General features: G+C 43.8%; 2 protein-coding genes and 1 long non-coding RNA gene across 26 annotated transcripts in view; 1 reads left to right on the plus strand and 2 right to left on the minus strand.

The window, feature by feature from the left end:
- Nucleotides 1-11,204: 11,204 nt before the first annotated feature.
- On the minus strand, nucleotides 11,205-45,683 carry LOC133368564 (uncharacterized). The gene is made up of 3 exons (XR_009758691.1): nucleotides 45,537-45,683; nucleotides 41,208-41,333; nucleotides 11,205-11,949 (listed from the first exon to the last, which is right to left on the minus strand). It is a non-coding gene; the product is annotated as an uncharacterized LOC133368564 (long non-coding RNA).
- On the plus strand, nucleotides 14,301-230,195 carry ST3GAL4 (ST3 beta-galactoside alpha-2,3-sialyltransferase 4). Of its 21 annotated transcripts, none has more exons than XM_061592934.1 (15): nucleotides 24,238-24,714; nucleotides 27,887-28,013; nucleotides 107,785-107,864; nucleotides 135,312-135,437; nucleotides 174,185-174,338; nucleotides 198,283-198,361; nucleotides 204,627-204,708; nucleotides 206,429-206,509; nucleotides 206,735-206,832; nucleotides 210,458-210,518; nucleotides 215,732-215,827; nucleotides 217,096-217,285; nucleotides 218,015-218,158; nucleotides 222,274-222,417; nucleotides 227,648-230,195. In XM_061592934.1, exons 4-15 carry the CDS (start codon nucleotides 135,343-135,345, stop codon nucleotides 227,732-227,734), a joined length of 1,311 nt encoding a protein of 436 aa, XP_061448918.1. In that variant the 5' UTR covers nucleotides 24,238-24,714; nucleotides 27,887-28,013; nucleotides 107,785-107,864; nucleotides 135,312-135,342; the 3' UTR covers nucleotides 227,735-230,195. The 21 variants fall into 21 exon arrangements, with proteins under 21 accessions (XP_061448930.1, XP_061448918.1, XP_061448923.1 ...); XM_061592939.1 differs by lacking the exon at nucleotides 27,887-28,013 and adding an exon at nucleotides 102,471-102,609; XM_061592940.1 differs by lacking the exon at nucleotides 24,238-24,714 and adding an exon at nucleotides 102,471-102,609 and having other exon boundaries at nucleotides 27,985-28,013.
- A 14,231-nt stretch (nucleotides 230,196-244,426) lies between these two features.
- The window catches only part of KIRREL3 (kirre like nephrin family adhesion molecule 3), a 973,594-nt gene continuing 929,662 nt past the window's right edge, over nucleotides 244,427-288,358 (minus strand). For 3 of the 4 annotated variants that reach the window (XM_061592926.1, XM_061592928.1, XM_061592927.1), the window contains 3 exons: nucleotides 275,871-275,980; nucleotides 247,625-247,711; nucleotides 244,427-246,358 (listed from right to left, as the gene is read on the minus strand). In XM_061592926.1, the coding sequence (XP_061448910.1) occupies nucleotides 245,915-246,358; nucleotides 247,625-247,711; nucleotides 275,871-275,980 (641 nt within the window). In that variant the 3' untranslated portion in view covers nucleotides 244,427-245,914. Of the gene's footprint in view, nucleotides 246,359-247,624; nucleotides 247,712-275,002; nucleotides 275,053-275,870; nucleotides 275,981-288,358 lie in introns of those variants that run through there. The other variant, XM_061592929.1, reaches the window with a different exon arrangement.

The following is a 288,358-nucleotide window of genomic DNA, read 5'->3' on the forward strand; positions in this document are numbered from 1 at the left end:
TCACAAGGGAAGTTACTCATTGCCTGCTGTCTACGTGATTGGCTGCTCTAGCCTTGCTTCCTTTCAGTCAGCCTCTCCTGGGGTTGTGCGCGCGTGTGTGTGTGTGTGTGTGTGTGTAATTAGATAATTGGTTCTACTGCCCAAAAGTCACAGAACAGAATTTGCTCATCTTCAGACGAGATTATATGTCGCAGCTCTGGATTCATTACTGCAACTCATCCAGAGCTACAATGGGCAACCTCCACAGAGAGCAGGCACTCTTGTTGTTCCCATCGAATGATCCAATCGCACTCCTAAGACAGAAGGAATGGTTAGAACAGTGACTGAAGACCAGACTAGATGTGACATTTGCATTTTTTTCCTCATAGGTTTAATAATGTGTAGTTAGTTGTTTTCTATTGCCACAAACTAGCCGGTTGCATTGGGCTCAATCTGGATAGGGACCATGGCATGCGGGAGGGGGACTTTAAGCCTTTGCCCCTGCCATGGCCCTGACTGGAATCAAAATGCCTCAAGGGATGGGGGAGAAATTTGATTCAGAACTCATTGCCTAGTTTGCACTTCCTGAAATTATGTGAACTGAAACACAGCCATCCTTCAAAATTCACGCTTCTAATATCGCAACACAGTTCTCTAGACAAGTGATGTGTACTAAAATGCATATACTAAAGGCAAAGTCTGCATATAAACACATATATTAGTTAAAGTAACATACAAAAATTCATTGAATGAGGGAAAATTGCTTTGCAAACGTGTGTACTGGGCAGAACTGCATACAAAATGTGTACATTTTAGGAGAAATTAGCACTAAAACACTGGTGCATTTTCATGAGGACTGTAAAAGAAAACATTCACAAACTGATATGGAAATGTGGAGAACTGAACTGAACTTTGGGAAGCAGACCTTTAACACTGACACCTATCCCTTGGGAATTTCCTCCCCTTAAATATTAGACAAGTGCAGTCTCTGTTGTCTTTTTGGCACCTACTGAAGACCTTCCTCTTTCAAAAAGCCCATTAAGTAGAGACCTCATCCCAGTCTGCACCTGTACTGGAATTGTTTGTCTGCATCTGTGTTGGAATTGTCTTTCAGAATTTTTTAACATGTTTTGTTTAGTGTTTGGTCACTTGTTGTTTGCTTCCTGAGAAGACTCCTTGGAGCAAAGGCAAGATATAAATTTAATAAATAAAATAAAATGAAAAATGTGCTTCTGCTATTTCCAGTGGAAGGGAAGTTCTTCTTGGTGTCAGTGGGAGTTTTCTTTCCATTGTAAAGAGTAGGCATAGTACGGGTGGTGGTGTCCGATTCCAATTGGGACTGCAGCAGGAGCAATGGACTAAAGCACCCATACCACCTCCATGCTATGGTCCCAGTCCAGCTCATCCCTGTGACACCTCTTTTTGTGAAAAGAAGAGCGACTATGCAGGGTCAAGCTCCATGACAAATATGAAGGGTTATATCCAATGCTAGTGCTACCCAGAGTAGACCCATTGCAGTTAATGGAGATGACTAACTTAGGTTCATTAATTTCAATGGGTTTATTTGGAACAGGACTAGCATTGGATACAATCCCATGTTTATTTGACCTTCACACAGGTTTTCAAACTCTAAAAGAAAATAATATATTATTGGCGCTTAACAGTGAAGTAAGTGCACCTTCCATTTTTAATTCAAAGTGGTGGGGGGGGAATGTTCCCCAGAGGTTTTGGGATCACTAACATACCTGGGATATTAGTGTGTGTACAAGATGGAACTTTAAGGAGCAGGTTGTTCAAATAACAAGACAAAAGGAGATAGTAATAATTGTATCTGGTAGGTGCCTAATTACTTGAACAGATGTGTAAAACTCAGGATGTCCAGACATCAAGAAATGCAGGACCTGGGCCTTTTGAAATCATAGGGCTGATGTTTTTTTGAGGGGGAGGGGAATCATAAGAAACAAATCTGTGTGTGTATAATTGCCAATGCCTGCAGAATGGAAGATGAAGCAAGCTCCTGGCTTTTCCTAGAATTCCCAGCTTGTGACTAGACTTGGCAGTCATGCAAAAATTCATTTGGACACACAGCATGATTATCTTTGTCCTACATAGCCCACTGCTGAGCAGATATAGCTAGTGCAGAAATATGCACATAGCCCCATCCTCCTCTGCATGGTTTTCTAGAAGCATCTGAGCAATAAGAGTTCCATTCTGTAGACCAGGGGTGGCTAACCTGTAGCCCTCTTGACGTTGTTGGACTCTAGCTCCTATCATCCATGGCCATTATCCAAACTGGTTGTGTCTGATGGGAGGTGAAGTCCACAAACATCTGGAGTGCCACACATTCCCTGTTCCTGCTGAAGAGGCTGAGAACTTCTTTATCATCTCTCATAGATCAATCCTAGATCAAACATGTCTGTGTACATGTGTATTACTATTATTATTTCAAAGCCCAATATTAAGGTTTATGAAGCACTCTGTGAGATAGGTTAGGCTGAGAAATAATGACTGGCTCAAGGTCACCCAATGAGCTTCTTGGTTGGCAAAGGGGTTTGATCCTAAGTCTCTCCCAGTCCTCTGACTGGTATTCTGCACTGGCTCTACACATGAATACACACGAATACACATGAATAGTTGCCCCTCCCAAAAAAATCTGCCTACAAAACTTCAAGATCAGGGTAACTTACTGAACAACCACGGGCAAAAATTTAAAAAGAAAGAAAAAATATTCGGCAATTTTATTTTTTTTAAATTTTTTAATATTCCTCCCTTCCTCCTAGAAGGAGCCCAGTGTGGCAAATAAAAACACTAAGTACTATATGGTACCTGTAACATAGAAAGCACACCTTGAACTTGGCCTGGTAGCAAATGAGCAACCAGTGCAGATTTCAGAGCTGAGGTATTATGCACTGATAGGGTCTCAGTCATGTTAGCAATCATGCCACAGCATTCTGCACTAACTGCAGCCTCCAAGTTAGGTTGTGCTGCATGGGGATTTCAATGACCTTGGCCGATTGGCTGCCAGAATAGTTTTAGTTTTGGTTTTTGGTTAGGAATCCTGACTGGTTGTGGGATGCTGAGTTTTCTGCCTTACTCATAGGAATCTTGTTGTGGTTGGTATAATATTGCATTTAGGAAATCATCATTGTCTTTTGTTTTTCTTTCATTTGCATTTCATTTACCTTTAACCTCACTCCCTTATAGCCATAGAAGCAACAACAGTGGTTCCATGCACTCAGCTCAACCCCCTTAAACCCACTGATGATGCACCTTGTTGGTTGCATGACAGTTTGTTTCTTTCCCAATAGAGGTAAAAGAGAATTTACATACTGGGAAGTGTGGCTGCAATTGCTGTTTTTCCCAAGCTGTTGTCTGTGAAGGTAGACCAAACCATGTGTTTTATCTCTGTCAATTATTATTCACTGGAACTAAGTTGGCTGTCAAAGTGAGTTTATAGCAGCCCACAGGGTAGACAGAAAAGAGTAGAGAATCTTCTTACTCTTACTCATTTCTCAAACCTCTTTCTGAAGTTAAGGGTCAAATCTATAAAGAAGTTTGGAGCAGTCATGTTAAAAGGTAGGGGCAGGGCATTCCAGGCAGGTGTTGCCAACCCTGCTTGAATATGGATATCTTTGCAGAGGATCCCTAGTCAAGCTTTACCAACATCACAATTCAAACCATATCTACTCAGAAGTAAGTCCTATTGAGTTCTATGAGGCTTAGTCCCTTAGTAAGTGTGTTTAGAATTGCAGCCTTCAGGTGCAGCCTTCAGGTGCATCCATCTTTACTCCCGAGTGCTCCCATCTAACATCTCCACAACACTAGGCTCCTTTCTTCCTACAGTGGCCTTCTGGTGACTGGCCTGGCCTGAGGTCATTTAAACCCTTCCTGCCAGAAGCAAGTAAACTAGATTAAATGTTCCCTACCCAGGCTCCATCTTTTAGTTAAGATTTCTATCTTAATTTCCAATCAAAGAAATGTTTTTGTTTGAATTATATGCTCCAAGCAACTGTGGTTGATGCTTAATGTTTCATGCTTAATGACATCACTAGGGCCTGCCCCTGTGACATTGCATGGGCCCACCCCTGAAATCTCAGGGTTTCAGATGCTTCTGACCTGGCAACCCTAATCAGCAGGCATAGGTGTCAGAGAAAGCTAGAGTACCTAAGTTAGTTCTTTCCTTGCTCCTTTGTGAATTATTTTGCCCAGCCCCACCTGGAGATGGTGGGGATTAAACTTGGGATGCTTTGCATGGGCTCTGCCACCAAACTACAGTCTTTTCCCTTCAAGATCTCCCAAGCTGTGTCTGCTGCCCTTTTTACCATTTCCCCAGCTGAAGCTGCCTATGGTCAGAGGCATTTGGCAGGCAGGACATATCTCATATTCCAGGTTTACAGATGAAAGTGCAAATACATGTACAGTCAGAAGCTTCCTCTGCAACGAGGACTTCTGGGGCACTTTAGTTGGCATTACATTGCCTAACTATCAGATCTAACTAATCAAATCCCCCTGATTGTGAACTGCACTTCAGTGTGTATTTCTTATGTGCCTTCAAGTCGATTACGACTTATGGTGACCCTATGACTCAGCGACCTGCTTTAGCATCTGTTATAAACCACCCTGTTCAGATCTTGTAAATTCAGGTCTGTGGCTTCCTTTATGGAATCAATCCTTCTTTAGTCTTCCTCTTTTTCTACTCCTTTCTGTTTCTCCCAGCATTATTGTCTTTTCTAGTGACTCATGTCTTCTTATTATATGTCCAAAGTATGATAACCTCAGTTTCATCATTTTAGCTTCTAGTGATGGTTCTGGTTTAATTTGTTCTAACTATTTGTTGTGGTTGTTTTGCAGTCCATGGTATCCTCAAAACTCTCCTCCGACACCGCATTTCAAATGAGTTGATTGTTCTCTTATCCGCTTTTTTCACTGTCCAACTTTCACATCTGTACATAGAGATCAGGAATACCATGGTCTGAGTGACTTTGGTGTTCGGTGATACATCTTTGCATTTGAGGACCTTTTCTAGTTCTCTCATAGCTGCCCTCCTCAGTCCTAGCCTTCTTCTGATTTCTTAACTATTGTCTCAGTGAGAGTCTTATTGAATTCTGTGAAGCCAATAATTTGTTTCTTGCAAACACTGTTTTGAGCAGCCGAAAAGTCGACTGTACACATGGACACCACCAAATAGTCAATATAGGAATCAAATTGATTTATATAATTGGTAGCAGAAGATGGAGAAGTTCCATACTTTCTGCGAAAACAAGACCAGGCGCAGACTGCGATATAGATCATGAACTGGCAATATCGAAAATCAGAGTAAAGCTAAAGAATAACATCAAAGCAATCATAATGCCAAAATACAATCTAAATAACATCCCAGGAGAATTTAAAGGTCAGATAAGGAACAGATTTGAGGCTTAAACCTAGCTGATAGAGACCCAGAAGAGCTATGGAGTGAAGTCAGAGACTTTATCAGGGAAGGATGCAAAAAGACAATACCTCTAGTTAAAAAGAGAGAAAATCCTCAATGGATGACTGACAAAACTCTTAAAATGGTTAAAGATAGAAGGAAAGCAAAAGGAGATAGAAACACGGTTAGAACCCTAAATGCAACAATACAGCAACTAGTACATAAGGGCAAAGAGAACTACTACAATAATTATTGTACAGAAATAGAAGAGGATAATAAAAAGGTAGAACAAGAGCCCTATTCCAAAAGATTAGAGAAATCAAAGCAAAATTCAAACAGAGTAGGTGCACTTCAATAGGCTTTAACGAATTTCATTTAATTTTCACATCACCACGTCTGTTTTCATGCCTGTCAAGCCTTTAATTTTAAATTATTATTATTTTGTCCCATCATTCATCCAAGGAGCTCAGGTGGTATACATACTTCCCTATCTAACCATTTTATGTGTGAGGTAGGCTACAGTGTGTGTGTGTGTGTCTGCGTGTCCGCAACCGACCGACCCAAGATCACCCAGTGAGCTTCATGGCCAAGTGGGGATTTTAACCATTTTCTTCCTTGCAGGTCCTGGTCCAACACTATAATCATTACACTACACACATGTATTTCGCCTAATTCTGCCTGACCTTTCCCCAGCTGTTTGGTCCTATTTTACAAAGCTAGTTCATAAAACCCAGCCAAGTTCTGGCATGCAACCTAGCACTGCAAAGATCACATAGGAGTATCCATCAGATGGTTAAATGTACATCTCTCTGCCAGCAAAGCAGAAACTGTTCTCTGCTACAGATAAACATACAGTATGTCTTGTTCCAAGCAATGTACTATCTGAAGAATGGATATGCACTAAAAAAGCTGCAAATATTGCTTCTAGAGAGGATAAGCAGGGGGTTTTTTTCTTACGAAAGGGTAAAGCAATTTGCTGCTCTCCAAGGAGCTCTTTTTAGAATGTAGCTTTTACAGCATAAAGTTAGGGGCTGGTCTTCATTGCTGCAGCAGCTCATGATGCTAAACACATTGCGCTGCTTATAGCAAACAACCTTTCCACATTTGTCATCACGAGCTTCTGCAACATTGAGGACCAGCCACTTATTTTTGGTCTCACTCCTGGATGTGTTTGAGAGCCGGAAATAATATTAACCGATACTAGACCAGCACGTGACTCTTAATGCACAGCAAGGCTCGTGCTTTGGGTGGTAGTACGTGTTGCACATTAGCAAAGTCTCCAACCATTTGATGGGCTGCTTCAGAAAGTCAGCTGCGATGGATAGTCTGAACTGGCTTTCCAGCTCATTCTTCAACAGCAATATCCTGCCTCCCTGGGGAGAGTGTTCCACAAATGAGAGGCCACCACTGAGAAGGCCCGTTCTTGTGTTGTCACTCTCCACACCTCCTTCGGAGGGGGCACACAAAGAAGGGCCTCTGATGCCGAGCACAGGGTCTGGGTTGGTGCATATAGGGAGAAGGGGCCTTGAGGTATTGAAGTCCAGAGCCATATAAGGCTTTATAGGTCAAAACCGCCACTTTTAATTGAGCCTGGAAATTAATTGGTAGCCAGTGCAGCTGCACCAGAATTGGTGTTATATGTTCAAACCATCTGGTCCCGGTGAGCAGTCTGGCTGCTGAATTCTGCACCAGCTGCCATTTCAGAACAGTCTTCAAAGGCAGCCCCACGTATAATGCATTGCAGTAATCTAACTTTGAGGTTACCAGAACATAGACAACAGAAGGCAGGCTATCCCTGTCCAGATAGGGTCATAGTTGAGCCACCAGCCAAAGTTGACCGAAGCCACTCCTTGCCACTGAGGCCACTTGAGCCTCAAGCAACAGTAGTGGATCCAGAAGTATTCCCAAGCTTCATAACTGCTCCATCAGAGCAAGGGTAACCCCATCAAGAACAGATCATAACCCCTCCATCCAGTCTAGGAAACCACCCACTAACAGTGCCTCAGTCTTGTATGGATTCATCTTCAGTTTATTGTCTCTTATCCAGTCTATTACTGAGGCAAGACATCAGTCTACTGCCACGCCTGGAGATGTAAAGGAGAGATAGAGTTGTGTTTCATCAGCATATAGCTAACAGTTTACTCTAAATATTGGGTGACCCCACCCAGCGGTTTCATGTAGATGTTAAATACCATGGGAGATCAAACTGAACCCTGAAGAACCCAACATGGGAGCCACCACAGAGCCGAATGATACTGCCCAAGCATCACCCTCTGAGAGTGACCATCCAAGTAAGGACTGGAACCACTGCAAAGCTGTGCCATCCATCCCCATGTTGGACAGCCGCACACAATCCTGTATCAAACCTTGATGGGAATTAGCCCACTATGAGTATTTATGTGAGCCCTTAAAATGCATTGCACTGTCCAGGTCCCTCATGTGTGGGGTGAATTTGAGCCTTCAAAGGGCAAAAGTCCAGAAAAAAATATATTTTTACATGTGCACATATTCAAGAATGCCATCTTATACATTGCAAAGTAAAAGTATTCCATATGTGTACAAAACTCTGCAAACAAACTAGCCAAAATAAATATTCCATTGTTTTCACAATGTGATTTTTTTTCCTGCAAGCAGATACAAATATAATGATTTCATATGAACAAAGGAATTTGCAATACTTTAAACCAAGGAGGTTGTATCTGATGCAGGTTCTACACAGCACAGACTTGTTGAAGTTAATAGAAATTACTTGGGTATATTAAATTTACATTTGTGTACTCTGAGCAGGTGTATAGAGGTCTGGGGTCCAGGCGGGTCATAGACCCTTTACTTTTTTGAGAGCAAGGTCCCAGCCAGGTCCAGTGAGTCAATCATCATGAAAGGGAAACGTGTTAGCTGCTGAGAACAGTCCTTGTCCTGTCTTGCTGATTGGAGCCAAAGGAGGTGAGTCAGCGGTTGAGAAGGCTTTTCTCAGTAGCTAACACACACCCTCCTTTTTCTTGCTGATTCCTAGGAACATCTGTTGTAGTGGATTGTGAACTCAGAGATGACACAGAGAGCACAAAGGGAAATGACATGTGGGAAAGGGGGTGTGGCTGTGAGAGGGTGTGGTGTGTGACTATCATGAAGGGACCCTGCACTTCTGAATTGCCAGTACACTACTGACTCTGTGTAAAACTTAGCTGGCTACAATCCAGTATATGTATCTTCTATATATGAAGTGAAAAATGAAATTTCTGCATAAATATTACTTAACAAAAAACAAACAATTTAAGTAAGGAACTAACCCTTTTTTCAAATCCCTTCCAAATAGCCATTCTTTTAAAAATTATACGGCCACAAGAGTGGCTGTATACTATAGCCAGCATGGATTTTTCACATTCCGCCATGTTAACTTGGAAATACCCCCTGTGCCATTCTGATGCTTCCCATAAGCTCATTTCAAAACAAAACCTTACAAAACTCATAGTCCTGGACTCACAAACTCTTGCTTAACAAGCCTCTAGGTTTTCATGACAACACACAAAGCACTCAGAGAATCCAGAGTTCAAGGTCTAAAAGAAGAGTAAAAAAAGCCAGACCCCTGTTGGACTTCTTTGGTAGTGGTCTCATAATTTGTTGAAATTAATTCAAAATCAGCCATGTTCACAGACTACCTCTAATCCTATTACTGACCTTGCTCAATACTCTCACCTTTGTCTTCTGCAGTTTAAAAGTAAAAAAAAAAAAGCATGGCTGAGTTTTAATTAATTTAAGAGTATTAACGCTGGAGTCTATGATAAGTGCAGGCATGCTCAGTAAGAACCAACTGCCTGTTCTAAAAGCCAGACTAACAGCTGTTTGGTTTGGCTAATTGGGGCCACACATGCCAGACATTTATTCCACTTTAAACAGTCATGGCTTCCCCCGAAGAATCCTGGGAAGTATAGTTTATGAAAGGTGCTGAGAGTTGCTAGGAGAACCCCTATTCCCCTCACAGAACTACAATCACCAGAAGAAGGGCTGACTGTTAAACCTCTCTGGCCACTTGAGCTTTGTCAGGGGAATAGGGAGAAGCCATGAGTTTTTCAAGTGGAATAAATGTGGATGTGGCCAGGGACAACTTTGGTTTAAATTTGGATGGGAGACTACATGTGTCTGCTGTAGAATAAAAAGGTGGGGGAAATGCCCGAAATAATGATGTTGTTAACACTGTTTTTATTTTGAAAAGGAAAGGGGCTTTCCCTCTGTCCAGTGCCCAAACATCCAATCTCCTCCCCTCCCTTCCCCCTACTCCTCCCCCTCCCTCCCCATCTCTACCCTTCCTCCTCCTGCTGCTTCCTGTCCTATTTCCTCCCTACCCCACCCTTCCTCTCCTCCTCCTCTTCTCTCCCCTTCCCCCACTCTGCCGTCCCCCCAGGTCAGTTTAATCTATCCTAAACATGATTGCACCCGAATTAAATCCTATTGAACTAAATCATACAAATGAAAAAGCTGCTCTCCCCTCATCCTCCCTCTAATCCCCTCCTTCCCCTCTTCCTCTCCTCCCCATTTCCCCTCCTTCTGCTCCACTGTCCCTTCCCCTCCCCCTTTTCTCCTCCCCTCCCCACTCCATCCCTCCATCCCTCCCCCTCCCTTTTGGTCAGTTTCATCCATGCTGAGCATGATTGCAGGGGAGTAAATCCCATTGAACTCAATAAGCATGCAAATGACCAATCCATTCTCAGCAAACTTCCACAGGATCCCATTTCTTATCTCCTGGATTAAAAACTGAGAAATTCACTAATAGGCAAGAAAACCCTTGCAGTTTAAGAATTTACCTATAGCCAACAGATATTTATATCAACATAGTGAATGCACCAGGGGAGCAGGAGACCTGACCTCCTCTCTGAGATATTGTACTGCCCTACAAATTTGGTGTTGCCACCACTCACCATATGCTCAGAGGCACATGTTACCAAATTCTTCCCAGCTACACAGGAAGTGGATTGGACTGTGAAAGACCAATCAAATTATGTTTGCATTTTTACAAATTGATAGGTCAGTACAATATCTCAGAGAGAAGGCTAGGTCTCTTTCTCCCCTGGTGCATTCACTATAGCTGTCCAATTTCCCTGCTTTTTAAAGTTTGATAGAAATATCTGTGGGCTGTAGGTATGTTCTTAAACCGCAAGTTTTTCTTTGCCTATAGTGAATATTTATTGAAGTGTTAATCCATTTCCTCCATAATCACAGCTATGGGATAATGCTGACTTTGGTGATGACTATAAATAAATTGATCTGTACTGATTTTCCATATTCACAACTTGTGTTTTTAAAAATAAAAATAAAAAAATGGTCCATCTGTTGCCATCAACTCTCCTGGCTTTTAATTTTGCCAGCTTTAAAAATTCAAAAGTTATGTACAGCATCATGAGAGAGCATGCCAATTCAAAGTTCACAAAATATGAGACTTGCATTTTTCCTTTTGTACCTGAGCCTCAACAATAGAACCTTCTTGAATTTGTATCCAACCCTCCTCCAGAGTGGAATTCAGATCCCGAGACTCCTGACATTCCCTCTGAACTCAGCCCCCGCTTTAAAAAAAGAAAAAAAGTTCTCACCCGTCTCCCTGTCTGTGACCCTGTTTACAGCCCACATTTTCAAGGCCTCTTCCCTAAACTTGTTATGCTTTGTTAACCACTCAAGTTGTTGTTAGTTAAATGTATATGCCGCCCTTCCTTCCAAAGGATCCCAAGGCAGCATCCCAAGTTAAGATCTTTTCCCCATTGTCAGACGATTCCAGCAGTTTGAACTTTGCAAGCAGAAACAAAACAAGTTGCAGAACTGATCAGCGTGGCTTTTTCTATCATGTTTTTATTTTGTTTTTTCACATTTTTTTAATTTAAAAATATTTATTTTAAAATATAAATGGCAAAATACAGGGGCATTGCTGTCACTTGTGAATGGGGCACGCACATTTAATTCGTTTGTCCTACGAAATGATCGCAGGGTGCAAGGTGCTTCTGTGGGTATAGTAGTGCAGCCTCCTTATAGTTTATTGGTATTTCTGTAGTACTACTACAATTCCCAGCAGGCCTTGTAAGGCAGGGGCGGGGAACCTCAAGCTCGCAGCCTGAATGTAGCCCTCCACTTGAGCTTGGGAAAGTTACTTTTTTGAACTACAACTCCCATCAGCCCCAACCAGCATGGCGCTGGCTGGGGCTGATGGGAGCTGTAGTTCAAAAAGTAACTTTTCCAAGCTCTGCCCTCCACACATCTCTATCTGGCCCCTCAAGACTCTCCGCAGACCACACCCCATCTCCCTAAGCCACATGCCTCACTGGCCGTCCTTCACACCCCAAGTGTTTTGGCCTGGCTAGAATGTGCCCTTCAGCTCTGATAATGCTGCTTGCTTACTGGGACGGAGGACAGAGGGATGTGAGTGTGTATAGAAACTAGACTACTGTACAAAAATAAAATTTGCATTGGTTGCTCTGCCCACATTTGCCTCTGGCCCCGCCCAGCACTGGCATGTAGATCTCTGAAGATGGTCCAGAAGGGAATGTGGCCACCAGGATGGAAAGGGTTCCCCACCTCTGCTGTAAAAGATACAAGAAATAAAGGGAGTTAGGAGGGAGGAGCAAGCCCAGGGGGTTAAGGAAGAGATGGTGATGATAGGACAGGAGCAGAGCAGAGTTGTAGTTCAAAAAAGTAACTTTTCCAAGCTCTGGACAGGAGGGACTGGAAACCTGTGGCACTCCAGATGTTGTTGGACTACATCTCTAATCAGTCCCAGCCAGCATGGCCAATTGCCAGGGATGATGGGAGTTGTAGTCCACAACATTATGTTGCCTACCCCTGGGTTAAAACAACTCACTGTCTGCAGAGATGTCATTGTTAGACAAAATTCAAAGTGACACAATATTTATTCCAACGAAACCCATCCATTTAAACATGTGCACCACCTGCTGTTGTCACTGTTGTGCCTATATGTATTTTGCCATATACAACCTAGTTTGTTGTGGGGTGTTTTGGGGTGGGGGTTGTACCTGAGCTCAACAAAGCAAAATGTGAACTGGCCCTCATTGCTAAAGGTCATACTAATTTAGTAAACACAATGTTATTTTTTAGTGTTTTGTGATAAATGAATGTTGACGTTTGAGTTTAATTCTGCGGGCCCTTATTAATCTTACTGAATGGCATTATTATTTTTAGATGTCATTAAAACAAAAAGCAGCTTAAGCCAGAATAAGGCTGAGGCAGTTCCTGCCTTTTTTTGCCACATGGACAGCCCACAGGATAGGTTTCTCCCTCAATAATTAAATCATGATCACAGATGCAGTTTGTTGCTTGCTTTTCCAATGGCTTGATGCAACTTCTTTTTTCACTTGGGGGAAAAAAATAAGTGAACAATGTATAGATGCAAGTGAAAATACTAGCCATATGGAGAATAACTGAGCATCCTGAGCATCAGGAAGGGCTATTCAGCTGTCAGTTGCCTAACAGTCATCATTGGGAACATAGGAAGCTGCCTTATACTGAATCAAGTCATTGGTTTATTAAGCTCAGTATTACCTACACTAACTGACAGCAACTCTCCAGGATTTTAGGCAGGAATCTTTTCTAGTTCTGCTTAAAGAAGGTGCCAGGAATGAACCTGGGACCTTCTGCATGCAAACCAGATGTTCTACCATGAGCTACAGTGTTTCACGCTTTTTTCTCCTCCCCAAATACACCAGTTCAGTAGATACCACTTTTGCCACTTTGTTTCTTTAGCATTTTTGGTGTGCTAGGTGCTATACATTTTTTGTCTTCTTTCATCCTGTTTTCCAGCTGCTAATTTGCACCATATTTGTGCCCAATAGTCTGGCACAGTAGTGAGGGGCCTCTGGCCCTCCAGATGTTGTTGGACTCTGACTCCCATTAGCCCCAGCTATTGTGGTCAGTTGTCAGGAATGAATGGGAGATGTGGTCCAGCAACATCTTGGAGGGCCACAGATTGCACAGCTACAGCAGGCTCTCAAGAGATGGCTCTTACGTTCAGGCTCAGCCATGTAGTCCACTGAATGACCTTTGGCCAGCATCTATCTCTTAGTCTAACCTACCTCATAGAGTTGTTGTGAGGATAAAAGAGGTTACCATGAACACTTCTTTGATCTACTTGGAGGAGAACAGCAGGATGAAAATGTAATGAAGCAATGCATTAATGCGCACCAGTTTGACATCTGTCAACCTGCAAAGTCTTGTTTGAAAAGCACTATTGGTATTGACATTGGGTGATACTAAATTCTGTGGGGATTAATCTGCAATGGTCCATTCACACACGTAAGTCATCACTTGATGCTGCAATCAATAAGCAATGAGTGTGCACGTTTGAACTGGTCGTCACTCAGTGGCAGAACACCAGCTTTCCTGTATTGGTATTCACAGATTAATTTGAATTTCTTTTAAATGCTTTTTTAATATTTATGGATTGTGGTGTCCCCGTTAATTAATGTGGGTGGGTGGGTGAGTGATTATCTTGCTTTCTGTATGTAAGGCGTAAGGCTGCAATCCTCTACATACTTTCTTGGGAGTAAGGCCCATTTAGTGCAGGACTTGCTTCTGAGTAAATATGCATAGCATTGAACTATATTTTATTTTAAACTGCATTTTCCTCATCTGTCATTGTGCCGTGTAACTTTCCCTGACTAGAATGCACATTTAGTTGCAAATGATGTGCTGCTGTTTCCTAGCTAGTGTTCACAGTGTTCACAAGTGACATAGGCTGAATACAAAATGCCCATTTACCATGCAGTAACTTACACACTGGGGCGGATATGTAAGCATTTGGCATAAATAAGCTGCCTGTCTGAAGTATCCTGCCAAGCAGCACAGCGATTTGTATTGCTTTCCTGTTTCCAGATATTCCTGATGAGGAGCAGATGTGTGGCAAGGCTTTTCTTCACCACTTGGCAGGACTATAGGGAGGCCTGGTTTACACATCCTGCAGAAATGAGGTGGTAGTATGGATTGTACCGCTTGAGGCTGAAGGTAGGGGTGCATCTGTGTACATGCACAATTTTGAAAATAAAAGACTGTCTGGAAGAGTAGTGTGGTGGCAAACACAGACGTCCAGGGTCCCTTCATGATAGTGATGCCACACCCCCTCACAGCCACACCCCCTTTCCCACTTTCCCTCATCTCCCTTGTCGGCCTCCACTACAACCGATGTCCCTAGGAGCCAATCAGCACGAAAGGGGAGCCTGTGGGTTAACTACACTTCTCAGTAGCTGACTATCTCCTTTCACTCTGATTGTCTCCTATCAATAGGAAAAGACAAGGACTCTTCTCAGTAGCCTACGAACTTCCCTTTCGTGCTGATTGGCTCATACATAGGGACCTGGCTGGGACACTGGTCCCAAAAATTAAGGCGTCTATGACCTCCCCCTCTCCCCGATTACTACACCCCTGCCTGGAAGTTAAAAGCAAATCATCATCACCACCACCATCGTCATCATCATCATCTAGCATAAGGTTCTAGAGGAGGGATGGGAAACTTTTTCCAAGGGGAAACTTCTGGGGGCCATATGGCAGTGATAACGGGGGCCAAATACAAAAGTGGGTATGGCTAGAGGCAAGAAGTGAACTATTTACCTTTGTTCAATAGGTTACCTTTTGGCCACACAAAAGTCAGAGGCGCTCTCTCTCCCTCTCTCCCAACCATCCAAGCAAGGAAGCATTATCACAGTGCATGTGCACAGTTCAGGTGTAAAAGCTCTCAAAAGGCCATGTAACAGAGTTGGTGAGTGGCGTGGCAGCTGGGGTGGGCGGGTGTGGCCTGGAGGCTACATTTGGCCCATGGGCCTGTGGTTGCTGACCCCTTCTCTGGTCCCTGCTCTGCTAGCATTCCACTTGCAGGATATGGGTTTTGGTGGAGAAGAGGCAATACAGACAGCTCACCTAATGGTCACATGCTCATGGTTGCACACACATTTAATTATCCCTCCATAAATTAGTCTGTTGTTTCCCTATACTAAAGGAACATTGTCTTAGGTTCCCAGTCAGACCACTGGTCCATCTAGCTCAGTATTCTTTACACTGACTGGCAGTGGCTCTCCAGTATTTCAGGCGGGGTTCTCTTCTCCCAGTCCTGCTGGAGATGCTGAGGATAGAACCTGCCACCTGCCTGCAAAGCAGATGCTCTGCCACGGACCTAGGGACCTTCCTTAAATTCTTAGATTCCACCCATCACATTCATTTCAGGGATGGGGATCGACGTAGGCAGCAGCCTATAGGATAAGGCTATCAGTGGCTAGTAGCCTCCATAGCTATGCTCTGCCTCCATGATTGCAGGCAGTATGCTTCTGAATACCAGTTGCTGGAAACCGCAGGAGGGGAGAGGGTTCTTGCTCTCAGGCTCTGCTTGCGGGCTTCCCGTGGGCATCTGGTTGGCCACTGTGTGAACAGGATACTGGACAAGATGGGCCACTGGCCGGATCCAGCAGGCACTTCTTATGTTCTTACGCTGTCAGACCATTGATTCATCTCAGCACCTCTTTACCCTGGCCTTTGACACCTCTTTCTGTTTCGGTTAATCTATACCGTGCTACTTTTGCTTAGAATCATTTTACTTGTTTTTATAATTGTATATAGTTCTTTTACTTTTTGTTTTTAATTGTATGACTGAATTGCTGTAACTGTATTGCTGTAAACTACTCCCTGAGACTAGTGATGGGCAAATTGGTCAATTTCAGTTTCTCTGTTGAGAGAGAGGTCCTCATGATAACTTCTCATGTTTTTCTATGCTGTTTTGCCTAATGTACACATTGGTGCAATCAGTTTCTCCTAATACAATGCAGGTTTATATGCTGTTTTCACTAATATATTCATGTTTATACACTCTTTGTTCTACCTAGTATATGCATTTTTGTAAATGTTGTTTGGTCGGAGAACTGCAGTGCAGTATTTGGAAAAATGTGGATTTTGAAGGATGGGTGTATTTTGGTTTGCATATTGTTTCAGAAAGTGTGAATTAGGCAGTTTAATCTTTAAATATGAACTGAACTGAATTCCCCCCCCTACCTAGGACCTTACAGTGAAGTGTAGGGAAGAAATCTATTAAATAAAATAACTATTCTCTGCGATGATTATAGCCCGACTGGATCAGGCCAGTGGCCCACCTAGTCCAGCATCCTGTTCTCACAGTGGCCAACGAGATGACCATGGGAAGCCTGCAAACAGGACCTCAGCGCAAGAGCACTCTCCCCTCCTGTGGCTTCCGGCAACTGGTATTCAGAAACATACTGTGCCTAACTGTGGAGGCAGAGCATAGCCATCGTGGCTAGTAGCCTTTGATACCCTTTTAAGTTCAGCTCGAGGACGTGGACAAGGTGCTTGGACAGGTACGTGCAACCACTTCTGCACTAGATCCTTGCCCCTCTTGGCTTACAAAAACTAGCAGGGATGGAACAGCTGCCTGGGCCAGGGATGTGATAAATGCCTCTTTACGAGAGGGAGTGGTCTCTGGCTGTCTGAAAGAGGCAGTAGTGAGACCACTCCTGAAAAAACCTTCCTTGGACCCAGAAAATCTTGATAGTTACAGACCAGTAGCGAATGTTCCATTCCTTGGCAAGATCTTGGAACGAGTGGTTGCTAGCCAGCTCCAGGCGCTATTGGATGAAACCGATTATCTAGATCCATTTCAATCGGGTTTTAGGCCCGGTTTCGGCACTGAGACAGCCTTGGTCGCCCTGTATGATGACCTATGTCGGGAGAGAGACAGAGGGAGTGTAACTCTGTTGATTCTCCTTGATCTCTCTGCGGCTTTTGATACCATCAACCATGGTATCCTTCTGGAGAGGCTTGTGGAGTTGGGTGTTGGAGGTACTGCTTTGCAGTGGTTCCGCTCCTACTTGATGGGTTGTCTCCAGAAGGTAGTGCTTGGGGAACATTGCTCGACGCTGTGGGTCCTCCAATATGGAGTCCCACAGGGGTCAGTTCTGTCCCCCATGCTTTTTAACATCTACATGAAGCCGCTGGGTGCGGTCATCAGGAGTTTTGGAGTGCGTTGTCACCAGTATGCTGACGACACGCAGCTCTACTTCTCGTTTTCATCTTCTTCAGGTGAGGCTGTCAATGTGCTGAACCGTTGCCTGGCTGCGATAATGGACTGGATGAGAGCTAATAAACTGAGACTCAATCCAGACAAGACTGAGGTGCTGATGGTGGGTGGTCTCTCTGATCAGATGGTGGATACTCATCCTGTTCTCGATGGGGTTACACTCCCCCTGAAAGAGCAGGTTTGTAGTCTGGGAATACTCTTAGATCCTTCTCTGGCACTCGAGGCTCAAGTAGCCTCGGTGGCACGGAATGCGTTCTACCAACTTCGGTTGGTGGCCCAGCTACATCCCTATCTGGACAGAGAAGATCTCACCTCAGTTGTTCATGCTCTGGTAACCTCTTGATTGGACTACTGCAATGCGCTCTATGTAGGGCTGCCTTTGAAGACGGTTCGGAAGCTACAGCTGGTGCAAAATGCGGCGGCCAGACTAATAACGAGGACCAGGCGGTCTGAACACATAACACCTGTTCTGGCCCGCTTGCACTGGCTACCTATATGCTTCCGGGCCAGATTCAAAGTGTTGGTTTTAACCTATAAAGCCTTATACAGCGTGGGACCAGAATACCTTTCGGAACGCCTCTCCCGATATGAACCTGCCCGTACACTACGCTCAACATCGAAGGCCCTCCGAGTTCCGACTCATAGAGAGGCTCGGAGGATGGTAACAAGAACTAGGGCCTTCTCAGTGGTGGCCCCCGAACTGTGGAATAGTCTTCCCGAAGAAGTGCGCTTGGCACCGACATTGCTATCCTTTCGGCGCCAAGTCAAAACCTTCCTATTTTATCAGGCATTTTAGCTTTTCTTAAACATGTTTTATTTGGTTTTAGATTGTGGATTTGCATTTATATTTTTTGTATTGTTCTGTGTGATTCTATTGTATTTATTGTAATGGTTGTACACCGCCCAGAGAGCTATGCTAGTGGGGCGGTATAAAAATTCAATAAATAAATAAAAATAAATAAATAAGTAGAGACCTTATCCCAGTCTGCGTCTGTGCTGGAATTGCTTTTTAATTTGTTTTTAAAGATGTTTTAGTATGCTTTAAAGTCTTTAAGATGTTTTAGAGTGTTTTTAGTGTTTTTGTTTGCCACCTTGGGATCCTACTGGGAGGAAGAGCGGGGTATAAATTCAATCAATCAATCAATCAAATCAATCAATTAAATAAGTGATCCTCCTCCTCCTCTTTCAAAGCCCTTCAAGTTGGTGGCCAGCGTTGCCTCCTGTGGGAGTGAATTGCTTAGTTTAACCTTGCACTGTGTGAACAAACACTGACTGGCAGTGGCTGTCTAGGCTTTCAGGCAGTCATGTAGTGGCAAATTCAGAAGTGCAGGGTCCCTTCATGATAGTCACAGCCACACTCCTTCTAAGATTATAGAATAATCTGGCTGGGCTTGAATACTGCTTTCTGCTTCTCTATCATTGTAACCATTTGACTGTCCTTTCTCACTGTCCGATATATTGCTTGAATTATTGAATTCGGTATCTACACGTTTATCTCCTGCTGCTACCAAACTGCTTGATGATGTAGATGGGATGCTGTTATTAGGATTCACTGCCTCTTCTTCTGTAGTTACAGAATTCTCTCTCCCCACAACTTGGGTTTTTGAAATAGGAACTAATAGGAACTCCTTTCACTCTGATTGACTCCAATCAGTAGGAAACAGCAAGGAAGCAAGCTAGAAGACTCTTCTCAATGGCTCACATGTCCCCTTTCATGCTGATTGGCTTACAGGATGCTGGAGAACTAGAGATCCTGCTGGGACCTGGCTTCCAAATAGTTAAGGGGTCTAAAATCCTGGATGACTTCACCCATGGTTTCAGGAGACTTTCCCAGCACCAGCTGGAGATGCTGGGGATTAAACCTGGGACTTTCTGCATGCAAGGCAGGTTCTATGTCCCTTCTCTTAAGCAAGCCTCTGGCAAGTCTGTCTCTTTCTCTCTCTGATACACAGGCACACTCTTGCATGCACGTACACACACAGCATATCCTTTAGAACAGCTATGAGTAACTTGTGGCCCTCCAGATGCTGATGGGTTCCAACTGATGTCGACCCAGTGTGCGGCAGCTGTGAAAAAGGCAAATTCCATGCTAGCGATAATTAGGAAAGGTATTGAAAATAAAACAGCCGATATCATAATGCCGTTGTATAAATCTATGGTGCGGCCGCATTTGGAATACTGTGTACAGTTCTGGTCGCCTCATCTCAAAAAGGATATTATAGAGTTGGAAAAGGTTCAGAAGTGGGCAACCAGAATGATCAAGGAGATGGAGCGACTCCCTTACGAGGAAAGGTTGCAGCATTGGGGGCTTTTTAGTTTAGAGAAAAGGCGGGTCAGAGGAGACATGATAGAAGTGTATAAAATTATGCATGGCATTGAGAAAGTGGATAGAGAAAAGTTCTTCTCCCTCTCTCATAATACTAGAACTCGTGGACATTCAAAGAAGCTGAATGTTGGAAGATTCAGGACAGACAAAAGGAAGTACTTCTTTACTCAGCGCATAGTTAAACTATGGAATTTGCTCCCACAAGATGCAGTAATGGCCACCAGCTTGGACGGCTTTAAAAGAAGATTAGACAAATTCATGGAGGACAGGGCTATCAATGGCTACTAGCCGTGATGGCTGTGCTGTGCCACCCTAGTCAGAGGCAGCATGCTTCTGAAAACCAGTTGCCGGAAGCCTCAGGAGGGGAGAGTGTTCTTGCACTCGGGTCCTGCTTGCGGGCTTCCCCCAGGCACCTGGTTGGCCACTGTGAGAACAGGATGCTGGACTAGATGGGCCACTGGCCTGATCCAGCAGGCTCTTCTTATGTTCTTAACTCCTATCAGTCCTCAGCAGCATGGCTGGGAGTTACTTAAGAGTAATGTGGATCTTGGGCAGGGAAAAATAAAAATGTAATGACTCCAGTTCATGGAGTTACTGGTACTATGGTCTGGTCTATATGCGCAGCAGGATGAAGTAGGGATACTGAAGTGATAATTGAACTAATTGACTGTATAATTCCTGAGCCCAAGTGGTAGGTCATTTTTTAAAAATATGTATGTTTTGCCTAAGTGAAACATTCTCTGCAATTAAAAAGCAGCACAACAGGGAATGGGCTCAGTTAGAATCTCTCTTTATGTGCAAGTTTTCCAGTTGCAGGGATTTTCTTCTCACCTAAGGAAATATCTAGAATTGGCACTCCCTACCTGCAGCATGAAAGGGAACAGCCCATTATATCATCCCATTCTTGCTCGCTTCGACTTAGCCAAATGATAGGGCCTGGAGGGGAAAACGTGTCACTAGGATGCCAAAAGTCTGACCCTGCTAACCTTTCTCTTACCATCACTTGTGAAAATGCACTTTGGGGAATATATTCAGATTTCTGAAACCTTGGATTTTTCAAACAATCTGGAATTGTTTCTTTTTGCAGTAAATTGTGTGGGGAATGGAGAAGGAGAGTGGAAACATGGGTGTATCAGGAGCACAGGGCAAAGAGTTGAGCATTGTAGAAAGCCAAGTTTTCAGGGCACCACCTGATAATTCCCTCTAATAGCGAATTCATGTGGTTGAGACTGTCTATGAGTTTGGAAGCAAAATAGGGCTACCCATAAATAAGGGTGTGGTATCTACGGTTTTTCAAGACTTCCTAGCCACACAGAAGTATAGAGGAATGTATACTGAAAGAAAAATGTATTTTAACACACACAAGAAATGAAAATATGTCCAGAAGTCAGGCAGACTGTAGCCCTCTTCAGACATTCCTTTCACTGTGCAACATTTTTTGTAATGTCTTTTCTCATAATATTGTTGCGCACCACCCCAATCTCCGGGCAGTGAGAGATCTTCAGGGTCAGCAGAGACTGTGGTGTCTTTATGAAATATGGTTTGTTTATTTACACACATTCTGAGCTTAAGATGGAGGGGTTCAAAGCATCAGCAGTCCAGTAGATCTTGCTTTTCCATCAGGCTTACAGGAGGCATCCTAAAGCCATGGTGCAGGGAGCCAGTCTCTCTGCTGTCTCTAGTTCCCAGCCTTTCCTCTGACTAAAACTAAAAACACAAGCTTCTCTTTGGCCTCCAGGAGTGGGGAGGGCCTAAAGAGCTTCAATACCAACAGGATCTCCCTGGCCCATTCACCAGTTGATGGGCACTTGGCAGCCCATTAGCCCACCTGGCCACTCTATTAGATTAACAAAAGAGGCTCATCTGAGCAGCAGAGCAGGTTTCTCCGCTGCAGAGCCCAGCTCCAAGTGCAGTTCCAAATCAGAGGCTGGAATGGGATTCAAAGAAATAATCTATCTCAGCCCCCAAACCTGTAACACTATCTTATTATTTATATAGATATTCAAGACATATCAAGGACTGCAACAAGAACAAATGAACAAAATTTACGCACACACTGATTTCCAGGACAGCATTTACATCTTTCAAAATCTCATCATATCTCAGATCACACAATGGAAACCATATGTAATTAAGACCTATCCAGAAAAAGAAATTAAAGTTATTTGTGTTGCGAGATAGGCCATGATTGAATTGCAGGTTGTGGTAGCCTATGGCTCTGAACAATAAAGACTTCATTCATTCATTCGAATTGCAGGTTGTTTTGTAAAAGGCGAATTCAATGGAAGTGTGCCAGTTTGCATAAAACGAGTTGGGTGTTTCTCGGCCTTAAATAAGTTTCCATTGGCAGTGATTGTCCCTCCATCATTGCTTTGTTGTTATGTGCCTTCAAGCAGATTACGACTTATGGCGACCCTATGAATCAGCGACTTTCAATAGCGTCTGTCATGAACCACCCTGTTCAGGTCTTGTAAGTTCAGGTCTGTGGCTTCCTTTATGGAATCAATCCATCTCTTGTTTGGCCTTCCTCTTTTTCTACTCCCTTCTGTTTTTCCCAGCATTACTGTCTTTTCTAGTGAATCATGTCTTCTCATGATGTGTCCAAAGTATGATAACCTCAGTTTCATCATTTTAGTTTCTAGTGATAGTTCTGGTTTAATTTGTTCTAACACCTAATTATTTGTCTTTTTTGCAGTCCATGGTATGCGCAAAGCTCTCCTCCAACACCACATTTCAAATGAGTTGATTTTTCTCTTATCCGCTTTTTTCACTGTCCAACTTTCACATCCATACATAGAGATCGGGAATAGCATGGTCAGAATGATCCTGACTTTAGCGTTCAGTGATACATCTTTGCATCTGAGGACTTTTCTAGTTCTCTCATAGCTGCCCTCCCCAGTCCTAGCCTTCTTCTGATTTCTTGACTATTGTCTCTATTTTGGTTAATGACTGTGCCAAGGTATTGATAATCTTTGACAAGTTCAATGTCCTCATTGTCAACTTTAAAGTTACATAAATCTTCTGTTGTCATTAATTTAGTCCTAGCCTTCTTCTGATTTCTTGACTATAATTGCTATATTCCCCAGCGAATGCTGCCAGTGGTTTAAGGATAAGTCCTGAGTAAGGATGGGGGAGAAATATGATCCAGTTCACATTTAAAGCCAAATCTATTAAATCCCCACTTTCTGAAACAACATGGGAACCAAAACACAGCCACCCTTCAAAATTTGCACTTATCTGAATTTTGTGATGCAGTTATCCAACCAACGTTGGAACAAATGCATATATTAAGGGGGAAATGTGCATAAAAACGAGTATATTAGTGGAAAATAATATACAAAAAGCATTATATTATGAGAAATAGTTTGCAAAAATGTGTACGTTAGCCACAGCTGCATATAAAAATGTTTGTTAGGATAAATTAGCACTGAATTTCCATTAGGATTTTTTTTAAAAAAATGTTGATTGCTGAAGAAATGTGGAGACATGAGAAACGGAGAACCAAAATTGACCGATCTTAGCATCCATTGGCTAGCTATAATTAAGTGTGCCGCTAACACCACATAAGCAACCCGTTCTTTCGATACTGTTCTCATCTTCATCCTCACTCTCACCATGCAGTTAACGTCACACGAAGCAGGAAGTGGGGGCAAGCTCTGCAAGTGTAAACTTTCTGTGCATTTTAGAACCCCCCGTTTTCTGAGGTTTCTGCAAGAGGCGGGAACCTACGCATGCAGAGCAGTCTCTCTGTTGCAGATGGTCCCGCTCCAACTTGTGGAGAGCGACGGAGAGGGTAGCGATGAGTGTACTCGCATAGAGAAAGGAAGGCTAGAAGAAGGCTTCTGTTGCTCTCGGTTTCCATCTACGTTTGAGAGCAAACTGTGGAGACAATGGCGAGCTTCTAGGCCAATGTTTATTGTGAGACGGGTGATCCTCAGGCATGCAAATGTTTTGTGAACGTGAGAGAAACGTGCAGACGCTGAATCCAGCAATACGAACAATATCTCTGACAGTGAGAAAGGACAGTCAAACGGTGACCGTGACAGAGAAGCAGAAAGCGGCATTCAAGCCTGGCCAGATTATTTTGTAAAGGAAGATGGTGGTTGTACACTCTTAGAAGGGGGCACGGCTGTGGCCATCACGAAGGGACCCTGCACGTCTGAATTTGCCGCTACGCTACCGAAGCGAAGGTCTTGGGAAAAGAGGCCAGCTGCCGAATGCGGCTTTTCGCGGGGCCGGCCTCGGTGGGCGCGTGCCTCTCGGCCCTTGGCTTCCCGCGCCTTTGCCCGTTCCTCCGGCGCCGCAGGACTTTTGCGTAAACGCCGCTCTCCGCGCCTCTGCGTGCGCCCAGCAGGCAGGCACGATCGCCCGGCGTTACCCACAACGGGAAGCACAAAAGGAAGGAAGGAGCCCACCAGCGCCTCCCTCCCTCCCCCCCTTAGCTCACGCCCCTTCCCCAATTTCCCGGCTCGCTCCCCCTCCTCCCTCTCGGCGCGCCAGCTGATCCCACCCCTCGCTCCTCTGTGCGCAAGCGTGGCCGAGGCAGGGGCGGACCGTCCTCCCAGCCCTCCTCGCCCCGTCCTCCCGCTCGCAGCCCCCCTCCCGCCAGCCCGGGCTAACTTCAGACAGTGTCACCCACTATTTTGCAACCATCCCTTTCCCTTTGCTGCAAACGGCAGCCTAGGCAAGGTGCGTTTTCCTGCCTGCTCGGCGAAGAAAACACAATCGGGAGGGAGGCACCCAGCCGCCTCCTGGGCACCTCTGCCACTTTCCCCAGCGCCAGGACCAGCGGCGGCGTCTCCTTCCCGGAGAGTTGCCTCTCGTCCGCCAGCTCAGCTCGGAGGATGCAAAGCCAGCCAGCCGCCTTTCCTCGGCTCCAGAAGCGGCCGTGAACGTGTGGGCGGGTCCAGCGGACACCCCGATGGCAGGCTGAGGGTGAGTTTGTTGGTCCCTCTGCACACACACGCCTGGATCGGGATGCTGAGCTCCCCAACAGACCCGTCGGAATCCGGGGTGGCTGCTCTCTGTCCAGGGAGTCGGGATTAAGTTTTCGCCCCCCCCGTCTGGCAAGCAGCTGCAGAATTGGTCTCGTGCGAGTGTGTGTGTGTGTGTGAGAGAGAGAGATCCTGATCTGCTCCCCAGCGAGAGGCTGACTTCTCTTTTGTTTAATTATTTTCCTTGCCGCGGAGCTAAAAATAAAATTGGGGAGAGGAAAGGAGAGGGAGGGGAAGACGAGCGGATTTAGAGGCTGTAAAAAGGACGCGGGGAGCCCGGCTTTCTGCTCCTTCGCCTGCTCTGGCTCTCTCCTCTCTCCCGGAGCACATCTGCACCCATCAGCCTGTTGTGTCTTAAAATATGTTTGAACTTGCAGCTCTCTCTGCCTCTTTGCTTTCCTCCCCTTCTCTCTCTCTCTCTGTGTGCATTTTAAAACCTTAATTAGAAATGGATCTGGTGAGGCGAGCTCTTGTCGGTTTTTTTGATGCTGTCTTATGGGGCAATTGGTTAGTTGGTTAGTTAGCTGCGGGCAAACTAGTTCAGCAGAAAAACTTCAGGCTTGGCAAAGCTTTGAAAGAGAGAGAGAGAGAGAAAGAGAGATGTGGTGGCATCTCTTTAATACGTTGGCTTGTGTGGCATAACTGGTTTTTTGGTTAAGATGGGGAAGGTAGGAAGCAGCCTTAAACCCAGTCAGACTGTTGGTCCATCGAGCCCAGTACTGTCTGCACTGACTGGCAGGGGCTCTCCAGGGTTTCAGGCAGGAGATGTTCTCAGCCCTACCTGGAGATTGAACCTGTGGACCTTCTGCATGCTTAAGCATGAGCCCTTCCTCAAGACCTTAAGATAATTATAAATAGAAGTGTAGTGATCCAGGGTCTCTGGGGGTCTTAGATCCCTTACTTTTTTGGGAGCAGGGTCCCTATGTCTCCAGTGTTCTATGAGCCATTCAACATGAAAGGGGAGTGTGTTAGCCACTGAGAAGAATCTTGTTACATGTCTCCTTGTCCTTTCCTGCTGATTGGAGCCAATCAATGAAAGAAGGTGAGCCAACCACTGAGAAGATTCTTCTCAGTAGCTAATACGTTCCAACACACACCTCTTGCATGCTGATTGGCTCATAGGGACATCTGTTGTTCTGGGAGAAGGTCACATGGGAAGGACAAAAGAGTTTGGAGATGACGATGGAGAGCAAGCGAGGGGATGTGGCTATGAGGGGGCGTGGCATGACCATCATGAAGGGACCTTGCACTTCTGAATTTGTCACTGCACTACTGGTTGTAAAGCAAGGAACTGAATTGTTTTGGACTATATAGAATGCATGCAACAACTATGGCAGGGGATAGGGAAGCAAATGTTGCTCGATTGCAACTGCCTTCATCCCTGACCATAGGCTTTGCTGGCTAGGGCTGATAAGAGCTATAGGTTCCAGGCTGTGGTCTGTAGGCACTCGAGGCCATCACGTTGCTGAAGCTTAGCAAGTCTGGGAAACACACGGATGCTGCCTTGGGTTCTATGATGAAAGAAAGGCAGGGCATACAGGTAATATATATGTAACTAGTTTAAGGTCTCTACCTTCAGGGGAAGGGCCATAACTCAGTGGTAGAGGCCAGCTTGTTGGCTTCTGAATTCATGAGAATGAGCTGTGCTATAGATATACCCAATGGGCTGTATCCAACATCAGGAACATTAGGATGCTGCCTTATGCTGTGTCAGACCAATGGTCTATCTAGATCAGTACTGTCTACTCTGACTGGCAGCTGCTCTCCAGGTTTTCAAGCAGGAGACCTTCCCAGCTCTACCTGGACATGCTGCGGATTGAATCTGGGGTCCTTTTGCATGCAAGGCAGATACTGTACCACTGAGCTACAGTCTTCCTGCTGAAGGGCTCTTGTGCCAGTGGACCAGTGAGTTTGGATGCTGCGCAGTGGAGGAATCCAGTGCAACAGTTCTGCCAACTCATTGCGCAACAGATGGTGCAATCTGTTGTGCAGCAAAGTTACCAGGAACCTGCTTATGCGTTCTCTTGCACAGCAATGTTCCACTCGTGCAAAGTTTTACCAGCAGAACAAGTACAGTATATCACGATTTAATGTAGCAGGAAACTAGATACAATCCAGTGGAAACCTGTGAAAATGGTGAAGAGGTGTTGTTGGCCGTTGATGCTTAGAGGCCTTGCCAGCCAACAGGGCTGTTAAAATTCTTGGGGACCGCCTGGCCTTTCTAAATAGCCCAAGGAGGTAGCGTCTCCATAGGTTTATCTAAAGCTGCCTGCCAAATTATTTATAACGCTTAACTTCCGATGTACCTCCTTCAAAGTGTTTAAAGTAGGTCAGCTTCTAGTCGTTCAAAAGGACCACTAATTAGAATCATTCCAATAATTAGCTGGGGGGCAAGATACATCACACAATTCTTTAAAGGCCTTGAGCCTGGGGGAGTGCAGAGAGCTGTATTGTGTAAGGCAGTCCTTTCTGCTTCCTTGAAGCTTGTGACAGGGAAGGGGCATAGTTCAGCGGATGAGCACATGCTTTGCATGCAGAGGGTCCTAGTTTCAATCCCTGGCATGTCCAGGTAGGGCTGTGAGCCTTGTGCTTCAAACCTGGAGAGCTGCTGGCAGTCACTGTAGATCTGTCCTCCTCGAACCTAGTGCCCTCCAGATGTTTTAGAGTACAACTCCCATTATCCCTTGACCATGCTGGCTGGAGCTGATGGGAGTTGTAGTCCAAAATTCTGGAGGGCAGAGGGTTGCGGGAGGCTGTACTGAGCTGGATCATGGATAGTGAACCTGTAACACACACCCTCAGGCATTGTTGGACTACCCATCAGTCCAGCCAGCATGGACAATGATCAGGGAAGATGGGAATATAGTCAACGACATCTAAAGCCAATGTGGGGAATGTTTGGCCTTCCAGATGTTGCTGAACTGCAACTCCCATAATCCCTAGCCATTGGCCATGTTTGCTGGGGCTGATGGGAGTTGTAGTTCAGCAGCATCTGGAGGGCCAAAGGTACCCCAACCCTGATCTATAGGGTCACAGATTCCTCAGCCCTGAACTCGCTGGACCAATGTTCTGTCTTGATCTAAGGCAACTTCCTTACGTTTATACTGTTTCAGGTGCTTCTGGTCATCTGATCCTGGCTGGAGGCCACCTTCAGTCTCTTCAACTTTTCTGCTGCTCTTTCCCCAAATCAACACTTCCAGCAGGACTCTGCCACACATTCCTCACTCTGGAACTCTCCAGGTTTGCTTCAAGCTAGCATGCTTACAACTTTCTCTCATTTTCATGTGCTGTAGTAGTTTGCCACATTTGCCTTTTAAAACATTTATTTGCTGTATTTTTTTATCCCTGTGAATTGCGGGAACGTAGATTTAAAAAACAGCTACTACTCTGGGGCATATTTGTATGATCCTGGAAAGTTGTTGTTCTAAACAAGCACTAATAGCATTTTCAAATATATCTTTGTAACAAAGACAACAAAGGTAGAATAAGGTAGGTGAATTCAGGGGAGGCTAAAGAATCATTAACATGATTGCCCATATATTTGTGAAGTTGTGGTTTGAAATCTGATGGATCACGTGATGTTTTTCTGCACTAGTTCACACTTGAGGGAAATACTTTGTATCAGTCTATCCCATATGTAGTCTATCTGTTCCACATCTCAGGTCTAGAGCTTAATTTTCCCCTGCGATTCTGTGGCAAATATTGCTACACTAAGGAGAACAATGAGATATTTCTTCTAGAAAGAAATCAGGATTGTGATGGGTGTGCATTTGGGTACCACTAAAGAGCATTGGGTATATATGCAAGACTTAATCTCATATGTGGCTCAAGTTTTGAACCTGTTTTCAGGGCCAGTGCTGAGCTGTGAAAGGTGCCTCTGAACATGTAATGAGTGCATTTTCTTTGCCTGTAAAATAAGCACAGTCTTCGCATCTAGAATGAAGAAGGCCAAATTAAATATTATGTTAAATGCACAATTACTTTGAATTTGTCTTAGTAGCAGCTGGGTTCAGGGAATCAGAATTGGGACCATGGCATGCAGGAAGAGAAGGTTTAACTCTTTCTCGTTGCACCATAGTCCCAATGAAAACCTCACCCCCCAACCCTGCTACTTTCCATGGCAGGGAAGCTGTTTTTGGCTGTTCTTTTACAGGGCTTGGCATGTTACATAAGCTTTTATTTAACACACACACCCCGGTGAAATCATGTGAGTACATGCTGGATTAATCATATGGGGTAAGTAACCTCATACACTGGAGCCACTGGTTAAGGAAAATCTAGGAGGAACAGATGGGGATTTTTCCCTTGCACCTTAAGTGGGGCAACTTAAAACTCTTATCCCATTTGCTATTAAGGTGAATGTGCATGTTGAGGACTTAGGTTGAGAGGGGAATTTTGTTGCTAATGCTTTGAGAGTCCTGGCTGTTCCTGCAAATTAAAACTTATGATTTCTTTTGAATTGACTTCTGTTTTGTGGTGATCATTTGTGTGTGTGTGTGTGTGTGTGAGAGAGAGAGAGAGAGAGAGAGAGGGAGAGATATATATTTGCCATTGGTCCCTTCCGCATGCCCTCTTTTCTGCCCAACCACCCCCATATTGTAGGCTGAATGTCTACTCAGTGCTGTGCTCAAGAAGGCTCCCTGCATGATTAAATACCCTTTTAGATTCATGATGATTTGTGCTCATGATGGCATCAGGGTAATCCTGCTTTCAATTCTGTTGCACCTGCAAAGGTTTTGGGGCAGACATAATGCTTGGTTTCCAATCGGGGCACGTTCCATCGTTTCCTCCTGAAACCCTGTAACATTTTGTACCAGAAGTGTTCTGATTCTGTTTTGGTCCTGCTTTTTTTTGCCCTATAGCACAAGAGCACCCTTCCAGATGGCAATAATGCAATAACATCAGGAACGCACTGCAGAATTACTAGTAAAGCAGAATGATGTGTAGACTGTGCAGTATGAATCCACCACTAATGCTCTATTGTTGCGTCAATACATGCAGAATATGCCTGGAAAAAAACACCAGTCTGGATGGGCCCTAAGAATCCTGGAAGATCAAGGTTCTAAATTGCACAGGGAGCCTATTTGAGTAGGCACTGCTGTAAACATTCAGCCCCCCAACACATGAGGAGATGGACGGATGCAGGAATGGTAATGGGGACATGAGGGAGGGAGAAGAACCAATGGGCTCAGCCCTGCTGTCCCCATCCCATGACGGTAATCACTTGGGGGAGTGAGGGAGGAGGACTGAGGAGGACAGATATGCACTGTGCTACAAGAGACCAGCTCCAGTCTTTCTGTGTTCACTTCCCCTGCAGCGTCCGGTTATGGGTTACTATTGGCCACAGGGTGGAGAGCTAGATAGAAGATTGGTAAGATCACAGCTGCTGTGGTTGCAGGAAGTTCAACTGCCTTCTAGAGCATACATCTAACGTACAGTAAGCTTTCAAGGATGTGGCACTTGTAACTGTGCTGGGACCTGCTCATACAGTCACGGTTCCTGGGGTGACAACTGAATTCTCCTCCTCATCTGAATTGTTGACATGTTCAAGAATTAATTGGAAATAATTGAAATAGGTTGAATGCTGACAATTCGTGGCAAGATTGGTGGCTTCTCGAAGTTGATGGTAGCATGTGAGTGGGAGAGACTTGTTAGCTTTTATTTATTTTTATTGTTATTTACTACATGTACTGTATATCCCGCCTTTTCTCCAAGGAGCTCAACGCAGTGTACATAGGTCTCCCCTCCACGCTGTCTTCCCAACAACCCTGTGAGATAGGTGGAGATAGCTGACTAGCCCAAGTTCAACTTGTAAGCTTCATGACTCAGTGGGGATTTGAGCCCTGGTGCCTGAGATCCTTGCCCAACCACTACACCTCATTGGCCACTCAGTGACATTTGGCACAATAGATTATTATCAAAACCTTTTAGATCCCCTAAGGGGGTTAGAGTTGGGGGTGCTGTCTGGCAGTTTTCCACGGAAAAGAAGGGATGGGTATTGCAAGGTTCCATCTTATTGTCAGTACTTCATACCACATGTATTCAACTGCTTGGAAAAATCATTCAGTAATTAGGAGGACCGTGTTATCGATATGCTGATTTTACAGCTGTTGTCTTAAACGTTGAGGGTGATCTCTTATTTTAAAGTAGATGCTTAATTTCTATATGTTTCCTTGCACATTAATGCTTAAAATAAGCCAATATGAAGAATAGCAGAAGAATAGCTGCTTTGAGTGGGAGGGTGTTCCACAGGCTATTCAGAGATCACTGTGGGTGAATTTACTGTTCACATAAACATATTTATCACTGACACCGGCATGTTTAGCCATTCCAGAGGGAACATCCATTTTGCTACACATCACTGATAACTCAACTCTTGTCAGTGGAGTTGGTCCAGATTTGCCTGTCACTCAAGGATAGAAAATTAAAGTGAATTATATACATATGTGGATGAGTTCTGTCCCCCCCCCCACAAGATACTTAATTAATTTCATTCACTGGTGATCACTCATGGCCGAGTAAGATTGTCTTCCAGGGTAAAGTCTTTAACAATGTGTCCGTAAGTGACTGTGGAGGCCAATTCTGGATCCACACAGCCTCCCACAGTGAGGACATAGGTTTCCAGATGGAAGATGGTCATGATGAGGATTTGCTTGACGTGCCTTCCATTAAGCTTGTTTGTCACTTTCGCCCTGTACTCGTGCTTCTTCAAAGTCCATAGCACCTTTGATAATGGCCGACCTCCAATTGGGATGCTCATGGGCCAAGGCTTCCCAGTTCTTAATGCTCATGTTACATTTTTTTAGATTAGCTTTGAGAACATCTTTAAACCTCTTTTGCTGTCCACCGATATTCCGTTTTCCATCCTTAAGTTGGGAGTAAAATAGCTGCTTTGGAAGACTGTGATCAGGCATTCGAACAACATGGCCGGTCCAGCGAAGTTGATGTTGGAGGATCATTGTTTCATTGTTGTGGCTGAAATCTTGGGGTTCTGTGTTTATGTGATCAGGGATCAACGTATGATTTAAAATTTGACACAGGAACTGCTTTATACAGTATGTCTGACCATTGGTCCATCTTGGCTCAGTCCTGTCTATGCTGACTGGCAGCAGCTCTGCAGGGTATCAAGCAGGTATCTCCCCATTTTTCCTGGAGATGCCGAGGATTGAACCTGGGCCTTCTGCATGCAAAAGAGGTGCTCTACTACTGAGCTACGGCCCCTTTCCCCTACAGAGGAAACGGAGGGAGAGGGTAGAAGTAAGGCAACAGTCAACAGAAGCAATATGTGGTGGTTTCAGAAGCACATGTCTAGGGTTATCTTCAGGCTGCGTTATAGTAGAAGGTTATCAAAGGGAATCCAAAAGGAAACTTCTGGGGCTTCAAAGTGAAAAATCATAGCTGCTACCTTGAACCACTGGTGTCATGGAAGTAAACCCTGCTAGCATCGCCATCCTAGTCGGAAGATAGCACTTGACCAAGGGCCTGAGGGCCACATTCCCTTCTGGGCAACCTTCCAAGGGCCGTATGCCAGTGGTGGGCTGGGCCAGAGGCAAAAGTGAATGGAAAAACAAATGTAAACATTACCTTTGTCCAGTAGGCTAGTTTCTACACACGCTCACACCAGGGCTATGGAGTCGGTATGTCAAACCTTCGACTCCGACTCCTCTATTTTTCTACTGTCCAACTCCGACTCCTTCATAAATGGCAAATGTATATTAATGTATATTAAAATATTAATTTTATTTTGAAGTTGGAGTCAGTACATCTCTTCTGACTCCACACAAAATTGCTTCCGACTCCGACTCCACAGCCCTGGCTCACACACCCCTCTCTATCCTCCAAACAAGCAAGAGGCATTATAAGAGTTCAAGGGTGCATTCCAGGCAGGCCAAAACCCTTAGGGTTCAAAGCAGGGCAGTGAGGGGTGTGGTCTAGGGCCACTTAGAGAGGCTTGGAGGGCCACATATGGGGCCCGAGTCTGAGATTCCCTGCTCCTGCATTACACAGAATGAATAAACTCAGCCAGAGAACAAGTTGCCCCACAGAGTTAGAGCCAATGATCTATCTACTTTGCAGAATGAGGAGGTAATAGACTAGGGTGGCAGAATTCTGTATTTCTGCAAGAAACCTTTTCACTCATGTGCTAGTTAACTACATGCATGGAGTTGCTTTTGGTTGTCTCCTCCCCCCCCCCCCGGGTTAATTGTGGTGGAATTTTAATACCTCATTGCTACTTACCCTGTGGTCTGAAGTGGCACACTAAAACCACCTGCTGACTCATTCTGTGTAATATGTAGATTTTGTTTTAATGTGGTAGAGAAACTTGTCGTCTTATTGGGAACCTGAATGAAACTGGGCCAAAACTTCAAAAGGTGTGTTGAAAGCAATTCTTTGGGTGCCTGGGAGAGGAAGGGAGAGAGCCTTTTCCAGAAGGCAAATAGTCGAACATGTGAGGAAGATCACAGCTGGATCAGACTAAAGTCCTGTCTAGTCCACATTAAAAAGCACAGGTACCCCCAATACAGATCCTTGGAGGATCCCGCTTCTTACATCCTTCCATTGTGAGAACTGGCCATTTATTTCTACTCTCTGCTTCTTGAGACTTGTGATTTGTCAGAAATTGACAAGGGAAATGGTTAATCTGGCGGCTTTCAGGGTTTATGTTCATGCAAGAAAATGAATGCTGGAGGTGGAAATAGCAAGAAGTTGGTTCCCTTGGGATGTTGTTTAACTGGTGGTAAGGGCAGGATTTATAGTCCGTTATTACTTTGCGATGTGGGCAGCTCATTACATGAAGTAATTTATCTTCAGCCCTGTGGAGTTCTCACCTCCCACACAAGGGAAGCATTCTTAATAACTGCTTTAAGTTTCCCAGTGGCTATTCTGTATATATGAGCCTGGACTGGGCCTTGGAACTATGTTTTAATCCTGAGGTCAGCAGTGGAGCAAATGAGGCAATTGTGCAAAGAGTGCCTTTGAGCACATGTAGAATGTGTTTCTTCAGTTACTGGCCTGGTTTGCACATAACACTAACCATGGTTTATTAAATGATGGTCTCTTTGATTGTCCTAACTTTGCACAGTGGCTTAACTATGGTTTGTTTACTGCCAAGAAATCACAATCTGAAGCCATGGTCTGTTGCTGGCTTATGAACCTTACTGTTACTGTTGCATGTGAACCCGACACCCTTCCTTCACCATGTTTTGGCCACCCTGGCACTGCCACTCATCAAGGTACAAAGGCACGAGGCAAGAGCAGCTGGGAAGCAAACCAAACTTTGGAGAAACAAGTCATGGTTTGTTTGAATGTATGTAGGACAACTCGGTATTTGTGGTATGTTAAACAAACCATGGTTTAACATTATGGGTGAACCAGGCCGCTGTATAATAAGTTGTATCCAGGTCACAGGATACAGCTTCCAAGCAGGTTGGAGCCTTTCTTCGGATATACTGACTCTCCCCCATATGTCCTCTTGTGGGGAGCTAGTTCTTAATTCTGCAGGGTTTTCCCCAGATAAATCTGGTCATACCATTCCTTTTCAACGGATAGGGGTATTTTCACTCTACTTTAGATCCATAGTGTGTAGTTGGTTTCAAAGGACTGTGAGTAGGAAGGACAGTGGCCACTGCACCAAACTCTCTGCAGACACCAGAGATTTCACACAGTACTATAATAGGCAGATTCTGTAGCTGTTCTTGTGCATCTGATTGTGCAAGAGGTTGCACAAGCTTTGCAACATCTATGGATTCAGTTTTACTTTTTCACACATTGTAATGCAGTTTTCCCAACCTGATGTCCTCTAGATGTTACTGGAACACAAATCCAATTTTGTAGAAGTTGGCATGTGTTTTAAAATGTTTTTAGCCCAACTGTTGCTTTCAATTATATTTTGAAATTTTAAAATATCTGCTTTTAACTTTATCTGCCATTGACAATTTTAATGTTTGTTTTATTTTTTGTAAACCTCTTAGAGGTTCTATTTGCAATCAAGTAATATATAAGTTCTGTTAATTTTTAAAAAAAATAAAGGTCCCATCTTCCCTGACCATTGGCCATGTTGGCAGGGGCTGATGAAAGCTGGAGTAGAAATGTGAAACCCAGAAAAAACCAGACATTCCCCCCCTCTGGCTTGCCCCCCCCAATTGTTCCAGAAAAATGAAACAACAACAACATTTCCCCCCTGAATTTTTCTGTTTTTTGGGGGAGGCCTTCACATGTCTAAGCTGGAGTCAAACAACATCTGGCAGGCACCAGGTTGAAGACTGTTGTAGTGAGAGGTTTGTAAAGCAGGTTTTCACTGAGTGGAAGACTTCCCTTGTGTGAAGAAGAAACGATGGAGGAGAAGTAACCCAACCTTTAGATCTGCAGATGTTGCTGGACTACAACTCCCATGAGCTGCAGCCAGCGTGGCCAATGGTCAGGAATGATGGGAATTGCAGTCAGTAATGTCTGGGGACCCAAAGGTTGGGAAAGGCTGAGGTAGACCAATTTAATCTTTAGGAATGTAGGAAACAGCTTTATGCCAAGTCAGATCATTGGTCCATGTAACTCACTATTGTCTTCACTGACTGGCTGCGGCTCTCTGTGGTTTCAGGCAGGAGTCTTTCTCAGTCTTGATTGGACATTAGGACCCTTCCTCATGTAAAATCATGAGTACTGCCATGAGCTATGGTCTTTCCCCAAGAGACATTCCTATAAATATTAGGCTGTTGCCGAGAGCCAGCGTGATGTAGTGGTTAAGGTATTGGACGACGACCTGGGAAACCAGGGTTCGAATCCCTACACAGCCATGAAGCTCACTGGGTGACCTTGGGCCAGTCACTGCCTCTCAGCCTCAGAGGAAGGCAATAGTAACCCTCCTCTGAATACCAGTTACCGTGAAAACCCTATTCATAGGATTGCCAGACGCTGGAATTGACTTGAAGGCAGTCCATTTCCATTTTTCTGAAGGCAGAGAAGCAAGGCCAGCCATTTTGTTGTTGGCCTGCTCTTCTTGTGAGCCAACAGGAGATAGAACAAATGGGATGTCCAATAGAGCACTCATGGAGGCTGCCAGCTGCCCATGCCCTTTCCTGGGTTTCTCCATTCTGTTTCCATTCCTCCTTTTCCCCTCAAGAGACTTCTTAGGGTTCTGTGATCACTGAGCATGCTTAGGCTTCATTGGACCATATTGGGTTTTCTCCCAAGCCTGCCGATGCCTTCTTTTTTGTGCATGGGTGGTGATGTTTTGAATACATAAAGATGGGCTCTTGGAGAATGAATAGGTCATTAATCTATAGGATGTTGAGTTAGTTGCACTGTTCCATGGTCTAACCCAGCATGAATGCTCCTTATATAAACTGAATTCAGGGAAAACCTGTTGCGTCTGTAAATAAGCTTTTCTTTGCTAAGGCTGCTTAGTTGGATTTTGGAATTGGTATCTTTGGGAGGAATTTTGCAATCGCAGTATCTGACGGCATGTACATTTGCGTTGTTTAGTCTGTATTTTCTGCAGAAAAGAACTTTGTCCGCTGTCCAAGATGACCTTCAACCTGGTGGTATAACATCTAATAACTGAATAGCATTTTTAAAATTATTAGTGTGTTTGTTTGCAAAAACAGCTGAAAAACTGTTGCAAGACAGCACAAAAAGTAAGAGAAGAAGAGTTTAAAAACAATACAAAGTGTACACTTATGGCAGAGACCTATTCATCCAGCTGGAAAGCTTGTCGGAACAAAAATGCCTTCAATTGTTCTCAGAAAGGGCTGATAGTGAGCACCTATCATATTTCAACAGGAATACTGTTCCACAGAACAGGGCAATACTTACAGAACAGGGACATTAATTACTTAGATATTTGGTTTCCCACCACTACCACAACATTCTGGCACCATAAATAACAAAAATCACCATAAAAGGCATATTGGCAATTAAAATAGATGAAATTGGATTCACAAAAATATCACAATGGGATTAGCACATCATTTAGTTAACAAAGGCCTTCAAGCGCCTTTTGAAATGTTTTAGCCAGCTGACTACATAATGGGAGGTGGCTAGCCCTCTGACAAAGAGTTCCACAATGAGGGTGCCACCACTGAAAAAGGCCTTGCTTCTGCTCACTGCCTTACAAGACTGTGGCACCAAAACAAGACTTCAGATGATGACCTCATCATGTGGTGGGGAGGGGCTCAGAGAAAGTTCCCTCTTTTTTTAAGTTTTCTTGCATCTTGTTGAGATCTGCTTCTTGCTTTTCTTTATTGTGGAATGAAACAGCATGTGACGTTTTTCCTGTTGTTTTGAATGAACCCCTCGGTTCTTGTTCTTTTCATGAGTTCTGCGTTATCTGCTCATCATGGTAGGTAAAAGAAGAAAGTGCCCCAACACCCTTTTTTCCTGTTCTCTCTTTATTCTTTTTCTCTTCCTCTACTAGTGTTTACCACTTTAACGGAAACTGCTGTGTAGGTGGATGCTCACGGTATCTTTTGTTAGGAAACAATTCCGGCGTATAAGACGACTGGGCGTATAAGACGACCCCCAACTTTCCCAGTTAAAATATAGAGTTTGGGATATACTCGCCGTATAAGACTACCCCTCTTCCAACGCACACCAAATAAAAATTAAAAAAACATCAGATTTGATTTGCAATGCTAATGGGCTCTCAGAGAGAACGGGAAAAACGGCCATTAAAATGGCGCCCGTAGAAAAAGCGGGAAAATCGAACAAGAATGACGTTTATTTTGCCCAGCAACAACTGTTAAAAAACGTAATGAGCAATGGCGGGCAGAAAAGAATGGCATCTGAAATTTTAACTGTAAAATTAGAGAGAGCCGCCACGGTAGAATACGGCCGCGGGACTGAACCACTTAATCGTGGCTGGTGGAAATATGCTAGAAAAAACTCCGTAAAGGAGGCAGTACAGCCTGTAAACTCCCGTAGCCGAAGAAAAATCGACCAACAGGCAAAGCGCAGCCGCAGGCTGAGAGGACTGTCTAGGGCAGAAACAAAGCACCGCGGACGAGGAGCAAGGCAGCCCAAGCAAGAGGAGCCGCCAAAAGGGGAAGGCAAAGAGCTGCAGACACAGGCTCCAGACGGGGAACTAAAGCGCCGCCCGTAAAAATCAAAGACGAAGGGGAGCCGCAGCCTCAGGCTCCCGATCGTCAGGGCACAAAGGGAAAAAAAGGGCTGGAGAAAATCAAAGACGAAAGAAGCCGCAACCGCAGGCTCCCAATCGTCAGGGCACAAAGGGAGGATCGGTAGAGAAAAAGGGGGTCGGAGGCTGCAGCCGCAGCTCCTGGCCAAGCCGCGTCCGCTGCTGAGGCGAGAGACCGCAGCTGCGGTCTCTGTTGCTGGGGATAAAACACAGACACCCAGCAAGGAGGAGAAATTAACAAGGAAATTGACACACAAGCAAAAAGAACGCGGCACCCCAAGCCAGCAGCGACCACACACACCCGCACTCCTCTCCACTCCAGCAAACGATGTCATCAGCGGCACAAGTAAGGTGGGGTAATAAGTGGTAGATGGTAGACGACACCCGGCGTATAAGACGACCCCCGACTTTGGAGAAGATTTTCCGGGGTTAAAAAGTCGTCTTATACGCCGGAATATACGGTAGTAATTCTGTTATCTCATTGTTTGTGGTTATATTCCTATTTTAATATTTTCACAAAGGTTCTCTCTGTTTCTCTGGTTGAGGTTTGGAATGACCCCAAAGCCTCTTGTATAGAGGAATTCAGCTTGAAAATCTAAGTCCTCCCAATATTATATATGTACTTTGAGGTTTTCCTAAGTCCCCTTACATGTGTTATTTACACTTTAGACTGTTTGGGACTTTAAGGTTCCCCCCCACCAAATGTTTTTATTGATTTTTCCAAATATAAGAACAACAATGTCCAAAAACTGTAAGTAGAAAATAAACCATAAAACATGTAAAACCAATCATTGTGTCTTTTTACAAATATTTTGTGTATATGTATGTACATAGAATAAAAGCTGGGAATCCGGAGTAGTTAAAGTTGCACAAAGTAGCCTCTCCACACCGCTGCCTGGGTCATTGGGGGGTTTGCATAAAGATTTGTTATTGTTAACATAAAACATAAAGGGGCAACCGTACCACTTTAAACTTACCATGTTTAGCCACCCCTTGGAGTATCCTCCTGTGATTAAGTCAGATACTCAGACAATGCAATGTCCCATACCCGTGCCCACCAACCTTCTTTTGAATGGGGTTCATCTGCTTTCCATTTACTAGCTACTTCCATTCTGGCTGCTGTTAACAATAGCGATACCAGTTATTTGTGGTGGATCTTTGAGCTAATGGCACTTTCTAATAACAGCAGGGCCAGGGAGGGGTCCGGAGTCAGACTCTGGGTTGTGATATTTGAAATTGTGGCAAATACCCAATTCCAAAAGGGGCATAGCTTTGGGCATATCCATCACATATGAATTAGGGTGCCCTTATCTCCACAGCTGCGCCAACACAGAGGAGAGCCATTCAGGAATGCATGAGAGCTTGACAGGAGTCCAATGCCATCTTAAAAGTGTTTTTAAAGAGGATTCTTGTATCTTGGCTGAAATTGTTTTGAGGGGAGGATGTGACCAGACTTGTTCCCATGCAATATCATCAATCTTCCAAGCGCCCAAATCCTCCTCCCATGCCATTTTTAATCCAGCTGACCCTCCCATAGTCGTGTCAGTTTAAACTCTATAAATGTCAGCTGCCAAATACTTCAAGTTGTAGATGGAGTTAATGCAAAGATTCTCAAAAGGTGTGAGTGAATGCAAAGAAGCCACTTGTCCCACCATTTTGCTAGCGAAGAGCCTGATCTCAGCAATTTGGAACCAGTTTATTTTCAAACCCCTTAGCCTGAGTCGAAGCGATGCCTCTGAAATAGGGCACCCTTTTTCAAACAAATCCTGAACTTGGTATAGTCCTTTCTCCCCCCATCTTTCAAATTCTGCATGTTTATCAGGATGAAAGAAGTCCTTATGGTACAAGAAAGGAGTAAGGGGTGACTCCCCAGGTGACAAGTGTTTACGCCAACTTATCCAAGTCCTCATTGTAGTTCTGGTGAATGGATGGGGAAGTGCTTGAATTATGGGCTAGGTAAGGCGTATGAAAAGCAGTGCACTTAGAGGGATTGGAGTTGCCTGTAGCTCTATTTGTATCCATGGGATACCTGTTGAGCCTTTGATTAAGTGTATTAATTGTTTTAGTTGGAATGCGTTATAGTAGCTCCTAAAGTTAGGTATCCCTAGGCCCCCTTTCGCTTGAGGTCTGTAGAAAGTAGAGACTCAGCTTCCTTTTCCCACCATGGATATAGTTGTTAAGGAGCTTTTGCCATCTGGCAAAATGTTTATCAGCTGTGTGAAGGGGGAGGGTCTGGAAAAGGAAGAGGAATTTAGGTAATAATGACATCTTCACTGCTGTGATGTGGCCCAACCAACTCAGATTGAGACGGTACCAATTTAAGAGTGTTCTCCTCGTAGAGCTCTGTAGATGTCCATAGCTGCCCTTCCATAACTGATCTGTTTCGCGAGTTAAAATAATACCTAGATAACGGAACCCACCAAAGAATGGAGAGAAACAGGAATTATTAAGAAGCCAGTCTCTATCAGGGATGGGGAGGTTTAATGGCAAGACAGTAGATTTAGCACAACTAATTTCTAGTCGTGCTATGCTGTGGACATGTTGTAGAGTCTTCTTTAGTGTGCCCAGTGCTGCAACAGGATTGCTCAACATCAAGAGCACATCATCTGCAAAAAGGTTTGATTTTTTGCTCCTGCCCTCCTACTGCTACTCCTATCAAAGTCTGAGCCCATATACACTGAGCCAGAACCTTGATCACTAGGATGAACAGCAGGGATGACAGTGGACATCCCTGTTGGATTCCTCATTTAATGACAATGCCAGAGGATGAATAACCGTTGATGCTAATAGAGGCTGTTGGTGTTAAGTAAAGCTGGTTTGCAAGGTGGAGGAAACGATGGCCAAAGCTGAGATGTGCAAGAAACCCTTTCAAAAAGACCCGTTCAATGTGGTCAAATGCCTTAAAGACATCAAAGGGAAACAAAGCCACTGGAGTTCCGGTAGGTCGCACTCCATGGACCACATTAAGCACCCTGCGGATGGAGTCAGCTATATTACACCCTGGAATAAAGCCTGTTTGGTAAAGTGTCACATATCTCCCGATAATTATGTTAAGTCTTTGTACCATAATCCCAGTTAGTAATTTAGCATCTATGTTAATCAAAGCTATTAGTATGATTCCACCAATGTTGAGTCCTTTCCCAGTTATAGGGATTATAACAAATCTGGACTCTAACCACATGACTGGTAACTCGCCCCCCTCCAGAATGTAATTAAACGATTTTGTTAGCCAGGGAGATAGCTCTGTCCGAAATTTACGGTAGAACTCTGCCGTGAATCCATCTAGACCTGAAGCCTTCTCTTACTTGTCTCTTGATGGCATTGTTGACCTCCTGATCAGTGACTGTCCATGAAGTTGCTGTGGTCCTTAGATAAGAGTCGCAGATCTGATCCTGCCAGGTATTCATTGATGGATTGCTCTTCTGGGTTGTCTGAGGAATACAACTTGTTATAAAACCTTTCGAACTGGAGGCTAATATCTTGTGCCGAATGACACTGCTTGTGAGTCCAAGCGAATTCCTGCTGTGTAATTTCTGACCTTCCTCTGCTTTAAGGTGTGAGCAACGAGACAAGATGATTTATTCCTAGCTTTGCCATATTGACTAAGTACGCCATGGCAGAGTAGGTCCTTCCAGTTTCTAATTTGGCCAGCTCCATTCATGCCTTTTGCGGTGCATAGTATATTCTTGGAGAACCTGTCTGCTTATAGTGATTGTCACAGCATTCGATCTCTGCCAGAAGCTACTTCGTTGCAGTCTCCCTCTCTTTCTGCTGCATGCTTATTGTGAGACATTACCTTCATTGCATCCCACAGAATGTTAGTCACTGTGCTGGGAGTGTTATTATCTTTAAAACAGAAGACGATGGCTTGATGCAACCTTTCGTGGGCCACTGTATCATTGAGCTGACTGGAGATAAAAGTCCATCCTGAGGGGAAAGGGGTGGAGTCATCTTCCATAACTATTAGTGCCACCGGGGCATGGTCTGACACTGTGATTATGCTAATGGTTCCCTGCAAGACATCTGACTTCAATTCCTTCTACGCAAACAGGTGATCGAGCCTGGAATGCTTTTTAAAACAGGGAATGAAACGTGTAGTCATGACCCATCTGATGCCTATCCTTCCAGGTGTCGATCAGGCCACAAGATGCTAGTAAATCCACCAGCTCAGAACCTTGGGAACTAACTAGTCTCTTCTTCCTGCTCCTGTCTAAAGCAGCATTAAGACATACATTATAGAATCATAGAATCATAGAGTTGGAAGGGGCCTTGTAGGCCATCGAGTCCAACCCCCTGCTCACAGCAGGAAATCCACAGCTAGAGCATCTCCCGCAGATAGCTGTCCAGCCTCTGCTTGAAGACATCCAGTGAAGGGGATCCCACCACCTCCCTAGGCAGTCGGTTCCATTGCCGAACTGCCCTTACTATCAAGAAGTTCCTTCTAATGTCCCATCATTTAGGTCCTCCTCAATTATAACAGTACCATTCCTGAAATTCTGTAAAAGAGACTAATGTCCTCTGGAGGAATGGGTGTTGTCCAGCATTAGGGGCATAGTTTGAGCCAACAGTGAGATCTCGACCTCTCAAAGAGCCTTTTACAAATAAGAATCTGCCTTCTGGGTCAGCTAAACTATTGTCTACTTGAAATGGACAGTTTCGTGCAATCAGCAGTGTGGCGCCTCTGGAGTTTGAGGTGCCTGGAGCAAATAGCTGGTCTTCAATCCAGGTACCCTTAAGAAGGCAGCAAAGAGGTTTCTTTTTTGCCTGGTGGGTCTCCTGTAAAAGCACAATGTTGGGGCGGTGTTGCTTTAATTTGGCTTCTACTCTGGCTCTTTTAATTGAAGATCCAAGTCCATTTATGTTCCAGGAGACCACCTCCAGAGACATATTGTTATGAAGCATGGTAGGACTTATTAAAAATAGTCAGCCAGAACTGGTATAATTCTAGGTCTAAAACAGAGTGTCTAACAGGGAGCAGTTTTCCAAATGACTGGTAAACTGTGGGGAAAACATCTAAACAGAAAAGAACTGTGAAAAAAAAATCCAATATGAAGGCACTTCGCACGTAGCGAAGTGTTGCGAGGCGCAATGTGACAATGCCCCGCATCATACTAGAAAGTGAGGGAGAAACACGGGAGCTGTTAAATTCCAAATTTCCTCTCACCAATGAGACTTAGCAAAATGGCAGTAAAATAAGTGCTGTAGCATTAGCCATTAATAAAGGAACAATTTGCAAATAGACTAGTTTTTTGTACGCTTTCTTTGAGCGTGCTGTTGAGACCGTGAAGGGTCTTCTTCATACTTTTGCTGCTCCTTAGGCCTGCCATTTAAATCATCAGGTGGTTAAATGCCCGATTCATGCACGACAAGCTCAACTTGATGTTCGTCACTTGCGGTATGGACCTTGTCCATTGAAGGCATAATTAGTTTAAAGAGGAACCCCCGTCTATAGGAGAATCCCGCCGGTTTTCCCCGGGGTAGAGGATGTTTGTCATACCTTTCTCTCTATATGAGAACTTATATATACCTTTCTCTCTATATGAGAATTCATATAAAACTCATTCCTTTATACAAATGTTATATATATCTCAGCATCTCTCTGGGGCTCTTTTTCTACTGCCCAAACATCTTCCCTTTTTTACTGATTTCTGTTTGGAAAATGAGCCAGCCCATAATGTTTCAAAATTGCTGAAGGTCTTGGTGGAACACATTTATTTTTCTGCCTTTTTTAGCAATTGGAATTCCATATAATTCAAATTGTAATACAATAAAATACAATATAAGAAATAAAAGAATGGAACTATAGTACAAAATCAATGTGAATATTCAATACAATGGCTGTGTCGTCTCCTATCTTTCTACAAATCCACAGGCCTGTCATGGACCAACTGAATGAAGCTTGTGGATCACTGGTGATCCATAGACCATAGTTTGGAAACCCTTGGCTTAGTTGATTTGTTTATTTATTTATTTGCATTTATAGCCCACCTGTCTTTTATCAAGGAATCCAAGATAGCATACATGTGATTCCTAGGGGGTCTCCCATCCAGGCACTGATCAGACCCAGACCTGCTTAGCTTCAGCAAGGTGGTGGCCTCGTGTGTTTTCAGACCATATCCTGACATTTTAATGGCATTTTAATCCCACCCTTTGTTCAGGGGGCTCAGATTAGTGAACATAGTGATGAAGAACCTGTGGCATCCCAGTTGTTGTTGGACTCCAGCTCCCATCCACCCCAGCCAGCGTGACCAGTCAGCAGGGATGATGGGATTTATGGTCAAACAACATCTGGGGGGGCTTCAGGTTTTCCATTCCTGGTGTGCATGATTTCTACCATTTTATTTTCACAACAGCCTGGTGAGGTCAGATAGTCTCAATGATGGTAACTGCTCTAAAGCTCCCCAGTGAACTTCAGGACTGACTGAGGATTTCTTTAAAGTCAATGCTATTTAAAGACATTTAAAACTGGTATAGTGTAGCTCAGACATAGGGAAACAATTTCAGCTCGGGGCTGCATTTCTACATGGAAACCATGTGATATTGCCACTTCTCTGCTGGGGTTCCATGTTCTGGGCTAAACAAAATCTGAGGTTATTGCAGGGCCCTTTACTGGACAATATAGATCTAAAATTACTTAAGAGGATATTGGATAATAGACAACCCCCGAGAATATATCTTAACTTTTGAAACTAAAAGGATTCCATTCTTAATTATGAGTTTGAAAGCTGAATTAATTCAGAAAGGGGCATTTTTTCTGCTACCGGTCAGAAAGTGGGGTGTAAGGAGAGAAAGCATCCCTAGATTCGACCTGAGCCGGTCACAGATCTAGGTACAGGTCTTATTTCCTGGGTGATATGAACCAATCATAACACCTCCCAGAAGGACACTGTTTGCCTACAAAAATTCTAAGTCGACTACAGTAGGGCCCTGCTTTACGGCGCGTCGCTAATGCAGCGGTCTCAATTAGACTAAAGCCCCACTCATACGGCGCTTGTTCCACTTTTACGGTGGTTTTTGGGCATCGGGCGCCATTCTATTCAATGAGTTCCGCTTTACAGCAGTTTTCGCTTTACAGTGTGGGTCCAGAGCATAACCCGCTGTATGAGTGGGGCCCTACTGTACTCAGTAACTTACAGATGAAAGCAAAACAGTCCCTAAGAGTGTTGCTTTGGATTTGCCAGATTGGTCAGAACAAGGAAAACAAGGTTTATATCCTCTTTTGCTAGTCTTCCAGCAAGGGAGCGACAGGAAATTATAAGTAGATTAACTAAGCTGCAAGAAAAGCTGGCCAATATAGAGCAGAACAGTCATCCTAAAGTACAGGGGACAGTTGTAAATCAATCTTGCCAGAAAGCCGTCACACCCAAATGCTGGGGCGAGGGGTGAGGGCAATACTGATGCATTCAAGCTATAAACTCAGCCTCCTTTGGAATGTGCTCGGCAAAACATAAAACGGATCATGCAACTTCAAATAATTGGCTAACCTGTCAAATTCTAACCCTGCTACAATCACGTAGTCCTTCTCCATGAATTGTTAATGGCACATATGAGTCAGGAAAGGTCTCCTTTGTTAAAAATAAAGAAGTATAATTTTTTTTTTAGACATGGAGGCCTTGAACAAAGTGGTAGAGTACCTTTTTCCAGCATCAGAACATAATTTCCTCACGGACAACCTTCCAGGGTGGTGGTGTTGCCTGGGTGGGGCCAGAGGCAGAAGCGTGTGGAGCTACAGAGGTGACTCTTACTTTGAACAGTCTGCTAGATCCCAGACACGCACATGCATTTTTCCCATCTGCGCAACATTATCATAGTTCAAGGACACATTGCAGCCAGGCAAAAGCAATCAAGAAGGATATGGAGCAAGGCTTGTGTGTGTTGGAGGGGTCCTGGAGAGAGCCTCAAGTGTTAGCTAGAAAGGCCTGGAGGCTGTATTCAGTCAGATGTTCTCCCCCCGTTGCTGTAGATATTTCTGTGCCAAGGCTGAACAACAATGTGGTGTAGTGGTTAGAGTGGGAATGGGGAGACCAGGGTTCAAATCCCCAGTTGGCCATGACGCTCACTGGGTGACCTTGGGCCAGTCACTTATCACTCAGGCTGACCTCCCTCACAGGGTTGTTGTGAGGATAAAATTAAGAGAGGGAGAGCCATGTTTGTACATTACCTTGAGCTTCTTGGAGGAAAGGTGGGGTTTAAATGCAATAAATATATAAATAAAAAGCCTTGTATGGAATAGACAGAGAAGTCTAACAATGAATATTTAAAGATTCTCCATTTGTCCAGGCTTCCTTTTGGACAACTTTGAGCAATTTTTATTTTTCCCTGGAGTGTGTTCATTTTCAGAAGTAATTGTTCATTTTGCAGTTAAGCAACCCATCTGATAAGGAAATGACAAGCTCTTAAAAAGAACACCTTATCTAAAAAATCAAGGTATAACACTCCCACCGTATCCTATTAAATAACAAAACACAACCGCACAACTAAGAAGGTGTAGCAGTACCTTTTGGAAAAACAGCTCAAGCAACTTCCAGCACAGAGTCACTGAGAGTGCAATCATATAATTCTGCCTTGAGCTCTTGATTGTTCATTGGGAGTGAGACTTGCATTTGGTACTATTAAAACTCAGCACTGAATGAAAGCTCTGCTACTTTCAGCAGGGATTGGGTTCACTCAAGAGGTCTGATAGGGAGCTCCAGAGTGGAACTGATCCCTGCCAAAAGCAGCTGGTCTTGCATATGGTGGCTCATGTGCTCCCAGTTGTTCCTTGGCAACCAAAGGTGAGTGATAGGTAGGTGTGGCCTTTGGGGCCTAATTTGGCCCATGGGTTCGAGGTTCCCCACTCCTGAGTTATGGAGTACTGAATGGGAAAGGGTTGACAACATAGGGGGTTGGATGGATGGATAGATGTCAGTACTTGTTTGTGTGTTGGGTTATTTGTAGGGCTTCAGTTTTATACAGCAGTGGTTCTCAAACTTTGCCTCCCCCGACCACTTCAAAAATTGCGGAGGGCCTTCATAATTTTTCTGCTTGTTGTAACAATTGTAATGCACTTTGCTAGATGCTGCATGATTTTTAATTGTAATTGTATTGCTTATTTTATTTCTTGCATTGTTACAATCTGCATTTTGTAGAATTCAAATTGCAATAAATAAACATAAAATAAATGAAGCAATGAAAATGCAGTTAAAAATCAAGAAGAATATTTAATGTGGACATGCTGCAGACCACCTAAAGGAAGGTCACAGACCGCTGGATGGTCCATGGACAACAGCCTGAGAACCACTGCTATACACACTTACCTGGAAGTAAGTGATATCTTCACAGTGGGACTTGTATGACCTCCTGGGCCCCCTAATCTGTCCTGCTGACCAGAGATGCAAAGGCACGAAAAAAAAGCCATAGAAAATTGGGGGGGGGACCCTCCTGTTTTTTCCTTCATTTTCCAGGTTTTCTTCCCCAGGAAAATTGGGAAAAAAATGGAAAAGATCAGAGAGAGAAAATGTTTTCCCTGTTTCCCCCCCTGTTTTTTCACCCTGGGCCTTCTCATCTCTACTACTGCCTCAGGTGCATTGGGGGACCGTATCCCATGACCAGTGCTGAAGTAATATTAGCTGCCTATTCAGTCCGCTTCTGAACATGGGATGGGGAAGGGGTGTCATCTCGCCCTTCTCAGACAGGAGAATGACTTGGGCTGGCCCTATGACAACAAATATAATCTTGGATAGAACATCTCCTGTTTTGTCAACTGCATATATTAGTTAATTTACAGCACGATCCTTATGATGCTTACTCAGAAGTTAACCCTATTGAATTCAGTGGTGTTTTCTTCTAGGTCACTGGGGTTAGGGCTGCAGCCTTAAAAGTATTTTTAATCCAGTGTTTTATACCTTTGCCAACCCAACTTCTTCCTCACAGGAAATGGGTTTTATTTTTGTCTTTATAATACGTGATTTGTTTTTCCTTCCTATCATGAACTGGGTTCGCCTTGGGGACTCTCTGGACAACATTCTTCAAAATGGCTGATTTGGTGCTGGAAATTGGATTAAAAGGGAGATTCCTTTTTTTTTTTTTTACTTTAAAAAATATGAACTGGGGGAAGAGGCCACTGAGCAGTTCCTTCAACATTTAATCTAAGTGCTGGTAATTTGTAAGGATGTTTTCAGAAGTCTCCCAGCCAGTGGCGTTTCTGGAAATTGATTTGATATCACACGCTCTTGCAGTTTTTCTTGCCAGCTCATTAACTTTAGAACTTAAAAACCCCGAACAAAAATCCAAACATCCACTCCCATCCTCTGAAGGGAGGAAAAAGTATTACTAATGGTCATGTTTGCGTACTGAAAGAGTTCATAGGCGAGTTCCAGTGAATGTTATTACGAAACTATTCTTGGGATTGTTGGTTTTATGATATCTTGTTCTCATTGCAAGCTGCTTTGAGCGTTTTTGTGTGTGTGTGTGGAAAGGTGCCATACAAATACAAGTGATGGTGATGATCTGATAACGAAGGCAAATGAATGGTTTTCTTGTTATTCCTTTGGTCTCCCTTTCCTCTTGGCAGGGTTGGTTTCCTATAACATTAACATTTTCTACGGTGTTCCTTAAGTTTTGCTCAATGAAAATAAAACATTGCACTGATGATCTTTGCAAAGAAGTGCTGTTTTCCTGGCGTGAAGTTCCTACAGGAAGTGCTCCAGCGAAATAAGAAACAGGATGTCAATCGGATGGTCTCCCCCACGCCCCCCTGTGTTGTACAATGCCTGGGTATTAGGCATCCTTCGTTTTTAGAGTTCAAATGAAGTACTTTTAAATGGCTGACCATCCACTACCGAGCCAGGTTCAAGGTCCTGGTATTAATTTACAAAGCCCTGAACAACCTAGGTCTAGGGCAGCCTTTCCCAACTAGTGGGCCACCAGATGTTGTTGGACCACAACTCCCATCAGCCTCAGCCAGCATTGCCAATAGTCAGGAAAGATGGGAATTGTGGTCCAACTACATCTGGTGGCCCACTAGTTGGGAAATGCTGGTCTAGGGTATCTTAGGAACCACCAGTTCCCTTATATCCCAGCTCGATTACTGATATTATCTGCAGGAGCGGTTCTGGTCATCCCCTGATTTGGCGAGGCTCATTTAACATTGATACAAATGCTTGTCCCTGATCCAATAAACCATGGTTTCTTAGGCAGAGTTCATTACTTCTGAACCAGGCCAATGTAGAAAGCGATTCCTGGAAATGGTAAGCTGGGAAATTAGGGGCGCGTCATTCTCAAATGTTTTGTCTTGCATGTAGAAAATAACTAGGAACCAGCGTCTTGTCAAAACAGTCTCTCATTAGGCTTGGATCCATGTAAATGACATAGAATTAGATTGTTCTGCAATCTTTTCCATCTTATATGATGCATCTGCCACCTGGGGCTTGTGAGACTTAAGACATTATTGCTTTTAATGCATTTGAGATATTTAGATGGAAAGTGCTATTGAAGAGCAAATTATTGCATCGCCCAAATTCCCAGGAGGAAATGTTTAGAAATAGAAGTTGCATTTCCTGGCTTATGCTGTCTCCCGCTATGTATTTGTTATCCAGAGCGGCCTTGTCCAAGATAGCTTTTAAATGACCCACCCATCAATAGCAATCTTTTTGCTGCTTGCCCGTTTAACTTGTTTTCATCCTGGAGATGGTTTCAGGATGGGAAACACATTGATTTCCACCTTCATCTCTTTCAGTCATGGCATCTGAAGTCTCTTCCCTGTTCTGGTACCTGTCTTGGTATAATTTAGGTGAGGAGCAGCTTTTCTGCAGAGGTAATTGTACAGTTTCAGATATTTTGTGTCCTCATGCACATTCTGGAAAAAACAAAAAGGCTTTCTTTTCCATTCATTGCTGATGTCTGTGGTAGCAAATGTGCTTGTTTTTGGGCCAACTGAAATATACATTATTTTGTAGGGTTTCCGGTTGGGGGCCCATTAACAAACTAGAAATTACTTTTTAAATAAGAACATAGGAAGCTGCCTTATACTGACTACTGGTCTATCTAGCTCAATATTGTCTACACTGGCTGGCTGCTGCCAGTTCTCTATGGTTTCAGCAGGGTCTCTCCCAGTCCCACCTGGAGATGCCAGGAATCGAACCTGGGATGTTCTGCATGCAAAGCAAATGCTCTACCACTGAGCTACGACTCCTCTGATAAGATTCTAAAGGTTTTTGCAGAGATGTAGTCCTTGTTCACACATGATGCTAAGCCAAACTGTGACTTAGCAAGAATGCACAAATGTGCAGGGAACTCAAATGGAAAATCATGGCTGGTTTGGCCCACCTCTGGTCCTGCTGCTCCTGCACTCCCGCAGCTAAGCCATGGTTTGCCGTATTAGAGTTATGTGCGAACTAGAGTTCATAGTTTGTCTGCTGCAGAGAATAACCCTTGTGTTACAGTTTGTGGCTTTCGGGGAGTAGGGATGGGCGAATCTGTCAATGTTGGTTTCTCCCAGTTTCTCATTTTTCTAATCTCAAGTTCAGTTCTCCATATTTCCACAACAGTTTGCAATTTTTTTTTTAAAAAAAGTCCTTATGAAAATTCATAAGCATTTTAGTACAAATTATTCTGAATACATATGTTGTGTGCAGGTTTGCCTAATATACACATTTTTATAAAGTGATGTTTCCTAATATAATATATCTTTGTGTGTTATTTTTGTATTTTTATGCACACTTTATCCATTTTTGGAGCCATTACTTGGCTGGAGAGCTGCCTCGCAAAATTTGAAGGAGTGCGAATTTTGAAAAATGGCTGAGAAAGGTCCCCTACTCCTTTGTGAAGCAGTTGGGAGTCAAAAACCTTTATTGCAAATTCCCCGGAGATCTAGATTCCAGTCTGCCTTCTGCCTACCCTTAGGATGGCTGACAAGCGAGGCAACATAGTTGTCGTATGAGATCTCCTCAGCTAGCATTGCCATTTTTTGTTGTTAGGAAAGAAGCCCAGCACCTTGTCCTCACAAACACTTTCAGTTCCATCCAGCTCTTCAAAAGAGTTCTACGATATAATTTGCCCAGCCCCTAGCGCAGAGTCTGACATAATGCTGAAAGGAAGATCTCTCTCACCTCTTGGGAGGATAGTCCAAATTGTTGTGCTGTTCTCCATACTGTGAGATCTGCCAGATCCCTTGATCTGTGTCCAGCTGCAGGCCTCGTTGCTCTTTGGACGGACGGGGGAGAAGAGTAATTCCTAGGGCTTTCAAACACATGCCTCCCTTAAAAGCAAGGAGAGAATGTTAGATATTCAGCTAGGAGTAGATAGCAGTCTGCCATGGGAGACTCATCACCAAGAGTGTGAAGTTTTTGCATACTTAACCACCCGGCAAGCAGGTTTTGAAGGAGGACTATCAGCAAAAACCAAGGGGGTGTGTGTTTGAGTGTGTTTTCCCTTTAGGTTGAGGCAATGCCAAAAACTTGGAAGCTATGAGCAAAGATTCCAAGTAGCTGAAATTGTCTTGGTTTGTGCAGATCGCTGCTGGGAAGATGCTCACATAGAACCTGCTGTATAGGGAAGACCAGAAAATCTGCTTAGTTTCAGAAATAGTGTGATTGTTGATTGCATTCCTGAATGCTCTTGCCTCTGTACACTTTTTTGAGAAATACTGGCCCTGATGGGGGTATGAATCGACATCCTGCTGTTTCACATCCTCTGATTTATATTTTAAATTATATTTTACACCACAAATTTCTTATATTCTAATGATTACAATTTTTTTTGTCATATAGTGATTGCCATTAATGTATCCTCCTTGCAGTAAACCTGAGATGCATAACCGATTGCAAAATAATGGCCACATCCACACTATATATTTTAAGCACTATTATGGCACTTTAAACAGTTATGGCTTCCCCTAAGCCAGACTCATAGCTGCTTGGCCTGGCTAAGGGGCCACACCCACACCAGACATTTATTTCACTTTAGACAGTTATGGCTTCCCCCAAAGAATCCTGGGAAGTGTGGTTTGTGAAGGGTGTTGAGAGGAGACTCCTATTCCCTTGACAGAGCTCCAGTGGCCAGAGTGGTTTAACAGTCAGCTGCTCTGACTGAAGCTCTGTGAGGGGAACAGGGTGTCTCCTAGCAACTCTCAGCACCCTTCACTAACTGCATTTCCCAGGATTCTTTGGGAGAAGCCATGGCTATCTAAATTGAAATAAAGGTCTGGCGTGGATGTGGCCAATGACAGCTTTGGTTTAAATTTGGGTGGGAGGCTACATGTGGCTGCTGTGGAATAAAAAGTTGGGGGAAAGGCTGAAAAAGAATGATACTGTTCACAGTATTTTCCTTTTGGAAAGGAAATTTGTCAGACTTACAATATCTCAGAGAGGAGGTCTCCTGCTCCCCTGGTGCATTCACTATAGCTGCCCAATTTCCCTGCTTTTTAAAGTTTGATAGAAATATCTGTTGGCTATAAGTACATTCTTAAATTGCAAGGTTTTTTGCTTATCTGTGATACATCTCTCTAGATATTCAGTGAGGTGGACATAATGTTTTTTTGCTTCATTGTTGTGTGTATGTGTGGGGTGGGATAGGTGGAGAGGACACAATTGCACATAGTTTGGCCGTTCAGCTTTCTACAAGCCTGTACAGAATGTTGTGATTTAGCTGTGGGAGGCACTGTCCAGAAGCTGTTCCAACCCTCTTCACTCTGGTCGGCTTGGGCTCTAAGGGATTTTCCCACTGTAAGAAGAATCTCTCAACCCTCTGCTTGCTTAAGTGGTGGCAAATTCCCCCCCCCCACAGTGGAGCTGAGGATCTGAATAGGGGCCTGGGAAGGATCCTAAACTCAACAATGGCCCTTTGTTCCGCAAGAGCAGGAGCAAAGATCCTGGATGGAGTCCAGAGGTTGCAATCCACGGTCAGAGGCAGTATGCTTCTGAATACTGGTTGCTGGGAATCACAAGGAGAGTGTTTTTGCACTCAGGTTCTGCTTGTGGGTTTCCCATGGGCATCTGGCTGGCTGCTGTGAGAACAGGATGCTGGACTAGGTGGGCCATTGACCTGATCCAGCAGGCTCTCCTTATGTTCTTATTGTGAATGGGGAGGGCTATACAGGCCTCCAGGGCAGTGTGAAGCGCACCAGTGCATGCAGAATTCCACATCTCCAGCTTTTGTGTTTCCTGATATATCCATGCACTGGCTTTGCCTCTGGGCAGGTCTTGTTTATTTCCATTCTAGCCCTATTTGGTGTTCCAAATCAGTGGTTACCAAACTTTTTTTTCCCCCAATGGGACCACTTGAAAATTACTGAGAGTCATGGCGGACCACTTAATGCTTCTTCCCCCCCCCCCCCAGTCATATCAATTGTAATGCACCATGCTAGATGTTGTATGATTTTTCATTGTATTTTTATTGCTTCTTATATATATATATATATATATATATTGCATTTTATAGTATTGCCATTTGAACTCCATAGAACCCTTTCTGCTCCTTCCAAGTCGCCGCTTCTTTCCTCCTGTCGCTGTGTCTTTCATGCTACTAATCCTTTTCATTCCTTTCGAGTGCCTCCTTGCACCATCACTTTTGGTCCATCCCACTCACCTTCCAGGCAGATTGGACCCCCTGGTTCTAAGAACAGCGGAGCGGCTGCTGTGCCCTGCTGTTCACAGCCGCTGCTGCCACTGTTCTTCGCAGACACGCCATGGACCTCCATTGGCCACTGGTGGTCCATCAATCACAGTTTGGGGACTCTCTGTTCTAAACCCTGACACAGCTAACATCATGTCAGGCAGAGTGGGGATGATCACGCTAGCTCCACCTCTCCTATCTTGGTTGCCTTCTGTGTTTTCTTGTTTGGTGGGAGATGGATAGAGAGGACGCAATCGCTCTAGTGAGTTGGAGGCAAATGCTTGCATTTGGCAGTCTGCTCTATTTGTGTAGGCTTCGCACGCGATTTTAGAACTGTCGAAGATCGGGTTTCTAAAGTGTGCAGGGACATCTGCACCAAAAATTTAAAGGGCTATGATGCCACTTTAAACAGTTATAGCTTCTCCCAAAGAATCCTGGGAACTGTAGTTTGTTGAGTGCTGAGAGTTGTTAGGAGGCCTCTATCCCCCTCACAGAAGTACAGTTCCTAGAGTTCCCTGGGAAGAAGGATTAATTGCACGGCTTGGGACCACAATACCTGATGGAACGCCTCTCCCAATACGAACCCACCCGTACACTACACTCAACATCTAAGGCCCTCCTCCGGGTGCCTACTCCGAGGGAAGCTCAGAGGGTGGCAACAAGGGAGAGGGCCTTCTCATTGGTGGCCCTCTAATTATGGAATGATCTCCCTGATGAGTTGCACCTGGTGCCATCACTGTTATCTTTTCAGTGCCAGGTCAAGACTTTCCTCTTCTCCCAGGCATTTTAGCACGTGTTTTTAAATTGTTTAAAAAAATTTTAAATTGTGTTTTAAATTGTTTTTAGAAGATATGTTTTAAATTTGTATATTTGTTTTTAATGCTTTTTGTTACTGTAAACTGCCCAGAGAGCTTCGACTATGGGGCGGTATAAATAAATAAATAAATAGATAAATAAATAAATAATTGTTAAACCTCTCTGGGAAGCAAAAACAAAATAATATCATCTACTTCACCCCTCCCTAAAAGCCAAAATTAGATTGCAATTCAGAGGGGAGGCTGTTTCGAATCTGTGAAGCTATTGCAGAGAAAACCCTACTCTGCGAATCTCACTCTGAAGATGGGCCATCAGGAGGGCTACCACTGAGATTGCAAGATATAGGAAGGCTTTCAGTTATTTGAGGCCTAATTCGTTTAGGGCTTTAATTTGTCACCATAAGCACCTTTTAACCATTCATATGCATTGGAAGCGGGGGATCCCCCCCCCCCCGGAAAACTGCCCTCTTCACTCTTAACAATCTTAGGCACAGAGGAAGGTGCCTTATATTAAGTCAGACCATTGGTCCATCTAGCTCAGTATTGTCTGCACTGACTGGAAGCAGCTCTCCAGGCTTTCAGAGAGGGGACACTCCCATGTTTGAACTGAGACTTTCTTCACGCAAAGTAAATGCTCTGAGCTACGTCCCTTCCCATTTTAATAAAAGACTGGTATAAGAATGATGTTGGCCAGCTAATCTGCAATGAAGTGACCATGGGAAGCTGCTCTTGGATTTTAACCTGACAAAGGGACCTGTCCAGAAATGCCGTCCATGACACATCAGTGGTTAGTGCTTATTGTTGATGAGGGATTCTGCTAACCAGAATGTCTTTGGGGTCAGCCAGGAGGCAACATTAATACCTCCTTTTTAGTGTGAATTTTCTGAAATGTTTGGCTTTGGTAGCAGTTGGGACTTTTGGGGTTTGAGGTGGGGCCAGGAATCAATTCATGTGATTGTTTTGAAGAATCATCTTAATGATTCACCTGCCACCATGCTAAGTACTGATAAATGTCAGATCCAGTGTCACTAAGTCCCAGCATAACAGCTCTTTAACTTAGCCCCCCCTTTTTTTGTAAATGAAGTCTCTGTGAAATGTGAGAAGTTCCTCTTTCCAGCCAAGTCATGCAAGGATGGTCCAAATTGATTTTGTATGAAAATAAAGATGCATTCAGGATGGCTCGGGGGCAACATGGAAAGGATAAATGCCCTGGAATTTCCAGTGCACATGGGACAATACTCTCTTTATATTTTCCTTCTTCACCACAGCGGGTTTTTATTCTGTGTTTTCGGTTTTGTACCCAAGAGCTTGGGGATGCCAAGGGAAGATGCAAGGTAAATAAAGCTAGCAGGTGGATACAAGCACCTTCAGCTCTGCAGAGTTATTCAGTGCAGAGTGCAACACAGCTGCAGTCTGTGCTCCGAAAAGAAAGCATTGCATGATACGCTGTGCCCCTGCGCCATTCTGATGGTAGCATCTATGTATTTAGATATGGGGTGGGCTAAGGTATCTTCTAGGAGAGAAAATTTTATTTGAATGCTGCTCTTCCATTTTATGCTGAAGAATTCTGTTTCATTGAAATATGATTTATTTTTAAATATGTATTTTGTATTTTCTTTAATTGTGGTGGCCTATGGCTTTGAACAATAAAGATTTCTTCTTCGCTTCGCTACTCTGGGGAAGTTGCTTGATGGTGCTTGAACCTAGTGGTATTCCTTTATAGCAGTGCAGTATGGTTGTTAGAGAGTTGGACTAGGACAGCAGAGACCCAGGTTCAAATCCCCACTTAGCCATGAATTTCACTGCCTGACCTTGGGCCAGTCACGTGCATTCAGGCTAGCCTACTTCATGGGATCAAATGGGGAGCTCGAATCATGTACATCACCCTAAACTCCTTGGAGGAATAGTAGGACACAAACCTGTATGGTGTAGTAGCTAGAGTGTCAGACTAAAACCTTGGAAGCCCAGGTTCAAATCCCCGCCCCCCCAGCCTTGAAGCTCCCTGGGTGTCCTTGGGCCCATCATTAACTCCCAGTCTAACCTAATGTAAAGGGGTGTTGTGTGGATAAAACAATTATTCTGTGAGTTAGGTTAGGCTGAGAGGGGATGGGAGAATTAGGTACAGGAATACCCCGCTATACGGACCTTCACTTAACATACACTTATGGACTTACTCCATACTCCACCATGCCCCTGTTTACGTACGCTTGCTTCACACTTACAGACACTTAGCGGTGTGTGGGGGTGGAAATAGACACGATTGTGCCACCGCAAATCAGCTGGGAGGCGCGATCGTGATCAGCTGAGAGGCGCGGCAGCACAGCAGCAGAGGCTTTAGTGCGGGCCTTTGAGGCTCCGCATGAAGGAGAGATAAAAAAAGTTTTAAAAGGTAGTGCGTCACTTTAAGGACATTTTCGGTTTACGTACTCGCTCTGGTCCCATTGAGTACGTTAATGCGAGGTATTCCTGTATACGCCACTTTGAGCTGGAGAAAAGGCAACAAATGTATGAAACAAATACATTTCTACCTATATTAAATTTTTGTAAGCGTTCACGGGTAGCGTGGCACTTACAGGTGAGGCAGGCAAGGTAAACCACTGCAGCAACAAGGGCAGCAGCAAGAACGTTGGTTGCGGATACGTGCAGTTTAGGGAGCAGCCTGGGAGTGGGAGGAGTGATGGTGGGCCCGCATGACGAGGCCTGGAGTTTGGCCTCACCGGGTGGGTGGGAGGTTAGCCAGGGAAGGGGAGTTGTGGCATCCCCTGGGTGGTGGTGGTGAGAATGGGGAGGGGAGCTCTGGTGACACCTGAGGGGAATGGGGGGAGAGCTACAGCAAACCGGGGGGGGGGAGGCTTTGGTGACCCAGGGGTTGATGATGGTGGGCCAGATTGGCGTCCAAAGTGAGCAGGGGCAGAGCCCCTCGTTAGATTAAAAATACAATAAATAAACACCCTGCTCAGCCTGCCATGTGGGGGCACAATATGCAAACCCAATTAGGTGTCTGGGCTGGTGTTTTGCTTGATGGCGAGAGAGTTCCTGCCAACATGATTTGGTTGTTATTTGGCTAGTGACTCAACAGACTTTCATTTTGTCCCCTCCTCCTTCCTGCCGTCTGATGATACGTTAAAATAGACTTCAATCCTGGCAGAATTCAGGGACTTAGAGAGAAATTACAGAGAAGTTCAGCTTTCTTAAAAATGATGGGCCTGGCCTAGTACTGGATTCTCTGCATGCAACTTCCTCAGTGAAGAAATGTGAATAGCTGAATATTTTAAAATTTATTAGAATTTCAGCTCTAAAATCAAGGGAAACGGTATCTCCTTCACCCCTGCTTGTATTGCAAGAGGTTCTTTTCTTTTCTTTCCTTGGAGTGTTATAAAGTATAACAAATGAATTTTACTCTGAAATGGTCATTTTATTTAGGAGGGTATTTTTTCTGTTCTTTTAAAACTTTGTAAAAAAAGAAAAGAAATACTGCTCAATAGTATTGCTTCGCTTTCCTCTCTAAAGCCACCATTTTAACCTGAGCTCAGCATACTGGAATTCTCTTCTCTATATGGGCGAGACGCTTGTTTCATAATTATTAACATCTGCAGCTTTCGTTTGGATGTTCTGAAGGCATCGTCCCTTACGCTCAAAATACTCTGGCTGTTCAAGGTCTGCTGACTTTGTGCGAACGAGCAGACCCCTTGGCGCTGGGTGAGTGGTTCAGATGAGCCAATGTGCTGGCCATGCTTGACTGGAGTGTGCGTGTATTCTTTTTTTTCTCAACACGTAAGCAGACACATTCTAGACAACACTGACTCTTAAGCCTTATCTGCACTGAACGTTTAAAACAATATCATGCCACTTTAAACAGTCATGGCTTCCCCCTCCCCTCACAAGAAGCCTAGGAACTAGAGTTTGTTAAGGGTGCTGAGATTTGTTAGGCGACTCCTATCCCCCTCACACAGTAATAGTTCCCAGAATTCTCTGGGAAGAGGGATTGATTGTTAAACAACTGGGAATTGTGGCTCTGGAGGGGAGTAGGGGTCTTCTAACAACTCTCAGGACTCTTAAACTACAGTTCCCAGGATTCTTTGGGGGAAGCCATGACTGTTTAAAGTGGCATAATAGTATTTTAAATGTGTGGTGCAGTTGTGGCCTTATACCAAGTCAGACCATTGGTCCATCTTGCTAAGCATTGTCTACACTAAATGGCAGCCACCTGCTCTCCAGGATTTCAGACAGGGGCCATTCCCCACCCTACCTGAAGATGCCAGGAATTGAACTGGGGACCGTTTTTGTGCAAAGCAGATGTTCTGTCACTGAGATACGACCCTTCTCCACCTGTTTTGTGTGCCTGACGTCCGAATGGAGTTTTTAAAGGTTTATTCTCTGTTCTGCATACAGTGCCCCTATGGCAGGGGTTGGCAACCTTTTGGGGCCAGTGGGCACATGTAATTTTGGAGAGTACCATACGTGCCAATCACATAACACAAAATAGCTGCCATATCTAAAAGGGCAGAAAAAGAGACATAACCACAAAATAGCATGGGCATCCCCCCACCCCAAAAGCCACCCCCATCAGTGGGGAAAAAGGGCACGTACATCTGCCACTGTTGCACTTGTTTCCAGAGAGAAACTCTTTGCACTTCTCCTCTGTTCAGAATGGAAGGGAGGATGGGTGTCCAGTCCTGGCATCTGATGAAACAGACATCTTTAAGGGGTGTGTATGTATGTTCAATTTAGGGCAAACAGGAAATGAGCAAACAGTTTCTCGTGTGTTCTGGATTTTTTGAGAGGATATTCACTGAGACCTTTCATGAACACCATACGGCATCATGGCAAGCGCACTGGTGCCCATGGGTGCTCCTTTGACAACCCTTGGTCTAGTCTCAGTTCTCAGCGAACACAGCAGAGCTGCTAATATGAACACCCCCCAGCACATCCTTCCACTAATGTGGCCACCACAACATGAACTTTCTGCAACTCTTATGTGTCTCCTGACATTTCTCCATGCAGGCATGCACCCCATTTGAACAATTTCACGGGAAAATAGGCAGAATGTGGAAACGTAAACCTGTTCCGGGGTGTAGATGCAGGTAGAATGAATGCTTGAAATAAATATAAAGCTCACATTCTGATGAAGGGAAGGGAGAGTGAATGGGGCAAGAGGAGGAGGAGGGCAGGGGCAGGTATTTTAACTTATTCAGGCCAAATGCTTTTAACAAATGAAATACGTTTGGAGAGCCAGTGTGATGCAGTTGATATAGACATACAAAGTTGCCTTATAGCAGGTCCGAGTATGTGCCTGACTATGTTGCCTCTTTCTGTTATTGGAATCCTCTTCAACCACATGCTGAGATCTGAAGTGGCATCCCATAGTGTTTCTCTGATTGTCCATCTTTCACCTTCATCCATGCACAGGATGTCCTAATCTCACCTCAGTTGCAACAGGATGAGAAAGGAGGAGATTAACCCCCCCTCTCGTGTGTGTGTGTGTGTGTGTGTGTGTGTTTAAGCCATCAGGGGAAACTGTAAAACAACAGTGATATCAGGGCTACAATTTTCCACAGCATTTCACAACCCCTAGGCTTATAACGTCATTATAATAGGGCCTATTGGCCTGCGTGGTAATCCTGTCCTTTGAAAAGCGGCAGAAGGAGTTAAATGCACGCCACGGAATCATGTCAAAGACTCTGCATTCGGCACATGTCCACATGCATGTATTTTCGGCAGATTGTTTTCTAATTTTATAGGACAGGCAGAATGGAGGGGGAGAGGGGAGGCAAAATATACTAGCCTAGGTGCAAAGCTACCCAAGGAAGTCAAATGGGCTGGAGACTGTGGGAGGAGAATAATGGCTGTGTCAGTTGTGGTGGCGGCTCCACAGTAATTACTGCAGCAGTGAGAGAGGGGGGCTGGGCCTGGCAGAGTTCAGAAATTGCGGTGATGAGTTCTATGAAAAGGCCCTAGGCAGTTTCCTTTTTACGAGCAAAGAGCCAGAGACCAGGGTAGCCCCTTAAATAGACACTTCCTGAATGGCTGGTGCTATGATGAATAATAGCTTTCCTGCCAGTGCCTAAGCCACGGAAGAGCATCACCACTGGGTTGATTAATCTTACCGAGGCGGGCAAAGAACTGGTGTGTTGTGGTTTTTGCTTGGCATGTTTTTGAACAGAGCTGGCTGTGTTTTACAGCGGCTGGTAGAATGTCAGAAAAATCTGTAGGGTATTTTTGCGGCTTGGGCTTTCCCAGGTTCAAATCTTGAAACCTTTTTTTTTTTAAATCATTTTAAACTTTGTTGCTGACCAGAGACAGCCAGCCTTGGCAGCTCTTCTTAGAGACACCCATGAGGCAAGGTGGGGCAGCTGCATCAGGGTGGTGGTTTTTTTTTTTTTTTGGAGGGGAGGGACCAGTTTTAAAGACATCAGAGCCAGCAACACCCAGGTTTCAATTTAGTAAAGGGGTGGGGAACCTCACGCCTTGGGGCCAAATGTGGCCCTTCACGCCTCTCTGTCTGGCCCTTGGGGCTCTTCCCAGACCACACCCTTCCCTAGGCCTTGCTCTATACCCTCCTTGAGCGTTTTTGCCTGGCTGAAATGCATCCTTAAACTATGACAATGCCTCTTGCTTGCCTGGCTGGAGAGGAGTGTGCAGAAGCCTTTGACTGTTGCATGGCTGGAATGGTTTTTGGTCTTATGTTTATATATGTTTTTAATGCTTTAAGTTGCTTTGTGTTTCTTTTTGGAAAAAAAATCGACGAATAGGCTACTGTATAAAGGTAAGAGTCAGATCTTTTGCTCTGCCCACTTTTGCTCCTGGCCTCGCCCACCACTAGCATGTGGCGCCTGGGAGATTGTCCATGAGATTGAAAAAGGCTCCTCCCCTCAGCTTAATAGATGGAGTGTCAGATGAGGTTTGGGGAAAACCAGGTTAAAATTTTCACTCAGCCATGAAAGTCACTAGGTAACCTTGGGTTAAGCTTCACCTTACCTCCCAGGCTGGCATGTTTGGTTTTGGAATCTGTAGAGACTGCGAAACATCAAAAAAATACCATGGTGATATTTTTGTTGTTATGTGCCTTCAGGTTGATTACGACTTATGGCAACCCTATGAATCAGTGACCTCCAAGAGCATCTGTCATGAACCACCCTGTTCAGACCTTGTAAGTTCAGGTCTGTGGCTTCCTTTATGGAATCAATCCATGTCTTGTTTGACCTTCCTCTTTTTCTACTTCCTGCTGTTTTCCCCAGCATTATGGCGATATACAACAATAGAAATAAAAGTAAAAATTGATAAATATTTTTTTTTAAAAAAAAATCAGATACCCGCCCCATTTGCGTTATGGAAACAAAAATGGAGACACACTTGGGTACGACTGGTAAGGAGCTGTTTATTAAGCTCAGCGCGTTTTGAAGAACTCTTCATCAGGAGCTACAAACACTGTTCATGCCCTTCACACTGACAAATTCTGGATCAAAGAGATCGAAACAATAACAGATTATATTTACTTTTATAATGTATCTGCAGATAATTCCAACTGCAAGCCGATACTCCCATACTGGAGATGTGTTGAGCCTAATAAACGGTCCATTACTAGAAGCACTGAGGCATGTCTCTTTTTTGTTTCCTTATTTTGGTGCTTTCCCCTTTTTTATTTATTTATTTATTTGTTTATTTATTAAACTTATATACCGCCCGACTAGCAATAGCTCTCTGGGCGGTGAACATCAAAAAAATACAATAAAATTACACAATCTAATAGAACAAAGTATATAAAACTGTACAGTCTAAAATCAGATACAACAATTTAAATTAAGTCGACTTAAGTTAAAATGCCTCAGAGAAGAGGAAGGTTTTAACTTGGCGCCGAAAAGATGATAATGTTGGCGCCAAGCGCACCTCCTCGGGGAGACTATTCCATAGTTCGGGGGCCACCACTGAGAAGGCCCTAGATCTTGTCACCACTCTCTGGGCCTCCCTATGGGTCGGGACCCGGAGGAGGGCCTTCATAGTAGACCGTAGTGTACAGGGCGGTGCATATCGGGAGAGGCGTTCAGACAGGTATTGTGGTCCTGCGCCGTATAAGGCTTTATAGGTTAGTACCAACACTTTGAATCTGGCCCGGAAGCATATTGGAAGCCAGTGCAGGCGAGCCAGAACAGGTGTTATATGCTGCAACCGCTTGGTTCTTGTTAGCAGTCTGGCCGCCGCATTTTGCACTAGCTGTAGCTTCCGAACCGTCTTCAAAGGTAGCCCTACGTAAAGCGCATTGCAGTAGTCCAAACGCGAGGTTACCAGAGCATGTACCACTGATGTGAGGTCCTCCTCACTCAGATAGGGACGTAGCTGGGCTACCAACCGAAGTTGGTAGAACGCATTCCGGGCCACCGAGGCTACATGAGCCTCAAGTGAGAGGGAAGAGTCTAAAATGACTCCCAGACTACGCACCTGCTCCTTTAGGGGGAGTGTAACCCCATCCAGGACAGGGTATATATCCACCATCCGATCAGAGAAACCATCCACCAACAGCATCTCAGTCTTATCAGGATTGAGTCTCAGTTTGTTAGTTCTCATCCAGTCCATTGTCGCGGCCAGGCAACGGTTCAGCACATTGACGGCCTCACCTGAAGGAGAAGAAAAGGAGAAGTAGAGCTGCGTGTCATCAGCGTACTGATGACAACGCACTCCAAAGCTCCTGATGACCGCGCCCAACGGCTTCATATAGATGTTAAAAAGCATGGGAGACAAAACCGAACCCTGCGGGACCCCACATTGGAGAGCCCACGGTGTCGAGCAGTGTTCCCCAAGCACTATCTTCTGGAGACGGACCGCTAAGTAGGAGCGGAACCACTGCCAAGCAGTGCCTCCAACTCCCAACTCCACAAGCCTCTCCCGAAGGATACCATGGTCGATGTTATCGAAAGCCGCTGAGAGATCAAGGAGAATCAACAGAGTTACACTCCCTCTGTCTCTCTCCCGACATAGGTCATCAAACAGGGCGACCAAGGCCATCTCAGTGCCAAAACCGGGCCTGAAACCCGATTGAAATGGATCTAGATAATCGGTCTCATCCAATAGCGCCTGAAGCTGGTCAGCAACCACTCGTTCCAAGATCTTGCCCAGGAATGGAACATTCACCACTGGTCTATAGCTGTTGAAATCCTCAGGGTCCAAGGAAGGTTTTTTCAGAAGTGGTCTCACCGCCGCCTCTTTCAGACAGCCAGGGACCACTCCCTCTCGTAAAGAGGCATTAATCACTTCCTTGGCCCAACCAGCTGTTCCCTCCCTGCTAGTTTTTATTAGCCAAGAGGGGCAAGGATCCAGTACCAAAGTGGTTGCACGTACCTGTCCAAGCACCTTGTCCACGTCCTCGAACTGTTGTTATTGTTGTCAATCAATCAATCTTTATTGATACGGTCATAGACCAAAAGACATTTATAAATAAAACTACATACATTTATAATAAAAGGTTACAAAGTTGCAGTCATGTTAAAACAGTAAAACAATAAAACAACAAGGAAAACAGTTACAGTTGGGTGGCGGAAGCTTCTGAAAGGATAGATGCCTTCCGAATTGATTGAGCCGCAAAAATAAATTTAGCAACTGACAAGATAGTATCCTTATTAGCTGCTGACAAAAGATGTAAAAGTAAACAGTTAAGCGGTTTGTAGGGGTATTTATTTATGATGGGGGTTATGAATTTGGAGCGAATATCGTCATATAGGGCGCACTCAAAGATGACATGAGAGAGAGTTTCTATGGCGCTGACACCACAAAGGCATAATCGGTTTGCATACGGGATACGTTTAAATCTCCCTTCAAGTAAGGCAGAGATAAGACAGTTAAATCTAGCCTTTGTAAAGGCTAGACGATATTTGGGGATCGTAAGAGTTTCCAGATAAGGGGCACTGAGCATAGGCGCAAAGCTCAGACCAAAGTGAATAGGAGAGCAGGTCGAGGTGGCTGCAGTTATGGAGCGTTGGAAGTCCATATCGTTGATACGAGTCCGGATAGAATGTTTAACTGTCTCTGGAGCGAGGGACATCAGATGTTCTACTGAGAGGCCAATACTTGCAAGGTAGTTTGTAAATGTTAGGGCCCATTTCGAGGTAAAAGAGTCTTCCCAGAGTAAAGGGAGATAGCCAGTAGATTTTTCATAAGACATTTTAAACCAGAAATTTAGGGCGGCCAACCACGCTTGAGACTCAAGTGAGACTAGGCCAGATTCTAACCTAAGGACCGCCGCAGGAACGCACCTGGGAACACCAAAAATTTGTCTGAGAAACAAGGAGAGAACTGCCTCCGCAGAAGAGTTGAAGGCGCCAATCCATAAAGGTACCCCGTAGAGAAGTTGAGAAATAGTTTTGGATCTAAAAACCTTTAGGGCTGCCGGAATGTATTGTCCTCCTTTAGTGAAGAAGAACCTTCGAATACCACTGGCTGAGTTGCGAGCAGTAGAAATAGCCCCACGGATATGGGGAGTCCAGGACAGAGAGGAATGAAAAAGTATACCAAGGTATTTGAAATGAGAAACCTGTTCTATTTTATGGGTATTAATTGTCCATGCGTGAGCAGGAGAGTGCTTGGCAAAAGCTAAGATCTTAGTTTTGGAAAAGTTTATAGATAGTTTGTTATCATGACAGAAACTCATAAAAGCTTTAGTTAGGCGTTTGAGTCCTACTTTAGAAACAGAAAGGAGAACAGCGTCATCTGCATACAATAACAAGGGACAATGCAGGTTTGCTAACTTAGGGGGGTGGAAGTCCGGGGATTGACAATAAAGGGACAGATCATTCATGAAAAAATTAAATAAAAGTGGGGCTAGTATGCAGCCTTGTCTAACTCCTTTTGTTGTAGTAATGGGGTTTGTGAGATGACCTTCACGACTACATCTAACACGAAAGGATGTGTGGTGGTGCAGACGGCTAATTAAGAAGAGGAGTCTCTTGTCGATCGTAGATTTTGTGAGTTTCGCCCATAGTATCTCCCTAGGGATGGAATCAAAAGCCGATTTCAAGTCGACAAAGGCAACAAACAGGCCGTTACCCCAGCGGTTCTTGTATTTTTCAGCTAAGTGATTTAAAATCACACAGTGTTCTATCCCAGACCTACCTTTCCGGAAAGCTGCCTGCTCCCTCCCAAGGATATTATCCTCCTCCAACCAAGATGAGAGTCTCTCTTTTAAGTAGCAGGCATATAGTTTGCCAATAATGGAAAGGAGGCTAATTGGGCGGTAATTTGCTGGGTCCTCTTTTTTAAATATAGGGATAACTATGGATTCAAGCCAAGACTCAGGGAAGCATCCGGAATTATTGATCAGAGTAAAGAAATTTGCTAGAAGAGGGGCCCACCAAGCTTGGTGCGCCTTCAACATTTCAGAAAGTATGTTATCAGGTCCAGGAGCTTTGCCGGATTTCAAGCTAGCAATCAAATCAATAATTTCTTTTTGGGTTACAGGTGGCCAAGTGGGAAGATTTGTTAAATTCTCAATAAAGGAAACAGCATTTACAGTCTCGTTGTTTGCAGAAAAATATTTCTCCCAGAGGTATGGGGAAATGTGGCAAGGGGCCGGATTTAGTGGGCTCATAGAACCAGAAATCAGCTCCCAAAAACACTTCGAATTATTTGATCTGGAGGCTTGAATTAAGGCTTCCCAATCTTCATGCATCACCTGCCTTTTTTTGATGACTATCATATGCTTGTAGTATTTTTTGATAATAAAATACTCAGGGGGGAGGGTGGTTAAATTTTGGTGTCGATATTGAAGGTATAGCCGTCTCAGCTGTTTCTTAGCATCAAGACAGTCCTTATCAAACCATCTGGGAAAACCAGTGGTAGGAGGAGCCCTGAAGGAAGAAGTTGGTGGGATAATAGAGGCTTTAAGTTTGGTAATTAAGGAGTTATACGCTATTGACGCTAAATATGAATCAGAAGCATGCATGATCTCCCTCTGTAAGGACAGGGCAGAGGGGGAAGTGAGAAATAAGGCCACATTAAAGGCTACTGTGGGAGTCCAAAATGTCCTTTTATGGGTAGGGTGGATTAGATTTGCCATTGGTTTATGGGTAAGGAGCAAGTGACCGCGTTCTGGTAGATAAAAGGAAAAGGTAAGGGGAAGGTGATCACTATCCTGTCTGGAGCCGACAGAAAAGTCCAAAATAAACCTGAACACGGAATGCGAGATGTTATTGTTGTCTTGTCTGTGCGATATAGTTAAAGCAGTATCATACCATTTTAAACAGTCAAGACTTCCCCCATAAATCCTGGCAACTGCAAGAAGTGGACACATTCCTCAGAGAAGTGTGTTGAAAATGCTTTCCTCAAGGATTTAAGGTTACTGGACCATAGGCTGTGTACACACCACACATTTGAAGCACATGACTTCCCCCAAAGGATCCTGGGAACTGTAGTTTGTAAGCAGTGCTGAGAATGTAGCTCGGGGGGAAGCTACAATTCCCAGGATTGTTTGGGGGAAGCAGTGTGCTTTAAATATATGGTGTGTCTGCAGAAATAATTGAGAAAGACTCTTGAGTTGAAACGGATTCAAAACGGTTGTTCCGTTATGTACTGCTTATTGCCCTAATTGCGTTATTGTTCATTCCCTTTCATATATGTTCGTTTGAGAACAATATAGTCTATTTTCTTCATTTATTTATTTATTTATTAGATCTGTATCCCGCCCTTTCTCCCAGTAGGAGCCCAGGGCAGCACAAATTTCACAAACAAACAAATTTCTGTTGTTGGTGTGTTCTAATTTGGTACAAGGCAGCTTCTGGGCTTAAATGGAGCATCTACTGGCTTTGACTGCTCACAGCTCTTGACAAGCTCTGCATTAGCAGAACCATGTGGCAAGGGCCCATACAAGGAGTAGACATTAAAAGAATATAAATAAATAGATGCAATCCAGAGATGTCTGTAGGGCCTTGCTGAGGACTGGCCAGAAGTGAAAAAACAAAGCAGCCCTTTCTGTGGTATCACCTGGCAAGGCAGCCTTTAGTTCTCTCTTAGTTGTGGGAAACCATCAAGAGTGTATGCACATGGACAGTGGTTTGTCTTGGTGTCAAAATGGAATCCCATGGATGGCGAATAAAGTCTCTCCTGCAGTGACACCATCTAGCAATTGTGGCTGGCGTAAGGTTAGGGGTCATGCTGGCTGGGGCTGATGCGAGTTGTAATCTAAAACACGGGTGGGGGACTGGACATGGCCACCAGGCTGGATCCTTATTTTCCCTCAGGCCAGGCTTGACAGCTGGGTGGGGTTGCCCACCTGTTAATCACAAGAAGTCACAATGATGTCAGGTGACCCATTTTTGCAGGGCTCTCTGCAAGCCCTGACAGTCAGCTGATTGTCATAGCTTGCATAGCACTTTGCAAAGAAGCCCCAACAATGCCCCAGTCATTGAGGCTTTCTCTGCAAGTCCTGAAAACCAGCTAATATGCATAGCGCTGTACATGGAAAGTCTGATGGTCAGCGGAAACATCTGGAGGACATCAAGTTGGGAAAGGCTGATCTAGACCTTTGGCTAGCTTTTTCCTTGGGCACTTGAGTAACTGCTGATATAAGCAATAAAATGGGTGTTTATTACATTCAAAATGTGATGTGTACTGATAAGAACATTGATATTTTCCCCCTCATATCTCATAATAACCATGTCGACCAAGGCTGAAAGTAGCCGCTCCTCGTTTCTTTGTGGAGAGTTAGAATTGCAATCAGGCTACCAAGACAGGGAAGCTTTTGTCATTTGGAGGGAAGCTACTGTAGCACTTAGAAGACAGGACAGCGCTTCATTCTTCTGTAGAAAAATTTCCATTTCATTATTCATTAGTAACGATGAATGGATGCCAATTGCAAATACAAGGGGCACACTTGCCAGTTTCAAAGTGTTTAGCTTCCTTGCTAAATGCAAGCAAACTGCTAAGAAGGCATCAGAAAACTTCCTTATTTTTCACACAATTTAGCTGATGCTGAACGAAGTGGATATTTGTTCCAGATCTTACTCCATTTTAACTGAATCAGTCTCTGTATTTGTATCCATTTCCCACAATTGCTGGAGACTGTCCAAACTCCCAGTCGTCATATCCAACAGTATTTTATATAGTTGTGACAGCACAACTATGTAAGTGAAATGTTTTCAAAAGAGGTCAAGGACCTTGTACCTTGTTCCACGACGGAGGGAATAGAGACAGAATGGTGAACCTGATATAACTGAGACCAATAACACTCATACGGTCGGAGTTTATCTTGAATCTGTATCATAGTTAATGGGGAAGCGTTTAAGTTAAAGTTTCAGAGATTTGTTGTTGTTTTCTTTTCTTCTTTGCTTCTTTGTGTGATTGATTGTGCTTGAATGTTGTATAACTTTTAACGACAATAAATAAATAAAAAGGGAAAACTTTCTGATGCAGATTAGCCTAATCTGAATTGGGAAAATTTCCAGAAAACCCACATCAGTAGGGCTGGATTTGGATTGTGGAGTCTTGGGTTCAACTTCTGGCTCAAGCACAGAGCTTACAGGGAGACTATTGGCCATTTACCATTTCTCAGCCTAACCTTCCTCACAGGGTGTTGAGGAGGGGGGGTAGGGGGGGTCACAAGTACACCTCTGGGAGCCCTTTGGAGGAATGTGGGTAGATAAACTTCTAATCGGTTTAATATGTTTTATGCTAGTAAAAAAAAATTAAAGCCAATAACTTTTTTTGTGAATCTTATTTTGCAAGGCTGATACAAGCACAACAAATCATCTTTAAAAAATACTGGCATCCTTTGGTTTTCTTGATGACCTTTTAGTTTTTTGAATCTATCCAAGAATGGGCTTCTGAGCCCTGCTGTGAGCCTTGCCCTCCTGCTCTGTCGCCAAATCTCTTTGCTTTCGCCTCTTCATGGAGGAGGCAATTCTCTGGGTCTCCTGTTGCTGTCACATTTGGCACCAGGTTTTTCCCTCTGTGACCATCTCAGCGGTATTTGAAGCTGCGTTTGCAATCTCTCTCTCTCTCTCTCTTTCCCCCCTGCTAAGAGACTCTTCCGTTAAGCTTTGCAACCACTGAGTGTCTTCCTCGGACATGAAGCTTTTCAGCTAAACGCAGCTGCACACCTGCTGTTTAAACCCTAAACAGCTTACTTGGCTTTAGTGCTATTTTGGGATTTGCAAAAAAGAAAAAAGAAAAAAGCAGCAATAAAAACACCTTCCCCATGATGTGCTTCTTTCTTTGCTTTGATCCAAACCAGTTCTATGTTAAAAGGCAGCATTTTGTGTGTGTTGTTCTCTAATTTTAGGATGAGGTGCTTAAGAGGTCTAAAAGTGGCAAATCATGAGATCAGATTGTCCGACTGTCTGTCTGTCTCTCATATTTCTATTCAAAGAGATTGGGATGGGTAGGAGAAACGTGAAACAAAGGAAAATGTGATCAAAGAAAAAACAATTTAAACAATAATATTAAAATGATTTAAATTGGGCCAGTTAGGATCTATTAATAGCACTTGTGGGGCACCAATGGAACGGAGCAAGGAATTTCAGAAGGAAATCACCCTGTGCTTTATAGCTTACAGCAAAGCCTTTGACTGTGTAGATCATGAAAAACTATGGAATGCTTTAAAAGAAATGGGGGTGCCACAGCATCTGATTGTCCTGATCCGCAACCTATATTCTGGACAAGAGGCTACTGAAAGGACAGAATATGGAGAAACTGATTGGTTCCCAATAGGAAAGGGTGTGAGACAGGGGTGTATCTTATCACCCTATTTGTTTAACCTGTATGCAGAAGATATCATATGGAAAGCAGGATAGGACCAAGAAGAAGGAGGTGGGAAAATTGGAGGGAGAAGTATCAATAATTTAAGATATGCAGACGATACCATACTACTAGCAGAAACCAGTATTGATTTGAAACGAATGTTGTTGAAAGTTAAAGAGGAAAGCACAAAAGCAGGACTACAGCTAAAGGTCAGGAAGACTAAAGTAATGAATAACAGAAGATTTATTTAACTTTAAAGTTGACAATGAGGACATTGAACTTGTCAAGGATTATCAATACCGTACCTTGGCACAGTTATTAATCAAAATGGAAACAATAGTGAAGAAATCAGAAGAAGGCTAGGACCAGGGAGGGCAGCTATGAGAGAACTAGAAAAGGTCCTCAAATGTATCTTTGAACACTAAAGTCAGGATCATTCAGACCATGGTATTCCCAATCTCTATGAATGGATGTGAAAGTTGGACAGTGAAAAAAGTGGATAAGGGAAAAAATCAACATTTAAAATGTGGTGTTGGAGGAGAGTTTTGCGCATACCATGGACTGCGAAAAAGATAAATTATTGGGTGTTAGAATAATTTAAACCAGAACTATCACTAGAAGCTAAAATGATGAAACTGAAGTTATCATACTTTGGACACATCATGAGAAGACATGATTCACTAGAAAAGAGAATGATGGGAAAAACAGAAGGGAGTAGAAAAAAAGGAAGACCAAACAAGAAATGGATTGATTCATAAAGGAAGCCAGAGACCTGAACTTACAAGATCTGAACAGGGTGTTTTATAACAGATGCTATTGGAGGTTGCTGAGTCATAGGGTTGCCATAAGTCGTCATCAACTTGAAGGCATATAACAACAAAGGGCAACCTTTGGCCCTCCAGATGTTGCTGAACTACAACTCCCATCAGCCCCAGTTAGCATGGTCAATGGTCAGGGATTATGGGAGTTGCAGTTCAGCAACATCTGGAGAATGAAATGTTCTTCACACCTGATTTATATTTATGGAGATGGTTTGCTAAGGAGAGCCATGTTTGCAATGCCCAGCCTTCTCCATTGCTTAAAAAAATTGTAGTGATCAGCAGATGAGCTTAGACAACATTGTGAAAGGGGGGGGGAAGGGTTGGAACACGCTTAGTGTACAAGGTACACTATTTTTGAGATGGGTGTGCAATTCTGCAGTAATGGTGCCAGCTGTGAAGCTAGTGTTTGGGTGTCCATGACCAGTAGCTAGGGACTGACTAATCCCTCAATATTTCTTTCTCTCAATTTTTGTTCCCCCCCCCAGACTTGGTTCAGATTTCTGCAATTCCACACCTGTTTGATTTTTTTTTTAAAGTTCTCATGAAAACTCATTAGCATTTTGGCAGAATTTCTCCAGATGTACCATTTTTGCTAACATACTTGCATTTTTGTATGTTATTTTCACTAATGTATTTTTAGACACACTTTCTTCCTAATGTACTGCAGAGCTGCAGTGGCGTCACTAGGGTTGGTGTCACCTGGTGCGGTAACTCATGGTGTCACCCCCATGGACCTCCTCCCGTACCAGACCATACAGAATCCTTAGTAATGTTTTTTGTACTAATGTTACTATTGATGTGATCAAAATAAATCTGACTGAAGATGGGCCTGAATCTTGTGCATTGTCTCACTCTTCCCCTCCTGTTTTCCTCCAGGTTCTTTCCCAGGTGCCAAATGATTTTCATGCAGTCATGGCACTGCAGTTGTTGCCTAGATTTCTGTGGGCATAGTTGCATCTGAGGCTGTGTGTTTTTTTTTTTTAAGGAAAAAAACCAATAATAATCCAGTGGCCGTTTTCAATAAAACACCTTCTTTATTACATATGGAATTGTTTGATCTTGCAATCCAACAGCATTACAATTTAAAATGGAAGATGCTTTCATAAAGCTCTTTTTTCAAATTGAATAGTGATGGGGAAGAAGGCTTTTTAAGTTACTAATCACAGGTACAATAAAAATGACCTATTGGAGCAACTCCTATATTTATTTATTTATTTATTTTATTTAATTCAATTTTTATACCGCCCATAGCAAGGCTCTCTGGGCGGTGTACATCAAATAAAAATATATTTACATTCAATTTAAAACCACCTAATCACCAAATCAACAATTTAAACATATAACAAAAGCAAGATTAACATAATAAACCCATTTCAAAAATTGTTTACAGACTGTTGTGCTTGACTCTCCCAAAAACAACCCTTTTGAGGCAGGTCAGTATTGTTCCCATTTTACAGATACGCGACTTGAAGTTAATAAAACTGAACTTGGTGGCAGCCCTTTAGTCAGTCTGGCGTAGGGTGCCCCTTCAACCCAGGCAGGCCTGTGCAAAGGCCACATCTTTGCCTGATATAAGCATTTATTTAACATCTACATGAAACCACTGGGAGAGGTTGTCCGGGGGTTTGGGGTTCGGTGCCATCAGTATGCTGATGACACCCAACTCTATTTCTCCTTTCCACCTAATGCCAAGGAAGCTGTCTTGGTTCTGAACCAGTGCCTGGCATCAGTGATGGGCTGGATGAGGGTGAACAAACTGAAGCTCAGTCCAGACAAGACAGAGGTGCTCCTGGTCAGTTGAAGGGCAGATTAGGGAAAAGGGATTCAGCCTGTGCTGGATGGGGATACACTCCCCCTGAAGACACAGGTTCGCAGTTTGGTTGTGCTCCTGGACTCAGCTTTAAACTTGGAGGCCCAGGTTTCTGCGGTGGCCAGGAGTGCCTTTTCTCAGTTAAAACTAGTTCACCAACTGCACCCGTTCCTGGAGACGCCTGATCTGGGTACGGTGATACATGCCTTAGTTACATCCCGTTTAGATTACTGTAACACGCTCTACGTGGGGCTGCCTTTGAAGACTGTTTGGAAACTTCAATTAGTACAGTGAGCGGCAGCTAGGATACTAACTTGGGCTGGCTACAGGGATCATACAACTCCCTTATTGCAACAGCTCCACTGGCTGCCAGTTTGTTTCCGGGCACAATTCAAAGTGCTGGTTTTGACCATTAAAGCCCTACACGGCTTAGGCCCAGGCTATTTGTCAGACTGTATCTCCCTATATGAACCTACCTGGGCCCTGAGATCTTTGGAGAGGCCCTCCTCTCAGTCCCACCACCATCACAAGTGCGATTGAAGGGGACGCGGGATAGGGCTTTTTTGGCGGCTGCCCCTAGGGTTTGGAACTCCCTTCTGAGGGAGGCAAGAATGGCCCCCTCTTTACTGTCCTTTCGTCGACAGGTGAAGACTTATTTATTCCAGCAGGCTTTTGGAGTAGAAGTTGTTTAGGACAGGACTTCTAGAGGTATCCCGTATTGTTTTATGGTTTGATCACATTATTCTTAAATTGGTTTTAGGTATTTTTAGGTGATGTTTAATTGTTTTAATGCTGTAATGAGTTTAATTCTATTTTAAATGTAGATTTTTATATGTCCAAATTATATGTACCCATTTTTAGTTGTAAGCCGCCCTGAGTTCCAGTTCTGGAAAAAGGGCGGGGTATAAATAAAGATGATGATGATGATAATACTTACACACCCATACATACACTCTCATACACAAATGGAGACATTTTATTTATTGTTTTTGAATTTATATCCCACTTTTCCTTCCAAAAGGAGCCGAGGGTGGCAAACAAGAAGTGATAAAACAATAAAAATATTTTAAAAGCAATTCTAATACAGATGCAGGCTGGGGTGAAGAGTGCTACTTAAAAGGCTTGTTGGAAGAGGAAGGTCTTCACTACGCACCGAAAATACAACAGAGATGGTGTCTCTCTCAGAGCTTGGAAAAGTTACTTTTTTGAACTGCAACTCCCATCAGCCCAATCCAGTGGCCATGCTGGCTGGGGCTCATGGGACTTGTCGTTCAAAAAAAGTAACTTTTCCAAGCTCTCTCTCTAATATTTAAAGAGGTATATGCATGTGTATGCCTTCACCAGCATCTCCAGGCCACCCACACTTCAGCACTGGGATGGAGGTGGAGATGGAAAGATCAGTCCATTTCAGTTCTCTCAGTTGTTTGTAATTCCAATCTTCAGTGCTCCACTTTTCTGCAACAACTTGAGATTTTTTTTTTTTTAAATCCTCATCAAATTTCTCCTAACAACATTTTTTGTAGGCACTTTTGACTAATGTACACATTTTGGCAAGCCATTTCTCATCATATAATGCATTTTTCTATGTTATTTTCACTCTTATATTCGTTTGTATGGACACTTTCTCCTAACACATATGCATTTTTGTAAACATTAGTTGGTGAACTGCATTGCAAAATCCAATTAAGTGTTTCGGTTCTCATATTGTTTCAGGAAGTGCAAATTTGATAGAATCAGCTTGAAATGTGAACTGCATCAAATTTATTGCCCATCCCTAGGTGGAAGCGGCTGGAAACTGTAGTTTACACAAATCATTCTAGAAGGTTTAGGATAGGTTAGGTGCTTCACATCAGGCTTTTGCCACAGATAGACTCTGCCAATTCTGAGGAACAAACCAAACCAAAGCACCTGAAAGAGGTAGAATTTATTAAGCTGAATGTTCAGATGGTGTCTTGCCTCACCAGCATATCAAAAAAAGTGTTTTTCAAAAAGTCGCTATCTTTCTCTTCCCTGCTCCCCCCCCCCCCATCACTGACTCGCAAAGGCTCTTCTGGTTGTCTTTCCATTTTCTGAAGCTCTGCAGATTCCTCCCTGTTTGTCTTTAGAGACTGTATATCATCTTAATTAAAAGCTGCCTATGTGAATCTGGCAGGTCCTGTCGGCTGAGTCTGAGACCAAGGCCTGCCCACTTGGCTTTTGGAGACGGACAGTGCAAATGTGAGGCTGTCTGAGGTGGTAGGGACTCTGGATCGCTTTTTAACTCAAGTAGTTGGAACCAACACAAAAGCAAACAGTTATCTGTTCAGAGCCAGGAGCCAACGATAATGGGAAGACACGAGTGGTGCCAGGTACACTTTGTCTCCTTTGTGTTTTAGCATTGTCTCGTATGGATGTAGGCCTGAAGAAATTAATTTTTTGTGACAATGGAGTTGTCACTGTGATCTGGAGGTTATCTGAACTGCCACTTGAAAAATGTGTCATGTTGGGTATAGGGCAAAGCAGGGGTGAAACAAGGTGAAGAACATTGGCCCCTCATCACCAGAAAGAGCTGCAACAGAGACCCCCCCCCGTTGTTCAGACCACTGCCAGTGAAGGGCTTTTATGAGGGCCCAGGAAGTATCACCTAGGCCAGGGCTTGCCAAGTTTTTTAAGCCTGTCAGCAGATTTGGATTTTTGAGCAAATGCTACAGGTGCTACCCCCTCTGATCATTTCTGTCTCTCCCCACCCCAAATTCTTTAATGTTTGCAGATGTCAGTGTAATTTTAAATTATATTCCTATGGTATGGGGGCTAACAGCAGGACAACAAAAGTGGATTTTGCAAGCCCTTATAGTCACTGAGAGACTTGTACTTCAAGCCTGGAAGGACAAATACCCACTGTCAAGAACTGCTGCCAGTTCTCACCAGGACTCAATACCCAAACCCAGGGCAATTCATCCTGGCCAGACACAACCCGTGTGCCTTCCTTACCAGGGCTGAGTGAACAAACAACAACCCTGCAAGGGAGGTAGACCACCATCATCCCTTAAACCTGGTCACCCACTCTGGGTCAAGGGGAAACCCAAAGTACGAGAAATAGACCTGCCAAGGATTCCAGAAGCAAGAGCCAAAAATATACTCCTTGTCTTGGAGCCTTAAGGCAAAATATCCAAATATACGGTAGTCTGTGGAAAATTGGCAAGGGTGTTGGATTCAGAGCCAATTTCCTCCTGAAATCAACACACACTGGTAAATAAGAGGTAGCTTTATTAAAATAAAATATAAGTGAAAAAAGTATAGCAGTAAAATAGTTCCTTAAAACAAACGCCTGAAAGGGCTAGGTAAAATAGAGAGTTCAAATCACAAATAAATATAACAAAGCTGTCTAACCTAATCTATACTCACACAATAGGGTAAACCAGCAGAGTAACATCATGGTTCCACATCTCCCTAGAGAGGTATAGCCTGGATAGCAGATGGAACCCCAACATCAAGTAGCACTAAAGAACATTGGGGAACAAAGACCTAAAGTCTTGGTTCTGTTTTTATGGGGGAAAGCCCAGCAACAGCCAGGAATTAATTAGCCAGTCAGGGGGCTTTCTAACAGTGAAATCTTCGGGAGCTTTTGCACCTAACAGTCACACACATCTCCAACCTTCTCAGGCCTGTTGCCTTGAAGTACCAGTCTCAGCTGATAAGCAGATGTTCTGCTTACTGCTTAATTAACTGAGTTCAGCTGTGAGAACTGATTGTCTCATGGCCTCTCAGAGTCCCTAATTCAGGCAAGATGTCCCCCCCCCCCAATTCCTCGCCACAGAACCATTTTAGAAACCAGGCATTCGTGACACCTGCCGTATATTATGCAGTGCTCCAACAGCCTAACCGCCCTTGCTCCATTTCAATGTATTTCTTGTAAATGTCAATTTCATTTGGCTGTTTGTTAGGATATTTGGGTGGCACTGGTCAAATATCCATTTATTTGGATAGCACTTATATGTTTAAACTAAGATATACATTAATGGCTGTTGTATTATTAATGTGAGATGATGTCTTATTTTTTTATTTCTAAACTTGCTATATACATATTTTTTAAAAATTCTGTTCCTCTTCACTTGCCCCTCCTCCCTGAGACAGAAAGAGAGAATGCGTGCAAACATGTACTTAGCTTTTCTAAGGGATCTGGGTAAAAGCCAGATCCAGCAGAATTAGCCTTGAAAAATACATAGAGCTGAAAGAGGAAAGTGGGAAAGAACATCACTCTTGCAAGTTCCTCCTTCATCTCTGTGTGCTGTTCTAGGGAGAAAAAGGTAACCACTTTCACTACCTCATGAAGAAGCAAGCTGTGAGTAGGAGGCTCAGAGGGCTCAGGGCACCAGGGGAAGAGCTCAAGGGTGGCATTGTGCCCATAGGTGCCATGTTGGCAACCCCTGACATAGACTTTTTCTGCTTAGGCTCCCTGTAGTTCCGTCTTTGGTTGGAGTCAAATAGTGGTCTATAGCTGAGTCCCTGCCTCATGTCCATCAGATTATGGGACCCTCCTGGGGCCTTGAATGGTTATACCCACAGCATATTATGAGAACATCAAGAGACACAGGAAGCTTCCTAATACTGAGTCAGACCATTATTTTAATACTGTCTATGTAGGATGGCAGTAGCTGGCCAAAGTTTCAGATGGAAATCTTTCCAAACCGTATTTCGCAATGCTGAGGATTGAACCTGGGACCTTTTGCATGCAGTGTATTTGCTCTACCACTGTGCTATGACCCTTTCCCTGGGAGATATGTGCTGCTTGCTGAAAATTAACTTTGCTGCTTGTTTGAATGAAGATCAGCCCCATTACTCCTCTGAGGTCCTAAGAAGGATGGTAGAATACAAATGTGATACAGATTAAATGGGCATGTTTTGGCTGGATCTTTCAGGAGTGTTGGGATAGCAAATATAGTGAAGGCTATAAAGCCCTTGGGCAAATGTAATGCTTCTAGAAGCCTGCCATAACTTTTAGGAAACTCTCACGTTTGATTCAGTTTGCATGTCAGGCACTGACATTAGAAGGGGTTAAAGTGGTATGCAAATAATGCTGGTCACATAACTGAAAGCATAGCTGGGCTTTACTTATTACAAGTGGGAGATATTGTTTTCTCCTGTTTTGCAGAAAAAACACAGTATTGCTTGAATTTGCAGAAGATTTGATCTCTTCATTTGCTCAGAGGTTGAGTAAAGATGCTATAATGCTCTACAGTCTGTTGCCTTTCAGAACAGTAGAGTAAGGCTGGCTTGCCCTTATTGGTTGTTTAAATTCTGTTAATTCAAGGGTTCTCTGCAGTAGGGATGGGAACATGTAGCACTTTGAATTACAAATGTGAGACTGCTGTTGCACTCAGCTTCCCCCAGAGGCATCTGATTGGCCACTGTGAAAACATGATGCTGGACTAGATAGTCAATTGGCCTGATGCTGGAATTCCAACTCCCATCATCCTTAGCCATTGGTTGTGCTGGCTGGATCTGATGGGAGTTGAAATCCAACAGCATCTAGAGCACTACAGGTTCCTCAGCCGTACTGGAGACAAACCTAGAATTTAGGTTCCCCATCCTTGGCTAACACTCCCCATCCCGACCCCTGGTTCCCTGTTGGGAAAGCCAAAGTTGAAAGCTTGAAGCCCTGCGATATTAAGAAGATAACTGTTATTTGTTGATCTAATTGTGATAACACTGGGGAGGTGATTTATTTACTTGGCTTTGTATTCTCACCAAGCAGTTAGAGCAGATATGGGAATATAGGAAGCTGCCTTATAATAAGTCAGACCCACTGGTCTATCTAGGTCAGTACTGTCTACACTGACTAGCAGCGGCTCTCCAGGGTTTCCGACAGGGAGTATCTCTCAACCCTACCTGGAGATGCCAGGGATCGAACCTGGGACCTTTTGCATGCAAGGCAAATGCTTTACCACTGAGCCTTTCCTTGGCCCTTCTATGTAAGAAAAAAGGAGGGGGCACCTCTTGTAAGATGTTGCATGCTGCAACACACACAGTAAAAAATAGCATATGCAACTGTTTGTTCTCATTTGCAATTTTAATCAATCAACTGATTTAATCAACTAAGGCTCATATGATTAATCATCTAAGTTATATATATTTTAAATCAGCTTCAGGCTCTATCAGACTCCATGCTATGGGAAATACAAAAGTAACAATGCAAACCTATATATGTCTACTCAGAAATCAGTTCCACTGAGTTCAATGGGTTTTACTCTCAGGTAGGTGGGCATAGGATTGCACCTTAACTAAACTGAACAGCCTGTGTCTTTGCTTTGCTATCAATAAACTGAGAAGCCTATGCCTTTGCTTTAGGGTGAAACTGACCAGGCTGTGTCTTTGCTCTGCTATGGATAAACTTTCAAGCCTGTGGCTTTGCTTTTCTAGAGTGAAACTGAAAAGCCTGTGCCTTTGCTTTGCAGTAAAGAGATCTCTTGCTTTCTCCCAGGGCTGGGGAGGAAAGGATCCAATAGGATTCAGGGAGGAGGGGGAGAGGAGGACGGGGAGGGTGCCAAGTAGGCACCCTTTAAAGAATCTGTTGAAGCTGCCCCCACCATCTATGAATGGGTGTAGAACCTATCCCTATTCTTACCTCTCCTTATTCCTACCTCTGGTACTAAAGTTTCTGTTAAAGAGAGTAATGTCCAGGAACGCATCTACTTTGTTAACCGGGGTATTACTGTACTTGGTTGCAAAAGGCATTAAACCTGTCCTCTGTGTGAGACGATATCCTGGAGTTGTGGCATCACAGATAGCTGCTCTGGAATGCTTAGCTTGTTAAGTCCAAATGAAAAACTTCACACTTAACAACCGTAGAAACAGAAAGCTGCCTTCTACTGAATCAGGCACTGGTCCATCTAGCTCAGGATTGCCTTACCGTGTCTACCTCAACATCATCCCTGAGTCTGCAGAGTAAAACAAAACAAAACACAATTGTCTTTGGCAGCTTAAAGACTAATACACTCTATTCTGGCATCAGCTTTTATGGACTAGAATCTGCTTCATCAGATGTGAGAGGTGTAATCCTCAGTTGTAGGTGTATATGGTTGTAAAGGGAAGGCAGCCCTTGTTATGCCATGTAGTCTGTTGTACGTAGTGTGGCTAGAGAGAAATTAAATGCAAACAGTATAAATATTGGAATTCCGTGATATGACGACTCAAGGATGCCCTTTTTCAGTTTCATTATGAATACTTGCATTAAAAAACCTTCACCAAAACATACCCTCTTACAATTTCCCTTCTGCTTTTCCTTGCTAACTGTTAATTCACCCCCAGCTATTAAATTCAACATCTGTTATGCCTCCAAAGCTGAACTGAAATTTAGATTGAGAAGTATCTTCACCCTAAAAAACTTCTGCTTTTGGACAAATTTAAATATCACACCTTTGATCATACAATACTAAGGTGACCATAGTCACAAATATTAGCTGCAGAATTTGAGCTACTTCTGAAAATGTGTATTCAGTCTTTTAAGGTTCCAGCAACAGTCTGTTGCTGTTTTGGACAGGCGTTGCTCATACATCAGTATATTGCATCTGTAGCTCAGAAATTGGACAGCAGGTGGTTTCATCATTTTTCAGACCTGAGAATCTACCAGAGGTTGTCTTCTGCCCTTAGTTTTAAATTTATTTATTGCTGCAAAGTTCATTTCTTCCATTCTCTTTTTTAAAGTGAGTTGTGATTTTAAAATGATGTTGTTTGGTTGTGTGTTTGATAGCAAACATTGCTATAATCCTTATAAGTGGCCAGAGAACTTCAGTTACAGAATGGTCTGTAAATTGTATAAATAAAAAATAAACAATCACCTTCTTAAATGCAACCCTGCACCATGGGACACAGTTTTAATTTTTTAACGCACCTATCTCTTTTTCTTCACATCCACTCTATACATTTAAAACATTTAACACATATTTAAAATTCATGGCTTCCCCTAAAGAATCCTAGGAATGGTAGTTTACCCCTCACAGAGCTATGATTCTCAGCCTTTTTAACAAACCAGTTTCCAGGATACTTTGGAGGAAGCTATGTGCTTTAAGTGTATGTTGTGGTGGTTCTCTTTTTCTCCTCCTTCTCTCTGTCTTTTCCAGGGCATATCTATCTGGCAAATATCAGGCAATCTCTCTAAAGAACCTGCTAAATTTATATCATTTTCATTTTTTAATTTATTAAAACCATTTATTTACCTCTATATATTAAACAAAGCCTCCAAGCAGTTTACAGGCTAGCTTAAACCATCCGATAGGACATCACAAAATATCAAAATAAAAGTGGTCAAATGCACAATATGCATTTACGGCAGCATGACTAACTGGAAAACAAAATGAGGTCTTGAGCATAAAAAACATCACAGATGAAATTCCAAATGCAATAAAACCCCACAAAACAGCATCATTAGCAACTGAGGAAAATAGCTGAAATAGAAGCTGTATGCATGCTTCCCCCATCCTGTAAACTCTCCTAAGTTGTGTGGGTTGTAGTTGGGCTGTGGGCTGGGAGGGAGCGGTGTCCAGTTAGGGTTCCTAGCACCTGCACTAAGCTACAGTTCCCATGTATCCTCCCTTCATGTATCCTCCCTTCTTTCCCTCTTTTTTTGTATTTGTTAGGACACTGGTGCAATTTCAGTGTCTGTTTATTGGGTCCTGATGAGGTGTGAAAGAATAAACAGCTGAGCTTTTGGAAGAAGTCTCTTGGCAAGGAAAACACCTTTTCGGCTTTGAAATTGACAAGAATTCCATCAGAGCTTAGCAGATCCATTACTCATGCTGTTAATCATGCTCTGAAATATCATGAGGTGCAGCGGAGGATCTGTAGTCACCATGGGTCACTAAGGCTGCAATTTTAACCCCACACTTTGGAACATTTACTTCAATAGGGCTTATTTCTAAGTAGACATGTTTAGGATTGTGCTGTTTGTTACCTGTCAAGGGCAAGCTGGCTATATAAATCCTGACCAGATCAAGCAGAGCTGCCTGTAGAATGATAGAATAGTAGAGTTGGAAGGGGACTATATGGCCATCGAGTCCAACCTTCTACTCAATGCAGGAATCCAACTTAAATCATATCTGACAAGTGGCTGTCCAGCTGCCTCTTGAATGCCTCCAGTGTTGGAGAGCCCACCACCTCCTTAGGTAATTAGTTCCATTGTCTTACTGCCCTAACAGTTAGGAAGTTTTTCATGATTTTCCTTTACAGAATCTGGCTTCCGGTAACTTGAGCCCATTAGCCCATTCTCTTAGGCTGCAGAGAATCTAGTATCAGGCTTCAGAATCTGGATGGGGGGGGGGAATCACAGCTTTCATTTTTGTTGAAAGCATCTAGCCCTTAAGGTTCCGTGAATTGACTGCTGTAATTTATTTATGTACACAAAGTATAACTTGCCTTCTTCATTCACAGTTTTCTGTAGGACCAAGGCAAATTGCACATGGTTCCCACTTCTGTCACTCTGTGATGTGTGCTTATTGGAACATTTCCACCTGGTTTTTCTGTAGGGCTTGCCAGCAAACAAGTGGATTGAAAAGTGGCTCCCCTCTTCCTCTGTCTTCCCCTGCTCCACTTCCTCCAATCTTAGTCACTGTAAGCGGTCAGATTCCATCTCGTCCTGAGCAGTCCTGAATTGCATCTTTTGAGCCTGTGGGTTTAAGGGAAAGCTCAGAAATGCTGTCAGGTCGGTCTGCCTAACGTAGGTCAGTGTTGCAAAAGACTAGCATCCTTTGGAATGCAGCTAGACAAAGCACCTCTTGTAACAGGTACAGCAAGCAGTAGAATCAACCTTGTAAAGCCCCCCTCCCATTGCCCCACCTGCCCATTAATGTGTGTCTCCTGCTGTCATTCTGTCGGGGTGAGAGATGAAAATTCAGTCGTCCCCCCCCCGTCTCTTTTTCACATTTGAAACCTGCAGTGGGAGGAAAAGAGATTCATATTTGCTCCTCCTATCTGAGCATTTTTTTTGGTCAGTATGGAAACAAAACCCAGCTTTCTTTAGATGGTGTGTAATGTGTGTACAGCACCATCCGCATAGGATTTTGGGGCAGAAGTCTGGGGTCCCACTCAGCAGAATGAGGAGGAGGGGCCCCAGTGCAGCTGGGCTGGCTGGTCACATCACCGGGAAGCATTCATTCATTTACTAAAAGTATTTATATTCTGTTCTTCACCCAAAAGTCCAAGGGCCGAAATACATACTCACTCTAGACCAAAGTAAAACAATAACATTCATATTTTTGCACACTGGTATGCAGGCTCACTTGCTAATCAACTGATCATCTCATAGCCTTCAGAGTTTGTGGCATTTCCTACTTTGCAAGGCACCAACATCAAAGGTAATGCTTGTGCTTGAAATGCCTGGGAAAATAAGTAGCCAATACTAGCAGATTTATAAAGTAATTCAGTGTCAGCTCACTACTAGGATGGCGATGACTCTGAGGCTCGCCTAACATAAAAGCATCAGAAGAGCCCTCTTGGATCAGGCCACAGGCCCATCTAGTCTAGCATTCTGTTTTCACGGTAGCCAACCAGAGGCCTACGGGAAGCCTAAAAGCAGGAACTGAGCACAACAGCTGATTCTCAGCTGATTCCCAGCAACCTGGAGAATGTGTGGCTAAGAGTTCATGCTCTCAGCCATCTTTGCTATACCAGCATCTGGAAAACGAAGGAGTTTGGATCAGTGGTGTGATAGTTGTCTGAAGGAAAGTCCAGCTGCTGGAAACAAATAATTTGTTTATTTAAAAGCGTTTATGAAACGCTTAATGTTTTCAAAATCTCTTAAGTGATAGAGCTTAGGCATGGAGAAAGCCTCAGGAAACACCCAGGGTGGAATGGAAAAATCTGGCAGTGCCCCACCTCCCTCTCCTTCTCTCTGCATCCTTACTCCCAAGTCTGAGACAGGTCAGGGAGTGGCTTGGAGAGAACAGTTAAGGGCTGGGTCATTTACAGCCAGAGGGGAATGCACTTCTTCTGCTCCAGGTAGGTCTCTTGCACAGTGAAAGGCAAAGTGGCACCTGCGATAGGCAGCAAGGTGAGGGTTATTTTTTGTAAATGTAGTTAGTTGGGGAGGAGGAGGAGAGCTAAAAAGATCCTCACACAAATGGGGCCTGTTCCATCTCTGTCTTTCCATTTCTCTGCTTGAGTGGGAGATCATTTGTTTGAAAGTCTCCCCTTTTGCTCATGCAAAGATTGCGCCACATCAAGAGAGGCCTCTGAGTGCAGACAAATGATTCCCCACCCTCCCATTTGCACACTTCAGTGTCCTGCAGATTTAGTGAGTAGGATCTCCTTTTGAGCAAGCAAAATGCCATTTAGATATGTGATCCTCAAACTACTCTAATGTGCCCCCATTTCTCCAGATTTGCAGACCCTTCCTTATTTTGCTGACTCCCACCCTGCCCAGTGGGACAGTCAAAAGCATTTAGGATCCTACCTGGGCCATATTTCTTCTCCAGCCCTAGTTGTCCCCCAAGTATAGGAGGGGTGTGGACACCCCATCAATGGTTCTTTTTTTCCACCAGCAACTGCCTTCCATTGCCCTCACTGCTCATCCACTTCCTTCCCACCTTTGTGCTCTTCCTCTCTTCTTCCCATCTCCCTTCATTTCAGCCTCTGTCCTTTAGTGGCCCCAAGACTAAACCTTGGAGGTCTCATTTGTGAAACCACTGAGTGAACTTGGCTAAACAAATGTGGAGTCCTGGTGTTGTAGATGGTTGATATTAGCTGCTATTTGGGGAGCAGTTTGGATGGATTGCTTGGATTTCAATTAACTCTAGACCATCAATCTTCAGAGCTAATGGGTGCCACAGCACTGAAACTACTTGTTGATGCAACGCAAATATTAAAATGTAGTGGTGATATTGAAATATTTGTTAGCGGCATTAAAGTATTGAGCGCATATACAGAAAATATTACCCAGTGGTGGATATTGTTGATATCCCACCTCCTCTGTGGCCTTCTCACAATCAGGTGTACTGGGAGTCAGCAGTGGGTACCACATTCTTTGGTATGATCCTACAAAGGCTTACTCCTGTGTCTGTCCTCATACATACATTGTTCTTGTTGTTGTTGGTGTGTGTGATTAATGGTATTTTTAAAACAGCAACAACAGTATAATGCATTTATGTTTTAAAAAATGTGTTGTAAGTCACTTGGAGGCCTTTGGGTAATGAGCGACTAACAAGTCTAATAAATAAATACATTGGAGGCCACTGATACAGCAATGCAACTAGCAGTTAAGCTCTTGAACATCATTTTTTGGGGGTATGTTTAGCATTGACAAGTGAACTATTGGATTATCTCTGTATGTAAACTGATTTCTAAAGATGTAATTGTCCCAACTGTCTCTGATGTTTGCAAATCACTTGCTGCAAATCATATAGGGTGACAGTTATCTCTTGGGTGTTTATATAGCCTTTAATGGGTGTTCTCTGTGAACTCAAGCCCATCAGTAAGAATATTATTATTTTTTTCTCAATAGCAGTAACCATGTGTTTAAACCAGGCTAAAAGCCAGTCTGGGTAGTGGCTTTTAGTGCTATATATATGATCTCTTGCTGTTTCAGTGAGGGGTTGGGAGGGATGGAAGGTTTCCCTTTTCCTCATTTTTTTTCAATGTGTGAAAACAGGTTGCAACCTCCTTTGAAAGGTGGCTGCATTCCAGAAGCTAGTTGGAGTATTGTATGTTTCTCAAATGTTTAAACAGCAGTCTTGTCCCTCTGGTTTGGGACTTGCTTGTTAGCTCATATCTACACTTGAGTTATTGCAGATCAAGAATTCAAACCACCTAATGTAGACTGAGGAAAGCTTTTGTTGTTTTTCTCTTGCTAAATGATAGGAAGGTAGAAACTTGCAGAGCTACTACAAGTCATCCAGCCATTACCAGTAGATCCTGATCTGCCTCACGCCCAACTCAGTCCTTCTCAGGGTACAACTGGAAAAATTGCCGGGGGTAATGGCTTCTTAGGCGCACCTGGGAAATCCACGCCGCCTTTCTTCTGCTTATCAGCTGCATAACTCACAGCATTTTCCCTCCAAATGGAAAAGCAGGTCCAGTTCTTTTGTTTTTACATGAGAAAGCACCTCCATTTAATAAGCACAAATGTGTTCTGGGTTTACAGCTATGTGAATTTTTTTTAAAAGAAAAATCGTATTCAGATTTAAAGTATTCAGTGACTCAGGACGTACAGTTCTTAAGAAAACACCTCTCATTATATGGTGGGGTAGCTAACCTGGACTAGGAGGACTGGGGAAGGCAGCTATGAGAGAACTAGAGAAGGTCCCCAAGTGCAAAGATGTCTCACTGAACACTAAAGCCAGGATCATTCATAGAATCATAGAATCATAGAGTTGGAAGGGGCCTTGTAGGCCATCGAGTCCAACCCCCTGCTCACAGCAGGAAATCTACAGCTAGAGCATCTCCCGCAGATAGCTGTCCAGCCTCTGCTTGAAGACATCCAGCGAAGGGGATCCCACCACCTCCCTAGGCAGTCGGTTCCATTGCCGAACTGCCCTTACTGTCAAGAAGTTCCTTCTAATGTCCAATCTGAATTTACGCTCCTGCAACTTAAAATCATTGGACCTAGTCCTACCCTCTGGGGCAGCAGAGAACAAATCTGTACCCTCCTGTATGTGACAGCCCTTCAGGTACTTAAAGAGTGCAATCATGTCACCCCTCAGCCTTCTCTTCACCAGACTGAACATGCCAAGTTCCTTCAACCTTTCCTCATAAGACTTGTTCTCCATACAGGCTATCATCCTCGTCGCCCTCTTCTGAACCTGCTCTAATTTGTCTATATCTTTCTTAAAATGAGGCGCCCAGAACTGAATGCAGTATTCCAGATGAGGCCTGACCAATGCAGAATATAGTGGGACTATTACTTCCCTCGACCTGGAAACTATAGCTCTGTTTATGCATCCCAAAACCGTGTTTGCCTTTTTTGCCGCAGCATCACACTGCTGGGTCATGTTCAACTTACGATCCACTACAATTCCAAGGTCCTTCTCACACGCACTACTGCTAAGCTGGGTATTTCCCATCCTGTACCCGTGCATTTTGTTTTTGTGGCCTAAATGCAGAATCCTGCATTTGTCTTTATTGAATGTCATTTTATTAATTTCAGCCCAATTTTCTAGTCTATCCAGGTCCCTTTGGATTTTATTCCTGTCTTCCATTGTGTTAGCTATCCCTCCCAGTTTCGTATCATCCGCAAACTTCATAAGGCTTCCCTCCACCCCATCATCTAAGTCACTGATAAAAATGTTGAAGAGTATTGGCCCCAGGACAGAACCCTGTGGCACTCCACTCGAGACCTCCTTCCAGTCCGAAGTAGAGCCACCGACGACCACTCTTTGAGTACGGTTTTCCAACCAGTTGTGAATCCACCTGACAGCATTTCCATGTAATCCGCATTTGACTAGTTTGCTAATCAAAAGGTCGTGGGGGACTTTGTCAAACGCCTTGCTGAAATCTAGATAGATGACATCTACAGCATTTCCACCATCTACTAAGCTAGTGACCCAATCAAAAAAAGAGATGAGATTAGTTTGACAGGACTTTTTCTTGACAAACCCATGCTGGCTCCTTCTAAATCATAGCATTGTCATCTAGATAGTTGCCAATGGACTCTTTTATTATCCGTTCTAATATCTTTCCCGGTATTGAAGTCAGACTAACCGGCCTGTAATTCCCCGGATCTTCTTTTTTACCCTTTTTAAAGAGCGGGACGACGTTTGCTCGTCTCCAATCCTCCAGCACCTCTCCTGTTCTCCAGGATTTCTCAAAGATGATGGCAAGAGGTTCTGAGAGTACATCCGCAAGTTCCTTCAATACTCTGGGATGCAGTTCATCAGGCCCTGGAGATTTGAACTCATTTAGGTTAACTAGGTATTTCCTGACTATCTCCTTATCGATCTCGAACTGCAGTCCCGACCCCTTGCTGAGATTGCTACCGATGCAAGGTTGCACACTGTTCCCTTTTTGGGAGAAAACGGAGGCAAAATAGGTGTTGAGCAGTTCTGCTTTTTCCTCGTTATCTGTCAACATTTTGCCATCTTCATTGAGCAGCAGTCCCACCGTTTCCTTGGTCTTTCTCTTGCTTCGAACATATCTGAAAAAACCCTTTTTGTTGTTCCTCGCTTCCCTCGCCAGCCTCAGCTCATTCTGGGTTTTAGCTTTCCTTACGCTATTCCTGCAAGCCCGAGCCGCTCGTCGGTACTCTTCCTTGGTGATGCATCCTTCCTTCCATTCTTTATACATGCTCTTTTTTACTTTTACCTCCTCCACCAGTCTTCCGTGTAGCCACATTGGCTTTTTCCGATGTCTTCCATTTTTCTTCCTCTTTGGAATTGTTAGCGATTGCGCTTTTTGTAATACGTTCTTCATGAACTCCCACGCTTCTTGGGCTCCTTTTTTCTTTAGTCTATCTAGCCACGGGATCCTACCCATCATTTCCCTGAGCTTGCTAAAATCGGCTTTCCTGAAATCCAAGGTCCATATTTGACTATATTCTTCTTTGGCTTTCCCCAGAATCACGAATTCCAGCATTATGTGGTCACTTTCCCCCAAGGTACCGACCGCTTTAATTCCCGTGACCAATTTGTCCGTGTTAGTTAAGATCAGGTCCAGGATTGCCGATCCCCTTGTTCCTTCTTCTACTTTTTGAAAGAGGAAATTATCAGCAAGGCCCATCAGGAATTTGTTGGAGGCTTTGTGCTTTGCAGAGTTTGTCTCCCAGCAGATATCCGGGTAGTTGAAGTCCCCCATCACTACTACTTCTTGCCTCCTTGAGATTTCAGATATTTGTTTGAGAAAGGCCTCGTCTACCACCTCTTCTTGGCCAGGGGGTCTGTAGTAGACACCTACTACCATGTCGGTTTTATTTGTTTCTCCATTTATTTTTACCCAAATGGTCTCTACCGGACCACTTTGTTCACTCTCTTGGATTTCCATAGAGGTGTATTTGTCTTTGACGTATAACGCTACTCCCCCTCCTTTTCTGTTGCTTCTATTCTTTCTGTAGAGTTTATATCCTTGAATGGCTATATTCCAATCATGGGAGTCATCCCACCAAGTTTCTGTTATCCCTATGAAGTCATATTTGCCTTGATGCACTAAGACTTCAAGCTCCCCTTGCTTGTTTTCCAAGCTCCGCGCATTGGTATATAGACAGCAGAAGTCTCTTTTGTCCCGATTGGATTCCTCCGTTAATATACCATTCAGACCGTGGTATTCCCGATCTCTATGTATGGATGTGAAAGTTGGACAGTGAAAAAAAGCAGGTAAGAGAAAAATCAACTCATTTGAAATGTAGTGATGGAAGAGAGCTTTGCGCATACCATGGACCACGAAAAAGACAAATAATTGGGTGTTAGTACAAATTAAACCAGAACTGTCACTAGAAGCTACTACAGAGTTAGAGTTACACCACAGCAGGGTTCCTAGTAGGGTACCCTGCTCTATGGCATATGTAGTATAATGTTTAATCTAGCCCTCAAACAGTCACATAGCCTACTTCTAGGGAAAGTGGAAAGAACCTTTGAAATGTGAGGCAAGGCCATTAAAAGCCCTGTTTTACCAAACAACCATTAACGCGTTTGAAAAGATGCTTTATCTCTTCTGTGCCCCACCCCCTCCCCCCAAAGCCTAAGAACAAAGGTTGCCTTTTGCATAAGGGGACGGGCTGCACATAGCAGGGACAAACTGTGACAAACTTCTCTGTTCAGCATTCTGAGACTGGTGCATTTTACAGCCTGCCCTGCAAACTCCAGAGCTGTTTGTCCGGCCAGGCCTGTGTGGGGTAGGATGGTGATGTGCCCTGCCTAATGAGAAATGTTGGTTACAATGTGCAGCCTTTTTGCCTGTTCTAAAGTTGGTTACCTGAATGGATTTGGGACACAGTGGAGGTTTCCTTCGGCTCCTCTTCCAACCTTTTTGACTAGGCTACCAAGTGAACTAATGGGCACAACCTGGCTGGGGACAGCTATCCTTGGTGGCTGTGCAATAACTGAGGCTTCTTTTCTTTTCTTTTCTGTATAGTCCTGCATTACACCTTTTTGCAAGAAGCATGTTTTAAAAATAATCTCCAATGGTTTATATCCAATTCCAGTTCTACTCAGAGCAGCAGATCCATTGAAATGAATAGATGTAGCTAACTTAGGTCCATGAATTTCAGTGGATCTGCTCTGGGTAGAAGTTAGCAGGATATGATCCAGTGGTCTGGCATGAAGTGCTGTTCTGTAGGAAGAGCGGTTGAAGATGGTGAAGTCTCACTAGCAATAAGGGGATATTTCCTTCAGCTTGTTGTCCTGGTAAACTAGCATCCTTCTGATGCTCATCTTACTTTTGGGCAAGTGCGCCATAAGACCAAAATATTGGATTGTGCCGTTCCCCATTGTAATGGAGAGGGCCAGTGTGGTTTGAGTGTCAGGCTAGAACTGGAGAGACTCTGTGTCAAATATCGTCCAGAAAGCTCAGTGGGTGGACTTGAGCCGGTCACTATCTTCCAGCCTAGCTTGCCTCTCAGGGTGGTTATTAGGATAAAACTAAGGTAGGGGAAAGGGACCCTGAACTCCTTCAGTGAAAAGCAGGTTATCAGTGGAATGAATGAATGAAGAGCAGCACAGAGCCTATACTGGCTCCCTCACTTTGGTATAGGTTTGCTCCAGGCCAGGGATGGAGAACCTCTGGTCCTCCAGATATTGTTGAACTACAACTCCCGTTAGCCCTGAACATTGGCTTTGCTCCTGCCATAGCCTCCTGTTGTCTATGCCACATGCTGTAGGTTGGCCAGCCACAATCTCTGCAGTCAATAGATCATACAGCAGTTGTCAAGCTTTGGCAGTGCTCCAAGACAAGGCCACATCTGAGAGTCCAGTTGTTGCAAACGCACACAAGGATCCAAAGGGCCAGAGGCAGAGGTTGGTGACCAGAGTCTGGAAGAGTTGAGGCAAGGGAGTCTGCTCAGACTGTGAAGCTGACTTCAATACAAATGCTATATAAGGCAGCTGTGGGGAACCTTTTCCCCTCCAGATGTTCCTGAGCTATAACTTGCATCATCCCTGGCCATTGACCGTGGTTGCTGGGGATGATGGGAGCTGTAGTTCAGCAACATCTGGAGGGCCAAAGGTTCTCCACCCCCTTTATAAGGCCTGGGGTGTCCCTAGTGTCCTGTGGGCTCAAATGACTCAGGCTAGTACTTCAATCTAGATTCTAGAGCAACCTTGGGTCCCCAGATGGACTGCAACTCCCATCATCCATGACCATTGACTGTGCTAGCTGGGGATGATGGGAGTTGCAGACTAACAACATCTGGGGACCCAAGGTTGAAGAACAGTGACCTAGAGGTCATTCTTGATCCACAGAGCCTGAACTGCCTAGTTTACTGAGGAATCAATGTGCTGGTGGCACAAGAGGTAAGGTATTGGTAACTAGCTGCTGAAGAGCCTGGTTGTGGAGGGCTTTACAGTAATATTCTGTATCCTGCTGCTTCCTACAAGGATAGATCTTTTCAAACCTATTCACAGGAGGCTACAATTGGATAATTTGCCTGGCCACAAATCACAGGTAGTCAATATAGTGCCTTCCAGATGTTGTTGGACTACAACTCCCATCATCCTTGACATTTGGCCATGCTCTTAGGACTCATGGGAGTTGAGTCCAACAATGCTGGAGGGCACTACCTTGACAAGCCCTGCCCTGGATAGTAACCCATCCATCCTCCTTACCTGCTTATAATATATTCCATCCTTGTTAATAATACAGCACTCAAGGCCAGAGCTTATCATCTGCATCAGACAGAGAGCCCAGAGGACAAGTTTCAAATCAAATCAAATCATATTTATTGCGGTCATAGACCCATATTTAAAACAAACAAATGAATGAGTATATTTTACAATAAAAAGTGTTTACAACCAGATCTTTGATACAAGGAATTGGGACAGAATTCTACTAAATAAAACATTATGTGTTAGCTGCAATAAAAAAAGCACGTTTCTGTTGGGCCACAGATACAAACTTGGCAACTTGGATAGTGATTTCTTTATCTGCGCCAGAGAGAAGATAAGCAATCATAAGCTCAGGGGGTTTATGACGGACATTCATCATTATGGGATTTAGGAACTTACTGCGGATCTGAGAGTATAAAGGACAGGAGAGGAGGCAATGTTGGAGGGTTTCAATGGTATCTGCATCACAAGGACAGACACGGTGTAAATACGGAACCCCCCTAAACCTCCCTTCCAGTACCGCAGAATTTAAGGAATTGAACCTGACTTTAGAGAAGGCTATACGTAACTTAGGAATTGTGAGCAAGGCTAAGTAAGGGGCAAACTTACCAGGTTCAAAATTTAGTTTCAGAGACAAGGGAGAACACTGGGTAGAAGTTAGCAGGATATGATCCAGTGGTCTGGCATGAAGTGCTGTTCTGTAGGAAGAGCGGTTGAAGATGGTGAAGTCTCACTAGCAATAAAGGGATATTTCCTTCAGCTTGTTGTCCTGGTAAACTAGCATCCTTCTGATGCTCATCTTACTTTTGGGCAAGTGCGCCATAAGACCAAAATATTGGATTGTGCCGTTCCCCATTGTAATGGAGAGGGCCAGTGTGGTTTGAGTGTCAGGCTAGAACTGGAGAGACTCTGTGTCAAATATCGTCCAGAAAGCTCAGTGGGTGGACTTGAGCCGGTCACTATCTTCCAGCCTAGCTTGCCTCTCAGGGTGGTTATTAGGATAAAACTAAGGTAGGGGAAAGGGACCCTGAACTCCTTCAGTGAAAAGCAGGTTATCAGTGGAATGAATGAATGAAGAGCAGCACAGAGCCTATACTGGCTCCCTCACTTTGGTATAGGTTTGCTCCAGGCCAGGGATGGAGAACCTCTGGTCCTCCAGATATTGTTGAACTACAACTCCCGTTAGCCCTGAACATTGGCTTTGCTCCTGCCATAGCCTCCTGTTGTCTATGCCACATGCTGTAGGTTGGCCAGCCACAATCTCTGCAGTCAATAGATCATACAGCAGTTGTCAAGCTTTGGCAGTGCTCCAAGACAAGGCCACATCTGAGAGTCCAGTTGTTGCAAACGCACACAAGGATCCAAAGGGCCAGAGGCAGAGGTTGGTGACCAGAGTCTGGAAGAGTTGAGGCAAGGGAGTCTGCTCAGACTGTGAAGCTGACTTCAATACAAATGCTATATAAGGCAGCTGTGGGGAACCTTTTCCCCTCCAGATGTTCCTGAGCTATAACTTGCATCATCCCTGGCCATTGACCGTGGTTGCTGGGGATGATGGGAGCTGTAGTTCAGCAACATCTGGAGGGCCAAAGGTTCTCCACCCCCTTTATAAGGCCTGGGGTGTCCCTAGTGTCCTGTGGGCTCAAATGACTCAGGCTAGTACTTCAATCTAGATTCTAGAGCAACCTTGGGTCCCCAGATGGACTGCAACTCCCATCATCCATGACCATTGACTGTGCTAGCTGGGGATGATGGGAGTTGCAGACTAACAACATCTGGGGACCCAAGGTTGAAGAACAGTGACCTAGAGGTCATTCTTGATCCACAGAGCCTGAACTGCCTAGTTTACTGAGGAATCAATGTGCTGGTGGCACAAGAGGTAAGGTATTGGTAACTAGCTGCTGAAGAGCCTGGTTGTGGAGGGCTTTACAGTAATATTCTGTATCCTGCTGCTTCCTACAAGGATAGATCTTTTCAAACCTATTCACAGGAGGCTACAATTGGATAATTTGCCTGGCCACAAATCACAGGTAGTCAATATAGTGCCTTCCAGATGTTGTTGGACTACAACTCCCATCATCCTTGACATTTGGCCATGCTCTTAGGACTCATGGGAGTTGAGTCCAACAATGCTGGAGGGCACTACCTTGACAAGCCCTGCCCTGGATAGTAACCCATCCATCCTCCTTACCTGCTTATAATATATTCCATCCTTGTTAATAATACAGCACTCAAGGCCAGAGCTTATCATCTGCATCAGACAGAGAGCCCAGAGGACAAGTTTCAAATCAAATCAAATCATATTTATTGCGGTCATAGACCCATATTTAAAACAAACAAATGAATGAGTATATTTTACAATAAAAAGTGTTTACAACCAGATCTTTGATACAAGGAATTGGGACAAAATTCTACTAAATAAAACATTATGTGTTAGCTGCAATAAAAAAAGCATGTTTCTGTTGGGCTACAGATACAAACTTGGCAACTTGGATAGTGATTTCTTTATCTGCGCCAGAGAGAAGATAAGCAATCATAAGCTCAGGGGGTTTATGACGGACATTCATCATTATGGGATTTAGGAACTTACTGCGGATCTGAGAGTATAAAGGACAGGAGAGGAGGCAATGTTGGAGGGTTTCAATGGTATCTGCATCACAAGGACAGACACGGTGTAAATACGGAACCCCCCTTAACCTCCCTTCCAGTACCGCAGAATTTAAGGAATTGAACCTGACTTTAGAGAAGGCTATACGTAACTTAGGAATTGTGAGCAAGGCTAAGTAAGGGGCAAACTTACCAGGTTCAAAATTTAGTTTCAGAGACAAGGGAGAACACTGGGTAGAAGTTAGCAGGATATGATCCAGTGGTCTGGCATGAAGTGCTGTTCTGTAGGAAGAGCGGTTGAAGATGGTGAAGTCTCACTAGCAATAAAGGGATATTTCCTTCAGCTTGTTGTCCTGGTAAACTAGCATCCTTCTGATGCTCATCTTACTTTTGGGCAAGTGCGCCATAAGACCAAAATATTGGATTGTGCCGTTCCCCATTGTAATGGAGAGGGCCAGTGTGGTTTGAGTGTCAGGCTAGAACTGGAGAGACTCTGTGTCAAATATCGTCCAGAAAGCTCAGTGGGTGGACTTGAGCCGGTCACTATCTTCCAGCCTAGCTTGCCTCTCAGGGTGGTTATTAGGATAAAACTAAGGTAGGGGAAAGGGACCCTGAACTCCTTCAGTGAAAAGCAGGTTATCAGTGGAATGAATGAATGAAGAGCAGCACAGAGCCTATACTGGCTCCCTCACTTTGGTATAGGTTTGCTCCAGGCCAGGGATGGAGAACCTCTGGTCCTCCAGATATTGTTGAACTACAACTCCCGTTAGCCCTGAACATTGGCTTTGCTCCTGCCATAGCCTCCTGTTGTCTATGCCACACGCTGTAGGTTGGCCAGCCACAATCTCTGCAGTCAATAGATCATACAGCAGTTGTCAAGCTTTGGCAGTGCTCCAAGACAAGGCCACATCTGAGAGTCCAGTTGTTGCAAACGCACACAAGGATCCAAAGGGCCAGAGGCAGAGGTTGGTGACCAGAGTCTGGAAGAGTTGAGGCAAGGGAGTCTGCTCAGACTGTGGAGCTGACTTCAATACAAATGCTATATAAGGCAGCTGTGGGGAACCTTTTCCCCCTCCAGATGTTCCTGAGCTATAACTTGCATCATCCCTGGCCATTGACCGTGGTTGCTGGGGATGATGGGAGCTGTAGTTCAGCAACATCTGGAGGGCCAAAGGTTCTCCACCCCCTTTATAAGGCCTGGGGTGTCCCTAGTGTCCTTTGGGCTCAAATGACTCAGGCTAGTACTTCAATCTAGATTCTAGAGCAACCTTGGGTCCCCAGATGGACTGCAACTCCCATCATCCATGACCATTGACTGTGCTATCTGGGGATGATGGGAGTTGCAGACTAACAACATCTGGGGACCCAAGGTTGAAGAACAGTGACCTAGAGGTCATTCTTGATCCACAGAGCCTGAACTGCCTAGTTTACTGAGGAATCAATGTGCTGGTGGCACAAGAGGTAAGGTATTGGTAACTAGCTGCTGAAGAGCCTGGTTGTGGAGGGCTTTACAGTAATATTCTGTATCCTGCTGCTTCCTACAAGGATAGATCTTTTCAAACCTATTCACAGGAGGCTACAATTGGATAATTTGCCTGGCCACAAATCACAGGTAGTCAATATGGTGCCTTCCAGATGTTGCTGGACTACAACTCCCATCATCCTTGACATTTGGCCATGCTCTTAGGACTCATGGGAGTTGAGTCCAACAATGCTGGAGGGCACTACCTTGACAAGCCCTGCCCTGGATAGTAACCCATCCATCCTCCTTACCTGCTTATAATATATTCCATCCTTGTTAATAATACAGCACTCAAGGCCAGAGCTTATCATCTGCATCAGACAGAGAGCCCAGAGGACAAGTTTCAAATCAAATCAAATCATATTTATTGCGGTCATAGACCCATATTTAAAACAAACAAATGAATGAGTATATTTTACAATAAAAAGTGTTTACAACCAGATCTTTGATACAAGGAATTGGGACAGAATTCTACTAAATAAAACATTATGTGTTAGCTGCAATAAAAAAAGCACGTTTCTGTTGGGCCACAGATACAAACTTGGCAACTTGGATAGTGATTTCTTTATCTGCGCCAGAGAGAAGATAAGCAATCATAAGCTCAGGGGGTTTATGACGGACATTCATCATTATGGGATTTAGGAACTTACTGCGGATCTGAGAGTATAAAGGACAGGAGAGGAGGCAATGTTGGAGGGTTTCAATGGTATCTGCATCACAAGGACAGACACGGTGTAAATACGGAACCCCCCTAAACCTCCCTTCCAGTACCGCAGAATTTAAGGAATTGAACCTGACTTTAGAGAAGGCTATACGTAACTTAGGAATTGTGAGCAAGGCTAAGTAAGGGGCAAACTTACCAGGTTCAAAATTTAGTTTCAGAGACAAGGGAGAACACTGGGTAGAAGTTAGCAGGATATGATCCAGTGGTCTGGCATGAAGTGCTGTTCTGTAGGAAGAGCGGTTGAAGATGGTGAAGTCTCACTAGCAATAAAGGGATATTTCCTTCAGCTTGTTGTCCTGGTAAACTAGCATCCTTCTGATGCTCATCTTACTTTTGGGCAAGTGCGCCATAAGACCAAAATATTGGATTGTGCCGTTCCCCATTGTAATGGAGAGGGCCAGTGTGGTTTGAGTGTCAGGCTAGAACTGGAGAGACTCTGTGTCAAATATCGTCCAGAAAGCTCAGTGGGTGGACTTGAGCCGGTCACTATCTTCCAGCCTAGCTTGCCTCGCAGGGTGGTTATTAGGATAAAACTAAGGTAGGGGAAAGGGACCCTGAACTCCTTCAGTGAAAAGCAGGTTATCAGTGGAATGAATGAATGAAGAGCAGCACAGAGCCTATACTGGCTCCCTCACTTTGGTATAGGTTTGCTCCAGGCCAGGGATGGAGAACCTCTGGTCCTCCAGATATTGTTGAACTACAACTCCCGTTAGCCCTGAACATTGGCTTTGCTCCTGCCATAGCCTCCTGTTGTCTATGCCACACGCTGTAGGTTGGCCAGCCACAATCTCTGCAGTCAATAGATCATACAGCAGTTGTCAAGCTTTGGCAGTGCTCCAAGACAAGGCCACATCTGAGAGTCCAGTTGTTGCAAACGCACACAAGGATCCAAAGGGCCAGAGGCAGAGGTTGGTGACCAGAGTCTGGAAGAGTTGAGGCAAGGGAGTCTGCTCAGACTGTGAAGCTGACTTCAATACAAATGCTATATAAGGCAGCTGTGGGGAACCTTTTCCCCTCCAGATGTTCCTGAGCTATAACTTGCATCATCCCTGGCCATTGACCGTGGTTGCTGGGGATGATGGGAGCTGTAGTTCAGCAACATCTGGAGGGCCAAAGGTTCTCCACCCCCTTTATAAGGCCTGGGGTGTCCCTAGTGTCCTTTGGGCTCAAATGACTCAGGCTAGTACTTCAATCTAGATTCTAGAGCAACCTTGGGTCCCCAGATGGACTGCAACTCCCATCATCCATGACCATTGACTGTGCTATCTGGGGATGATGGGAGTTGCAGACTAACAACATCTGGGGACCCAAGGTTGAAGAACAGTGACCTAGAGGTCATTCTTGATCCACAGAGCCTGAACTGCCTAGTTTACTGAGGAATCAATGTGCTGGTGGCACAAGAGGTAAGGTGTTGGTAACTAGCTGCTGAAGAGCCTGGTTGTGGAGGACTTTACAGTAATATTCTGTATCCTGCTGCTTCCTACAAGGATAGATCTTTTCAAACCTATTCACAGGAGGCTACAATTGGATAATTTGCCTGGCCACAAATCACAGGTAGTCAATATGGTGCCTTCCAGATGTTGCTGGACTACAACTCCCATCATCCTTGACATTTGGCCATGCTCTTAGGACTCATGGGAGTTGAGTCCAACAATGCTGGAGGGCACTACCTTGACAAGCCCTGCCCTGGATAGTAACCCATCCATCCTCCTTACCTGCTTATAATATATTCCATCCTTGTTAATAATACAGCACTCAAGGCCAGAGCTTATCATCTGCATCAGACAGAGAGCCCAGAGGACAAGTTTCAAATCAAATCAAATCATATTTATTGCGGTCATAGACCCATATTTAAAACAAACAAATGAATGAGTATATTTTACAATAAAAAGTGTTTACAACCAGATCTTTGATACAAGGAATTGGGACAGAATTCTACTAAATAAAACATTATGTGTTAGCTGCAATAAAAAAAGCACGTTTCTGTTGGGCCACAGATACAAACTTGGCAACTTGGATAGTGATTTCTTTATCTGCGCCAGAGAGAAGATAAGCAATCATAAGCTCAGGGGGTTTATGACGGACATTCATCATTATGGGATTTAGGAACTTACTGCGGATCTGAGAGTATAAAGGACAGGAGAGGAGGCAATGTTGGAGGGTTTCAATGGTATCTGCATCACAAGGACAGACACGGTGTAAATACGGAACCCCCCTAAACCTCCCTTCCAGTACCGCAGAATTTAAGGAATTGAACCTGACTTTAGAGAAGGCTATACGTAACTTAGGAATTGTGAGCAAGGCTAAGTAAGGGGCAAACTTACCAGGTTCAAAATTTAGTTTCAGAGACAAGGGAGAACACTGGGTAGAAGTTAGCAGGATATGATCCAGTGGTCTGGCATGAAGTGCTGTTCTGTAGGAAGAGCGGTTGAAGATGGTGAAGTCTCACTAGCAATAAAGGGATATTTCCTTCAGCTTGTTGTCCTGGTAAACTAGCATCCTTCTGATGCTCATCTTACTTTTGGGCAAGTGCGCCATAAGACCAAAATATTGGATTGTGCCGTTCCCCATTGTAATGGAGAGGGCCAGTGTGGTTTGAGTGTCAGGCTAGAACTGGAGAGACTCTGTGTCAAATATCGTCCAGAAAGCTGAGTGGGTGGACTTGAGCCGGTCACTATCTTCCAGCCTAGCTTGCCTCGCAGGGTGGTTATTAGGATAAAACTAAGGTAGGGGAAAGGGACCCTGAACTCCTTCAGTGAAAAGCAGGTTATCAGTGGAATGAATGAATGAAGAGCAGCACAGAGCCTATACTGGCTCCCTCACTTTGGTATAGGTTTGCTCCAGGCCAGGGATGGAGAACCTCTGGTCCTCCAGATATTGTTGAACTACAACTCCCGTTAGCCCTGAACATTGGCTTTGCTCCTGCCATAGCCTCCTGTTGTCTATGCCACACGCTGTAGGTTGGCCAGCCACAATCTCTGCAGTCAATAGATCATACAGCAGTTGTCAAGCTTTGGCAGTGCTCCAAGACAAGGCCACATCTGAGAGTCCAGTTGTTGCAAACGCACACAAGGATCCAAAGGGCCAGAGGCAGAGGTTGGTGACCAAAGTCTGGAAGAGTTGAGGCAAGGGAGTCTGCTCAGACTGTGAAGCTGACTTCAATACAAATGCTATATAAGGCAGCTGTGGGGAACCTTTTCCCCTCCAGATGTTCCTGAGCTATAACTTGCATCATCCCTGGCCATTGACCGTGGTTGCTGGGGATGATGGGAGCTACAACATCTGGAGGGCCAAAGGTTCTCCACCCCCTTTATAAGGCCTGGGATGCCCCTAGTGTCCTGTGGGCTCAAATGACTCAGGCTAGTACTTCAATCTAGATTCTAGAGCAACCTTGGGTCCCCAGATGGACTGCAACTCCCATCATCCATGACCATTGATTGTGCTATCTGGGGATGATGGGAGTTGCAGACTAACAACATCTGGGGACCCAAGGTTGAAGAACAGTGACCTAGAGGTCATTCTTGATCCACAGAGCCTGAACTGCCTAGTTTACTGAGGAATCAATGTGCTGGTGGCACAAGAGGTAAGGTGTTGGTAACTAGCTGCTGAAGAGCCTGGTTGTGGAGGACTTTACAGTAATATTCTGTATCCTGCTGCTTCCTACAAGGATAGATCTTTTCAAACCTATTCACAGGAGGCTACAATTGGATAATTTGCCTGGCCACAAATCACAGGTAGTCAATATGGTGCCTTCCAGATGTTGCTGGACTACAACTCCCATCATCCTTGACATTTGGCCATGCTCCTAGGGCTCATGGGAGAATTTAGTTTAAGAGACAAGGGAGAACATGTTTTCAAAGCCATACTAAATGAAGTCTGAAGATCAATATCCTTAAAGCGGGAACGGATTACAGCCAACACATTTGATGGTGATAAAGAGGATAAGTATTCTTTTGAGAGACCGATTTTCAGCAATTTTAATTCCATTTTTTTGTTCCAGTTGGAAGGCCAGTTGTCTTTCCAATACAGGGACAAGAGACCCGAAGGGGTGATAGAGGATATTTTAACCCAGTAGTTGACAGTCGCTAACCAAGCCTGGCATTCTATTGAAATAAACCCACATTCTAACCTAAGTGCCGCTGATGGTACACATCTCGGGAGTCCTAGAAGGCGTCGTAACAAAATGGAGAGGACAGCCTCAACTGAGGAATCCAAAGAGTGGATCCAGATTGGCACTCCATATAGAAGTTGGGGAATAATCTTGTTTTTAAATATCTGGATAATCGCTGGCACATAATGTCCCCCTTTATAATAAAAGTATTGAAGCAGACTCTTTATAGAGTTTCTTGCTCTCGTTACCGCCAATCTTATGTGAGTGCTCCAGTTCATTGAAGAATGGAAAGTAACACCAAGGTATTTATATTGGTCTACTTGGGCAATTTGATGGCCATTGATTATCCAAACCGGGGAAGTTCTTCGTTTTGAGAAAACTAAAATTTTAGTTTTATCAAAATTTATTGTTAGTTGATTCCCAATGCAATAGGCCATAAATGCCCTTATTGTACGTTTAAGCCCTATCTTTGAGTATGAAAGAGTCACAGCATCATCCGCGTATAACAACAACGGACAACACACAGCTTCAATCTTGGGATTGTGAAAATCATCAGAAAGACAATGTACATTGAGATCGTTTAAGTATAGATTGAAAAGAAGGGGGGCTAATATACAGCCTTGTCTCACCCCTGTGGACGTGGGGATGGAATTTGACAAACCACCATCCCTCCCACAGCATACTCGCAGAGATGTGTGTTGATGAAGATGGTAAGAGGACAAGGTTAATGGCTGTACCCAAAGGATAACAATTGCTTTTGTTGCCTCAACAAAAACACATGGGTGTCTGTTTTCAGAGGAAGAACACAAAATTGGCAGGTCGCATTTGAGGGGAAATCTTTTCCGGTGTTTGTGTGGGCTGCTTCTGAAGCATTATGTGAAGCTTGCTGCATTTCTGTTGAATTTGTCAAACCCCATTTTGTAAACAAACTGGAGGTAGCCAAAACTATTGGATGTTTTACTAGGGCTTTGAATTCCTTGCTGTAGTGGAAGTGAGGTGATCTGAGATGAAGCAGGCTGACTCTGTGGCTTTGGACCTTGGAAAGGCTTCTAAGGTTTATTTATTTATTTACTAGTTTGATGCATTTTGGGACATCCTCCCCCAGCTTTCTCTGATGCCTGGCACAAAGGGTTATGTGTGTGTAGTTCTGTGGCTGACAGCTCTAGTGTCCAATCAGTGCTTCTCCTTCCAGTCACAGAGCTTTTGGAAGAGATGTAGAAAGACTTGCGACTTTGGTGCAAATTGAGCAGAAACAGAATGTATATTGTTTTCAAAGCCTCAAATACTGTTTTTATTAATAATTCTAATCCTTGCATCTGCCCTTCTGAAATTTTGCAGATCTACATAAGACCACATCTACACTGTATGTCATGTTCATGTCAGTTGCCCACAAAACCTCTGTGAAGGACATCAAAGCTTTTGTTAAAGAACCTCCAAATTTTAAAGGTGCCTAGTGCAAATAACAGCTGTACTTATTTGTCTGAGATCATCCTTCCCTTTGAAGATGCTCCAATGCCAGTAAATGTCAATGAAATCTGCTAAAAAAAAAGCAACCTTGTAGGCATTTGTCGATTTTCCCATTGTAGTCAATGGGGAAAACATCCAGAGCTTCAGAAAACAAGACAAAGCAATTCTCTGCTTTGGAGATGAGGCAAAGGGCGGTGCTTGACCTCATGCAACACCCCTAGCCATGTGCCAGCTAGACAGGATTAATATTTTTCTGTGCATGGCCCTAATAGCCAGTCCCAAGCAGTATAGGCAATTCAGCCCCCTCCCCAATGCTTCCTGATCCCATTTGCCCCCTTAGGGTTGTCCCAGTTCTGCAGTTGATGGCAGAAGCCATGATTGGCAAAATTCCCCTGTCTGAGTCTAAACCTAAGTTGGGCAACACTTTCATTGGAACCAACCAAAATAGCCAGCAAGCCTTTGAGTTCCCCAGAAATGCTCAGCAGATTGGATATTAACCAAGTTGGCTGGACATTGAAGTCACTAAGTCTGCTTTTAGTAACAGTAAAGATAAAGAGTGTAGGAGGGAGAGAGCAGACTTCATTGGATTAATCGCCACTAGGTGCTAACACAGGTTTATTTATTTATTTATTTATTTATTTATTCATTCATTCATTCATTCAACTAGCAATAGCTCTCTGGGCGGTGAACACAAGTATTGTGCGAGGACGGCTGGGACAAAGAGGCAAAGAATTGCCGATGCCTTGTTTTTGAAAATATAAAATCCAGCAGCTAGCGGCGTCCATCTCCAGCCTTAAGGACAACAGGTGGGTTTCACTATGTCATGACTTCTTGGTTTGTTCCAATAAAGATATGGCCTGATTGTAGTGAGTTTTGATTCCTGCCCCCCCTTGTGCAGCCATCACAGCTCTTGTTATGATTCCAAACCTGGAAATTCCCTCTGCCCTTTGGATTTTCCCTTTGCTTGACCATTTCACATCTTTATAGTCACGTACACCTCCTTCGTAGTTTTGCTTAGCTGTACATATGTTCTCCTTGTCTTCTCCCTTTCTTCAACTCACTGTGATTCAGGCCACTGCTGACTTTGCCCAACTTTCTTGTAGCGCCCTATCTCCGGACTAGTACATCTATTTTCCTCCTTCTCCCTGTAACCATCCACCCATCCGCCTTGAAATGTTGGCAACAGATCCTTAACAAATTTATCTTCTAAACTAAAAAAACATGTTTATCACTTAAACTATACTACAGAGGACTGGATGGAGGGGGATGGGGATTACCATGTGTCCAAAGTATGATAACCTCAATTTCATCATTTTAGCTTCTAGTGACAGTTCGGGTTTAATTTGTTCTAACAACCAATTATTTGTCTTTTTCGCAGTCCGTGGTATGCGCAAAGCACTCCTCCAACACCACATTTCAAATGCGTTGATTTTTCTCTTATCCACTTTTTTCACTGTCCAACTTTCACATCCATACATAGAGATGGGGAATAGCATGGTCTGAATGATCCTGGCTTTAGTGTTCAGTGATACATCTTTGCATTTGAGGACCTTTTCTAGTTCTCTCATAGCTGCCCTCCCCGTTCCAACCTTCTTCTGATTTCTTGACTATTGTCTCCAGTTTGGTTAATGACTGTGCCACGGTATTGATAATCTATGTCCTCATCGTCAACTTTAAAGTTACATAAATCTGCTGTTGTCATTACTTTAGTTTTCTTGATGTTCAGCTGTAGTCCTGCTTTTGTGCTTTCTTCTTTCACCAGCATTTATTTCAAATCATTACTGGTTTCTGCTAGTAGTATGGTATCGTCTGCATATCTTAAATTATTGATGTTTCTCCCTCAATTTTCACACCTCCTTCCTCTTGGTCCAATCCCGCTTTCCGTATGATATGTTCTGCGTACAGATTAAACAAATAGCGTGATAAAATACACCCCTGTCTAACAGGGCTGGGATAGGTCTCAACTTCAAAGGCTTGTTGGAAGAGGAAAGTCTTCAAAAGGCACCGAAAAGTTAACAGAGGTGATGCCTGCCTAATATTTAAGGGAAGGGAATTCCACAGGGTAGGTGCCGCCATACTAAAGGTCCGTTTCCTATATTGTACAGAACGAACCTCCTGATAAGATATTTGCAGGAGGCCCCCACCTGCAGAGTGCAGTGATCGACTGGGTATATAAGATGGTCTTTCAGGTATCCTGGTCCCGAGCTGCATAGGGCTTTGTACACCAAAACTAGAACCTTGAACTTGTCCCGGTAGCAAATGGTCAGCCAGTGCAGTTCTTTCAGTAGCGGGGTGACATATTGGTGATACCCTGCCCCAGTGAGCAGTCTTGCCGCTGCATTTTGCATTAGCTGCAGCTTCCGGACCAACCTCAAGGGCAGCCCCACATAGAGCGCATTATAGTAATCCAGCCTAGAGGTTACCAGTGTGTGGACAACAGTGGTCAGGCTATCCCGGTCCAGAAACGGCCGCAGCTGTCTTATCAGCCGATGCTGGTAAAAGGCACTCCTAGCCACAGAGGTCACCTGGGCCTCTAGCGACAAAGATGGATCCAGGAGCACCCCCAGACTACGGACCTGCTCTTTCAGAGGGAGTACGACCCCATCCAAAGCAGGCAACTGACCAATTATCTGAACTCGGGAACCACCAACCCACAGCGCCTCTGTCTTGCTAGGATTCAGACTCAGTTTATTGGCCCTCATCTAGCCCACCACCGAGTCCAAGCACCGGTCCAGGGCTTGCACAGACTCTCCCGATTCAGATGTTACGGAAAAATAGAGCTGGGTATCGTCAGCATACTGCCGACCAATGTAGTTGATTTGCATACTTTGATTCTAAATGGGGGATTTGGGATTTTTTGCTCTTAGTAGCGGAATTTGATCACTATTTGTCGGTTTGTTGGTTGACTGGGAGTGTGCATGCAACGTGACTGCAATTTGCTCTGGCTTTTGTTCTAACTGCTTTTCTGAAGGCTCTTGACAAACCTGAACACTATAAAGGATTATTTTACATGCTGTGTAGCTGCATAACAGATAAATAAAGGCAATGATTGTCATAAACTGTTGCAGTTTCATTTATGATGGTGACATTGTAGCATCTATCAGTGGTCAATTGATTTGCCCTCCCTTGTAGTTCTTAATAATCTCTCATTCTGGCATTTAGCCAAGAGTCTTGTGACATCCTTAAAGACTAACAGATTTATTGTAGTAGGAGCAGTTTTAGAGCTGGCTTCATCGGATGTTTAATGTTTAGTCTCTGTTGATAGGTGCATATGTGTTCAGAGGAAATACACATAGATACATTTGAGTTCAGAGGACTATGTTTCATAAAAGATTGTGCCATCATAACATTTGGTAGTCTTTAAGATGTCAGAAGACTCTCCGGTGGTTTTGCTGTAAGCAATTAACATGACTACCTCTTTGGAAATAGGTATCTAACAAATATTCCCACGTGGTCACATTTTTGTGAAGAAATGATTGTTCTTAACAGTTTTGGAGCAATTTCTTTGTGAGGGGTGTGTGTGCAGGATCTGTGTGTGTGTGTTTGTGTGTGTGTGTGTTAGAATATTTTCCTATATATCTAATTGGCAATAATCTTGAGATTTATGCAGTTTTGTTTTGTTTTTAAATTGAAGCTACAGTACAAGCAGTTTTAAATAGATGCAAAATACCTATTGAGGGGGAACAGAAAACAATACCTCATACCATGAATATATGAACCAATAAGAAAAAACCAGTGAAGAGAAAAAATCTAATTTATTAAGTGTAACTAAAATCTTGCTTTCTAACATTGCCTCAAGTAAAACTACGATTTCAGAAAAGGAGGTAAAGAATCCCCAAATCTCAGTGAACTCTTGCTTTGCCCTTCAAATGCCTGAGTGAGTTCAGTCCAAAGCAGTCGCCTTGCTTGTGTTCAGGCCTTCTGTAGCTATAGTTATGCGGGTTGTGTGTGTGTGTCCTTACAGTGCGTGACTCGACTTGCATCAGTGTTATCATATTGAACAACTTTCTCAGCACCTGTTGAGGAGTGCACCTGTTCACCTGCTTGGAGCACTCTGTGGAGTTACATGGGTTGATGTTGATTCGTGCTGGTGGATTTTCGCAGCAGGGGCTGGACTGGATGACAGTCTTGCATTGTGGGTTATCAGTGGTCAGTACACTAGCTCTTGGGCAGCCTTCTCCAACCAGGTGCTTTCCAGATGTTTTGGACTACAACACACGCCATCATTGGCTGAGGCTGACGGGATTTGCAGCTCAAATATCTGGAGGGTGCCAGGATGGGAGAAAATGGCCTGTATTCTTTCTTGATGGTTCTGTTATCTGCTTCTGACATGTTCTTCCCTGTGCTTCTGTTTTGTAAGGAAAGTTGCTGTTTTCCTCCAAAACAGAATGGAGGAGCTCCAGATGTTGCTGAGCTACAGTTTTTATCAGTTTTTACAGTCCCCCCCACTTGCTCTAAAGGCAGCCCACCTGTCCAACCACTTGGGCAGAGTCCAGCATTTCTCAGAAAGTTGCTGTCACAACTAACTTTTCAGTCAGTGATTGCTTGATTGGTGGATGTAGATTGTACACAGTGTGTGTGTGTGTATGAGAGAGAGAGAGAGAGTAGTTGTAACTTGTAATACGCCAGTCTTTGCTAAACCACAGATGTGAAAGTCATCCATTTTTAAAGGTACTTTCTTGAGATAATGTAACACAGTTTGGTGCTAATGCTCTTGAATTGCCTTTGGACACTCAGAATCAGGAGTAAAAGGATGGATTTTTTTTCTCCATTTGCCTGATATTTATGTGACGTGGCTCCCATAATCTGTGGTAATGTATACAGAAGCAGGAAGCAATATTTCTCTGTGTTGCAATGGCTTAAGAGGCTCTTAACTTTTATTTCTTTAAAAAATGTTATAAAAACTCATGCTAGTGTAAGCAGTGGTTATAAATTTAGAAGTTGCTCTTCTAAATATTCTGGGGCGTTGCAGGGTAAACAACCAGGCATTCTAATGTTATTAAAATGCAAATAGTCTGAAATGTGTATGTTGTAGATTTGCTTTGGGAAGTGGTGATGGTGGTGGGGAGAGAAGCCACATGTTGGTGACGTGCTGATTGCTTTAGTTTTATAAATGGTATTTTTAAAAAAAGCAAATTTAAAAAATGTAAATAGCTTTTAATGTTATTTCTGTTCCCACTCCTTGTCAGTACTAGAGCAATTGAACCAAAGTTAGAAGTAGTACCACAATCCAAGGAAAAAAAGTATTTTTGTCTCTGAATGTTCATGCCATTCTGCTCCTACATTACTATAAATGTATATTTTGAGCATGACATAATGGGTTGGGGCTTGTCTTGACACACAAGACATTTGGGTGATAGAAGCTTGTATAGGCCCTGAATCATATGTTGGACAGAATGATTAGGAAACGTATCCACCCTTTCACAGAAGAGGCTAGTACCCGTTGGGACTGGTAGGGTGGAAGGAAGGGAGACCAACAGTAGGGGGAACCAGTGCTGGCTGCCTTTTAGCTACCTTGCTAAGTTCAATGTTGTGGTTTTGGTGCACAAAGCCCTATGCAGCTTGGGACCAGGATACCTGAAAGACCATCTTATTCCTTATATACCCAGTCAATCACTGCGGTCTGCAGGTGAGGGCCTCCAGCAGATACCATCTTAACAGGAGGTCCTTTCTGCACAACATAGGAAACAGACCTTTAGTGTAGTGGCACCTACCCTTTGGAATTCCCTCCCCTTAAATATTAGGCAGGCACCTTCTCTGTTATCTTTTTGACGCCTACTCAAGACCTTTCTTTCAACAAGCCTTTTAAGTAGAGACCTTATCCAAGTCTGCATCTGTGTTGCTTTTTAATACATTTTTGTTTTTTAAAATATGCTTTTTAAAGCTTTTTTAAAAAAAATGTTTTTAAAGATGTTTTAATATGTTTTTAAGAATGTTTTGTTTTACTATATTTTAAAGTTTGTTTTTATGATGTTTTACAGTGGTAAGCTGTGGTAACGCAGCTGAAGCTCTGCTCACGGCCGGAGTTCGATTCCAATGGAAGGAGGAAGTCGAATCTCTGGTAAAAGGGGTCGAGGTCCACTCAGCCTTCCATCCATCCGTGGTTGGTAAAATGAGTACTCGGCATATGCTGGGGGGTAAAGAAAGGCCGGGGACGGAACTGGCAATCCCACCCCATATATACGGTCTGCCTAGTAAACGTCGCAAGACGTCACCCTAAGAGTCGGAAACGACTCGCGCTACAAGTGCGGGGACACCTTTACCTTTAGAGTATTTTTAGTGCTTTTGTTTGCTGTCCTGGGCTCCTACTGGGAGGAAGGGTGGGATATAAATCTAATAAATAAATAAATAAATAATAATAAAAGACAGGCAGAGCCACTTCCTGACTAGTTCTAAGCAAGAAGGCAGGGCAGGTGGGGGCTGGCTGAGGGCAGATCAAGGTTGGTGGGACACGTTGGGAAACATCGTAAGAACAAAGTGGACTGGCAACCCCTTAACCTAGATCAGGTTTGGATGTTGGAGTAATTGGCGGAACAGTCACTCTAATAAGTCTGTAAAGTGAATTAAACCCACCCGTGTCATAGCTGATGAGAGAGCTGCCTCAGGATTTTTCCTTGGAATGTTCTGTTCCACTTCCAGCCCCCCCTTTTAAAAGGCTACCAAACCTACATTCTGAAAACAACAACATTTGAGGATCTTCTCTTTGACTGAGTAAGCTTTTCTTATTACCCTGTGACTGTTTTTCTGGCAGATAGCTCAGCTGCCTTGTTTTTCTCTACTTCTAGGGACGCTTTTCTCTCTTTAAATCTTTGTACACTTCCATATAAACCCCTCTGTTTACAATGTTCAGACTGTCAATCTGAGTGTGAGAAGGGGCAGGGCCATAGCTCGGTGGTAGAGTATCTGCTTTGCATGCAGAAGGCTCCAAGTTCATCCCCCAGCATCTCCAGGCAGGGTTTGGAGAGACTCGCTGTCTGAAACCCTGGAGAGCTTCTGCCAGTCAGTGTAGACAACACTGAGCTAGATGCACCATTGATTTAAGTATAAGGCAGGTTTCTATGTTTTTAAGAGGAGAGGAAAAGCCCTAATGAAGACATGCTGGCTGAGTGACTGACGGTAGGGAAGCAACACAGAAAATGGGCAGGGGCATGGCATGGAATGACAGGAATGCCTACACTGTACTTCATATTGCAACATTTTGTCACCACTCCCACTTGTCTTAGGGCCCTTCCCGATGTCATCGTTAGTGTGCACTGATGATGATATCTGCTCATGATAGGTTTCAGGATGGCTACATGTGATTCTGCTTTCAAGACTGTTTGCACCTGCAAAGGTTTCAGGGCGGACTGACAGTTTCATTTCCAATCAGTGCATGTCCTATAACTTCCTGCTGAAATCCTGTTGCTTTTTATACTACAAATGTTCTGATTTAATTTTTGTCCCGCTTTTGTTGCGCTATATTGCAAGAGAGCCCCTCCAGACAGCAGTAATGTGGTAACATTTGGGGAAGCAGTGCAAGACAAATAGTAAAGTGGAATGAAGTGTGGAAGGTCCAGTACAAATCCACCATTAGTGCACTATGGTTGTGTCAATGACATGTTGCAGAATAGACCTGCAAGAAAACAAGCAATCAAAAAACCCCAGTCTAGAGCATCCCTTATATAACATCTTCCTTTCGAGGTTTGGAGAGTTTCTCAAAGAAAGTGATGGCTCTGTGCCTTGCCCTGAATTCATGCTCCTCACTCAACTTTTGTTCTCCTTTCTTCCTGCCCCCCCTCGCTGCCTCCCAGCGTTGTTCTTGAGATGAAGGGCGTTTCCTCTGCGTTGTGACCCTGCCTGCACACCTAGTTTTGCTGAGCAAAGGAGAGCTGGAGTCATGTGCTCTCATGTGTTCCACTACAAATGCACACATTTCTGTCATGAAGCTCCTTGTCCTGTTGAAAGCATCAGCATCCCATGATATGCTCAATCCAGGGAGAATGTTACCCTCACTAAGGAATTCTATAGTTCTTGGTTTTTTAAACAATAAAAGGTTCCTTTGCTGCTAGTGACTTTAATCTAACTGATCCTTGCATTTTTAAAGGATTATCCTGGCCACATCCAGGTTACTTTCTTCTTTGCGGAATAACCTTCTGTTCTTGCCTCTTGTTTACTGGACCAGCTGATGTGTTAAGAACCAAAGGGCCCTGTCTTCCCCACTACCCTCTTGGCCTTCTGTCTTGTTCAACGCTACGGCCATATTTTGAACCTGCACTTAGAAATAAGGTTTGCAGTTCTTTGCAGTGGGTGTTGTTTTATCCTTAATTGTGGTAATGAAGGTGGCAGCCCTGTGGCTTATTATTTTTTAAAAATGTGGAACATAATACTTTATTTTAGTATAAATCCATCCCATTCTTCTTAGGCTCATGGCAGGTGACTGTATGAAAAGCATACAAAAAAATATGAATTAAGTGAAGCTAAATAAAGGGCCCATCACTATGATGGATGGTGATTATATCCTTTCCTGCACTTGTGATCTCTTAGTTCCTGGATGCTCCTCTTTCTGTTCTGAACTACTGCAAGCCTCTTTATGTCACAATGGGCCTCTGCAAGCAGAGAGATTGCATCCCCCTTTTGTTTGCAGTTGACTTTGCTTCTCTCTCTTGGGCGGAACAGCTTCTCTGCTTAGAACAAGTAGTAAGGGGGTTGGGGAAACTCTGAATTTTCCCAAGGTCCTTCAACATTACACATCTATTGCCTAGACATCATGGATTTTCATATGACATTAGCTGGATTCTCTAGGTAAGGAACTGTGGCTAATGTTCTAGAAAGGAACTTTGAGAGATTACTAGAGCTTGAAAGTTGTACTCATTGAGTACAAGAGCTTTTGCAGAAACTTGGCCCATTTTTCTGAGCACATTTTGTGAAAAATAAAGAAATCAAAACGCATTGCTCTCTAATCCTGAGGACTAGAAACTTTAAAAACATTTGAGATCCAATTCAAATTTTGTGCCAGATTTTGTGCACATGGCACCACAAAACCAGCAGCTCTGGCCTTAGGACTTCTTATATATTTCTACATGTACTGCTTACCCTGAAAACCCTATTCATATGAACGCCATAAGTCGGAATCGACTTGAAGGCAGTCCATTTACCTTTTACCAACTTTGTTAGAATTCCTTTACTCTATTGTTTATGCAAATTGCTCCATAAAGGACAAATAGGTTACTTATATAGCTGCCCATGAAAAGTAAAAGTAATTACATACAGTCAGCTGCAGTGTCATTCCATGGAGGTAATTTGACATTGGGAAGTTTCACACTGTTTAGTAAGTAGTGGTAGTAATAAGCAGCAACTTTAGTTGGGTGTCACTGACACTGATTTATGGGAAGTTATTTCCGAAGATACATAGCTGTAATTATATTTATGCAGCAAGGCCCTTTTTTGTGTCAAGCCATTGTTTTAAACATATGAAATACACCTGAAACTCATTGGAGCATCTGTCAACGTCAAAGGATCAGACAAATCTAAGCCGGAGGGAAAAAGTATACTCCCCACTTCCTTTCCGTTGGTGCTGAGTGAGTCAGAGCCCTCTGCTGGATGCTACCCTTAAGACAGCTCCTATAACAAGAAGCAGATGGATCTGTGAGGAGCTGGAGAGCTCTGGGCATTTGATCTGGTAAGGGGCTGTACTGCATGAGTGGAACCGCTAACTGGTAAAACAATTCAGTTATATTATTTTGTCCCTTTGGAAGCCTGAAAAGTCTTTGGCCTGTGAAACAGGCCAAACTATGTAGATGTATTTTGAGGAACAGACGCAGAACAAAATGTGAGCTACACAGGGGATTCCATGCAAACCCCCTCCTGAATCAGTGTAACCCATTACCAATGCTATCATGTTATATCAGTGACTGTAGCTGTAAGAAATTAATCTTTTATATCCTGACAGCAGTGCACTTAACTGTAGCACTTGAGTGGAAATATGTTAAACCACTGACACAAAGGGATTGGATACATGAAAAATTAGGATCTGATCATTGTGAATTAGTTTAATGCAGCAAATTTGAACTCAGCCAGGTAGACAGACAGTCTCCGAGTTCATGCAAGTGGACACTGATGGCTTAGTTGGAACCTAGTTCTGTGAACTGAGTTAAGCTGAACAACAACTGTGGTTGCATTCAGGGGTTGCCAGTGTGGTGCCTGTCAGGCATATAAACACAGCACTTTGAATTGAGCCTGGAACGAATTGATAGACAGTGCAGTCTTGCCAGAATTGGTTTCATATGCTTGGACCGTTTTGCCCCAGTCAGCAATCTGGCCATTGAGTTCTGCACCAGATTTCTCTTTCGTTACTCATTAGTATCCCAGAACAGCTTTCCATTCCTGCATCTGCTTCGTAAAATGTAATGATTCTGAACACGTACATTTTATAGTGTTCAGAGCACTTCACAATCATTATCTAGTTGTAATTCTTCTAACAATCTTGTTTTAAGTCAATGTTATTACATACTCGCCCCTTTTACTGCAAGGGTGTGTATGTCCGAAGCTGAGAAAGAGCACTTGCCTAAGGCCATCTAGTGAGTTTATGGCATAGAGGAATATGGGAAGCTGCCGTATACTGAGTCAGACTGTTGGTTCATCTAACTCAAGACTGTCTGTACACGGACTGGCAGTGGCTCTCCAAGGTTTCAGGCAGAGTCTCTCTCAGCTCTGTCTGGAGATGCTGTGCATTGAACCTGGGACTTTCTGGGTACAAAGCGGATGCTCTGCCACTGAGTTATGGTCCTTCCCTCCTTAATAGACTGTGGCAATGCTGTGCACATAATATATCTCAACTTCAGTGCAGCTTTTGACAAAATGCCACTTGATATTCTAATTAGCAAGCTAGCTAAATGTGGGCTGGGTGGAACAACTATCAGTTGGATCCAAAGTTAGCTACAGAATCGTTCTCAGAGTGCTTATCAATGGTTCCTTATCAAATTGGGGGGAGATAACAAGTGGGGTACTGCAGGAGCCAGTCCTGGGCCCAGTGCTCTTCAACACTTTTATTAACGACTTGGATGAGGAGGTACAGGGCTTATCAAATTTGCAGATGATACAAAATTGGGAGGAATACCCTGGGAGACAGAAACAAAATTCAAAGGGATCTTGATATGCTAGAGCATTGTGCTGAAAACAACAAAATGAAATTTAACAGGCAGAAGTGCAAAGTTCTACACTTAGGAAAAATAAACCAAATGCACAGTTATAAGATGGAGGATGCTTGGCTCAGCAATACTACATGCGAGAAGTATCTTGGAACTGTTGTTGATCACAAGCTGAAAATGAGCCAACAGTGCAATGTGGCTGCAAAAAAGGCAAATGCTATTTTAGGCTGCATTAACAGAAGTATAGTTGCGTGAAGTATTAGTTCCCCTCTATTCAGCACTGGTTAGGCTTCACCTTGAGTCCTGCGTCCAGTTCTGGACACCGCACTTTATGAAAGATGCAGACAAAGTGGAACAGGTTCAGAGAAGGGCAGCAAGGATGATCAGGAGACTGGAAACAAAGCTCTGTGAGGAGAGACTGAAAGAACTGGGCATGTTTAGCCTGGAGAAGAGAAGACTGAGGGGAGATATGATAGACCTCTTCAAGTACTTGAAAGGTTGCCACACAGAGGAGGGCTGGGATCTCTTCTCGATCATCTCAGAGTGCAGGACATGGAATAATGGGCTCCAGTTACAGGAATCCAGATTTCAGCTGAACATCAAGAAAAACTTCCTAACTGTTAGTGGTACGACCATGGAGGTGGTGGGCTGTCCTACACTGCAGTCATTTAAGAGGCGGCTGCCACCTGTCGGCTATGCTTCAATTTGGATTCCTGCATTGAGCCCGGTGGGTTGGACTTGATGCTCTCATAGGCCCCTTCCAGCTTTACGATTCTATGATTCCCTGCTTGAGACTTACTGATTTGTAGCTGTCTCTGTGCCACTACACTGCCCTGCCTCAGCTTCTTGTAGCGGCCTTAAAACTCCTTCCCCCAACTTCCTGATGGTCTCTAGCTTCCTATCTTCTTGGTCCTTCTCTCTTTCACTTGGTCTTTCCCAACCCAGTGACTGCCCAATGGTTTGGACTACAACATCCAGCACTGAGGGAAGTTGAACTCCAAAACAGGCTGGAAGGCACCAGGCTGGTGGTGTAACGCAGGAATTGCGAGGACGCCTATTTGGTTTGTCTGCACTCGAACTAACTGGATGTTTCAATCTGGACTCAAGGCTGAGAAATTCTGTAAACGGAGACGTGTTGCCTTTGGTCTGCTTTGACTCGGCCTTGTAATTGTTTGGAATGCTCTTTAAAAGTCTGTTCAAGGTTCCAGGTTTCTCTGCTGTGTTCCCTCCCTTTTAATCTGTCTAAGCGATTCAGGACTCTGCCCCTATCTGTCCGTCTGGGTAAACACGGTTTGTAAATGTCAGGGTCAGGCTCATGACTTATCCTTGTACTGCTTTTCAGAAGACAGAGCTTGGCAGGGTGTGTGCGTGAGAGAGAGAATGAATGAGTGAGAGAGAGAATGAATGAGTGAGAGAGAGAATGAATGAGTGAGAGAGAGAATGAATGAGTGAGAGAGAGAATGCTGATCTTCGTATCCCAGCGTTGACCTGCCACCCTGGGCTCTTTCAGGAGGAAGGGAGCGATATAAATCCAATGAATACCACCACCACCACCACTACTATTTATTATTTATTTATTACATTTATACCCCACCATTCTTTTCATGAGAGAAATCCAAGGCGGCTTAGCAGTCCATCCAGGCACTGACCAGACCTGACACTGCTTAGCTTCAGCAGGATGCTGGCTTTGTGTGCCTTCAGACCATAGCCTGGAACCACTACTACTCTTAGTACTCCTACTTCTACTAATAATGAATCATCATTCACAAGACTAGGATGTATGTGGAAAGAAAAAATAAGCTTTGTTAGTGTAGATCAGCTTCCTCCAACGTGGTGCCCACAGTTCTCATCACCCCTGATCACTAACCATGCTGGCTTGGACTGATGGGAATTTCAGTCCGACATCACTTGGAGGGCACTAGGTTAGGGAAAGTGAGTGCAGGGGAGAAGCCTTCCGTTGGATCCATTCTGATGCTTTGTGTGCAGTGTTACACGAAGCATAATCGTAATCTTGTGCTTGCATATTTTCTTTACATTTTTATCTGTATTCTTTCAGCTGGGCCTAAAAAGCTAGGTGTGGCATTTCAGATATTTGCCTGGAAAAGACACCTGTATTTCAAGAAGTCACGTGCTATAAGCTGTTAGGGGTTTGAGCAGGCCAATTTCCCTTTTCTCCTCAGCCCACATTCAGTTTCTTTCTCCTTCCTCCTCAGATGACAACTTCAACATTCCATAAGTCCCAGATGCTCACAGATCTTTGTCAGGCTGAGTTTTATTTTTAAAATGTGTGTGTTTTCCTCTTAATTTATAAACTTGTATTTCTTTTATTTGGGAGTCTATCCCCCTTCCCTAAATATACAGAAACCACTAACTTTTTTTTGCGAATGGCCATGTTTCACACAGGACCTGGTTTTGTTATTAGAGGGAAGAATGAGGTCCTGTAACAAAATGTTGTAGCATATTCTGTCTTTCTCAAAGGAGTGTGACAATTCAGGGCTTAAAATCTTGGGGTTCCCCCTGAGCATTCTGATACCAAGCTTTTGTTTCTAACTGGCCCCATTTTCACTACAATCTTAGGGGCACTCACCAGCTAAGCTCACTATTGAAAAAAGTAACGTTCTTTTTAAGGAGCTGTGATATTCTGACACTTTTTCAAAAAAAGGCCTTACAAAAGGATGGCCCTTACTCTATAAGTGCTATCCAACAAATCTTTGTTTCCCACATCCATTTGCTGCCTTCTCTGATTTTATACTGGCTCAATCTGTGCTTTACATTTAAAGAAGCATGATACCACTTTAAACAAGCATGGCTTCCTCAAAAGAATCTTGAGAACTGAAGTTTGTAAAAGGTGCTGGGAGTTGCTAGGAGATCTATATTCCTCTCACAGATCTGCAATTCCCAGAGTTCCCTGGGAAGAGGGATTGGCTGTTAAACACTTGGGCAATTGTAGCTCTATGAGGGGAATAGGGAGCTCCTAACAACTTGCAGCAGCCTTAATAAGCTACAGTTCCCAGGATACTTTGGGGAAAGCCATGACTGTTTAAAGTGATATGATACTGCTTTGAATGTGCAGATGGGGCCACTTTTTTGCACTTGGCAGGTTACCGCATTATTACTTCTCCCCCACCTCCGGCAGTTGGAGATGTACATATTTATGTTCTTTTAAGTCTTTGGAACTCTTTTGGCAAGTATGAGAACTTTTTAATCTCACTTACTTTTTTTACCAGGTGCCTCTCTGGGGGAGGTAGCCTGCCAACCGCAGGCTTAACCTTGGAGAATTCCTTTTGTGTCATTGTTCATCCTTTTGCTATTAGAAATATGTCAATGTCTAGCCTTGGTTAATGTGGAGCTGTGTTTGTTGCAGCATCCACAAAAAGGGGTGGTGGTGGAGAAAGCAGATGCCAGCAATTTTGAATATGGTTATGAAGATTATTCCCCCGGCAAATTTTTGCTTCGAAATAGAGAGGCTTGGAAGATTCCTATGCTTGTGGAAGGAAGAGGGTGATAGCTCTATGGTAGAGTACCTGCTTTGCACGCAGAAGGGCCTAGGTTAAACATCCTGACAACTCCACTTAAGTGGATCAGGTAGCGCTTCTGAGAAATGCTCTTGCTTCTGAGGGTAGGAGTGTCAGTTCAGTATTGGGCTCATAGACCACTAGCCTGACCTAATATAACGCTCCATCAAGCTCTGTATGCATGTCAAGCAGTATCATACAACTTTAAACAGTCATGGCTTCCCCTAGAGAATCCTGGGAATTGTAGCTTGTTAAGGGTACTGAGAGTTGTTAGGAGACCCCTATTCCCCTCACAGAGCTACAATTCCCAGAGTTCCCTGGGAAGAAAGATTGACTGTTAAACCACTCCGCAACTGTAGCTCTGTGAAAGGAGTAGGAATCTCCTAGCAGCTCTCAATACCCCTTACAAATTACAGTTCCCAGGATTCTTTGGGGTAAGCCATTGTTAGCAAAAGTTAGCAAAATGTTCATTAATGTTTGGATATCCGACCAGCTGGGATGGTGGCTGACAAATATAGATTGCCACAAATCATACGCTTTCCCAGGGTCTTCTCTCAAAGGGGGTGTTTGGTTTTTCCAATTAAACAGGTCAGAGGTTGTGAAAGGGACATAAACGTAAGCTGTACCCCCTTGTCCATCAAGGACTTCTCGCATGGGGGCCTGGAGGTAGCTATTGCCACTCCTATGTTCTCTGTGGTCCTCTCTCTGGCCAGCAACTTCTTCTGCAACCTCTTCTAAAATTCGGATTCTCTTCTGTTTATGGGCCTTTTCCTCAGGGGTATTTGCTGGACTATTACGGATTTCATGTACATATTTATGGACAATGGTTGGGCTATGTCCCGTTAGACACAGAGAACATTCCGGGTTATTTTTGAAGGGGGGTGTAGTTGGAGCGGCTGGGCTTGAAATGCACATTTCTTGTGGAAGTAGCAGGGTTCTGCACGCCTCTAGTGGCTGTGGAGGATCTGGTAAGGTCTTTATGGGGGTCTGAGATAGAAAGGGATTGTTTAGGCGTGGTGGGGTTGTCTCCGCAGGGCTGTGTTGTAATGGTGCTGGTAAGCCTGGCAACGTACCGAGAGGCCCATCCAGATCTATAAGTTGTGGAGGTGGGCTGGTGGGCCTTGATCTGTCCTCATCCAGCGGCCGCCTATACGGTGGCGGTTGTCTATACGGTGGGGCACTGGGTGAAAGTTCATCTTCTGTTTGCGGCAGTACTGGTTGGACTGGCTTGGAGATGGGGCCTCTTTGCATCATGATTCTCATTACAATTGGAGAGGGCGGATCTCGGTCCAATTCTTGCCACATTAAGGCATACTGAATGGAATCATGCTGTTTTTGGTCTGTGAGTTCTTTTAGGACTTTAACTATTGCTTGGTAGTTAAAGGTGCCCTCTGGGGGCCATCCGGTCCCCAAAGTGGGCCACAGTTTCTGGCAATAAAATATTAACTTGTCTCTTTCTAGTGGATATTGAGTCTCTGCCTGTATAATATCGAACCTTTTGAGGACAAGCTGTAGTGGGGTGTCCTGTTGTCGACTCTTCCCTAGCCTCTTGTTCCTGGCCTTGGAACCTGCTCCTCCCATCCCGGGGGCTCTAAAGAGGTCTGTTTAGGGCACAACAACACTCGCAACTTTCGCTTCGTTCGTTTCCCGGCCTTTTCCCTCGCGGGAGGAAGGAACCGCGGTACTAGAACTCCACTTTCGCTTCGAGGTAATTACCACTGTGGATACGCCTCGTCTCAGTCACACCCACACACTCAGCACTCCCCTCCAAGGTTCGATTTATCCTCACCTGTCTTCTGGTGTCTTGCCTGATCCGCTTGCGCTGGCAATCAGAAGATTCTGGTCTCGATTTACTGGAGGTCCGCTGACGATGCTCTGCTGTCTCGGCTGGCCCGGCGCAGGCCCGGATGCAAGCCAAACAACTTGGACCTGGAGCGCTCTCATCCAACTGTCTGCGGCTCCGTACGAGACAGGAGAGGTCGTCTGAGGGGGAGTCTCCTGGCTTGGCTACGCCACTTTTGTTACAAAAGGAGCCAGGCCTGTATGGAGGCCAGACCGATAAGAGCGCTGAATTCCTTGAGATGCCAATAAGGAATTGAGACGAGACCAGACTACTGCAAATACTTGCCTTTATTAGAACCTTTGCAAAGGGAGGGCCACCCTCAAGTGGCTCTCCAGAATTGCTGACAGTCATCATATTTATAGGCTATAAATGCGTCACATACATAATATCAGAAATGCATAGCTAATCAAGAATACATCATTGTTTAATTTCTCAGCATCTGTCTATTCTGGTCCACTTCTCCTTCCAAACTTTCTCTATCCTTGACCTTTGGTCCGATAAGCTGGGAACAACATTTTTAATTGTTAAAGAAGCAGATAAGCGGAAAACTCCCATACTTTTCACAAGGGAGGCAAGCATATGTTTCACTTAGCATTGTTTGATTTTATTTCAGTACAATATTTTAATTTTAACTCATTGCAACACCATGATTGTTTAAAGTGATATGATATGGCTTTAAATGGAGCCTAAGACAGATGTGTGTGTATTGTACTACGGTTTCATCTCTTGCAATATCAAGAAAGAATCTTTATTATTAAATATCACACGTTTATATATTTTTCTTTCTTCTCCTTGGCAACAGCTGTGCTTGGCTGCAGGATGCGTAGTGTATTCATATGTATAAATGCATTAGAATTATATTTCCCATGATGTTCTTGAGCGGCTGAACAAACGCAAGAAAGTGCCAAGAAAGTTGCTTTGCTGGCTCAATCAAGATTCTATAATGCTGCATATTACAAAACGTGAGACAAGTTCTCCAAATCCTCCTTCTGTCTAATTTTTGTGAATTAATAGCACATCTGTTGCAAACCTCTTGGCTGTGAGGAGGGCTGCACCTGCAAGATTGGCATTTTGAATGTATACAATCCATGCTAAAATACAAGTCGCCAGCCTGCTCAGACCTGGGACCCACTGTTAATCCAACTGCACATTTGGAGTCACTGTCCTCTTACTTCTTCCTTGTATATTTGTGGCCACGCTGACGGGCTGATAGGAACTGGAGTCCAAAACTGGCTGCACTGGCTGCCCATCTACTACCAAGCTAGGCTGAGGGTCCTTGTATTAATTTACAAAGCCCTGAATAACTTAGGTCCAGGGTACCTTAGCGGCTGCATGAATCCTTTTATCCCAGCTTGATCACTGAGATAATCTGCAGGAGCATCACTGGTTGTTCCCAGGTTGGTGAGGCTCATTTGACAGCAACAAGAAATTGAGCCTTTAGCATCATTGGCAGGGCTGTGGAGTTGGAGTCGAAGTCAGAGTCAGGAGCAATTTTGGGTGGAGTCGGAGTCAGTAGAAATGTACCGACTCTTACTCCGATTCCGACTCCTTCATAAATGGCAAATGTATATTAACCAGGGATTGGGCTCGTGGGAGTTGTAGTTCAAAAAAGTAACTTTTCCAAGCTCTGGATTCATGTGGTGGTGATGAAATGCCTTGTGCTACCATTTTACTACAGTAAATTTGTTATTACTAGTTAATATATATTCGCCATTTATGAAGGAGTCAGAGTCGGAGTCGGACAGTAGAAAAATAGAGGAGTCGGAGTCGAAGGTCTGGTGTACCAACTCCACAGCCCTGATCATTCGCCCAGGATTGCGGAATGCTCTGCCACTAGATTCAGCAGGCATCTTCTCTTTTGACTTTTAAATGCCTGCTGAAAACTTCTCTATGCAGCCAGGCTTATGCAGGCAATTGAGACGATATCTTTCTGTGATAGTTAGTCAAAAATTTCTGATCTTAATTTTTTCCATGGTTTTACTGTGTGTGTGTATAATTGTTGTAAATCACTCGGATTTTTTTTATGAATAGTGATATTCAAATATTTTTTATAAATAAAATTTATATACAAAATTTATAAGGAATAGATCAGGGATCCCCAGACTTTTCGGGCCTGCAGGGTACATCTGGAAATCTAATAAATTGCCCTGAGCACCACAAAATACCCACTTCACAGAAGAAAGTGGTTGATGTCCAGACCTTTCCAACTAACAAATATAGTGGACAAAAAAAGAAGGCAAGCCCCTCAAAAGGGAAACCCTGTTTGCAAAAAATAACCAAAACAAAACAAAAAAACATTTTAAAAACCAAAGTAAAATTGGAAGAGGCAGGGGACCTTGGCAGAAACCAAGAGGGGTTTATAAGAGTGCTACACCGCCATGCTGAGGACCTCACAGTAGAGTGCATGATTCTCAAAGCCAGTTGAGTCTCCCTGTACCTGATCAAACACTGAGTCATTTCTTTTGAAATGTTGCTCTTTTGTGTGTTTGTGTATGTATATATACTTGTTTCCTTTATTGCTTCATGCCTGCAGGACTTTGGTTTGTGTCTGTGGAGCTATTGGTGAGGAACCTTCCTTTGCACCCTGGACGATATATTGCTTTGTTTGTACCAAACTGAGCACTTAGACGTGATAATCGTCTTGTTTGCAGTAGGTGTGGATGGGTGCATGTAAGCTCTCTCACATTGCTGAAAGTTATTACTGTATCTGAACAGGGTGGTTTATAACAGATGCTGTTGGAGGCCGCTGATTCATAGGGTCGCCATAAATCATAATCGACTTGAAGGCACATAACAACAACGAGCTCAATGCAAAACAAAGAAGTGTGTGTGTGTGGGGGGATGACAATGAGAGACATGTAGCTCAGCGGCATCACTAGCAGGAGTGCGGGGGAGTGCGGACCTCTGGTGCGCCCCCTCCCAGGGGCACGGACGAGGTGGCTGGGCCTGCGTGTGTGTGCGCGCGCGCCCGCTCGACACCAGCCACCCCCGTCCGTGCCCCTGGGAGGGCGCGCGCCGGAGGGGCACCCAGCCAGAGAAGGCCTGGGAACGCCAGCGCTCCTCCCTCACCCCGCTGACGCTGCTCCCAATCTCGCCCGCCCACCTCCGAGGAGGGTGCAGCCTTGCCGGGCAACGGCGGGGCTGCTCTGGGTGTCACCCCCCCTCAGGGTGTCACCCGGGTACGGTCCGCACCCGGTTGTGACGCCCCTGATGTAGCTAGTGATGCTACAAGTGCTTTAGGGCTGCAGGTTGTGTTACATGGCCCTTGAGGTCCTTGCCAACTCTGATCACCTCCAGACTGTCAGGATTTTGTGGGAGGGATTCAAGCACATACCAAAAATAATCCTGAGTTCTTGTCTGAAGCTGTGTTCTAGCCTAGTACACTAGTATTTCTCATTTTTGTTTTAAGCCAGTCATGTAATGCATTTCACAGTTCAGGAAATTAACACGTGCAACAGGATGTTATTTTTCCTCGTCTTAATTTGTTTTTTTAAACAAGCAAACAAACAACTGGGTTTTTAAACTTCAGTTTACATTGCATGTTTAATCAGCTTATGCAGGGTTTTCTTAAAACACGCACACATACACACAGCAATAATGAGTCATGTTTCCTCATTTCTGCTGCCATGTTCCAGGCAGAACAGCCCCCATCTCAGAGTCTTCCTAGTTAACACATTTGCACAGTTCCGTTTCACTGCTCTTTCACACCAGGAGCAGGGGAGGTGGCTTGAGGATTTGGCAAAGTGATGATTGTGTGTGAGATTTTAATTTTTCGACATGGGGCTGCAGGAAGGTCTTTAGTGTTCAGTGTACTCGCCACACTGCCATTTCCCAGCAAAAAAGAAAGAAAGAAAAGGCCAGATCAACTGAATCTGTGAAGGCTAACCTGTTATCAGCTAGACAAAACAGATTGTGCCCAGGAGAGTCTAGGGAGGCTTGTTTCCAGGATATATTTTAGACACAGTTGTCTGTGGTACACACACATTGTTATATGCATTGGTGACCTCTACTGGAGAAGAACAGCGCATGGTCTGCCTTAATAACTGATATGTTTTAGCTTAATGATAACGTTTGTTAGCTCATGGCTGATGCTCCCTAATTGGATAGATTGGTACTCTCCAGTGGGCAGAACCAGGGATAACATTTCCTGTAATGCCAGCACACTCTTACAAGCAAAATGAGTACAGCAAGAGCATAGGAATGGAGGTGTACAGATGCAAGAAGTACAGGAGTGGAGAGCTGGGGCCTTTCCCCCCCTTGCGCTGAAGGATGCCTTTGTAATTGTTGCAGCACAAGCCATAGCTTCTATCTTACCTGTAGCACTATATAGCTATAGCACAACTAGATCATCACCACCTAATCATAAGATACATGTCAAAAAGCTGTAGTGGCTGGCTTCAAACTGTTGTGATGACCCCACACACCTTATACAACACTCTGAAATGTAATAGTCTCCATCCACTGTCTCTAACTACTTGGAAATAAATATTTGGGGATAAATATTATGGTACACCATAGCATTGCTAAGTGAAGAGGGAACCTCTTGGGCCAGAGATTTTGCTGGATCATAACTTTTATGTCTAGAAATTACAGTAGAGTGACCCCGTAGATGGCCCGTAGTGGCAAAAGGCAGAAACCTCATTACATGCTTCCAGTCTCCTTCCAAAATGTAGTTCACCCACACAAATGGAACATCAGGGATGCCTGGGCATAGAATCACTTGTTAACTCTCAGGAAAACAGATGTATGTAGGGATGATGACCCATAAAGTGCAGGTCAGAATTGGTGAACATCTTAATAAGATAAAAGAGAAATGGAACTCTTAGGCTGCATTGAACCAGAGCTTGGAAAAGTTACTTTTTTGAACTACAGCTCCCATCAGCCCAATCCAGTGACCATGTTGGCTGTGGCTGATGGGAGTTGTAGTTCAAAAAAGTAACTTTTCCAAGCTCTGAATACTGTACATTTATTCCACTTTAAACAGTCATGGCTTTCCCCAGAGAATCCTGGGAAGTATAGTTTATGAAGGGTGCTGAGAGTTGTGAGGAGACCTCAGTTTCCGTCTCAGGCCTGCAGTTCCCAGAGTTTCCTGGGAAGATGGATTGATCGTTAAATCACTTAAGGAATTGTAGCTCGGTGAGGGGAATTGAGGCCTCCTAATATATATACGCCGCAGACCACCTGAATAACGCTGATGGACCACTGGTGGTCTCTGGACCACACTTTGGGAATCCTTGCTTCAGAATGTATAATTTTGTATTTGTTTTTATAGCAATCCACACACACCCCTTGATAAAGAGTTCCTTAAACTGAGTTGGGTGTCACATCCACTTGTGCCATTGTTTTTGTTTGTGAGTGCCAGCATGATATAGTTTAGTGGTTCTCCAACTTTGTTTCTCCCATGGACCACTTGAAAATGGTTGATTTTTCTGCCTTTTGTAGCAATTGTAATGTGCTGTGCTAGATGCTGCATGATTTTTCATTGCATTTGTATTGCTTCTTCATAGCTTAAAGTGTATTTTATAGTATTAAAATGCATATTCCATGGAATTCAAATTGTATTACAATACAACAGAAGAACTAAAAGAAGCCATAAAATACAATTAAAAATAAATGTGAATATGGCATGCCATGCTGAGGCTTAAAGACCATTGGTGGCCCATGAGCCATACCTTGGGAATCCCTGGTGTAACACTGAATTTGGAACACTGAATTTGGATATGCGAGCTTTGCTCATGGTGCCTATCTTTGAGCAAAACATTCTCAGCTTAATGTGCCTCAGAGGGTTGTGAGGATAATAAATGAGGGGAAAACCATGGAGTTTGCATTAGCTCCTTGGCGGAAGAGTGGAATGCAAGTGTGATAAAGTTTTTGACTTGTATGTGCAATGGCACCACTCACATATTACATTAAGCCCATGATTTGTGGCTAATGTGCAGATCACTCCTGCATTTCCCTTGCGCAAAAAAGAGCAACAAACCACAGTACTTTTTCTTATTGTTATATCCAAGTTGGGAAGTCTGGTTGATTTTGCTCCAAATGAACCAGGATTGGGAAGTCAAGAAGCTCAGTGTCAGAGTATCCATCCTGCATGCAGAAGGTCAAAGGTTCAATCCCTGGCATCTCCAGATAGGGCTGGGAGAGACTCTCCGTCTGAAATCCTGGAGATCTGCTGCCCGTCAGTGTAGACACTACTGAGCTAGATAAACCCAATGGTCTGACTCAATATAAAGTAGCTGCCTATGTTTCTTTCTTGTTTGTTGCCCTGCTATGGGAACAGCGAGGCAGGAGTGATCTGCTCATCAATGGCTTACCATTTAGTGCTTAGGTAAGCTTACCCCAGATATGTAATTTTTTTGTTGTTATGTGCCTTCAAGTCAATTATGACTTATGGCGACCCTATGAATCAGCGACCTCCAACAGCATAAACCACCCTGTTCAGATCTTGTAAGTTCAGGTCTGTGGCTTGCTTTATGGAATCAATCCATCTCTTGTTTGGCCTTCCTCTATTTCTACTCCCTTCTGTTTTTCCCAGCATTATTGTCTTTTCTAGTGAATCATGTCTTCTCATTATGTGTCCAAAGTGTGATAACCTCAGTTTCATCATTTTAGTTTCTAATGATAGTTCTGGTTTAAATTTGTTCTAACACCCAATTATTTGTCTTTTTCGCAGTCATGGTATGTGCAAAGCTCTCCTCCAACACCACATTTCAAATGAGTTGATTTTTCTCTTATCCACTTTTTTCACTGTCCAACTTTCACATCCATACATAGAGATCAGGAATACCATGGTCTGAATGATCCTGACTTTAGTGTTCAGTGAGACATCTTTGCATTTGAGGACCTTTTCTAGTTCTCTCATAGCTGCCCTCCCCGGTCCAACATTCTTCTGATTTCTTGACTATTGTCTCTAGTTTGGTTAATGACTGTGCCAAGGTATTGATAATCTATGTCCTCATTGTCAACTTTAAAGTTACATAAATCTGCTGTTGTCATTACTTTAGTTTTCTTGATGTTCAGCTGTAGTCCTGCTTCTGTGATTTCTTCTTTCACCAGCATTCATTTCAAATCTTTACTGGTTTCTGCTGGTAGTATGGTATCATCTGCGTATCTTAAATTATTGATATTTCTCCCTCCAATTTTCCCACCTCCTTTATCTTGGTCCAATCCTGGTTTCTGTATGATATGTTCTGCATACAGATTAAACAGATAGGGTGATAAAATACACCCCTGTCTCACACCCTTTCCGACTGGGAACCAATCGGTTTCTCTATATTCTGTCGTTACAGTAGTCTCTTGTCCAGAATATAGGTTGCGCATCAGGACAATCAGATGCTGTGGCACCCCCATTTCTTTTAAAGCATTCCATAGTTTTTCATGATCTACATAAACAAAGGCTTTGCTGTAATCTATAAAGCAGAGGGTGATTTTCTTCTGAAATTCCTTGGTCCAATATAACTAGATATAACAATATAACCTGATCCAATATAATCATGAATATCAGGAAATGCAGCCTCATAATTATTTGAGTTATGAATACCATAGAGATAAATTTGGCAAATATTTATTTTCCTTTTGAATATGAGGTTTAAAAAGATGTATAAAATATTTTTTGTGAACTTTTGGATTTTACTTAATTTACATCAATGGTTTAATTGTACCGTATATTCCAGCGTATAAGACAACTTTTTAACCCTGGAAAATCTTCTCCAAAGTCGGGGGTCGTCTTATACGCCGGGTGTCGTCTTATTAGGGTTGCCATATTGCCCGGATAGCCGGGTTTTACCCGGATTCTAAGCATGCCACCCGGCACCCGGCTAGCCCCTTAGGTGGCCCGGATTCTCAGCTTTCATTAAAAAAAAAATTAAGTTTCTAGGTGGTGCGGTTCTCGAGATATATATAAAAACGTCAGGCACCCCCCCCCCCCGGTTAATTTTTTTTTAAACGACTGTATAGCACTTGGTAGCTTTAACCCCGCCCGTTCAGGATTTCAGCCAATCAGTGAAGTGTTTGTTTGGTGGCAGTGTCTGCAAAACCTCATTGCGAGGCCAGAAAATGGTGGTTTCCCCTCCTGTTTATCTGAAAATCTCATAAATTGGGTAGGTATATACATTTCAGTTTTTCCCCCTGTTGTGTGTAGGAGTCAGATCCTGGGCAGTGTTTTGAAAACCTTCCCAATAGTTGCTTTTGGGGGTAAAAACAGTGCTAATCCCATATGTCCAGAGTAAATCCTATTGAATTCAGTAGGAATTACTTTTGAGTAGACATGATTATGAATGTGCTGAAAATCAATGGGACTTTGGAGTGAATGTAAAAAAGAATTGTGTTTGTGTTCTCTTTCTGCCCCCCCCCCAGTCCTATTTTAAAGCAAGTAGGCAAGGCTTACTTAGGTATTGCAGTTTTTATTCTGTAGGAAACTAATACTGATTTTTAAAAAACTAATACTGATTTTTCTGCAATGACCAATTGGTTTGACAATAAACTATTATATGGGCTGTATGTATTTATACATCTGCAGTGTGTGTGTGTGTGTATGGAGTCTTTCCAACACCCCTGTGAGGTAGGGTTGGAAACCAAGGCAGCTCACAACAAGAAATAAAGCCATTTAAAATCCAATAACCATAAAAACAAGTATAAACAGTTGCAAAACAGTGTAAAGTGGCATGATTCGGAATTTTGGGTTGTGTGAATGAAGTTGCTTATCACTTGAGGTTGCATTTCTGTCCCTGTTTGAGTAAGCCCCATTGAATACGCTGGGACTTGCTTCTGAATAAATAAATTTAGGATTGCACTATAAATATCTTTACAGTTTGTGTAAATAATAAATATATTTGATAGTTATGCTTATATAAATATTTCTTCATTTATCATATTTTTGGTTTTTGGTTAGGAATCCTGACTGGTTGTGAGATGCTTAGTTTTTTGCCTTATAGGAATCTTGTTGTGGTTGGTATGGTATTACATTTAGGAAAGTGTTACTGCCTTCTGTATTTTTTTTTCCTATTTGCATTTCACTTATCTTTAACCTCACTCCATTACAGCCATAGAAGCAACAGCAGCATATGCAAGATAATTAACTCCCATTAGTGATAAGAACAAGAATTTATAATTATTATTTCAATTAAAACAAGAGGCTTATCAATACTTTGAAGAGGACCAGATATTTATTTTCTTTCTGAGCCCAGGACTGGGTCTTTCATGATGCCCGGTGTGTGTGTGTGTGTGGGGGGGGGAGCAGGAGAGTAGTCGATAAGACAGACATCCTGGCATTGATAATCGAATTAGCAAGGTATGTGTGGGGTTGTTGTACACTTTCAGGCTCAGTTTCATTTTGAGTATGGAGGTGGAACCTGTGTAGATGTGGTTATCAAAGGGAGAAGAAATTTTGAGTTAAGCAAAGCTCTGCTTTTATAAAACCTAAGAAACATACAGTACTTTGAATGTCTGAGTGCCTGCACCAGTGGAATACTGGAGGAACTTGTAAAACTTGCTGCAACAGTATTTAGAACTGAGCATGTGGTGTGAAAGACTCCTTTTCCTAACATTTTGGCTTGTTTTTCTCTGATTGTGTATTTTTATTGTTTTTACTATATTTGTAAGCTGTGCTGAGCTCTGTTTTTAACAGCAAAAGGGCAGGATATAAATTCTCTTAATCAATCAATAAATACTCCATAGTGTTGGAAACTAGAGTCTAGGCATTTAATGTTGCTTTTAAAAAAAAGATTTCTCACATCTTTCCCCAGTTTTTGGTGGTAATTCCTAGGCACAAAAACAAAACAACTGGACAATCCAAATATTAATATTTATAAGTTTATAAGTGACAGTTTTCCTGCTAAGTACCTGCATGTCATAAGCAGGGGTAGTCTTATACGGCGAGTATATCCCAAACTCTGTATTTTAACTGGAAAAGTTGGGGGTCGTCTTATACGCCCAGTCATCTTATACGCCGGAATATAAGGTATATAAAATCATGTAACGTTGCTTCTTTTACTTTCGCTTCTTTTTTATACGCAAATACTTGCGTACTTTTTGTTAACACATAATAAACCTGCTTTAAAAATAAAGTAAAATGTGTACTCATGGCCAATGAAATCAATGCATGTGCTCCCCCCCACTCCCCACATAAACAGTATTCAACACTAACAAAAACTACATATATCTGTAATGGAGTGAACTGTTTTCAGTGAACAGTCATTCCCAGTGCCGTCTCCAGATTTTGGAAGACCTTTAGGAACATAGGAAATTATTTTATACTGAACCAAACCATTGGTCCATCTGGCTGAGTATTGTCTAAATGACAGGCAGCAGTTCCCCAGGGTTTTAGGCAGAGGCAGGAGTCTCTCCCAGTCCTACTTGGAGATGTGAGGGATTGAATTTAGGACCTTCTGCATGCAAGGCAGATACTCTACCACTGAACCAGAGCCCGTCCTCCTTGGCCAAGACCTCTTCCACGGGCTCTTTCAGTGAATATATCCGCTCAGTGCCATTATCGCCAACCCCTCCTATTCCTCTCTACCACCTGCTTGCTTGATTGCCAGGCAGAGAGCCAATGAGCAAGCAGGCAGTGGGATCGGACGCTCCTCCTTGCTGTTGCCGCCACTATTCTTTGGGCCAGAATGAGAGGCAAGTGAACAAGCAAGCAAGTTGTTATGGTGAAAAGGAGGAGTGGGTTTAGAGATTTCTTGTCAGCAGCCCACAGGTGGGGTGTGGGCCCTTTGCAGATGCCAGGTCATGCGGACCCTTGATGTCGGCCCCGGTCATTCTTTCAAATCAAAAGCTGTGCGATCGGGAGGAGAACTGTTGTAAGCTCTGATGACAATATCTGTAATGAGAGTTTTGGTCTGAAACAAAGGACTCCATAGAAGATTTTTTAAAAACAAAACACAAAACTTGCATAACTTAGTGAGCAATGAAACTATGATTGGTCCACTAACCACAGAAACCTCCAGCCATTTCTGTTGTTTTTCCCACCAGACAGCAGTCTTTGTCATATTGTGGTGACCTTCCTAACTAGAAAAGCATTAGTCTTAAGCTTCAGGAGACTCTGTTTCTAGTTCACGCCCTGTAGATTAAATTGCAAACATCAAGCAACTTTGGCTAAGAGTGCGTGGTATGAAGCTGTCTTTTCTGAGCCAGACTATTGGTCCAGCAGACACTCTGGTCTTGTCTGCTGTGACTGGCAGCAGCAAGATCTCAGACAGGGATGTGCAAGGCCCCTAAGTTATACCACCGATACCTGGCCATAGGGAAGCTTTCTGTCCTTCCAATTGGATGCTGAGAATATCCAACTAAGAATACAGCAGCAGGAATTGATCTGCAAAGTGACAGATACCTTTTTCACCTCATTCCCAGATTGTCCCTATATTTGTGGGTAAGGATGGGGGAGAAATTTGATGCAGTTTGCATTTAAAGCTGATTCTTATCAAAACACACTTTCCAAAATAACATGAGAACCAAAACGTAGCCATCTTTCGATAGCCGCACTTACCCAAATTTTGCAATGCAGTTCTTTCTCTGACCAAACAACATTTCCAGAAATGCATATATTATGGGAAAGCGTGCATAAAAATAAATATATTAATGAAAATAACATACAAAAATGCATTATGTTACGAGCAATTGCTTGCCAAAAGGGTTACAGTAGACAAAACTGCACATAAAAATGAGTTTATTAGGAGAAATTTGCACCAAAATGCTGAAGAATTTTCATGAAGGTTAAAAACAAACGAATCACAAATTGCTGCAGAAATGTGGAGAACTGAATGGAAGGCTGACAAGCTTAGAAACAGAGAGAAGCAAAATGGACAGATTCCTCCATCCCTACTTGTGGGAAACCCAGAGCTTGGAAAAGTTACTTTTTTTGAACTACAACTTCCATCAGCCCCAGCCAGCATGGCCACTGGATTGGGCTGATGGGAGTTGTAGTTCAAAAAAAGTAACTTTTCCAAGCTCTGGCGGAAACCACACTTGAGTCATCTACATGTGAGCCACATGGACTAGTACAGGGGTTCCCAAACTGTGGTCTGTGGACCAACAGTGGTCCGCAAGCTTCATTCAGGTGTGGCCAGTGGCATGTCCACATTAAGTATTCATATTGATTTTTAATGGTGTTTTTATCACTTCTTTTATTTATTATAAATTTTTTTTTGCATCACAATTTGAGTTCTATGGAATGCAAATTGTCGTCCTGTAAAATACAATATTAAGAAATTAAGGAAGCAATAAAATGGAATTAAAAATCATACAGCATGTAGCACAACGCATTACAGTTGCTACAACAGGCAGAAAAAAAACCCAAGGCCATCAGCAATTTTCCCGTGGTCTGTGCGAGAAACTATTTGGGAACCACTGGACCTAGTACATGCATGACAAGCAGTGTCTGAAATGCACTGACCGCTACCACTACACCAGTGTGTCTCTACTGTGAGGATTGGAAATATTAAAACAGCACACCCGAACACCAACATTTAGGGATGTCTGGATGTCACATCAGTTGAGAGAATGTCAATTTCTCCAGCCAGGAGGAGAATGGTGAGTGGCCTTTTCCTGAGGTGTTTAAACTATGAAGATGAATAATTCAGGGAGTGTTTAAGCCGCTCCCATGCCAAATACCAATGACAATGAGAGGGACGTAGTTTTAGGTGACAGCAATGTTGTCCTTGACAATGCTTGGCAATATCTCCAGGTGAAGCAACCCTAGCTATATCCCAACATTCTACACCGCTGATCCCACAGTGGTCAACCAGATGCCTATGGGAAATCCACAAGCAGAACATGAGTGCAATAGCATTCTCCTGCTCGTCTTCCTCTACATGAAACATATATTTTGTTTTGTTTTAATATTTATACACTGCCTTTATTCCCAACCCCGAGTTGGCTTACAACCCTGGAAGACAATCCAACAAACAAAATTTAAAATAAAACACATTATGACAAATACAAATTAAAATGCAACTCTAAGTTCAGTGACCAGAACAATTCTGAAGGTCAGGTATAAAGGTCAGGCCCCCAAGGACCGCATGAATAAATATGTTTTCAGGAAGTGCCAAAGACAAGACTAGCAACCGCCTTATTTCCAAGGGGAGATGGTTTCATAAACTAGGTGCCACTGATCCTGGAGGTAGCATTCAGCCATCAAGATTAGTAGCCATTGTTAGACTTGTCTGCTATGAATTTGCCTAATCCCCTTTTAAAGGTATCAAGTTGGCCACCACAGCTGCAGGATTGTGCTGTCACGCTACCTAAATGGGTAACTTTTCTGGTCCTTGGGCTGGAAGTCAGCAGCCAACTGCCTCTGGTTGTGGTCTGGCATCATGATCCATCATGATTTCATCATGATCAGGATATGGATCCTGCTGAGCCTGTTTTTAAGTGGGTAAAACTTAACACACCCTTTTACAAAGATAGTGCAGCTGGAGCGATGAGCTGTCCTCTGTTATCATACATTGGTGCTGTAGAGCCCTGCTGTGCTCTTGAGATTGCATTCGGAAACTTCTTCTGATTCAGCGAGCCTTAGCAGAACTGCCAAAGGCATTTCTGTGCAAAGCTGTTTCAATCCTTCCCTCAGGCTTTGGAGAGAGTGTGCTTGTTTTCTTTGGGTATAGCTCAATGAGTCATTAGGTGGTGAGGGAAGAGTATTTATTACAAATTATTTATCAGATATGCTTGTTCTCCTGCAGTTAAGCCAGAGGACTTTTAGAATAGTTGACATTTCTATAAACACCCACCATAATAATTTAAAACAGCAGAGTGGCACAGTCTCAGAACAAAACTGTAAGCAGACCAAAAAGTTAAAACAGACCTTGGTGAAATAAGAAGGCCCTCTTTGGCCAGCGCTGGAACAACATTGAAGTCAGCCACAAGCGAGGCTCTAGGGGAGAATGTTCCACAGCTGAGGCACCACAACAGAGAAGGCTCTTTCTCCTGTTACCACCACACCTCACTTCAGAATATGTTGGAGACAGAGTGTAAAACTTGGACAGGTTCTTATGGGAAAATTGTGTGCTATAGACATAAGGGTGAGTAGGATGACTCTTTTCAGGCATCCGGAATCTTTGTTGGCAGTGTTGTTGAAGCAGCCCAGGCTTGTGGTTTTAGTGTGACTCTTACACTAATTCAGATGTATTCTCTGACATGGCTGGGAGGAGGAGAGTGGAAGATTTTGCTACTAATTTCAATTGACCACATCTTAGTGCCAGGGCTGTGGAGTTGGAGTCGTGGAGTCGGAGTCGGAGTCGGGAGCAATTTTGGGAGGAGTCGGAGTCGGTAGAAATGTACCGACTCCGACTTCCAAATAATTTTTTTTAATTAATTTTTATTCAAAATTTCAAAAAAAACAAAGTCAAAAAACAAAAACATAATAATACAATAAAAATCTTGACTTCCGATTTGTCGCAGATCAGCTATAAGTATATAATATATATCAAACCTGTCCCTTAATACATTACAAAATCACTTTTCTCCATAGGCTATCTTAATTAATCGTCAAATCCCATTATCATCATTTCATTTTGATCTTTCAGCAAAAAGTCTAAAAGAGGCTTCCATTCCTTAAGAAATGTATCTATCGATTTTTCTCTAAGTAAGCATGTCAATTTATCCATCTCTACTAAGTCCATTAATTTCAATAACCATTCTTCCGTTGTTGGTGTTGATTCCATTTTCCACTTTTGTGCATATAATAATCTTGCTGCCGTAATCATATATAATATTATTCTTCCATATTTCTTTTCTATTTGTTTATCCATAAAACCCAATAAAAAAAATTCTGGCTTTAATTGAATATTTATCTTTAGAATTTTTTGCATCATCCTACCTATCTGTGCCCAAAATGATTTCGCCTGTTTACACAGCCACCACATATGATAAAATGATCCTTCTTGGTGTTTACATTTCCAACAAACATTAGGAACATTGTTATACATTTTTGACAACTTTTCTGGAGTCATGTACCAACGATACATCATTTTATAGAAATTTTCTTTAAGATTATAACATAGTGTAAATTTCAATCCTTTTTTCCACATATTTTCCCATTGATCCATTTGTATGTTATAACCAAAAATTTTTGCCCATTTTACCATACACTCTTTTACTTGTTCTTCTTCCATTTCCATTTTTAACAAAAGTTTATACATTTTCGCAATTATACATTCATCATTTGTACACAGACATATTTCAAAATCAGATTTACTTATTTCAAAACCATACATTTTCTTATCCATTTTATATCTTTCCAACAATTGTAAATAGGCAAACCACTGAGAACTATATCCTTCCTTTATTAGTTGTTCTCTCTGTTTCATTATATATTCTCCATGCACATTTTCTAATAGTTCTTGATAAGTTAACCATTTCCCTTTTCCAGCCATTTCCCTTCTATAGAACGCTTCTTGACTTGAGACATATAGTGGTATTTTAGAACAAAACCTTGGTTTATATCTATTCCATATTTTCAACAAAGGACGTCTTATAAAATGATTATTAAAGTCCACGTTAACTTTTACTTTGTCATACCATAAATAAATTTTGATTGACAAGAAGCAATTTTGGGTGGAGTCGGAGTCGGACAGTAGAAAAATAGAGGAGTCGGAGTCGGAGTTGGACAGTAGAAAAATGTCGGAGTCGGAGTTGAAGGTTTGGTGTACTGACTCCACATCCCTGCTTAGTGCTATGCCTGAATCCTAAACTGCAGTTCATCTTGACCATGGTTACTTCAAACAAACCAGCTTAATAAACCATAGTTTGAAATTGGCATGTAGTTAAGACAAACTACAGTTTGGACATAATGTTGAGCTCTGCTTAAGCTAAAGTGGACATGTAACCTTCCAAACACTTCCTCCCAGCAGTGCAGGAGAAAGGAGGGGGAAACAAGTGGGACTCTCAACAAAACATTGCAATGTGTTCCAATCTTGAAACAGGAATGCTCCTGTTCAGGGTTCCAGCAAGTCAGTCATGCCCTCCTTTAAGATGCTTCATTCTATTCTACTTCTGGGCTACAGCAGTATTCCCGAGGCATTCAGGCATAAAAACATAATTAGAGGCCTGCTGGATCAGACCAAAGGCCCATCTAGTCCATCATCCTCACAGTGGCTATCCACATATCTGTGGAAAGCCCACAAGTGGGACCCGAATGCAACAGCACTCTCCCTGCGTGTGTTTCCCAGTAACCAATATCTGAAGGCATTCCATCTCTGATACTGCGGTAATACAGCCATACCTATTGATAGCCTTTCCTCCATTACTTTGTCTAACCCATTCTAAAGCTGTCCAGGTTGGTGGCCGTTACTGCATCTTATAGTACCGAATTCCGTTGTTAAACTATGAGCAGTACTTCCTCTTGTTTGTCCTGATTCTCCCAAAATTCAATAAGATAGCTGGGGCACAGACCTGAACTTACAAGATCTGAACAGGGTGGTTCATGACAGATGCTCTTGGAGGTCACTGATTCATAGGGTCGCCATAAGTTGTAATCAACTTGAAGGCACATAACAACAACAAAAAGTCTGTTTTGGAGTGTTTTTAGTGCCTTTGTGTGCTGCCCTGGGCTCCTGCTAGGAGGAAGGGTGGGATATAAATCTAACAACAACAACAACCAGTACTTCCACCTTGTTCCTTAATGATCCTATTTTGGCTATAGTGTTTGGCTCAGTGCTTGAATCTGCTATTGGAAGAAGTGTTTAACCTGCTTACTTTCAGCATGTCAGGCTGCTATCGAAAGGACAGGATGGAGCAGGGCCAGTTAGAAAGGGTGGCAACCATAGTTTGTTGTTATTGTAATTAGTCTAGGCTGGCTCTCATCCCTACTGGTGGCAGGTGCCAATCTTGGTTCCTGCTATAAACATTTCAGATCTTCTTGGCTTTCTGTTTGAAGTGCAAGTATTTCAAAATACTTAGTGAGAACAGTACGCCATCTGAGTATATGAAAATGTGGCTTCCTCTTAATGAAGTTGGAGGCAACTTCATGTAACGAGGCCTTCCAGACTCCCTTCAAAGTGCCTAACGTTATTGCTTTTATTTTACAGATGGGGAACTCGAGGCACAGAGAGGCTAATAATGTTGCTCATAGCTTCCACTAAACCTGTTGGAAGAAGAAAACAGGAGTCCTACAGTTGCTCAGCACCACAACATTGCATAGCTTGCAAGGAGTGGTAAGTAGAGTGTTGCTGTTAGTTACTGAAATGTGGTTTCTTGCTATGAAAACTACCCATTGCCAACTGGATCTGCTTTATTAAATGCTGTCTGCCTGCCTGCTGCAACTGGATGGTGTCTGCTAGGGTGTTGATAGGAAAACCTCATGGAAAGGGAGAGAGTAAAGTTTCATTATGCCTCTTACAGTACGACATGGTAGAAATAGATGGGAAGTCTCAGCAGGCAGGAGAAACAGAGCTGTAGATATAAGTAAACATTGACTGCAATGGCTTAGTCTTACTTCAGCTTGCCTGCAGTAAAGGACATCCATGTACCTAGGATATATTTCCATAGTCAAGATGCTTCTCGATACGTGTTGGAAGTGCAACAGCAGGGACCATTCAATTAGTAACCTAAGAGTTAACTCTTTTTACAGTTAGCCAACTACCCAAGGATGGATGGTGTTGCCTAACAACCAATCAGAATGGCATGGTCCTTCCTTTCTGAGATAACTCATGCTCTGATTGGCTGTGTAGTTCTAAGGGAAGTTTCTCCTGTATGTTTAGTTGTTGAATGGCTTCCTGCCGTGTACCAGGCCCGACCTAAGAAAGACAAAGCCCTCTGTTTATTTCTCTTATATTCTGTTCCTGTTCAGTTTACTCAATAAAGTATTATCTTTAATACTTTAATTATAAAGAATTCAAGTCACTCTTCTAATAATAAGATCACCCAAACAAACAATACACCCAACAAACAAACCACACTGGAATATTAAAAACCAGAGCTTGGAAAAGTTACTTTTTTTGAACTACAATTCCCATCAGCCCCAGCCAGCATGGCCACTGGATTAGACTGATGGGAGTTGTAGTTCAAAAAAGTAACTTTTCCAAGCTCTGTTAAAAACACTTCATAACATTGATTCAAGAAGTAAAAGAATTAAACCATTAAGAAGAGAGCTTGCAAATGAAGGAGTAGGAGGAGTATGGAGGTATTTCTCAGGGAACTTCTTGACACAGGATGTTGCATCAGATAGAGGCCAGCACAGTAAAAGTCCTGTTCTCTTTCTCCGTCAGTCTCACTTCAGAGAAATAATGAACATACAGCACAGCAGCACCTCCAGATCTCAAGGGATCATGTACTCCCAGCTTGTTACATTTTCACACAGGTTTGGGAGAATAATATTCCACAAATCTTCCAAGAATCTGTTAATTTTTCTTCATAGACAACGCTCAACCATCTATGAATGCCCCAAAGTAGCAACCAGTAACTTCTAACAAATTTATTGCTTTTAGTTGCCCAGCTTAAAGCTGGGCACCCTTATTTTCAGCCTTTTTTAAAACAAGTTTTAAATTTATATACAGTACTGAATGTCTCCTTTATATTTTTTGCAGTGCTATTAAGGTCCCTATTTTTTTTAAAAAGGAGATAGGGCAAATCCTGGAAATTATTGTCATATAATTTAGGAGGCAGAAACGTCTTCTGCCTGAGAGCCTGGAGAGCTGCTGCCAGTCAGAGTAGACAGTTCTGGGCTAAATGTACAAGTAGTCTGATCTGGTGAATGGCAGCTTGGTATGTTCCTAAAATGCTAGAATAAACCATTGCAACCATATTCTGGCTATCTAGATAATTCATGCATACTGAGTTGGCATTTTAAGTGCAAAATGCAAGCTGGAAAAAGGGAACAGTTTGGGTAACCAAAAAAGAATAAAGCAAGGGAGGTATTTATTCATTCATTTACAATATTTATAAACCACCCAGATGAACTTTGTTATTGGGCAGCATATTTTTATGTTATGTTTATTTAACAAAATTTATATACTGCTTGGTTGTAGTAAAATCTCAAAGTGATTTACTAAATAAAACATTCAAATTAAGAATAAAAGACAGTAAAAACAGGTATTTTAAAACAGGCACAAACTGGTTAAAATCAATAAATAATCTAAAACCAGATTAAAACACATGTAACTTCTGCATATCTGGAGGCTTACCTAAGCAAAAATGTTTTAAGCAGGCACCAGAAAGAGTACGTTGAAGGCACCTGCCTGATTTCAGTAGAAGCTAGAGACTGACAGGCCAGGGAGGTATGCTAAAACCCTACTGCTAACTTGGTTTACCTAGCAGAGGTTACTTTCACCCTCCCCTAATTTAATCATGCAGATTAAAGTATAGCAAAAGTTGAGATTCTCTGATAAAGCCACCATCTTCCTTGCTCAGAGGCCAGGTCAAGTGATGACTGGTATGACCACAGCTATATAGAGTTTTGGGTCCTTATCTGGATGCAAGTGTTCCTGCTTACTGTACAAAGACGTCATTTATACAGTCCTTGCAGTGAATTGCAGTGGGACCGTAGGGAATGGTTGAAGAAAAGGTCATTGTCTTCACAGATGATACTTTAAATGTGCATAGCCTGAAGGCAGATGATTCAGCAATCATGCTGAAGCTAAGCAAGTCTGAGTTGTCAGTGAGTAGAGGCCATGCTGGGATCCTATATATGCTGCATATATAGGTTTGTGATGGAGGAAAAGCAGGAGATACACACACATGTGCATGCTCACACTCACATTTACATAAACTGCAGTGCATGAGGATTGTTTTACTAGGAAAGAACAGATTTCTTAATTGCCCTGAGATTCTGTTTAAGTTGAATTTCAGTGAGATTTCTGGATTTCAGAATTATGGAAATGGACTGCCTTCAAGTCGATTCTGACTTATGGCGACCCTATGAATAGGGTTTTCATGGTAAGCGGTATTCAGAGGGGGTTTACCATTGCCTTCCTCTGAAGCTGAGAGGCCGTGACTGGCCCAGAGTTACCCAGTGAGCTTCATAGCTGTGTGGGGATTCAAACCCTGGTCTCCCAGATTGTAGTCTAACACTCTAACCACTACACAACACTGGCCTCATTCGGAATTATAGAAAGGATTTTAAAAAGTAGTGTTTTGTTTTAAATTTGTCCACCCCACTATTATATATTGCAGAATTGTGCTAATAACAATTTTTGGGGAGGGTTAAAATAGTTTTGGTGGGCATTGACTGCAGAGGGTGAGAAGGGAGCAAAGATTTCCCTCTCCCCAGCTTGCAAGTTTCCAGAAGTGTAGTTCTAGAACAATAATGGAATCTAACATTTTTTGCTTTGCTCTGGTAAATATATGCAGTGTGGCAAAACCTCAAAATCTGAGTCAGAATCTGGCAGATGAAGATAAGCACCTTACGTTTGCCCTTTCTCCCATTTTCTGTGGGGCACTGAGACCAGATCCCACAAGCTTTTCAGAGTAGCAGGTTTTCTCAAAACCTAGGTTGTATTGCAGTTGTTTTTTTGGTAAAACAGTTATTTGTTACTTTGCCATCCAAATTTGCGAGGATGAACTGATAAACTCCATGATAAACTGTTGATCTTCCTGTGGTGAGATACATGTTCTGCCTCCACATCTGGAGAGCTCACGCATCTGGAGCACCTGCTCCAGGAATGTTTTAAACCAAAGAAAAAAACAGGAAGTGCACTTCTGTTGTGCTTCCTGCCCCCCCCCGCTTGTTCAAGCACGTTTCTGTAAAGACGTGTTTCTCCTTGTGTCAGTTGCAGCCCCAAAGAAGCCATCCAGTACCATGATCCACTGAAAGAGTTGTGTGAATTTATCCTCATGTTGAATGTGTTCTGTGCTAAGTGCCATTGTTCAGTGGTAGAACATTTGCCTTGCATGCGGAAGGTCCCAGGTTCAGTCCCTGGCATCTCCTGGTAGGATTGGGAAAGGCTCCGGCCTGAAACCCTGGAGAGCTGCTGCCAGTCAGTGTAGACAGTCCTGGGCTAGATAGACCAATGGACCTAATTGGCAGCTTCCTGTGTTCCTAAAGCAACACTTAACTGTTTCTGTTGCTCCCCAACTAATATGTCTGCCACTTACTTATTACTTCTACAGAAGAAAAATGGGTTTGTAGATTCCCATCCCGTGGAGGTGTTGCTGTCTTAGTTTGGGAACAAAAAGGAGAGGACTGTAAGTAATTTAAGATTTTAAGCTGCATTATAAGATAACATGATGATAGGAAGAACCAAGATGTGTGAAATGGACAGTGAGGATTTTATTCCCCAAATTGTTTTTCTCTACAATGGGCCCGTGTGTGCTCTTGAAGCAAAACAGACCTCACCTCCGTGTCATCTAGTTTGCTGTACTGAGAACATAAGTGTGTCTCCATTGCATATATACTCAGATTTCCTAAGGTTAGTTGGGACCCTGTCTGGAATTAAGATGTAACAAGCGGGACTTGAAAGAAAACATTACAGTGTGTTCCTATTCAGAATTCTAGTCACTCCATTCCATTCCCCTCCTCAACAACCATTCATCATTCCATGACTACTGAGCATGCTCATTCTTCATTGGCCTGTTTGGGGTTGCCTCCTTAAGAGTTTTTTTCCAAATATATGTGTGTGTGTATTTGTATATATATATATGTTCTGCAAACCTCAGGGTTTCACCAATAGAAATATAGTTGCCGTTATCAGTGCTGTATCCTCTCTTAAGTTGGAGTCAGGTTGACGGCAAAAAGCCCCTCTCCCTGCTTGAGGGAGAAATGTTTTTTCCCCTGCTAAGGAAACGTATGCACATAGGCTATGTACACTTAGGTTTTCCATACAGTGACAAATAACAGCAGGAGCAGGGGTGGAAGGGCGAGGGCGAATCCTGCTTCCCAACACCATGGTCTAGGTGGAGATTCCCTCCCTCAACCCTCAGCAACTGCTATTTGACAAAATGTAAAGGGACAGGAGGTCACATCACAGACCTCAGCTGTCTTACCTGGTTTGTTCCTTACTGTTTCCATTTTGCAGATTGAGGGATTGAGTCTGGAAGAGAAAAAGCATCCTGGTGCCAGCAGCAGTGGGGTGGCACAGGCAGGGTGGCATTTTGGTGCAGGTAGGGCAGTGTTGCACACAGACTTGGCTTCCTAATGCTGAGCATCACTACCACTTACCTAGAGGAGGAGGGGTAAGGCACAAAGAGTTCAGCACGGTGGGAATGTGGCAGCAGAGCCAATCTGATATTCTTGCTGCCATGCCCATACTGCACTGAATGCTCCGTGCCCTCCCCTCTGCTGCTAGCTAGTGCCAGTTCAGGTAATGCTGTATCTTAGTTAACACTAACAAGAGAAAGGAATTAGCACAGGTAAAGGGGAGGGACTGTGTGAATCGTGCAAACTGCTGACCATTATTAGTGTTTATATCTGTACCAGGCCTGCATCTAGAATCACACAAGAGCTTCCAACTTGTGATTCTTACCACTTCAGAGCTTTTATCACCGAACAAGCACTCCTAGGAAGTGTGTGATAGTGATGTACATGCTTGAAGCTTCCTCTTATTCAGTGTTGCCTTGGTGAATGATACCGCATGGTTTCCTTACCATGTGGAAATGGGTACAAATTGCTGTTGGAATGGCCATCACTAAGTGTTGATTTAGTTGCCTCTTAACTCTTTTTAGCTAAAGTGTTGGTGAAAAGTGTAGGCTATTTTCTTCTGTCCTTAAGGGCATGTTTATGGATGCATTGAGAACACAAATTTATGTTAGTAATGCACAAGTCTTGAACTGGGGGGTTGTGTTTATTCCAGATCAATTTTAAGGTGCCATCCAAAGACAGATGGCATCATTCTTCTTTTTGCCACAGAGGTGGGACCAGTGCAGTTCTTGCTTCCTCCTTGTCCCCACCTGTCTCTTGAATTTCAGCGCTGTGAAAGAGGAAGGTTGTAGCTGTATAACATCTGCTGAAGAACTAGTGTGGTGCAAATATTTTACTTTTCAAGTGGTTGTAAATGGCTTGTACGCTGGTATGGCATAGTGGGGAGGACAGCCTGGATGGGAGTCCAGAGTCTGTGAGTTCAAATCCCTGCTCGTGTCTCCTGGGTGTCAAGGGACAGCTAAAGATCACCACCACAGTGAGTGGCTCAGGGGTTACGTGCCCTGCCACCTGTGCAGCCGTGGGCAAGCTGCATAGTCCCAAGGAGCCCAGTTGCCCCCCAGCTGGCAGACAAGGAAGGGGCTAGCTTGTGCAGCTGTGGCAAGCTGAGCAGGCCCTAGCTAGCTGGGGAGGACTAGCCTCAGAGGGAGGCAATGGTAAGCCTCCTCTGAATGCCGCTTACCATGAAAACCCTATTCATAGGGTAGCCATAAGTCGGGATCGACTTGAAGGCAGTCCATTTCTATTTTTCACAAATGGCTTGCAGGTTGCTAAATTGCTGGTCCACAAGTCAAATTAATTAGGTAAGGTGCTACATCATGCTAGATAGCTTTCCACTGTGGCTTGTGCACAAACCTCCAGGGTTTGTAAAAGAAAAGCCCTGTGAGGAACAAAAGCATGTTGCACACGCCCACTCGCAGTACACCTGATTGTACTTTCGGACAGCTGTGCACACACCACACACATAGTACACATGCTTATTTTTGGTAGACACAGTTATTCTTTTACTTTCACATTTCCAGATATATATTAAATGCTTTCCCCCATATATTGGAAACACCTGGTGTATACCAGTAGCCTTCAGTGTTTCCAGACCTGGAACCCACCTTTAACCCAAACACCCATTGGGGACCCATTTCTAGATTTGTTTACCATATATTTGTATGATAGCCATGCTAGTGTTGCAACCCTGCTTAGATCAGGTCGCGACCTAGTAGTGGGTCCTGATCCACCAGCTGAATACAGCTGCCTTGTACCAAGTCACATTGTTGGCATCTAGCTCATTGCTGTGCACTCGGACTGGCAGGTGATTTTGTAGCAGAAGCCCTTCCTAGTCTTATTTTCTCCTATCCTGTTAGCTAGCGATGCTGTGGAGTGACCCTTCTGCACGCAAAGGATGTGCTGTATCCCAGAGCTATGCCCTCTCCAAAGGAATATTGTTCATAAAGAAATCCAAATTTTCCCAGGCAGAAACTCAAACTATGAATCATCATATGAAAACTTTGACGCTCTGCTGACTGAGCTGAACTACCCAGTTCATGGTTTCTGTGGAACTGGTACTGAGAGTTCTGCTTTTCCTAGGCCAGGAGATGTTTTCTTGGCAATGCAGGAGTCCTGCTTTCATCACTTCCTGTCTGCTGTGAGAGATTGTCCTCTTTCCCTCCACACTGTCTTGAGAACCTATTTCTTCTTCCCAAGGAGGTTTCTACTGGATCCAGGGAAAGCATGTTCCACACTTCCTTCCAGGCATGGTTTCTGGAAATTGCTGCAGATAAATACATCATACCAGGGGTGATGTTAGGGGGTGGCTCAGCATCCTCAGGCGCTTCCTGTCCCTTTCCATCCCTTTTAACAAAAATAGTTGAAATTATTCAATTATTCTGAAAATTAACTTTAAAAAGTTTTTCTTTGGGTGGCTTGACACACTACAAAGCACAGAGCCCACCAACTGTCTTAATTTGCCTAGAGGAGGGTTCCCAGCCTGTGGTCTGTGGACCTCCAGTGGTCCACAGGCTTCATTCTGGTGGCCCACGACATGTACATGTTAAATATTCATATTGATTTTTAACTATATTGTTAGTGCTGCTTTTATTTCATATATTGCATTCCATAGAATTCAGATTGTATTAAATGCAATATAAGAATTAAAACAAGCATTTTCTTGTACTCCAGCTTGAGTTCTCTGGAAGGCAAATTGTAATGCAATAAATAGAAGATACTGTATATTGAAAATAAGAGAAGCAATTAAAATACAATTAACAATCATACAGCATCTCTCCCGCAAAGCGCATTGCAATTGCTACAACAGGCAGAAAAATCATTTAAGTGGTCCTTGAGGAAAAAAAGTTGGGGAAAAATTGGCCTAGAGGCATCTGTACATGCACATACAGATGGACTCTCATAAGAGAAAGGGTGGGATTGTTATTATTGTTATTATTGTTGTTGATAATGATGATGATAATACTAATAATAAACTGTACATTGCCCTGATATTTTACGAGAGGGTGGTATATAAATACTTCTATAATCCAATAAACAGACAAATAAATAAAAATAGATAGATGGGCTTTGATGAAAGGGTGGAGTATAAGTAGCAGTAGTAGTAATGATAACATATTAGCATATGCAAATTTGTGTCATGGGCCTATGCTCCAAGTCCTTAAAGTACCTAGTTAACACCCCTGCATCATAGCCCTGTTTGTAAACTTTGCCTGAGCGTCTGGCTGGCACCTGTTAAGAGGCAGAGCATTGCTGGATCTGACTGACTCTGGGTCTAATCAAGCAAGACCTTTCTGATACAATATGAGAAGAATTATTTTTATTCAGGGCGCAACAGCCAGAGGAAGTTGGCATAGATGTGGCTTTCAAATGCCAAGAGGAGATGGCCAAGTGTATGCTTAAATGTGGTTGTCAGCAAAATAGGCTTTTAAAACTGAACTTGGCTTTACCATATTAAAAGGTGTTTACACTGTGAATCAGAAAATTGGTCTTGGCTTACCTCTTGAGAAGATTTAATTGCACCTTTCTTGGTGATGTGGCAATAGCTCTGCTTTTTGTTCACGTGCTCTGGAATGTTACCTACTTGAAAATCCACCCATGAAAGTGAATGCATCAATAGCCGTTAACAGTACACCCATTTTTAATACACTTGAAACGTCATGGGAAGTGAGAATCTGCCAACTTAAATAATGTTCTTTTAAAGTGAATGACAACAGTGCATATGGGTGAGGGGGGGAACCTCTTTTTTGGGCATTTTTGTCTTGTCAGAGAAATCTAAATAGAGGGAATGTGGCAAGTTCTTGACTCCCTTCAAACTTTTGGTGCCTGTGGGCATAAAGTGACTTCAGAGAATATGCCTGGCTAGCCCTGCCCCATAGAAACTGATGGCATGTCAGCCATGCCCCATGCTTGACCAGTGTTAGTCTCAAGGGTGCCTTATGCATGTGCAGATGCGTGCATTTAGGCTCCCACCAAGGGAACATGTATCCTGGTCAGTCTTGGACCACGGTTCACATCCCTGTGAAGGGAGCCCTCCATGTCTATGTCCATAAGTGCATAGGGCCCCACTCAGACTGATGCCACTTATGCATCATCCAGGGGGTGTGACCAGCATGGGCATTGCTGTCAAGGGGCTGGAACAAGTTGGATGTGCTCTTGGAAGCCCCTTTATACAGTTGATACCTATGGAGACTTAACACCTAAACAGGATTCCTGTTGCTTGGTAGTCTAGGAGTGCTTGCAGGTTTAGCTTTCTTCTCTTCAGTTATCTGTTCCTTGGGACAGGCAGTGTCCTGCCCAGGGGGGGAGCCACGAGACGAAGTCAAAGGTGGGAGTAATTCCTGTTTTATTAAAGTAACTGATACATCAAAGGCAGAATGCTTCATGCAGGTCTCTATGCTAACTTACTCAGGTCCCTAACTAAACTCTACACATGCTCTGCAGCGTATGGATCAAGTTGACTCCACACCCAAACCCAGGAGCTGCAGTCTTAAGTAGGAAACGTTTTAGAGCGTAATCTCTGACTCCTTCGCAAAATCTCCCTCTGCCCCGTCCTTTTCTCACGGCGCCTGGAGCAAGGTGAAGGGGGGCGAGCTTCCGTCAAGTCATCTGAAAGAACTGGCTCTTTAACAGCAGGCTCGAGGTCAGGGGGCGGGAAAGCGTTTGAAGCATCCTGGAAGCCGCTTGGCAAAGGGGGAGTGAGCGCGCGCTTCGAAACGTCGCCCAACTGCTCTCCTGGCATGTCTGGAGGCTGCGCGCTGTTCTCTTCGGAGGCAGCGCCTTCCGTGGGAATTGGCATGACATGAAACCCACTCCCTTCCCCAAGGTCTTGAGAAGACTCAACAACTACTGGTTCCTCCACGCCTTCTGACAGCTGGGGAACCTGCAACTCATGCCTTCCCCCTCCCTGGACCTCGCGAGAGAGCTGGGGCTCAACAGGCAGCTGTTGCTTCATGCGCCTTTTCATTCCTCTTCTGTGGTTCTTCCAGACAGTTCATATTTTGGTGCAGGTGGCAAATAGAGATGAAATAAATTTTAGGATGGGCAGGAGGGGAGAGGGCTCTAAAATTAGCCTTCCTAAGCTTGCTTGCAAATCTATGAATATGCTTTCTCCCAATTTTAGCATCTTGTTAACATTCTCAGATGTAAATGCTGTTGGCTTTAAGGTGCTGGAGACAAGCAAAAATACTGCTTTGATTCATTTAAAAAAGAGTTAATATTACAATCTGTAAGGATCTCAAAAGCACATTGAATTTAATTTTCAAAAATAAAATAAAAAATCTGGTGCAAATGATTGAAGAAGTTGCAGCTGTAGAATTTCTGCCTAGGTGCATTCCTCCTAATGTCGAGATGCCCAGTGTCGAGCTGAACAACCAAGATGTGAGGATGCATAGAGTGGAGTCTTAATTTGTAAGTGAGCATAGTAAGTAAGACTGTACAATAGTCTTTACTGCTTGAACAGCACGGGAGTTAAGCTATTTCCATGTTTATGAGAGCACAGGTGAAAATTGTAAGGCCTTAACTCTCATCTTGAACCAAAGTTTTTATTTATTTAAATCACATATTTTAAATTACGGACATCCTAAAATGCCAACACTGGTAGTGAAGGAGCTAGAACAGGGGCAGAGGACCTCAGGCCTGGGCCAAATGTGGCTTTCCAGACTCACTGTCTTGCCTTTGTATTTTTGCCTGGCTGAAATGTGCTCTTCAACTCCAATAAAATGCCTCTTGCTCACCTGAATGCCCTGCCTGCCACTGGCATATGACCCAGAGCTGATGGGTTTCTGTGATTTGCAGGGATTTCAGTTGCATGGCATTTTCCTTGTGGCTTTTGCTTATAGCCAGCTCACCTGATAAATCGCAAGGAACATTTTACTATGCGCTTTAGAGCTTTTTATTTAACCAAACAAGTTAACCAGTTAATGTTTTCAGGCCTTGGTTTCCTATATCCCCAGATTACTGGTCAGATAGCTACCAGTATTAGCATACCTTTTAGCCATTGCTAACATGCTGAATGCAGCCGTATCTGAAAGCAGCCTTTACAGTGCTGCGCTGTGTGTGTGTGTGTGTGAGTCCCTCAGCTGTGAAATTTTCCCCAGTTGCTGACACCCTGTGCAGACGTTGCAGCTGTAAACAAGGCAACGATGATAAACATAAGGAGAGGCATCCAGCAAGCAGTCAGACTGCAAGTGTAGCTGGACAGCTGAAAAGATCACCTGTACGCAGATTAGTGCCACTAAGATGCTTCAGGTAAGGCAGAAACCTACTGCTGTGTGACAGTAGCCTATCGACATGTGTTGGAGGTGCCATGCTAAGACCATAAATGGGAACTTTGGCAGTCAGGAAACAATAGCAGATATAAGACATTTTAGTAGCAGTTTGGGGGCAGGAGAATCTTAGAATCCCATCCCCGGAAAACACAGGGAGTGGTCACTGTTCTGGGGTGGGAGCTGTCTTCTCCAGATGAAGGTCGAGTCCGTGGGCATAGCCCTTCCCCCTTGCTGAACAGCCAGGCTCTGTAATAAAACTCGGTACAATCTAGCAGTTGCAGATTCACGGTTACAGAGCACGTGTGTTGGGGCACTGCGTGCAAAGCAGCGTCATGAGAAATTGGAACACTTTGGTTGTTTCAAAACATAAAGGAACTTTTCTATTCCTTACGGCTAAGTGTTTTCTTTGTTTAAAAAACATGCCTTGATCACGGAGTTCAAGTAACATTGCTGTGTATGTGTGTGCATGCAGAGGGTGGAGCACTACAGCCCACAGACTTCCAGTTTGGTTTCCCTGCTGAAGATGAAAGTGGTAGTTTCCTGCAGGGCTGTTCAGTTTCTGTTGGTCTTGATGATTAGCAGAATCTTGCCCCGGCACTAAATTGTTCAGTCATCTTGGCCACGTGTCTCTCCTTGGCTGATCTTTCCTTTCTAAGAAATGGGAGGGGTACCGATTTATTTAAAATATTTCTAAGCTACCCTTCACCCCAATGGATTCCATTAGGGGAGCGCACAGTGGGCAATGAACCAGTACAATGTGCTGCTTTGCATGTATGGTTGGAAAATCATACATGTGATCTGTTGAGGCGCATGTGTGTATATATGTATATTTCCGGTTTGCACAAGCAAAGCGGCTGTGATTTCACTGGGAATCCACACATTTGCTCATTTGCCCTAACCCATAGTTAGCATTGTGTGCAAACTCAGCCTGTGTGTGTGTGCTTGCAAACGTGAAAATTCTTTAAAAGTCCTAGTCTTATTACCTTTAAGATAAGCATGGGCAGGGGGAAAAGGTTACGTACTATGCAATGCATAATTAAGCTACAGAATTAAGTACACAACGCATAATTAAGCTATAGAATTAATAGCTTAAAGATGGTAGGATAGCCAGTCACTAGCATGAAGCAGATAAATCTGTGGAGGATATCACTATATTTGCTTATAGCCATAATAGCTAGGAATGCAATATCCTATGGAATGGCATATCAAAAGCCATCCTCTGTGGAATGACCAATTTGAGACACTATCACCCAAAGTTTAAGTTGTCATGATTTCTGAAGCTGCTGCTGATTTAAGCTGAAACTGCATTTCAGCATTACTGAAGAACTAAATTACAAACTTTCATAGTGGGTGTCTAATGGAACCCTCTTGTATGTTTGGGGATTATAGCCATACTACATACCAAAAGCAGCTTTTAAGCCAGTTCACCTTTTTCATGGATCCTCTCAAATAATGATTGAGAACTGTAGTTTTGCATGAGTGCTGAGAATCCTATTGGAGTCACAGAAAAATTACATAGCGGATCCCTCCATTGGTTTAGATTTGTAATAAGTTTATGCTTTGTATTGATGATTGTGCATTATTGATGATTATTATTAACATGGATATTATGCCATTTGGGGCCAAACTACATGTGATGCTATTTACACAATTAGCAATGCCTGATCCAGATTGTACCTGGGTTTGGAGGGGGGCAGGATAGAAGGGCTTTAACCAATTTGCCCAGCTGCAGTCCCAGTCTGGATCAGGTGTCCCCTGCTTGCTGTGTACTTTAAAAACTAAAAAATTGGCCATTAGGAACTAAAGCATTCGGAGGAGATTCTGAGGAGAGTTAGAGAATGAGGATTGGACAGAGAGCAAAGAGACTGAAGTGATTACAGAAAGGGAGAAAGAGAGAGAGAAGGAACTGCCCAGAGAAGATCACGGCAGTGGGGGGGGGGGAAGAGCAGTCCCTGCTGTCTTCCCTCACACTGCAGCACTTACTCAATAGCAGCTCCAAAGCCAAGGTGTATGGCAGAGCCTGAGGCGTACGCCTGCATGTAAGCCAGGACTGTGTAGCCAGAGACAGGACTGACAGAGTCACTCTGGATTCTCCCCTGTGTCTAACTTAGTTACTGGGCTCCTTTCCCTCTTTGCTTAGAGCCTAACCACTGTAACTGTGTCGTTCTGGCCTTAAATGCTCACTCACGCATGCACACACACACACACACGAGAGAGGGAAGGGGACCCATACTGGGCCATGAATGTGAGGCAGATGCAGAGCTTGGAAAAGTTACTTTTTTGAACTACTACTCCCATCAGCCCCAGCCAGCATGGCCACTGGATTGAGCTGATGGGAGTTGTAGTTCAAAAAAGTAACTTTTCCAAGCTCTGGATGGGTGTTTAACACTCCCCATCCATGTTTGAAATGAATTGGATTTTTTTTTTTTTGCAGTGCAGGTGCCATCATGGGGGCCCAGTCTGGATCGGGACCTGCAGCAGGGCCATAGGGCTAAAGCCCCTGACACGCACACTCTGTCTCTACACAAATGTCCTGATCTGGATTGAGGCCTTTGTGCTTGCAGTTAGTGATAGCAACACCAGCCCCCCTCACTCACAGGCAGAACTACTTAGCCAAGGTCGTGTGGGATGTGGCCCTTGGAAATGGACTTTTAATTGTACACCCACCTGAGTTGTTGTTCTTGTTTCATTCTCTGTTTGGTCCTCTCTTTTAAATAAATCCTAACTCCTTTTGTTTCCTTCTTCTCTGCTAAGTTGCCCGCTGGTTTTCCCCTCTTCCAAATGTGGGGGCTACAGGCACTGCACACTATCCGCCCCCCCCCCCCGGATTCTTTGCACTCCTCCATCTCACTCCAGTTTGAATTCTGGTCCCATCGGTTGCTCCATAGAAAACCATAGGTTGCCGTTTGGGAAAGCGGAGTAACACATAAAAGGCATTATGTCCAGTTCGGCCCTTGTTTGCACCCTTAAGAAGCAAAACCAAAATATAGAATGAAAGAGCCTGAGATTTCCTTTTAAAAAAATTACAAAGTTAAATGTCTGTTCCTCAATTTTGGCCTGTTTTGATGTCAGAGAAAGGGATGATGACATAATCCAAACAACATTTGCCTAATAAGGTCTGCTTGCAACATAAATGATGGTGGTGGTTAAGTCTTTGGGGTGTGTTTCTTTTAAAAAAATTAAAAAAGCCTAATTAATCAAACAGGAGCTGCCACCTTCATTCTGCTGATATAATTTAGAATCCGAGGGAAAACATTTGAAAGCATGGAAGAGACAGAAGAAAGTCACAGTTCTCTGGAGGTAAGGAGCTGCACATTTTTTCAGGAGGTAATTTGTGTTCAAGAGAGGTGGTTCAGCACAATTTTGCATATGGATGTGGCTGCCCACACTTAAGTCCTGCTTTTCTTTTTGCCCCCTCTGTGCATGAGTTTTCTCTCCCCCCCCCCGTGCAATCTCTAGCTCCAAGGTCAGCTTAACATTTCTGGGAAATGCTGCTGCAGTTCTGTTGGCTGGAGTTCCTTGGGAAGCCAAGTTGTCTGGAGCCCTCAAAACTGTCTAGCTCAAGTAACCATCTCTTGACATTAAGGTTTTTTTAAAAGAAAAAAAACTCTATCACCCAGTCTCCAACATTTTTATTTTATTTTATTATATTTTTGTTCCACCTTTCCTCCCAAAAGGAGCCCAGGGTGGCTTTTTCTTCAAGGTAAAGTTGCAGGATGCAGTAGAGGTTCTTCCTCCGCTTCCTGGAAGTGCTAAGCTGGGCTTCATCAGCTAGGGCAGGAATGGGGAACCTGTAGCCCTCCAGATGTGGTTGGACTCCAGCTCCCATTGGCCTCAGCCAGCATGGCCACAGTTCAGGGGTATTGCGAATTGTACTTCAACAACATCTGGATGGCCTTAGGGTACCCATAACTGACCTAGGAGTTGTCTACACCCTACTTGTAACTGGTTGACCGCATTTCTCTAAACATCCTCCGGGGAATGAATGTCACTCTCATCTGAAACTTAGGCACATAAATAGAACAAGATAGAGCCTCTCATCTCAGCTTACTTTAACCTTTTCCCCTCAAGATTTCTAAGTCCTTTCGCTCACTTCCCGCTCTCTATCTCACCCCTTCAACTTATTCTAACTGAATTTGTCCTCCTTATTTGACTTTTCTAAATGCTCATTCGATGCTGTTCTCACTTGCAAGCAGCAAGTCCCAACATTCTAAAAGGACAGCCTTCCCCATCCTGGTGCCCATGAGCCCCAGCAAACATGGTCCATGGTCAGGGATGATGGCATTGTAGGCTAACACAAAGCACTTGAAGGGCACTAGGTTGGGGAAGCCTGGGCTAGAGCATAAGTGGGCTAAGAGGAATTAATGGTTGATTAATGAGAGAGCATCTGTTCATTATTTCTTTGTTTTCAATAATAGTTCACAACTGAAAGCCACTGTCTCTGCCTCTTCCATAAGTTTCAAGTAAGTTTCTTCCATAACCTCTGCCTGTGCAGGGGCACAGCAGCAGCGGAGCCTAGAAGGAGAGGAGGGCTTGGAGGGAGATGGACAGTAGCTGTGGACGAAGCTTGTAAAATATGGAGAGCACTGGAGCCCATCACTAAGAATTGGAAGCTGTGCTTCTCACCCTTAGTCATTATGAGGCATCATCCATGCCATCCACACTGTCTTCTTTCTTTTGAGGATGCCAAGTTCTGCACCTCGTTCCGTGCTTGTGTGATGCACATGGAATACACACCACTTTGTGTGTAAGTGCTCCATTAAGGCAATGAAGAAAGCGCAGTCTTATGAACAGACCTGTACACTAGGTGCACTGATTTTTGCAAACCATCATTTGGTACCTTTTTATATATGTCATAAAAACTGGCCCAGAATTTCAACCCAGCAGACCCGCACATGCAACCAAATCTTTCTGGACCAGAGATGAGATGACATGCCTGTAAATTGAGTGCACTGATTTTTGTAAACCATCCTTTGGCATTCTGGGTACCTTTTTTTATGTCTGTCATAAAAACTGGCCCGGAATTCCAACCAAGACTCATTCTGTTTATCTTTAGAAGTGTGTCTCTTTACAAAAGTGCTACATAGCACTTAAATAACATGTTCTTTCTACTTCTTTTATGCATGCAATAAATCAGACGAACTGAGTGATCTGGAAAAATGGGTTGCTGTCATGAGTTGATTGATACCCACATTTGTGTGTGTGTGTGTGTGCATATATATGTATTTTTATATATGTGTATATTTTAATTTTTTATTTATCATTATCATCATCATTATTATTTGAACATGTTCTGTGAAGGGGTTTCCAGATATATTTTCTACCACTCTAGCTATGACTCAACCTCACAGAAAACGCTATTTGTAAAGCCTATTTGTTTGATTGCACAAATCTCTTCACCTGAAATCATGTGCTGATGTGACAGCTAGTTCAAATAAAAGGATAATGTCTAGTATGTAGTAATGTGCACTGCTGAAATTACTGTATAACACTCATCTCGAAATTTTACTACTGCAGTTTTATATTTTCAAAGTCCTCTTTTGAGGCTGTTCTACCCTTTGCCCTTTTGTCAAAGAAATGGGATATTTCAGGATGTCAGAGCAGTGTAGGATTTTGCCAGTTAGCATTCAAGCCACATTAAGAGCATTTACAATGGTGCGTAACATGGTAAATTGTCTGACAGCTCAGTCACTGTGGCAGAGAGCCATCAGCTGAACGAGCAAGTGGCTTGTGTATCTGCATTGAGGCTTCATCTGTATTATATATTTAAAGCAGTATGATTCCACTTTAAATAGTCATGGCTTCTGTAATGCTTCAATGTACATATAATATTTCCAGTAGAGGTTGGTATTAGGTTGTAATGGGAGAGATCAGGAGCAGGGTTTATTCCATCAGCTCTGCTGAAAGACCAGCTGCATCAGGCACCTCCTGCCTCTGAACTGTTTTTATGCCAGCTGGTCATTATAAGAACTTCTAGTCAAAAACTGGTGCATGAGTTTGCTTTCCTCTCCTCTTCCCTCCCTGCTCCTTTTTCCTTGTGTGTTGTTGTATTTTAGATTGTAAATCTGCGGGCAGGGACTCTCTTGTATTAATTGATTGGATGGAAGCCATTCTGGAGCCTTTTTGGCTGGAGAGTGGGGTACAAATACTTTAAATACATAAAAATATGGTAAGTAGTTAGTGGAAGGGGTGTGAGTGAGATGGATTTTTGGTGAATGCTGTGTGTTGATTGGCGGAGAGAAAAGAGGAGTGGTTGGTTCTATCTGTGTATAACACTTGACAGTTGTTAATTGTTCTTAAAAGACAGGGTAGATAGATAGCGGTTAGAGTGGGTAGAGAGCCAGAGGTTTACTTACAGGATTTGAGACTCTTAATGAGTGTACTTTATAAGAACTGAAGAACAACAATCTGTAACCACACACTTAAGAAACTGTGTTAAAAGTATTCTTATTTATTAATATCCCCTGTTAAATAAATCTGTTTGGTTTTAAAAACGTGCCTGGTTCTTGGCCAGCTACCTCAAAGAGTATATGTGCTGGCAAAATATAAACAAGGGCTGAAAAAGGAACAAATGGTTCCAGAACAGATTACTCTATAGTGTGTCAGTAACAGGCTAAGCAAGCAGCCTATAGCTATGGTCTTTTTAAGGAAATAAAGATACTTGAGGCTTTCCTGGTGCCTACACAACAAGAGGTAGAGGCATTTCTTGGCTGTATGGTGTGTGGTAAAATGTATCCCTTCAGGCTAAAGGCAAAATGATGAGGGGGAAATATGACAGCTTCCCCCAAAGGATCCTGGGAACTGTAGTTTGTTAAATGTGCTGAGAGTTGCTAGGAGACCCCTATTCCCCTCACAGAACTGCAGTTCCCAGAATAGTTTAGCAATCTATCCCTCTTTCCAGGGAACTCTGGAACTGTAGTTCCATGAGGGGGATAAGAGTCTCCTAGCAAATCTCAGCACCCTTGACAAACTATAGTTTCCAGGGTTTTTTTTGTGGGAAGACATGACTGTTTAAAGTAGCATAATACTGCTTTAAATGTATAGTGCAGATGGGGCCTGTGATCTTGGCTTTTTAACTGAGTGCACATTTTGATTGCTAAGTTCCAGGTTCATGATACTGAAAACCCATTTTATTAGGTTTCATTAGGCGCTGTCCAGGCAATCTTCTCCTTGTACAATGAGAGGAGAAGAGGGCTGTGCTTCATGTCCCCATTGCTGGCCCTTCCGCCCTCCATCCAGTGGAAGGCCAAACACTTGCAACATGGAGCCTCCTGTCTCTGTGAGAGCTCCCTGAGTGATTTAGACCCCTGTATGATCAAGGTTCAAAATCATGTGGGGATCCTCCTGGGGCGCAGCAGTTTCCCTGTTGCAGAGAGTTTGTTTTCCAACAAGGGAAGGAGAAAAGGGGTCAGTGTGGAATGAGGCAGGGGTGTCAAGCTAGCTAACATGGCCCTACTCTCCCCTCCCATTATTCTAAGCCAGGGAGGAGAAAAATGCCTGCCATAGGGCTAAAATCTCCCAACAAAGTAGGTTTCTGCGATACCGCAACTTGCAGTCATTAAAATATATGCCAAAGTGGTTGTTTTTTTTAAAAAAAATGAAATTTGGACATGTGGCGCAGAGTGGTAAGTGGTGGTAACGCAGCCGAAGCTCTGCTCACGGCCGGAGTTCGATTCCAATGGAAGGAGGAAGTCGAATCTCCGGTAAAAGGTGTCGAGGTCCACTCAGCCTTCCATCCATCCGTGGTCGGTAAAATGAGTACCCGGCATATGCTGGGGGGTAAAGAAAGGCCGGGGAAGGAACTGGCAATCCCACTCCATATATACGGTCTGCCTAGTAAACATTGCAAGACGTCACCCTAAGAGCCGGAAACAACTCGCACTACAAGTGAGGGGACACCTTTACCTTTAACAATGAGAAACTAATGGCAAAGGCCCCTTTTCCGTGCATGGTAGGTACTTCTATGTGGTGCAATTCAGTGCAGCTGTGGTAGACATCTGTATACTGGAACTGTGGGGATGTGGTAGGACGAGGACAGTTTTACAGGTCTGCTTAATTTCATAGGCAATCAGATTTGATTTCTTAAGGGGGTGGGATGTAATGGTTATTGACAGAAGTGAGATTTCCACATGTTCCCCCCTCCCAGATATGTCCACCCATGTGCCATGTTCAGCATTTGAGGAACTTCTCTGGGTACCCCCACTATTGGACGCAAGGCAGGTGGTAAACACAGAGACAGCTTTTGGAGTGGTGGCATCCTCTCTGTTTTATAGTGCACCCTGTTGTGTGTGGTGGTGTTTGTCAGATGTCATATTTGTTTATATATATATATATATATATATATATAACTCTTTTGTAAGGTACCCTAGAAATGCTTATTGATTATTGAAGGGAGGGATAGAAATACCAGAAATAAACAGTAAGGTACTCTATACTAAGTGAAACTACAAGAGTGCTTGGGGGATATTACTGGGTTGTAACAAAGGAACTAACTAAGAGGGCTAACTCTCTTTAATGTTTAAACAACTTGACTGGGTGGAATATGCTGAACTCTTGCGTGGGTCAGTGCTGAGCTCCATTTGGTGAAATTGTTTGTCTTCAGGACGCTCCATAAAAGTTCTTGCCATGCCTTTAGAAATATACAATACCAGCAGGGTGAGGCTTACACAGTCAATAAACTTCATTTGCATATAGCCATAGGCCGTTGCACCATAAAATAGCAAAACAGAACAGACAAACATGATTTGATTCTATGGGGTACAATAAAAAGTTTAAAAACCAAAACCTGGGTCTAAAATATATCACTGGTTTATGTACATAGCGAGTTTACGTACTTTTCTCTGAGGTTTTTAGCAGCAAGGGCAAAGTTAGCCACTGCAATTGTGGTCTGATTATTACTGTCCATTAATAGGTCCATTAGTAGTTTATTATGAGAGAGTCCCCTGGTGGAACATAGGAGAGGGGCTAGAAACTTTTCTCTAGGGTGTTGGTAAGAGGGGCATAATAACATATAATGGACTAAATCCTCAGGGACCTTGCAACCGAAAATACAGAGGTGTTCTGGAAGCGGGGTTCCTTTATATCTGCCCTACAGTCATACTGTTCTGCTAAATTACGTTTTACTTTCTAAAACCACACCTGTAGAATCCATTCTGTTACAGTAAGGTCCTTTTGGGGCTAGCGGCTTGAAAGTAGATTTCTGAGCTATTGGAACATGAAGTGAAATGCAAGCAAGTTGCCCTGTCCTTTATCCACAGGTCTAAGAAAATATGTATTTATATAACTTTAAAGTTGGCAATGGGAACATTGAACTTGTCAAGGATTACCAATACCTTGGCACAGTCATTAACCAAAATGAACACAATAGTCAAGAAATCAGAAGAAGGCTAGAACTGGGGAGGGTAGCTATGAGAGAACTAGAAAAGGTCCTCAAATGCAAAGATATATCACTGAACACTAAAGTCAGGATCATTCAGACCATGGTATTCCCGATCTCTATGTATGGATGTGAAAGTTGGACAGTGAAAAAAGCAGATAAGAGAAAAATCAACTCATTTGAAATGTGGTGTTGGAGGACAGCTTTGCACATACCATGGACTGCGAAAAAGACAAATAATTGGGTGTTGGAACAAATTAAACCAGAACTATAATTAGAAGCTAAAATGATGAAACTGAGGTTATCGTACTTTGGACACATAATGAGAAGACATGATTCACTAGAAAAGACAATAATGCTGGGAAAAACAGTAGAAAAAGAGAAAGACCAAACGAGATGGGTTGATTCCATAAAGGAAGCCACAGACCTGAATTTACAAGCTCTAAACAGGGTGGTTTATGACAGATGCTACTGGAGGTCACTGATCCATAAGGTCGCCATAAGTCGTAATTGACTTGAAGGCACATAACAACAACAAAAAATATGATCCAAAACTAGGGTTGAGCCAAAATCCTAAAACAGCTGTCCCTTGCAAAACACGATTCTACAAAACAGCTCCCTTGTCCTGCTTTTGGTTGTGATTTGTTTGCTTCACCTTTAAAACGGAGGGAGAATATTCTCTCATTGAACAGCACAAAGCATTGCCCTCACACTGATTTAACGTGATTGAATTGGCTACCTGATTTTCTATTAATATCTTATTTTGTAGGTAGTGAGCAGCAGGGCAGAATGCACAATGGATGCAGATAAAAAGCCAGCACAGCTGACAAAAGTCTGGGATAGAATCTTAATTTTCTTTTGATGGGGACTTCTTTGTATGTTTTGAAGCAGTGAAAACTGGAATCCCACCCCCCTCCCAACTGCAGTTGATTCTACCACCTCATCCCTACCTCCATTCTCCTGTGTGTATAGACCAGGCTTGGAGTTGTGGTTTGATCTATGTTGGTGTGTGGAGCTTGTCATTTAAGTAAGCAGAACTCTCGGGAATGAAGATCAGCTTGGGGTGTTAGACAGCAACTATAGGATGCTGTCTTATCATGAGTCAGACCATGGGTCCATCTGTCTCAGCATTGTCTACACCAGGGGTGGGTTACTTGTGGCTCTCCAGGTATTGCTGCCCTACACTTATCTCTGACAAATGAACATGCTAGCTGGGGCTGATTGGAATTGGAGTACAACTTCTGGAGGACCACAGTTTCCCCAAACCTGGCCTGGCTGACAGTGGCTCTCAGGTCATTTCTGGCCCTACCATGGAGATGCTGGGGGCTGAATCTGGAACATTCTGCATGCAAAATATGTATTCTTCTACAAAGCTTTGTCCCTTTGTCCTGAAGGTTGTGAGAAAGTAGTTGCATCAGTCCACCCATAATTAAGTGCAGATAGCTCTGAATGCAAATGTTGACAGGGAGTAAGGAGGGGGATTTTACCAGAGGCCCTCTAAATGGATTAAAATGGAGAGAGATGGCCAGCCCTGGATTGTATCAAGGCTGCTCTTCTGCAGTGCTGGAGATCTATGGAGGCTGGAAGGGAAAACATCAAGATTTTTTTTTAAAAAAAAAGTCAGTCCTTTGGATACAGGATAGTTAAAAGTCCAGTACTAATTCTATTTTAATTTTCCCTCTCCCAAATTCTCTTTCCTGCAAAGTCTTTTAATTGGGTCTCTGATTATATTTGCTTTTAATACAGAAATTGCACCCTTTTGCTTTCAGCAGTCAGAGTCCCTGCAGGGATATCTTCTCCCATCGATGCTTCTTGCCGTTCCTCCATTTCAGCCTGTTTTCATCTGCTTAGTTTCCTCTGCACCATTCCTGAGTTCACCTTGCATAGCACTTGGTGTTGTTCTCCAATCACTCTTTCATTAAGAGATTAGGGAACTCAAAATGATTGTCTTGCTCAAACTGGCTTTCCAGTGTCTGTCAGAGTTGAGGAATATAATCAAACAAAAACATGTAGGTTGGACTGGTAGGTAAGGTTTATGCTGTTGTTAAGGACATGCTTTTGTTAAACTATTCTGTGGTTTGGATGAGAGAGAGAGAAAGAGAGAGAGACTCTTCTGCACTTTGATAGTTATTGCTCATACCTTTGGCTTTTTTTCTCCACCTACTGTGTTTCAGTTTTGTGCACAGAAAACTTGTCTTGGAGGGTTTTTTGAGAACTGAAGACTAGAGCTGAAGCTTCTACTCTCCCTTCTGCAAATCTCATTTCTAGCCCTCTGCTCTTCTTTAAAGCTCTCTTTAAAAATGGAAGCAAGACCCAGCAGTAACCAATGCTAGAGAGTATAAACAGTGAGCACAGACATCCCCGACACACATTTCTCCATGTTCAAATGGAGAAACCTTTGGTGATCAAAACATACCTTTCAAAGATGTGACGAGCTTCTCTTTGGCTCCTCTTGTCAGCTGATTTGGTATGTTCATGTTAAAGTCCATGGAGATTTTACTGGTCAAGTGAAGTGAGGCTTTTGGTTTAATCTGCCGGGTTAGTGTTCTCTGTTTTGTAACCATATCTGCCTTGAAGACTGAGATACCAGAGTGGGGTGCATATTTAGAACACAGTTCTATGTATTATGTTTAGACACACTAGCTTGATCCCCGCACCCATTGCATGAGGGGAAGTAGAAGAAGAACATATGCCAAATACATGAGGATGGATGAAGACCATGATAGTTGCACTTGGTTCCCATTCCAATGGATGGGGCTTAAGGGTACAATCCAACTCGCCTTTCTGCCGAGCTGGGGTGAGTTGGATGTCGCAGATCCCCGGTGGTGCTGGCAGGCTCCTGGTTGTGCTGGGCTCCCCCAGTAGCAGCCCTCCACCGTGGCTGAGCTGTGGTGCCACCAGGAGCCTTTTGGTGCTGCTGGGGATCTTCTGGGAACAGTGGAAGCCCTGAAAATAAGGTGTACCAGCCATGGGGGGGGGACTTATGCAAGATCCTCCTCATGTTGAGACCCTTCCCCCTGGGTTCCGATCCCCCTGCAAACTCCGCTGGCTCAAAAGCCAGCACAGTAAAATTATTTTTATACATTTCCATTGTGGTCTATGGGGAGCCCGTACTCCCTGGGAGGCCTGTTCATCGGAGATGGAGCTCTCGGCCGCTTGTGTGTGCGGCTCCTTAATGGATCCAGCTTTTAGCCGGTCCAACAGCTCCCAAGCGGGAGGAGGATCCCATGGAGCTTTCCACCAGCTCCTCCTCTGCCACCTCCCCTTCCGCTGGCTCCCTAGAATTTTGATTGCTCTGTAAGCCATGACTAAATTGTCCCATTGATTTCAGTGCAATCTTAAGTGTTGCCTTGGGCTGCTTTTGGAAGAAGAGTGGGATATAAATGTAATAAATAAATGAATAAATACAGAACTATATTGGCCTGGATCCAACCTGATGTAATATATCTGAAGTGAGGCCTCTCTGTGATTTATAGGTTTTTTATTATTATTAAATATTTATTTAATTAGATTTCTTGTTCACCTGCCACCACAAGCTCCCAGGGCAGGTTACAACAGTATTACCTTTCCAAAAGAAGCGGAGAGTCCTTTACAAAATGTGAAAACCACCCCCAACCATAGAACCAAGATGTTCTAAAATCACACAGTGGTATCAAATCACTACACCAAGTCAGTTTTTATTTATAAATAATCTGCCACCTGTGAGGTTTTTTGTTGTTGATTTTGGCTCCAAGTGAAAATACGCAATTTATCTAATGTTTCCATACTGTAGCTCTCTTGATGTATTGTTGGGGAGAAGATATTTTAACAAAAAATTCTTCGTTGCTTATTAAAAATCACATTTCTAAGTGGCTTACAGAGAGGGCCCTTGATAAGAGTTTGTGTAGTCTGTGCCCATCCTTTGGGAGGCCTTTACGGTGAAAGCATGCATATGGCTAAACTTACAGCTCTTTCATTAATCATTCTTTCATTAAGAGATTAGGGAACTCAAAAAGATTGTCTTGCTCAAACTGGCTTTCCAGTGTCTGTCAGAGTTGAGGAATATAATCAAACAAAAACATGTAGGTTGGACTGGTAGGTAAGGTTTATGCTGTTGTTAAGGACATGCTTTTGTTAAACTATTCTGTGGTTTGGATGAGAGAGAGAGAGAGAGAGAGAGACTCTTCTGCACTTTGATAGTTATTGCTCATACCTTTGGCTTTTTTTCTCCACCTACTGTGTTTCAGTTTTGTGCACAGAAAACTTGTCTTGGAGGGTTTTTTGAGAACTGAAGACTAGAGCTGAAGCTTCTACTCTCCCTTCTGCAAATCTCATTTCTAGCCCTCTGCTCTTCTTTAAAGCTCTCTTTAAAAATGGAAGCAAGACCCAGCAGTAACCAATGCTAGAGAGTATAAACAGTGAGCACAGACATCCCCGACACACATTTCTCCATGTTCAAATGGAGAAACCTTTGGTGATCAAAACATACCTTTCAAAGATGTGACGAGCTTCTCTTTGGCTCCTCTTGTCAGCTGATTTGGTATGTTCATGTTAAAGTCCATGGAGATTTTACTGGTCAAGTGAAGTGAGGCTTTTGGTTTAATCTGCCGGGTTAGTGTTCTCTGTTTTGTAACCATATCTGCCTTGAAGACTGAGATACCAGAGTGGGGTGCATATTTAGAACACAGTTCTATGTATTATGTTTAGACACACTAGCTTGATCCCCGCACCCATTGCATGAGGGGAAGTAGAAGAAGAACATATGCCAAATACATGAGGATGGATGAAGACCATGATAGTTGCACTTGGTTCCCATTCCAATGGATGGGGCTTAAGGGTACAATCCAACTCGCCTTTCTGCCGAGCTGGGGTGAGTTGGATGTCGCAGATCCCCGGTGGTGCTGGCAGGCTCCTGGTTGTGCTGGGCTCCCCCAGTAGCAGCCCTCCACCGTGGCTGAGCTGTGGTGCCACCAGGAGCCTTTTGGTGCTGCTGGGGATCTTCTGGGAACAGTGGAAGCCCTGAAAATAAGGTGTACCAGCCATGGGGGGGGGACTTATGCAAGATCCTCCTCATGTTGAGACCCTTCCCCCTGGGTTCCGATCCCCCTGCAAACTCCGCTGGCTCAAAAGCCAGCGCAGTAAAATTATTTTTATACATTTCCATTGTGGTCTATGGGGAGCCTGTACTCCCTGGGAGGCCTGTTCATCGGAGATGGAGCTCTCGGCCGCTTGTGTGTGCGGCTCCTTAATGGATCCAGCTTTTAGCCGGTCCAACAGCTCCCAAGCGGGAGGAGGATCCCATGGAGCTTTCCACCAGCTCCTCCTCTGCCACCTCCCCTTCCGCTGGCTCCCTAGAATTTTGATTGCTCTGTAAGCCATGACTAAATTGTCCCATTGATTTCAGTGCAATCTTAAGTGTTGCCTTGGGCTGCTTTTGGAAGAAGAGTGGGATATAAATGTAATAAATAAATGAATAAATACAGAACTATATTGGCCTGGATCCAACCTGATGTAATATATCTGAAGTGAGGCCTCTCTGTGATTTATAGGTTTTTTATTATTATTAAATATTTATTTAATTAGATTTCTTGTTCACCTGCCACCACAAGCTCCCAGGGCAGGTTACAACAGTATTACCTTTCCAAAAGAAGCGGAGAGTCCTTTACAAAATGTGAAAACCACCCCCAACCATAGAACCAAGATGTTCTAAAATCACACAGTGGTATCAAATCACTACACCAAGTCAGTTTTTATTTATAAATAATCTGCCACCTGTGAGGTTTTTTGTTGTTGATTTTGGCTCCAAGTGAAAATACGCAATTTATCTAATGTTTCCATACTGTAGCTCTCTTGATGTATTGTTGGGGAGAAGATATTTTAACAAAAAATTCTTCGTTGCTTATTAAAAATCACATTTCTAAGTGGCTTACAGAGAGGGCCCTTGATAAGAGTTTGTGTAGTCTGTGCCCATCCTTTGGGAGGCCTTTACGGTGAAAGCATGCATATGGCTAAACTTACAGCAGTTACTGCTGCAAGTTTGTGTTTTTTGCCTACCTTTCGTGACATTTAATAGCCCTCTTCATGCTTTGCCCAGGGGTAGAGGGCAAGTATGTTGAAAGGGGTGGCCAGGCTGTATGTTGTGGATCCATTAAATAACCTACCATAAAACGAGTAGTAATATATAGCATAATACTGTACCAAATTGATGAGGTTCAGCATTATTCCAATCCTGTGCGTAGTTTTCCCGGAGTAGACTCCATTGAACTGGCTGGTGTTTATTTCTGACAGCATAGCTTCACTTTGAAAGCTTATTTGTCTTCAAAGTTTTTTAAAGATGTTTTGTTTTAATGTATTTTAAAGTCTGTTTTTATTATGTTTTAAAGTGTTTTTAGTGCTTTTGTTTGCCGCCTTGGGCTCCTCCTGGGAGGGCGGGCAGGATATATATTAAATAATAAATAAAATAATAAATAAATAAATAACCTTCAACAAAAGATCTTCAGCCAGCTGAAATGGAAGCTTTGGCTTTTAATCAGAAATGAAAACAATCTTGCAAAGTATTGCTATCATTTCAGTTGTTAGCATGAGATGGAAGTTCGTCAAAGGAAAGGAAGGACGTATTGAGCTTGTTTGCTTTCTTCATTCACTGACTTCCTCTGTCGCAAACATAATTTAAAGCCAAATTATCATCTCATTCGCTTGCCAGACTACTGTGGCAGATCACATAATTGAACCTGCTCTGCAAAAAGTCTAGGTGCTGTTTCCTCCCTCATTCCCTGTCCACTGCATCGCCGTGATGGTGTGGATGTTTACCATCCTTCTGGCTACTGTGAGGTTCTTTGGTTCCTTTTTAGGACCCAAGAAGAGATTACAAAGGACACATAGTTGTTGGTGGCCCATGCGTTTCCTCATTAACTTTCCTCTTTCAACAAGCCTTTTAAGTTGAGACCTATCCCAGTCTGCATCTGTGTCAGAATTGTTTAATATGTTTTTAATAATGTTTTTAACCCCTTTTAAGGTTGTTTTTTAATTGTTTTTAATGCTGTGTTGTATTAATGTATTTTAAGATCTGTTTTTATGAAATTGTTTTTGGTGCTTTCTTTGCCGCCCTGGGCTCCTGCTGGGAGGAAGGGCGGGATACAAAATAAATAAATAAATAAATAAAATAATGGTGTGTGTGTATGAATGATGTGATCATTCATTATTTCTCCTCCTGTTTTATGCAACAGACAGTGAATTCAAGCACCTGTAGGGAAATGGTGAAAACTACGATGTCATGTCATTCATTTCTTTTGCTAGACATTACCCAAGAGATGGATAAGCTAGATGTTGTCAGCTGCAGCCATGTATTCCCATAACATACAGTTAGATCCTAATTCATAAATTGTCAAAGATTTTTCTGCATTTCTAAACTCTCAGTGTCATGGGTATAACATGGATTGAGGCTTGGCTTCCTTTGCTGAATGAATTTGAAGTTATGTGGTCTTTATGCAAAAAAGGATAAACCTCCAGCCAAGCTGGCTAACGTGATTTACAAATAAAATTGATTTTTCTTTCATCATAACACATTGATTTATTGCATTACAAATTTCTGCACCAGTGAACAGATCCTGGGGCATTTAGCTTTTGCCAATAAGACCGTCAGATCACCTGCTGGGAAAATTCCAAAAGAGCCCTAACAAATAATATAGATTTTGTTGTTACATGCCTTCAAGTTCCAGGCTTGGTTGACGACTGTCAACTATTGGGTTAAAATATCCTCCAATACTTCTCCGGGTCTTTTATCCGTATATTGGGATGACAATTGGCCTTCTACTTGGAATAAAAAATTGGAAACAAAATTGTTGAGAATGGGTCTTTCTAAAGATTATTTATCTACTCAATCGCCAAGTGATGCACTAAATATAATTCGTACCCGTTTCAAGGATATCGATTTCCAAACTTCAACCAGCATGGCCTTGAAAATATGTTCCCCTCTGTATTTGAATTTAAACTTTGCACCTGGTAAGATCGCTTCTTACTTAGATATGTTAACAATTCCTAAGCTACGTGTAGCATTCTCTAAAGCTAGGTTCAACTCCTTAGACTCTGCGGTTCTTGAAGGAAGGTTTAGAGGGATTCCATATGAACATCGTATTTGTCCTTGCTGGGTTGGTACCATTGAAACCCTCCATCATTGTTTCCTTTCCTGTCCTTTATACTCCCAGATTCGTAATAAGTTTCTTAATCCTATAATGGCGAATGTACATCATAAATCCTCTGATGCTATAATTGCTTATCTTCTTGCTGGTTTAGATAAAGAAATTACTATTCAAGTTGCCAAGTTTGTATATGTGGCCCGGCAGAAACGTGCTTCCCATTTATTGTAGTTATTGTAGTCAAACAGAGCTGTGTTATTGCATTTGTACTATGTCATAAGTTTTTATTGTTGACTGTAATCCACTTGTTTTCTCTCTTTTCAAATATGGGTCTATGACCACAAATAAATAAACTAAACCTTCAAGTTGATTACAACTTATGGTGACCCTATAAATATTTTTGGATATATTCATAGGGTTTTCATGGTAAGAGGTATTTAGAGGTGGTGTACCATTGCCTTCCTCTAAGCCTATGGCAGCCGGTATTCCCAGGCAGTCTCCCATCCAAGTACTAACCAGGCCTGACCCTGCTTAGCTTTTAAGATCAAACAATTAATGGAATAATAATACAATTTATAGGGTTGCTGCAAGAATTACAAGATAATGCATGTGAACCCCTTTGAATAGGCAGGGATCAGCAACCTTTTGGGGCCTCCATATTTCAAAACTGAGAAACTGTCATGGACAAATTTCTACCCTCTGCCCTTGCCCTCACCATTCCTAGGCAACATCCCCCCCCAAAGAAACCTGAGGTCCAGACAATAGAACTCATTCTTCTCCCTCCCCCAGAATCACTCCTCAAAAACACAAAATCACCCACCCACAAAATTAAAATAGGTCACAATCCTCAGTGCTCCCTCCCAGACGTCCCAACACTCCCCTCCTGCTCCTTAGGCACTTCAACCCACGCCACGTCACCCCACTTTTTTTCTTTTTAAAAAACAGGCAGCTTGGCTGAGTACAAGCCAAGTACAGGCGGGCCCCACTTTACAGCACTTCGCCTATCAGCGTTCCGCTGATGCAACGGCTTTCAATTAGGGAAAGTCCCCGCTTTAAGGCACTTGTTCCACTTTTATGGCGGTTTTTGTTTGTCGGCGCGCCATTATCTTCAGCGGGTTCCACGTTTCAGCGGTTTCCACTTTTGGGCAGCAGTCCGGGACAGAACTTGCCGTATAAGCGGGGCCCACCTGTACCAGCTACCCCTCCTTCCATTCTAACATTTCCTTTCTAAGAAAGCCTCTGTGGGCCCCAGAGGCATTCTGAGGAGCAGAAAGCAAGATGGCTGAGTGGCTGTAAGTTTGCCTCCCAAAGGTAAAATAAGAAATTCACCTCCCTCCAAATACTCCAAAAAAATCAGAAGGGGATAAAAGGCCTGGGTGTGTGTGCAATGGGATACTTTGGGGGCTCCAGAAAGCCCAGAGGCATCATGTTGGCACCCCCCACTCACCAGCATTATAAAATGTAAAGTATTATTATGTTCAGCCAAGGTTCCGCTCTGGTTTCTCACTACTTTCCTCTGTTGTGGCAACTTGAGTTTGGGATGCCCTCCACAAACATATCTGCCTAGCGCCAAATGCTTAGCATTTGCGTAAATGCAAGCCTTGGGTAGAATTTAACTTCAGATCGTTTTATAATAAAATGCTTCTAATTTTGCTGCTTTCCATACCTGGGGTGCTTCCGTGAAGAAGACCCTCCCTCATATCTCCATGTAGCGTATAGCTCCAAAAGGAGGACCGTGGAGGAGAGCCTTCCCGGCAGATCTTAATGCTGAGGCCGGACTGGGGGGAGGAGGGGGAGAGAAGGAGAGACTCCTTTGAGTTCCTAGGTTCCAGTGGTGGCTGGTTACTCCATGTCAGTGGGGCAGTTGAATCTGCTCAGGATTTCAGTCCATATGTCCAAGGAGCTGCTCAAGGTGCTGAAAAGCTGGAGTGGATTCCACTGCCCCACAGACTTGGAGCAACCAGCCACCACTGGTAGCTTGAGAACACACACAAAGTGAATGTTGCATTATTGGTACCCCTAAAAATATTTCTATGTTGTCCCATGTGATTGCTTTTGGATTGTTTCTGCAGAGTATATTACACTACCATCTTCCAGGAGGAATGCAGCTTGATGTCAGTGGGAGCCATCACGGCTTAGCCAGGAACAGATCTTGCTCCTATCCCATGTTCAGGCTGGTACATTTCTTTGTATATGCTCTAAGGCTGACACCCATTCTAGTCAGACCCAAGGGCTTGGCATTGCTTAGAAGTTTACCTTTTTGTCATGCAGGTCACCTGGCAGCATTTCCCATCCACACCTTGTACAGTTGCACTAACAATCCAAGTGTGTTGATTTATGCCTCAGGTTATATCACATGTTTGAAATCTGGTTTGCCGTGGTCAACATTAATCATTTTTTTCCTTGCAAGATATGTTTTTTACTAGAGGAGCTGCCAAAGGTAACTAAAATAACAACTGCGCTCCTCCCTAACTGATTCTCAGAGCCACCTGTTCCCATTATGCACTTTTCTGAGATACATAAATGAGTCTCCCATGTTGGAAGAGTTCCTATCATTGATAACTGCGAGAAGGATGATGGGTTTTCAGCAGTTCTTCCATGTAAAAATTAGCTGCCAGGTACAATACAGATTATTTGCTCTTTAATGGAAAGGTCAAGACTGAATGAGTCTTGAGATCAAAGTTTTCCTTATCTGGATAACATTTTGTGGGCACCTGGTGACTCACCAAAGCCCAGCCCTCTGCATTTTAAGACTCCTTTGAGGGAGCACTTTTGTGTCTAGTGTTAAAAGACTGCTTAAGATGGTCACAGTTGTTAAACGTATCCACTTTTTTTAAATGGACTTTTAGCATACAGAAGTCCTATTAGACATTGAGGGGCTTGCTTCTGAGTAAGCATGCATAGGATTGTACTGCTAATCTTTTCCTTTGTTTTTCCTCCCCTGAATCTTGTTAGGTATCTTGAGTGCTTGGGCTACAGCTGGCCAGAAATGCATATCAATCAAAAGGGGTGGATAGATGTTGTATTGTCTGTATGGACATTTTGTGTTTCTGTGTTGAATTGTGCATCCAAGATAATAAATCTGAAGAAATTCCTAGTCCCGTATATGATGTTACCCAATCCCTAAGATCCTTAGGAGGGGCCCTGCTTCTGTTACTACCCAGTGATGATGGGGATAACATCTGGCTGAGGACAGATCCTTTTGCATCATGGGGGTGAATCTGTGCAGTGTATTTTCTGGTGATGTCCATCTATCAGGCTGTGTCATTGTGCACTTTAAAGTGTGGGTGGCAATGTGCTTACTTACTTACTTATTTCATCCAGTTTCCTCATCCCTATTTAGTTTAAACGCTGACTAGGCCTTTGCTTATGGCTGCACATTCTGTGATTATTATTGTTATTATGATGATTATTCATATTTTGTATGCTCCAATCAGGGTTTTGTTTTAACCAAGAAGGGATTTAGAAATGCCATACTCAATAAGACGAGTTACAGCAAGGCAGTGATATTGTCTGTGCCTTCCTTGTTTTCGCTTTACTGAAGCATGAGATTATCATATGTCAGCTGTACCGAAGCCTGAGGTTCTTGTATGTCTGCTGGAAGATTGGGTCCTATTTTTTTAAAAGTCCAAAGTTACGTGTTGACAAGGCTGGAACTTCAGTATTTCCTGCCCCTTTGATATCTTCACCGTCTTTTCTTTTTCCACCTCTTATGAGACGAAAGGATGAAGTCCTGCTTGCTACCTCAGGTAGGATTGGGGACTGAACAAAGAACCTGTGGGATGAGAGTTGCAGCAACTAGCTGTGCCCTATCTAGCAGCTTCACATGTACAGGCATGAGGTAGTTGACACCAAAACAATGCTATGCAGGGCTGTGATCTTTATGAGCATTTATTTATATATTTATTTATTGCATTTATATCCCACCTTTTCTCCAAAGAACTCAAGGTGGCATACATGATTCTTCCCCTCCTCATCTAATCCCATAACAACCCTATGAGGGTAGGTTAGGCTGAGAGGCAGTGACTGGCCCAAGTCACGCACTGAGCTTTATGGCTGAGTGGGAGTTCGAACCCTGGTCTCCCAGGTCCTAGACCAACACTGTAACCACTACACCACTTGCTTGAGACTGGCCTGGCAATACACATCCATTATTTCAAGCCACGGCTTTTCTGTACAGTTCTCAGAGTGAGGGGGTAGAATTCTGGGTCCTACCACTTCAGTCTTCAGCTATTTCACTGGGATACGTCTGTGCATAAAAAAGCCGCATCTGTGAGCTTGATTAGCAAATCCAGGAGAAGGCTGTGGCCAATTTCTTTCTTGGTGTAATGGAAATATATTTGGAAGACAATTGTAATATCTAGGAGTTTAGTAAGTGTCCTACAATTTCTCCTTTCCTTCCCAGGTTTCTTTTTGGGCCTGAGTTCTTCAAACTGTTTCTTTTCTTTGTATTTTTTGAGGTTAGCACTTTTGGTTGGCTGTTCATTTGAGGAATGTTATGACTGCACAAGATGGTGCAGCTTGGGAATCTTAGCATTTATCCTTGGCAGGGTCCCAATGTTAGCCACTAGTTAAGGGAGTGCAGGATGGTATAGAGTTAGTTATGCTAGCTGCTGGCCAAATGCTGGGGCTAATCCTGAAAATGCACAAGGAGGTATAAACATGATCAAGGCTGTAGGAGTACAACAACAAAACAAAACAAAAAACACAGGTGTAATTGATGAAGAGATAATAGTATATAAGTCCCTGGAGTGTTCCCAAGGCTGAAGTTCAAAGTAGACCGAGACCCAGGAAAGGTGCTGTGTACCAGCCACTGGAGTCTGTCCATTGTTGTACTGAGGGAGTTGCCAGTGACTGAAGAGGCATGATAAGCATTGCTTTCTCTCGAAGTATCTAGCTAAAATGCATATCTTTAGGTTTCACCCAATTACTGTGTGTTCATTGTCTCAGATCCTTTTTTTAAAAATTGATTGCCTCTTGGCAATATAACTAGGTATGCTAGTTCATACTGTGCAGGGATTTATTTCATTTGATTGTGTTGGGGAGCATTAACAATGTAGCTCCCCATTAGTTTTCTACAGTGATGCAGTCCAGAATTGTTATATCATCTCACCTCGTTTCCTCATCCTGTACAACGTGTAAACTGATTTGTTAGTTCTCAGCTTAGTTTCCCAACTAAGTTTCTTCTTCTCCTCCTCCTCATTCTCATTATTTGAGTTCAGTTATTTGCATAAATCTACAGGCATCAGTTAATGTTACTTAGCAAGCTCAGAATTGGTGGCGGCTTTAACCTTCAGAGGTTAATGGCAGTTGTTTTTGCCTTCGGCTTTGAGTCAAAAGAGTCACAACATGTGTGGGAAACTAAACTTTGCGAATCCTGAATGAGGAAAGAGCCACAAAAGAATATGGTTTGCTCTGAATCTATTTACTCAGATACAAGCAACAGCATAATTGTCTCCTTAATGGTGACTTTGTTCTGAGTTGCCTTGTGAATTCTGCCAGATTGGTTCTGGTTTTATCCAAACCAGATAGCATAATGTTTATATTAACTCAATTTCTCTCTCTTTCTCTTTCCTCCCTGCTCCAGAAGCCAAGTTTGTTTGATCTGGGTACTAGAACTTCTTCAACAATCATGAGACTTTCCACCACCATCATTCTTTATGAGCATTTGAAAATCCATGAGTTAACTAATCCGTCATTTACATAATTTTTTTAATACAGCCTGAATTGTATCCAGCCTTAGCCTTATGACAGTGTTGTAAAGAAGGGCGCCATTATACCTAACGGACAATAGTGCCTGAGTAATCATGACTTGCCTAAGGCTATATAATAGGGGCCAATTTTCATGACACAATTCCTACATGGAAGACTCTTCCATATGGAAAAGAATATGAAACCTGTATGTAAACATGCATTGATCCTGCATGCAGTTTTTTTCTATAGTGTGGATGCACTAAATTAGATGTGGCTTCTTGCTCTGTTTGTATATATCCCTGGCTTGGTTCATACATAACATTAAATCCTGGTTTATTTTCCATTAACCCAGTTGAATGTTGCATTCTATTGATATTAATTGTTGTCAATAAGCATTGTTTAGAGCCTAGGTCAGCCTTTCCCAACTAGCGGGCCACCAGATGTTGTTGGACCACAATTTCCATCTTTCCTGACCATTGGCAATGCTGGCTGAGGCTGATGGGAGTTGTGGTCCAACAATACCTGGTGGCCCACTAGTTGGGAAAGGCTGGCCTAGGTTGTAAGTGGGTCATTCCATGGTGTCTTAAATATGTGTAACTTGGGGGGGGAGGGCTAGATCATACTTAAACATTTAAATATGTAATCTTCCTGCATAGGCTGAAACCTCTACCTGTAGCATAATTAGGCTGTCAAAAAGATCAGGCCAAGGAAGTCTTATGCTTCTTTTAGAACACTGTTCTTCAGCCTTGGGTCCCCAGATGTTATTGGACTACAAGTCCCATCATCCCTGGCCACAGACTAAGCTGGCTGGGGTTGATTGGAGTTGCAGTCGGACAACATCTGCACAGTGTTCTAGAAAATGCTCAGTTTTGAGTTCTGATGCATCTCCAGATGAAGGGACTTCTCTGGCAGGGAGGGAACCACCAAAAACCTCTCTCTACATGTCCTTATTGAAGTGGGCAGATAGAATTATTAAGATATCACTCGTGGTCACTCTCATGTGGATCCATAAGCTAATGTGTTTTTTAGAGGCTAAGGGTCAGACAATATATGTTCTTCATGCTTTTTAAAAAGTATTCTTAAGCTGGCCATGTTAATTTTGAAGAAAAAGCAGCTGGGTGGGGCCCCTATCTGGGACATGCATCAGCTCTGGATCGGGGCTCCATGACAGTTTACAGCCACTCATTACCCACCTTGTTTTCCCCTGAACATGCTGTTTCTTGCAAACAACTACTTTGGGGGGCATGGTTTTTGGTGGGAAATGGGATTGGGAAGACAGCCCCAAATGGCTGCTTTTTCTACAAAGTAAAATGTAAGCATTTCTTTTTTTTAAAAAGTGTGAATTAAAGTGTGTAGTTTGCCTTGAATATTAAGAGTTGTGAATGAGTTGCCATTGTCCTCATTAGTAGGCCCAGGAAAGCCACTAACTTTAAGCCACGGCTTTCCTCTTCACATGGGGTGTAATAATACTGCCTTGTAAGAATTACTGAGGTAGTGTATGCAAAGCACTTGGTTGGGAAAGGCTGGTTTAGATGCTCCCTTTTAATATTGTTCCAATTCCAGAATTGACAGTTTGCTGCACGGTGTATGCAGGAGCAATAGCTGCCACATTGTTATGTAAATGACAAAGAGCAGCTCTTAGAAAAACGCTAACTAATTACTACTAATTTAGGGATGGCTGAATGTACAATATTGAGTCTCTGGCAAGTGGGTGCTGCAGTGCTTTTTGAATTTCCGGAAAAGCTGGCTGCCTTGTAGTTTACCCACCTCATTTTTGCAGGGTCCACCCTGGATCAGTAAATCTTTGTGATTAAGAGTGACAGCTGGCCTTTATCCTTCCGGAGTATGAGGGACTGGTAGGCGATTGAATTCAGGAATCGAGGGTGGAGTAATGTTTATATGGAGTCTAGAGCTGGAAGGCTTTTCAAATTGCTATAAACATCTGACATCCATCACTGAAGAAATTAGAAAGGTTTTCCCTGTTCAGTGGCTCCACATTATATGCGGTAGATATAGAATAAGAGTTGGTGGGAGAGGAAGAGGAAGGATTCTGGCAGGCTTGTTTTCATTTGGAGAGATGAGCATTTGTGTTTAAAATAAATGGAAAACAAAACAAATTATTCATTTAATTTGTTTAGTTATGAAAATGAATGGGGGTTCAAGCAAATGAATTCTGAATAAAAGCATGGTTTGTGTTTAATGTGTTTATTTTTCAGACATTTCTATCTGGATGAAAAAATAAAATAGCCTGTGGAGGTCACAGATAGGTTTCAGGGGTGGGTGGGAAGAGGAAACACAGCAATTATAAAATGGGCACTGTAAAATGGGAATTCTATGTTCTGTGTACCTGAAATTTGGTAGAATGCCTGAAAGTGTTGCGCTATTTAGATGGAAGGCATAGAAGTTGCAGGCAGCAGAAGATTGGCGGGGGTTGTGGTGGTCTCAAATTATTGTTATTTTCATTATTATTATTTGAAAATAGTGGGGGAAATGATACATGCAATTCATCGTATGGAAAACAAAATGAATGAGACTTTTCCAATGTACCCACTTGCACTCTTAGTTTGTATAAATGTAAGACAACAGTTTGTACAACTTTACATTCAGATAGGGCTGTCAGGGTACTGCAGGATGTGATGTGGCATGCCTATTAGGTGGGGCCCTTTGTTGACAGAAGTGAACTGTTTTCTGTAGGGTGCCCCTGTCCCCAATTTCAGTGCAGCCCAAGTCTCTTCTTTGCCTAATAGCACTAATATAAAGAATGCATACTATATAGTTAAAGCTATCAATGATCATTACTGTTCTTTGTTGCTCTCTTGTCCTCCTCTTCTTTGAGGAATTCAGTGCAGTGTGTTGGCCTCATAACTCTGTGAGGAAGGTGAGATGGTGAGACTTGTCCAGGGTCACCTGGCAAGCTTTGTAACCAAGTGTGAGTAAAGGCTTGTTTACAATATTGAGTTTCACCATACCTGGTGGGTATTGTCCTTGGGAGAGGGACCATCTACTTAGTTTGGGGCTGAACGGTGCTGCTATGGCAAATAGGTCATCACAGGTACAGACTACAATACAGCATGCCACTGCAAGTGACTTTAAGGTGGGTTGGCTGATAGTTTGCTAGGGCACCGTTTGTGCTCTGGTATATTGTGCATCCCGCATAGAAAGAAAACACTGTAGAGATGCATGAATGTGCCCTGATTTGGCCAACCTGCAGTGTGACTAAAACCTGGGGGCAATTATCCTGTTTCTGATTTCTCCTCTTTGAAGGGGAGCAAATGACCCTGTTAACACATAATAAGGCCCCAAATTAATTGGCCCTCATAGTGATTGCATTGAGATCCAATTTGTCTGTCATTGTGTCATGTTGCTTCTCCTTATGTTGCTTTTCAGTGTTGTCCTTGGTACAAAATATCATACACTGAGGTAAACTGATTTTCTTCCACTTTCATGGATGCTATATGTTTGCACATCTGCATGTGCAGTTTCTCAGGGTGCCACATAGGTTTATGCAAACTCGCTTCTGATAGCTTGATAAAAGTGCATAATTGTCCATTTCTCTTTAATTAATTAATTGATTAATTAATTAAATTAATAAAAAAGGGGTGGCAGAACAAAATCTTGTTACCAGAGTGTGATTGAGCAAACATTGATCAGCTCTGAAAACAGCAATTTTGGCACAGGATAATCCACACAGGGTTCACCTCTGATTTAGCAGTAGTCAAAGGTTTGGGTTGGTCAAAGATGAAGTTGAGCCAGTGCTGCTTTAGCAGTAACCACTAAAGTAAGCAGGCCTTGATGCTTAAGGTGTTTGAAAAGAAAGTGCTGGAGCTTGACTCAAAAAAACCTAATGGGACCTAGACAAAGCTTCATGAAGTGGCCAATGGATAGGGCTTCTGGAGTAGATCTTGCTCACCTTGGAAGACCTGCTCTGCTGTTTGGATTGGTTAGAACTTTAAAGCTTTGGAGAAGTCCAAATGTGCATGAATTACTACCCTAGGGCTTATACCAGGCATAGAGATTTTTTTAATTGTTCTTGTTTAGTGCTTTGTGTCTTTAAAATGGTAACAAGCGAGCCTGACGCAATGGAAAAATAAAATGCCAAACCGGGGTTGCTAGCATATTTACCTGTGTCTGCAGCTGCTGCTCATTAAACTGATCAACATCTTGCTGTTTATTAACATCTAGTCAGAATGCATAAGCTACTACTGTGTGCAAAACTGATTCTTTTTGTAAATTGTACATGTTTTGTAACAACTGTGCATGAACAACTTGTTTGATTTTTGGAACTTTGATCTGTGATATGTTGACTGTGCCTGTGTTTCTGAAACCCTGTTTGTTACCATTCTCTAAATTTAGAGTTACTAAACTCTTTTTTTTTTAGTGTCGTCCTCCTCCTGAGCTTCAGCTTCTGCATATGGCCCATTTCTCCCATGGGAATAGAAACCTACCATTTTGCCGTACAATGTTCTTTGCTCACCCAGCTGAGTTCAGCTCAGGTTGCTTTATTCCTCTCCATATGTCTACTTTCACAAGAGGTACTTAACAACAACTCTTCTCCTCATGTATTTCTTGTGATCAACACTTTACCAAGCTACATTTGTATGTCAACAACCATATTTCTGCACTTTTGAACAGTGAAATATCTTCCATTTTCTAATGTTGGAGAACCCTCCACCCGAAAAGAGGAAAGTCTGGGGTGCTACTCTTTACCTAATATGATAGACAGCACTGTTTTATGTTACTGCCCCTTTTTCTGCTCTTTTCGATGTGGCAGCCATTTTGTGTTATGCCACGTTCTTCAGCAGCCATTTTATGTTATGCCACATAACCCACAGTAGTCATTGTTTGATTGGTGCTCACAGCACTTTCTCAAAATTCCAGAAGTGCCCACTGACCCAGAAAAGGGCCTGGTTATTAAGATCAGTACTCAAGGCTGGACTATAGTGGCCCCACTTTTTAAGGTAACGAGTGTCCATCAGAGTTAGGGCCTCTGGTGGTGGTGCCCCATATCCTGGTACTAAATTTGATGTTTTAGGAATCAGGTATAAATGCTTATGTTTCCTCAACTTTTTCATGGTTTTTAGATTGGCTTCTAGCTTCACTTGAATGTATAGGTCCTATTAATAATGGTTGCTTTCACTGGTTTTTATTTCATTCGATGAAATCTGAAGTTTGCCATTATGTGGGTGGATTTCACCTTTACAATATTACTGCCTCATCCAAAGATAACAGTATGAGTGCGAGCAAGACAAGTTGCTTTCCGGACCTATGGCTTAAATCCTCAATGTTAAATGTCTTTTCTCATATATAAATGTTATTATTTGAAATGATACACTGTGATTCATTGAAATTTGTCAAACAAGGCACACACTTCCTCTACAGCTCATGAAAAGCCATACAACCACTTTGGCAAAAACCAGAAGCAGAATTGAAATTGATATTTTTGGCTCGCGTGGGAAGACCCAAGAAAGCCAAAAGCCAAAAAGAAACTTAGCAGGAAGAGACCCAAACACAACAAAACTAATGAGGTCTGATCTCTTTTTTAAAAAAAACCTGCTTCTTTGTTTGAGAGAGTCATGTCTACCTAAATTCCTGAAGTAGCAAATACATAGCCTCTGCCTCTGTCTATAGTAGACTTCCATATGCCTGTAGACTGGATCCGACTCAGCAGTCAACCGTATGGAGTCACCCTAGCCCCTTGGATATTTCAGCTATTCACTTCAAAGTCTTTGTTGCAACATGAATGCCTCAGATAGGGGATAACTGGTATCCAACTGCTATGTCTTTTGCTTAGGACCATAAGGTAATATGTGATCTTCTGTTTACCAGTAGGTGAGGACTGGATCTTGTACCCCTTCTGAACCGTGTTTCATTCCATATTTAGATTTGATTTGATTTGTTTTTAGCAGACCCAGTTCCAGAGTACTTACCTTTCAAACCCCTCTCATTTGACAGAAAAAGAGCTGCCCAGCTCTACTTGCTGTCCCTTTATCTGTCTGCTTCTCTTGTCAGCAGATGGCAAATTCTATGCTTTATATACTTCAATATCAGAACTGCTAACTTAAATAAAAGGAGGAAGAAGTTGCGGTTGAAGTCTGCAGTACCAGGCATTGGGTAGGTTAGCCCCTTTGCAGTAAATGCTTTGGACATTTGTGTGGTAGGATGCCGTAGATTATGTTGGGGACAATAACCTCTTAAGTTCTGAAAAATCACAAGATTTAATCCAGCCGGTGACATATTTTAAAGCATATACTTTCATCAAGGCAACAACATTAGTTAGTTCTTAAGGTTTTTTTCCCCCAGCTCCCAAGTTATCAGAAGCTTCTTGTCCTCTCTCTCTTTTTTTTTCCTGCTAGTTTGATGTTGTTCCCATCTCTTTTCTTCTCTTTTTACATTGGACCACCTATTTAACAACCCATGTATAAATGTTCACGGTTGTATATATACAAACTGAACGGTATGCATTCTTTGAAGTAACAAATACAACATTTCTTTGCTTTTACACACTCAATAGTGAAAAAATGTTAGATTCTGTAAATGAAATGGACTAAGCAGTCTGGAGGTGTTCCACAGTCATATCTTCTCAATCTTGAATCGGACTACATATTCTGAGTCATGACATCTTTGTGCTGCTTCTATCTGTGCGGGAAGGTTTTGAGCCTCTTCTAGCCCTCACTTAACTTCAGTTGGCTACTAGTTCCAATAGATGATGTGTCCCTAATTAGTTCAAGTCCCGAGGATTATACATAATCCTTGGGATTTAAAGCAGTCGAGAGATAGACATGTAGAATCTTCTGGCTTGCAAGAGGACAGAACTTCAGATGCTGAGGAAATCAGTAGTCAAGCCAGTTTTGCTATGATGGGAGACAAAGGTTAGGCTGAGCCCTCTGGTAGATTTCATTAAGATGCAACTATTATGAAGGGGGATATGTATGCTTTTAGGGAGCCCTAACCCAAGTATAAAAATGACAGAAAGGAAGGTGGGGGAGGAGGTAGGGAAGAGGAGCCAAAATGACTAGGATTGGAACAATTTAGCCTGGAACAGATCCCATGAAGACAGAACACTGAGGACTTAAGAAGTGAGAAACTCTTACAGATTTGGTCTACTGCGGAGGGGTTTTCCTATGGTGGAGAATGATCTAGAACAGGTGTGAGGAACCTTTGGTGCTCCAGATGTTGCAGAACTACAACTCACGTCAGCCCTAGCAAACATGGCCAGTGACCAGGGATGAGGGAATTGTAATTCAGCAGCATCTGGAGGGCCAAAGTTTCCCTATACCTGATCTACAGCTATGGAAGGAAATCTAAGTTTGTGTATAGATCTAAGTTTCCTGTCATAGAGTGAAAAGTCTACAGTGTGCAGATGGAGTACCATGTGTAGACATTTGCTGGAGGGTTTTACTTTTAAGTAATGATAATAAGTGCTAATGTAACTACAGGTGGTGGCTGTGCCTCAGGGATGGAGCTTCTTCCATGGAAGTAGGTCAGATTAGAGTGTGCCTAGAGTGTCTTGATTTGGTCAGAGGTTAGGCAGAAGAGAGGCGTTCATATTTTCCAGAGGTCTCAACATTGGTATGCATAGCCAGCAAGAGTCTCTCACAGATTGATATAAATCAAGGCCAGCAAATACAAACTATAACTGTGCCCTTGGTGTCGTATAAGCCTCTGTATAATATACTACTTTAAGATAGCGTGGGGATTTCTAGATACAATGTACCCAGGGCACATGTAACAGGAAGGCATGGCTGAGCTTCCTGGTAACATTGTAGAATGTTGAATGAGCCTTGTATGTGGCATGTCTGGCACAGTTGATGTAGTCAGCAGCAAGAAGCCAATAGCAAAGATTAGGTAGAAGAATATCTGAGAGTCCTGGGAGAGTGTGGAGCTGCCACAGATACTGTTCGGCAACACTCAACTAAGCTTATAAATCAGGGATGGGGAAACTGTGTCCCTCCATATGTTGTTGGAGTGCAACTCCTGTCATCCCTGACCATTTGTTATGATGGCTGGGGCTGATGGGAGCTTGAGGCCAGCAACATCTGGAGGTCCATGAGTTCTCCAACTTTGCTTTGAGCCCTGGATGATTCTGTCTCTGTTTCGGGTGGAGCCATGCACTTCAACATTGCCATCTCAAGGAAAGGCTTTGCAAACAGAGGTGCCGGCCAAGTCCTCCAAAGTCAGGCTCAGAAAATAATTTCAAGAACACATTATGACCCACCTTAAAGAAGAGGTGAGTGGTAACAGCCCCTGAATTCTTTTCTAAACTGAAATTTGAATTGGAAAAGAATTGACGGCTTGGCCCCTGCAGAGTTTATCTCTCCACCCCCTAGCATTATACAAGCTAATGGAATTGCTTTGTCCCATGTGCTTGCACTGGGAGTAGGCAAACCGTGCAGGAATTAGATTGGAGAGGTTTTCCTAGTGCAGCCTTCTGTTAGTTGAGCCATGCTGGCTTTGTTCAGTATTCAGCCACACTAGCTATTTGAGTAATTCTTTCCTGTATTGATTTTGCCCTGCTGCTGTGGATGTCCTGGTTGATTAAGAGGAAGCACAAGAGATTGCTGTCCTGGGCAAATGGAGAAGGAAGTGGAGTCTCCTCGTCAAAACCACACCCACTTCGCTCTCTCTCTCTCTCTCCATCCTTCTTTTATCCTTTGGTGACGGGATTTACCCTTGCAATCTCGGGTTCCTTGTTTTGGTGGCACACAAGAGACTTTCAGTCTTTCAGAATCCCAAAGGCACAGACCTTGTTCTTGTTTTAAACCTGTCTTGCTTCCAGCCAATGTGTTTCTGCTAGGATAGGCTCTGTGATTTTATAGTAAATGCCTGCTTGTGGCTTGCTGGGCTTCACTTGTCCCATGACAAAGAGAGGAAGGAGAGAGCAAGTCAGACTGGAAAGGAAGCAGCAGAGGGTGGAACCTCCAGCATTTCCCTCTCTTACTCCTTTTCTTCACTTGCCTTCTTTTTATTTCTTATCTTGGCCTTCCCCAACTTGGTGCCCTCCACATGTATTGAACTACAACCACCTCTGTCTTAGCCAACACGGCCAGTGGTCAAAGATGATGGAAGTTGTCGTCCAAACATTTGCAATTGCAACCCCACTTACCTGGGAGTAAGCCCTTCTGAATTCAATAGGATGCCTGAGTAGATATTGTTAGAATTGTATTGTCATTTCTTCACCCAGATATTGTACGATGTCATAGTGGGCCTTGGCGGAAGAGATGTCATTTGTTTAGAGCTGCAATGTCATAGTGGGGCTGGGCAACCCTTAAAAAGCCAAGTATTAAGGAGGCATTGAGCCTGAAGTTGGTGAGTACCTCTTGTTAACTGTAGCCACTTCTTTCATTATCTGGATGCCATGAGCTTTTGAATCGCTCTTAGTTATTGCACTGGCTGAGTGGTTTGGGGCCTTTTGATTAAAGTATCGAGATGGCAGTTGCTTTTTATGTATTTAGCACTTTTCAATGCTTAGGTAGTCTGTGAGAATGTTAAAATATGGGAATACTACGTCGATACGATATCTAGAATTCAAGTCCACAAGATTCTTTTATGCTATGTTTAAATTTTACAAATATTAGAACATCTTATGTGGCATTTAACATCTCAAAATGTAAGATTTGTAAGGCCAGTGTATTTAAACATGGAAAATACCCTGCAACAATGAAGATTTTATGCATCTTTGGAAAGGAGCGCTGCCCCCCAAAATATTGCCAACAGTTTGCATAGGAATTGCTATGCAGTTCATTCATTCACTCTGTTTCTGGGATTCCAACTGCATGTTGAAAAGAGAGGGCACAGGGTTGTTGAGATAAGTGGGAGAAGCATATGATTTTCTTTCTGGTTAGCCAAGTTCAGAACTTAGGTCTGTTAATGACCCCATCTTCTGTGTTAGAGGCCTGGTTCTAAAAACATCCTAAACCAAACCATGGTTTAGCTCAGCACAGCAACAGAACAATCCAGGAGGAACAAAGCAGTCAAGATTTCTCTCTAGGAGCCTGCAAACTTGCACATTCACACTAAACCATGGTTTGGCTTCATGTGATGTGCATACCAGGCCAAATTAAGTTAATATTCTGATTGGTGTCGGCTGATTGATGTTGGGAGTGATTGTGATTAGAACTGGGGTGTGTGTGACTCCTAATAGAATTGGTTTCTATTCTGCTTTTCCTTGTAGCGAGCCTTTTGAAGATATAGAAAAGGCTGGAAAAGTCATATCATCCTACCATGTCGCATTGTAGCATAACACACCCATTGGCTAGAAACACAAGAAGCTGCCTTATACTGAGTCAGACCGTTGAGCCTTCTAGCTTACTATTGTCTGCAGCAGCCTTTCCCAGCCTGGTGCCCTCCAGGTGCATGGCTCGGGCTGATGAGAGTTGTAGTCTGAAACATCTGGAGGGCACCAGGTTGACAACAGCTCATGTATGCTAACTGGCAGCTTCTCTCCAGGGTCTCAGACAGTTATCTTTTTCAGCCCAAGCTGCAGATATCAGGAATTAAATTTGGGACCTTCTGCATGTAAAGCACTGAGCAACAACACTTCTCTGTTATAGCCAGTTTCTCAAGGCCTAGCTGTCAATACTTCTGGATCAGGAATAAGTCTTTGCCTGAGCAACTGCCAAATTCTCATCTTATCTGTTTAGCTACCCAAGGGCCCTTTGAAGTACATGTGTCGCGCAGCTTCCCCCCCACCCCCCACCCCGGTTCCCCAGCTTCTTTGGCTGCTGTTTCTTGATGAGCCTAGGTCTTTTCAAAAGGTCTGCTCCAAAGCAATCTCCTTAGCAATACTAACCATCTATTGCTGTTTATCAACAGCCATTGAACTGTGGGCCCATAGGTTGGGTGTATGTGTATATCATTTCAGTTCCCATAGCATCCACCCATAATGCCCCTCATCCTTCTGATAAGTTGAAGGTACAAGCTGTGACGTATTGCTGCAATTGCAACATGACTCTAGAATTCTCCCAACATGGTGGCCACCAAGATATTGTTAGACTGCAACTTCCATCACCTGCAGCAGGCAGCATGGGCAACAGCGAGGGATATAGTTATGTTCAGCAGTGCCTGGAGGACACCAGTTTGGAGGAGCCTGTCCTAGAGCAATGGCTGGGTTCCTTTGAAAGGGATAGAAGAAGAATTTGCACGCTCTCTCTAACCCAGCCTTTCCCAACCAGTGTGCCTCCAGATGTTGTTGGACCACAACTCCCATCAGCCTCAGCCAGCATTGCCAATGGTCAGGAGAGATGGGAATTGTGGTCCACCAACATCTGGAGGCACACTGGTTGGGAAAGGCTGCTCTAACCTGTCGGCACAGCTCACTGGCCCTTATGTAGGATAAGCCAGGTTTGCTTGAGGCTCTTTCTTTGTATGGGTTTGTGAAAGCTTCCCATCTGCTGAACCACTTTCCATTATTGTTTTGTTTTAATATTTGTTATTATTATATTGTGACATTTTGATTGTTGTAAGCCCCTCTGAATAATGTGAAGACATTAGAAGTGTGGGATATAAATATTTGAATTAACTAATAAATAACATACTGTATTTTTTTGACAAGACGATGAGAGGATGAGAAGTCACCACAGTAAGCTTGTGAGACTGGCACAGAGAGCTAATGAGTAAAATACGTGAGCGCTCTTATGTTTTACTATTGCAAAATAGGATCAGGCCATTCATTAATTTTGTGAACCACCTCTGGATTAAGATATATGTGCATTGTCCCAGAGTAACATGTGTCCCATAACATCCCTTTGAATCAAAAGACACGGCCCCCATATGTACTGTTGCTGTTCTTGTTTTGCCTTGCCTTGGCCCAGTGGTTAGGATTGTAATATTTCTATAGTTTATTGAGTAATAACAGCTATCCAGAGGTTCATACTGCCTGTGTATTTGGTGGCGTAGAACTCCTGCAGCATACAAATAAATTGCACTGAGTTGGGGAGAATCTCAGAGATAGATGAGCTGCATGGAATGGAAAGGGAAGAACGGTAACAGTTTGGCAGTAGAAGTCTTCAACACCTGGAACTATATCAGATCATGGAAGGACAGCGATGGACTTTTGAGGGCAAAGCCCAGGGTTGACGTGCATGCATGAGCATCATGGTTCCTCTGCTTTTGCAGCTGAGACTTGGCAATGGGATATGAAGAACTACCTTCCTGGTTCTTCAAGAGATTCTTCTGAAACACTTGTTGGCATTAAGATTAGTTGATTGATTCCCCCTTGCCATTTATCATAAAGTAAACAAAAGCCAAAAGGAGCAGAGGCAAACAGAGGTGCAATTAAACACACAGGTTACAATGTGAGTGTTCTGTGTTAAAGGACTAGGTGCAGTTTCAACTGCTGCTGCTGACTTTTGCTCCTTCAGCTCAACTCCCATATTTTTCAGGAGCAAAAGGTCAGCCACTGAAATGCCCAGTTGTGCCATGCAACAAAGCGGAGTGATTCTGGTGGCACTAAGAAGGGTGGGGGGGGAATAAGGAAGGAATAAGGGTCTGAACAGTATGCAGTATTTTTTTTTTAATTTGGCCTATTTGGCTTTAGGCAGCACAGTACCTTGGGCTAGGCACTGCCTTGGTTTGTTCCAAGCTGAAGGGCAAATTGCTCTGGAACAGCCCACCCCACTGCATAGCTTCCCCAGCAGCAGCAAACAATGCCGTCAGAAGGACAGAAACTACAGGGACTCTAAATGTCTTCACCAAAGAAACCACTAAGGGCAATATATGTTTCAAGCAGAAACCAGTCAGAGTCTGAATCTATAATCTTTCTATAAGCCTAATTGGAGGAGTCATGCGTAATGGATATCTGGATGAGCTATTGAGGGATACTTGTGGAATTCTTCTGTAGATTAGTTCTTCAACCTCCCTTTGGCTGTATTGATGAATCAGCTGGAGAGGCTGTATACACACTAACCCGCTTGTAGCATATATATGTAGTTTTTTCTCAGTCTGGAATTGTTCGTGCTTGTCCTCTATGTGCTGCTTTCAATCCAGATTGATTCTACATCCTGCTGTTTACAAGGGTGGGTGTGATTAATTGATACACATTTGAAAATTCTTCCCTTGTATTGGGTTATCCACACCTTTTCCTCCCTCCTCAACCCCCATTTGAATGAAGGAAATGGTGATAGTGATTGTGATATATGCCCACCCACAATGTCATTTGGCAGGTGTGGATATCCCCTCCCACTGCTGGGACCACTTACATGTGTTTTCAGATGGACTCACTGCGGGTCAACGCAGAATCAATCTGTTTCTCAAGAAGCATTTTTCAGGGGCAAAAATATGTAGTAGAATTAGATTGTGTGTGGACTACGTAGAAAAAAAACAGTACTCATTCTGCACTGATTCTAGAATAAAATGTTCTGTGTACACAGCCTTTGAGGTCCTAGGTTTGAGCTGGCCTTTTCTGGTGTGTTTTCAAGACTGGAGCTCCCTTAGACACATCCAGGGAAGTAGTCATCTGAGGTACTGGGGGGGTCTTAGACTCTCATTTTTGGGAGCCTGATCAAAACTGGGTCCATATGTCTCCAATCAGCATTAAAGGGGAATGTGTTAGCCATTGAGAAGAGTCCCAATGAATGTCAATTGCAAGCCAGCCTTTATTCCTACTTCAGACAGCCAAGACAAGTTGTGGAGAGTGACAATTCTGTAATTGCAGAAGAAGAAACAGTGAATTCTGATGACAGCATCTACATCTTCAAGCAGATTAGTAGCAGTAGGAGACAAATGTCTACACACTGCATTCAGTAATTCAAGCGATATCTCTGACAGTGAGAAAGGACAGTCAAATGGTGACAGTGATAGAGAAGCTGGAAGCAATATTCAAGCCTGGTCATATTATTCTATAATTTTAAGAGGTTGTATAGTCTTAGAAGGGTGTGTGCCCATGACTACCATGGAGGGACCCTGCACTTCTGAAGTGCAGTGTAGACCACTACACTACTGAACACACCACCCAATAAGCTACCTGGAGCACAGTGTCTGAATATTTCTCATTTTCAACATTTTGGCACAAAACTGTGATGGGTACATGGCATACTTGGCATAGAATATATACTGGTGCTTTGAGGCTCTCCCCCCTTCCCACTATTCATTTACATGTGCTGGAAGAGGGTGGAATGGTGTCTAGCATGTAAGAGAAACTCTGACTCGTGGCAGCCGACTCCTGCTACTGGTGATACGATTATTTTATCTGTGGCCTCTGCTTCGCTTAACTGTGCTAGAAAGGGTGGAAACCCTCCTGCCAGCGTATAAGGTAGGCTCCAGCTTAAGGCAGCCGCTAAAGATCCTGATCCTTTGAAGGACGTCTGTATTATACATCCATTCTTTCCTTCTCTTCCTCACCTCTAAATCAAATTTCCTCCAAGGTGGCTTGCAACAAATCAAAGCAATGTAAAAAAAAAATTTTTTTTTGCCAGCACTCTAGTTCCTCTGGTTGGTGGTGGTGACCAGAGTGTCCTTTTCTCTGACTTCTGCAGTCTCAGGGCAATTGGAATAGAGTATGCTTTCTTGCAAGGGTGGTGGAGGAAGCAAGCTCTCTGCAGCGTTTACTTCTCTGGCTGATGGATGGGACCAGGCTAGAAGGGGTACAACCTCCCAGTGGCCCTTATGGCTGTGGTTGATGGCAGAGGCCAAGTGGTCAGTAGGCAGAAGTTAGTCACTGTGTTGGACTGCCCTCAGTACTGATAGGGAATATGTTTAGTTCATCAGATGTCTGTGTCATGCTCCAGTAGATGCCCTCAGGGACTAGGATTCCAGCTCCAGGAGATAGAAGCCTTTCACCAAAGTCCTTGCCAACAAGGCAAAGTTGCTGTTGTAGCACAGTCCAAACAAACCAAAGTCAAGCAGAGAGAGAATCAGTCTCAGTCCAAACATGATACAGAGACAAAGTTGGACAATAGTCCAAGATCAGTATCATAGGGAATTCAGGCAAGATACAAAAGATCAAGGTAGGGTAAGTAGAATCAGGAACTATGAGCCAGAGACCTGTTCCAGCAACTGGGAGACTCAAGAGGGAGGCCTTACATACTCTGGCCTCCTAAACCACATCCTAACCACAGCTGACAGTGAAGGAGTATCATGGATTGCTTACTCACGACTCTGGGTCTATAGGTGCATACTGTGTCTTTGCTCTTTTGCCTGGACCCCAAGATTTTGGTGCCAACACTCTTTCAAAGACTCGGGGCGGCTCCATCTCCTCCTCTGACAGTTCCAGGGGTTCATTATCAGGTACCAATCCCAAGGACCCCTCATGGGGATCCTCCGTATTGGATTCAGGAGGCCCTCCCTGCTCCTCGACGTCCTTGACCTGTGATATCATCCTCTGAGAGCTCCATGCCTTGTACAAAATTAGGGCTGGGCATGGCACCTTGGGAAGGAGTCAACAGTCTCCTTATCTACTTAACTCTCAAGCTCAACAGCTAAAGCTGTGGAGACCAAAACCAGAACTGCTTTCTTTAGATTCCTGAATTGATAAAAGAAAAAGAAAAAACAATGCTGGTTCTAACTCACAGAAGTAGTTACTGGAATAATTAAGGGCATGAATGCCATCTATAGAGAAACCAGCTGTGCAATATAGATGGAAATGTTTCATGTGAGGCAAGGTTCAAGGTAAGCTAAGGATTGTATTGCTGAGTGTTCTGCTAAACCTGTGGAGGGAATTGCAGATGAGGCATATCGTGGCTAACAAGTTTGTAACTTTATCTACAATAATCTCTGTCTTCCACTTGTAGCAAAAGAGATGCGTGATATCTCAGGGTTCCCTTGGAGAATCCTTTTGTCATCCCAGCCAGTCACTCAGTTAAACTAACTTAGATGGGCATGTAATTGTTTAAGGTTTTACCACTGTGATTAAATCTACCCAAATATGTGTGTGTGCACCCACACATTAACTGCCGTCACCTGCTGGGTTAAAGAGCAGTAAACTAATTGACAGAGTTTGTGTGAGATGCTCACCACCCTTAAGGCGACATGATTTGTCTTTAATGGCGTCTGACAAAATTACACACAGTAGTGCTATTCCTCGGGCTTGGTCACAAATAGGTGACTTCAGGGGTTTTCACAAGCTACATTCAATGAGCATACAATCTGTGAACCTGTGTACACAAACAACTGAGTTGTAACCTGTACAGTTATTCACATGTAATGGTCATTGAGTATGCAGTCTGTGGAACTGTGTACATGATTGCTGAGTTGTACAAATGAACAAGTGTAGACCGTCTTGCACAAACACTTGTCCCTGTGTACACTTGGGAATGTTTGTTTGGAACATTGGTGCTTTATCTTCTTTGTTTGCCAAATGGATAATCTGGTTTTATGTCTCCACTCTGTGACTTCTGGCCATCCTCCCGCTACTTATTATATAGTTAATAAATAGACCAGTTTTATTATAGTGACAGCAGCTTGGCTGGGCGGTAGTGAGATGGTGTCCATGTTTGTGAATAACGCTATGGCTTAGCACTGTAGTTAAACACTGGTTTAGCACTATGTGGATGAGCCTAAGCGCTCCTCTCTTCCTCCTGTGCAGCTGGAAAGAGGACTTCTGCTGAGTTTAGTTTCATATTTAAAGAATCTCGGCTTTGTATAACATTTGACCCAGGCATCTGAGTTGAAATCAGTCTTTAGTCATTTTCACAACTACGCTTGAGTTTGCAGAGATTGTTACAGCTTATTTGCATGTCAGGTCATTTGAGCAATTCTCTATGTTATGGTTTTTAAAATGTCACACTGTTATTTTTATAGTCGATAAAAGATTGCTAAGCATATATTCCCAAGAACCACCTAGTTAAAAGATAGCTTTGGTAAACCTTAGATGAACCGCGTTCATTTAAACAAATTTACACATAATGCTTTATACGCAGAGCTTCATATCAGGTAGATTAGATCATTTAATGTAGTGACGGGTAATGGGAGGTATGGTGTTGTGAGGAGGACAGGCCAGATAAGGGGAACTCGTCACAGACAAGTTGTGCCTGTGCCTTGTTCCGGTCCTCCCCACACCCGCAGGAATGTTGGTTGTCCTATCAGCCAGCCCTCGGATCTCCAAGTGTTGCTTTTAAATGCCAGGTCGGTATCTAATAAGATCTCCCTCGTCCACGATTTAATTGTTGACGAGGGTGCCGACCTGGCATGTGTAACCGAGACCTGGGTGGGTGATCAGGGAGGAGTTGCTCTTTCCCAGCTTTGCCCACCTGGCTATATGGTTCAACACTGTGGTAGATCCGAGGGTCGGGGAGGTGGGGTAGCTGTGGCCTATAGGAGTTTTCTCTCGCTCATCAAGCACCCTGTCCAGTTGATGACTGGTCTGGAGTGCCTCCACCTTGTGCTGGGTCAAGGAGACAGACTGGGAATTCTGTTGGTGTACCGCCCACCCTGCTGCCCAACAGCTTCCCTAACTGAGCTGACTGAGATAGTCTCGGAGGTATTGTTGAGATCTCCCAGACTATTGGTACTGGGAGACTTCAACATCCATGCCGAGACTGCTCTAACTGGGGCAGCTCAGGACTTCATGGCCTCCATGGCAACCATGGGGCTGTCTCAATTTGTTACTGGCCCAACGCATGTGTCAGGGCACACTCTTGATTTGATCTTCGCCACTGGACACGGAGATGGTGATCTGGAGGTGGGGAGTCTTTCAACGACCCCATTGTCATGGACAGATCACCGCTTGTTGAAGTTTAGGCTTACAGCGTCCCTTTCCCTCCGCAAGGGTGGGGGACCTATTAAGTTGGTCCGACCTCGGAGACTAATGGATCCACAGGGTTTCCAAAGGGCTCTGGGGGATTTTCCGGCTGAGAAGACTGGCGCTCCTGTCAAAGCCCTGGTCGAACTATGGAACACCGAAATGACCCGGGCCGTGGACACGATCGCTCCTGCGTGGCCTCTCCCTTGCAGAGCTCATGCAGCTCCGTGGTATACCCCGGAGCTGAGAGCGATGAAGCAAGAGAGGAGGAGGCTCGAGTGCAGATGGAGGCGGACTCCCGACGGATGCAATCATGCCTTGGTAAGTGCTTCCACTAAACGGTATACAGAAATGGTGAGGGCAGCAAAAAAGCGATATTTTGCTGCCACTATTAAATCATCTCTCAGCTGCCCAGCGGAGCTTTTTAAAGTTGTCCGAGGGCTTCTTCATCCTAGCCCTCCGGATATCTTAGAACCATCTCAAACCCGCTGTAATGAGTTTGCTGGGCACTTCCAAGAGAAAATCTCATGCATCCGCCGGGACTTAGACTCCAATATTGTGGCAGCTGAACCTAATGAGGTATCCGGAGCACGGTCTTGTCCTTACTTATTGGATGAATTTCAGTTGGTACAGCTTGAGGACGTTGACAAGGTACTTGGACTGGTGCGTGCAACCACTTCCGTACTGGATCCTTGCCCCTCTTGGCTAGTGAAAGCTGCCAGGGTTGGAACTGCCGGCTGGGCCAGGGAAGTGATAAATGCCTCCTTGAGAGAGGGAGTGATCCCCTACTGTCTGAAAGAGGCGGTGGTGAGACCACTCCTGAAGAAATCTTCCTTGGACCCAGACTACAGACCGGCTGCGAACATCCGATTTTTGGGAAAGGTTCTAGAGCGTGTGGTTGCCAACCAGCTCCAGGTACTCTTGGATGAAACCGATTATCTTGATCCATTTCAATCCGGTTTTAGGCCCGGTTTCGGCACTGAAACAGCTTTGGTCGCCCTGTATGATGACCTATGTCGGGAGAGGGATGGGGGGAGTGTAACCCTGTTGATTCTGCTTGACCTCTCAGCTGCTTTTGATACCATCGACCATGGTATCCTTCTGGAGAGACTCACGGAATTGGGAGTTGGAGGTACCGCTTGGCGGTGGCTCCGCTCCTACTTGGTGGATCGTCTCCAGAAGGTAGGGCTTGGGGAACATTACTCGATGCCCTGGACTCTCCATTGTGGAGTCCCGCAGGGATCGGTCCTGTCCCCTATGCTCTTTAACATCTATATGAAGCCGCTGGGAGCGGTCATCAGGAGCTTTGGAGTGCGTTGTCACCAGTATGCTGATGACACGCAACTCTATTTCTCCTTTTCATCTTCTTCAGGTGAGGCTGTTAACGTGCTGAACCGTTGCCTAGCTGTGATAATGGACTGGATGAGAGCTAACAAACTGAAGTTCAATCCTGACAAGACTGAGACGCTGTTGGTGGGCGCCTTCTCGACCCAGGTGGTGGATGTTCAACCTGTTCTGGATGGGGTTACACTCCCCCTGAAGGAACAGGTTCGTAGCTTGGGGGTCCTTCTCGATCCATTCCTGTCGCTTGAGGCTCAGGTAGCCTCGGTGGCACGGAATGCGTTCTACCATCTTCGGTTGGTAGCCCAGCTACGCCCCTATCTGGATAGTGATGACCTTGCCTCTGTCGTCCATGCTCTGGTAACCTCGAGATTGGACTACTGCAATGCACTCTACGTGGGGCTGCCTTTGAAGACAATTCGGAAACTACAGCTAGTGCAAAACACAGCAGCCAGACTGCTGACGAGGACCAGACGGTCCGCACATATAACACCTGTTCTGGCGCATTTGCACTGGCTACCTATTTGTTTCCGGGCTAGATTCAAAGTGCTAGTTTTGACTTATAAAGCCTTACACAGTGCGGGACCACAATACCTTGCGGAACGCCTCTCCCGCTATGAACCTACCCGTTCACTACGTTCAACATCTAAGGCCCTCCTCCGAGTCCTGTCCCATAGGGAAGCTCGGAGGGCTGTTACTAGATCCAGGGCCTTTTCAGTGGTGGCCCCCAAATTATGGAACAGTCTCTCCGATGAGGTGCGCCTGGCGCCTACTCTTCTATCTTTTCGGCGCCAGGTTAAAACCTTTTTATTCTCCCAGGCATTTTAATGTTTAATGTTTATTGTTAAGTTAATTTTATACCAAGTTGTTAAATGCTCAAGCTGTATGTTTTTAGTGATTTTACTTGATTTTTATTTTACTGTATTGTATTTTATTCCTTGCTGTGAACCGCCCAGAGAGCCATAGGCTAAGGGCGGTATAGAAATGGAATGAAATAAATAAATAAAATCATTCCTGTCTTCTAGCAATAACTGTTACAGGCCATTTATCAATTTGTTTGTGTGTCCTGAATCTGAACCCAATAGCAAAGCTTATTTTATTTACTTATTTATGTGATGGAACTGAAGGTGGGATTTCACAGGGCTCTCAGCTGGCTTTCAGTCCAGGCATTGACCAAAGCCATTTCTGCTTAATTTCAGCAAGGTGGCTGGATCATGAAACTCCAGACCATGCACTGGGTTTGGAATAAATTGCATGTCCATTCTTGAGCAGTTGTATCCAGGGCTGTGGAGTCGGAGTCGGAGTTGTGGAGTCGGAGTCGGGAGCAATTTTGGGTGGAGTCGGAGTCAGTAGAAATGTTCCGACTCCGACTCCTTCATAAATGGCAAATGTATATTAACTAGTAATAACAAATCTACTGTAGTAAAATGGTAGCACAAGGCATTTCATCACCACCACATGAATCCAGAGCCTGGAAAAGTTACTTTTTTGAACTACAACTCCCATGAGCCCAATCCCTGGGGCTGATGGGAGTTGTAGTTTAAAAAAGTAACTTTTATAAGCTCTGGATTCATGTGGTGGTGATGAAATGCCTTGTGCTACCATTTTACTACAGTAAATTTGTTATTACTAGTTAATATACATTTGCCATTTATGAAGGAGTTGAAGTCGAAGGTCTGGCGTACCGACTCCACAGCCCTGGTTGTATCTGCCAACTGTAATTTTTTAAAGAGGATTTTTGTAGGAAGCATAACACAATATTAAAAGTGATATAAGACAAAGGATTCCTTAAGTGCCATTTTGGTTCATGTCTGGGACTCAAAGCAGCCATCTCTGTTTGCACAAGAAATGTAAACTACAAAGCCAAGCCACAGCAACTTCCATAAACTGCAAAAATGGAAATGGACTGCCTTCAAGTCAATCCCGACTTATGGCGACCCTACGTATAGGGTTTTCATGGTAAGTGGTATTCAGAGGTGGTTTACCATTGCCTTCCTTTGAGGCTGAGAGGCAGTGACTGGCCCAAGGTCACCCAGTGAGCTTCATGGCCGTGTGGGGATTCGAACCATAGTCTCCAAGGTCGTACAAAAAGTCAAAAGATCACCTGTTGCTTCGGATGAGCTCTATGAGCTACTAGCTCACATAGAAAACATGGATCACGTGAATGAAAAATGGATGAAAATGTTAAGGATGGGAGAGAGATTGGGGGACTCAGTGGGATGCCAAAAATAAAATAAAAATTCACATAATCTTAATGTTGACAAGTATGTACAGTAGGGCCCCGCTTTATGGTGCTTCGCTTTACAGTGATTCACTAATACAGCAGTCTCAATTAGATGCAATTAGACTAAAGCCCCACTCATATGGCACTTGTTCTGCTTTTATGGTGGTTTTTGGGTACCGCGCGCCATTCTATTCAATGAGTTCCGCTTTGCAGTGGTTTTTGCTTCACAGCGGGGGTCCGGAACGTAACCCGCCGTATGAGTGGGGCCCTACTGTACTAAAATTATCCCGATATAAATAAAATGTGGGAAATTTGTTAAAAATAGTAAAAAAGGATATTGCTTTAAAAACCACATTGAAGTGCATTTTTTTAAAGAAAAATGAGGGATGGGGGATATTTAAATGTGAAGAATTGTTATTATTTGTTTGTTTGTTTGTTTGATTGATTTTCTATCTTCCCTTCTGTGCACATGGAGGCTGCTAGATGTTGAGATTTCTGTTTTGGAGCTGCCAAAGGAGAAAGTGAGCACTTCTGACACTGTGTAGTGGCTCTAATCTCACAAAAGAATAAGCAAAGGCCTAACAAGTGGTATTTGCTGTGCGACTTGTTTGTGTCATGAGAACAGCCCTCAGGGAATATCTCCCTCCCATTAGTGTTGCAGCCCATAGTCCTTCCCAGTTGTTCCAGGTGCTGAGACAGTAACGTGGCAGACTCTGGGTTGTAGCCAACCAATTCATAGAGGAGGTCCATTGAAATTAATGAACCTAAGTTAGTTAAGTCCATTGACTTCAATGGGTCCATTCTGAGTAGAACTGGCACTGGATACAACTCTCCGTTTCCACCATGTATATGCTCACCATATGGAGGGAGCTCCCAACATGTGCAACTATGGGGTACAGTATATCTCTATGCCCATTTTAATGAATGAGCATAGGTTGGAGGCAGAGCACCACCATCGTTGTACACGCTTATAATAAGAGATGGGGGAGAAATTCTGTTTTGTTTGCCTTTTAATGAGAAGCTACCTAAGTCACACTTCTCAAATCAGTGCAGAAACTGAAACACGGCTATCCTTTGAAATTCCCACTTCTCCAGATTTTGCAATGTGGTTTCCCAATCAAACGATGTTTACCAAAATGAATACATTAGAGGAAATTGTGCATACAATGTATACATTACTGAAAGCAACATACAAAAATGCATTAGGTTAGGGGAAAATTGTTTGCAAAAATATGTATGTTAGTTAAATCTCTATACAAAAATGTGTATACTAGGAGAAAGTCACGTTAGAATGCTGGTGGATTTTCATGAGGATTTTTTTTTTCCAATCGAAAATTGCTGTGGAAATGTGGAGAACTAAATTTAAGATTGGAAACAGGAGAAACTGAAATCAATAGATTTGTCCATCCCTACTTAGGAACGGTTGAAAAGGACTGTAAATCCTGTTCATCTAATGAGTTCTGAAACTGGGTGAGTTTCATAACACCGCACACATTCTTTGCCAGAAAGGTGTCAGATGACAGGTAAAGCTTCTCATTGTGTGTAGGTTTCTGGATGTCAAGTGGCTTTAAGAAATGCCTGAAGATAGTGACGTTTTGTATGATTACCACCTGATGTTAAAAGCTTCTTCCAAATGATACCCACAAACACACCATTCCAGCCCTCAAACAACGCTCTTAATCCTTATGAGGGCAAAGTCAGCCGAATAAGTCTTTAAGTGTGCACTGTGGATTTTTCCTTGTTTTTGGTTTTGGAGATTGTTAAATCTGAAAAATGGAAATGGACTGCCTTCAAGTCGATTCCGACTTATAGCAATCCTATGAATAGGGTTTTCATGGTAAGCGGTTTTCAGAGGTGGTTTACCATTCCTCTGAGGCTGAGAGGCAATGACCACTAACCACTACGCCACACCGGCTCTCATTTTGTTAAATCTAGGGAAGGTGCTTTTTCAAGAGTTTGCCCTGGCACAATTTGAACTCGGTGTGTGTGTGTTGAACTCCCGGGTGGGGTGGGGAGAAAGAAACTGGACTAATAAAACTGCACTTCCTAGGAGAGATACTTCTGTCTGTTGTTGTAGCTGGCAGAACTAATATTCAGTATATTAAAAAGAAAGACACTCTGGATTTTATAGAAATAGTTATGGATACTGCACAAAACCAGAAACTATAAAAAGCCCAGATAGAGAACTGGTTGTTAACATAGATACTTTTATTTGCAGTCAAAGACCAGTCCTGATTACAGGCATATAAAACAACTTACATAAGAAAAATAAAAACATAAAAAGGAGAACAACTTTAACATTCTGTAACAATTTTACTTGCAATAAGGAACAGGTTAACTAGAAGAGACTTCGGGTCTTAGTAATTGCGCAGCATATAGAAATTTAGCTACCCTCATTGTAATTTCTTTGTTTAATCCTGATATAAGGTGACATAACATATTGTCTGGGGCCAACATGGAGTTCCTTCTCATTATGCTGTTTAAAAATTTACAGCGTACAGATTTGCATATAGGGCAATTAAACATAACATGTGATAGTGTTTCAATATTGCCCTTCCCACAAGGGCACAAACGTTGTTCATAAGGAATTCCTTGGAACCTCCCTGTCAACAGTGCAGAGTGAAGGGAGTTAAATCTGGCCTTGGTAAAAACCTGACGGAATTTTGGTACCATAAGAAAGTCCAGGTAAGGAGCATGATGGAAAAACTCAGGCTTTACTTTGAAGTAAATAGGGGAACACGTTTTTGTAGCCATAGTTGTGGCAGTTTGGAAATCTATATCCTTTAATCGAGTCCGGATTGAAAATTTGGCCAGACTAGGGGTTTGTGTTGCTAAATACTCTAATGAAAAACCTATCGAGGAATGGTTGTTAACATGATTATATGCTGGAATATTGATCTTCCATAAATCTCTATTCTCTATAGAAAAAAAATGACAAGCTCATTTCTAGTTAAAGAAAGAAAAGTATCATGATCTGTAATGGGCTTTTGGGGGAGGGGTTTTTTATATTTTGTTATTAACAGTTTGTTTTATAGCTGTACTTAAAGAATTATTTATAAAGATTAAGATTGTTGGTTATACTTTCTTCCCCACACCTGCCCAACTTATTTATGCTTGTGCACCTGACTTTATTGTATTATTTATTCAGCTTGTATAAGTGTTATTTTGGTAGTGGTTATGGAATCTTTTCCTTACCTACAAAGTTGTAAACATTGAGAGGTTTGCTTGCCATTAGGTTTGTTGCCTTTTCAGTTTAGGTTGAAAGTGTTATTTTATTTAGATTATTTTCGTTAATTTGGGATTTATCTGGTCAGGCTGTTGCTTCTTTGTCATAGTTGTAGTTATAGAGCAGGGTACACATTTTAAAAAGAAAAATATCTGCTGAACTGGACTCTTGTCTTGAAACATAGGTGTGGACTATTTAATATTCACTTTGTGAAGGAACAAACCTTGTGTCTCATCAGATCCACAAGCACTTATGTGGTTCCATTTTGATGATCCCCTTAAGAGGTTGGAAGAGACGAATGATATTGTGGTTTTAATTTGCAAAGACAGATGTTTTGTTCCTGCAGGGAAGCCTGTAGTCTCTGAGCGAGCCAGAGCATCTTTTGAGCACTTAGCATGTCTCTTATTGAACAGGAAACCCTTTTTGTTCCTGACTTCTTGTTCGTACATTTAAAGCCGGGTTGGAGAACCTTTGGCCCTCCAGATGCTGCTGAACTCTGTGAGGGGTCTCTTAACAACTCTTGGCACCCTTAACAAACTACAGTTCTCAGGGTTCTTTGGGAGAAGTCATGACGGTTAAAGTGGCATAAGAGTGCTTTAAAAGTATGGTGTGGATGTGTCTACTGCATGAAGGTTTCACTAAAACTTGACAATATGCCACAGCGTTAACAAAACAGCCCCAAATAAAACACATTTTCAGCAGGTCTGACAACCCCAAAGGAGCACACTAGCAGCATGCATTAACTCTCATGACTAGGCCACTGGAAATAAGTGGGACTTCACAGTTTTCTGAAGGCCTGTGAAGTGTGGTCACTTTATGGAGGTCAGCAGGCAGTGAGTTCCAGAGATGTGGGGAGGAAGCTACTTTTGCTGGAAACAATGGAAAGTAGAGAGTTGGGGATGGGTGCATTGGATCCCTTTCAAACCTGCCATTTCAGTACCCCAAATCAAATCCCAATCTGCTCTTCTTTCCAACCCCCGGGTTTTAAATCCAGGGGTGTAGTCATCGGGAGACTCGGGGTGTGTGTGTCTCAGACCCTTTACTTTTTTGGGAGCAGGGTCCCAGGAGGGTCCCTCTGTCTCCAGCATAGTATGAGATAATCAGCATGAAAGGGGAGCATATTAGCCACAGAGAAGAGTCTTCTAACTTGCTTCCTTGTTCTTTCCTGCCGATTGGAGCCTATTCAAATGAAAGGAGGTGAGTCAGCTACTGAGAACACTCTTCTCAGTAGCTAACACTCTCGTTTCATGCTTATTGGCTCCTAGGGACATCTGTTGTTGTCAGAGAAGGCATTAACAAGGATCTCATTCTCAACCCAGCAGGGGAAAAAAAGAATAGGAGGGGGCATGGCTGTGATTATAATGAAGGGACCCTGCACTTCTGAATTTGCCACTACACCACTGTTGAAATCCTCTTTTTCCTGCATTAAAAATCCTAGCAGAAATGGTCAGCAGAGAAAGGGTTAAGTAGCCCATTCCTTCTGCCTCTCCATTCCCCCCCCAAAAAAAATAAACCTTTACAAGACTTGTGCTTCTGGGCTCAGGGCTTTGTAATGTTCACATCATGATACCTGAATTCTTCTCTGGCTTGATATTTATATGCCAGGTACCCGAAAGAAAACCAGGGGAGATTTCTCTGTTTTCTGTCCTCATCTGCTCCTGAAGAAACTCCTTGCCAACTTGGTAAGGCGAGATTGGTTGTGTGGGTGGATGGGGACATCGGTAGTTGGGTGGAACGAAGGAGACTGAGTGTCTAACTGGCTTTGGGTGTGCTCAATCCAAATCTGGGCAGGCTCAGATGGATTTTTTTGGAAGTAGTTTGTTTATTGCCAATCCAAGCTAAGTGTGGTGAGTTCAACTATTACTAACCAAAACCAGCTTCTTGCTTTAAATAGTCTTCTTTTCTCCCATTATATACATTTGTGTACAATGTGTAATGTAGGCTTCAGGTGTTGGGCATCACTCACAAGTAAGCATAGGTGTGTTTGAGAGTAAACACTGAATAAGGGCGGGGAAACCTCCTTTTATGTTTCCTGAGCCACATGGCAGTGCAGTGTTTACACTGTGACTGGGAGACTGTCCATCAAAGATGCAAGTTCCACTTTTGCTCAGTTATTGGATTGGGAGAGATGAGAAAACACAGTGAATCCATTAAGGAAGGAGAGCAGCTAGCATAAATCCTGAGACTCTCTTGAGGGATTGGCTTCCTCCCTCTGAGCCAGATGACCAAGTTGGAGCAATTGGATTCTTTCCAAGTATGTTGAACTGTTCATTGCCTTTTATACCTGCTTCTGTGGCTGCTTTGTGATGGATTCTGTTGGAAGCTTACAATGGCTGCAAAGCATACCTGCCACATGGTGTTGGGATTAGGGTTTGGTGGTCTTTCAGGGTGTTTGGGTTTGCATCAAAACAGAATGTGTTTTTTTAATACAGACAGTACTGATGAATGAATAAGTGAATGTTCCTGCTTCATTACACTTCATACTTTACATTTGGAAGACTAAGCACTGAGCTCTATTCATTGTAAGTGCTTGCCTATCAGTGGCCAGCCAGATTCTTCCAGTGAGAAGCCTACAGATAGTGGATGGGGGCAACAGCCCTCCTTTTTTGTTGTCGCTGTCACCCGTGAAGTACTGAAGCAGGACTTTGGCTAGGATGAACTCTTGATCTGATCCAGGGGTAGCCAACAAGGTGCCATCTGGATATTGTTGGTCTCCCATTCCCATCAGCTCCAGCATCTTGGCCAGTGGTCAAGCTGTGTAGTCCAGCAACATCTGGAGGGCACCATGTTGGCTACTCTCACTGGGTTCTTTGTGTGTGTATTTGTGTGTAAGTACAAGCACTCACACGCAAACATAAGAAGAGAGTTATCAACTTAATAAAATTGCCAAAAGAGAGTTATAGAAGAAAGCAAGTTTCAAATGGAAACCAGAACAGGAACAAATAATCTTTTTAAAAATCTAACTAAAATGTGGTATTTCTTAAGTATGGGTAACCATTTGATTTGACACTCTCTGAGAAGTTAAATTCTGACTTTAGTCTACAGGAATTTAAATGAACCCGGATTAACATCTGTTTAGATTTTAAATGAATGTTTATGATTATTCATCCTTTAAAAAATTAAAGCACAATTCAGAAAAAAAAGTTTTAACATATCAAAGGAACTGAAGTGCTTTTTTTAAATGTTATTTTAAATTCTGTGTTACTATCAGAGACAAGAGGTGTTTAGCCAGATATAGGAACAGTTTACCCAATCTATAATACTGAAGTAGAATAAAAAACAAAAATACGAAATCTTAGGAAACAGTTGCATGAATTTAGCTTGCCATTTCTGGTGTGTTTCATGCATAGCGCTAAGCCATAGTTTAAAACATTTTTTAAATTGTCTGAACTCAGCAGCTTAACTACAGTTCATTGTTTCATAACCCTTGGGTAGGATTCAAGTAAATCCTACTTACACCAGACCCATTGAAATTAATAAACCTGTTAGTCATGTCTGTTCATTTCCACGGATGTACTCTGAGTAGGACTAGCTTTGAATACCACCCCTTGGTTTAATTCATCCATGGCTTGATATTATAAACAAATCCAGCACCCTTCTTTAACCATGGTTTGTTTGGCCACCCATGAAGCAAGAGCAGCTGAAAAGCAAACCAAACTTTGGAGAAACCATCATTGTTTGTTTGATTGCCGCTGGACAACTCATGGTTTGTTTAAATGAATGGTGGCTTAGCATTCTGTGGAATCAGGATTTTGTTGGAAAAACACCTTTTTATTGGGATACAACTTGTAAAATATGCTCCTTTGAATGCCACCATACATTTTAGATATTCAAATATTTCCCTCATAAATTGTGATATTTTAATTACGAGCTGCTGCTGCTGTCCATCTCCCGTTTTTTTCATGAGACTTCCAGTGTGGGGAAGGAAAATACAGTCATGATATTTCCCAGTTGTTTAAGCTGTGTCCTGCCATATGAGATTCTTATCACCCCTTCCTCTTGCTTTTCTAGGTAACTGACAGCAGTCGCGATGAGAGCAAAAGCCATAAGACGATTCTTCACCTGCTGATAAAAATGATCAACAAATCTCGTAAGTCCAAGCATTGCACCCTTCCCCCTCTCATACTGCACACATTCTAAATATCTGAAAACAGCTATACTTCCCATAGGTGTCTGGTTGGCCACTATGAGAGCTGTCTAGCAAGCCATGATCACAAACCTAAGGTTGGCTAGCAATTAAGGCTTGTTAGGGAACAACAAAAATTATTGATTTCTGGTCAGACTTAAGTAGGGAGGTAATGATTTGACAGTTTCTCATTTTTCCAATTTTAAATTCAGTTTTCCACATTTCTGCAGCAATCAGGTTTTAAACAAAATCCTTATGAAAATTCTTCAACATTTTAGTGTAAATTTCTCCTAATAAACACATTTTTGTAGGGTGTTTTGACTAATTACACATTTTTGCAAGCCATTTCTCATCATATAATGCATTTTTGCATCTTATTTTCACTCGTATATTAATTTTTGTGCATACTTTCCCCTAACACATTCTAAGCATTGTTTGCTTGGCAAACTGCACAATCAGGGAGCATATGCTAGTGTGTTGCTCATTTCTGAAAAATCGCAATAAGCCAGAGCATATCACTCCATGTGAATATGGCTAGTAAGTAGCAACTGTTACCACCAAGAATTGCTGTCATCAGAAATATTCACCAGGCAGCATTGGGGAATGTAAAAAATCCCAGCAACTTTACTTTAGCAAAAATGATGGTGAGCAAATGGGCTTAGTGAGCTGTTTCACAGATGGATGCCCAGCAAATGATTTTTCTATATGGGATGACTGCGTGAACTGACTCAACTGAGAAGCATCCTGTTTGAGATCATATGAGAGCTTTGTCTTGTGAACCGAAAGAGGGAAGTGCCCTTAGAAGAGGAAGGGAAGGAGCTATAGAGGGAAGTGATGTTTGGAGGAGTGGGGGCCATGCCAAGTGGGTGGTGCCAAGGGGGATACACCAGTGCACTGCTGCCCAAAGACTAGGGAAGGGGTTCGCTGCATGGTGCCAATATGCATGCAGTTCAATAGTCTGTCATTTCTTTACCGGTCTGTCCTTGTTTTGTTTCCTCTTTCTCTGGCGCTTGCCAATTCAATCTGCTGCTCGTCTTTTTGGGTGATTTGATCTGCAGGATTTTTTTCGGGTTGCAAAAATTACGTAAATGTTTTCATAGATTATACAGCCACAAGTGGCTGTATACTATAGTCAGCATGGATTTTTCGCATTCTGCAATGTTAAATTGAAAATACCCCCTCATGCCATTCTGATGCTTCCCATAAGCTCATTTCACAACAAAACTTATAGTCCTGAACACAGAAACACTTGCTTAACAACCCTGTAAATTTTCATGGTGATACATAAAATAGTCAGAGAGAATCGAGAGTTCCACGTGTAAAAAGAGAGAGAGAAAAAACACCTCTTTTGGACTTTTTTCTGTCAGAGTTCTCATAATCTGTTGAAATTAATTAAAAATTCCATGTTTACAGAGTACCTGCCATCCTATTACTGACCTTGCCCCATACTCTGAGCTACATCTTCTGCAGTTTAAAAGTTAAAAAAATGCCTGGCTGATTTTAAATTAATTTAAGAAAGTTTGCACTGAACTCAATGATAATGTTGGGCATGCTCAGTAAGAACCAATTGTCAGTGTTCTCAAAGCCAGACTCCCAGCTGCTGGGCTTGCCTAATCAGGGGGCCACACCCACACCAGACTTTTATTTCACTTCAGACAGTCATGGCTTCCCCCAAGAATTCTGGGAAGTGTAGTTTGTGAAGGGTGCTGAGAGGAGACTCTTATTCCCCTGACAAAGCTCCAGTGGCCAGAGTGGTTAAACAGTCAGCTGCTCTGATTGAAGTTCTGTGAGGGAAACAGGGCATCTCCTAGCAACTCTCAGCACCCTTCATTAACTACACTTCCCAGGAATCTTTGGGGGTCTCGTGAGGGGTGACAGTAGAAAGTTAAAAAGCACAGTGTGAGAGAGTGTGGGAGAGGTGCAGGCAGGCAGATGGCGGTGGCGCCCACCGCACCTCACAGACACTGTTTGTCACTGTCAGTCACACAGTGACACACACACACACACACATTTAGCACAGTGAGAGAGAGAGACAACCCTTGGTTAGCAATGAAAGAGGGGTGGGGGCAGGTTGAGGCGGATAGCGAGTCTCATCATCATAATGTTTCCCACGCAAGAGATTCAGAATGCTCTGAGTTATCTTGTTTGAAAAACATGACATTGCAAGATGATTTGACAATTAACGTTGAAGACATATATAGCCATTTTTTTCATTATATTGCGATAATAACGGATTTTTTTGTAATATATAATGGACAAATGGAAATCCTGTGGTTGACACAACATCTTAAATTTGAAAAAAAGTATGTAAAATAGGGGGAGAATTTCAGGGGAAAAAATCTTGCTGATTGCAGTCATGACCGCAAAAGCAGTGCAGATTACAGCTGCGGCCCACCACAAAAGATTGGTGTCGCTCCAAAGGGATTAACTAGCGAATTCAGTCGGGATACGGTACCAGGTTTGATTTTGTGAGATATTGTCCCCCATTCCTACCAAAGACCCACAAAAAACTAGTAGACTGCAGTCTCAGCAAAGTGAATGATTTCCGCTCATCATTGACCATGGTATCCTTCTGGGCCAACTTGGTGAGATTGGTATTGGAGGCAGTTTTACAGTTGTTCCGATCCTACCTCCAGGGTCGTTTTCAGAGGATACCACTGGGAGATTGTCTTTCGCCCCCCTGGCAGTTGTGCTGTGGGGTGCCGCAAGGTGCCATCTTGTCCCCCATGCTGTTTAACATCTATAGGACACCCTTGGGAGTGATCATGAGGAGATTTCAGGTGAGGTGTCAGCAGTATGCTGATGATACCCAGCTCTATTTCTCTGTAACATCTGAATTGGGAGGGGCCGTGCAAGTCCTGGACCGCTGCCTGGACTTAATGGTGGGCTGGATGAGGGCCAATAAACTGTCTCTGAATCCTAGCAAGACGGAGGTGCTGTGTGTTGGTGGTTCTTGATAATTGGTCAGTTGCCTGCTTTGGACGGGGTCATACTCCCTCTGAAAGATCAGGTCTGTAGTCTAGGGGTCGCTTCTGGATCCATGTTTGTTACTGGAGGCCCAGGTGACCTCTGTGGCCATGAGTGCCTTTTACCAGCTTCAGTTCACCAACATGTCACCCCACTGCTGAAAAGATTTCACTGGCTGCCTGTTAGCTACTGGGCTAAGTTCAGGGTTCTAGTTTTGGTGTACAAAACCCTATACAGCTTGGGACTAGGATACCTGAAAAACCATCTTATCCCTTATATACCCAGTCAATCACTGTACTCTGCAGGTGGGGGCCTCCTGCAAATACCATCTTATCAGGATGGTATTTATCCGTTCTGCACAACATAGGAAACTGACCTTTAGAGTAGTGGCACCTACCCTTTGGAATTCCTTCCCCTTAAATATTAGACAGGTGCCTTCTCTGTTATCTCTGAGACCTTCCTCTTTCAACAAGCCTTTTAAGTAGAGAACTTATCCCAGTCTGCATCTGTGTTGGAATTGCTTTTTAATATGTTTTTACAAGTCTGTTTTTATGATGTTTTAGAGTGTTTATGATGTTTTAGACTTATTTTGCAAACAACTGGAGAGACTTAGGACAGGCCCTACTTCAAGGAAATGACCTTGAATTTTGGAAACTCATGCACGGGGGGTTTGCCCAAAGTAATTTTGTCCCTATTCCCCCGATTCTTCCTGAAACCTGGGTGGCACACTTTAGTGCTATTTTTGGTTCCGTGTCGTTAGCACCTCCTCATTCCCCCGACGAGCTGTTAGCTCTTCCATCGTGGCCCCCAGTTACCAGTGCAGAGATAGGTGACTTTATTTTGGCGCTCCGTACAAACAAAGCCCCGGGGGAGGATATGTTGCCCCCTGATATTTTTTTGGCAGAAATTTTCTGGTGGGGTCCCCTACTTGCCACCCTTTTTACACACGTTAACATCACAGGAGTTTTCCCTCCGGGTTGGCGTACTAGTATAATAGTACCTATTTTTAAGAAAGGAGATCCTTCAGACCCCCGTAATTATAGGCCCATTAGCCTTCTTGACATCACTGCCAAACTATATGGGCGCTTCCTTTTGAATAAACTTATGGAATGGGACATTAAGTATTCGATCATACACCAGGAACAGGCGGGTTTTAGAAAGGGCAGGAGCACAACAGATCAAGCCTATATTCTACACCATTTAATAACTAAATCCTTAAAAGGTCCGAGCACATCGCTCTATGTGGCGTTTATAGATTTCGCTTTGGCTTTCGATTCAGTGGATAGGGAGCTCTTGTGGCATAAGTTGGGACAATCTAATGCTGATAAGAGACTAGTGTGGCTAATTAAATCGCTCCACCAATCCAATCTCCTAAGAGTGCGCTTAGGCAGGAATGGCGCCCTCTCTCGTGAAATTCCTGCAACAAAAGGGGTTAAGCAAGGATGTTTATTGGCTCCTTTCCTTTTTAATTATTTTATAAACGACATTATTCCCACATTGTCCTCTCCTAATTTCTTCCCCCCCTCTGTGGGTACAAAAAAAATCTCATCTTTACTTTATGCAGACGATCTGGCCCTTTTCTCCTTAAATAAAATTGGCCTAATCTGTTAATCTGCTTAGAGGATTATTGCCATGCCCAGCATTTGCAGGTAAATCATTCAAAATCTAAAATTATGGTCTGTGGGAAATATAGTAAGGCCAAAATAAACTGGACTTTGAATGGGATACCCTTAGAACAAGTCCAGTCCTTTAAATATCTTGGCATAACTTTTAACACCAAACTCTCATGGAAACCTCATGCTGAAGATATCAAATTATCAGGGGCCAGACTACTAGGACAATTGAAAAGGTTTTTTTATACCCACGGGGGTCAGTCAATTGCTCCTATGTTGAAAATCTTCACTGTTAAAGCCTTACCCAAATTGCTTTATGGGGCAGAACTTTGGGGCCACTCCCTTAAATCTGTCCTTGAGCCCCTTCAAAATTCCTTCTTGAGACAGATTTTGGGACTCCCTCGTGGGTCCCCTTCTGCTCATGTAAGGGCTGAATTAGGTCTTACTTCATTGACAGCCAAAATTGACCTGGTGGCTCTAAGGTTTTGGAGGAAATTTTTAATGTTGGACGAATTCTCTATTGTCAAACTTTGTTGGCAAGAACAACTACAGATAGGGGGTTGGGCCCAAGCCACCAGAGCTCTAATTGACTTTTACAATTTCTCGTCTAGTAACCTTTTAACTTTCTCTCCACTGGAGCTTCGCAACTGGATTTTCAACTTTGATGCGGTCCAAGATAGGACTTCCATTGTGGCATCCACCTTTTCGCGGTGGTTCCCCCTTTTTAAAATAAATCATGCCATTTCTTCTTATATTACTATCCTAACTAGTCCCCCGATACGTAGAGCTTTTACGGAAATTAGGTTCCAGACGATGACTACAGCCTTTTTGGAGGGCAGATACAAGGGAATCCCGAGATTGGAGCGCTATTGTGTCTGTGAAAACAAGGCGATAGAGGACCTTGTTCATTATATGTTATAGTGCCCACTGTATAACAACCCCAGACACAAATTCTTGGATCCCCTGATTAGCCCTAGGGTGGGGCTTCCCCCCGATATTTTAATAGCTGATTTATTGGCAGACACTCAAAATGCGGTCACAATCGTGGTGACCAATTTTGCCCTGGCCGCCAAAAACATTAGAGCAAAATTCGTTAAAGCCTAACAGCATTAAATTTTGGCCAGTTTGAAATTGTCTTGTCTGGACATAATTGTATTTTATTGCATTGTATTTTATTGTCATAGTTTGTTATGCAATGGCCTATGGCTAAAAGCAAATAAAGCAAATTTGAGATTTAAGTCTGTTTTTATGATGTTTTAGAGTGTTTTTAGTGCTTTTGTTGGCCGCCCTGGGCTCCCACTGGGAGAAAGGGCAGGATCTAAATAACAACAACAACAACAATAATAATAGAAGATGTTGACTTCACCATACTTGACTGTTTCAGCCTGGGAAGACAGGCGGCTAGGGTTGATGGGAATTGGAACACAACAACATCTTATAGGGCCACAGGTCCCCCCTCCCCTGCTTTCCATGCTCACTCAGAAACTGTCACATCTTATAGAGTTGCACCTTGGCTTTGAAGAAGGCTCTAGGGCGGAGCCCTAGGGAGTTCTGGCTCAAGTTAAACCTCATTCCTCCCCCAGCGCAGAATACCTATGATGGAATAGGGGCTTATTGTTGACAATTTTCTGTCTCATTTCTTTATTCAGGATGGAAGATACTTGGAGTATTGGCTGTATTTTTGGTGATGGTGTGGTATACAATATCCCGGGAAGAAAGGTACTTACAGCTGTGAGTGTATTTCTTAAAAAAAAAGAAAAAAGAAAAAGTGGACATAGGAGGGTTATTGAGCTTTGCTCTTGTTCCCTTCTAGGGGCAGATGTATTATCTGGATCAGGCTTCAGCTCATTAATAGCTGCTGTTCAAAAACTTGAGCTTGTTCAAAATGCAGTCTCAAGATTTATGACTGGGACAAAAAAGTTGGAGCATTTCTCACTAATTCTTATACACCTTTGTTGGTTACCAGTCCATTTCCAAACCCAATTCAGCTGTTTTCCTTTAAAGTAGGGGCGGGGTGTGTGTCTGTTGCCTTCCAGATATTGCTAGGCTCCAACTCCCATCCACCCTAGCCAGTATAGTCAGTGGCCAGGAATAATGGGATTCGAGTCCCAACAGCTTCTGGAGGCCCACAGGTTCCTCATTCTTGTTTTTAGGCTTTGTGTGGCCTGGGAGCAGGGTGTCTCGAGGAATGCCTTATCCTACATCCACCAAAGAAACCAAGTGGGCTGCCAAAAGATGGAAGCCCTGTCCCTATACCTAGCATAGAAATGCAGCAGGATCCCAGAGGGAGGGATCGAGCTCTTGGTCCATTCTCTATCAGCCCCCAGTAGACTAGGGAAAACTTTTGCAGCTTATTAACTTTTGTGGGCTTCTTTACCCAGCTGGGTTAAACTGTGTAATTTTATTGCCACCAGTTATTTACTATCCTATTTTATGCTTTTACAATTTTGTGGATGTGTGTGTGTGTGTGTGTGTGTGTAAGCTGCCCTGAGAATATTTATACTGATGGCAGCCAGACATTTTACAAATAAATAAAATAAAGCAAGTGAGATCAGAGTTTAAGAAGACTGACAACACTACCCTTAGATCTAGAAATCTCTTTCTCCTAATCTCCTGTAGATAGGAACACGCTGTAATGACTCGGTGGTCTGAGAAATGTACTCTGCACCTGCCCAGGGCTCATTCATCTTTTCACAGGTTCCATGGAAGAGCCCTGGTGTTGAAAATATATCCTGAAGTGAGCCCTGGTACAAATGAAGCCAGGGAACTGGCAATGGAAAGTTTGCATGGAGGGGAAACCAGTTTGCAGGTTTCTAACCTGTGTCTTGCTTGCAGCCATTTGAGGAGGAGTGCTTGCCTACATGAGCACGACGTCTCAAATGCTGAAGAGACTCCTCCTGCCTCTGAGTACCCTCTGAATGCTTCATACATCACTTTCATGCCCCATTTGTGGGCAGATTGGCTATTGATGGAAGTGTAACACTGGACTAGGAACCTGAGCCAAGTCCATTGGTCCATTTATCTTGATAATGTCTACAACTCTGCACTGACTCCTTGTGGCTCTCTAGGGTTTCAGTCAGTGGTCTTTCCCAGCCCTGCTAGAGGTTAAACCTGAGATTTTCTGCACACAGCACATTGCTCTTCCATTGAGCTACAGCCCCTTCCCAGGCAGGCAATTCTTAGGAGAAGCTATCGTGTCTGCACAGCACCGTAGATCCATGTTGAGGATGTTTTATGCTGGCTTGTTTCACCTGAGGGGAGCAAGTGATGTCCCCAACCAAACTTCTTTCTTGCATGTCCCTAGAGGCTTGGCTTGCACCATCCTCCACTTGAAAAACCAGCACCCACTCTTTTAATTGTGTATTACTGGGATAGCCTAGGCTAGGAAACAAAAGCAACAACACCTCTCTCTCTCCCCTCTTCTCTGTTTTTTTTTTTTTTTGTCTTACAGTTTTCATTTCCGTATACAAATTGACAGGATGACTTGTCCTCTGGGAGAGTTGGAAAGGAAAGTCCCACAGCTCATAGCAAAGTGAGTAACCACACTAGTTGCCTACTGTGCGGATGGGGTCTCCACGGGTCTTTCCTACTTGCTCTTCCTGACCTTGGGGAAAGAAGGAATGAGGTGGGATCAAACATGGATTGCTAATTCTCAGGCCTCATGGGAAAGGGAGGGTAGGCGTTGAAGCCAAATAACAGCCTCTGAACACATAGAATGTCAGATTTGTATGATCTTCTCCTATGCATTGCATTGCAGTTACACACGGGATCATCCGCTATTTTTACAGCTAAAAGATTACTTCTGGGTAAAGACCCCCTCAACCTATGAGTTGCCATATGGTACTAAAGGAAGCGGTAAGCAAGCCGGTGGTCCCTTCTCTTTTAGCATGCAGCTTCTGGCTTTGTCTCCATTCGTATGTTCCTTCTCTGTTTTTTTCTTGGGGATTGTTCACTCTGATTTATTAACCAGCCCTTGGATTATTTTTCTAATATAAATCTCGTTCTTCACACAAGTGTAAACCTCCCGTGTGTTTTGTTTCTACTCTTTCTCCAAGGAGCTGTGAGCATCTTAAACATAGTTTCCAGGTGGTCTCCCATCCAGGCAGTCTGCAGAGCCAAAATTGCATAGCTTCCATAATAGAATTGCACTCTTACAATCCCTTTCTCTTTGCTTATTTCCTTTTTTTCTTGATCTGCTCAGTTATTTAAGAAGATATTCACCAGATCACCTAGTGCAGGCTGCTTATGCATACCCGAGGTAGCCAACTTGATGCCCTCCAGATGTTGCTGCACTACTGCTCCTGTAATCTTTGACCATTGGCTATGCAGGCTGGGGCTGATGGGAGCTGCAGTTCAATAACATTTGGAGATCACCAAATTGGTTATCCCTACTCTGGCTACATGTTTGTTCAGCCTGTTGCTGTTGCTAAGGCCCAATATAGGAAAAGTTGTGGGTTCCTTAGAATCTTATCATGGTATACGCAATAAGGAAGTGGCAATACTGTTAACATGCAAAAGACCCACAGGCAGCAGAACAACAGAATTCATAGCAAACACTAGCTGTAGCCACTAATTCCCTCCTTCTAGTTGTGTGTGTTAACTACTTGCTTTTTTTTCCCTGGGTGTTTTTTTTAAGAGTTCAAAGGTCCAGCTCTGATAGGATTTTGAGTTGGCATAAACATTGGTATGCTCTCTTTTTCTTTTTCTTTTTGTACAGATTTGATCTAGCCCTTCCTCTGTTTATGGAGCTGTTTTGATTAATAAGTGCATGTTTTATTTAATCAATGATATACTCTGCTCTTGATGTATATTGCACTGATACTGCAGTGCAATGAAGAGCAAGTAACAAATATTTTAAATAAACTCATTTGGCAGTGATAAATTTACAAAAGAACCTTATACTGTAGAGGACCACTAAGAATATGGCTGACACTTTGAATTCATTATAGTGCACTGGCTCAGAGACTCAGTCAGGTCATATGGGGACTCTGGCAATGGTGTCCTAAGCACAAAAATAAAAAAAGACAATAGATTTCCTCCAAAAGGATCTCAGCATCACCAGTGTGGGAATGAAGCAAAACCTCCTAGTTACCTTCTTTGCATGTCAGCACTCAGCCATATCATCTTCATCCCTAAGCACACATTTGATTGCTCAGTATTAATTGATGTTTGGATTATTTTTGTACTTTTTGATTGTATATTGTATTTTATCTTGGTTGTTGTAAGTCGCCTAGAGTGTCCGTTAACTCGGACAGATAGGCGACTAACTAAATAAAATTTATTATTATTATTATTATTATTATTATTATAATGAACATGCAGATTTTTGAATACTTCCACTACTCTATGCCACTTTTTTCCTTAGTTGCCACACAAACATTGATTTCAGCAATTAGTTTTTTTAACAACATCCATAAACATACACACGCACAAACACAATATCAAAGTCATCACCAAAGAAAAATACCATAAAATTGACATTTAATTAAAAATAAACAAACCCTATAATAAGGAGCTCCTCCTTATGGCTGTGCCAGAGGAGCAGAGGCTACAACTTATTCTTGCCACAGTAAACTATGGCTTAGTGTGGTGTCCAAACTGGGCCAAAGGTAAGGGAAGAATTAAGAAGTTAGACGTCTTTTCCAGATCTAACTGAATGTTCCCATCAGTTCACATCTTCATTTTTTGTACTTATGATTTAGCAAATAAATAGTAAAGTTATCCCATAAGAATTGCATTCTATCAATTAATTGGTACAACTATAACTGTATCAGTTAACCTTGGCACAATTTTGACCCAACTGTGTTTGTTCCAATAGGCAAAAGTATACATTGGCACATATCCACTGGGCAAGCATTCACCCTCATCCTAATAGATCTCTTGTAATTCTTGCTAGTGGTTGAAAGTTAACCAATGTTAGGAACACAAAGGGCTGTATTCTACCTCTCACTCTCAGTGTGAGTGTCTGGCTACACCACTGTCTTTGTTACCAATAGGCAGTCAGATTCTGATTAATGCCTCTTATTTTCCCTGGGAGTTCAGCAAGAGGGAAGCTCCCAAAATAAGCACAATTCAAGGACTTTTTAATCAAAGGTGGAACAGTTCATACTTCCATTCTCTTTTTTTTCCTTGTTTCAGACAGAGCTGCTATTGTGCACAAAGTTCACTTAGATGAAGGGTCCATTATGCTGCAGGATGTGTTGGCTTCTGCTTATGAACTAATAAAGTCTTAATCTACATCCCTCTAAGGACTGATCTAACATTTTGTCTTAATTTTCCAACCCAGCACTACATGACGGGGTAAAGACACCTCTTACACACAATGTGGGTGTTGTTGCCTCCCGTCATGGTTGAACTGTTAACAATTTAGTAAGTTATTGGTAGAATATAGTAAGTTGAGCCCCTTTTTAAGCTTGTTAAATCCCAGCCCTGCACATAAACGTCAGATGCCCAGGTATCTTTTAAGCACACCATCCCCTTTTGGTGTGAACCAAAGCTTGGAAAGTTCATTTTAAAAAGGAACCAGTTCAAGTTCAACGTGCCCACAAAAGAGCTAATTCCATTCCATTTTTATTTTTTTTATGACACAAACTTGTTTGGTTCACCTTCAGTTCACAATTCAATTCAAGCTAATCCAAATAATCCTCAGCAAAAGAAAAAGAAAAATTAGCATTCAGAATGTTATAGGCTGCTGTGCTAAAGTATAAAATAGGGGCTAAGGAGACATCAAAATACACACACACAGTGAAATGTAAATGAATAAATTTATTTTTTCTAGTAATTACAAACGTTTAAGTTTAAAGGTTCAGAGAGTCAAAAACACACCAAAGCTTGCTGAGAGAACCTGGCCCAGTTACTGTCAATCTGACTAATTTTGTCATTAGCTGCGAGGATAAAATTGGGGGCAGGAGGAGATCGTATATGCTACCTTGAGCTCTCTGGAGAAAAGGCAAGATATTTAAAAAAAGAAAGATAGATGTCCTCACCCAGTATAACAGGGTGTCGGCTTCATTTGGGGATTTGTATGCATGTCTCTGTAGCTGACAACCAACACTCTAGCCCAGAGCTTGGAAAAGTTACTTTTTTGAACTACAACTCCCATCAGCCCAATCCACTGGCCATGCTGGCTGGGGCTGATGGGAGTTGTAGTTCAAAAAAGTAACTTTTCCAAGCTCTTCTCTAGCCACTGTCCCATGCTAGGCGTCGCTCCTCATGCTCCCCAGCCAAGATAAGTAGTCAGAACAGATTCTGGGTCCAATCCCTGTTGAACTCTGACTCACAATCATTATTTTATTAATTAATTTATATCTATGTATGTATGGTTTTTCTTGTAAAACTCTTTAGTGATTTACAATAAAAATAGTAACACACAAACACACACATCTTTTTAGGCAGCGCTTCTGTTCTTAATGTTTGGAAACTTCTGAATCAAGATGAGATGGGCTAAGCTTGTTAACTGCTTGCCTCTGTTCCTTTGCAGAGGAAATTCTCATGCGAGTGCTAGCGATCACAAGTTACTCTCTGCCTGAACGTTTACAAAGGTAATACCACTTAATCAGTGCTTCTCTTTAAGATATACAGAAGTAATTTGTCTCAGGTTCATCTTAGGGGCTTTTACAAGTTGATAGGGTCAGTTATGTTGGTGTGTTCTGTCCCATCGATGGAATTGGGACCTACAGAGCATGGGGTATCTCTTTCCCCTCCCTTTATTTTTGTTTCTTTGTTTGCTTGTTTACTTAATTAGCAAAATGTACATACCACTTCGTTGTAACAGAACCTCTAAGCAATGTACAAGAAATTGTTATTCAGGTCAAGTACATGCACATGTGCTATCCACTTAATAACGGAAGTACAATTTTATTGAAAGTGTCTGTGTGTATCTCTACTGTATATTTTTGAAAGTTGTTTGTTTGCTGTGCATTTGGACACTGCTTAAGATATCGTCACCAAATTTTGCATGGTGGTTCCCGAGATCAAGGAGCAGTGTTTTGTCTATGTTTGGATACAATTGGATGCCATTTTGAATCAAGATGGCAGACTGAACTTTTCAAAACTGAACTGGCCACCAACTTGGATGGCTTTAAAAAAGGCTTAGACAAATGCACGGAGAACAATGGTATCAAAGGCTACTAGCCAGGATGGCTATGCTCTGCCTCCACTGTCAGAGGCAGTATGCTTTTGAATACCAGTTGCTGGGAACTGAGGGGAGTGCACTTGTGAGGTCCTGCTTGCAGGCTTTCCATGGGTAACTGGTTGGCCACTGTGACAACAGGATGCTGAACTAGATGAGCCACTGGCCTGATCCAGCAGGCTCTTCTTATGATTTTAAGCATTGATTTCAAGACTGCCCTGGTTTTGGTTTTGGTTTCTTCCAATTCCTGAGCAATTCCAAGCACAAAGCTGCTAGGATATAGATATAGTCACATACAAACAATCAGGAGGTGAATTCAGCAATAAAAGGGTTCAGGGAACCCAGAGGTCTGGAACCGACAGAGTGGTTGGTCAGGGGAAGACACCGTGAAGTTATATTTTTACAAAGAAGGGATGGTAGGAAGTAGGCAACTTGTTGGTGGCACTCATCATTTGCATGTGGAAGGTCCTTCATTTAGTCTCCATCATCTCCAGTTAAAAGGATCTCCCAGATGGGCAGAATTGGGAAGGACCTCTCCCAAAGGCTTTTGAGAGCTGCCGTTACTCAGAGCAGATGCTACTGAGCTACAGGTCCACGCTCTGACTCTATATGAGGCAACATTCATTTATTAATATGCATCCGTGCCCTTCAAAACCAGGGAATGTGTCAGCAGCAGCCTGCTGTTGGTTGATGACAAGCCTTCAACAGTAGCGCTTGTGGTATCTGATAGCAAAGTGATGTAGGAATCTGAAAACAAATATGCCTGGCAGAACTCCTGAGCCCAATTATTAGGCTGGAGAGACATTTTTATTCCACTCTGGCTTCTGTTGCAGGTACAGTTTTCAAACTTAAATCCTGCAAAAACTGCTTACCCGAGGGGAAAACTATTTGTGAATGGGAACTGGTAGAAAAGGGCCATAGCTCAGTGGTAGAACATCTGCCTTGCATGCAGAAAGTCCCAGGTTCAATCCGCAGCATCTCCAGGTAGGACTGGGAAAAAAAAAACCCTGTCTGAAATCCTGGAGAGCCATCACCAGTCAGCGTAGTCCTAAGGCAGCTTCCTGTGTTCCTAGTGTGCACTCCATGAGGGGTGATCCCGCATTCAAACCTTAACATGGGAAACATAGGATGCTGCTTGCTTTCCAGGTCAGACCATTTGTCCACCTAGACCACTTACAGGCAGTCACTCTCTCATGCCCTCAGGCAGAGGAAGGATCTTTCCCATTACCTGCCTCTTGATCCTAATCAGGAAGCATACAATACTTAGGACCTTCTGCAGGCAAAACATGTGCTCTCCCATGGAGCGGTGCCCCCTCCCCTTCTTCAGCTCTCTGTAAACATCTCAAAAACCACATACAACCCATTTTGATCTGTCTCCAGCCATAAAGGTATATGAGCCCTAATGCCTACATTCAAAGACCCTGAGATTTCCCTTCTGTTTCAACTGAACAGACTCTTTTCCCTTCCAGTCCTAGCTCCTACTTTTGCTTCAACCACTTCCAAGTATTCCTTGGCCAATCTTGGCCTGCTCATGCAGGAGGCCTGGTTGGAAGAGGTTGCAAAGCACCGGCTCCGGCTGCTGCTCTTGATGGAGTGTCTGACATGCAGTTCCATCCCTTGTGTCGGGACATGAAATCATAGCACTGAGTCACAGCCAGGAGTCTGCCTTCCTGCATGTCTTGTTTGCTTTAAAATGAAGTCAATCCTCTGGAAGTCTGTCAGGGCACTTAAAGTAAAAAGTAAATAAATCCACGGGAGAGAAAAGGAAACATTGGTTCTGGCAGAGATGTGAGAAGCTGGACTGTCGATCAGCCACGGCTTTGGCAAAATGGCTCAAGTGGGAGTGTGCGAATGAGTGGCCAAGCTACTGGCCTGGTGGATCAGGAAGTGGGTGGACCAGGTGTGTAAAGGAGATCTGTGTTTTAAATCCCAATTCAAGCTAGACATTAACCATGTCAGCATTACACACATTGCTATCTTGGTTCCCAGCTCCCCATCTATAAACAAGGATTGCAGATGAACATAAGAAGTGAACATAAAAAAACATGGACATGTAAGCAAAACAGGTATTAAGGACATTGTGGGAATGTTTGAAATGGGTAACTTAAGAACAATGAGGTATTCACAGAAATAATAGCTAGATGATGAAAGCTAATTAAAGGAGAGTGGTGTTTCACCCGTGTCCTGCTTGCAGGCTTCCAGTAGACATCCGGTTGGCCTCTGCGAGAATGGGACTGGAATAGATGGGCCTTGGTCTGATCCAGCAAAGCTTTCCTTACCTTCTTACATTCTTAAGGGATGAGTTGCATCTGGATGTTAAGAAAAAAAAACTTTGAGACTTCCGGGAAGGGTGACTTCGCTTGTGCCTGCTTTTGGGACGGGCTCCCGCCTCAAAAGAAGCTTATTCAGATATAAATCAGTCAGAACATTTTTTTTTTTTGACTGATGAAATTTCTCCCGGGCAGGGAGAAACGTAGAGATCAACCTCAAAGCCTGTTTTTGTTGGGAGGACTGGATTTCATTAATTTATGAGATAAGGTCCAGCCAACAATGCCGGACGGACTTTCTAACAAGCTCTATCTGCTTAAGCGATACGTTTATCTTTTCTTCAAAGAGAGAACGGACTAACAGGCAAGCACCCTTCTTTCTATTATTTTTTTTACTTGGTTTAAATTGTTGCAGCAAAAGGAGATTTGTCAGATTGATCGGCTTTGGACAACTTCTGGGTGAGATATAGCTCTTCTCTGTTATTCACGAAATTAACAGCTTATCTCTGTTTCTGTCGCAAAAAGCTGTCCTGGAAGTGCATTCTAAAGATAATAAACAGAAGAGGGATTTCTATTCCTGATTTCTATTCCGAGGAATATTATATTGTCTGGGACTATTCTTTTTTTGGTCTATTTTATTTTGACGAATCTGCTTCTTCACGACGCCACTAACTGTTTTGATGCTGGGAACTAAATTTGTTTTGCATTCTTGCACAAGAGAGATAAGGCAGGTTGCTCTGTTTATACTGTGATATCATCAAGCCTGGAATATTAACCCAATTGTTGCTGAAATAAGAAGTGGTTCTTCTTTATTTTTGTTTTGCTTTGTTTTCGTGGTTTTAAAAATGGCAATCAAGAAAGTGGCTGAGAATCTGGAAGTAATTATGTTTCAGAAAATAATGGATGAGATTGAGATAACGAAACAAACCCTGCGACAGGGTAGTAAGGAGCTGAAAATTGAACTGAGCAAAATGACGCAGGAGCTTAAAGAAATAGGGGACCCTGTGAGAGAGGAGAATGAGATCAGAGATGAGAAAAGAAAAAATAAAGGGAAGATACAAGCCCTGGAGATTGGAACAAATGTGGAATTGGAAAAAGATCTGGAGTTTATGGATTTTAGAAATAAAATCTACTGTTTGGAATTTAACGTTATCTCTGAAGAAATTAATGAAGATATTAGAGATAAAGTTATCAATGGCTTGGATAATCTTCTGGACTGGAATGATGTGATGGAGCTTGATATAGAGAAAATCTATGGAATTAACTGCAGCCATGTGACAATGGAAAAACTCTTAAGAGATGAGCCAGTGCATTTTGTAAAAAAGAAGAACACAGATATGACTTTACAACAGTATTTCAGCAACTTATTCAGAATGGATGGCAAGAAAATATTTGGGATAGAGGAAATTCCCATCAGACTCTTATTATATGACTATGGCTACAACAGCAAGATTATTATGGAATACTGATAATGGAAGATTGGACACTGAAATTACTGGACTTAACAGGACTATTGAAGATGGAAGATGGAACTAATAGGGATAATGGAATAATGGCTATTGAAATTATTGGACCTAACAGATTCTGATGAGATGGATTAATCGAAATGTTTATTTGGACTATGGTTATGACAATAAGATTATTATAATTATTAACGAGATGGATTAATTGACATGTTTATTTGGAGAAAAATTGATAGATATATTTCTTAAAGAATTGAAACCTCTCTTTGACTTTTTGTGGAAAGAATAAAGTAATGTTTATGAGATTTGATGATTAATTAAGATAACTACTGGAGGAAAGTGATTTTATAATATGATTTAAGAGACAGGATTGTTATATATTGTAGACCTATAACTGATTTGATATGTGACAAATGGGAAGTCAACATTTTATTTTATTTTATTTTTTTGTTTAATCATTTTTGTTTTGTTTTGTTTTTTGTCTTTGAATGTTTTATGATTTTGTTTTCTATGTTTTATGAAAATTTGAATAAAAATTATTAAAAAAAAAAAAAACTTTGAAATGGTAAAATGCAAACAGATGTACACAAACCAGTACAGTAAAACACTGGGATAGAAGAATGTTTTGTGTAAAAAAATTTTTTTTTTCATACAAATCTACCACTCAGCAGTTCCCTCCTTAAAGGTACAGCTAACCTGCTCCCACACATCCCACCCCAGACAAAGCTTATCCAGAACTGGCTCTCCATGCTGGTAGTGTTGTTAGGTGGAAGCTGTTAAAAATAGCTCCCCTTCTGTCCAGTAAGTATTTATCTGATTATTCCACCTTCTAAGATTTTTCTTTGCCCCTGTCCAGAAGTGTCTAATTAAATCTTTGTTTTCTTTTTTTGCAGCTTGAAGTGCCGGAGATGTGCAGTAGTCGGGAATGGACACAGGCTCAGAAACAGCTCTATGGGCAAAGCTCTTAACGACTATGATGTTGTGATCAGGTACTAGGATCCATCGGGTTTGTGATCTTTCACAGCAGTGGAGGCCATTCCGCTGAACACAGCGGGGTTCTTTGGAAAGAGCAAAGTCTCTTTGGCCACGTGCAACTACAGCTTATGAGAAGCAAGGGGCTGCTTTTAAAACTGGCATCCTCCCATCATATCCTCCCCCTCTGTAAACTGTAGTAAGATGTACTTACCTCATAGCCTGACATCAGCACATTGTACATTTCCACCTTGCTGCCCCCACCAAGAGGTGGGGAAATGCACAACCTGATGTCATCAGGACACTGGGCAGATTTTTGTTTTGCAGTATTACAGAGCAGGAAGAATTTGGCCCAGGGATGCTGTTTTTACTGGCAGCTCAAGGCTTTTTCGTAACATATACCAGTTCTTAGGAAGAGAGCCAGAAGAGGCCTCTGGACCTGTTTGTGCATTATGGGTTACCACTTACTTGATGGATCAATAGGCAACATAAAAGCTGAGTTCAGATCTTCTTGGACGCCAACTCCCTTCATCCTGTTTGGTATTTTAAAAATATGTGTGAAATAGGAATAGTGTCGTGGTCCTAATTCTTAGCAGAGATATAAATGCAAGCAGAGGGATGAGAATCAACCAGTCCACCCTTTCCCTCAGACACAAATAATTACACACACAATCTTAAGTAAAAGATAAAGCATGTTTACTCATGACCTTTCATATGTTCAGGAAACATAGGCTGTAGCGTAGATAGAAAAGTAGAAGTCTCAGTCCATGATAATGGTCATCTTGGAAGAGAAGCCATATAGATGTTTCTCTCACCTCAAGCTTAATGGAGAATATGCGAAAACTACCAGACAAAGGAGGAGGAAGAGAAAGCCAGGTAACCCCACCCTTTAGGAAGTTACATCACTGGTAAACAGGTACATGGGATATTTCCCAAATATCCCTTAAAGGGAATGTGCAAGTTTGCTGATTCCAACACATCCTTGATCATTGGCCATGCTGGCTGCAGCTGATAGAAGTTGTAGTCCAGTAACATCTGGAGGACATCATCTTGGCAACCTCTTCTGTAGCTAGTTCCAGACCTGCATTGAAGCAGTGGCTAGAAATCATTCACTACAGGTAGAAGAGAAGAGAGCAACTGTAACCATCCTCTAGTATATCACATGGACTGGTGGCAGCTTTTAATACAACTCCTACTACTGGGGTAGTCTTCATAAAACAATGACATGTCTGCATACCTTCTGCCTAATGTGTAACTCCCTCTCCTCCTCTCTACCCCAATCCAGATTGAACAATGCACCAGTTCACGGTTACGAGCACGACGTGGGCTCCAAGACCACTATGCGGCTCTTCTACCCAGAGTCGGCACATTTCAACCCTCAAAGAGAAAACAATCCAGACACATTGCTGGTGCTGGTGCCGTTCAAACCCATGGATTTCCAGTGGATGGAGACGATACTTCATGACAAGAAGAGGGTAATTTATTGGGCGAAGAGTAGCACACCTGGTAGCCCCCTCTTCACAGTGCTGGTGTGTCAGAAAGGCACTTCCTCTGACCCAGAAACTCTACTACCTTTCAGAACATAGGAAATGGCCTTATAATGAGTCAGGCCATTAGTCCATCTGACTGTCAGTGTTGTCTATTCTCTGGCATCATTCTCCAGGGTTTCAAGCACCAGGGGTTGAACCTGAGGCCTTTTGCATGCAAGACAGATGCTCCATCACCAGTCTGCAGTTCTTCCCCAAGTATGTCCTTCAGAAGCATGGCAGCTTCTTGTGAGTGCCCATGCGATCCTGCAGATAGTATGTGGGACTCTCTTCTGGAAGACCTGCTTTTCAAAGGTCACCTGTGGTAGTCATGGACAGATTGTAGTTTACCCACTTAGAAGAATTGAAACGAAGGCCTGCCTCCCAAAGTGGTGAGTGGATGCCATTACAATGACAGTTGAAGTAGGTATGGAAGAGCATTCTGGCCACACCCAGAGACGCTCCAAACAGCCTAACGTTGCAAAGAGAGCATCCAGGCTGAAGCATGGAGATCCAATTCCAGGGTATAATGCCAGGAAGCCCCTAATGGAAATGTCTCTGCTTTCTCTGCCTCACTTTTCCCCCTCCTTAAACCCAGCTCAGCTCTCCTGCTTTGACGCTGCTCTTGAGAGGAAAGAGTACTTGACTGACCTCTTTGTGTTAATCCTCTTTTTCCAGATTCGGAAGGGCTTCTGGAAGCAGCCTCCCTTAATCTGGGATGCGAATCCTGAGCAGGTGCGAATCCTGAACCCATATTTTATGGAAATAACTGCTGCTAAATTGCTTAAGCTTCCAATGAAGCACCTGCGGAAGTTAAAACAGGTAAGAGTGGCACACTTGAGAAAGAGAGAGAGTGTGCGCAGGTGCGTGCATGGAAGGGACAAGTTATTTAGAAATGAGATTTGAGGTTGATTCCTAAAGAGCAAAATGCTCTTTCTCTTGAAATTTTTCAAAATGTGGCTCTGTCTAGTCCTTTCTGAACCAAGAAGCTGCAGTGTGGCACATGAATACCTTGGGACCAAAATACACATGACATGCACAGTCTGTGACTGAATCTCCAGGCATCTTTTTTCAAAGCTTAACGTCAGTGGGCTGCCCCTGCATGTTAACCTTTCCCCAGACTATTTTTCCATCAACATATCTCTCTCAATCTATTCACGCTGGGGGACCAAATAGTGATACTGATCCAATATGGATGTTTCTGCCTCCACCCAACCCCATCCTGCCCCACTAGCAGGACTACTAACAAATGTAGGGTTTGGAATTTGATTGGAGAAATGGAGAAGGTGTTAAATGTGCCTCTTCCCCGCTGCTGGTGTCCTGAGACAATTCACTTTCCCACTAGGATAGAACTGTTCTCCCCTGACATGCTAGTTGTTGTTGCACAAGGAACTGTCTTTGTATGGAGGAACATTCAGTCATAAGAATCCCAACCTGCAGTCTGAAGTGGTACAACCCAAACAGAGATTTGCCACTTCAGAGAACGAGGCCTTAATTCATGTCAGCTCAGGACACATTGCATTTTATGCTCAGTGTTGCTTTTTATGCTCAGTGTTGCTTGCTGTCCTGCTGGCAGCGTCTAGATGGAGCAGAATACCTCTGCCTACGTCTGCCAAGATGGACTGTCTCATTTTTACCACTTACTTGTCAACTTTAGAACTACCCCTTTTTCCCTTTTCTTTTTTGGCCACTGTTGGGAAGTCTTTCTATGGCCAAAGTCTACAAGCTGATGCACTTCTGCCAAAGTTTTTGAAGCTACATTTTCTTCAAGGTACTATAGTCACACCTGTGCAAACGTAGACATTGGTGCCAGACAATAGAGTTGAACATGTTGATACCCTCAAGCCTTCTTTGTTTTTCGTTTTAAGAAAGTCTCTATTCTAAGGATGGGGAACTTCTAGAACAAATAGGAATGTACAAATTACAGACAGATGGGTGGTGTGTATGCATGTGTGTGAAGGGGACGTGTGTGTATGTGTGTGTGAGAGAGTGGATAGATGGGTAGTGTGCATGTTTCAGAAAGTGGATGGAGGGATGGAAATCCCACCAAAGATTCTCTTAGGACCAGGAAAATAATGGAACCTTCACAGCAGAATAAAATGTTTATTTCATACACACTTAATTCTTAATCACATAGGTAGCATACATTCCTGCCTCTAAACAGTGAACAGAATTAAATTCTCAGGATAAAGCAATATAATAGAATATGTCAAGCTGTTACATAAATCCTGTTTGGTTAAACATTTGTTAGTATTACTCAAGCTTTAAAGCACACTGTTCAGTTCAATTGCTTTATTTGCATTTAGCCATAGGCTAAATAACAACCAACCAACAATAAAACAATAAAATACATACAAAGCCGAACAACATATGGTTACAGACGTACCAAGGATTGTTAATTTAAAATTTTGACATGGTTGGCTCTGATCTTTCTAGCTGCGAGAGCAAAATTTGCCACCGCAATTATGACCGTATTTTGCTTGTCCACCAAGAGGTCTGCTATAAAAGTATCGGGAGGACACCCCTCCCTAATACTTGTCAAGGGCTCCAAGAATTTATGTCTGGGGCTATTATACAATGGGCACCTTAGCATATAATGAACAAGATCCTCCGGCTCGTTGAGTCCACAAATACAGTAATGATCCTCTTTTGGGATTCTCTTATATCTGCCCTCCAGAAAAGCTGTGGGCATCCTCTGCAATCTAATTTCAGTAAAAGCTCTGCGTAAAGGAGCACTAGATAAAATAGTAAAATATGGAGAAGTAACATGATTTACTTTAAAAAAGGGGAACCACACTGTTATATAATATTGATATGGTCATATAAGTCTAGACATCCTGTAAATCTGGAAAAGAATAAATATTCCTCACCTACTAAGATCCAAGGCAAAGCAAGCCTTGTACTTTCCATGCAGCAATTGAAAGGTAAGGGACCGGGTCAAAGAGACTGATAAGTTAGAGGTCTTAACACACACCTTTTATAGGATAAATAAAGAACAAATGACAGAGTCAAAGAGACTGATAAGTTAGAGGTCTTAACACACACCTTTTATAGGATAAATAAAGAACAAATGACAGAGTACATGACATGTTACCCTGGGAATTTCTTGCACGGTACCCTGGGAATTTCTGGCCATCTCTTAATTCACACACCGATACGTACATCTTAGTATCTTGGGCATAAGTCTGCCATTGGGAGCAGGAAGCAGACATAAAAGGACTGGCAGCCTTATCTCTGTTGATCTTACATGTCTGGGAGCTTGGGCAACTTCCCAGAATTAAATTAAAACCCTCTACAGTCAAACTGAAGAGAGAAAAAAAATAGAAAAAGAGGTCTCTTTAAACCTGAAGCCTCTTCTTAAGACACATGGGGAAACTCTGATGGAAAAATCTATCTCTGATCAATATTCTATATGGACAGCTAGCCCGCAACAATGGGATGTGCATGTATGTGAGAAAGGTAATGTATGGACAATGAATGGGGTGTGTGATTTTTTGTGTGTGGATGAATGGGGGTGGTTGGAGATGAAGTGGGTGTAGATGGATGAGATGCTGGGCTTGCTCACTTAGACTCTTGCAAACACTTTGTGTACTGCCTTCAAGTTGATCCCGACTTATGGTGACCCTATGAATGGGGTTTTCATGAGGCTGAGAGGCAGTGACTGGCCCAAGGTCACACAGTGAGCTTCATGGCTATGTGGGGGTTCGAACCCTGGTCGTGACCCTCGTGGGAAGGGGGAGGTTCCCCACCCCAGCACTGTTCCTGTGATTGAAAATATGTGGCAATCCCTGGTTGTAAGAAACAGCAACCACAGAAGCCAAACGGGCCAGAGCAACTTTTCTGAAGGGCCAGGTAGCATTTCTTTGGTGCCCTGCCTAGTCCCCTTCCCCATGTCAGCAGAAACGAAACATTATCAACCCACAGAAGCCGCTTTGCTTTTTTAAATAAGCAGGTTGCTAGGTTCACCTCCTCTTGACACAGACCTGACCTTGAGGAGTCTGTGGCTAAAGCAGCCTTGTACTGATGGGAGTTATAGTCCAAAACATCTCAAGGACCACAGGCTGGGGAAAGCTGTGCCAGAGGTTTGGGCATAGATCAGGGAGATCCAGGTGCAAATCCCCACTCAACAACAAAGTTTACTGGGTGACTGTTAGCCAGTCACCCTCTCTCACCCTAACCTACCTTACAGGATTGCTGAGAGAATGCAAGGAGGGAGGGATGGAGCTCCGAGCCCCTTGGAGGAAGGGTAGGATCATAATAATTGGAGCAGAATTTATTATAGTTATAAGCAATCTGCTTTTAAGCCCCTTTGGATGCTGTAACCCTTCTCAGTAGAGTTCAGGGGCTATGAGTGAAAAGGAGAGCCACTTCCCCATGTCAGCTTCTCCCTACTTGGCAAGTCAGACCCATGTTGGAGAGGAAAAGAGAGGACGCTGAATGATTGGGTGTCTTTTTCAATTCTGACTTGCAGATGACTTCTGGAGATTTTGGTTAGGTGCCAGACCTACATTTCAGTAGTAAAAAAATCTACCTGGACCTCAGTGGAGTATTTTTCTCACTGCTTTTCCTAGCATCACTCTGGTTTCCAGTTCCTAGAAGCTTAAAGACAAGTTCAAAAGAGGTTGTATTTGAGAATAAAATGGGCTTGATTGTGGTTCATTTGGATCCAAGCTCCAGTGGAGACTGGTGGCTCTAGTGTCAGTGAGGCAGTGAATCTGCTCTGAGTTGAATCCAGACTTTCAAGGAGCTGTTGCTGTTGCACCTTGGACAGCGCCTTAAAAGTTCAGACTAAAACCCGGAGCGGATTCACTGCCCCACTGACATTGGAGCCACCAGTGTCCACTGCCAAGCTCATAATCCCCCCCCAAATGCTCAATAGAAGCAGGACTCCTCTGTGTGGAAAGCACCATCTGTCATGTTGCTCTGTCTTGCTCTAGAAACCAACCACGGGATTAGTGGCCATCACCTTAGCATTGCACTTCTGTGACATGGTCCACATTGCGGGCTTTGGATACCCTGACTCTGCCAACAAGAAGCAGTCCATCCACTACTATGAGCAAGTCACAATGAAGTCAATGGCTGTGAGTAACCACTTCCTCTCTTGTCAGATGAACATGTGAATCTGTTCGTATAGGGAGAGTTCAGACAATCATATCTCAACTTAACAACCGGGATATCAACAAATCTTATGATCACACACTTAGCCTCTTTACACGAGCTGATGTACAAATCAGAAAGTCTACACAATTACAGTTTTGCTTTTCATCTGAACCAGGAAACTATGGTTAAGAGCTTCAGAACAAAGCAGGATATCAAACGAGCTTCAAAACTAGTTAAATATCCTGGTTGTTTATGTTATGTTTATTTCCTGGTTGTTTATGTTATGTTTATAAAGCTGTTAACCATACACAGATGAAACAAGAAACATTCATTAATTGAAAAACATCAAATGGGGCACTTCAAAGGCTGAGTAGTTTTATTATGGCGTAACCTTTCATGGACTAGCTTTCATCAGGTGCATGGGGAGAAATGTGAATGATTAAGCAGTATATAACTGTCTTAAAAATAAAATACATATGAGTGTAAAGCAGGGCAGGGGATCTGTGTGCCTCCAGATGTTGTTGGACTCCAACTCCCATCAGCCCCAGCAAGTATGGCCAATAGACAATAATGATGAGAGTTGTAGTTCAACAACATCTGGATGGCCACAGGTTCCCCCATACCTGGTGTAAAAGGGGTGGGATGTAAAGATTGCAATTAAATTGCAATGGAATGCAAAAAAGTAGACTCTGGCAATTTAATTGAAATTTAAAAGTATGCAGAATCACTCTTCACAGCTGGGAGTGGCTAACCCTTTGCAGCCCGAGAGAAGCACTGATGACCTCCCACTCCTCTGAGGGCCACATGCCAGCATTGGGCATGGCCATTGAATACTTGCACGTGAGTGCGTACATGCAAGCACACTCACCACACAGACAGACAATGCACAAACACAGTCATCACGCCTACAGAAAAGGCATACACACCCACCACTCATTCAATACAAACAGACCCACGCATACAGGCTTAAAGCGCTGAAGTGTTGTGTGTGAAATGCTGCCTTTTATTCTTCACAGACAGATTTTATATCCCCAACTGTGCTGAGATTAGGAGATAAAGAGCCTTTTCTGCTCTTTACAGATTGCTGTCTGAGGAGCCAGCCAAGTGCTTTATTTCTTGATATCGGCACTAAGCACTCGTGCACAAAGTTCAGGAGATAACTTCAGGGGCTTGCAGTTTCCTTCCTGAGGCTTTGGGGGCTGGATTCCTGCTTCACAGTGTACACTTGAGCTCTAATTTTTGAGTTGCCAGAGATTGTACTTTTTGCATTTCATAGCTATTTAACTCCAACCTTTATGTCCTCCCCTCCTTACACCAATGTTTGGGGTCCCTTACTGAGTGACCTGCTTTTCACAACATGGTAAGCCGCCGCTTTGCTCCTCCCTGGCCCTTTTTCCTGCCGTGCTGCACTGAGCTGAGCCAAGGCATGGCTTCACGTCATCTGAACTGGGGCTTGTGGTAAAGCTCTCTCCTAGCTAATTATGAGCTACAGCCAAGGAGCAATGTCAGTGTGATGTAGTGGTTAGAGTAGAAATGGGGAGCCCCAGGTTCAAATTCCCTCTCAGCTGTGAAGTCACTGGGTGAGGTACAGTCTCTCTTTCAGCCCAGCCCACCTCACAAAGTGGTTGTGAGTGGGAAATGTGAAGGAAGAAAGACATGTACACTGCCTTGAACTCCTCGGGGGGAAAAGGCAGGATATAAATTAATAAATACAATGCCGAGAACAGTCACTCATGCAGAGACACAGCAAGTTAGCTCCTGTGAGGGCAGGTCATTCTTATTCTTCTGTACCCTCCACAAGCAAACCCTTTTGGCAGGAAGGGTATAGGAAGGAAGACTACATCAACGTGGGAAGCATTTCCATACCAAAATAAGCTGCTTCTCCTTTGTCTTAACAAAACTTTGCACCAGTTTGCTTGTTATGGACATGTGCTTCCCAGTTTGAGGTCCCATGGGCAGTATCTGGCTCTGTGCCTTATGTCCACTCCCAGGACCTCTCTCCTGCCCAAGGTCAGATCCCCCCACTGGTGAAGAATTGGTCCCAAGTGTTTTGGACAGCAGATCCTCATTGACCTCCAAATAATTGCAAAGGTGTCCTCGCTGTTGCCTAACAATTGGATTTGGCAATTGGACAGCTTGAAAAGTGGAGGGGGGCAGACAAATTTATGGAAGATAAGGCTGTTAGTGGTTACTAGCTGTGATGACTGTGTACTGCGAGCAGGGGAAGTGTAATTGCGCTCACGTCCTGCTTGTTAGGCATTTGGTAGATCCCTGTGAGAGCAGCATGCTGGGCTAGATGGGCCTGAGTCAGCAAAGGAGCCAAAGCCAGGGGCAAGGGAGGTTGAGAGCTGGCTAATGGCGGAGACAGGCCCCTGTTGCACAGGTTTGTGGCAGTGTTTGCCCCGCCTCCTGAGGACATAAGAAGAGCCCCTCTGGATCAGACCAAAATTCCACACTGATTGAGCCACTTTATTTCCCACCATGGTTAACCATTTATTTCTGGGAAAACCACAGGCAAATCATTGGCAGAAATCTTCTGAGGTTGCTCTTATGCTGATCTGAGTAGGTATTCACTGATAGGCAAAAAAACTTTGCGGTTTAAGAATGTAACTATAGCTAACAAATATTTCTATCAAACTTTAAAAAGCAGGGAAATTGGGCAGCTATAGTGAATGCACCAGGGGAGCAGGAGACCTGTCCTCCTCTCTGAGATATAGCACTGCCCTACAAATTTGTCAAAATGCAAGCACCATTTGGGTTGGTCTTTCACAGACCAATCCGCTTCCTGTGTAGTTTGGAAGAATTTAGTAACATGTGCCTCTGAGCATATGGTGAGTGGTGGCAACACCTGCCATCTCCAAAGATAGAGAATTACATTTTTGTGTGTTTGGTGGTGTTCTTCTTACTTTGCTTCTTTTCTGTGTTACTACTGTTTCTGCAGAGAATCTAACCTAGAAAATTATATTTCTCTCATTATTCATCCTAGAAATCTATGTCAAATTTATTTTTATTAATTTCAAAGCCCTTTTATTGGTCAATGCCATATGATGGTGAAGACAGCCTTTTGTGTTTCAAACTGGAGGTTATGCTCTGTTTCTCTTTTGGGCACATTAACAGTTGAATCTGAAACTGCAGTTTGATGTAAAATCAGACGGATTACAATATGTTGCTACTTAAGCAATGACTCTATCTGCTGGAAAAAACAAACTTGGCCTGCCCAAGATGCATGTTTTCAGCCTCCTATGTTTAAACTACTCAATTGGGCATGGGCATTAAAAACATAGAGCACACCTAGAATTTTGCTATAATATATTTCACCGCCAACTATTTTATCTTGTGCAAACTGAGATGCTTCTCATGTCCATTGGAAACTATTCTGCAGAACAGTCAGTGCCATTATTCCACAATTGTTTTTGGAGCTCTTTTTTTTTTTTAGTGTTGCAAAGTGTTGCTGTACTTCACATATTCACAGTAACAGAAGCAAAAGAAAATGATTTACTATAGGAAACTTTACTAAATTTGCAAAGTAAATCAAACATATTTAAAGTGACTGTCTGAACAATATTGTTGCTTCCTCCCTGCTAAAACAAGACCAGCACAGCACATGTCTTGTGTCTCTTACTTGGGCTGATTGCAAGTGTTGCCACCACTCCCCATATGCTCAGAGGCACATGTTACCATATTTTTCCATGGGGGGGAGAGTAGAGGGAAGGGGGGAGAGGGGAGCTGAAGAAGGGAGAGGGGAAGGAGGGGATTGGAAGGGGAGGAGGAAGAGGGAGGGAAGGGGCAAAAGGGAGGTGATGGGAGGGAGGAGGGAGGGAGGGCAGGTTTGAACATTTGCATGCTTATTGAGTTCAATGGGATTTACTCCCTTGCAATCACGTTTAGGATAGATAAAACTGACCTGGGAGAGTGGTGGGGGGGAGGAGGAGGGAGGGGAGGGGGAGGGGAGGGGAGGAGATTGGGTGGGTGGGCACTGGACAGAAGGGAAGCCCCTTTCCTTGCCAAAAGGAAAACATTGTGATCAGTATCATTCTTTTTCAGGGTTCCCCGCCACCTTTTTATTCTACAGCAGGCACATGTAGCCTCCCACCTAAATTTAAACCAAAGCTGTCCCTGACTACATCCACACCAGATCTTTATTTCACTTTACACAGTCATGGCTTCTCTGAAAGAATCCTGGGAACTGTAGTTAGTGAAGGGTGCTGAGAGTTGCTAGGAGATGCCCTGTTCCCCTCACAGACCTTCAGTCAGAGCTTCTGACTGTTGAACCACTCTGGCCACTGGAGCTCTGTCAGGGGAATAAGAGTTTCCTCTCAGCACCCTTCACAAACTACACTTTCCAGGATTTTTTGAGGGAAGCCATAACTGTGTAAAGTGAAATAAAAGTCTGGTGTGGTTGTGGCCCCCTGATTAGGCAAGCCAAGCAGCTGTGAGTCTGGCTTTGAGAACACTGACAGTTGGTTCTTACTGAGCATGCCCGGCGTTATCATTGAATTCAATGCTAAATTTCTTAAATTAATTAAAAATCAGCCAGGCATTTTTTTAACTTTTAAACTGAAGAAGATAAAGGTCAGAGTATGCGGCAAGGTCAGTAATAGGATGACAGGTACTCTGTGAACATGGCTGATTTTTAATTAATTTTAACAGATTATGAGAACTCTGACAGAAAAAAGTTCAAAAGGGCTCAGGTTTCTCTCTCTCTTTTTACACTTTGAACTCTCGATTCTCTCTTACTGTTTTATCGCCATGGAAATTTAGAGGGTTGTTAAGCAAGCGTTTCTGAGTTCAGGACTATAAGTTTTGTAAGATTTTGTTTTGAAATGAACTTATGGGAAGCATCAGAATGGCATGGGGGTATTTTCAATTTAACATTGCAGAATGTGAAAAATCCATGCTGACTATAGTATACAGCCACTCTCGTGGCTGTATAATAACGGCAAATTCCACCGTCCTGGTTCTTCCTCCAAACTCCCAAGGGGCTGAACGTTATTTGTGTTTTATGCAAGCATAGTTGCATCCTGCATTGTAGATCCTGCCTTAAGCAAAGGGTTGGACTAGATGACCTCCAGGTTCATCCTCAATTGTATAATTCTACCACCTGTTAGTCTCGGCAATACTTCATTCTATTTCAGAGTCTCTCGGATGTTTTAAAGCCAAAACCCAGCATGCTATACAGTCTAATAGGTTTCCCATTGTCTTGTCTTACAGGCTTCAGAACACAATATCTCACACGAGGCATTGGCAATAAAAAAGATGCTTGAACTGGGACTTGTCAGAAACCTCACTTACTTCTGATGGAATATTGACTGCAGTTTTGGGGGTTTTTTTCCCGACCTGGCTGCTGGGCCGGTGCAGCCTCCCATTCCTAGCTGTTCCTTCCCCCCAACATTGACTGGTGTGGAGATGCTGCAACTTCACTCGAGGCGCTGGGGTGGAAGTGTGTGGCTCTTAGACGTATTGACAGCTAGGGATGGAGATGGTCTTGAGAAGTGGTTGGTAGCCAGTAGCAGTTGGAAGCAGGAGGGCCTGGGTGGATGCTGCCGTGGACAGAATCTTCTTTGCTTGGACCGTTGCAGGAGTCGAGACTTTTAGAAATGGACGTCCTGAAATCGTCACTCATGGCAGAGATGCACCCTTTTGAGGGCCAAAGCCAGAGCTGTCTGTGGGCTTCAGAGGCAACACAACAGACATTCCCGTGGTGGTCATACAGTTGCCCCTGTGGCATCCTGCTACCTTAATCACTTTTGCCTTCCGACTCCGAGAAGTGCAGTGGCGGCTGTTTACTCTGCTGCTTCAAGTTATGACCCGACAGAGTAGGAGGCAATTGAATGAAGGATTATTAGCTGCCTGGCATTTTTATTGTTTCTGTTCAAATGAGACAAAGTGTACTGGTTCAAGTCCTGCGTGCAGTAAAAGTGTTTGGGATACCCAGGAGAAAGCGGTTAGGGATGGTGAGAGCTTATGATCTCTCTCTCTCTCTCTCTCTCTCTCTCTCTCTCTCTCTCTCTCTCTCTCTCTCTCTCTCTCTCTCTCTCTCTCTCTCTTCCTCCCCCTCCCCCTCTCCCCCCCCTCTCTCAGAGCCTGTGGCATAAGGGGAGGATACCTTACAGTATTTGATAGTGGTTTTTATACTAAAAACAGGTGCTGAACTGAATATTTGAGGTTTCTGGGCACTTGGTTGAAAGTAAATCCTTCTGTGAAGGGTGTGTGTTTGCGTGTGAGCGAATGTGTGTGTGAGTGTGTCAATCCGTCCAGTATCCCAAGTCTGTAAGCTGTAGGCTTTTTCTCCCTCTATTTAGGAGTTACTTCTCAGCATCAATAAGACCAGTACGAGAGAACTGGCCTAGCCAAAGCTGAACTTTCAAGGAAGGAGGGAAGAATAGAGTTGGGGAAGGAGATTGGGAATTGTGTGTCTGTTTTGTAGAGGGCAGGAACAAACTGTATATCATTCCTTGCTAACAAAACCCAAATTCTGCATCGCACCTTGCACTGTTTTTTTCCTGTATTAGGATGAGGAGTGTTTTTTGTCATTCAGGGCCTGAAAGTGGGGCAAATTTTGAAGTAAGCTGCCTGTTGGGGAATTGGAGAGGGAGCAGAATAGTCCAGACATTTCAGAAATGGCCCCAAGGCCAGATGTGGTATGGTGTGAGGCAAAAGATCAGTGCTGGGAAGAAACTCTCTTCCAAATACTGTTTGGGGGTAGTTGTGCAGGAATGAGTACTTTCCCACCCCAAGCCCCACTTCTTTTCCCCCTCTATTTTGAGATCAAAGTGCATCCCTTAAGTTATGTTTGTTTGTTGCTGGTTAAAGGCTCCGAAGTGACTGCTGCTTGGTCTAGAACTTTGTGTTTCATCCACAAGGCGGAAAAAGCGAACTGAAGAAGGTGTCAGTCTAATTTCCCCATCTGCCGCCGCCACGCCCCATGTGCACAGCCAGTGTGCCTTAGCTGTGATTGCAAGTGCCCAACTTTCAAGGGCCTGCTAAGAATGTAACCTTCTTATGCTTAGGTCAGCGTTTCCCAACTAGTGGGCCACCAGATGTTGTTGGACCACAATTCCCATCTTTCCTGACCATTGGCAATGCTGGCTGAGGTTGATGAGAGTTGTGGTCCAACAACATCTGGAGGCACACTGGTTGGGAAAGGCTGGCTTAGGTCATCACATCCCTAGCCAAGATCAAGTTGCACATGTTATGTCCCTTTGAGAATGCACAGGGAGCTTCAACTTGGGAACTGGTTTGTTGCAGAAATCCAGGCTGCTCCTAAGAAGTCAGTGGAGGGGGTGGGGAAGAGAGAGTTCTTAAATGTTGTGATTCCAATGAGGTTTGAATCCCGCAGAGAATGTTGGAAGTATCTTTCCTGGTTAAGTGATTACTGCAGTTCAGTGTTAAGTAATTTAATAAATTTAATTTAAAACTATCCTCAGTGTATCTTTTGCAGAATAAGGTCAATGTTTATTACTGACGAAGTTTGCCTTTTGGCTTAGGTCAGTTGGGGTAATTTTGTTCAGTGTGGCGGTGATTTGGGACCATCTCTTGGAAAGGGGAGAGGATATTTCATCTACAGCCGGTTCCTAGCCCTATAAAGGGACTCAGCCATGTTGTATTGTTCCATGTCAGATCCATGGAGAAGCAAAAAGAAAATAGTGGAAGAAGGCACGAGTCATTGCAAAGCTGCAACAATCAATGCTGTTAAAAAATTTTAAATTGTAAGTCACCTTGAGGACCCTTTTGAGACCGAAAGACAACTCATAAATAATTTTGTAAATAAATGCTGATGAGATTGGTAGGGAATGAGTCTTCTTTGCTGGAGAGAAAAGTAGGGACAGACTTCAGCCCGTGGCAAGAGCACCACCAGATGGGAACCCAAAGATCAGCTGAAAGAATGATTTCTCTGTTGCTCAAACAGGACACAGCTTCATAGGCTTCAGGATATATAATGTGGGTTCATCTTATAGAGGACTGATTGGAATAGTCTGCACTGCAGCCTCCGCTTACCATTGCATCTTGAAAGAGAATTCGAAGTGCTTTGCTGCTTGGACCATTTCACACTTCACCGCAACCATGATGTACAGATTGGCTGTCAGCACAAAAAGTCATAAATTGTGAAAGAGACATGTGTCTCCATATGCTGATGGGAGTTGTAGTCCAACAACATTTGGAGACCCAAAGGTTGGGAAAGGTTGCATAAACTCCCTGGAAAGAGGAGCATGTTTACTTCCTAGTTTTTGCTGCAAATGCAACTTGGCCTTGGCTTTGATGGCACCCAAGGGCCATTTTTTGAACCAGATCTGATGTTAATCAGTTTTGAGGACCTTTGCCAGTTGGATATGTAGGTTTTGTGCCCAATCAATCTGTCAGTTTATAGGCCTATGGAATTGTTTTGGGTGCCATACACTGCAGTCTCGCCATCCTTTTTGTATATATTTAATTTATTTACAAAAATGTATAGACCTCTGATACGAAGTTTCAAAGCAATGTATACAGCCTATTCAAAGTATACACCCAACAAAATAACAAACCTAAAATCTTGCTAAATTATATTTTTGTAAGTGTCATGCTACTTGTGAACTCTTTTGCGCAGGTGCATGCCTGTGCTGAAGTGTTCATAGGTTGCATGATGCTTACAGGTGAGGACAGCAAGGAGAGGCAAACCTTGGCTGTGATGGCACAGTGAGGAGGAGGAGGCAGCGATGATGATGGGGGGGCTAATGACCAGAGTGTAGCGGGCAAATGAGTCATCAGCAGCAGCAAGGTCATAAGGTAAGTGGGAGGGGGGAGGTTTGGAGACCTTTGGAGGGGGTTGGGGGAGGTTTGGAGATCCATGGAGGGGGTGGGGAGGGGGAAGTTTGGAGACTCTTGGTCCCAGAAGGCTTGACAGAATAAAAATCTTTAATACGCACCCCAACTGTTGGCACATGTCGCATATTGGAAAGAAATGTGTTCCTTCCCACTAAGGCTGCATCCAGACATGGGGTTTAGTTAGTTTGACTGATTATAATGGTAGTGCTTCTGCCTTGATTCTAAAATTCCTTTCACACGGTACTTCCTGTTGCATTATCAAGCTACAGCTTTTTGACTGATACGCCACCCTGTCATTCTAAATTTCATTCACACCAGTGTGGTGACACAACAATTATCACTGGAGATGTCACTATTCCCCCACCCTTTCTGCACATGCCCACTTGCTTTCCCTCATGATTCCATGAAAATGGCAGGAAAACTGTATGCCGGAATACTGCACCAAATTTTTCCACTTGACTCCTGTGGTTTTCTGGGTTAATGGCATTGCAAACTGATTTTTTTTCTGGAAGCAATTAACATGAAAATGAGCACTAAACTTCCTCTATATTCCATTAAATTTCCAAAAGTGCCTTTTATGTTGTGTGAAAGATCAAATAAAACGGGGAAGTTATCTGGCAAGGAAACATCAGGAAAATGGAATAATCTGCTGTCCGAATGCAGCCTAAATGTTCTCTTCTGAGTGACTGCCAAACAAGCTTCAGGGATGTATGTGACACCACTAGGAGGGCTTCTTCAGATGACCTCAAGTCCTGTTTAGAGCTTTCTATCCTTCCTGTCAAGCAGTGGCAGCTGGTGGCTCCATGTCAGTGGAATCCGCTCCAAGTTTTAGTCTGATCTTTCAAGCAGCTGTCCAAGGTGCTGAACCTTTTGGGAATAAACAGCTCCTTGAAAGTTCAGACTAAAACCCAGAGCAGATGCCACTGCCCCGCTGATGTGGAGCCCCGTGGAAAGAGGAATGACAACTTCTACCGGTAGGTAATTATGTGGCAGGAAATAAATATGAGATATTTGAATCCACAGCCTTTCCCAGCCGGGTGCCCTCCAGATGTTGCTGGACTACAACTCCCATCATCCCCAATCATTTCTGTGCTGGCTAGGACTGAATGGCGTTAGGGGTTCAACAACATCTGGAGGGCCCCAGATTAGGGAAGATTGATTCAAACAATGTCAGGTAAGCTGATTGCCAAGCCCTTAAAGCCCAGGGAGTTTGTTTTTATGTTGTTCTCCAACCTCAGTTTGGCATTTAGAAAAATTTCAGGTGCTATATTGGAAGTTCAGCATATTACAAATCCATTGTGTTTGTTCACAGTCGAAGCCATTGCCTTCAAACACAGTGGATCTCTTGAATTTTTGATACTGGGGTGAAATTTCTGTCCTTTATGTTCATTTAGAACGTTTTAAACTCGTCCTTCATCCAAAAAGGGCACCAGAGCAGCTTACATACAATCAGTTAAGACAGTTTTAAAATACAATGTAAAATACGCAGCAGAAAAGGAAAAATGGATGGGGAACAAAGAGGAAAATAAAGCCTCGGGCATTAATTCTTAGTCATTCTTATAATGTCCAGCTGTTAGGGGCAGGAGGTGCCCAATGGGATTTTTCTTTCAGCGGAGCTGCTTCCCACCTCTGCCGCTGAGATTGCCTGCTGGAATGGCTTCTGCCAGGTCACAGTGGAAAAGAGAAGGCCCAATCCTCTTACTTCCTATCTCACATACATTCTTCCATTTCATTTAGTCCTGTCGCTGTAATACACTTCTGTAGGAAAGTCATTACAGACTGCAATTTCCACTTGTAGAAGGTATAGTCCAGAATAAAAGGAAAATTGGGTAAGCATCATGGACATAATTCCCCAGAAGCCATTTCCCAAAATCGTGGATGTGTAAGTGTATGATTTGTAGCAGGCCAAAGATTATTGTGGGAGGTACACCCTCCATTCCTTATTCTATATTTTGTCTACTGGCATGGCCTTGCACCCTTCAAGGGTCCTGTGTCCATACAAAGCATTGGGCTGGATGCATGTCTATGTCATCTCTAGAGGACATCCTTCTGGAAGTGTGGGTGTATGATTTAGGGTGGTCCACCCATTTCCTTATTCATTTTTACATATTTTGGCTATTCCCTTTGAAAGTGTCTTGCACCCAAAGCAAGTGTTGGACCAGACACAATGCATTGCCATCCTGTAGAGCAGCAGTCAGCTTTTCAAACCCATTTGGGGTTCCATTTCTTAGTTTTTTTACCATATATTTGTATGGTGGTAGTGCTGTGGTTGTTACCCACCTTAGAGCAGGCTGTGATCCACCAGGTGAAGACCAGTGCTGTAGAGTACACTCTCCTGAAGGCCTGGGTATATCATTATAGCATTTTGGACCAGATGAAGTAAATGGATGTAGTTGCCATGGTTCATGAAGGAGGTGCTGAAGGAGAACGGTCAGTGGCCATTTTGAAAAATGGCTTCCTCAGGCTTAACCAAACCTGCTGCAAATGATAGCTACCCAATTCTCCCCCCCCCACTCCATTCCAAACTATGTCTTCTATGCTGTCCAAGTGGAATTTGCCACCGCTAATGACTTTTGTACGGAAAAGTGTATTAGACTACATTTAAAAGGCATTTGCAGCTTCTGGGTAGGGATGGTAGAGAAATTGGATTCAGTTCACATTTAAAGTTGAATGCATCAAATTCACACTTTCCAAAACAATATGGAAATCGAAACACAGCTGTCCTTCAAAATTCATACTTATCAAAATTTTGCAATGCCATTCTCCCACCAAACAATATTTATAAAAATGCATGCATCAGGGGAAACTGCATAAAAATGACTATATTAGTGAGAATGCAATATATTAGGAGAAATTGCTTGCAACAATGTCTGCATGAGTCAAAACTGCATAGAAAAGTGTGTTCGTTACGAGAGATTCTCATTAAAAGAATTTTCATGATTTTTTTTTAAAAAAATGCATGAATTGCTGCAGAAATGTGGAGGAGTGAATTTCAGACTGGAAAGCCGACAGATCGTGTATAGTTAAACTATGGAAGTCACCCTCACAAGAGGCAGTGATGGCCACAAAGTTTGGGTGGCTTTCAAAGAGGATGAGAGAAATTCATGGAGGCTAAGACTATCAGTGGCTACTAGCTCTGCTTCCACAGCTGGAGTCAGTATACTTCCAAATACCAGTTGCTGGAAACTGCAGGAGGGGAGAGTGTTGCAGCACTTAGGACCTGCTTCTGAGCGTCCAATGGGCATCTGATTGGCCACTGTCGGAACAGGAAGGTGCACCAGATGGGCCATTGTCACATTCTTCTTATGTTCTTAGATCTTGCCATCCTTATTTCTGGGCAACTGGTTTTACCCAACCTTGTGAGAGCCTTCTGCATTGATGTCTCTCTCCACCTCCCTTAAGGAACCCAGTCCCTCCATTTTGAACTTAAGCTGAAGCCATAAAAAAGGAAACAGATGAAAGCCAAGGGACCCACAGTACAGACCATTACAGGCACTAAACGTTGGAAATGAAACCTCAGGATGAAGATGCACAACAATACTTAAAGAATCCATCACCGCTTTAAGAGGATTATAGGCTGTGTAAAAATGTTGAGTTTCAGTTTCTCTAGGATAGGTTTCATTTGCTCATAAAATGAGGGTGATTCAGTTGAGCTGCAAATGGGGGAGTCTTTATTGGAGTTTGGCATATGCGGCAACTATTTTAATTACTTTTATGATATCGCTATGCTATTAAAAGAAACAAAAGAACATTTGCATTAGCTCTTTTATAGGACAATTATGAGGCTACATTCTCTGATTAAAGACCCAGCTGCCTTATGTTAGCTGATAAATAAAGCAGACAGCGAAAAAGAATGCAGACCATCCCATACATGATCTAAATGTGTTTCTCAGAGGCCCTGGTTAGCACACCAATGTTATTTTTGTCTAGATTTACAAGAGTAAAGACTGAATAAAGACTCAGTTCTCAGCACCGATGGCTTCCTCATGTGGCCTTACATAGCCACCTACTTTCACTCCTTGTACCTGCAATGTATTAACACTGGTGTACTTTACAAGTTTGTTGTACAGATTACTGGGAGAATGTATGTGTCACGACCCTATAAATCAAGCTATGACTTCTAAGAACTGTTGTTATTGTATGAAATATGTCTTTAATAGGTAAAGATGGATGACGATGTGCTGGATTCTGTGTTTGAAGAGAGGTGTGTCCCTTTAGCACACTGGTGGGGCACCTTTTTCATTCCCTTCTGGGGGCCACTTGCTAGTGGGGAGTGGTGCCAGAGACAAAAGTGAGCAGAGCATTGGATATAATTTTTACTTTACACAGTGGGCTACTTTCTCCACTCACTCACACACTCCAGGCAAGCAAGAAGCATGCTCAGAGTTCAAGGGCCCACGCTGTAGCCAGGCAAAAAGAATCAAGGCGGGTGCAAAGCTGGGCCAGTCCCAAGGGTCAGTTAGAGAGGCCTGGAGAGAGCTGCATTCAGGCCCCCAGGCCTGAAGCTCCCCTCCTCTGACTTAGCACTTTATGCATGTATCCCAACAAACTTCAATGTAGCCGTGGCAACAGCGGTGGCTGGTGCCCACTGAGACTGGTAGGCAGTGTCAGCTGGTGGCTCCATGTCAGTGGGGTGATGGAATCCACGCCGGGGTTTAGCCCAAAAGTTCAAGGAGCTGTCCAAGGAGCAGCATCTTGGACAGCCCCTTGAAAGTTCAAACTAAAACCTGGAGCAGATTCCACTGCCCCGCTAACAAAGGGACACCATCCGCCACTGCTGGTAGGGCAGAAAGCAGAGAGGCTAACAGGAAGTGGAACCAGAGCCAATGCCAGGCAGCAGCAACTCATTCTAGTTTAGCTCCTATCCTCCTCCCTACTTTCTATAATGGCATCACGGAGATTAAGGCAATGCTGTCTGGGCTGGAATTAAGTACTAAGGCAGGCAGGTGGGGGGGCAGCTTGAGGGCAGAGCAAGGTTGGTGGGGCAGTTCCCAGTTTGCCCAAATGGGTTACTCTGCACTGCAGACCAAATGATCCTCAAATAGTGAACTAGACAGCATCAGCCTCATGTCCCTAAATGTCCCTGTGGTGTGGCTGTTGGTGGAGAGATTTCTGCTCTGTACAGACACTTCTGACAAAAAGCTTCTGGTTTGAGTGCCAGTGTGGTGTAGTGGTTAAGGTGCTGGACTAAGACCTGGGAGACCAGGGTTCAAATCCCCACATAGCCATGAAGCGCACTGGGTGACCTTGGGCCAGTCACTGCCTCTCAGCTTCATGAAAACCCTATCCATAGGGTCACCATAAGTCAGAATCGACATGAAGGCAGTACACACACACAGAGAGAGAGACAGCCCTCACTTTACACGGGTTGCAGACACATGAGAAGCACCATTTTAAACACTTTTAACAACTAAAGGCAGTTTTATGTATGATCCCACCCTTTCTTCAAGGAATACAGAGCATCACACATGAGCCCTCCCCCAATCATCATCACATCAAGCCTTTGAAGTAGGTTGGACTGATAGTGACTGGCCCAGGATCTGCCTGGGGGCTTCCTGACTGAGCCAAGATTTGAACCTGCGACTGCACAGTCTTAATCCAACACTCTAACTGCAAAAACTTGTTGGGCCTCAAATTTTCCACAAAGAGTTACTAGGATGTGTTCTGAGTTTACTCTCTTGTTTCTAGAGGGGTTGCAAAAAATCCTTTGTTATTTATAGTTTCTGGAAGCTTGTCATTGCTTGAGAAGGAACATTTTGTTTCCATAACATGTTTTTATCTTTTGTGAGTTTGGTGGCAAAATCCCCATTATTTTCAGACCGAATAAAACCACACAGGCATTTTTATTAGCATTTTTTACTTCAGGAGCAAGATCAAGTTGCCTCATTCTGTCCCAAGGACAAACCTGCCCACCTGTCTCGCGATTCTCACACAAGTACAACTGCAGTGGAAAATTTACTCAGGTGGGTATGTGATTTATTTATTTGCTGTCCTCCTGGCATGAGGGCGAAGTTATTAACTCTTTTTTCTCAAACATACACAAAGGAAATGCCTTGGAGTTTGACAATTCCTGGACAGCGCCACCCTGTGGATGATGGGATAGAAAATCGAAATGATGGTCTCCAGAAGAGATTTCAGCAGGCAAGATCTGCATTTCAGTGTATAAGTTGGGGGGGGGGACCCACCATGGTGAGTAATAAACCATAGTGAATTTGTACTATAAATCATTATAGTCTCCACAACTCAGTATAGCTAATAAATCATAGGCTTCAAGAGGCCTTGCTTCAGAATCACATAGCTGAATAGTGTTTCCTGCAAGTAAGGCAATTTTTTTAAATGATTGCAATGAATGTTACATCTTTCTACGGATAGGGGAGAAATTCGATTTGATTCACATTTAAAGCTGAATTTATCAAATCTACATTTTTTTCAAAATGATATGAGATCTGAAACATAGCCATCCTTCAGAATTTGCACTTATCTGAATTTTGTGGTGCAGTTCTCCAATCAAAGAATGTTTACAAAAATCATATATTGGGGGAAATGTACATGAATATAGTGGTGAAAATGGCATACAGAATGGATTATATAATGGGGGATTTCTTGGAAAAAATGTGCATTAGTAAAAACTGGTTACACTAATGTGTTTAGAAGGAGAAATTCACACTAAAACGCTGAACATTTCTATGAGGATTTTTTTTTTAAAAAAAAGATAAAACATCAAGAGCTGTAAAGAGAGGGTTTTGGAGGGGAAACAATTGGGGTTTTGTTGTACTAAAAACTGAATAATATTTGGTGGTGTGATACTCAATGGTGAAAATATAGAAAGAGAAAAACAGCTACATGTGTACTGTCAGCTTTAGTTTAAGTAATTTTCCCATTTCATTTCCTTCCATACAGAAGTGTGATGCTACAGTGTTGGATCTGGCTGTAGAAAGTCCATAATGGAAAGCCCACATCGACTGTGAAGCTCTCTGAGTGGTATTCTGTAGGTTGCAGTCTGTCAGTCAGGGCCGGCTCTACCATTAGGCAGAGTGCAATGGCTGTCTCAGACAAATGAATTTGGGTGTCCACTAGAAGGCAGCAAATTGTTAGTGGTTTAATTTAATTGCATTTTTGCTCTGAGAGAGAAGCAGCCATTCTAGAACTCAGTAGGGAGGAAGATAGGAGCCAAACTACAATGAGTCGGGTCTGGCTGGCACTGGCTGCGGCTCCACTTCTGAAGCAGCCTTGGATACCAGGCACCTTCGCATTCTCTCGCTCTGATCAGCTGTTCTGACAGTTCAGCTGCTGTTGAACTCTGACTCCCAGCAGCCCCTGCTGATGTGGTCAGGGATGATGGGAGATAAGGTCCAGTAACATTTGGAGGGCCACAGGTTCCCTGCTTCTGTTTTAGAGTGTTGCGATGAGGAAAAAATGGATTAACTCTTTTGATGTCATCTCAAGTGCCTTCAAAGAACAACAGGATGCAAACATCCCAGGCTATGGTCTGAAGGCACATGAGTCCAGCACCCTGCTGAAGCCAAACAGGGTCAGGTCTGGTCAGTGCCTGGATGGGAGACTGCCTGGGAGCCATATGTAAGCTGCCTTGGGTTTCTATCAAGAAAAGAAAGGCGGAGTATAAATGTAATAAATAAATAAATAAATAAATAATAAACATGGAATGCCCAATCCCAGGACAACAGAACTGGATCTTTGCAGGTGGGGTGGGTGGGGAGAAACAGGACAAAGTGGGGACAAGAGACTAGACAGGGAGAAGCCGGGAGAAACAAGAGACCATGAAATCCCACATGAGGCTTCAGATGTTGATGCCTCATTACCCCTAAGAACATAAGAAGAGCCTGCTGGATCAGGCCAGTGGCCCATCTAGTCCAGCATCCTGTTCTCACGGTGGCCAACCAGATCCCCCTACGAAGCCCACACGCAGGACCTGAGTGCAAGAGCACTCTCCCCTGCTGCGGCCACTGACAACTGGTTTTCAGAAGCATACCGCCTCTGACTATGGTGGCAGAGCATAGCCATCATGGCTAGTGGCCATTGATAGCCTTATCCTCCATGAATTTGTCTAATCTTTTAAATCCATCCAAGTTGGTGGCCCTCACTACCTCTTGTGGGAGCGAGTTCCATAGTTTAACTATGCACTGGGTGAAGAAGTACTTTCTTTTGTCTGTCCTGAATCTTTCAACATTGCGCTTCATTGGATGTCCACTTGGGGGTGTTCCCCCTTGCCACAGGACAAGCACTCTTGCAGGGACAACATGCCTCCCTGGATGGCTTCTTTTTTTTGCTGTTATTTCGACTGGTCAAGGTCAGGAGGTGCCAGAACTGGATGCAGGCACCCCACCCCCACCCCATGGGCAACACGGCCATGATTTCTGGACATATCCAGTCCTTCAAGAAAGAAAGAAAGAAAGAAAGAAAGACTTTCATGTGTGACTTGTATGTCTGGACTGAATCAACATCACTGCGGGATTTGCAGGGCCTCTGTGCTTATTACTGTTCCCTTATTAAATACCTGTTCAGCAAGCACAGTCTCTGCTGTATGTTCATCGACGGGCAATTTGGGCTGTAAGAGATGTGCTGAATGCCCACTTGCCTAGGAAAGGACAGACATGGCGCACAATGTAACTGTTCCATAAGTGTGGCAATGGCTATGGGTCTCATGCTATCACATTGCCGAGAACTTGAATTTGCAAAATTGGTCTGGGTTTTTCTTCTTGTGAAGGCACCTCCTCCTCCCTACTTCTGAGAAAGAAAGCGCAGCCGGGGTCTGAATGCGATGCACGGCATTCCGTTCCTTTGGATTCCTGATGAATTTAAGGTTTAATGAAACAAACAAGCACTCAAAAAGCTGCTCCCCAAGCAAATTGGTTAATTTGCAGCCAGTTTAATTGCTTATCACTGTTGCTTGTTACATATTAATGAACAGATGGTTGTAGAAGCTCCTGCCATAGACAGTAAACTAAAGAAAAAAATATATAGTGGCAGGCAGCTGGGTCCCTGAACAAATCATGATCTGTTCATGAGGGATCATCAGCTGCCAGGTATTTGCATATTAATCGAGTTTCATGAATTATGTGTGAGGTAGAATAGCGAGGGCTCTCCACCAGGGTCTCAGCCAAGGGGCTTAGGGTGCCAGTGGATAGGAAGGGTGTAGGCAGTTTGCAATTCATGTGCATGACCAATAGGTGGCAGCAACAGTATGAATTTGAAAAAATGAGCAAGATCCCCCTTTTTTCTCCCTCCCTTTTACAATAAATAAATAATTACATATTTTTTTTAAAATCTCCTGTCCTGCATTGTTGAGTCCAAGCCTAATAATGTTTGGTTAGCGCACACATACAATGTAAGCACCTGTCAGTTTCTTTTGCCAAGGAGGACTTGTCTTGTTTCCATGTTTGCTTTACAAAATCAGAAGCAAAGCAGGCATGGCAAATAATTAAAAAGCAGCGCCTGTTATCCAGGGATTTTGAGTAGTGTCGACCTAAATAGCTCACCCGGTTGCTGGTTAGAAACAGGCAAGCAGCTGTGTGACGGATGTGCGGCCTGTTGGCTTTGCAGAATGGAAGATTCTTCAACGGATGAAGCATTTCATTGTCTGCATTGTTAGATGTGTGTTGGCCCTGCACTGTGGAGTTTAGCCATTTTCACCACTGACACTGCAAATGGTTCATTCGGATTTACTCTAGAATCCTCTCCATGCTTTGGGTAGGGGATAGGCTGTAATTCAACAGTACGGCACATGTTGGAATGCAATTCTTGCATGCTTTTGCACACCTTGCATGCCAAAGGTTCTAGGTTCAATCCCTGGAGAGGCTCCTACCAGAAGCTCCAGAGAGCTGCTTCCAGTCAGTGAAACCTATTGCGACTGCATTTGCTGCCCTTTTGCAGTTCTGGGAATAGGTTTCAGCACCTTCAAGCTATTTTAGGAACAGGTTTCAGCACCTTGGATAGCTCCTTGAATGTTTGGACTAAAATCCAGAGTGGATTCCACTGCCCCACTGACATGGAGCCACCAGCTGCCAATGACAAAGCTTGTGGTTAGGCCAGGTCTGGTGCAAATACCAGCAGCTTGGCTGTCTGCCTTTGCTTCCTCAATAGGGCTGCCCTTTCTGTTTAATTCTCTCCAGGTTTCACCACTGACTCAGTGGTGCTATCAGGGCAGGCCTTTGAGGCAGAAATCCTGGGTCCCACTCACCTCCATGAGCAGGTGCGCCTTGAAATGAGGTTGGGGCTGGCTTACTGCATTTTCAAGTAAATACACATTACCCTCTATAGACCACTTAGACCAGAGTCTAAAATGGCATCACTAACTGCACCATAGCACTGGCCTCAGGGTCCCCAAACTGTTGGGGACAGCCTTGTCCTGACGGGCTATGAGAGTGTGCACGAGCTGTAAAAGTGAACATACTTCAAGGTCCATAATTTCAAAATAGTGAAGGGCAGAGTCCCTTATTAGCTATGTAGGCCTGCACAGAATTTCTGCTGAGAGCCACAAGTGTTCCTCATGTTATCTGTGCACAAGCAGCATAAGGTGGCCATGTATCCTCTTTTTACAGAGGACTGTCTTCTGCTTGAAGGGCAGACAGAGACAATCCTCTGAAGAACTGTCCTGTTCAAATCCAGGTTAAAGACAATAACTCCTAAGCAGGGAGAGCAAGACTCTCCCTCAATTTGCCCCCTCCCCATCAAGTTAGCGCTTAGATAGCAGACTGAGAAGGCATACAGGTCACCTGTTTACAGTCTTGGTCCCTGCTATAGTGAGACATATTGTATAGCATCTGCAAATTTTATGCAAATATGCTCTCCCTTTTTCGACAATGCAAAAGCGTCCTCCCCAAAGCAGCAATGGGCAGCAGGGTAAAATGGCATGTTTCATATGACACATGGTGATCAGCAGGGAAATGGAACGTGCCAGATTGGACGGAGCCCCGCTTTCCCCAGCCTTCCTCCAGATACATGTCCTTTGGGACCTGGGCACTACCCCAACGACCTCATTCTGCTTTCAGCCAGCCTCCATCTCCTTACCTTCTTACTTGCAACCAGCCCACAGGATGGACCTGACTGCCAGTTTCCTCCTCCTTAGTCTCAGTGCTACCCTTGCAGAAGCAGATAGAGGAGGATGGGGACAAAACTCAAATTACTTGGCTCTGGCACTGTCTATTGTTGGGCACCCTGTCTTCTGCCCATCAGTCCCAATGGGCACCAGTCACCACTGTCTGTGCATGCACGCACACAAACACACACACACACAGAGTCCTTCCACCCATCCGTCACCCCAGTTTGGTTGTTTATGGACTTCCATGTCTTGTGAATGATTCATCCGACGTGTAGCTCATGGATGAATCTCTTTTTCAAACTGTTGATTTTTGTAGCTTTCCTGGGTTGTCAGAAGATCTGGACACACCTCCTTATCTGTTACACATTACATGAAAATATTAAGGTGTGTATCTTTTTTAAAAAAAACTCTGAAACCATCAGCAAATAGCAACTGGGAAGGAGGTCAGAGACCTATTATGCACCTGACCTTCATAGTCACCCACCAGGAGGAAAAAACACAGCAGCGGGGACAACTGTGGAGCAGATGTGCTTGTTTTACACTATCTGGGCCCTTCTTCTGTGTTTGCTGATGTGCTGCCACTCAGAACACCAGCATGAAGTCCTGCCCTCCCTGCTTGATTGCCATCAGCTGGCCCAAGAAGGCCAGAACTTCAGTGGGATGGAGGTGTTTATGGATTTGAGAGGTGCACAAGGGCAAAGACCAGAGCTTGGAAAATTTTCTTTTTTGAACTACAACTCCCATCAGCCCCAGCCAGCATGGCCACTGGATTGGGCTGATGGGAGTTGTAGTTCAAAAAAGTAACTTTTCCAAGCTCTGGCAAAGACTACCCCTCTAACATCTTTTTTGAAAGGCGTTGTTAGTGTGTGGGGTTCTTTATTTTTGGCTATTGGTTGAGATGACTGAATCGGTCAATTTCAGCTTCTCGTTTTCTTGTTTCGGTCTTAAATTCAGTTCTCAACATTTTCACATCAGTCTGTGAATTTTTTTTTCCTGATGAAAATTCATCAGCATTTCAGTAAGGAACTCTCCTAAGAGCCAAATTTTTGCATGCAGTTTTGCTAAATGTACACATTTTTGCAAAGCAATTTCCCCTAGTGTATTTTTGAATACTATTTTCATTAATGCATGCATTGTTATGCACGCTTTACCACAGCATATATATTTCTTGGCTGGAGAACGGCATCACAACATTTGGGGAACTGTGAATGTGAAAGGATACTCGTGTTTCAGTGCATGTATTGTTTGAGCAAGTGCACATTTGGTAGGTTGGCCTTTAAATGCAAACTCAGCCAGATTTCTCCCCCATCCCGAGCTGTGGAAGAATAGATTGCTGAGGCACTTTTATGGGCCTTGTTTTGTGTGCCTTTTCTCTTCTTCCAGCTAGTTCTGAGGGACTATAATGTTTATTGCAGTTTCCATGATATATATTTCTGTATTGATGGCTGTTTTATAATGGTGTATGGAAGTTGCTAAGAGATGTTTTGTGCTGGGTAACACATAAATCAAACAACTTCATAATAGTAAATAATAATAACAACAATAATAATTCTACACTTCTAGCCATTTTGGTCCACTGCTTGGCAAATGGAAGCCATGGACGAAACAAATGGCAACAGCACAATCTCTATGGATGTCAGTATAGGAATGTGGCTACTCCTGACTTTTTCTTTTTCTCTGTTCTCACCCAAAGTTAAACAGTGAACTGAGGGTGCTTCCAGACTGTCTATTTTTGGGTGGGATTCAATCACATACCAAAAAATCCAGGTTGTGCAATTACAGTTGTGACTGGAAGGTCTTGCACAACAAACTTGCTTCCCCAAAAGACTGCAATAAGGGAAGGGACGAGAAAGTACACTGGAAAGTGTGGGATTAGACTTGCATTGATGGAATGTCATCTTAACCTCCTTGCAAACAAACGAGAACGAACACTCATTAAACAGCCACCACCGTCTAATCTCTCTGCAAGCTAGTTGAGATGAATGCTGAATAAATAGGAGCACCCTGTGAGTGCGGGAAGCTACCTTTGCTCTAAAAGGTTTGTGTAGTGTCTCTCTTGGAATCGAGACCTTCTGTTTGAGATGCTTCCAAATGAATTCACTGCAAAGGCGCTTGTAACAACTCTTGTATTAATCTTCCAATTGTGCTATTGGGGGGGTAAGAGGAAGGGGGGCAGGAAATACACAAGCAGCAGTAAGAAAATGCTCTATGTTCACTCGCAGCAGCCCCCTTTGGAAGGGCCTTCTCTGTGATTGTCACACGTCACTCAGATTGAGTTCAGTCCTCTGTCCACCAACAGTTCCTCTGCCACCGATCCAGACCAGAGTATTCCTGTTGTGCCTGTCTGTGTGTCTATGTGTGTTCTGCCGAGAAGCAACTTGTAAAAGTTTTCAACTTCAGGTTTTTGTTTTGTTCTTAGTCCAAAGACACACTGTAATATTATGAACACTAAACACCAAACAAAAGGAATTTTTTTTAAAAAAAGCGAGACCAGAACTATCAGTCAGTGCACATTAAGTTACACCAATGACTGTTTCTCTCTCCCCTCACCTTTACTGAACTTCCTTAAATTAAGCCACACTCTTTGAGGTTGCTTGAAGAACGCATTTTGGGATCACAGTTTGAAAATGAGGCTAAGAGGCAGGAAAGGGTACTTGGCCGGCGAACCGAACAGCTTTGAAGGTACACCATCTCCAAAAGGTCCACAGTCAGGAAGTGATGTCACAAAGAAAGAGGAAGTGGGGGAAGGAAGGGAAAGACACTAGGAGCATCAGTCATCTTGTCTTTGTGAAGCGACCGAGAATGAAGGATTTGACAGGGTTTTTAAGGAAGGAGGTGGCCATGTATCTCTCTCTCCATCAATGGAAGTGCGAGAGCTAATTGTCAGAAGAACTGGGAAATGCAAAACTGATGGCCGAAGGGGAAGACCATGTATTGTCTCAAAACATCCTGCGGCCGGGCAGGTAATCGTATGAGGACTGAAAGAGGGAAAGGCAGGTTTTCATGTAGGAATTTGTACTCCTGTGGAGTTGAGTCTAGAACCCTAACCCTTCCCCTGAAAGAAGAGGCAATTCTTACATATATGGAAAAGCATGTGGATTTTGTTTCAACCTACAGTTCCCAAATGAGTCATCTGTCTTCTGCCTTCCTTCACTCCTATCTCCCCTAAGCCTAGTCTGCTACAGGAAGAGAACAGACTTTGTGCTTAAAATTAGTTTGGGTTCAGCTGCCGTAGGTTCTCCCCACCTGCTTAAGCGAGGTCAACAGACCCAGGAGGGGAAGGTATATGTCTCTTTGTTTGGACACCTTGACCTGCCTCACGGGCTCATTCTAGCTCCCTTTACCTTGCGTCAGGCTGTAGAGTTTTCCTCTAAGAGAGGAGAGGGGAGGGAAGAAAGTGCTGTGAGGAATTTCTTCAAAAGTCACTAGAACGCAAACAAAACCACAGAACAACCTCCACCCACCCAGAACGTGCCGACTTCAGCAGGCCACACATCCCTCAGCTTGCTGGCAGGGCCAGGCTTCAGGCTGGGAAGTGGCTTGGCCTCCTTCTGCCTGTGCCAGCCAACTGCTCTCCCTCCCCACCACCTCTGCGTTCCGGTCCCGCCCCATCCTTTTCACACGTGGGTCTGCATTCTCCTCTGCAGGGGCCGGCTGGGGTCTGAGTTTTGCGAGGAGGACTGGGAGTGGTGGGAAGAGGAGGCCGAAGCCTTGCTGGCCTTGTCGAACTGTACGTAGCCGTCCTGCTTGCCGCTGCTGCTGACGCTGCTGTCGCACTGCGTGTCCAGGAAGGAGCTGCTGTCGCTCATGGAGCCCCGCTGGAATTCCCGCTCGCACAGCTCGATGGAGCTGCTGCCCATGCCTAAGACAAAGCGTTGGCTGTAGTCGTACAGGCGGTTCTGCCCGCTCAGGGTCGTGTAGATGTTGGTGAAGGACATGCCCGTGGGCACCCGCTGTTTGTTAGCTGGCCTCAGGTCTGGCTGGCAGCCCGAGAGGGAGATTGTGGGAGTAGAGTGGTGGTCCTTGAAAGTGTTCACACTGTAGTAGCCATTAGTTGGGTCCTGGAAGAAATCGGGGGGAAAGGTTATTTCTTGGCTCAGGTGTGTGTGCTCTGCGTTTTAGACTTCTTGATGTATACTGGGCTTCACTCTGGCGGCGGTGCCTTTTTATTCCTGACCTTGCATGCAAACAAAAAGGCTCATTGTGATGTGAAGTGATTGCCAGGTGGACAGCCTGGCCTACCTGTCACACTTGGCCTGTGAGGGTGTGGTTGGAGGTCAGATCCTGTTCTCCACCCCTTCTTTAGCAGATCTACACCAATTGCCGCATCTGCACTATACATTTAGAGCAGCGTCATGTCCCTTCAAACAGTCATGCCTTCCCCCACAGAATCCTGGGAACTGTAGTTTGTGAAGAGTGCTGAGAGAGGTGGGGGTACGGCCCTGAAACGTTCAGCAAGTGGTGGCATAATCGTGTTGTTGCATCAACACCCACCCCATTCAGTATTCAAAACAGTAGCTATTGCAGCTTTCAAGTGCATCTAGTGGTGATCTGGGGACACTGAGAATCCTTAGGAGACCCCTGTTCCTCTCACAGAGCGACAGTTCCCAGAGGGTTTGATTTTTAAACCACTCTGGGAATTGTATCTCTGCAAGAGGAATAGGGGTCTCATAATAACTCTCAGTGTCACGATTATGCCACAACTTCATGAACTCTACAGGGCCACATGCCTACCCATGTTCTTGAGTCTGGTTGTGTGAATTACCCCAGGTTTCACAGTGGTGACTGAACCTGGTGGGGTGGCCAAGGGGGTTACTGGAGGCGGGGCCAATTTGTTCTGGTTTTCTTCTGATTTTTGTCCCTTGCAAAGATATTGTGGGCACTTCAGCAATGCAATAGTAAAAATACTGGAAGGTATTTGTCCTGGTGACCAGCCTTCCATGGTAAAAGCAACAAAGGCACTGAACGCACATGTCCAACCACTCTGTAAACCATTTGTGCTTTTTGTGTAGGTGTTGATGTTGGTGTTACTCTACTGGCTTAAATCCATGGACCCTGATTTGACTTTTCCCCCTTTCCACTTGTTAGATACAGATGACAAAGCAACTCTTGGAAGAATTAACCTCAAGTTAGTATTGCCACCTCGGGAGCATCCTCAGGTAGCATCCTGTTGTCCAGGAATGGGGACCCTATGGCCTTCTAGATGCCGTAGGACTACAGCTCCCATCAACCCTGGCCATTGACTTTTCTGGATGGGGCTGATGGGAACTGGAGGTCCGCAACATTTGCAGGGCCACAGGCATCCCATTACTGCTGTAGTCAATTACCTTCAAATTCTGGAACTCCTTCTCTTCCTCCTTGAGCACCTCTAGCTGCTTAAGGACCGAATCCTGCTGGAACTCACTCCTGTCCATCTGCAAACAGGAGAAGTAGATGGTGAGTACGGGGAACTCTAGTGCTGGAAGTTTTGTTCCATAGGCTAGCAAATTGTGTTGAAACATCCATCCATGGAATAAACCCGAGTTTGTCTGGGGTGGTGGCAGGAAGAAGGCCTGACCGCTGCATGCCACTCCTGGGTGTGGGCAATCTTTTCCTGCATTTTCTGCTGTTTGGGAAGGGAGCAGAGTGGAACGAACACCAGCTGCTCCTAACAAATCTCCTCCTCATCTTAGGATTTGGGTTGTAGTGGACGCCGTGCAGCAGTGCCACGTTTCTGATGAAATTCGCCTTTCCCGACACTCCTTTTCCCTAGCTGAAGCAGATGTTGAGGTGTCAACGCATGTCTTTTTGTATTTGCATATGGTTTGGCTTGTGCAGAGGTTCAGCGATTCTCACCTGCTTCAGATGAGGGCTCTGAAATCTATAGCACCCAACTATTCAGAGGACTTTTGTTTTGCCTTTTTAAAAAAATGAAAGATTGCTTTCTATAGTAGTTAGATGGCCAGATCCACAAGGAAGAATCAATTCTCCCAGCCTCATTAGTTTTTCTGCAAAGGATGCCTCTGATTGGGGGCAAAGTACAAGTTAATTAGAATGTGGCTTTAATTACCCTTCTTTCAGGAAGGTGGGACTGCACGAGATCTGAATAGTTATCAGCCAATTTCTCTGTTGCCTTTTATCTCCTCCAGATATTGATCTCCTCTCTCCAGCATTTTCTGTTTTTCTCTTTGCCACTGAAGTCGGGGGCTTCTAGCGGAATTACCGCTTCTGAATGCAGAGCCTAATCACAATTCTAAATCTACAGCACAGCACTGATGGTGGCTCGACATCTAGCTTTTCACTTTCTTTCCTTTTTTTTTTAAAAGGTTGGCAAATGGTGGCAGAAATCTTTTCCCTACAGCCGTTTCTCTTGATCTGCTGGACAGTCTTTGATCCAGCTATTTAATGCAATAAATTAAGGCACCTGTTTTTTTGTTTTGCTTGGAGGAATAAAAAACCGCAGGTAACATGAACTGATTCACCAGAGTAAATACATGTGTCACAAAGTATTACATCCAGGGCAGAGGGAAGAAAAACACCAGACCAAAAGGGGTAATATGGCCTCTTAATGGGTTGAATGTCAAGTTGTACTGTAGTCTTAACATCTCGTTTTAAAGGGATGGAGTAAAAAAAATTAGAACGCACATTGTGTGTGGGGGGGAGGGAGGGGGAGAGAGAGAGAGAGAAAGAGACTATGGTGTAATTTATCACTGCACTGAAGTGCCCCTCTGGTGTCCTTAGCACCCTGTGCATCCCTCCGGTATGAGCAACTTCATTGTGATGCTTCTCTGAGACTCCTGAACTGGCCCTATCTACCTATTCTGCTGAGGGAGCCACATGCTGGTGGTGGTCTATTTATCCTTTCAGCTAGCCTAGAGACGCCGGGGACCGAATCTGGGATCTTCTGCATGCAAATATATGCATACTCTACCAATGTGCTGTGGTCCCTCCTTAAAACTTCACTGTGTTGAAGTCAGCATCTCCGTGTGTCATAGGAATGGGCAAACATGCCGATGTCATTTCTCTCTGTTTCTCTTTTTTCCAATCTCAAATTCAGTTCTCCACATTTCTGCAGCAATTTGTGATTTTTAAAAAAATCCTTATGAAAATTCTACAGAATTTTAGTGTGTTTCTCCTAATAAACACATTTTTCCAGGCAGTTTTGACTCATGTACACATTTTTGCAAGCCATTTCTTATCATGTTATGCATTTTTGCATGTTATTTTCACCCCTGTATTCATTTTTATGTACACTCTCCCCTTATATATGCATTTTGTAAACAGTTGGTGGGTGAACTGCATTGCAAAATTTGAATAAGTGTGAATTTCAAAAGATGGCTATGTTTTAGTACTACTGCTACAGAAAGTACGAAATTGATAAATTCAGCTTTAAATGTGAACTGAATCAAAATTCTCGCCCATCCTTAGTTTGTTGGTGTCCAAGCTTACAGTTGGTCTTGCATTCGATCAGTTGAGAAATGAGAAGCAGGGATTTAGTCTAGCGGGTGATGTGATGTGAGTTAGGAAGGTGGGGAGATGAATGACAGGTGGCGCCAGAGCCAATGAAAGACAGCCTGGTTGTAAGTAAGAAGGCAGCCAGGTGGAGATGGGTTGAGGGCAGGCTGAAGTTGCATTGCTCTTCAGCTTCGATATGCAGAGAACTGCAGTAAAACAAACACGTGTGCAATTTTAACATAAGGCAGTGTACACAGGCGTACTTCATTTCTAGTAAGCTTATCACAGCACGTAGGGGGAAAGGGCAAAAAATCTGTTTATGAGCAGTTCAGAGATGTAAATAATATCATTACTCAGCAGGTGGCAGTAGAACCATATTAGTTCAACTTTTGTGAGTGTGTTTGTGTGTGTTAGAGAGACGGTTAGACCCAGAAAAACACAGTTGTTCACAAAGCAAAAGCCACATGAGTTAATTTATAATTCTAGAATTAAGCCATTCATTAGGGTGACCTTTAAGTTTACACTGCAGCTTAGTCCAATTTGGTGGGTTGATATATATATATTTTTAAACCCCTGCTGGGTACAAAAAAGGGCCTTCCTTTCAACTGACATGCCTCAGCAACCTGATATCTCTTGGAGGCTTTTGACACACACACACACACACACACACACACACACACACACACACACACACACACACACACACACACACGACCTCTCCAAACAACCCAATTTTGAGATGACACAGCCCTCTGCCTTAACCAGGCACACCTCAGAAAGGGTCTCACATTGGGCCAGCAAACATAAGAAGGACGCTGCTCGATCAAACAAATGGCCTATCTAGTTCAGCAGCCGGTGTCTCACAGTGGCCAGCCAGATGCCCTTGAGAAGCCCATTCAAACAGGGCACGATGGCAAGAGCTGTCTCCAGCTGCTCTTCCCCCGCAACTGGTATTTGGAGTAATGCTGCCTCTGATCCCAGAGGTGACATACAGCTGGGGAAGGGGGAGGAAATCAGTTTGGTTCTCATTTTCATGTGAACCTACCTAATTTGCACTTCCTGAAACAGTATGTGACTCTAAACACACTGATCCTTCCAAACTTGCACTTTCCTGAATTTTCTGATGCAGGTTGCCAGCCAATAAATGCATGGCTTATATGTAAAATGCATATTATGTTGTCCATGCACCGATTACCTCCAGGCTGGATTACTGCAAAGTGCTCTATGTTGGACTGCCCTTGAGGTTGGTCCAGAAGCTGCAGCTGGCACAAGAATGTGAGAGTGCGACTGTTCACTGGGCACGACATTGGCGACATGTTACCCTACTGCTGAAAAAATTGCACTGGCTGCCCATGACCTACTGGGCTAAGTTCAAGGTGCTAGTTTCAGTCTATATAGACATATACAGCTTGGAACCAGGATTTCTGAAAGATCGTCTTACCCTTTATACCCCAGTCAATCATGGCTGTCTGCAGGTGAGAGCCTCCTGTAGATAGCGTCTGATCAGGAGGTCCATGCCACATAACATAGGAAGCAGGCCTTTAGTGTTGTGGCACCTACCCTTTGGAACTCCCTCCCCTCAAATATTAGACAGAAACCACCTCTTTTGTCTTTTTAGCACTACTGCAGAGCTCCCTCTTTCAAGAAGCTTTTTAAGGAGAGACCTTATCCCAGCCTGTGTTGGAATTGTTTTGAAGTATGTTTTTAAGATTTTTTTTTAAGATGCTTTGTTTTTAAGGTATTTTATAGATGTTTTTAGTATTTTACCTAAAAGTCAGGATATAACTGCAATAATAAATAAATTCAAGAGTGCCTAATATTAAAGAAAATTACTTGTGCATATTAGGCAAAATTGCAAACAAAAATGCACTGGAATGCTGATGGATTTTTGTGAGGACTTTCTTTTGTTTTAATTCACATACTGATGTGGAAATGTGGAGAACTGAAGATTTGAAAAGGGGAAACTACATGGAATTGAAATGGAAAGAGATGTCCAACCCTACTTATAGCTACCATGACTAGTAGCCAATCATTGAGGATCCAAGAGCCTTTTTACCTCTTCCACTCCCTTCCCATTCCCCCCTTCCTACCAGGTGGAGAGGAGATGAAGCATGCCTTCATTAGGAGAGGGGGCCTCCACATGGCACCAGTCAGTGGTTACTGACACACCGAGTATCTTTTTTCCACTGGTTTGTGCTAGTGGGATCCCTCCACTGTCTGCATTCACCTAACCCAAGGCAGCCGTTTTCTTTTCCTAAGAGGATGAGAAAGACGAATGGGGGCTGCCCTGAGCTTTTCAGGCATTCATTTGGCCTTGGTGCACTTAAAAAGCACAATTTGTTTTACTGCATGCCTGAGGAAGCGAACCCATCTGGGGGTTAATGTGGTGATGCAGCCCTCTTGAGCGTACCCCAGGGTGATCTGAGTCACACATCCCCACTGAGGATCTATGGCCATCCCGACGGTGCACCTAATGAGTGGGCAGCTTGGCCCGACCTACTTCCATTTCCTTTGATATAAAGAAGTTACAAGATGGAAAGCAAGAGGGCGGAGAGGCGGGGAGATTTTGGATCCAGGCTGCCACCTGCATTTCAGACAGTGTGCAAAACTGCCCTAAGTGTATCTTCTGAATAGGATTCTAATGGGGAAACTCTGGATTTAAGCAAGTGGATGCATGTATCATTATGGAGAGTGGGAGCAAAAGCTAATTTAATTCTTTACACTGATAGGACTTCTGAATTTACAGAGAAGGAGGGGAATTGGGGTGTGTGTGTGTTCATAAGCATAGCGGCTTCCCACAGCTCAAATTATGGGAGGAAAAGGTGGGCTCTTAATGTTGTTGATGATTTTCACCTTAACTGTCCACAATTTTAGCCATATACTGTAACACCAGCCATACCTACAAACCCATTCCTCTGCAGTCTTCTAAAAACAACAGGGCTCCTTTGGGAGAAAGGGTGGGATATAAATTTACCAAATACCAATACTATTATATAATATTTTTGTGAGGTGTCACACTATAATGTGATAGCTTTCTCCTTCTAACTGTGGGGACATGGCGACAGCGGTAGTGGCTAAGGCTTGCGTCTGAGTGAAGAAGAAAGGTGGGCAGGGACGCGAAACTGGGTGGAGAGCAGAGCAGCAAGCAGGCAATGGCAAGGAAAGGAGGCCGGGTGGGAAGGTGAGGCCAGGTGGGAGAACAAGCAGCACTTTGCTGCCACTCATGGTTAGCAACCAAGTGAGGAGGGCAAGTAGGTGGGTGAGGAGACAAAGCCATGAAGAGAGTGGGCGAATGAGTGGCGGGCGGTGGCCTGGGTGAGCTGCGGAGTGACAGGCCAAGGCAGCCTTCCTGTGCAGCTCACCTTGGGTCAGGGGAGGTGCCTTTGTCTTGGGGGTGGTGCCTTGGCAACCTGGGGGAGGGGGTTGGTGCACAAAGCACACAGGGATGGAACCCCTAGTAATAAATGAATAATGAAAGGAGCTGTAAAAAATAGTATTGCCATCGACCTCTGTTCTACACGGGTAAAGGAAGGAATGGAATAAAAATGGCAGAGGGCCATGCTACATACTCCTATAATCCTTCTGTGCCTGAGCAGGGCTCTGAGCCTACATGCACACAGCCCATAGTACCATGCTATATTATCTTCTAGTCTTAAGCATGCAAGGCCAGAGATCCTAAAACCTAACCCTGTTTATTGATGATAAAAGTAAGTACCTTATATCAGGTCAGACCAACCATATCATTTTCTAGACCAATATTGTTGACTGGTAGCGGCTCTCCAGGATCTCAGGGAAAGGTCCTCCGCATCACCTGCTTCCTGGTCCTTATAACTGGAGGAGGTGCTAGGGACTGAACCTGTGATCTTTTGTATATCTAAAAAGTGCTCTGCAACTGAGCTCCAGCCACTCCTCGTAAACTTGTGTCCTTGAAGCTAGAGATGGAGGGATCTGTCAATTTTGGTTCTCTCAGTTTCTCATGTTCCAAGTCTTAAATTCAATCCTCCACATTTCTGCAGCAATTTGAGATTTTTTTTAAAAAAAATATCCTCATCAAAATATAGCATTTTAGGGCAAATTTCTCCTAATAAACACATTTTTGACAGATGCACATATTTTTGCAAGCAGTTTTTTCTAATATAATCAATTTTACCCCCTTTTTAACAAATACTGTATATTTGTTTTTATGGACATTTTTACCTTATATATGCATTTTTGTAAACTGGCTGGCTGGAGCATTGCATCTTAAAATCTGGATAAGTATGAATGTCAAAGGATGGGTGTGGTTTGGTTCTCATATTGTTTAGGAAAGTGTGAATTTGAAAGATTCAGATTTAAATGCAAGCTGAATCAGATTTCCTACCCCCCCACACACAATCCCTACATGTAGCATCCATGGTCTCAGCTGCTGACTCTTGGGGCTCCCTGGGAGGCTCTTTCCTGGTAGTCATTCTGAAGAGCTTGCAAAAACCTATGAGCTCAATCACTCCTGGCACTGACTTTTCATGAGGAAACTGACCACAGTTTTGGGAGTGGTGTGGGGGAGCAAGGCCAGGAAGAGAAATATTATTGCTGCATTATAATGCTGACAAAAGCATTGATTTTGCTATTTAGATGCTAGAGAAATTTAATGCAAAGCACAAAATGGAAAGTGCATGACTTGCTATCCATGTGAGCAGAATAATCATTGGGGGGGAGTTCAAGTGCATGATGGAAGGGGGTCTAAAGAATTGGAGAGCTTTGCCAAGCAGCCGGCATGGAACTGATCATCTGCTCAGCATGGCAAACGGGACAAAGATTTAAGCTTTTTGAAGCATAGGGAATGGGAAGGTGCAGAGCATTTTGGGGAAGGGGGTGAAATGGGATAGAGAGAGTGATGGATTGATATTTTTTTTAAAAAAAGCTCCCTATACTGCCTGAACCTTCAAGCACCTTACAATAAACTCACACATCACAATAACAATGCTGCAGTCATAATATAACTCCTAAAATTTTCATTAAGTGGTTTAAGCTTTGCACAGCGTATTGTAAGATGTAGCTGACAGCTTTCAAATTGGAAGCCCAATTAAATAAATAAATAAAAATTTGCACAGAGGTTGCTGTGCCAGGATGAATTAGGGTGAGGTGGCCACGGTGGAGCTGGGGATGGAAGGATCTAACTTACGAAGCACAAATCCACCAGGAGGTTTTTCCACTCAAGCCCAATGGTGCATGGCTCCCACATATTCAGTGAGGTTCATGCAAGAGAACATCCTGGTGGCAGCTCCATGTCAGTGGGACACTGGAATCCACTCCAGGTTCTAGTCTGGATTTTCAATGAGCTGTCCAAGGTGCTGAACTTGTTTTGGGATTAGATTTCAGCACCTTGGACAGCTCCCTGAGCCACATTTCACAATCCATTTCTTGTCATGTCTTGCATTTTTGCCTGTTGCTTTCATTCATATAATCATTTTAATGGACGCTTTCCCCATGCTAGTATATACATTTTCTAGTATATGCATACTAGTTTATGCATTTTCGTAAACATTGTTTGGTTGGCAAACTGCATCAGAAAATTCAATTAAGGGTGACTTTCTAAGGATGGCTGTGTGTCGGTTCTCAACTTGTTTCAGAGAATGTGAATTTGATAGATTCAGCTTGAAATGGAAACTGAATCAAAATTCTCACCCACCCCTGTTGTCAGAGCAGGAATTTAGGGCAGATGTCGATGGCCCCATTCAGCAGAAGGAACAGGAGGCCCTTCAAAACAGAGCGGGGCTGGATGGCTGCATTTTGAAGTAAGTGAAATATCACACATTCTCATCTAAAGAGCAGGCCAGGCTTTGGATTCCTGCTTCCCGCAGGGTCTTCATCAGGGGAAGTCCATGTGATGGGACAGGGGTGGGAAACCTCCATGTCTCTCTATCCATACCTGAGGTCTCCCCCTAGGCGACAATCCCTCCACACACCACGCCACCACTCCCCTGGCTGCTCCTCTCACTATCCCTGATCCGTGCCCTTCTTGAGCACTTTTGCTCACATTGAGCACGTCCTTAAACGGTGATCATGCCTCTTGCTTGACTGGATGGAGGACACAGAGATGTGTGTGTTTGTGTAGAAACCTCTAACTTTTCTTTGACTGGAATGCAGCCTACTGTACTAAGAAAAGCAACACATCTGTCATTCTGCCCACTTTTGACCCTGGCTCTGCCCACCACTGGAATGCAGCCCCCCGGAAGGTTGTTCACAAGGGAACGTGACTGATGGGCTAAAAAAGGTTCCCCACCTACAGACCTGAACGCAGTTCCCTCACATGACCTAGCATTCCTTCAGGTGATACATTTCTAAAATGAGGTGCTGATGATGTTAATGATAATGATGGTGGTGGTGATGATGTTTGGGTTGGCTTTAACAGACAGACATTGCCTTGTGATAATGATGAAGCTGGAAAATATCTCTCTCTGCTGTGTATGAAGCCTTAGGGTGACCCTTTCTCCATCAGCTGTCAGGCAAGGGATGCACCTTCCTCTTTGGGCACCTGTTTTGTGTACAATGCAAACTCTTCTCTCGGTCTTTGGCTCTCATTTCCTGGCCGCCATATGGCCGAAGATCCAATATGCTTTTGCACTTTGGTTACGCTGCTGTCGACACAGATGGCTGGCGGTAGAGCTACCCACAGACCTGTTAAAGTTGAGTAGCTGCCATTAATGTATTGCCAGGGCTGTTGAATTCAAGGGCATGTCCAGATTTTGCAGGGAAGTGGAGGTGGAGGGAAAACAAGGCAAATGGTTCCTAATTCCTTCTGGCATCATTGTTGGCCAACAGATATTGTCAGCCTGGGAAGCGAGTTGTGGCTGAGTTGGGGATCGTGCCAGACGGCCACTCTGTGGCTCAAACTCAGCAGCCAAGCTGGGGGGGGGGATCACTTTGTTTTTAAAACTGCTGCTGCTCAGAGCTCAACAATCTCAGCTAATCAGTTTAGCCAGTGTCCCTGAGTAGGAGATAGCTATTTGCAACATCATGGCACAAGTCAGCTTTGTGAAGCATGATGATCATACAAAATTGCAACATTGGAATGCAGCAGTTGGATGGTTTCAGAGAGGTTGATTGCTGCTGGCTGTTTTGTAGTAACAACACTGCATGCTCTAAGTGCTTTGCATTGCATATATTAGCTCAGTAAACCTTACAAATGACTGCCTAAGACAGGCAAGAAGCTTTATTGTACACACACACACGTCTGTGCAGGGTGTAAAGGCACTATCATAACCAAAATGTGAAAGAAGGCAAGTGAACTGCAAGTGTGGCTGTTGCAGCATGAAGTGCTCCTGTTCACTTTTCCAGTCAGTGATGCCTTCCAATACTTGGTTCCAATTCTTCTCCCACCTGGTTTTCTGTCCCACCCCTGCAACTAGGGACGGGGGAGCAATTGGATTCAGTTTGCATTCAAAGATGAATCGAACTAATTTGCACTTTCCAAAATAATATGCAAACTGAAAGACAGCGGTTCTTCAAATTTTGCACTTCTCTGAATGTTACAATGCAGTTCTCCAGCCAAGTCATGTGTAGAAAAATGCATATAGTATGGTGAAGTGTGCATAAAAACATTCATGAAAATTGTAAGGGAAAATTGCTTGGCAAAAATGTGTACATTTGGCAACATTGCATACAAACGTGTATGTTAGGAGAGATTGGCACTAGAATGTTGATGAATTTTCATGAGGAGTTTTTTTTTTTAAAAAAAATCCTTTGCAAATTGAGTAAACTGAAAAACTAAGAAACCAAAACTGACAGATTCATCCATCACTACCTGCAACACTCAGGATTCTCAGTCCCCACTAGGCTGCTTTTTGGATCCCCTTCCTTAACAGCATTTTCCTTTCGATTTCTTGCACTTCTGCCAACCTTGGGTTTCCCACAAAGTCTGCTGATACCTCCCTTTTGTGCCTAGGGGGCACCATTTTGGCTATGTATGTGGTAGCCCTCATGCGAGAACATCAGAAGTAGAGAACGATACTCTGTGTCCCTTGTACATTTGCTGAATAGCTGGGGAAAGCTCTCCAAGGGTGGGGGGTTGGTGAGGGGCTACAGTAATCCAGTACATGGTTGTCCTGCAGGGATGGGTGGATTTCTTTTCCCCCATCAGTTCTCCACATTAGTTTCCAGATGTTTTTTTCCAAGTCCTCATGAAATATGTCAACATTTTAGTCCAAATTTCTTCTAATACTCATATTTTTGTATGCAGTGTTGCCTAATATACACCGTTTTGCAAAGTGATTTCCCCAGTGACATGTATCTTTGTATATTACTTCTACTAATATATGTATTTCTATGCATACTTTACCTTAATATATGCATTTTTTTCATGCATTACTTGGCTGCAGAACTACACTGCAAAATTCAGAGAAGAGCAATTTTCTAAGGATGGCTGGATTTCAGTTTACACATTGTTTTGGAAAGTGTAAATGATGCAACTTTGTATTTAAAAGCAAACTGCGTTGAATCCCTCCCCCACCCCTATTTCAATGCAGAAGGTTCCATTTTCAGTCCTTGCATCTCCAGTTAAAATGGATCTTGGGTATCAGGGACAGCAAAGGCCTCTGCCTGAGACCCTGGAGAGACATTGCTAGTCAGAGTCAACAGTACTGGGCTATATGGAGTCATCTGACTCCGTAGAAGGAAGCTTCCTATGTTCATACGAAGTCATGCTATTTTGGACAGAAATGAACTGCAATATATTGTCTGTGTCCAGATATAAGTTTCAGTTGTGGTTCCCCATCTGAGGAATGCACTCCCCAGTGAGGTCCGCCTGACGTATTCGTTGACATATTTTGGGCACCGGGTGATCATTTATTTTTTCCCTCCAGGCATTTGATAGACTGAGATGATGTTGTTTGTATTATTGTGCTGTGAAAATTTTCTGTGGTTGTATATGGGTGGTGGTTGTTTTATTATTTTGTTTGCATGGTATGGTATGTTTATTTTTGTTTTTAACAATGTTGTAAGTTGCTTGGAGACCTTTGGGTGAAAAGCAAATTATTATTATTATTATTATTATTATTATATAATAACAATAATAAATGCAGTGTGTTCCTTTTGCCTTCATTCATCAGCGTTGTACATTATAACTTGTCTTTTTTAAAAAAAACACACTCCCCCATTAAGGTCTTCCTGGACATGAGCTGGCTCTTATGTTATTATACCAATATGGATTTTCTTTCTTATATTGAAAACAGTCAGGAATAAGTGGTGTTCAGTGCCACTGTGAAGAAAGATAAGGCTTCTTGTTCCATTATCGGATATATTAAAAAGGAAGTGTCTGAGACACTGAGTGTATACTAACCGGGCATCATGATTTTCATTGTGGTTTCCATTACACCAGCGAAAGTCATATACCTAACTTGGGAAATGTGCCCAGTGCCAGTGGGCAGCCAGGTTACACACTGGCCGAGGGCCCCTGTGGCTGAGGCTGGGCTGGTGTAGCTCCCACTCTGTGATCTGTGCTAGCTTTGGGTCACGGAGCATGCGCCCTGCAGACAAACACCCCCTGCCGCTGTGGCATGCTGGCCACACCACTTCCCGTGTTGCTGTGTCAGCGCACTGATGTGGTAGGGCCTATTTAAGCCCCTGGTGGTGGTAGTGCTGTCCCATCGCCTCTGCCTTTGAGGGCCCGCTACAGTCTGGTGCTGGCTCTTCTGGGGCACCCCGTCTTGCAGGTGCTTACATTCTGGCCTTGGCTCCTCCTCTAGATGTGCCACTTTGGCACTTTCCCATTACATCGGACACATTCAACTCAAGTGTTTCATGGGCTGACTGCAATGGTCAATGTACCAGCAGTACATCTGTGATTGCAACTTTCCCCCCTCAATGTAGCATTTTTTTTAGAGATAGGTAACAACTAGATTTCTATCCAGCGTTGTTATGACAGAGTGATAGATGGGGAGCTTCAGGCAAAATGTGGCCCTCCAGGCCTCTCTGTCTAGCCCTTAGGACTCTCTTCAGGCAACAGCCCCTCCTCTCTCCCCAGGTCATACCCCTCCCTGAACCTGCTTCATCCTCTCCTTCAGTGTTTTTACCTGGCTAGAATGGGCCCTTGAGCTGTAACAATAACTCTTGCATGTTGGGATGGAGGATAGAGAGGGCTGTGGGAGTTGGAGTCCAGTGGCTTTTACTAGCAGATGGCTAGCTGGAGGATGAGACAAATTCATGAAGGATAAGGCTATCAGTGGTTACTAAACTTGATGGCTATGTTCTGCCTCTGCTGTCGGAGGTAGCATGCTTCTGAAAACCAGCTGCTGGAAATGGCAGGAGGGGAGAATGCTACTGGGCTCGGGTCTTGCTTGTGGGCTTCCCGTAGGCATCTGGTTGGCCACTGTGAGAACAGGATGCTGTACTTAGATGAGCCTTTGGCCTGATTCAGCAAGGCTCCTCTTATGTTCTTATGAGTGTGTAGAACCTAGCTAACTTTGCAGAGCTAAGATTTACATGCATTGCTCCACCCACTGATGCTCATGGTGCTGTGCGCATCCTGATCATAGTTCCCCACTCCAGTACTGCCTGGCTTGCGAGTGTACACCCTTCTCTTGTCTCTACAAATTTGCCATAACATTATGGGGAAGCTTGTTATAGCATTTTAGGATACTTTGCAGAGCTGCATATATGCCATTTCCACTCTGGAACAAACATCATGGCTATCCATTCTATCCCCTAAGAGGGGCACTTCTTGGCATGTGAGATTAAGGTTTCCAAAAAGATTCAGGCTATTAATGAGATTAAGTAGCATCTGTTGGGAAGATCTAGCCTTCCCAAAGAGGTGGGCTCCCAATGTGTGACAACCAGTTCCAAGGTGATTTCAGAATTTGGCACCTGAGGCTTGTAAAGTAAAGAATGGAGAGACAAACGATGCCAAAAGGGGAGGAAAAATAATGGAGTCAATCCTTTTTAACTATACAAGAATACAAAAGAGGGAGAGAGAGCTCATTGACAAAGGCGGCAAAGGATGAAATTAATTACAGCTCTAAAATCAATGAGGTCTTGAACTCCCTCTCTGTGTGTATTTAAAGTCTTTGACAAGGAGAGTGAAAGAAAAACAGGTAGGGTGAAGGGGATATAACAGGCTTGGTGTACGTACTGTGTGCATGCATGTAAAAAAGAGGCATATGACTCTTGTGTCTGTAAAAATGGCACATATTCTGATCCAGGCACATCGGCATTGCAGCTGGTAATATTTAATAAGTGGGCCCCATGCTTCAATAAAGTCACACACCACCCTGTAGATCTGAGCAGTTGTGCTGGTACAGAGCAACTCGCACTAGTCTAACAACAGCTTGATGCATTTCATCTAGCATTAAGGCCGACACACTTTCAAGCATTGGGCTTTTTTAAAATATAAGAACGCTGAGATTGTCTGAAAACTGAATTTTGTTCCTCAATAGTGGGCAGCGTTGTGAGGCAGCAGTATTCACCTGACCTCCCAACGGCTGAGGTACTGCTTCTTACTGGAAGGGAGAGGGGTGAGGCCGCAGGGAGGTCAGCATGGTGCAAACACACTGGCAGAGCCACTCTGGCACTCCTGTGTGTGCACTTGCACCACACCAACCTTCCTGCCGCCTTGCCTGTCTCCATCTCCTTGTCGGTAAATAGCAGCGAGTCAACTGCCGGGAGGTCAGATGAACATTGCCGCCTCACCAGTGATCTTCTGTGTTCAGACAGCACATGCTCTACCACTGAGCTATGAATTTCCCCAGGAACCTTTAAGTACCTCTTTATGTAATTAAAGTGCAATTAAATACTTTGGGAAAATATATATAAATACAATGAGGGAGGTAGAGAGACTGACTTGAAAAAAAAATGACCGATATCTCAAGCAGTCAACCTGAGCAGCAAGATTGCTTCTAGGTATGCTAACTATTAATTAGGAAAAGCCACAGAGAACCATGCTGGTTGCAAAAGCTGTGCAGGGGAATGAGCATGCGATACTATCACCCCGCCCCCAAAAGATCCTGGCAGTGTTTATCCAATAGGATCTCAATAGTCAAAAACATTAAGAGAAGTTTCCTAGGGGACAAAGAAAACATTAGCAACGGGTGAACCATCGTGTTGGGAAGGAGCAAATTACACGGCACAAACCCGATTGCTTTTCTGATGAAATTACAATAATAGTGGTTGAAAGGACGTGCGGTTGCTGTATGTAATACCTTGAGATTTTCAGCAATGTTGTTTGAATGGGGTCACACAAAGCCTCCTACAGGTAATTCAGGCTACCTTGGAAGCGAGCCCCATCACATGGATTGAGAAACGCGTGAAGGACAAGCAAAAAGGGTAATGATCTCCTGTAATGCATTGCGTGCCAGGGAGATGTCATCTAATGGAGCTCTGTGGTGGCTGATGTTCTGTCTGCTCCTATTTAACATCTGCATTATACGATGCGAGAGGACTCGGCATGCTAATCATATTCACAGCTGATATTAAATGGTGAGGTGTTGGTGAACATTGGAGAGGGCAGAGAGATAATTCAAAGGAACACAGAGAGGTTAGAAATGTGATCAGGAAATACAAGGAGTAATGAGATTTAGCTTAAAAGCAGCCAGCTAGGAAGAATGAAGGTAAAGTATTTGGGTGCTTGATTTCTCTCCCTCTCTTTCTCTCTTTGGTGGAAAACAAGTATGAGAAGCAGTAGCAGCTGTGTGCTAGGGCAGAGCTAACCTCCTGACACCAGCATCACTGCACCTTAACTGGTCTGGGTTGGGGCAGAGCAGGATGGCAGCAAGGCTGAAGCTGTGCAGGTGTACCAGGAAAGGTAATCAAGCACTCCTGCTGGTATACCCACACAACCTGACCTCACCACCACCATGCGGTGCCTCAGCCCCATCCAGGTAAGCTGCAATGACTCGAGTGTCAGGAAGGTGGCTTCACAACACCCTACCAGGTGGGCTGATCCTGACGAGAAGGATGGCCAGTTGTGGAGGGGGAGATCAAGCCATTCGGGTACCACTGCTTACCATATGGCTTTTCGAATTTCATTGGGTTACTAAAAACTCTTTTTTTGTGTGGCAATGTGATCATATCTGCATGGTGAATGCTGTATATAGAATAGATCAGCAAGTGTGTGTGTGTGTGTAGAGGAAGGTATCTTTGTGGGTCCTAGCTTTGGCTCTGTAGGTTCATGGGAATTGAACAAACAAGGAAATGAGTCCCAACAAACCAAAAATGTGAAAGAAAGAAAGAAAGAAAGAAAGAAAGAAAGAAAGAAAGAAAGAAAGAAAGAAAGAAAGAAAGAAAGAAAGAAAGAAAGAAAGAAAGAAAGAAAGAAAGAAAGAAAGAAAGAAAGAAAGAAAGAATTGGGAACCAAAAAGAACTTTTGCTGACTACCACGAATAATATGTACAGGCACTTTATGGGAAATTGCAAAACAAGTTAAGAATAAACACTGCAAATGTTAATAAAATCTTAGAGGGCTAAACAGAAAAAAACATGTGTGGTAACTGGTAAGTGGTAACAAAATCTGGAAGACTAAATTAAAGCAATATGTATTGTTAACAAAATCATGAAACCAGGTATATACAGTGTTAATTGACCAAACCATTGTCGGGAGGATGAGCTGGGCTCCTGGGGGGTTGTCAGAAGAGGATTCAGATGGCTGGCAGAGGGAGGAGGGAGGAACTTACCCTCTGTGGAGCGAAGCCGAAACAGAGGACATGCCAGAGATAGGGTCGCCTAGCAACGGGGAGCCTGAGAGCCTTGAAGTTTTAGAATCCCCCCCAGACATTCCCAGGCCCTCCCTTCTCCGCAGCTCAGAGCAAGAGGGAGGGCTGATCACAGCAGAAAGGCGGAGAGATGGTTTACCCTCAGCTCCTCCTTTATCACCCATAGGGGAATCGGACACTTCAGAAGAGGAGGAGGTGATGCCTCCCCCCTCACCACGCACACGCAGACGGTTGAAAAGACAGGAGAGAAGGGGGGGAAGGCGGGCAGTACCTGAAGGGGAGTTAAGGAGGAGCGAAAGGTTGCGCGCCCGTTTAGCCCCTTCTTAAAGAACAGGCGGGAAGCAGCCCCTTGCTCTGTCAACTTTCTCCCAATGTCGCAGGACCTGTATCCCTGTATTGCTTCATGAGAAAGCGCAGTCTTTGTTGGACATTACTCTAATAAAACACAAATTAACTACAACCTCTGGTCTGGTTCCTGAGTCGCATCCTGGGCCTGACAACCATGACGATAGATGCTGATGTTGAAAAATGTGACTAAATGCGTTTCAGCAGGGAGTCATCTTATTGTCTGACCACTGAAGAAGACTCCCTGTTGAAACATGTTTTGTCATATTTTTCGATATCTGTTTCTATTGTCAAGGTTTTGCCAGTTAACAATTGTTATGATTTCCTATAAGGTGCTTATAAGGTGCTCTGGTCTGGTTCCTGAGTCGCATCCTGGGCCTGACAGCTTGACAGAGCCACCTAAATCACCCTCAACGCTCTCTTCACTTGACTGGGACAAGATGTCAAAGGGAGCAGCGGGGGGGACGAACCCCACTTCTGAGACGGAAGAAGTGAAACTCTTGAGGACTAAGGTAGCTGAATTGCAGATGGATGTCCAAGCCCTGCTAGCAGCAGTCAAGGTGCTGAAGACGGATAATCAAACCTTGAAGGCCACGATAGACCAGATGCAAACAGCCCCTCCAGCTGCCGCAGTAAAGGTTCCCATTGGATTGCCCCCAAAATACGTGGGACAAAGTGATCAGTTGGCAACTTTCGTGGCTCAATGTGAGTTATATCTGGATGTCAGGCACATGGAGTTTCCAGACGATGGGGCTAAAGTGGCCTTCGTGATTAGCCTCCTGGAGGGAGAAGCTGCAAAATGGGTGACTCCGTATCTCGTGAGAAAAGATACTGTCTTAAGAAGGTACAGAAGATTTATACAGGAGATGACCGAGATGTTCCAAGACCCGCAAAGAGCTGAAACAGTAGCGCGGCAACTAGGCGCTCTGAAGCAAGCTAAAGGGACTGTTTCCGAGTACACTAACGCTTTTAAAATTCTGTCCCAGGAAACTGGTTACAATGACGCCGCCCTGATGTTTATGTACCGGAGTGGATTAAATGCTGAAATCCTGGATGAGTTGGCCAGGACCTCCCCCCCGCTGACCTACCAGGGCTCATCCGGCTATGCCTACAGATAGATCACCGGATGGAAGGAAGGCGACTGGAAAGGAAGCAGGAGGTCCTGAGATACTCAGCCTCGGCATCTCGCAGCAAGACCCTTCCCTCTGCAGGAATGGCAGGTAATGCAGCTGAGGGACAGGGAGGGGCTAGGCCAAGACCGTCGGAAGAAGAAAAGGAAAGACGCCGCCGAGAACGTTTATGCTTTTATTGTTCAAAGCCGGGCCACGTGGCCAGAGACTGTGGACTAAAAGGGGGGAAAGCTGAGCCGTCGGGAAACTAGAACACCCAGTCCACGTGCAGGCCGGTGGACTGGGGGCAGCGTTGTATAAAGGCCCCCCAACGATCCAACCTCCCTCAAAGGGGGTGTTGGTCTTGCCTATTCAGATTACAACTTCCAGAGGAGTGGTGTTTAATGCCTTAATTGATAGTGGAGCCTCCACAAATTTTATTGATGTAAAGTTAGTCAAGCATCATGGAATTTCCCGGTGGAAACTGAACGCTCCCCTAGCTGTGGAGACTATCGATGGGAGACCCCTGAAGTCAGGAGGGGTGACACAAGCCACGGAGGAAGTGAAACTTCAAATCCCCGTGCACGAAGAGTTCATTTCGCTATACGTGTCAGATCTCTCGAACTTTGAGGTGATTCTGGGAATGCCCTGGCTAGCAAAGCATGAACCCACAATAAGTTGGAAGGAGGCGGTGGTGTGGTTCACCTCACAGTATTGCCAGGAGAACTGTCAACCTGAAGGAATCAAGAACACCTTAGCGGGGGCAGTGCAAGAGATCGAGCAAGTGACCCTGCCGCCAAAGTATGAAGAATTCAAAGATGTGTTTGATGAAAAGGAGGCAGAGACTTTACCCCCCCACCGCCCTTACGACTGTGCGATTGATCTAGTGCCAGGAGCCAGCATTCCATCAGGGAGAATCTACTCTCTCACAGAGATTGAGAGGGAGGCCCTGAAGGAATTCCTGGATAAAAACCTGAGACGAGGATTCATACTCCCCTCACAATCCCCTGCTGGAGCGCCACTATTGTTTGTGAAAAAGAAGGGGGGGGGAACTCAGACCCTGTAACGACTATCGCGCATTGAACCAGATCACCATCCCCAACAGCTACCCGCTGCCCCTGATCTCAGAGTTGTTGGACCGACTGCGCTCTGCAAAAATCTTCACGAAGTTGGATTTGAGAGGAGCGTACAATCTGATCAGGATGAAGCAGGGAGATGAATGGAAAACAGGGTTCTTGACCGCTTACGGACAGTATGAATACCTGGTCATGCCGTTCGGACTTTGTGGAAGTTCAGGAATTTTTCAAAAATTCATGAACGACGTGTTTAGAGACTTGTTGGACACATATGTAATCTGTTACTTAGATGATATCCTGGTGTTCCCAAAGAACCAGGAAGACCACGACCAGCATGTGAAGACGGTGTTGCAGAGACTGAGAGAAAATCACCTGTATGCTAAATTAGAGAAATGTGGATTTGACCTCAAGTCTCTAGACTTCCTTGGATATCGAATCTCAGCGGAAGGCGTGGAGATGGACCCAGGGAAAGTAAGCTGTATATTGGACTGGGGCCAACCTGTCACCAAAAAGGATGTACAACGGTTTTTGGGGTTTGCCAATTATTACAGAAAGTTCATTCCAGGGTTTTCCAAATTGACAGCTCCTCTGACTGACTGTTTAAGGGGAAAGAAGAAGTTTCAATGGACAGAGAATGCCACCCAGGCCTTTGAGGAGCTGAAGAGAAGGTTCGCTTCCGAGCCCATTCTGCACTTTGCTGACCCGACCCGCCCTTTCATTGTGGAAGCAGATGCTTCAGATTTTGCTATCGGGGGGGTCCTTCTGCAATTAGACCAAGAAGGAAAGGAGCTGCACCCCTGTGCGTACTTCTCTCGGAAGTTAAAGCCTGCAGAGAAGAATTACACAGTTTGGGAGAAGGAACTCTTTTGAAAACTGGAGACAATACCTAGAGGGGGCCCCTCATCAGATCAAAGTGCGCTCCGACCACAAGAACCTGGAAAGCCTCCAAACTGCCAGAAAGCTGAACCAGAGACAAATAAGATGGTCCCAGTTCTTCACCAGGTTTAACTTCAAGATCACTTACCAAACCCAAGCCAAAAACCAGAGAGCTGATGCCTTATCCAGACAGCCACAGTACAAAGAAAGTGAATCCGAGGACCAGCCTCAGTACGTGATCCCGCCAGAGAAATTAATGTTGGGATCATGCCAGTCTTCGTGGGAAGAGGAACTCAAAAAGGCACAACAAGAAGATGCAGACGTACTAAAATATGGGCAGGAGACGGGACAAAGTCAAGACTCAGAAGTAACCTTTCACTGGAGAAATGGACTATTATGGTTCAAAACAGCCAGATATGTGCCAGAAGGAGAATTAAGGCTCAGAATCCTACGCCAGTGCCATGATTCCATCACAGCGGGACACTTTGGGATTTACAAGACCATTCAGAACGTGGCCAAGGACTTCTGGTGGCCTAAAATGCGTAGGGATATTGAAAGCTATGTAAAGTCCTGTTCTGTCTGTCTGCGGACAAAAACACAAACAGGAAAACCAGCAGGACTGTTACAACCGCTACCTGTCCCACATGAACCCTGGAAGGATCTCTCCATGGATTTTATAACTGATCTACCCAAATCCCAAGGAATGACAGCCGTTTTAGTCGTGGTAGATCTACTCACCAAAATGGCGCATTTCCTCCCTTGTGCAGGGGCCTTAGAGGCTAAGGAAACGGCCAAGTTATTCATCAAAGAAGTCTACCGACTGCATGGGTTGCCAAACAGTGTAGTCTCAGACCGAGGAACTCAGTTCACAGCCAAATTTTGGACAGCAATGTGGAAACAGTTGCAGATGGAATTAAAACTCTCCTCCGCCCATCACCCCCAGACAGATGGGCAAACGGAACGCTTGAACGCCGTTTTGGAAAGATATTTACGAAGTTATGTGTCCTATCAACAGACTGACTGGGTATCATATTTGCATTTTGCAGAGTTCGTCTACAACAATTCTCTACACTCCAGCACTCAACAAACCCCGTTCTTCGCGAATTATGGATTCCATCCTAAAGTCTTTCCAAGCAGCTCAGAAGGAATGCTGGTACCGGCAGCTGAGGACTTCCTAAAAGAATTGCAAGCGGCGCAACAAACACTGAAACAGCAGTTAAATGAAGCCAAAACAGAGTACAAGCGAGTTGCTGACCTGCACAGGAAGGAGGGCCCCCCCCTTCAACCAGGAGACCAGGTATGGCTGTCCACCCGTTTCCTCCAGATGCCGGGCAAATGTAGAAAATTACAAGACAAAAGGGTGGGTCCTTTTGAAATAGAAACTCAAATTAATCCCGTGGCGTACCGGCTGAAGCTACCTGACACGTTTAAAATACATCCTGTGTTTCATCGATCCCTCTTGACGAAAGCTGCCCCTCCCAGTGAGCTGCGGCCGGAGGAGCCTCCTGGGTCCCCACTCCTGATAAATGAGCAGCTTGAGTTTGAAGTTGAGGAAATCTTGGATTCCAGGATCAGACGCCACAAGCTGCAGTATTTGATTCACTGGAAGGGCTATGGAGTGGCTGACAGATCATGGGAAAATGCAGATGATGTGCATGCTCCAGAGTTAGTAAAACTTTTCCATCAACGTTTTCCTCACCGCCCCAAGCCAGACAGGGGGAGGGGGGCACAGCTTGAGAAGGGGGATGGTGTCGGGAGGATGAGCTGGGCTCCTGGGGGGTTGTCAGAAGAGGATTCAAATGGCTGGCAGAGGGAGGAGGGAGGAACTTACCCTCTGTGGAGCGAAGCCGAAACAGAGGACATGCCAGAGATAGGGTCGCCTAGCAACGGGGAGCCTGAGAGCCTTGAAGTTTTAGAATCCCCCCCAGACATTCCCAGGCCCTCCCTTCTCCGCAGCTCAGAGCAAGAGGGAGGGCTGATCACAGCGGAAAGACGGAGAGATGGTTTACCCTCAGCTCCTCCTTTATCACCCATAGGGGAATTGGACACTTCAGAAGAGGAGGAGGTGATGCCTCCCCCCTCACCACGCACACGCAGACGGTTGAAAAGACAGGAGAGAAGGGGGGGAAGGCGGGCAGTACCTGAGGGGGAGTTAAGGAGGAGCGAAAGGTTGCGCGCCCGTTTAGCCCCTTCTTAAAGAACAGGCGGGAAGCAGCCCCTTGCTCTGTCAACTTTCTCCCAATCTCGCAGGACCTGTATCCCTGTATTGCTTCATGAGAAAGCGCAGTCTTTGTTGGACATTACTCTAATAAAACACGAATTAACTACAACCTCTGGTCTGGTTCCTGAGTCGCATCCTGGGCCTGACAACCATGACGATAGATGCTGATGTTGAAAAATGTGACTAAATGCGTTTCAGCAGGGAGTCATCTTATTGTCTGACCACTGAAGAAGACTCCCTGTTGAAACATGTTTTGTCATATTTTTCGATATCTGTTTCTATTGTCAAGGTTTTGCCAGTTAACAATTGTTATGATTTCCTATAAGGTGCTTGTACATATTATTTGTCAGCAAGAGTCTTTGTTGGTTCCCAGCTCTTTTTTTTTTTTACAGTTGATGGCCGTTGGCCTCAGGTTCGGTATCAGGAATCTGTTCCTCTGCCTCCCAAACTCAGCTATCACTCAGGGCCAGGGCTATGACATTGGGCTCTGCTTTGGGCAACAGAATGTCTCGGGCCAGAAAGGAACAGGGAACTGCCACATCAACTCCAGCAGGAAGCCTCTGGTTTGGCCAGGCCTGGTATAAAGCCTCGAGGAGTGGAGGCTGGTCCATTAGGGAAAATGGGGTGCTGCTCTCAGACAGCCCCACCTGTCTTGCCTTCTCACTTGCACCCAGTCCGGAGGGGTAGCACTTGCTGTCTGCTTCCTCCTTTGTAGTCTCAGTGTTGCCATTGTAGCATTCAGCAAGGAGGAGGATGGGGGCAAAGCTCAGCTGGTTGGCTCTGCCTGTCCTTGACTCTGGCACCACCAACTGTTGGCCTCTCTACCTTCTGCCTTACTAGTCTCAACAGGCATCAGCCACCCACCACTGGTGTCAGGAGAACCCTGGCCTTCCCCCCTTTGCCAGGCTGACAGAGCAGTTTCTTCAGCCTGATGCTCTCAGCCAGAGCTTGGGAAAGTTACTTTTTTTGAACTACAACTCCCATCAGCCCAATCCAGTGGCCATCCTGGCTGGGGCTGATGGGAGCTATAGTTTAAAAAAGTAACTTTCCCAAGCTCTGCTCTCAGCCCCCAGTTCTAGCAATGGACACGCTGGGTGGTATTCAGTGGTAGTCCTACTCAGAGTAGACGCACTGAAGTTGGGTCTTTCACTAACGCAGGTTTATTAACGCCAATGGCTTTACTCTGAGTAGGACTGAGCAACCATGTTGAAAAACCTCTGCTCCGAGTCTGGAATCCGGATTTAAATCTGGCCATCCGCGGACCTCCCTAGCCATTCCAAACAAGCAGCGATGGTTTACGTGAGCAGTTTTGTGCTAGGAAAGGATCATGCACGGGGGAGTTTCATCGGCAGTGTTCACACCTACAGCCTGCACAAATTTGCTATACAAGATCCTTTTTTGAGATATTGCAAACAATTGCCATCAGCCCCATATGGATGTGATTGTGAAAGTGGCTGGTGGAGCTTGTTTGTAACACCCAGAGACAGTGACCATGACAGGTGGATGATGTGTGGAGAGACCAGGCCTCCAAGAAAGAAGAATCAATGTGTAAGGTTTATGGCTGCAGCTATCGTCTCCCCATATAGCCATCTCCCCAGATTCCCTTGCTCAGTCTAGCCACAACCGTTTAAGACCAGCCAATCTGTTGCAGTGGGAGAATCTGTTATTGGAGAGTGCCTACTATCTAGGGTGGACTAGTCTGTCACTTTTGGTCCTTTCTGTTTCTCATTTTTCCAATCTTAAATTCAGTTCTCCACATTTCTGCAGCAATCTGCAATTTCTAAAAAAAAATCCTCATGAAAATTCGTCAGCATTTTAGTGTGAATTTCTCCTTTACCTTTTGTAGGGCAGGCTAGTTTCTCCACACACTCACACACCCCTCTCTGTCCTCCCCCATGGCAAGCAAGAAGCACGATCAGAGTGAAAGGCCCCACATTCCAGCCTGGTAAAAATACTCGAGGAAAGTGCGAATCAGGGCTGGTGAGGGGGCGTGGCCTGGTGAGAGGGGGTGTGGCCTCAGGAAGAGTCCCAAGATCCAGATAATCCTGCTTTTAGCCCCCAGGCCTGAGGTTCCCCATTCCTGCTTAGAGCTAGGTGACATTTATTTATTTATTTGCAATGTTTATATCCTGCTTTGTAGCCCTGAGAGACTGTCAAAAGAGCTTACAAAAGATCCTCCCGATAAAAATCCCATTCAAACCTTGTACCAGGAAGAGAAACAATATGGTTCCAGGTGACATTTCCTGCCCTTTTTCTTGTTCTTTCTTGGTGTTCCCTTATGGCAGGGGTGGGGAACCTTTTTCAGCCAGAGGGCAACATGCCAGTGGTGGGTGGTGCCAAGGACAAAAGTGGGTGGAGCAATGAATGTACATATTACCTCTGTACAGTAGGCTAGCATCTACATACACACACTCTCTCTGTCCTCCATCCAGACAAGCTTTTGTCATCTGACCAAGAGAGCTTTGCTCTGACATCTTTGGCAGCCTGCTATAACAACTTTGGGAGACACTTTAGAGACAAAATTGCTCAGATTCATACTGAGTTGGATGCCACAGTTAGAGCAAATCCAGTGGAGGCAGCCAGGTCATTGTCTGTTCCATCTGTTCTGGATCAGTTTCAATTACTGGGGCCTGAGGATGTGGACAAGCTGCATGAAGAAGTGCAGCTGACCACCTTGACTCTTGCCCATCTTGGCTTCTTAGATCTAGCCATGGGGGGGCATTGACTGGGTGGGTCCAGGGAATGATTCATGCTTCACTGGAGGAGAGAGTAAGGTACCATCTGCTTTGAAGGAGGTGGTGATACACCCCTCCTTAAGAATTCATCCTTGGGCCCAGAAGTGCTAAATAACCCAGAGGCAAATATCCCTTTTCTGGGTAAAGTGCTTGAGAAGGTAGTAGCAGCCCAACTTCAGGTGTGCCTCGAGGAGACTGAATATCTGGATCCATTTCAGTCTGGCTTTAGGCCCAGTCATGGCATTGAAACTGCCTCGGTTACCCTGGTTGATGACATTTGTCAAGAGAGAGATTGGGGGAGTGCAACTCTGCTCATTCTTCTTGATCTCTTGGTGGCTTTTGATACCACTGACCATAGTATCCTTCTGGAGTGGCTCAGACGTGTGGGGACACTGTACTTCGGTGGTTCTGCTCCTATCTCCAGGGATGTTTCCAGAAAGGTATTATGGGAGGCTTCTGTTTGACACCATGGGAGCTTTCCTCTGGTGTTCTGCAGGGGTCCATCTTGTCCTCATGCTGTTTAACATCTATATGAAGCCACTGGGAGTGGTCATCAGAAAATTTGGAGTGAAGAGTCACCAACATGCGGATGACACTCACCTCTATCTCTCTGTTTCATCTGAATCGGGAGACATAGCTGAGGTTCTAGACACATGTCAGGAGGCAGTGATAGGCTGGATGTGGGCCACCAAACTGAAAATGAATCCTAAAAAGACACAGGTGTTATGTGTTCCAAATTTTGAAGTCCAGGAGGTGGAAGATGGCCTGTTCTGGATGGGATTGCACTCCCTTGGAAGGAGCAGTTTTGTAACAGGGGGTTGGTTTGCCAGCTGTGGTGTCTTTTGGGCAGAGACAATTTGGCCACTGTCCTCCATGCTCTGGTAACTTCCCTTTGCGAGTTCAGTAATTCACACCAGTTTGGTTTCTTTTTAAAAGAAAAGTTCTCCTGAAAATTCATCAGCATTTTAGTGTAAATTTCTCTGAATAGACACTTAAAAAATGCAATTTTGCCTAATGTACATATTTTTGCAAACCAATTTTCCCCAGTACAACCCATTTTTGCATGTGGTTTCCCACTAACATTTGCATTTTTATGCACAATATGCATTTTTGTACACATTACTTGGGTGGAGAACTGCATTGCAAAATTCAGAGAAATGCGCATTTTGAAGGATGGCCGCATGCTGCTTCACGTATTGTTTCAGGAAGTGCAGAGTAGGAAGGTTTGCCTTTAAATGCAGACTGAACATAAGAACATAAGAAGAGCCTGCTGGATCAGGCCAGTGGCCCATCTAGTCCAGCATCCTGTTCTCACAGTGGCCAACCAGGTGCCTGAACTGCATTTCTTCCCCATCCCTAATTCAGTGCTAAAATATCTGGTTCACTTATTTTGATCCTGGCCTTTTGCTCATGCTAAAATAATCTGGGTGTTTCTGCTTACCGACGTCCATTTGAAATTTCTCTTTGGGCATGGGACAAAACAAAAACAATAAAAAAGCAACCGTGTTGGTCTCTAGCTGATTGAGACTTTTGAATGAAAACAAAACAGCAATTTCAGAACAACACCGGTGGAATTACAAAGCAACGTGAACCCTCTGCCATTCACCCTCCTTTCAAACCGATTTCGCTCTGTACATGTGTATCATCTAAAATTGATTCTGCCCATTTCACAAAGCGTCCCCTCTCAAAGTGTGGGGTTTTTTTCCATTGATCATCCACACAGAGCATCCTTTCCCAGCCAAAACAAATGAATGCTGACAAAAGGCGGCGGTAAATCTGGAGCAGCAGTGGTTGGAGGTGAGTGTGTGGAGAGAGGAACCCACCGTGCTTAAAAGATGTCTGCTTGCTTCCTCAACCCCCCATCATTTTTTGCTTCTGTTCTCTCCTTTTATGGTTGGATGGGTTTAGTTTTTACGGTTCACTGTCCTTTCCGTTTGTTTTGCTTGCGTTAGTCATTTATAACGTGACACTGGCAGGCAGAAGCAGCTCTGGCATTGGGATGCAGAGCACAGCAGCTGCAGGGAGTTGGTAAAACTACTCATTTTAGTTTCATGTGTTAGCGATAGCAGAGATCAGGGAAATCCTGAGAGGTCTGGTTCTTAACCCAACTTTATGTACAATTCCACCCACCACTGACACTCCCCGCCATGGAAGCGTGCATGGCTAAGCTGCATCTATAGCGGAATGGGGAGAGGCTGTAGCTCAGTGGTAGAGCACCTGCTTTGCATGCAGAAAGTCCCGGGTTCAATCCCTGTCATCTCCAGGTAAGGCTGGGAATGTCCCCTGTCTGAAACCCTGGAGAGTTACTGCTAGTCAGAGTAGACAATACATAGCTAAATGGACTCAATGGTCTGGTTTGGTATAAGGCAGTTTCCTATGTTTTTATGTTACAGCTATCCCACTTGAGAATTCACAGGAGCCTACTTGAACCGACCCAGACCCTTTGCTCATCATCAGAGGCCGTTCTACCTGTGCCCCCTCCACAGGAGGCTCGGAGAGTGGTAACACGAAGCCGGGCCTTTTCAGTGGTGGCCCCCCTGAATGTGGAATGCTCTCCCAGGGGAGGCAGACCTGGCTTCTTCTTCATCCACCTTTAGGCACCTTTCTTTCCTCTCAGGCCTTTGGCCCTTGAGGCGTGCTCTCCTAGTTTCTTTTGTTTGTGTTTTAGGTTTTTACGTTTTTAAATTTGTGTTATATTGTATGTTTTAAAATCTGTTTTATATTTTATGCTTTTAAATCTGTTGTAAGTCGCCTAAAGACCATTGGGTATGAGGTGGCCGATCAATGAAATTGGTAGGGCGAAGCAGCTTGTTTGAGGTAGAAGCAGATTTGGGGCAACAAGCTGGGGGGAGGGGAAGGATTTGCCTTGGTAAATATATGATAATATTTTTACCACCATGGAGTGTATATCTTTTAGGGCTCGTTCTAGTAAGAAGGGCAGGATAGAAATTTAACAAATAAATAAATGTCTGGGTTCAGGCACCCAAATGTCTTGGGAGGGAGAGGCTGAGGTCTGTGAGAAGCACAGACAAACTGATGGAGGATAAGGCTATCAAAGATTATTTTAGGATAAAATATGTGTAGAAGTGCATACATTGAGACAAAAGACATATGTAAACATGTATTTCATGATAAAATGTGTATTTATGTGTTAAAATACGAATTTTTGTGTGGATTGTTTTTAAAAAATCACAGATCCGCGTAGAAGTGAGATGGAGCAGACGTATGAATGAGCAATGAATAATTGACACAGACTGGAAATAGACTACTGAGTCCATCCCTAAAAGAAAAAAAAATCACAAATCTGCAGTAAAGACATTCACTTGGGACAAATTTGCTACTGGCTACTATCAATTACTAGCCATGATGACTATGTTCTCCCTCCATTTTTGGAGGCAGGAATCGCATGCAGGGAGAGGGCTGTTGCACTCAAGTTCTGCTTGTGGGCTTCCCAGAGGCATCTCCTTGGCCACTCTGAGAACAGAGTGTCTGGCCAGATGGACCCCCTTTGGTCTGATTCAGTAGGGCTCTTGTTATGTTCATTAAAAATACCATTTGGTGAGTAGCGGTGGTTTGACAGTAATGAGGTCTGCAACGTTTCCTATGAAAGCCTTGCAAAGTGTGTGTGTATATGTGTGTGTGTGTGTGTGTGTATGAGTACACATCCGAATGCACATTTATCTACCAACTATACGACCACGAGAGGCCTTTTTAGTATGGCTTGTTTATTAGTGCCTAATGAGATTATTATAATAATAATACGTTGCTTAGCTTCCTCTTTTGTGTCCATTTGAAGCCACGTCAATTTCCTTGTCAAGGACTAGGATGCCTTTGTTTTCATCAGAGCCTACAGGCTAATACTGTGCTCTACAGCAATAACAAACCTCTCCTGGATTTTTGTCTTCATTAGCAAAGTTGCACTCTGGGAGTTTTCAACGGCAGTGCAACTATAACAGCTCTGAGCGACAAGTGAGATTTCGGAAGAGCACGCTTTGCCTTCAGTGGGCTTTTGCGCACTGAACTGCATTGTGCACATGCTCATTACTGTCAAAGGTTAGACACAGCAACAGATTAAGGGAACAGAGAATAAATCCTCACCATCAGTTGCTTGATCGTCGGGTGCTCCTCTGTTTCTCTGCCTGAGGCGGACTCCTTGTGAACAATCTCAACACGGATATCATTCTTGGCTGAAACCACACCTTTCAGATCTAAGCAAAAGAGCAAGATAGCAAAAGATTTTTAAAAAAGGCTCCCCAAAACATTATGTACAGGCTAGCGGAATGGCACCAGCGCCTGCTTCTGCCTGAATAGGTTCACACACAGAGCTTTATCAAACAAATCTGCATTCAGCTAAAATGCAACCTTAAACCTTTAAGGAGAAATGCAAACAATCTTGCAAAGAAGTGCTATGGTTTAAACTGTTACCATGAAGTAGGGCTCTCTTCGAAGAAAAGGAAAGAAGTATCCAGGCTCTGCTTGATTATTTCCCCTCGTTATCTGACTTCCTTTATGCTTATCTGTCACAAACAGATTTGAAAGCCTCACTTTCACCTCATTCACTTGCCAGAGCATGGAGTCTCCATCAATTATCCTGGTGCAGATGATGTCATTGCTCCTGGATTGAAGAAGTCCTGGAACTGCACTCTCTCCTGAATTCCCCCTCTATGACACCACGGAATGGCATGCTTTGCTCAAGAGTTCTGACAGTGTAACTTTCATCTTTTAGATAATTGTTTTCTTGTTTGCCATCGACTCCAGCGTATTGGAGAGGATTCTGGGAGATATTCTAGGGCAGGGCCGGGGAACCTCGGATGTGGCTGTCTAGGCCTCTCTATGTGGCCCTCAGGACTCTTCCCACAGAAGACCCCCTTCCCCAGCCACACGATGCACCCCACTCCACTCCACTCACCAGCTCTGTGTGCGCTTGCCTGGCTGAAATGGGTCTTTTAACTCTGACAAAGTGTTTTTCAGTGTGCTTGCCTAGCTCAAAGGCGAGTATGTGTAGGAACTAGCCTGCTGTACAGAGGTAAAATTTATATTTGTTGCTCCGTCCACTTTTTACTCTGGTCCTGCACATTACTGGTATGTGGCCCCCAGGAAGTTGCCCAGATTGGACTGTGGCCCTCAACTGAAAAAGGTTCCCCACCTCTGTCCTACAGCACACAGGTGGTGCATGCATGGCACCTAGAAAGCGGCCTTACAGCTCAGTATTGCCTACACAGATCAGCAATGGCTCTCCAAGGTTTCAGACAGAGAGTGAACCTTGGATCTTCTGCATCCAAAGCATGTGCTATTGATCTGCTTGAACTAACGACATGACCAAGGACACATGGTCTGCAAGGATACCAGAAAGATAGCAGAAAGCCCATTCCATCCTCTGGAAGCATGGGAAACCCCATTTCACTTTGTGTGCGCCTTTTTTCTACGATACAGTAGGGCCCCACTAATACGGCAGGTTAGGTTCCAGACCCCCGCTGAAAAGTGAAAACCACTGAAAAGCGGATCACTGTAGCGCAGGGATCTGGAACCTAACCCACTGATCGCGCTGGAGGAGGAGAAGATCAGCTGTAGCGTGCTCCAGCCCCCCTCCAGCTGATCGCCCTGCTGGGGCCGTATTAGTGGAATGCCGAAAAGCGGGGTGCTGAGAAGCGGGGCCCTACTGTATAAGGAACACCGTAATAATAACACAACAACAGTAATCAAGTTCCAAATATGCACTAGCACATTCCAGGGACTGCATGGGCGTCTAACATCAAGGTAAAGAGCAGGGAGAGATATTAATCTGTTGTTAAAATAGTCACTTTGCTATAGTTATTAATTAATTTTTTTACTCCCATTGCTCCCCCCCCCCAAGTAATAGCAATGCACTGGCTGGGGCTGATGGGAGTTGTAGTCCAACATCATCTGGAGAGCATTAGGTTGGGGAAGGCATGATGATGATGATGTTGCTTTTTCCCAAAAATGAACTCAAAGGCCATTAAGAACAAGAATAAAAACAACTTCAAATACTCACAATACTATGCCTAATAAAGCAAAATCCAATTCATCTCTACCTTGCTAAAAATTGACAGAGAATTAAGCTCCAAAGGCGTGGGTGAATAAAAATGTTTTTACCTGGCCCCCAAAAATGGATAGTGATGGGGAGAGCATTCCACAAATTGAGAGCTACCACTGAGAAGACCCGTTCTCATGTCTGTTCTTTCCAGGATGAGGAGTGAGTGGCAGGGCCCAGGGACAAAAGTCGAAAGGCTGTTTGTTTATATAAGCAATAAAAGGATGTTCTTTATGCCCATCTTTGCAGTTTCTGGGCATCCTGGTTTGAGCTAGACCACTGAACTGGAAGTAAAGCATGTCCATATGGGTAACAACGTGTCCTTAGTTCACTCGGCTATCACATCTCCGTGAAACAAAAGGCATTATCTAATTAATTAGCTGCACACCAAAGTAGGCATGTTGGGTATTCTCTCGGAGAATACTGTGTAGTCAGCAGCAGGTGTGGAGCTTGAAGGAGGTGGCCTGCTTTCATGCAGCAGCTGAGAAGAAAGAAGAGCAGGGGATTTAGCGGATTGCTTCCCAGCACCCCCCTCTCCTGCCAGTTTCCCAGGAGGAGAACGGCGCTCTTTGAAGAGGCCGTTTTTGAAAAAATGAAACCAAAGATACCAAACAGCAGGCCTGAAAGAAAATGCTTCCCTCTCTGTGTGCGCCTAAGATTAAAGGCAGCGAGGAAGGCAAACCGAAACAGCCCCAGGCTTTGAAGAAAGAGATTGAGAAATGGGTCTGCAATTCATAACCAACCCTGGTCTTTCCTAGGATCTCCCCAAGAATCCCTCCAGAATGTGTGGCCCTCCAGATGTTGTTAGACTACAACTCCCATCATCCTTGACCACTGACTCGGTCTGATGGGACTTGGTGTCCAACAACATGAAGGAGCCATAGGATCCCCATCCTTGCTCCAAAACTTGCACATCCCAGAACCTTTAAGGGTGTGACAAGAGAGCTCGAGCAGAGGTGTGGGGAAGCTGTGGCCTTCCAGATGCCGTGGGGCTCCAACTCTGAATAGCCTCAGCCAGCATGACCAATGTAGTAATCCAACAACATCTGGATTGCTACAGGTTCTCCATCCCTGTTCTAACATCCTTCTGAACACCCACCCCAAAAATTACAGTCTCTAGGACTCTTTGGGGGGAAGCTGCAGTAGTTAAACTGGGACAAAACCAGTCAACTTTGTAAGGTAGATATGCCAGCAGCCATTCATATCTGCGTCCAGATTTTCTTGGCCAGGGTACTAACATTTAAGCCAGTTCACTTAGATCCAGATGGCACAGATCTTGTAGATCTCATTGGTATTGGAGTCCATGAGCTTGAAGCAGCCATCTGGACCTGATATCTCAACTGGGAGTAGGGATGGAAGGATCTGACAAATTTTGGTTGACAGTTTCTCAGTTTTCTAATCTTAAATTCAGTTCTCCACATTTCTGCAGCAATTTGCAATTATTTTTTTAAAAAATCTTCGCAAAAATTCTTCAGCATTTTCATGAAAATTTATCCTAATAAACACATTTTTGTATGCAGTTTTGAGTAATGTACACATTTTTGCAAGCAATTTATGCTAATATGATGCATTTTTGTAAGTGCACGTTTTCTCCTAAGATGCATTTTTGTAAACATTGCTTGGTTGGAAAACTGCATCACAAAATTTGGATAAGTTAAAATGCTGTAGGATGGCTGTGTTTAGGTTCTCTTATTGTTTCGGAAAGTGCAGATTTGATGCATTTGGCTTTAAATGCAAACTGAAGCTAATTTCTCCATCCCTGAGGAGAGTACCTATGAAATCCCTCTGAGTAGCAGAAGAAGAACTGCTGAGGATTTTATTTTTGAAGAACAAGTGAAAAAGGAACAGCCAGTTCTGAGAATTTTAGCCATGCAGATGGAAGTGGCTCTCCCATGAAAACAGTGAGGCCCTGACTTCAGGCAGTGGATCTGGGTGCTATTAAATGTGGTAATGTGGGAGATGCATCTGGAGACTGGTGTATTCACACCACACATTTAAAGCACTATCGTTCCCCTTTAAACAGTCATGGCTTCCCCCAAAGGATCCTGGGAACCCATTTGTGAAGGGCCCTGACAGTTGTTAGGAGACCCCTGTTCCCCTCACAGAGCTGCAATCCCCAGAAGAGGGGCTGACTGTCAAACCACTCTGGCCACTGGAGCTCTGTCAGGGGAACAGGAGTCTCCTAAAAACTCTTAGCATCCTTATCAAACTACGCTTCCCAGGATTCTTTGTGGGGAGCCATGACTCATTAAAGTGGTATAATAGTGCTTTAAATCTATAGTGTGGATGTGGCCCAGGGCAAACAGGGCTCTGCCCCACCAACCACAGTCGCCTTCAGCCAGCCCCCAGTTGCCTGCCTTCTTACTTGCAGCCAATCCGGGGGGGGGTGGCACTGTCTCTCACCTTCCTCCTTCTTAGTCTCAGTTTTGCTCTTGTAGAATTCAGCAGGGGGGAGGTTTATACGAACCTAGAATTAACTGACTCTGCCTGTCATTGGTTCTGGTTCCACATACTGTGGGCCTGCCTGCCTCCCGCCCCACCAGTTGCAGTGGGCGCCAGCAGCCACCACTGAGAAGCCTCAACACAATCTCTCAGCAAGTTCTTCTGTTCAAGCCTCATTGAAGTGAATGGGAAGCACGAGGCTCACACTGGAAAAGTCTCCCACGGGCCGTGATCTGTGTTAATGCATGAGAGCGGAAGCCATTTGAGTTTGCTCTCTGAGGCAGGGAAATATCTCGAGCCATCTCTGAACACACTTAGTCTGCTGGCGTAAATACACATGCACAGCTCCCTGGCTTCTGCACACTGGCATCCCATTAAACATTTACAGAATTTAGGCTTAATTTCATTGTTTATATTGGTGCCCCTGATTTCCTGTTTGTTGGGGGGGAAATGGGGTGGGGCCTGCGAGGGTGGGGGGAGGGGGAGAGACCTGAAAAGTCTTCAGCATCTTGCTCACATCCTGCAGATTGCAACAAGGGGACTTAACAATTTGAGCGGCTTGGCAAAAGTGGGGCACTTTACAACCTAATCCAAAGACACACTAGACCGGGAGCTCTTTTGAAATCCCTATAAATAATGCATGCTTTCAAGTGACAGGTTATGAATCATCTCTCTGGCTGGTTTTTGAAAGATGGAATACTTTATGTGAGACACTAACTCAAGTGCTCATATGTCGGCTGCTGAGTCTATCATCCATACAAGAGGATGCTTGTAGCTTCCAAGAGGCAGAGAGATAGCAGAGAAGTTGAGAGAGAAGAATATAGAACAGGGCTCTGGTGGCAACTTGCACTTCCCCTCCCATTGTTGCTTCAAGGAGGTCCACGCTCCGGGTCCCCCCACAATACTTTGGCATATAAGTACCTGAAACAAAAGCCTAGGAAGAAGTACTCACAGAGGAAGAGGATCTAGCACAGGTGGCAACAAATGTACCCAGGGTAGCCCACACCTCAGCCAGCTGATGCTATGCTCCCCTGATGGTGTTAGACTACAACTCCCGCCATCCTTGATCACTAGACATATTGGCTAGGGCTGATGGGAACTGTCGTCCAACAACATCTGGATGGCATCACGTTGGTTATCCTTGTTCCACAGAAAGGAATCTCCTGCAGATGCGATATGACTGCCTTCCCCAACCTGGTGCTCTCAAGATGCTTTGAACTGCAACTCCCACCGTCCCTGACCATTGGCCATCCTGGCTGTGGCTGGTGGGAACTGTAGTCCAACAGCATCCCATATGTGCCAGGCTGGGAAAGGCCGCAACATGGTGCCAGGCATTTATGCCCCATCTTGAATATTTGTGAGGAAGATGGGATAGAAAAGGGGCATAGAAGAGGCACTGTATTATGTCAGGAGTTGCAAACAAATCCTTTCTCTGGATTGTGCTGGCCATGTGTGCCGCTGACCCCTCTTCCCCCGGCCCTCCGAATGCCATTTGGACTTGGGATTAGAGTGGAACTATCACAGTTGCTACCTGGCTTATAGATCTGAGGGTACCTGACTCTCTGGGGAAAAAACCTCCCAACTATCACCCTGTATGGAAATGCCATTCATGTGAAATGCACTAAACTAGAGCAAATGCCTCTTCTTCTTCTCCCCCGGAGGGTACTTGAAGACTGGTGGAGATGCAGGACCTTTTCTGAGCTCTGTAGAGCTCACCTCTTTAGAGACTCCTCTCCTCCCTCCCTCCCTCCCTCCCAGTTTGCCAGGCAGAAACACATGGGGATGTTGCTTCTCCAGCGGCCCCTTCCCGTTGGATGTACCCATAAAATGAGAACACAGCCAGAGGATTTGATGCCCCCTGCCTCTGCAGCCTGCCCAATGGAGTCTACTGATGCCAGCGGAGCTCACTCCTGACTTTCTCCCCTAGGCATAAGGCAGGGAGGGGAACAAAATACTAACGACAGGCAAATGCCAATAACAGACTGTGATGGACAGGGCTGGAATCCGCCCTTTGCTGTCTGCAGCCAATCACGAAGTTGGAATGTTGAGAAGGGGGAGTGGGAAAGGACTGCTGGACAGAGCAATCCATCTTGTTGGAGGCCAGTGGGAGTGGAGCTGGCGGAGCCGGAGCTGGAGGAAGAGGCTGCCACATCCAGCTGCTCCTCCAGGGCCTCTGGGAGGGAAGGATGCTGGCTGTGCCGGCAGGGCATGGTGGAAGCAGAGCTTGGAAAAGTTACTTTTTTGAACTACAACTCCCATCAGCCCCAGCCAGCATGGCCACTGGATTGGGCTGATGGGAGATGTAGTTCAAAAAAGTAACTTTTCCAAGCTCTGAAGGAAACAAAATACTTGTTTCCTTCTGACACCCCTTTTCCCAGCATACTGGCTGCTAGGAAAGAGGGCTGTGGGAGGGAGCTGAATGGGACCTGGATGTAGTTTAAGTCCCCCCCCCTCGGCCCTTTTCCCAACACCCCCCTCATGGAATGCCCCTTTTGGGGGCATTGAGCTGACTTCCGCCAGATTCTCTACACAGTGCTGGGCTTCTCCAGGGGATCCCTGGCTGAGATGGATTGGTCTGGCTGCGCCACAGCTGCATCGGGAGGGAGGGCTTCTGCCAGCTCAGCCAGGGATCCCCGGTACCCACCTCCCCTCTGCCTGGCCTATATACGACTTGGATTGAGCCCTTAGTCAGAGGATTTCAGTTGGGGGATAGAGTTCAGTTAGGGATGTAGCCAGTGTGGTGCAGTGGTTAAGGTGTTGGACTACGACCTGGGAGATGAAGATTCGAACCCCCACACAGCCATGAAGCTCACTGGGTGACCTTGGGCCAGTCACTGACTTTCAGCCCCGGAGGAAGGCAATGGTAACCCCCCCCCGAATACCACTTACCATGAAAACCCTATTCATAGGGTTGCCATAAGGCGGGGTCGACTTGAAGGCAGTACAACCAAAAGGGATGTAGAAAGAGTTCAGTTCAGTTTGTATTGAGTTGGGTAGTAGGAGCCGTATAGAGGGTTGGAGGTTGGAAAGGAAATAAGAGTTGTAGTAAGGGATGTTTTGAGTTGTTAGTAAAGGATAAGTAAGGGACGCTAAGAGAGAGAGTGTTCAGGGAAAGGTTAAAGGTGTAAACAATGTATCAGTCATGCCAATGAGCCAGCTATAAATGCTTGTCTGTAAAATGGGTTTGGTTTAAAATAAAACTGTTTTACTTTACGTTACTCTGTTGTCTATAGAAGTTATCATAGGCCTGGAACCCATATGGTACTGGCCACATATCTAAAGACATGGCGCGACACACTCTGAATATTTCTGTTACTGTTCCTTTTTGGACAGGCACCTCATGGTCTGTCAGTAACTTGGCTTGGAACAATCAAAAGCTCATCTTAATAATGCACCATGATGGAAATCTACCGTGGGAAAATGACAGGGAAAAGTCACCTCACAGCAATTTTTTGGACTATATATAAGTGCATGTTGTTTTTATCCCAGAGATGGAAAAAGACGTGCAGATGCTTGTCTAGCAATAAAATGGAGAGGAGGAAAAAAAACCCTTAATACAAGTCCTTTAACAGTCACAAGGAAAAAAAAAAGAATTAAGGTTACTAGTACCTGGAGTGTGTCTGAATTAGCATCCCTTCCTCCAGGGCAAAGGCTTCTTAATTGGTAACCTGGTGCCACCAGCCAAATCAATACTTAATTTAGTGGTTTTCTTCTACCTTTCTCTTGATGATGTGTTCTCCTAAGGCCACTGCTGGCCTATCCCCCAGGCATCTGCTAGTAATGGGTTTATGAACACATCAGGATGGAATTTTCCAAGCTTCACAATGCAAGAAAACCATTTATCCTTTCTGGAGTTTCCCCCCTTTTTCCTTCTTGCTGTAGTTTATTGCTTCTTCCTGTTTTCTGTCCAAGAGCAGGACTAATGTCCTGAGCACCCAAGCCTCAGCATTTAATCACAATGAAAAGCCAATTATGGCCTCATACAGTCCTCTCTTAGGGACGTTACTCCTTAAATAACTTGTGGCTTGTAATGTCATCCAGGAAACAACAACAGATGTGTATAAAGCCTGTTAAAATATGTCCCCTGGGAAACCTCTCTGCTTACTGTATACATAATTTGCTTGTGATGCCTTTTGCTTCCTCTCATTAAAGTGGTAGCGGGATTTGCCTTCTGTGATACCTGCTCGGCTGCCCGTGACCCGTCATTAGCTTAGTCAGGCTTTTCCTGATCCCTAGCCAAGAAATTAGAGGCTATGAACAAGCAAATTTCAGGAGAGTCTTTGTTTCAAGATGGAGGAGCCCCCAACTACTGATGTGATTGATGGGTCACCTAGCGGGGCCCCTGGGAAACCAATGCAAGGTGGTTCCCCATGGCGCATTTGACAACAATATGGCTAGCCTGTGATTTGAAGCAGTTAGGAAAAAAGAGACTCCATTGCTCCTCTTGAGAGATAAATTCATACATTCTCCACAGCAGTTAACTCACTTGTTTATTTTTTAAAAGCATATTCAGATTTCCAAAAGACTACACAGCCCATAAAAGCAAAAGAGACTGGGCGGGAAATCATACCACTCACCACTGCAACACATTATCCCAAAAGTAGTTAACCTAGAAATAAATGGGGTTTTTTATATTATAATTGGTTAGGTACCTCATTCAGAAAGCAGATGACCTAAATTTTCATTAGCTCCAAAACAGCTATTCTAGAAAGTGATGAGCTTTGCCCATCTTAATTGAAATGTGACTGATCCCTCTTGGCCTTCCCAAGTCCTGACAAAGTTTGTTAATTTAACTAATAACAGAGTTTCCCCGTCGTGAATTGTTCGTCTATTCTGTTGAGGCTTTCCATGACTTCGCTAAAATTATTTGAAATGTTGTAAGTTAAGAAAATACCCTGGATTCTGAGGGTTGTATTGAACTAAGTTCTGATTAGAGTAACCCTATTAAAAACAATGGACCTAAGTTAGCCATGTTCATTCATTTCAATGCATCTAAGTAGAATTAACACTGGATACAATCCTGAGACTTAGTATGTTGATTTAGCCAAGTGTTTTCCAACTGGATCTCTCCAGAAGGTTTGGCTTCCAAATGTCCTCAGCTTCAGCCAGTGTCACCATGCTGGCTGGGGCAGATGAGGTTTGGGCTGCTTTCACACATGGGGCTGATTGCATTAGTTTAATGGATTAAAAAGGTAGTGCTTCTGTCCTGGTGTCTAAAATCTCTTTCAAACTGCAGTACCTGTTGCGTTAAGGAACAGCAGCTTTTTCAGCTGATATAGTGGCATTTCACGCAACTGTCTTTCACACCGCTTGTTTTTGTCCCTCACCCATTATACACATGCACACAGTTCCCCACTGTGTAGGAGGTCTAAGATCTCGTCCCATCGCCATGCAAGCCCTCTCCCTTTAGGATCTGACTTTTTAAATTGTTTTAGTTGTATCAAGACAGGGTGTGTGTGTGGGAAATGCTGCTGCTATCTGCGCCGATGCCGGAATACCGGTACAATGTTCGTCAGGCAAAAAAACCAAAAAACGAAACACAAAACCCTGTGCAGGAATGCACTGTATGCTCAGATGCCTGTCATGTGAGCGGCTGCAGCTAGCGAAAAACTCTTGCGATCTTCCGGGTTCCCAGCCTTGCTAACAGATTATTTCTGGTATCTTTCATCACGGAAATTTGCATAAACTTCCACTACATTCTACCACAATTCTGGAGCTAGCTTGTGCATCATGTGAAAGATCAAATATAATGAGGCAGGGAATTAAGGCAGGGATGGGAAACATTTGGGCCCTCATATATTGCTGAACTACAACTCTCAATGGCCTTATAGGCCCCTTCCAACTCTACTATTCTATGATGCTATAATCAAAACCATAGGGCAGGGAAGGGAGGATTATCTCTTTCCCTCCATGCCACTTCCCCAATTAAAATCACCTCCCTCTGTAGATGCTATTTGCTCTGCGTGTGTGCGTGCGTGTGCGCGTGTGTGGCCAGTGGGGATTCACACAGAAAAATATCACATCAGAATTCAAAATGTTTGTAGTCCTTTGCATTCCAGTGCAAAGTTTCCCCCATGTCTTCTTTCATACTTAAATTCCTGCATGGATAAAGGTGATGTTAAATTGGAATCAGCCCTGCGACAGCTAGTCTAAGAGAGGAAAAGATCCATTCAGATTTGGAGGAACATCAAAAGCTGCCCCATACCAAGTCGACCATTGGTCTATCTAGTTCAGTACTGTTGACACTGACCAGCAGTGGTTCTCCAGGATTTCAGACAGGAGTTTCTCCCATTCCTTCCTGGAGATGCCAGGGATTGAACCTGGGACCTTTTGCATGCAAAGCCTGTGCTTGGCCACTGAGGTATGGTCCTTAACTGTAAAATATAAGAACTGAGGGCAGCCATTCCCAAACCATGTGCTAGGACGCATTGAGAAGATTTGCTAGCAGGTTGCAAGAAATAGATTCATTAAAATAATTAAATGTTCCTGGGAGGCTCTGGCCTGGCATCCTTCCCATCAACTTCCCCTGAGATGGAATCAAAGCTCAGGGGCAGAGCACATGCTTTGAATGCTGAAGGTCGGAGGTTCAATCCCTGTCACCTCCAGTTAAAGGATTTGATAGCAGAATGATGCACGGGGAAATGCCCTGCCAGCTAGAGAGTCCCTGTCAGCTAGAGTAGGCAGCACTGGGCTAAATGGCCAAATGGTTGGTATAAGGCCTGTGTCTTCTGATTGCAGGGAATTCTGCTGAGTTGCTGCAGCAGGAGTGATGGAACAATCCACCCAGACCTGATGCAGAATTACACAAGAATGAGCTGCCCTCAGAGGAGGTCACCCCCCCCATGTCTCTGTATGAGTGCCTGCTCCAGGTATCCCTCCAATTTTAAGCCAGCATCCCTGCTATTAGACATTTGGGAAATGCCAGCCGAGGGTGTATTTAGGAGCACAACTGCTTCCAACCACCCCCAACTGTGTATTCCTCTATCCGCTGGAATTGGCCAATAGACAACAAATGGATGCTTTTGTTTACAAGTAAACAAAATTAATCTACCCATCGTTTCTCCTAAGTAGTTTCTCTGGCTGCATGAAAGCCGAAATTCTTTCATGCAGAACAAAGACTGCTGCACAGGGCATTTTCCAGCCCTTAACACATCTTGTGTGATGTTTGCTGAATGGCAAATGCTTCTGTAGCTGTTCTCTGGAGATGCGAGAGCATCTGCTGCCCAGGGAGGTGTCCCCTAGAAAGCTACTCGTAGAAACCGGATGAACTCTTTTCTCCCCCCCTCATTTGGAGAAGGGAGCAGATCATGTTTGAACAGGTTCCCAGGAAGAAGAAATTATGAGTGACAGATGGCAGTACGGCGGCAAATACTCCATGCTGAGCATTGGTATTCTGTCTGTTTTCCTCATCTGAGCAATATATGGTTGCATGCAGTGAGGGATGTAAGACAAAACGCTTTTCTGAGAATATCCTCTGTAGGCTATGGAAGCAGGGTTGCACACCCCTATTCTGCAGAAAAAGATGTGATGCTGCAGAGGGATGATGGCTCTCCACAAAAATAAAAAAAGCCTACTATTGCCAGGACTGGAACCTATAGGAGGTTTTGAAGGGGTGATGTGAGCTTTCAGGCAAGGACTTAAACTGTGTGGGTTGTATACACAATGAGAAGTCCCAATGGAATGAAAGAAACTAAGTTAGTCATGTCTGTTAACTTCAATGGATCTGAGTAGGATTAGTATTGAATACCACCCTGTGTTTACCAGTTCTAGCCATAAGGGAGATCTGCAGGGAACGAAGATCACCACCCTAGGAATCATACTTTCACCAGTCCTTCTACCAATCTGCTAGACCAGTGGTGGGGGACCTTTTTTCAGCTCAAGGGCTGAGTTCCCTTCTGGGCCAAATTCCTAAGGGCCACATGCCAGTTTTGGGTGGGGCCAGAGGCAAAAGCGAGTGAGGGAATGACAAGTTTTACTTTTGTACACAGATTAGTTTCTATGCAGATTCACACGCCCCTCTCTGTCCTTCATTCAAGGAAGCAAGAGGCACTATTGAGAGGGCAAGGACATATTCCAGCCAGGCAAAAACACT

The sequence above is a fragment of the Rhineura floridana genome, chromosome 12 (genome assembly GCF_030035675.1).
Source record: "Rhineura floridana isolate rRhiFlo1 chromosome 12, rRhiFlo1.hap2, whole genome shotgun sequence".
Lineage (NCBI taxonomy): Eukaryota > Metazoa > Chordata > Lepidosauria > Squamata > Rhineuridae > Rhineura > Rhineura floridana.

Excerpts from the sequence above, each read along its gene's own strand:
- ST3GAL4 (XM_061592931.1), top strand. The coding sequence starts at position 46,645 with ATGTGCTCCCAGTTGTTCCTTGGCAACCAAAG. Across the intron at positions 135,438-174,184 it reads TGCATAGCTTGCAAGGAGTG|TGTCGTCCTCCTCCTGAGCT; the intron begins GTAAGTAGAGTG and ends TTTTTTTTTTAG. Across the intron at positions 174,339-198,282 it reads TATGTCTACTTTCACAAGAG|GTAACTGACAGCAGTCGCGA; the intron begins GTACTTAACAAC and ends TTGCTTTTCTAG.